At 42.6% G+C, this 231207-nt stretch overlaps 13 protein-coding genes and 2 long non-coding RNA genes across 33 annotated transcripts; 9 read left to right on the forward strand and 6 right to left on the reverse strand.

Moving 5' to 3' along the window:
• The first annotated feature begins 2853 nt into the window (after positions 1 to 2853).
• rexo1 (REX1, RNA exonuclease 1 homolog) lies at positions 2854 to 14778 on the forward strand. The gene is made up of 16 exons (XM_035647983.2): positions 2854 to 3201; positions 4529 to 6414; positions 6539 to 6640; positions 8191 to 8401; positions 8514 to 8662; positions 8842 to 8979; positions 9086 to 9209; positions 9422 to 9547; positions 10068 to 10208; positions 10524 to 10637; positions 10803 to 10876; positions 11068 to 11178; positions 11817 to 11932; positions 12021 to 12159; positions 12515 to 12635; positions 13648 to 14778. The coding sequence occupies exons 1-16, from the start codon at positions 3012 to 3014 to the stop codon at positions 13734 to 13736; spliced, it is 3831 nt and encodes a 1276-aa protein (XP_035503876.1). The 5' UTR covers positions 2854 to 3011; the 3' UTR covers positions 13737 to 14778.
• A 7515-nt stretch (positions 14779 to 22293) lies between these two features.
• On the forward strand, positions 22294 to 26889 carry zgc:101100 (uncharacterized protein LOC445169 homolog). Of its 2 annotated transcripts, XM_035647346.2 has the most exons (4): positions 22294 to 22600; positions 23199 to 23370; positions 24842 to 25017; positions 25586 to 26888. In XM_035647346.2, exons 2-4 carry the CDS (start codon positions 23208 to 23210, stop codon positions 26081 to 26083), a joined length of 837 nt encoding a protein of 278 aa, XP_035503239.1. In that variant the 5' UTR covers positions 22294 to 22600; positions 23199 to 23207; the 3' UTR covers positions 26084 to 26888. The 2 variants fall into 2 exon arrangements, with proteins under 2 accessions (XP_035503239.1, XP_047192654.1); XM_047336698.1 differs by lacking the exon at positions 22294 to 22600 and having other exon boundaries at positions 22694 to 23370; positions 25586 to 26889.
• Positions 23238 to 28708, reverse strand: LOC118318056. The gene is made up of 3 exons (XR_004795609.2): positions 28230 to 28708; positions 25555 to 26148; positions 23238 to 23386 (listed from the first exon to the last, which is right to left on the reverse strand). It is a non-coding gene; the product is annotated as an uncharacterized LOC118318056 (long non-coding RNA).
• On the forward strand, positions 27692 to 62248 carry csnk1g2b (casein kinase 1, gamma 2b). Of its 6 annotated transcripts, none has more exons than XM_035647339.2 (12): positions 27692 to 27848; positions 31064 to 31872; positions 45221 to 45290; positions 52953 to 53101; positions 53595 to 53829; positions 54298 to 54383; positions 55850 to 55934; positions 56034 to 56182; positions 56362 to 56445; positions 57704 to 57805; positions 60081 to 60187; positions 60991 to 62248. In XM_035647339.2, the coding sequence occupies exons 2-12, from the start codon at positions 31645 to 31647 to the stop codon at positions 61043 to 61045; spliced, it is 1350 nt and encodes a 449-aa protein (XP_035503232.1). In that variant the 5' UTR covers positions 27692 to 27848; positions 31064 to 31644; the 3' UTR covers positions 61046 to 62248. The 6 variants fall into 6 exon arrangements, with proteins under 6 accessions (XP_035503232.1, XP_035503229.1, XP_035503230.1 ...); XM_035647336.2 differs by having other exon boundaries at positions 56037 to 56182; XM_047336695.1 differs by lacking the exon at positions 27692 to 27848 and adding an exon at positions 27968 to 28135.
• Positions 62249 to 63967: 1719 nt separating this feature from the next.
• On the forward strand, positions 63968 to 84055 carry si:ch73-61d6.3 (occludin). 2 transcript variants are annotated; one of them, XM_047336693.1, is made up of 12 exons: positions 63968 to 64095; positions 65474 to 65557; positions 65695 to 65773; positions 68856 to 68908; positions 70096 to 70723; positions 72025 to 72216; positions 72850 to 73017; positions 78480 to 78643; positions 80868 to 81086; positions 81738 to 81909; positions 82594 to 82635; positions 82908 to 84055. In XM_047336693.1, the coding sequence occupies exons 1-12, from the start codon at positions 63983 to 63985 to the stop codon at positions 83007 to 83009; spliced, it is 2016 nt and encodes a 671-aa protein (XP_047192649.1). In that variant the 5' UTR covers positions 63968 to 63982; the 3' UTR covers positions 83010 to 84055. The 2 variants fall into 2 exon arrangements, with proteins under 2 accessions (XP_047192649.1, XP_035503223.2); XM_035647330.2 differs by lacking the exons at positions 63968 to 64095; positions 68856 to 68908 and having other exon boundaries at positions 65292 to 65557.
• A 974-nt stretch (positions 84056 to 85029) lies between these two features.
• LOC118318053 (nuclear receptor subfamily 2 group F member 6-like) lies at positions 85030 to 93781 on the reverse strand. 2 transcript variants are annotated; one of them, XM_035647343.2, is made up of 5 exons: positions 92038 to 93781; positions 90972 to 91066; positions 88578 to 88909; positions 87846 to 88092; positions 85030 to 87253 (listed from the first exon to the last, which is right to left on the reverse strand). In XM_035647343.2, the coding sequence occupies exons 1-5, from the start codon at positions 92304 to 92306 to the stop codon at positions 86979 to 86981; spliced, it is 1218 nt and encodes a 405-aa protein (XP_035503236.1). In that variant the 5' UTR covers positions 92307 to 93781; the 3' UTR covers positions 85030 to 86978. The 2 variants fall into 2 exon arrangements, with proteins under 2 accessions (XP_035503236.1, XP_035503234.1); XM_035647341.2 differs by having other exon boundaries at positions 88578 to 88912; positions 92038 to 93774.
• On the forward strand, positions 91041 to 100717 carry LOC118318057. 2 transcript variants are annotated; one of them, XR_007031984.1, is made up of 5 exons: positions 91041 to 91620; positions 91997 to 92237; positions 95360 to 95425; positions 95556 to 95732; positions 97347 to 100717. It is a non-coding gene; the product is annotated as an uncharacterized LOC118318057 (long non-coding RNA). The 2 variants fall into 2 exon arrangements; XR_004795613.2 differs by having other exon boundaries at positions 92027 to 92237.
• A 1704-nt stretch (positions 100718 to 102421) lies between these two features.
• Positions 102422 to 112914, reverse strand: ushbp1 (Usher syndrome 1C binding protein 1). The gene is made up of 14 exons (XM_035647329.2): positions 112703 to 112914; positions 111789 to 112003; positions 111412 to 111548; positions 110995 to 111158; positions 110516 to 110707; positions 110075 to 110322; positions 109515 to 109655; positions 109241 to 109329; positions 108981 to 109116; positions 108330 to 108564; positions 107365 to 107523; positions 106688 to 106785; positions 105497 to 105619; positions 102422 to 105391 (listed from the first exon to the last, which is right to left on the reverse strand). The coding sequence occupies exons 1-14, from the start codon at positions 112706 to 112708 to the stop codon at positions 105226 to 105228; spliced, it is 2109 nt and encodes a 702-aa protein (XP_035503222.1). The 5' UTR covers positions 112709 to 112914; the 3' UTR covers positions 102422 to 105225.
• Positions 112915 to 113503: 589 nt separating this feature from the next.
• Positions 113504 to 117443, forward strand: babam1 (BRISC and BRCA1 A complex member 1). 2 transcript variants are annotated; one of them, XM_035647344.2, is made up of 9 exons: positions 113504 to 113657; positions 114532 to 114980; positions 115096 to 115154; positions 115235 to 115355; positions 115475 to 115553; positions 115655 to 115679; positions 115774 to 115903; positions 116027 to 116113; positions 116379 to 117443. In XM_035647344.2, the coding sequence occupies exons 2-9, from the start codon at positions 114546 to 114548 to the stop codon at positions 116577 to 116579; spliced, it is 1137 nt and encodes a 378-aa protein (XP_035503237.2). In that variant the 5' UTR covers positions 113504 to 113657; positions 114532 to 114545; the 3' UTR covers positions 116580 to 117443. The 2 variants fall into 2 exon arrangements, with proteins under 2 accessions (XP_035503237.2, XP_047192653.1); XM_047336697.1 differs by lacking the exon at positions 113504 to 113657 and adding an exon at positions 113664 to 114381.
• A 1681-nt stretch (positions 117444 to 119124) lies between these two features.
• Positions 119125 to 125027, forward strand: plvapb (plasmalemma vesicle associated protein b). The gene is made up of 9 exons (XM_035647340.2): positions 119125 to 119582; positions 119878 to 120054; positions 120264 to 120357; positions 120960 to 121161; positions 121259 to 121478; positions 123110 to 123259; positions 123515 to 123643; positions 124078 to 124170; positions 124670 to 125027. Exons 1-9 carry the CDS (start codon positions 119379 to 119381, stop codon positions 124676 to 124678), a joined length of 1278 nt encoding a protein of 425 aa, XP_035503233.1. The 5' UTR covers positions 119125 to 119378; the 3' UTR covers positions 124679 to 125027.
• Positions 125028 to 128458: 3431 nt separating this feature from the next.
• Positions 128459 to 144298, reverse strand: gtpbp3 (GTP binding protein 3, mitochondrial). 3 transcript variants are annotated; one of them, XM_035647331.2, is made up of 12 exons: positions 144229 to 144298; positions 143083 to 143328; positions 142409 to 142680; positions 141762 to 141848; positions 140854 to 140936; positions 140150 to 140269; positions 136668 to 136740; positions 135415 to 135558; positions 132809 to 132974; positions 130654 to 130784; positions 130296 to 130482; positions 128459 to 129754 (listed from the first exon to the last, which is right to left on the reverse strand). In XM_035647331.2, the coding sequence occupies exons 2-12, from the start codon at positions 143139 to 143141 to the stop codon at positions 129523 to 129525; spliced, it is 1554 nt and encodes a 517-aa protein (XP_035503224.1). In that variant the 5' UTR covers positions 143142 to 143328; positions 144229 to 144298; the 3' UTR covers positions 128459 to 129522. The 3 variants fall into 3 exon arrangements, with proteins under 3 accessions (XP_035503224.1, XP_035503228.1, XP_047192650.1); XM_035647335.2 differs by lacking the exon at positions 144229 to 144298 and having other exon boundaries at positions 130296 to 130470; positions 143083 to 143442; XM_047336694.1 differs by lacking the exon at positions 144229 to 144298 and having other exon boundaries at positions 143083 to 143440.
• Positions 144299 to 146700: 2402 nt separating this feature from the next.
• On the forward strand, positions 146701 to 181141 carry ano8b (anoctamin 8b). 2 transcript variants are annotated; one of them, XM_035648806.2, is made up of 20 exons: positions 159408 to 159582; positions 161738 to 161848; positions 162833 to 162965; positions 167471 to 167609; positions 167698 to 167794; positions 167939 to 168055; positions 168769 to 168896; positions 169009 to 169170; positions 169293 to 169445; positions 170099 to 170225; positions 170617 to 170672; positions 170790 to 170864; positions 171050 to 171184; positions 173079 to 173326; positions 173675 to 173834; positions 173940 to 174350; positions 175217 to 175408; positions 175699 to 175830; positions 176560 to 176670; positions 177134 to 181141. In XM_035648806.2, the coding sequence occupies exons 1-20, from the start codon at positions 159516 to 159518 to the stop codon at positions 177890 to 177892; spliced, it is 3513 nt and encodes a 1170-aa protein (XP_035504699.1). In that variant the 5' UTR covers positions 159408 to 159515; the 3' UTR covers positions 177893 to 181141. The 2 variants fall into 2 exon arrangements, with proteins under 2 accessions (XP_035504700.1, XP_035504699.1); XM_035648807.2 differs by lacking the exons at positions 159408 to 159582; positions 171050 to 171184 and adding an exon at positions 146701 to 147106.
• Positions 181142 to 181301: 160 nt separating this feature from the next.
• On the reverse strand, positions 181302 to 185058 carry LOC118318808 (DET1- and DDB1-associated protein 1). 2 transcript variants are annotated; one of them, XM_035648811.2, is made up of 5 exons: positions 184680 to 185058; positions 183974 to 184054; positions 183731 to 183782; positions 183488 to 183549; positions 181302 to 183272 (listed from the first exon to the last, which is right to left on the reverse strand). In XM_035648811.2, the coding sequence occupies exons 1-5, from the start codon at positions 184686 to 184688 to the stop codon at positions 183168 to 183170; spliced, it is 309 nt and encodes a 102-aa protein (XP_035504704.1). In that variant the 5' UTR covers positions 184689 to 185058; the 3' UTR covers positions 181302 to 183167. The 2 variants fall into 2 exon arrangements, with proteins under 2 accessions (XP_035504704.1, XP_035504703.1); XM_035648810.2 differs by lacking the exon at positions 184680 to 185058 and adding an exon at positions 184345 to 184590.
• Positions 184272 to 196366, forward strand: abhd8b (abhydrolase domain containing 8b). 2 transcript variants are annotated; one of them, XM_035648809.2, is made up of 6 exons: positions 184272 to 184506; positions 186896 to 187252; positions 190475 to 191290; positions 192079 to 192249; positions 192366 to 192582; positions 192944 to 196366. In XM_035648809.2, exons 3-6 carry the CDS (start codon positions 190494 to 190496, stop codon positions 193226 to 193228), a joined length of 1470 nt encoding a protein of 489 aa, XP_035504702.2. In that variant the 5' UTR covers positions 184272 to 184506; positions 186896 to 187252; positions 190475 to 190493; the 3' UTR covers positions 193229 to 196366. The 2 variants fall into 2 exon arrangements, with proteins under 2 accessions (XP_035504702.2, XP_035504701.2); XM_035648808.2 differs by having other exon boundaries at positions 186896 to 187248.
• ptprc (protein tyrosine phosphatase receptor type C) lies at positions 195680 to 214207 on the reverse strand. 4 transcript variants are annotated; one of them, XM_035648802.2, is made up of 31 exons: positions 213901 to 214207; positions 209428 to 209448; positions 207772 to 207975; positions 207529 to 207603; positions 207287 to 207313; positions 206739 to 207008; positions 206392 to 206628; positions 206183 to 206296; positions 205418 to 205555; positions 205162 to 205317; positions 204545 to 204691; positions 203553 to 203758; positions 203386 to 203446; positions 203098 to 203206; positions 202801 to 202838; positions 202398 to 202507; positions 202082 to 202172; positions 201617 to 201693; positions 201382 to 201418; positions 201170 to 201267; positions 200945 to 201070; positions 200597 to 200751; positions 200294 to 200429; positions 199476 to 199625; positions 199197 to 199287; positions 198952 to 199082; positions 198551 to 198685; positions 198321 to 198443; positions 198019 to 198170; positions 197601 to 197736; positions 195680 to 196743 (listed from the first exon to the last, which is right to left on the reverse strand). In XM_035648802.2, the coding sequence occupies exons 1-31, from the start codon at positions 213962 to 213964 to the stop codon at positions 196453 to 196455; spliced, it is 3906 nt and encodes a 1301-aa protein (XP_035504695.2). In that variant the 5' UTR covers positions 213965 to 214207; the 3' UTR covers positions 195680 to 196452. The 4 variants fall into 4 exon arrangements, with proteins under 4 accessions (XP_035504695.2, XP_035504694.2, XP_035504696.2 ...); XM_035648801.2 differs by having other exon boundaries at positions 200597 to 200754; positions 213901 to 214206; XM_035648803.2 differs by lacking the exon at positions 207772 to 207975 and having other exon boundaries at positions 200597 to 200754; positions 213901 to 214205.
• Positions 214208 to 231207: the final 17000 nt, after the last annotated feature.

Raw genomic sequence — 231207 nt, forward strand, 5'->3', positions numbered from 1 at the left:
TACAGCTCATCCTGTGTCACCTGATGATACTCCCCGGTGATACTCCGTTCCCTCTGATGAATTCAATACCAGTGTATCTTTCCAACACTTATGAGTCAACAGGTGTCATCCTGTGGTTAGTACCAGCTGAGCACACTAAAATAATGTAACTGGTATTCAAAGCTGATTCAATCGGCCGGTCACACATATCTGTATTTGTGTGTATGACATGATGGAAATGAATTGAATGCTTCTTGAGAAGTTAATTCATCTGTACCCTCTTGACAGGTTGAAAAAAAATTATATATAAATGTAAAATCTATTATGAATGTATACATTTATCACCTATTGATAGGGCCTATGTTTTTTTTTGTCAGGAATGAGTTTCCTCTATTCCTCCCATCAAAGTTATAATTTTCTGCAATGTACAAAATCAAAAATCTGCTCATTACACAACTTCTATTTCAGTATTGCAAAAATCATGTGGCAGAAGGAAATTAAATGACGCAACAGCAGTGTTTTTATCCGTTCTGCCCCCAGGGAACCGGGTTTGCTCGCAGAGTAACTTCACAGGCGTCGGTTTCCCCCTGGTGGAGGGTTTATACAACTGCACGTGTCGTCACTGTCCGTCACTGTCGAGATTAAAAATGCAAATGGTTTCCTCTGGGTATGTCGTTTTTAAATTCTAGTTAATTCGGGTGCAGGAGACTTATGTTTTTAATAAATGAATAAGAAAAAAGCTATTCATTTTTTAATGCGATTACGTCCTTCCATCCCTGAATGGTTGGACCAAACCAATCATGTGTGAGCCACATATCATGGGATTTCAAGTCATGAGGTTTAATTCTCAGATCTGGACAGTTGGTTTTACAGAGATAAAAAATGAATCTTAGTTTTGCTCATCTGGATAATAAACGTTTACTCTGTATTAAGAAAAAATAAGTTGTTTATGATTTCATTTGTTTCATTTTTTTTACTCAATTTGCTTTTATGAATGTTCTTTTACCTTTACCTTGTTAAGGAACTGTGTAGTTTTTTGGTGAGTGACAAATAATAAAAGTGAACAGAATAAAAATGTGTAAACCTTCATCATACAGTGAACAAATAAAGTTCATCATATCATAAAGTGACTGGCAACATTAACAAGCAATAAACACAAAACCACATTTTAAGAAGAAAAATATACTTATGCTGGACCCTCCCTGGATGAATTATTCTATACTCATGAGGCCCTACAAGATGGACCCTGCTTCCCAAAAAGCATCTCAAGCCTAAAATGATCTTAACCCTTGTGAATCTATCGCCTAAGATCATATTAGCCAAAAGATCATCTTGGGAAAACTTGAGCTCTAGTCTGAATGTCAAGAGGAAGTGTATGAAATACACATCTCATCTGTTGACCCAGTCAATGCTACAGACACCGTGTCTGAGAAAAACAAACAAAACAAACAATGTGTCCATGCACTGAGGCTAATTACAATTAACATGGTACATTACAAACCTTTGAAGAATCCATATTTAAGATTATAGGAGGCAGACATGTTGACCTGTAACATCACAAAAACCACAGTCCTCTCCTTGTACACAAAACCCCAGAAATGACATCTGCAATATCTATCTGAAAAGCTAAAGGAGAACATGGAGTCCACACTGCTTTTGAAGAGTGTCCGTTACTATGTCGGTGAGTATCTGCCCGGAACACCTGGGGGTGATGATGATGATGATGATGATGATTGGATCAGGGGTGTGCGTGGAGTGCAGAAAAGGCCTGGACACGTGTCAGTGTGAAGTTTGAGAGGCCAGCTGGAGGTAGGTATCATGAGGCATCTGGGAGCATTTGTAAAAGTTTGTTGTACCTTTTCGCTCGTGAGAGATTTTTTTAATTTACAAACTAAGACTGAAGACATCGAGTAATTCAGCAATAGGAATACAATTTTAAAGCACATGTTAAAGTAGTAATGGTTCTTAAATGTGCTCTATATACAGTATGACATTTATTATTAAATTAAGCTTCAATACTTGTCTAGCTCTACAAGCTTTTTCAGTCTAGAGAGAAATATTCAAACTCTTGTGACGTTTGGTAAATGTATAAAGATTTGTATTTTTTACTTCAAGCTTAAGAACAAAACAAGCTGCGGTGTACTTACTTCCTGAATGTAAGTTGGAGTTTAGCTTGTGTTCAGACAAACTCAAATGAATTGATCAATTTGGCATTTAAAGCGGATGTTCGAACATTTTAAGGAAACTCACTTAATCAGTCTCTTTTAGTTCAGCTCCATAGTTGATGAAAACAGGGGTATTGGTTATTATCAAGGCAATAATTCTACAAATAAACGTTTTGAAACTGAAGTGCATGATATTTTATTTTTTTGCCCCTGGGGGGGGGACGCCACCACCACCACCTTTCCAGACAGTTTGACACAAGGCCAAGACAACAACCCACCTCTGGAGTCATGAGAAATAAAACGTTTTAAATCACTTGTCTCACTTTTTTTTCCAAAAAAACCCAAACCCTGAGCTATGCCAAACAATGCGTCTATGAGAAGCAACACTCAAGTGTTTCAGCCAGATAATGTGACTACATTTTTTTGCGGGAAAGAGCTTAGCGACAGACAGTTGAATGAATCAGAATAAAGTTGAGAGGAGCTATAATCTCCAGCAACTCGTTGATCACTACATACTTTACTTTAAGAATAGATTTGGTCTAAAATAGAATCAAATGGTTTCTTTGAAAACGTTAACTTTTGATTATTTAAGGTCTGTTCTGGGTCAAAGGTTAACTCGTTCGCCATTTAAACTTCCTCCATAACGTCAGCGAAGTAGACACGTGTAAGATCTCGCGAGATTTCAGCGCCCCGCTCCGCCCCTCCCCCTCTCTACCTCCTCCTCCCACAATCCAACATGGCACCGTAGGGACGTTGTTATTGTTCCGCCGCTCGCCCCCAAGCTTCCCCGAGCAGCACGACGGACAAACCACGCCGACGCGACGACCGACGGAGTTCACGCGGGCATGAGAGCAACACCCGGGAACCATGTTACGGTCCACCGGCTTCTTCCGAGGGATCGACTGTCCGTTTTACACCGAGTACGGCGAGGGCAAAGGCAGCCGGAATGGGTGTAACAGACCCTACTGTCACTTCAGGCACAGCCAGCAGAGACGGCCGTCCTACGGAGCCCCGGCGGATGTTAGGAAGCAGCGGGACGCACACTCCGCACAGAAAGGTGCTCGCCCATGTTTCGGTTTTTTAAAACTTATTTAAAAGCCAGAGAGTGAACGCAAATGATGGAACGTCTCAGCTGATGGGAAAGACGTGTGTGTGTCTCTCTCTCTCGCTCTGTGTGTGTGTGTGTGTGTGTGTGCGCGCGCGCGTCTCTCTGTGTGTGTGTGTGTGTGTCTCTCTCTGTGTGTGTGTGTGTGTGTGTCTCTGTGTGTCTGTGTGTGTGACCTCAGTCTTAAAAACATGCAGAAGTGATGTTCTGTTGTTGTCGTTAGCTACATTTGCATTCAGATGATATCTGCAGTTGATGTGTCTGGTCAGTTTTTTTTTTATCCCCATATAGAGTCTGTTGTAAACTGATGCATCGTGAGGAAGTGCAAGTTGATCTGTGTTGTATTTCTACCAGTCAGGGAAAATTAAAGTGCATACAATTACTTATAGAGAAATGTAATACGTATAAATATACATAACAACGATTAAAACACAAGGTAATGTACCAGATGCTGTAGGTACCAACACAAACTTACATTTGCCAAATTATTAGGTACTCCTAATCCTAAACCAGGTCTAAATTGTCCTACACTTAAATCAACATAAGATAAGATGATCCTTTATTCATCCCACAAAGGGGGGAATGTGGGTGTTACAGCAGCAAAGTGGAGAGCAGAATATATATATATATAAGCAATGATATATGTACAAATATAAATACACAGCTGTAACAATATGTGCACATGGAGAATAAATAATTGACACCTCTTTAGCACAATCTCAACATTGAAACCTTCACAAAAGATGGGTTTATTATGTGAATGTAATAGATAACATTACTTTTAGTATAGGTGTACCTAATAAACTGACCCCACTATTTAAAAACAAAGCAAAACGAAGAAAAAAAACGTCTCCTGGATTATTTTGCTGTCCCCAAAAAGTGTGACAAACATAATTGGTGCATTTCCCTTTAAGACTTTTCCACAGTCCACCTGAGCTTGATGATTGTTGGCAGGTATTAGATGTGTAATTATGACTAAGTGTAAAAGTTGTTGTTGATTGTGGGCACCTGGTTTGACAGTACAGTTTAACTAGCTTCTTATAAATCTTGTAAAGTTTGTAACTTATAACATAAACAACACATTGTACTATGGAGAAAATGAAATGATTTAGTGTGACATATGTAGCATCATGATACCTGATACCAGCTCAATGGAGCTCAGTATTTGGGCCACTTGGATCAGTGCCTCTGTATTTGAAAGCTCGAATCTTCCATTTTTTGTGTTCAGTTATACTGTAGTTCTGTGTTATTAAGTCCGGATTGCCTTGTGTCCCCGCAGAACAAGGTTATGATCCCTTCAACCCAGAAGTAGTGAGGCCCCAGGAGCAGCAGAATGGAAAGTCGGAGTCCTCGGGCGACCTCAATGGTGCTCTGGAGCTGGTCAACCGGGCCATTGAGGAGGTCCGCGGTGAGGTGGAGAGGGAGAAGAGGAAGCTCTCTCGGATTGGGGATGAGCCTTACAATCCCAGTAAGAGTGCCAGTTTGCCCTCATCTGGTGCTGTTAAAAGTAAAACAGCAGCTTCACACATGGCCTATGATCCTGGGAGTTATCAGATAACATCGGTGGGTTATAATCCCGCCCCTGGCTGCAGCAAGTACACCTTGGATTCAGACAACCAGGGGGGCAACAGTAACTCTATGGAATATGTTCCTACTTCGGTGAAAAAACCTCCTCCTCGGACACACGCTCGCCAACCCCCCTCTCCCCCTCCTAGCCCAAAGCATTCATACAGCACATCCTCCTCTAAGTGTAAATACACTTTGGACAATTCAAGACCATCTACAGACATGGAGTATGACCCACTCTCCAACTACTCAGCAGGAATTACAGCGAAAAGAAAGCGGGACGAGCGTTCCCAGGCTGCTAAGATGGACAGAAGCAAGACGCACAAACTAGCCAAGTGTGATATGTCCGATGAGGAGTATGTTGTAGCTGTGAAAATACCACAGCAGCAGAGTGTGGACACAACAAAATACACGTTCTCTGACTCGGGTGGCGAGAGCTCTGGTACAGAGTATCGACCCACCTCTCTTAGCAATCTCAAGCAGAGAAAAAGCAACACTTGTTCACCTGGTGTCACTTTTGGGAAGGAGAGAAAAGACAGAACTGAAAGTGTAAAAAATGCACTGACACAGAGGAATAAAGAGGATGGGGCACAGGACTCGGACGTCCAGGAAAATATTAAACAGAAGGGCGATCCAGAGAAAAAGAAAGTGGCTAGTCGAACTAGTGAGAAAAGTGGCAAATCTGAGAAACTTCGTAAACATGAAAAAGAGGCAAACAAAACTTTAAGCAGTAAGAGTAGTGGCAGCAGTATCAATGTGAAAGGTTCAATTAAGAACTCAAACCAGGAGTCTGCAAAAAAAGAGAACAAGAGTCTTGGGAAGAGAGATGATAGAAAAATCACAGCGAAGGATAAGACAAGTGATAAAATCCAGAGGGAGGGTAGAGACGAAAAGAGAAGTGACGGTAAGATCAAAGCTGTGGAAAAGGTTAAAACGGACTCGACCAAACGAGACAGAGACACAGAAAATGGTTCAAGGGAAAGCAAGAAACCCAGAACATTAGACAAGGAAAAGGAACAGAGCAAGTATAAGGACCGCCAACATAAGAATGGTAAACTTGAGAGGAGTAAAAAAGACGAAAAAGACGTGAAGAAAATTAACAAAAGCAGTTCTCGGAGTGGGAGTAGTGGGGCTCACGGTAAAGGGAGTTCTGACAACGGCCATAAGACGAAGCAAAACATCAGCTCGTCAAATGGGAAAAGAGTTGAAAGCAAACGGCAACGTGTGAGTCTGAGCCACGCTGATCTGTTCGGAGATGAGAGTCCAGAGCAGGCTAAACCGATTGAGGTGGACGACGATGACGACGACGACGACGACGATGATGATGATGTAGAGGAGGTTCTGGTGAGAAAGTCAGCAGACGCTTTAAAGAGGGGATGTCTCAACAAGAGGAAAGCGTCAGAGCGGACGCTGTCTTCTTCTGACGACGAGGGCGACTGCGGTGCCGCCGGTAAGGACGAGGTCGACGATGTTGACATGGACTTATCCAGTTTCCAGGACGATCTGGACTTTGACTCCGATCCCATGGAGGAGTGTTTGCGGATCTTCAATGAATCCAAGGATGTGAAGAAGGAAGACAAGGGCAGGCAAACTAAACAGGTATATTATTTTGTGCACTGTACTTGTATTATTCGTTTACAGCATACCTCATTTTACTCATATTTTGCCGAGGCCCGTCAGCGGAATTTGCTTTGCATAAACTTGCTATGTTGCGTCCTCTCAGCCCTCAAGGGATTCGGAGGAGGAGAAAGGCACAGAGAGCACTTTAACCACTCTCGTCCCCGGTCAAAAGAAGAGAGTCTCCCATTTTGTCGCCAAAGGAAATGTAAGTATTTTCATCGTAAATCTATCGTCTTTCTCCGTCACACAATGTCGTCACATTACAGGATGAGAACACGATATCTGAAGCTGTGTTATACAACTCGATCAAAGGATGCAGCATTTCAGAACATCCTTTTATACGAAGCATGCAAAACAGTCTTTTCAGAGGATTAGATATTATGTTACCATGTTAATTTAACTTTTTCATGGAAGGAAATTTACAAAATCTGCACACAGCGTTTTGGATGAGAAGCAGTTTTTGTATTTACACCAGCCCAGCGCTTGTGATCTAACCGATCAGCCCATCCTGCTGTCAGTCAACGTGTCATTAGCCATCACCTCTTGATTGTAAACCACTAACCTAATTTGTTGTTGTTGCATGTTTGTTAAAGTGACATGCTTGAAAAGTTGTTCAATCTCCGACTACATATGAAAGTAGGATGGTTCGGTAGAGGTTTCGAGAAAAAACCTGAGATTCAAATTACTTTGAGTGAATGTTCCTTGTTGCACTCACGAGGCTGTTGGAAACTCAAAGTTGCCACTAGTGACCCTTAAAACTCATAGATTTCACTGAGTAGTTGTGCCGCTGTCCTGTAACAGGTTATTTGAGCCAAATGGATGACAAAGTGACGGAATTAAAACGTCTTTGTGGTGCTTTCACCAGTGGCATTACAACCAAGGAAGGAAGTATAATGTGAGAATGTTGTTCGCTGAGGCAGAGCGAGGGACGGCGATGGGGTTTTCCAGGTGATCCGTTCTGACGGTTAACCGACTCTTGGTGTTTCCAAAGGGGCTGTGAGCTAAACAGTCGGTAGTTGGTAGTCTGATCAGTGGGCCGTCGCCGTCATCAGAAGCTTTACTAAAGGCCCAGTCTGTAGTTTTTTTTTTTGTCCACATAAAGTTGAGGTACAGTCATATAATCAAGTTTAAGTTACATTTTAAATAATAATCAGCAATTTCTGTATTTCTTACAATAAACCTATTAGGTGTATAAATTCTGCATCAGCTTGATCAGAGGTGACGATATAGCAATATGAATAGAGATGTTTAAAAAATACTGCGATAAATAGGTTTCATCTGTTGGTTCACTTCATACAAAGGGCAGTAAACAGGAAAAAAAACAAGACCAATATTTGCTTTTAAATACAGCACCAGTTTTCACACAGTTTTTCAAGGTACTCAACAGGTTGGGCATCCTGGAGAACACAGTTCTTCGGTGGATTTATTCAATCAGTGGATCTATTGGATTTATTAAATCGGACTTGAGATGTTGAGATCGGGACCTTGTGGGGGTCACACCATATGTTGCAGGCATCTTTGTTCTTCTTGTTACTGAAGATGAGTCTGCAGAATGACTTTGGGACCGACCAGACACCTGACTGATGGCTCTGTGTGATGGATAATAATCTGAACATGTACCAGCAGTTAGAATTGTTAAAAAGGAAACAAAATAGAGACTTTACAGATGATTTTGGACCCATTCCTTGCAATTTTTTTCATCATACTTTCCATACTAAAAACACAATGGTCTCTCTCCCTGCTCCTGTTTTTCAGACCGAAGCACCTTCTCAAGCTGCGGTGCGGTCGTACAGGAGACCCACGGCCCAGGAGGCCTGCTACCAGCGAATGCTGCTGGCACAGCAGCAAGCTGCTCAGCTCTCTGCGTCAGTCAAAGCTGCCTCGCAGAGCTCCAGCTCCGCCTACTCTGGAGAGAGGAAGAGGATCGCGCACCGTCCCAACCAACAGATGACATCCCCCAAAACCAGTACGAGTGCCTCCACCACTCTTATATTGTCGCGGCCTTCAGCTTTGTCTATATTCTTTGCCGTTTTGCAGGTAGAAACTGGATAATTTTGACACTTTGCGTGTCTAACTAGGTTCGGCAGATGCCAAACCAGCTGTCAGTCGAGTGTTTTCCCCCAGCCAGACGCATCCGACTGTCAAGGCTCAAACCACCGCCGGCATTTTGTCAAAGACCACGTCCACTGTAATGACAAAGAGGGTGGCGCACACACCCACCATGAAGGTATCCAGAGGTTTCTGTAGCCAATTACTGTCACTTAGTGCAGCTTTTATATGTTTTTTTTCAGGCTGTAAATTTTGCATTTGCTTAGTGTACGCACATCACTGGCAGAGGTGGACCCCACCTCTCTAGAGAAAAATGTTTAATCTGTCAAGTGTGATTTACCGTCCGATGTTTTTCAGAGTTCTTCGATGAAGCGCCCCATTATCCCCACTGAGTTTGGGGCCAAAGTTCCCACCAACGTCCGCCAGCGCTACCTCAACACCTTCATAGATGAATGCGTCAAATTCTGTCCATCAGAGGACGTTGCCTTCCACATGGTACGAAACAACACCCACTTTGCAGAAAATGCAAATTCTTTCGTTTTCTAGTAGAACAAGTTTCACAGTTCAGACAGTGACGCGATAGTTCAAACTCTTGTTTCAGGCCCTTGACGAAGAGAAGCTGGTGTACGATCGCAGTAGCAGTAAGAACATCTACCTCAACGTAGCTGTCAACACTCTGAAGAAGCTCCGAAACAAGGGCAGCTCCTGTCTATCGCCTGTCGTCAGTATGTCACCTCAGTGCCTCTGCACCACAGTACAACACACAGTAATCACAACATTGTTTTTGTTTTCGTACATGAACAGAAACCTACACGCAAAGCTAAGGATTGCGTCAATGAGCCTGGAAATTAGTTTCAAGCCTTTTTTAAAGAGATGTTATGGTTTCATCAGATAAGAATTTCAGTTTGTAACCCCTCTGTTTGTGTGTTGTTTACAGGGGACCCTGGTTTGCCTGGCAACAGGAAGGCCCAGTCCCACGAGGACGTTCTCGGGGGTCGTCTGGCTGCTACAACCAGCTTCACTGTGAACAGGATGGGTAAACAGCAGGAGGAGAAGCTCACAGGTGAGGACAAGCTCATGCTTTTTTTTCTCTTATTCTGCACAGTGGAGGGCCTTGTTCACAATGACTTGAAGGATCATGTATTCAGTCTTTCCAGGTCCTGTGTTTACTTCAGGGTAGCTTCCCCCGTGATCTGACGTCAAAGGTTGCATAACTAACTGATACTGATCCTTTGTCTGATTAAAAGGAAATCATTTTAAGTATTTATTTTCTAAAAGCAAAGGTGTTACGTTTGTCCCATTCCTGTCAAAATAAAATTCAAACAAATAGATAAAACGATAAAAAAGAAAACCTTCAAAACTTTAAATTACAAAGCTTCCAGTCCTGCCTGTTGCTATTCACCAATCGGCAAGACAAAATCCAAGGTATTATCATACAACTTGTTCATTTGTCAAAAGAGTAAAAATCTGCCATCACAGACGTCACCCAGTGCTTCTGCCTCGCAAGATTTTCTGCCTAGGTTTTATGACATTATTGTCCAAAGACAACATTTGTTTTTACCTGCTGCTCTGTCTCTCCATAGGAGCCAAGCTGTACAGGAAGCTGAACACGTACCTGATGACAGAGGAGCAGCTGCAGGAGCACGGATACCCAAGAACAAACCCGGAGGCCCCCGGCAAGGCATCGATATACAACCTCCCAGAGAAAAAGGCCGTCACCGACCGTAAGTGTCCGCGTGTCCCAACAGCTCTCTCACCATCGATAATTACTCTGTATTTATGAGCCTGCAATTGGCCATATGTATCACATGGCGTTACCATTGGGGCATCAATTCTGTGTTTAGTGCTACTCAAGAAAATTGTCATTGGTTTATAGAAGTTTAAACAAGTCAAACAAACAAACAAACACATTTTCCCGATATACCAGAAGGATAATGAGTGCAGCCACACACACACACACCATTCTCCAGTACTGATGCAGCACTGTGGAGGTCTGGCTATACGTGACTCTCTGACAAGGCTCTGTAATGTTCTTTTAGCCCTAAACAAGGTTTGCTGTCGATGTGGAGCAGAATATAAGATCAATGTCAACGGGAACTGTGTACGGAGAGAGGAATGCACTTTTCACTGGGGACGTTTACGCCGTAATAAAGGTAGGTTTGTTTACATTTCTTTTAGTGTAAATATTTGATAAGCATTCATATCATGAATTTGCATTTTCTTATATTTTGCCTAAATCAACCTCCCTACTTTTTTGAGTGACTTCCTCAACTTTTCTGACTTGCTCTTCTTGTCCGTCTTCCCTCCCTCTCCGTTAGTCGCTGGAGGCTGGGAGACAAACTACAACTGCTGCGCTGCTGCCGTGGGCTCACCAGGTTGTGCAGTGTCCAAGGTATCAACACAACATCGCACAGTATGAAATGACCGGGATGGGTTTATGGGGTGTTTGCCAGTATCATTGCAGCTAAGACTAACTTTCCATTTTACCACTAGGGGGGCAGAGTTTCCTTAATTTCTGTGCCTCCCAGTTCAATAGTACTTTGATGACCATCCTCTGAGTTCTCACATTTCATATTCCCTCAGCAACATGTTCAGGACGGGCGTAAAGAGACTTTCGACGGCTACGTATCGACCTTCAGTAAATCTCTACCACCAGATGGCAACGGAGGGGTGTTTGCTTTGGACTGTGAGATGGTGAGTGAGACAGAGGTTTCCACAAATGGTAACCTACTGGAAAACTCAAATGTAACGAGAAAGGGCAAATTCAGAAGAAATGACGGTGTGTGAGCCGGAATGTCCTAATTGAGCTGAACGTTTTGATGTTTGAATGGAGTTTCTAGGTTGAAAAATGTGAAAGGAGAAGTGGCCAAAAAAAAAAACCCAGGCTGAATTGTTTTTGGAGAATAACATATTGGTTTTTAAAAACAACAATCACAGCTACATCTACCTCTCTTCTTTTGCTTTTCTGCCACATTTTAATATCTCCCACTGTCAGAAGAAAAGGGAAAACTTTGGAGCAGAAGGTTCCAATAATGCCTCTATTATGCCAGTTGCCAACTGCCATTAAAAACGAAGAGGAAGAGTGTACAACCAATCACGTTGCGATCTCTTATCTGGTCCTGGCCCTGAAACACGGCCTTAACCAGAGCTCCAAATTCTTTTGGGACAGTTTTATTGTTATTGGCTGAAGATGCGTTATTCAAAGCTCACATCTTATTATTAAACACTATAATTCCATTTGGGGAAATTAAAATTGTGAGAACGTTATGTCCCAAGTTCTCAGGCTCAGTGCTGTTTTTAAATCTTTTTTTCTTTTCCCTCCTTGCAAACAGTGTTACACAAAGCAGGGCCTGGAACTGACGAGGGTGACGGTCATTGACTCCGATTTGAAAGTTATCTACGACACCTTCGTCAAACCTGAAAGCAAAGTGGTCGACTACAACACGCGGTGAGATGTAGTCATAGTCTTTGAAACAGCAGTGTCAGAAGCAGAGTATTGTAAAGGCAAGTTTGACATCTCGCAACATGATTCACAGATTTTCAGGTGTGACGGAGGAGGACCTGGAGAGCGCCACCATCACCCTGAGGGATGTTCAGGCCGTGCTGCTCAGCATGTTCAGCGCCGAATCCATTCTCATAGGACACAGTCTTGAGAGCGACCTCCTCGCTCTGAAGGTGCACTTCAAATCATTTTACGCTTGTGTTTTTGTACAAATGAATGAATTGAAAATGTAATGATCACTCACTCTTCTGCCTCTTTTGTAATTATGCTTTAGTTCTTTCTCCACTTTAATAAGCCTTGAGGTGACATGGAGTAATATAGGATTATATGGTTTTATTTTCAGTGACTGAAACGGAAACTCAGAAGATATGAGGAAGTCTTTACAGAGCAGTGACACCGTGAAATCTAAATGATTATTTATTAGAGTCATAACAAAGAGGTATCTCTTTGTAGTCAGTTCTTGCAGGAAGCAGGAAGTAAGGACTGAAACAAAAATAAAAACCCTTTTCTTCTCTGTGTCCTTTCCAGCTCATCCACGGTTCAGTTGTGGACACAGCCATTGTGTTCCCTCACCGCCTCGGCTTGCCCTACAAACGTGCCTTGAGAAACCTGATGGCCGACCACCTCAAACGCATCATTCAGGACAACGGTAAGAAAACCACCCAGAGCCATCACACAGCAGTTTTGTCCTTTTTTTACAAGCTCAAACATGAAGAGTTGTTTTATTTGTGTATTATTATTATTATCCATTAATTTCTGTGTTGCAGTCAAAGACATTAACACAGTGGAGGAAAAGGTTTTAACATTAAGTAGAATGCAGAGTTGTGCAATCACAACCAAACAGGAGGATTTAAATAGGTCGATAAAAGTAATTCAATGAATCCAGAACAATGACTCCCAGTGAAATGAGTCAGAGGAAAGGTCCAGTGAAAGTGAGTCCAATGAAATAAAACTTTTATTTCACATTTGACTGCAGTGTGGCCGTGTCTCCAGCAGATGTCATGAAGTCCAAGTGTTGGAAAGATTTATAGAGCATTTTGATGCAGCGCCTGTAGAAAGACTTGTTTCTTCATCACCACTTAATGATGTCTATGAAATTTTAAGTTCTGATGAAAACGAGGTACAATATTTTTCTTTCTCACCTCTTCCTCTCCACCTTAGGGAGGCAATATTCTCCTGTGGGACAAGGTTATTGTCTCTAAAGCTGCTTTCAGATGTTTTTCTGTTTGTTTTTTCCTCCCAGCCCCCTAGAAACACCGAAAAATGTCAGATTGAGCCCATTTGACAATGAAAAAACAAAACACTACTTTTCACAACGAAGTTATCGTCACGTCCTGCCTCCCGCACGCCACAGAATGTTCCGGAAATGTTTCCTCTTGGTGTGAACGCGTCTGACGTGGACAATCTCCAGCTGCATCTGTCATATGTGAAAGGCAAACTTCGTTAAATGACCGAGACCAATTTTCTGGACATTTTCCGAAGTTTGACTTTTACATATGACGTGAGTTTGTGTCTTAACTGTTGGCTGCTCCTTTTGGTGCCATCACGGGGGGGGGGGACATTTATGACTTTGGGGGAAATATTTGACTGACTATCGGCTAAAATTGAACTTCAACACAAACATTTATAATTTCTATGATGATTTGTCCATGTGTTTCCAGTGGAGGGCCACGACTCGAGCGAAGATGCATCCGCCTGTATGGAGCTGATGATGTGGAAGATCAAGGAGGATGCAAAGGTCAAAAGATGACCTCTGACCTGGATCTACTCCACTTCCCTCAGCACCACTTCCTGCGTTCATGTCGGGGTGCGGTAGGCAGAAGTTCAGGAGGCCTGCGCCTGCTCTCGGAGTGTCGAGGTCAGAGTCTTCGGGGGTGGGGGACGGATTGGTTTAGCACGGTGGGAATGTTTTCAGCAGAAGAGCTCACCGTGGTTAAAACCTACTGTACCTGAAAATAGAAAAGTGAACCCCCTTCAAAAGCAATAGGAGCCGGACTTGACAGTGTACTCATTTGCTTGTTGGTATTTCAGTTCTAAATTATGTTAGTTTCAAAAATATTTCTGTTCTTCGAGTGGCGTCTTTTAAGACCTCAAACAGCCGACGAATAAAACCTTTCTATATAGGAACTTCTCAAAATGCCAGGGCATTGTCTGCTGAACGATGATGATGATGATGATGAATATGGTATTCATGCCAGGCTCGATGCTCAGCCTGAATTGCACTATAGAAATGCTCTTGTTGTATAGGGCCAAAGTTTGAGTACCTCATCTGTGTTATAGCGCGTTCACTTCTGATGAATAACACACAATAACTTGTTCTTAGTTACACTTAAGTGCATTGATGTCTTAGTCTGTGGAGCATTGCTACGTAAATGCACTTTTCACGACGCCCGCTCGCTTCGTGTCATCGATGCTCTGGTTTATACGGCAAGTTCTTAGCAAGTTAAATTTCCTGGTTGGCTCTCGAAACCCGACTGATCCTATAATACTTGATCGTCTATAAAGATCCTCGGCAGACGTGTAAAGTCTCCGCTGCTACCTGTTTGGTAAAGTTAAAAATACGCTGACGTGTTGTTGTTCCTCTGTAAAGACAAACGTAGGTTGGGTATTGTAGAATTAGGGCCAGGCTTGTGAATTACAGACAGTTACTTATCATTTAGTGTGAATCGGCTAACCCGCGCTGTTTTATGTTGAAAATGACAGTATCATTTACCCAAGTGCTGTAAATATAATGCAGTTTCCTTTTGTATTTTTTTGGTTGTTAATCTTTTTCTATTAAAAAGGTATTAGTTAAAATCAGATGTCTGAATCTGTCTTTATGACTCTGGACTGATCACAGAACGCTGCTGTTCACCGCTGCATTCATCTTGTTGCTGCCGTCAGCGGTGAAATCATCATTAGTCATAACAGAACCATCACCGGATGAAGTGGGGGCTTTGCATCATGAGTTGTTCCGTTTTTAGGGTTACCAACCTGAACCCTTCCAATAGTTTTAGATGTTTATTTCATCAGTCCATGTTCCGTTACCATTGAAACCTTTCAGTTTGGGCATCAAGCATTATCAAGGGTTATATCTCCACTAATTAATATCCACATATCATTTCTTCCTATAATGATGTGAAACGACTCAAATTACTACTTTGATTTGGAATCCATTATTTTATTTCAAATCCTTTGTGCTGAAGTAATACTAGTATCACTTGTAATACTACCATTATAAATTATTGCATTGTTTGCATTCCAGTATATACTGTACCATGCAAGGTTCACTATAATTAAAGTGTGGATGCTTTCAGAAATTGTTACATTTTCAAAACGAAAAAATTAATTTCGTTCTAATCTGCACTGTAAAGTGCATGTTGAAATGACAATAAAGAAAGTCTAAGTCTAAATAAAGACAAAAATAGTTTCAATGCGTCAATGAACTTTATAAAAATGTACGTTAACAGAATAAATTGAAAATCAAATCAATATTAGTTGTGACCACTCTTAACCTTTAAAACAGTGCAGTTTAAAGCATCTTGTATAACATCCAATAGATCTGAGAATAAAAGCTAGAAAAATATACTATATCATATTGTAATTATATTAAATGAGGACAGTTCACGCTACTAGATTACACTAAATTTCAGTACTGTAGTTAAAATTCACTCCAGCTCGACCAACCAGTAAAATGCTGAAAAACCTCACATGAATATATCTTAACTGCAATATAAGAAGAAACAACAGCAACAACTTTTACTTTTCATACTCAAAGTACATTTTGCTGATGATGATTATTTACTTTTAGTTAGATAGTATTGTCATTTTAACAAGTTTTCGTTGCTACGTTTACTTCAGTAAAAGTGAGATCTGAGTATTTTCTTCCACCTCTTCCGCACAAATAGTTTCTGACAGTGTGACAGCTTCTTCTCGGTACAGTGCCGGGCCTCTCGCACTCTATATATGTCCCTTCAACAGCAGGTGCAGCGGCCCGTAATTCTCCTTTCTTCAGCAGATGTGTAAATTGGAAAAAAAATGGGAGAGAAATGCTAAACTGAGAGGCCCATCTTTTCTTTCGGTGTGTTTGCCTATTAAGCTCGTCCCGTCACATGTCAGTATGCATTTCCCCCGGCCGGGCCGCGGACCCCAGGTATTAAAAGAGCCAGTTAGGGATCAATACCTACACAATGTTCCTGTGACAGGGAGGGGGGCTTCCTAGTGTTTATCGAGTGTCGCAGAGATTTTGAACATGTGGAGCAAAGCAGCTTAGAGGTCGTCTTCATTATCAAATTCGATCAGTGCCCCTCTCTTTCTCTGTCCCCCCGTGATCACCTTTGATTAGCGGGGGTCAGGAGGGGGAAGCCGTGGGCCGGGGCCTCCGACACTGACCACATGCTGGGAGATGGAGAGCTGCATTATCTTCTGTGAGAGCTCGAGCAAACAAACACTTTACTGCCTCATACTAAACAGACCAGAGGGAATTAATCCATCAGTTCAACAGAAAAATGCATCTAGAATTATCATCTGAAAAGGTTTTGGGATTTGGACGTTTTATCAAGACACTTGACATTTGAAGATGTCACAAACGATTGATCAAGAACTAAATCGATAGATTTGTCAATAATGAAAATAATCACTATAGTTACAGTCCTAATCCTGATCCACACTTCTCGTGGTTTTCAGGACTACTACTGTCAATTCATCATCTTGTTATATTTATCATGTTACCCATTAAATGTCCAGAAAACACTGGAGCCTTCCTGTTTCCCAGAACTGACAGAAACAAACAGTCCAAAGACTCATCGTTTTTTGTCATATAAGTTGAAGAAAAGCAGCATTTCAGGCCTAACAGTGTTTAGAAAAAGCTTGTTGAGATGTTGCATCAAAGTAATTCATCAACACAATCTGAAAGAAGACCTTACACTAGCAGAGGGTGATTGAAAATGCATTTAATGGATCTTAATACTGAATACAGAGAACATGAGACATTATATGGGGGGAAAAGGGGGGGAAAAAGGAATGGGGCATCATCGAATGCAGAAATGTGAGAATATCTAATATTCTAAATATGCACATCAATGTGCATCAAATACACCTGATCCATTGGGATGAAGCTTTGTGCTAGGTCAGTTCTTCACTTTATTCATGTTAAACGTTCTCACTCTCTCCGCAGCTCCGTGTGACTTCATTCCTCTTCACTCGCACGAAGCTCAAACCTCCTCGGAAGTAGAAGAAAGTCGTTGTGTACACACTTCGTATTATCGCCGGGGCTTTAATACACCCGGGGTCTGTTTTCTCTGTGTGGCCCGAGTTAAAACCCTGCACCCCAGCCGAGCCCACTGTGGGTGCCCCCGACCCCCGGGGATACCCACAGCTGCCTGGCCCTCGCTCTCTCTCTCTTTCACTCTCTCTCTTTAATCTTTAGCACTCTCGTCCAATTAAGAGTCTGATCTTTACTCAGTCCCTCAAATTGATCTGCGGGTGTAGCCGCTCGTTGCTACGCTCCCAGGGGCCATGCAGCAGATCATAAGAACCTAATTGGAAGCCGATAAATCTCTGGGTCGTAGATATAAAGGGGGAATTATTATATAGTCTGATGCATTTGTAAGACTCGCAGATCTTCATTTTATCACTCTAATGCATCGGTTTGTTCGGTAAAAACTTTGCATCCATATTTTCATTAAGATTGCACACGCTGAAGCGAAGCCACCTCATAGTGTGTGCGTGTGTATATTTGGGCTTGTTGTGTGTGTACTTGGTGTGTTTGCAGCCAGGTCAATGTCACTCTAAGCCCCGACTGTGTCATAGCCGGTGTCAGGCCTCACAGCGTGATCCTGGCACTCGGAGGGGCTTAAGAAGACCGCCTGACCTGCCGCCTGCTCTCCGCGGCTCCCTCAGGTCAAAGGCCAGCCGGCCCTATTGATGAAGAAGTCTTTAGCTCCTCCGCCTGCTCTCGCTGCTTTGGCCCACATGCTCCCGCACCACCGACACCGAGGGCCCCCAGAAGGCCCCTCAGTTGTGTTTTGCATGCCGATCGATCCACTCGGTGTCCGAGGGGGCCTTCCTTTGAGATAACTGACAACTACAAAGGTCCCCTCCTGACAGGCCCTTGTCAATACAAATTTCCACCATTGATAAGTAATTAAAGAAAGCCTGGACATAAGGGAGTTTTGCTTCATAAAACATCTGTTAAACAGGAGACTTAAACAAAAACTTCTTTAGGACAAAAAGGAAGAAAATGTAACCCTCCCTCCTCTTTCATTTCTCTCAACAGAACCATTTTCCATCGGTCTATTTAATTATGCCACGAATCAACACAATTCAAAAAGGTGGATGAAGTCTAAAGCATATTAATTGATTGGTCAAATGACAGAAAATTATTTGTCCACTTCAATTTTCTTTTAACCATATATTTTATACGTTCTCTGGTTGGGATTCATTGAATCTGTTGGGTCCTGGAGCTTTCTCCACGATGTTTGTGAGTCAATACTTTTTTTTGTCTCCTCTCACTAGGACCCATATCTTTAACCACCAAAATCACAGTGAAAGCTCCAATTAGTTTACAGGTCAAATTATTTTCTCCAGCCACAAAACATGTTGCCAGAGGGCCCACAGCTGGAGTCCACATTTATTATTTAACAACTGATCCAGTTAGTTCATATTTTCATGTCACTCACACAGAGGCAAAGATACTGAAACCCAAACAAACAAACAAATGCGTTAGTATTTCAAATTATTTTAAAGTAAAAACAGAAAAAGGGAAATAAAAATTGGGGGACATTTTTCTTTACCAAATTTTAAAATGTGAATATATGGTGTTCTTTGAAAATAAATTGTGAACATTTTTATTTTTTTTTATTTTTAAATGTAGACTAAACAAAACAATTAAAAGATGTCATGCTGGACTTTTTCACCATTTGCTGACCTTTAATGCATCAAATGAGATTAATTGGACATTGGTTTGTTTCGCTCTTTTAATATTGGGTTCAGGTTATACAAACCTCACAGATCTTACAAAATCATTTCCGTCCACTTTCACTTTTGACACAACTTTCTGATAAATCACACTTTACCGTTGTAGATGTAGACACTGGCTTTATTAACAGTTGAAAAATCAGGGAAAGTTAGTAAGTTGTGAAATCCATAAATTGGTAATGATTTCATACTGTCTAACAAGCCATCAAAGCTTCACTCCAACAGTTTTAATCATCAAATCTGCAGTCATAATGACCCCAAGAAAGGGATTTTTAAAACCCAAGAGTTCCTGACAATGGCCTATAGCATCTGTAAGTGATTTATAAAATCCTTAGTCAGTAAATCCTTTGTAAAGGTAGCCTCATTAGAAAGTGGCACCAGAAACAGTGATGTAAATTTCTGTAGGATCCCAGAGCTTCCAAACACAGTGAAATGATCCAATAAGCTGATGCTCAAATACAGTCATAAAACAAACAGTTAATTAGGCCTATTTTCTTTTACTCATTGCCTTTTCCGGCATTAAATGATTCATAAAGGCCTATTTACAGCATATCAAAATAAATGTGGCTTATAACAGCCCAACTTTAATATCTTCATGTACATTCATCGACATTGCGCGGGATAAAGACGGGATGTTTTGACGGTGACTATTCACGCCACCATTTCTCTAACTTTACGCCGAGCTGTAAGGTCTGTTTAATTCCCTCCGCTCCGTGACAACCGTTATTAAACTATGTGCAAGGTTTCACCTGTTCAGCGGTGAGACTGTCGTCGGTGATGAGGCTCAGCTTTTTGTCTTTTGTTCCCTGTAATCCATGCATGTGTAAGTGGATCCTCTAAGACCAGGATAAGTCCTTTCAAGCAGTTTCAAACACTACAGGAGGGACTGAAATCCACTGTTCCCTTTTACCAGTGCACCTCGAGTCTTTTAATGCAACATACTTATATATATTTACATGCCGTCAGTTAGACCTACTGCACCGATCCCTGTTTCCTAAAACTGCTGATTAACTGAAGGACAAATGGAATATGATATTAGCGTCCAATGAGTTACTGTGGGGATTTTGAGGATGAAGAAATCAGTCAGTGAGTTTTCGGACGCCTGAGAGGTGAAGAGCCAGTTGAAGACTGAACCCTGGTCGTCTTGATGGGTAGGAGGTGAACCTGGCCCGAGCCCTGCTGGCCTGCAGGAGGGGAAAGGATCCGGAGGAGGGGGGGCCAATGAGTGAGTCCTGGTAGCTGCTCTGGGATGGGGAGGGTCACACACACAACCACACTCTTTGTGTGCCTCTAATCCCCCCAGCCAACACAGCTTTGGCCAGGTTTCATCATGAAAGTGCCATGAAATAACTACTTTTTTTCTCTCTTCGCAGTAAATCTCCCCTAATCCTGCGGGCTGCGGAGACAAAGGCCTCTGGGACCTAATCCTGGAGCTTTTAGTGGGGCTGAGGGGCTGGCCGACAGAGGCTCTTCTAAATGACTTATTTCTATCGGACACTAATATAGCTTGACAGCCAAGAACGGCAAGAGGAGGAGGAAAAAGTAAAGCCAAAGGGGGGGGGGAAAGAGAGCACAAACATTTTCACATATTTCGGGAGTCTGAGCTGTTTATTGTGTGAGAGGAAGAAGTGAACCATGGTTAGTGGTCGACACCCTCACAGTGCACGGCGGTGGAGACTTCTCACATGTTGATTTAAAACAAGGAAAATAACCAATTTTTCTTCATCTGCAGCTGGTTCCGGTGCAGGAATGTACCTGTGGCCTCTTGTTGGGCACGTTTGTTGGATGGGAATGTGCATTTAAAAAATTTTAAAATGCGAGAAAACAGCTCCGCAGTACAACAGAGGGAACGTTACATTAGAAACGTCATGTGGGTTTCGTATGACTACCACTGTTGTAGTTTAAGCTTTTATTTGGTCCCGGAAGTTGTAACAAACACATCTCTACATTAGAAACTAAAAAAAAATGGCTTCACATGAGTTTTTTGTGCAGAAAAAATACAGCAAAATGCTCATTGTGACCTTTTGTCAAGGAAGTTTTTTTTTCACTTTCCATTTTTTGTAAATAAAATAAATTAAATGCAAATGGCATTTGAATAAACCTCACAAGTGGAGAATAAGTAAACCTCGAAATGAATCCAGAGTATCGTAAAGAGTTTTTTTAAACCCACCAACCTCTTCTTTCTTTGAAACTAGTGTTGACATTCATAGAGAATGTTGAGAAAGATTTGTGATCTTGGGACGTATACATAGAAGAAGAAAAAAAAAAGTTCTCTGAAACTATGTGGGTGAGCGACATGATTTCCCCCCTCTCAGGCATTTCCCATCAGCCGGGATAAGTTTATTCAGGGAAGATTACTGACGCGCCTTAAACTACACATGAGGATTCCACAATGGTGCCGTGGTCCACATGTTCAGTTACTTTAAAAGACTATAGTCACAAGTGTGATTCAGCCTGTGACAGTTGTATAATATATTCTGTGGTTTCTGGAGGGGATTAAACCAAAACTATACATAGAAATACATATATATATATGTTAATTTTCGAACAGGAAATCTTCTTTATAACCTGGATGTGCGGAGTTTAAAAGATGTAAGTTGATGGGAGGCAGAACAAGTCTTGTATGAAAGATGCTGTTGAGTTGCATTGTGGGACGTGTAGTCACCGGTGTTTTTTGGAGATTAAACCATAATAATTCACGGTCAGGATATGTCAGGCTCTGCAGCTGCTTTTCTTAAAATCCTACTCTAACATGATCTTTTACTGCAGCTGTCAGATAATTGTTAGAAAAAGGGTTTTTACTTCTGCAATATGGTGCAAAAACAGAAGAAGCTGTGGGCCGACACAGGCACTACAGTGTTGTGATGAATGGTCTTTTACTCTACACCAATGGAGAGTGGTTTATAGGTCCTGTTGGTGCCTGTAAAATGATAAGCTGCCACGGGAGGACTTCGTTTTGGGGACAATTTGAGGTTTTTTTTCTCTCTCTCCCTTGGAAAAAAAAAGAAAAAGAAGCTTCCTCATTTAGCTCAGCTGCATCTTAAGAAATTGCTCTCATGGAACAGGCTCCAGATTAACTTCACACGGTGACAGTTCATGGGCAAAATATGGAGCCTGTTAGCAAAACAAACCCCTCGGAGAAGCCCCCCTCTGTCACCGGCAGCGGTGTGGGAGAAAAGGGGGCTGCGAAGGGAGAGGACAATCAAAGGCTGTTATTTTAATCTGTCCTGCCTCGGAGATTAGCCGACCACATTGTTTTAATTGTTTTAACGGGAGGGAATGAAACGCTCGCTTATAGGGGGGGGGGGGGGGGGGGGGTCCTTGGCATAAATCTCTCAAGTTCAATAGTTTCAAAAACTTGAGCCCCTTGCAGCCCCCCTCTCTTCCCTCATCCCACCTAATCCCGGCTAATACCTTTCTTTCTATTGGCTAATGGCTGAGGGGAGCCTGGGTAAATGCTTCTTAAATAGTCGTGGGTGAGAATGGGTTTCTGGGGAACGAGATCCGTGGCACGACAAAGAGCAGAGCTGCTGCTGTGCGAGGATACAAGGCCCGAAAGTAGCAGGACTGGGAATTACTGGACTACACAGCTCGACCCGTCGTGCGTAATTACGCACCGGGATCTCAGGCGTTCTGCTCGGGGGTTCCAGATCTCAGGTAAACGGCCGAGGACTTACACACCTGCCTTTAAATATAAACATATATATATATATGTTTTCATCAGCGAAACTGACTGAGGGATGAGGGAACAGTTCTGCTGTGTGTTACTTGTGTGGTGGATATCATATGACATATGTTCAATAATGCAATGAGTTTACATCCAAACTTGTATATAAAAGAAATAAGAAACCCCCTTAACACAATGTTTCGGTATTATGCAAACTTTATCCATTATAAAAATTTGAGCTTACAGTCTGAACGGTGACTAATGAAGGAGAACATACAAAATAGAGGGAATCTTCAGACCTATGTTTGTTCCTCTGATAGTTCATTCTCACTTTCTATTTCTCGCTTATCAGTTTTATCAAGTTTTAAAAAAGGAAAAACATGTTCACTCATTCATTTGTCAGATTTGCTGCCTTGTCCCCGGGAGATTAACCCCAATCTTAATTATCAAGTGAGGCTATTAAAAAAAAACAGTTTCAGGACAGAATGTACAGAATTGAAACGCTTTAATGTCTCCTCCACATCCATATATTCTTTTAAAAAAAATACACCCTTCAGTCAGCTGAATTAATACTTCTGTTTTCCCAAGATTCACACTATGAACTCGATGAATTTCTGCGGGACGTCCGGCGGCGGTGTGTACCTGCACGGCGTCAACTCCATGCTGTTCGACCTGCACCACCAGATGGCGGAGCAGTACCACGCGTACTCCGCCGCGGGGCCCGCGGTCCACAACCTCTCTGTGGCCGAGAGGCTGGCAGGTGGGTCCCCGGGGTCCTGCTCACAGCCACAACGTGACAAAGAGGAATGTTAGAAGCTTCTGGAACCATTGAGGCACTAGTTTTAAAGAATACAATTCAACATGTAACATTGACTTATTTACAATATACAAACACACTATATGCAAACTTTTGTGTGCTATATGGACATTGGCGGAGTTGCATTTTTTTCCACTCCTCGTCCAAAAGGCCTCCTCCTCTCAGGGACTAGTGGGGGTTGAGAGTGTAGAGGTCACATGTGAGTCGGTGGGGTCACATGAGTCATGGTGTGATTAAGCCGCCTGGGGAGGGTTGAGAGATCTCAACTGACCAACTTAGTACCCAGTAAGAAAAGAAAGAGGGGCAACAGTGGACAGTAAATCTAAATCTATATGCTCAAGAAAAGTAAAAAGGTTACTTTTAAATCCCCCTAAAGATTAGTGTCTTTCATATACATCAACACGTGTGAGGTCTTTGAAATATCATTTTTATTAATGAAACTAACCAACAGTATATGAGATAGTTGAAATTAGATCCACCTCAACTAACTACAATGTTATACAGTTATAATAATTAGATAATATAATGTATAATCTTGTACCACTTACAGGGGGGGCATTTTTCTGCACCATATGTTCACTCCAGAAAATAAAGGACATGTTGCTGGTAATAGTTTTATTATACAATGTCTAATAATATTCACACCCCCACTTCATAAAAAGGGGTAAACAATGATCTATTATGACTTTCATAACCTACAATATAAACTAAAACAAATGTGGGTTTGGAGATGCCTGCCTCAGAAGACTTTACTTTCAGATATACGTGATGCATGTGATGCAAATTTCACTACTAAAGACTAATGTGCATATGTGAAGATTTGTTTTAGTCTCAAAAAAGAAAAGGTTGAACTTCATGCAACACATTAAAAAGGTTCATAGTTAAAATGAGAACTGAGTATAGAGGACCACAAGTGTCATGGAAACAGCTGCAAAATATTTAATTTATTAATGTCTATTTGGACCATCATTTTTTATGATAAATCATTTTACCATTGAATTTATTGATCCATGTACAAACAGACTAAGTATTTCATCAACTGATATTTTAATGTAGTATATATATATATGTTAATTAGTATAAAATAATTTACAAATGAAGCATTAATTCATCAATAACTAGTCAAAATAAAGAAAAAGAGGTGGAATTTCAACATTATCAATTAAAAAATGCAGCTTAAAGAGAGACATAACTAACTGAAATTAATTCATCATACAGGTTTTAATCATGGCATTGAAATGAACAACTCTTTTCACTGCTTTTTTTCATTTTAGCATCAATTCTTAGGGTTTTGGTCCTGCTTTGGTAAAAAAAAAAAAAAAGCTTTTAAATTTTTTAATTCTGTAGACCCTCTAATGACTCAGATATTATATTTTAATGATTTTTTTCTCTTTCTCTCTTTCTGTCCTGCCAGAGCTGATTCTGGAGGCTCGCTATGGGAACCAGCAGAAGCAGCGGCGCAGCCGCACGGCGTTCACCGTGTCCCAGTTGCAGGCTCTGGAGAAAGCCTTCCAACAGACGCAGTACCCAGATGTCGGCATGAGAGAGAGGCTGGCTGTTTGCATCAACCTGCCCGAGGCTCGCATTCAGGTGAGAGCGCACATCCACCCAGAACCCGACTGTAAACCTGACTCCAACACTGCATGACAGTGGCTGTTGGTTAATGGTGAACAGTAGCCGGAAAGTATGGACGAATAAAACCCTGCTACCTACCCCTACCTATTGATATCGATATTAATTCCCAATCATGTAAATTTAATGAGGTGAAGAAAGTGTTTAATATGAGGAGTGTGTGTGTGTGTGTGTGTGTGTGTGTGTGTGTGTGTAGCTGAATGGTGTATATACTGGTTACAGTATATAATTGTCTTTCTGTACATGAATAAATTATACTAATGGAGCAGTTATGCAAAAAATCAGACTTAAAATCTTGCTATTTTCTGCTGCCTTTTACTGTTATGTTTTAATTTTAATCTAGTTTTTATACAATTTTTAGTTCATCAGGTTTGCTTCCAAATCTTAAATGCACCTTTTTTTAAATTTAGTCTTTTAAAGTTTGTTTCCAGTTTTTTCTAAATTTTAAATGTCTATACAAAGCCCTTGGAAATTGCCTGAAATCAATAAACTTACCATATAGTTCTTTAATCTCTCTCTCTTGCAGGTGTGGTTCAAGAACAGGAGGGCAAAGTTTCGTAAAGATCAGAAGTGCTCCTCGCTCTCCAGAGACAGCAGTCTGGAGGAGACGTCGCATCGCAGGAAGGTGGGACCGGAGGAAGCCGAGACTGAAGACAAACAGGACGTCGTCACATCATGCACCGACAGCAACATCCCTCCTCGACCTCCTCCTCCTCCTCATGTTAGGGATGTTTGCCCTCCTCTCGCTGCCTCAGACTCTGAAATCTCACGGAGCTCGCTCCGACTTCACTCCCCTCCACTTTTCCCTTTCATGAGGGGGGAGCGCTTCAGCCACCCACCTCACCCGCCTGTTGTGGGAGTGCTGTCCACCGAGCTCGCCCTCCCACCGGTGTTCTGGCCCATCATACAACAGCACGGCTCGGCCCTGGGGGTTCCACCATCGTCAGTGACTAAAAACTGTAGCCTGTCCCTTCAGACCGCTTGTTCCAGTAAAGCCGTACTTCACCATCACCTGGGGCTGTAATGGACTTGTACACCTGGCAAACACGGCCAGAAGTTTCCCTTTCTGGTGGAACACCTGAAGAAATCCTGTGTGGGAGAAGAAAGGGCAATAAAGGCAAAGAGGCACCTACTGCCTTGTTCGTGCACAACAGACAGTGAAAAGAATATGATTTTTTATAAGAAGCATCTTACTGAATGCCTGTCTGTCTAAAGCAATGCATAAGCTGTACAGTCACATATTTTCAGAGGAAGACAAAGTCTAATTTGGGTCTGCTTTAAATAACAGCTATAGTTTGGTTTCAGCTTGCCCGGGGTTATGAGTTTGCTGAAAGGAGGCGGTTGTTTGTTCCATCACAGACAACAAGCCAAAAAGCGGCGTTAGCACCACATTTAAAGATTCTCTCCTTCAGCATTATTTAGCAGGCGACAGTGCCAAGAAGCTACATGGTAATAATGACGAGAGAAAAGCTCCTCATCGTAACGAAGCACTGTAAAAATACAAATGTGAAATAAACTTATTTGTGCTAAATTTCCTGTTTACTAGATGTTTGTTGTCACACCGGTAACACACGTACAATCATGTGAAAAGCTTGTTGACAGAAGAAAAGGAAAACCAGGAAATCTTCATGTCTGAGATATATGAAAAACTGAGAGTTTATTCCTATCAACCAACCAGTTGATTAATTGTAAAATCATTAAATTGACATTTTTATTATAGATTGAGTGAAATCTTCAGTTTGTGATGGAAAAGATGAACAAAGCGTCAATAGTTGTTAAATAAATGTGGTTTAAATTCCACATCAGTTTAAAAACAAATCCGTGTGTCATTTGGTGACGTACGGTATTTGAAGCGGTAATTGATTCTGATAGTGTTCAACCTGTGGCATAAATAAAAATCCATGTTTGAGTAGATCATATTCGAGGCAACAATTGCTCTATTTTGTGTTAAATTGTCAAAATAAAGAACAGAGTTGTGAGGCTCACGTTTACTGGGTTGCAGATGATTTAATGTCTTCACAACATCTTAACTTCACTTGCGTGAAAAAGTTAAAATTTGTCAAACAAGTGGATGACAATCTGGTCTGGTGCAGGTATACAGGTATATTCAGCATGATATTGTCACTCACACCTAAGTGATGGATAATTTCGTTCTTTAAAGAGTGGTAAACGATGATCTATGATGACTGTAATAAGCTACAATATAAACTTTAAAAAATGAGGGTTTGGAGGTTCCTACCTCAGAAGACTTAACTTTCATATATACCTGTGATTCATGTGACGCAACTTACACTACTAGAGAGACGTTTGAGCTGAAAAAGAATAAAAGGTTGAACTTAATTCAACAAATCAAAGAGCTGAAAAGGTTCAAATGAAAACTGAGCGTAGTTAACTCAAACTTCGTAAAGGACCACAAGTGACACGGAAACAGTGACTGACTTTATAAAACAAACCAAAAAGTCACGTGTGGCTCAAATCCTCTTCCATATACTTCCTTGATTCATAAACATAATGAAGAGTTCACATTTGTCAAACAGGTCGAACGGGCCCTGTGGTCCAGGCGCAGATGTGCAGCGGCGGCTGCGCTGCGCCTGATGTTCTTGATCTATTCACCAAACCAGTTGCGTCCGTTTTCCGGCGTAGCGCAGTGACGCGGTGCCTCGGCGGCCTTAAAGGGACAGCGGCCCAATCATAGCAACTTGACGACGAGAGAAATGAGGAGAAGAAATCCACGAAGGGAAACACAAACATGACTCCGACTGGGTGTCGGTCGCAGTCGTTTTGAAAAGGTAACACACTCCGCTCCTCCGACTGATATTCAGTCGACAGTTGTTGTTGGTTTTTTTGTTTGTTGTTGTTGTTCTTTTTTTAAAGCGACGACTCAACGTCCTCGCTGGTGTTCCGTGTGCTAGCTTGCTAAGTGGCTAGCTGTCGTGCTAAGCGGTAAGCGATCCCCGGCTGCTGCCGCTGGCGAGCCGAGTGTCGCTTGTTCGGGATTAAGGAGTTGCCCCCGGCCAGTGGGCAGCGGGATGAAAGACATGGCTGGGATGTGAACGGAAGAGACGACCACGCTCAGGTGAAACGAAATAAGCCCTTTACTCGAATGTTACTCCAGCACGAGTAGCCTCGTCGACCAGGGGGACGGTGTTATTAAGCGGTCACAAACTCACCAGCTAGCATGGCTGATGTCGACCAGCGACTCTGTGATGCTCGCGTCCCGTCGTCGACTTGTTCCCTTTGTGATCGTTGTCAGCCCACGAACACTTGGCCGGGTTGTTGTGTTTGCTCCCCGGACCGCTTGACGTTCCGTCGGGTTTTTAATCGGGCGTCGGAGGGGCCGAGAGAGAGGAACGGTGGTTTTTGGTGGCTGCTAGCCAGGCTAGCTGTGTGTGTGAGGCATGCCGACTCGGCTACAACATGAGGCAAAACCTCTGTCTTTAGATTAATGTCCCCGTCGTTGCTGCATTTATATTTATATATATATATGTATAACACAAGAAAACGGGATAAAACCCAATTGGGGCACGACCCAACGTGATCACGCCGACCCGAGCTGACTAACTATAACGCGAGGATAGCCTGGAACATTTGGCCTTGTCCGCCGAACTAGCTGGTGTAACGTTGCTGTCTGAACGCACGTTTCGACAGGGTGAAGCTCGTACGATTTATATATTCTATACGTCATCTCGTATCCGGAAACAAATGGAGTGCTAACGTGGGAAGAGAGAGAGAGAGAGTGGAGTCGGGGGGGGGCAGGTACTTTGGATCAGCCGATAACTCACGCTACATGACAGCTGCCAGGTCGGTAGCCACAGTTAGCCTCCAGCTAGCCATTGACACAAGCTCCAGAAGAAAAGAGGCAGGTATAGGGGGACACATTTTTACAAATCTGGTGCGATGCTCCACTGTTCTAATGTTGAGTGGAACCTCTTGGTTCTGAGTTGGACTCATTACTGGAACGTTGGCGAGAAATCGGTTCCTGCGTCGTGTTGGTGCTAGCTAGCTAGCTAGTGTCGTCGGAGCCTCTGTTCTGCCTCAAAACGTTGCTTCTTTTTTTTTCCATTTCTGTACGTGTGATGTCGTTCACAGTGCTGGTCGTGTCTGTGTGTGTAAAAGGGCCACTTCAGCACTTGTGTATCTACTCGCTTTGTGTGTGTGTGTGTGTGCTTTTTAAAAATAGCCTGGCGGCTACAACAAACAGCTGATATGAAAAAACAATATGCAACTTCCTGAAATGATGGTAGCGTCAGTATAATGGCCAACATTGCCAATGGGTTTCCTGAGGCAATACGTGACTAAGATCTGAGCTGCACCTCTTGTGTTGTCACATAGTCCAACACCACCACACTGTTTCATTTGAAATACTTTCAACTAGAGTTCGTGTGGGGCTTGGTCTCCTCTCCATCTCGTGCAGGAGCGCCATGTTCACAAGGAAGACATGTCAGTGGTAATGATTGACTGCACGCCCAGCTTATAAATGTGCTCTCTGTTTTTTTTTTTTCCACAGTCTGTGCTGTCTGCAGTGGTCAGATTACAGACAGATTTTTTCTGTGATCTTTGTGGGCTGCGTGTGTTAACATTACCCACACATGCGTATCAAATCGTGTCAGACTTTTCAGTATCCTGTGTAATTCGAATACAGGCCCTCGAGAAAATGTCATCCCTGCAATTGTTTGTCGAACACATTTACATGTACAACAGATTTAAAATCACAACAGCATTTTATGGGTGCGTGATTTTTATACATTTCAAAGAGCGTTAGATAGACTTCACTCATCATCGGCATACCTATGACCGACGTTGTTGTATTTTAGTCCTGTGGTGATTTCTTGGTCTGTCAGATACAGGCTGAGCTAGCAGCAGACTAGACTGACTGTATGCAAATCCTCTTCAGTAATATGCCTTCCAATGATGCAGATGTTATGATGAGATGAGGCATTACAGCAGCCATTGATCCGTGTAAGTGCCTTTCCATAAGGAAAAATAAGCTGCCCATTGCTAGTGCCTGCATTACCTGCTCCTCCCAGCACCACCAACATCTCAGCTCATGGACATGGGGGAGTTAGGAGAGCAGAGACATCTGCATGTGATTGTTTTCAAAAAGCTGCACAGAGATGGTCAAATTACACTCGGATGTCGGTTTTGCACAGGCATACACAATAGTGTGGGTAGTCTGCTATTTTATCACTTTCTTACTTTTTTTGCCCCGTTAAACACCCATATTCAAGTGAATGCACGTTTGTATTTGTTTCTAATCCTGGCCTTTGCCTTTTTTTACTGTCCGGTTCTCTGTTTATGTGAGCATTTACACACCAGCGAAAGCTGTTGAAGAACAAGCCTGAAACCTATCTCAGTGTTTCATAACATTAGATAGGAATGTCTCGTTTATTAAAATACAACTTTGTAATCTACAAAAATGACAGCCAAATATTATGTGTTAATAGCAAAAGAAAACCGTTTCACATCTGAGGTCCTTCTTTTGAATAATTAGCCTACGCTCATATTGATTGCTTTATCGTGTTTGCCTTGCACTGGTTTGGAACAAGATCTCATTTCAGCTCTGGTAAGGAATAGCAACAGTAGACATAATTTGATCTTCATGAAAAAGTCCCCCCCTCCGAAAATTTTAATCTCGTTATGGCCATGAAGAGTTGTGGGAATAGATGATTTAGTTAAAAAAATAAAATAAATATATATATATATATATATATATATATACACATACACATTTTTGGTTGCATGAATTGCTTCACAGATAATACATATACAGTATAGTATTTGACAGTGAAAGTGTTGAATGTGGTCACTGGAGAGGCAATCTCACTTACAATTATTAAACAGAATGTTGTTGAAAACAGGCCACACAATATTCTAAACTTCAGAAATGAGTGAGGTTTGTCTGCCAAGCTCAAGTGTGACAGATGATCCGGACTCTACATGGCACACATGAAACTCGGCATCATAACCCATGGTTTGATTTCTGTCTGTTTTTTTACTTTTGCAGATATCCAGTACAACAAACCCAGTCCTCCTCCTCGTGGCTGTTTTCTCTCTACTCTGGGTTGCCTCGTCTATTGTGGCCCTGCAACATGGAGTCTAACCACTGTTTCACCGAAGGCTGACCAGAAGGAATGAGGCACTCCAGGAGATGTTCCCAAGTAGCCTTGTGGATGCAGTAGCCGGGATTCGGAGTGCTTTTTTATGACTAGTATTGTATGCGTGTCTGTGGGCACAGCCTAGCTAGCATAACCTGCCTATTCCTCGGGCAGGGAAATGCTACTCTGAGACTGGTGCTGGAGAAACACGCAAGAAAGGACCCCGTCTGACAAACGAGGAACACAAAGAGAAAAAGGGAAGCCCTCTGACAAAAAGTTTGTCTTTTTGACAAACTTCAGCTGTAGTCTGAGCTCATTTTCTCAATGGTCTTGTGAACCATTGCACATTTTAGCAGCGACACCTTTCCTCTGTCTTGTGAGATTTGTCTTCCTCCCTCTCTCTAAAGCATCCTCTTGTCATTGTTATTGGCATTTCTATGGTTTGCATGGCTGGAGAATAACCGTGGAGAGGCCAGGGTATCACAAGCTTATGGATTTTGACAAGAGAGGGGGCAAGGGAGAGACAGAGGAAGGGAAAAAAATGTCTAAGACAGCAGGCAGCAGGACTGGACATGGGGGCCGGAGTTCGGGGACCAATTCTGGAGTTCTTATGGTCGGCCCAAACTTCCGTGTGGGCAAAAAAATTGGCTGCGGGAACTTTGGAGAGCTGCGGCTGGGAAAAAATCTCTATACTAATGAATATGTCGCCATCAAATTGGTAAGTGCATCCTCAAGGTTGGTTTATGGACTCCATGAAAGGACCACACCATTGTTCTCGTACATCTCCAATTTCAATCGACATCCTACATGAAGATTCCTACACACCAAATGTTTATTTTGGCGTTTTAGCAGCAGGGGTTTATTTCATTATGCAGCAGAATCTCTTTTGACTCTTTGACCTTAGTGACAGACACAGGAAGTACATTTTCCCACAGCTTTGTCTCATGTAGTGTAAATGAGTCAACCATGTTCTCCTTTTGTTTATGAAAGAGATGATGAAGTGTAAGCTCAGATTAGCCCCGGATTTGAAAATGTTTTCTCATAGAAACAGGCATTTCTTTACAGCATCTGTGACAGCTGAAACATTTTTAGTTCCTTGAAATTGGGTCTAAACAACTACTGAAGCTAACTTCCTGTGCTTGATGCCTCAAAGGCTTTTATAAAGCAATTGTCTTTGTAAAAACAGAATTTTCAAAATTCACCCCTTCCCTGTGTTCCTCAGTCAAATCATGTGGAAGCTCTTCCTCTAATAAGCATACACAAGACCTTATGAGCAATCAATAATTGACTGCCTTTTTGTTTTGTGTCAGCATGAAAGCTTTTTTTCCAGAGCAACTGGTCTTGTAGCATTTAGACTGAACCACATTAAATGTCAAGTCTTGTTTTTTTTTTTACCGATTGTTAGATTTTCAGGCAGCGGATGACTGCTCACAGCTCAACCATTTTATTTGCACATAAATCTCTCTCTAAATCTCTTTTTCTTTGCTACAAATGCATTGCCACTTGATCCCTTGCAGGTATTTTGTTTTTCTCTGACAAAGACTCGATGTAAGCAAGGCCCAGCTCCGACTCTAGGCCAATAGTCATGTTGAAACTAATGGAAACCAAGCGTCATCTCCACTACAGCTACACTGGTCTGTATATGATTATCCCTACATTTGTATCTCTCAGGGAGGTCATTATCTCCGAACGGGCATCCATTGAAGGCCTTTGCTAACCACATAGAAGGCAGAGGTTGGCAAACAGCTGTAATTGCAGTTCTCCTCCTTGCTGAAATTTTTATAGTTGTGCTCCCTGCCTCCCCTCTTCCCTGTGAACCCTCCCATCTGTTTGGGTATTTTTATCGCCATGGTGTCCAGCTATATCTGGATCTGGCGTTAGGACCATAACAACACTCCATGGATCTTGTGGCCCAGTGATCCCATGCATTTAGGAAGTTCGCTAATGGTGTAAACACGGCCCCGCTAATAGAGAGTAGTAATAGTGAGTTTGTGAGGAATCAGGTTTATTCAGGATTTCATTTCGAGGACTAATTTCAGATGGACATGGAGCTAAAACGATGACTCAAATTGGTTCCTTTAATTATCTCTTACTCTTACTAATAATAATAATAATAATAATATATTTCATTTTCAAAGCACTTTTCATGAACCCAAAGCGCTGGTATTATATTCCATTTATAGTCTTATTGCTTTCTCTGCAGTACCTCTTTAAAATGTGTTTATCACATATTGACACGTGACTCATTTATCATAGCAGCCCTTTGCCTGAACTGGATAGTCAGTATTTTTACTGAGGGACTTTGGATTTATGGATTTATTATATCACTGAAAAAACACGTCTTTGACTTCTTCTTGACATTTATTTCACCTCTAATAGAGACAATTGAGGGGAAATATTAGTTAATTAATCTACTGAAAAATGATTGTTGAAGTCTTTTCTTTTAAAAGTTATGATACCAAACAGAATATCTAATGGGTTTTGGGCTGTTGGTTGGTCAATTCAAACATACTCTTTCAAATTATCATCTGGTCATTGAAGTCAAGCAGGGCCAACATATAAACACTTAACTTATCATCTGTTGGGTCTCAGTCAATCATTACTTTCTGACTGGTTGACAAAAGGAAATCAATCAAGCAGTAATATTGTAGAGTTAAACCTTACTCAAATAGAAAATCATATTTTTTGGGGTTGGTTAAACCAAATAAAGATGGTGTCATGAATTGTAGCTGTTCGGCTTTATAGTGTTGCACATAGTGTGTGAAGTGTTGAGCTGGCGCGTTATGTGCTTGTTTACCGACTCAGCGAGTCGGAAAATTGGGAGGAGCCTGTTTGCACCTGGGATAAAGGTGAATGCCAGTGTTTCCCTGCCTTGCCGCATGACCGCAGAGACGGAGATACACGGCAGGCCACCGCTCTGGGTTCTCCGGCTGTGGCTCTTGAGCTGCCGTGAATGTTGCTGCGAAAAGCAAGCGAGAAGTGGGGAAACTGAAAGATGGTCTTTGTAAGCAGGCCTTGTCGACACAGTGGTTCACAGTCTTTAGGTTCAGCTTGGTGCTTTCTCACACTGACAAAACGCCTGTGTGATGGAGGCAGGGCCGTATAGCCGCTGCTGTAAGTACACTGCAGGATTTACTCCCAAGGGGAGATCCCTGTGCCTTAAAGAAACAGCAGCATTTAGTGTCAGCCTGCTGTTATGGCTCACTGTGGAAACCAGCACCCATCATCCTCATTTAAAGGGTAAAGAGACACCACCGTCTCTACAATACACTCCCTGGCATGATGACATAAAGTTATTCTTTATTTTAGTTTGCTCCCTCTTATTTTAAGATACTCTCTTCAGGGTTTTGTCTTATTAAGGTCGTCTGCCCCCTCTTTAACAGCATTGTTTTTTTTGCCTCTGTTGCAAGGTGCTTGCACGCTCCTGTCATCCATCCATGTTTTCACTGACATTTCTATTTGTCCACTCTGTTAACAGCTAGCGTTACTAACTTAACAGTTTGTATTTCATTACAGCCCCTTGTCGGGGATATAAGAGGCGCCTGTGAGATATACCGTCTGCGCAGCTGGTGTTATCAGTGATTAATAACAAACCAGTTGGGGGCTCCTCTTTGTTGTGATGACTATCTTTGACTATCACAATGGCTGTAATAATTTTTCCATTGTGGCAGGAGAACACTAAGTGAGTGTTATAGCGTCGAGACTTATTGTTCGACATGGTGCTCCTTATAGCTCAGGGAGAGGGAGCTGCTACTGGGAGATGTGCACAGTAACCACAGAGACTTTACTGTGCATTGTGTGCCAGGCAGCCATGTATGGTCAGAACAGAGTTTTACCTTGTTTATGTCGACAGTGTTTGTTCAAAACAAGCATAGACCTTGGACTGGAAAATTAGATTGTCTTTTACCACCCAAAAATACAGGCGTCTTAGATTTAGCCTGCGACCTCAATTGCTCCGGCTGAAATGACAGTATCACAGGCGGACTTTATCTGCCAAAGCTAATCAGGGTTGATTCCAGAAGTTGGCCAAACATCAAAATTTTGGTTTTGGTTGTGGGCAGACTTGGAAATGTTTTGTGCTGATGTCTGTACCGTTCACTCTCGAAGATAAAGAAACAGTATTCGTTCTTTAACAGTGCTAGAAGAAGCCTGAATATTGGGCTTACAGTAAGTTTGTTAACATGCGATATGTAGCAATATGTAAAACATGTTTACAGGATCCTTTTTTAAAACAGAGATTCCACTATATTGCTATCAAGAAGACCCGTTACTATGCCGTCTTTGCTTGTTTACACAGAACTGGATAAAACCAGTCAAATGCCGCTGCAGGGTGTGACTTTTAAATTACGGCCGTTAAAGCGGCCGTTTTGGAATCAGACGCATGACGTGTAACTCAACAGCGCCAGCAACTGTGCCACAACGGCGGCTCTCCCGTTAAAGTATTTCATATGATATGTATGTATCCACATAATGCCAATAATCTGTATGGTATTTGTACCGTATGTATGGTGAAGGGTGGATTGTCTCTGACAGACTTATTTTTTTCTCTCTACCTGAGTCACCGATGCAGAGGCGTTGGTGTGAGGCACATCATTTGGGCGAAGCCACTCACAGTGACGGTCATTCGTGATAAGTGGAAGAATAAAATCTGAGGTGTTGTATCAAACTCTCTTGTCTGTCTGCCACTTTAGCTTAATAAGCATCTCTTGTTGCAGTCTTTACTCAGCAGCTTACACCAGCTCGCCGTCAGGCAGTAATCGAAGGACTGTGGAGGCACAAAAGCTCTATCAGCATGTTTGGCTGCAAAGTGTCATTCTGATGATTTTTTGTTCCTCCCTTTGGTGTTTGGGCTCTGCAGAGAGCGTGCTGGGCAGACTGAATGAATAAATCCTTGGATTTCAACATTAGGGGTTGGCAATGTGATGATTTTATGTTGTTATCGCTCTTGACGAGGTTCACAATCATTGTGATGTTTTGTGAACTTTACACTCATGTTACACTTTAGGCTTTTAGCTGGTGTCATGTATTGTTGCCGGTTACATAAATGTCATGTGACTTGATTTGATTCTGCATACTAGCACGTCTTTGAGTGTTTGTTTTTTTTGGGGACTGCCAGAAGTTCCCAAGGTGAAGATGTGGAAAGGTGGATGGAATAGGCACAATGTTTTCCACCATTTGTGAGAGGAACAGGTAGAACAGATGGCTTTACCAAAAGGGCAGTCAATTAGAAATCCTCTGCACTAGCAGAACATAGTCAATGGTGCGACCGCACAACAGCTGTCCATTTAACAAAACAGCACTCAACGGTGTCATGAAAGAGCACTGTGATAAGGTGATCAAGTCAAAAAAAGACGCACTTATCTCGCAAATGAAAGTCGGTTAAATGTAGGCGATTATACAACGGTTTGAAACATGTTTCATGGTTTCTCTTCATGGCTGGAATTCTGCAATATTAAAGGGGCCATGTTGGCTGTTTATAAAAAGTACAAATAATTGACTCTGGAACCCCAGAAAAAAGATGTATAAAGGTGCGTCTACACCGAACGCGAATATTTCGCACGAGTCAATTACATACAAAGTCAATGCAAAGACAGGACTAGGCACGATTTTCGCGTCACTTGCGCTGGGCGAAATTTGCGTCATTTGCTTCACTCGCTTGAGTTGAAATATTTGAACTCGAGCGAAATTAGCGCTGAGATCCTCCCTACATCACTGTTGTCAGACGTCTTGACGTATCAGAAATGGAGGATTAAAACTATTGCCGCTGTATGTGGGCACCCAAAGCTTTTGGGCACGAGTCTCTATTTGTATCGTGACTGGGTGAAGAAGGAGAGGGCTGTGCAGAAAGTGAGCGAGGAAGATGGACACTGAATTTAGCCCCAGTTTTCACAACCCCTTTGTGTTGCTTTCCCCATCGGCATTCCTGTCTGCCTTTTTAAACCTAACAGTTCATTTTTCTTTGTGTGTGTGTGTGTGTGTCTGTGTCTGTGTTTGTTCGGAGGAGGTTTGTTGGAGAAAGGAAGACCAGGCAATTATTCACGTAAATTCGCAAAACTTTGCGTCAAGTCTGGTGTGAACACACCATAATACATCCCCTTAAAGCAGTTAACACTGACACTGTACAGTATTTGTCTTATATTCTCTAGATTATGTGATGTTCGAGGCTTTAGTGTTAACTCACAAGTTTCTCACATTTTCTCTTTTTGTGATATTGGTGACTGCCATGAATTTACACATTACTACACTACACTTAACTTTCTTTATAGCATCAAATTTGAAGTGGTAAACTAGAGCCAAAACAACCAAACCAGAATCAGATGACGGTAATTTAAAAAGAGCCGAAGCCAAATTGACCTCGGGTCTATTTTGAGTTTGCTTAGCAGGACAAAATGGCAAGGTCTGAGGTTGGAATTAAAGCAGGTTCATACCAAGGAAGAAAATTAAGTTATGTTGCTGAAAGGCCTGGGTTTGACAGGACATGTAGGTCAGAACAGATGGAGCAGGATAGTGACACGCTCTTTTTTGTGTGTGTAGTTTGAAACAATAGGCCTTTAGCACACCAGACATTACGCAAATACTAATAATAGGGTTGTGTGCTGGCTCACTGACGAGGCTTGTTAACACAATTAAAAGGAACAAAGCCATTGTTTATGTTAAATACACCTGTCCTGCTATAAGTCAAAATTTATGAAATTCAGCTTTAATTTCAGGGTATAACAGCCACATCAGTTGGATGGTAGGATTTTTACCCCTTATTACACATACACCCATTTTTTTGGGGAGCAACAAGTCTCGGACTAAAGTTTGGAAGGAAACGCAGATTGATTATCTGCCAGGCCTGTTCTCAAGCCATCCTTCATTCCTGCTTGGTTAAAAAGGAATTTGCCTTCATACATTTTTCATCCTTTTTGGGTGTGACACTCTTGATGCGGAACATTTGCATTTTAGCCTCATTGTTGTGTATAAAACCTTATATATGTTTAACAATTGAACTAACTTGCTGTCCCAGTATTTAGTGACTGTACAGTGTCATTACTCTGAGCCGTGTCAGGACCCAAGAGAACAATTTATACGTCAAAGTTAAACAAATCAGTGAGCACACAGTACAAGACATTATATTTACGCTACGCCTCGCTCCTGCGTTGAATGACAAAGGAGACTTGCCTCTCGGGTTAATGACTGTGGAACTCCCCATGACTGTGTTGATCACTGGCATCATTGTGCTGCTGTGTTTGCCCTCCTCGGACTATAGCAGCTGAGTTCAGCACATTTTGAAAGAGCCAGTCTAATTTTCAGACTTTTAAAACCTGTGAAATTTACCAATAGCGTGCAAAAGGACTGCTGTAGGGTTTTTGGAATTAATGGGTGAAAAATTCAGATACATCAAGTTGAAGCTTTTTCAAGTTGCATAGTCAATACCTATTTCCAGGAATGTTGTAGTTTTTGATCACAGTGCATTTCAGTCTTGACTGTTAACAATGCCGTAACTTAATACGCCACTAATTGCCGTGTTACTGTCTGTGCATTAATTGAGTTATACCACACTTCTCTCACAGCTTTTCACAGGTAGCACAATTTTGAACAAAAAGATATTAATCACCTGGCGCTAAATCATGACCATAATTGCTGCAGAACATACAGTTTATGTCTATTTCTGGCTTATTCAAGCAGTGACTGATCGTCACACTAGGTTTCGGGAGGCAGCTGATGGCTCATCTGGGCATGTTGAATCTGAGCTGAAACTGGAGAAGTGCTGGACACCGGCCAGCTGTTGCTCTGAGCATTCACTCCTTAACGCCACCTCCCAACCACAGACACCTATGATCATACAGACACCCCCCCACACCCCTCCCCCTTTAATCTTTTCCATTTGTCTCAGTCTCTCAGATAGTGTCATTAATACCAAATAGAGATGCATAATGTTGACATTTGAGTGGTTCCGTTTAAGATGAGATCAGTCACATTGCCAGTTGCATTTTGTGAAATGGTTTACTGGGAGTCAGGAAAAGGTCAGGGTCTATTCTGGTCCCCACACATAATGCTGGTTCTGTTGCCTTGGACATGGCACACATAGGACATACCCATGCTGCATATCACCCTGTTTTTTTTATTAAACAACACAGACGTTGATTCATGTCTTACACTATCGTTTTACTGTTATTATTATGCAGGTTCTCATTAACTGGGGTCAAAGGACGGTCTCATCATGACATGGCGCCACTTGTCTAGTAAGATAATACAGCAATATCACAGATAGCCCAGTTTTCCCCTTCTGTAGTGAATGATTATTATTATTCGTAGTAGCATGCATGCACGCACTCACTCATTTACCCACTCACTCAGTCACTTCATTATCAGAAGTGTAAGAAAAATTAGTCCGCAAAATCACATTTGTTTGTTTTTCATTTATAATTCATAGTTTAAATTTTGACCAGATATTGGATATGCAAAGTATTTACGCTGTGACTGTGGTTTATTGCTGTTGTGTGTCTTTTATTTTCCACCCTTCTATGTTCCTCTGATTACATCTTATCATGTAAAGTTTTCCATTTTCCTCTTTTTCTCGTCCAGTCACCAAGGTTAAGGCTGATCTTTCTCAGCTGTGTCGGAGCAGAGATCAGATTTAGACTAGATGACCTCATATGCAGAGTTGGTTAATCCCAGCAAGAGGACTTTATGTGGGGTTGATGGCTTGCTCCATCCCCACAAGTCTAGGGAGGCTACCACAGGTTGAAATACAGAAACCACGACCTAATCCACGATGACATAATCACATATTTGTACAAGCTTCAAGTGTTTGATTCTAAGCAGGATCCTTGAAATGGCCTGTAATGTTTCATCTCGCACCAACCCCTGCGACAGGATTTGATCTTACGAGAGCAGTATTTGCTGGTAGCGATATCATCAACAGATCTGTAAGCCTTTTAGCTGTGAGTGGCAGATGATATAGTCCGTTATCACTATCTCTGTGTCCCTCTTTGTCAACTGTCCCTGCAGTCTTTGTCGAAGCCAGCCAATCATGGTGGCTGATAGAATAGATCATATGTACAGATTGGCCTTTGTGCTTTGGAAAAAGATGGCGCAATTTTTTTGATCGTGATGTTTCATTTTTATCAGCACAACAAATGTAAATGTCGGATCAATATGCTAGAAACCACACTTCTTGCTCCATTTGAGCACTGATTTTAGTAGTATGTAAATTAGAATTACAGACGGATCCACAATGATCAACAAACTATAAGTGAACCCACGTTAGAAGAACAGTTCCTGATGCAGGCAACATCCACACTACTACGTTCTGTTTCTGTAATGAAGCAACTGACTACAGATTAGATAATGGCCGTTCTAGACACACATTTATATTTGCTGTGTGAATGCTGATTGGTGGCAGAGCAGTGATGTCACCCACTGTGGCTCTGGGAAAATCACTGAACAGCGATTGGCTGAAAAACAAAGCAGAACAAAGCACCGTGTGTGACGTCTCTGCATTTCAGCTAATCAGCGTTGAGTGCAGAAAAAGCTCAACTCAATCAGAAATGGCTAAATACAGACAAACTTGGATTCCTGGAATTATAATTTCAGGAATCTGGAAGTATGATAATATAATTATAAATAGCCACACACATAATAACATGTAAAACTACAGTGATTAGTTTATTGATCCATTAGTTGATTGAAATAACTTATAACCAATTAATGGATTCAGTCATTAATTTAAGCATTCATTTCTTCCAGGCTCTCAAATAAGAATATCAACTGATTTTCTTTAACATATCTGATTGTCGATGTATCTTTGTTCAACCATTGAAGTCTGGGAAGTTGCAATGTGATTTTGAGATAAATAGATAGATTTACTTTATTGATCCTAAACTGTACTTTTATAATAGTTCATGACATTTCATAGGTTAATCCTTAATTGATTGGCAAAAAAAAGTATTTGGTAGGTTAAGTGGTCATGAAAGTTATTGCTTGCAGCCCTAGTAACATGTACTGTACTTCATGTATGTTTTGTCATTCTATTGGCAAACAGACATAGACTGATAGACTTAAAATATCTGGCCTTATTGTTAATTGTGATTATTATTGTTTTTAACAGAATACAGAAAAATATACAAATAAGGATACATTATTGTTTGGTAGTTTCCTCCAGTACAAGTTTCTTGGCAGCTTTTGCTGGACGATATTACCGTGCTCCTTGTGAACCTGCAATTGGAATTCAGGTCTTGTTGGTCTCGCAAGATCCAACACACAAAGACAGTTTGGTGTCGGATACGTCGAATCGAGATTCATGGAAACACGGGACAGCTGCAGTGTGGAACAGCTGAGGTGGAGAGGTTACTGTAGCAGCAGGTCGGACATGAGAGGGCCCTTCTAGCCTGCGGGTCAGCTGTCCTCGACACAGGCCTGCAAACTTGGCAAAAAGCTGCTATCTGCATGACACCACACAGGGTGACCACATGCTCCCCTCCACTAGAGCTATGTGTTATACACAAGATGATATTCTGAAATGTGTCTTGTGAGAGGAATCTAGAAAAAGCTGTTTCGCTTCCATTGAATCTTGGAAAATGCTGCAGCGCTGTCTGCATGTGCAGTACAGATGAAGGGAGTGAGGGGAACGTAGTACAAATAAACCCTTAATGCATATTGTTTCTGCAGGGGCAGCCCGTGTCATGGGAGAGCTCGCTCATTTTGAGAGTGTCTGTCCAGAGAGCAGATCAACAAAATATCTGATTCGTGAAGGAGCTGAGAAAAGTCCTTGTCATATACAAAAATGTTACATCAGACATCGGCCCTGGTCATTTACACAGCCATAGCTTAGCCCATCTGCTGGGAAGAGAGAGGCCTCCTAAGTACGTAAAGCTGCCATAAGCCTCTGTTTCCTATTGTAAGCTGTTTTAAAGGGTCCTGCGGGTTGGTGCCATCTGCTTTTACTCATTATTTATATATTTTATACATTCTTCCCCTCTCCTCCCTGGCATGGCCTGACTTGTGTGAGACGTGCTCATTGTCCTGTGTTCATGTGGGAGGTGGATGACGCTACAGCAGTTTCCCACTCCGCCTCTCAGACCGGTCACGTGTCTTCCTCCCACCGGCCTCTCCTCCTCTCTGCTGCCTACTCTCCTCCACTCACTTTCTGCTTCCTCGAATACACAGCAGCTCCTTACTTCTCTGGCAGTCTTCCTTGTTGGCATCATGTGGGAGCGTGATGCTGAAATTCTCATTTATTTCCCCATAAATTGAAGAAAAACACGTTTGTGTACTGTGTGAGATCATAGTTTTTTGTTGGGATGTCTTGAACTTACATTTGTTTTCTCTTTTGCCCATATTGGCATCATCATGTGGGAAGAGGAGTATGCATCTGCTCTCCCATCAGTTGTAGAAAAGCCTGTTTGTATTTGCATCATCGTTATCCTGTCATCTTTATTACATGTGACTACTTGACAAAAACTTGACAACTGTCTGAACTACTACTGCTACTCATTTTTTTGTTAGTGTAAATGAATATTGCTGGTAAAGGTAACATTTCCCCAAATGGCCTACATTTTGCATTCACATTAAAACATATTTATTTTGTGCTGTGTTATAGTGTTGAAATAGTACATTAACCGGAGATGAGCACATCACAGCAAAGTATAACAGGAATATGTCGTGGGTCGATGATGCAGTCAGAATATAGTGGATGGTTATGTAAGACTTGAAACACTGAACATTTAAATACTGGGCAAGTGGAAAAACAAAGAAATGTTGAGACTTTCTGAGTTCTGTCTTTATATATAGATCAATAATTGTAATGGCTGTTATTGTTTTGTAGAAGGCAGACAGAGTAAAATGAGGATTGTCTGTGGTTTCAAATCGATGTCAGGGATATTTTGGCGCAGGCCTGAAGTAAAGGGAGGTTGGTCACTTCCTTTTATTTTTTTTACCACCTTCTGATGACACTAAAACTAAAACCTCATAAAATGATTTTGGACTGAGAACTGTCATCGCATCGCGAAAGGATGAAAAGTCCCTCGCTGTGTTGAACACGGCTCACACTCTGTGTCCACTCCTACGTACTGGCAGGCCACTGAAAGTGATCCTGATTTGATAAAGGCCTAATGGAGTGTATGTGGGAGCTTAACAGCCTTTCGGCTTTCAGTTTATGTAATTTAAAAAGGAGTGCTTTGGAATTAGATGCACATGGGAAACAGCTTTTAAGATTAAATCTCGCCTCAAGCACCTCTTGAGAATTTGCATGGCAAAATAAAGTTTGAGGCATTCTTGTATTTTTGTTTGTTTGGTTGCAGTTTAATATACACGGGCTAACTTCACTTTCATAAACAAATGACTATTTTCACTAGTGATTAATTTGCTGATTATTTTCTACATTGTTCAATTCAACGCTTCATCTATGAAATCTGGAAAAAGAAAAAGTTTGTTTTTATTACCCCCAGCCAAAAATTGTGGTTTTGAATGTCTCCTACAGAACAAACCCCCAAATTCTCACATTTGAGAAACTGGAATCAGCGAATATTTGGCTTTTGGGCTTGAAATATGACTGAAACCATTATTGGATTATCAAAAAAGTTGTGATTGATTCTTTTATTCATTGTTGCAGCTCTGCGTGTCACTGTTGTACTTACACGCAGACGATCACCACTTAAAGATGTATATCTTGTGATAAGCAGTTCCATGTTGTCAGTCTGTTTGACAAACAGTGAACCTGTGAATTTTTTGTGCGGTGAGATCACATACAAATTCAATGCAAACACGGGTGACGCGAATAACGCAAAAACACAACATTTTCACTTCACTCGCTTGAGTTGAAATATTTGAATTTGAGTGACGCAATGTCGGAAAGCCAAATACAGTCATCTGCGTCTGTCTCCGAAAGGGAATTGGGTGAATATTCGTCGATTGTGTTTAAACAATCCTGCGGCTAAAATCACATGAGTGATGTGATTAACATACCATTATGAACTGGTTGGCAGTGTGTGAAAAGGAGACTGCATACTGACACATACTGGAGAAGGGCTTTAACACACACTACCGAAGATTAAGGATAGGATTTAAGTGGGTGTGTGTTTGTTGTCTCCTCTTCACGTTTGTCCATAATGCCCTTGTCATCATGAGAGTGGGGCTAATCAGATTACATTTTAGGTTATAAAGCCGAAGCTAGTGATATACTGAGCAATATGTCCCGGTGGGTTGACCATCAGCCATGTCATCACTAAAGCCTGCTGTTCACCAGCTGGAACTACTCTTTATCCTCTCACATCCCACAGGTCTGACCTGGGACCTAATCAAACTTCTGTTATGCCTCAAAATAAGGAAAAGCATTGTACTGTAGGTATTTCAATTAATTACAGGCTGAGGTAATCACAAAACTTTACTCACTAAGACTACAACACATTAATTTCTACACCTGTGTTGTTGTGCTGAATCTATAATTTCCCCTCACTGTGTGAAAACCATGCAAGTAACAAAAACTTTTTTCTTTTTTTTGTCATTGATACACCACGCTTCGTTGTCTTCATCGAGAATCATTTTCCTTGTAGAATGAACTGAGCCAAACAACCACTGTGTCATTGTAGATAAAGCAGAATGTCTGCAGGTCTTGAAAGGCCTTAAAAAGCTTTGAATGTGTTAAGTCTTAGAATTTGATCTACAAATGTCTCAAATAGTTTTTCTTGATATAGTTATTGGCAGTAATGTTACTTATTAAATGTTTTATTGTGGCATTATTAAAACAAACTATTTTCCTGGAAGAGAGGAAAAGGGTACCATGAACAAATAAGTATTTATTATTTTTTTATCAATCCATCCATCCATCCATCTGTCCATTTTCTGCTGTTGGTCTAGGTCCTGGTCATGTTTAATGGTTAAGTAATTATATTAGAAACTACTGTTATTGTTCAGACAATAATGTGAATAAATATTGCAAAATTTATGTCCAAGGTAAGTAGAATTACATACATACGTGCATTAAAAGTAATGAAAGTATCAATGAAAAGCAGATTTATTTTAATGCAGAAGCCTGTAAAGAATGTTGACATTGTACGTTTCTCTCTCTCTCTCTCTTTCAGGAACCTATAAAGTCCAGGGCGCCACAGCTCCATTTGGAGTATAGATTTTACAAACAGTTGGGAAATTCAGGTAAGCGAGATGTCGACTGTAGAGTCTAGACACTGATAAACAACAACATAATGATTGGCTGTCTGTGAACGGGCCTTTTTACAGTAGATTGGGTTGGAAGGAATGACTGGTATTTAATTCATCAAATGGAAGGGGAAATATCAGTGTCCATATTAGTGTGGACAAGGCCTAAGTCATTTAATGTTTTAACACTGTTTTCATGTGAAAATGACTTTGACTTATGTTTTCAGGTTATTTTTGTTTTGATGTAGAAATATTATCACAATGATTTTAATATCAGTTTTATTTAGTTTAATTGGCAATGGGTGTGGAAGACTTGATCAGGTTGCAGTGTGAGTGCAACCGTTTCACTTATGCGAGTACTGATTCTGGTTGTCAATGTCAATAATGGCGGCATAGAATTTTTTTTTTTTTTTCATAAGGATGTGACTAAGTAAGTTGATATTACTCGGCTTTTAATGCCTCTGCACCAGCGACAGTTGTGGCCAGAGGCATTATGCTTGTGGGTCAAATATGGCACAAACGTTCACCTGCACTCAAACATGGTCTTGAGTTGATACTTAATTTAACCTTTATATGCCAGGTTTTTTCAGCAGCTATATTTCAATCAGGTTTTGTTACATGTTTTTGTATTAGTATTATACATCTGATTGCTTACTGTTATTTTGTCGTCCAACTAGCACAGATTGTGTTTATTTTTGGAAAAGCATAGAAGTAAAAAATTGAGAGGAAAGGATGCATTTTCAATCATGGTTGCATAAGTGCTGACAAGCAACATCAGGCAAACAGACAAAAGAAAAACAAGTCTTAACTTGCATTCTTTGTTTGTTACCACTTTTTTACAACCACCTCCACAGATCCTGGAGTCTTAACTCTCTCACAGCTCTGCTCACAACATGCAAATGTGGTATGATGCATAACTGTGGCTGCCGGGCAGCAGCGCTTTGATCTGCTCTGGCTGGTCAGCTAGTTACAGAGGATGAGAGGGATGGGAAGAGTCAGATGGTTGGGAGGAACTGGGACTTGATCTGTTTCACAGCACTTCCTTGCCGGCTGTTTGGAAAGGCTCACCTGTCACGTATGTGCAAGTGTAGATACAGCATGTGTGTTGATTCTGCCAGCTGACAACACCTACGCTCATTTTAATTCAGAATCATGTGCTCACCACCACCACTTTCTAAAACTGACCAGAGCAAAACGTACAGTCTCAGGACTGGTTCTGTCTTTTGCTGCTAATACTTTTTGTGCGCAACCAAACCCACCCCCACCCACATGTCCCGAACAGTTATCCTTTTGTCCCTGATCCCAGACAAAGTCCTTTATTGTCGCGTTAATCCAGGTATCAAGTCCCACTTTATATTTAATTACAGAGTTTAGCCTAAAGGACAGTTATTTGGATAAATTTAATATATTATGAAAATATAATAAGAGATTCAAAACTTATATAATATGTGTGTATATATTTATATAAATGTGGGTATGCCTGTGCTATGGTTGCAATGGTAAAATTCCCAACAGTTAGCATTACTGTTTCACATTTAATTAACATGTAAACCGTGATTGATGAAATATTTTCATGTCGTGAAAGCCAAATGGCATTGAGATCATCCGGATCTCACTGACGTCCACGTCTGAATGGAGAATGGGTAGATATTTGTGGGTTGTGTTTACGAGGGTAACTCGCGTGAGTTTGCACAAATGAGCGTGCAACCAAACTCGCCCGAGTAACGTGACGCGGAAATTTGCTTCTTATTTGGGGTGAACGCAGCATTAGATCTGCACCATTGCTTTTTTTGTCATTCTATAACTGTTAGAAGTTGCGTGATCATGTTGTCACCGTGATCCCCTCCCGTCTGACAAGTGTGTCTAATTTAGTGACACATGCCATATTCTTGGCTTCTTGTGCCAGAGCAAAAAGCCCTCCACTTGCTGATAAGGAGGTGGGGCAATAGGGCAGTCCTTGACTATTTATAGATGTCCCCCTACAAGCAATTGGGCCTTGATGGTGCGTCTACTTGGAGGGCTTCCCTCGCCACAGCACCCTCTGCCTCCCTGGTCCACTTTGTGCTGCCTGCAAAGAGTGCAGGGAAGCTCTCCTACATGCATGGCAAACAAGGCGTGGCTTTATTTTTCTTTATGGCTAAACTTGTTTAAATCTGTCTGTCTGATCTTTGGGCTAATCTCACACAATTCATGTCCACACATACATACACCCAGCAGTTACTGTAATTGTCATCTCCTGTGCCAGTTCCCTTGATCGCAGCAGAGGATTCCTCCAGTCCAGACTTGCCTCTGGTTGTTTCCTCCTGAGAATTTGCTGTGTCCTTACCTTAATAATCATTTCTTACTTTAAGAAGACGGCTGGCCTTCAGGTTTATACGTATTGGTTGAGGTCAGGGGGTCGTGATGTATAAGGTATTGTTAAGCCTTTAACAGAACGAGAGACGGGCACAAAACTAGAATAAATGAGCAAGCTAATGCAATGCCAATAGTGTTTCTAAATACACACTGGAAAATACATACACCTTATTACACAATTCTGCTACACAGCTTTTACAGATGTATATTGTGAGTCAACATGATCTACAAGATAGACACGAAAATTGCACTGAAAATGTCATTACTACCATGGTTACGTAGGCACATCCTTATTTGTAAGATAAGATATACCTTTATCTGTTGTCTGTTGTTTACCACAACATAAATTCACAAAATGGCATTTAAGAACAGACCCTTAACTGGACTGATCATGCACCAAATCCATAGGCTGCAGAGAAAATCTGTATACATGGTATTTCTACATGAGCGGACAGTATACAATAGCTCCATGATACTTTAATGTGCATCCATAGCAAAAGATTTCTATGCTTTTCAGGATCTACATTAGTTATTTCTCCTGTGATCACGTAGGGCACATTAACCTGTGTTAATTCATAACTTATGTTATTGTATTTCTAACTTTGAAATTAGAAACAAAGCGAATACAAATTCATATACTTTTGGGGTTTTTGATCAGGTCTTGTTAACTCCTATTTAGTTTGGGTGCATTAACTTCTTTTCGTCATTGGAAAATTAAAACGTATTCAACAGGTGGTGTGACATCCACATGTAAATGACACGATTAATTAAACATGTTCGTCCCTCAGTGTTGTAGCATTTCACTGCCCACAATTCCCGACATAAGATATTTAAATCTAGAATAAAGCACCTTAACGCAAAATACTTTACAGTGGATTTGGCAAATTTAAGATTTTAGACATCAGTCATTGGGTGAGCCAAAAAGAGAACCACTTTCAGTTGTTTAACTGTAATGTTCAATAATGTGTATAACTGCAAATAATATTGTAAATGTATAGTTGAGCAGAGAGGCCTTATCTCCAGATGATGCCACTACATCATGATGATATGACAGGAAAGCTCACTTGACTGTATAGCATGGGAGGAATCAAGGCGATAGATTAAATCTACTTATGTTGTCAACTTGGCTTAATGGGGACATGTGACCCTGTTAGTCCTGCATAACCCAGGAGCCTCGAATATGTCACAGCGTGGACTACTCAGCGCTTAGCGCCCAGGAGGAGCTTATCTGCACACTGTTAATTCTCTCTTGTCCTGAACACACCAACTCCAAAATAAAGTGAAAATTTACAATAGACCTGACATTTTTAGTTCCTCTTGGTAGTAATAGCAAAACTGCTGCTTAGGCTTAATAATTACTAAAATGTGCTGGTGATCGCAAAGCAAGTCTTATTTACATTATGGCATCTTGGTCAGGGAAATGATGTACCAACTTATACACAGGGCGTATATGTGTAAATATTGTGTGTTTTATATATATATATATAAGAAGGTTTCTGCCAAATGATTATTCAGTGATGGGTATCAGCGTGAATATTCATGAGGCTTTTGATGTCATGATATGATGTGCCAGTGAGTGACGTAGGATCTATGTTGATCTTTTTATTTCATGCAAATCATGAACTCTCAGCCATGCCATGTGGATAACTTCACTGAAAAAAATGTTTATGTGGTCACTCTAGGATGGATTCCTGAGATTATTTTAATTTATCACTGAAGACACAAAAGACATAATGCAGCGTTTCCCATACCTAGGCATTAAATGATCAGCCTTTCCAGGTAGCTAAAATCGAAAAAATATAAAATCAAATTTCAAAATTAGGTAAATCTAACACTAGAATGCCTTATTTCACGTTTTTCAAATTTATTTGCGTGCTCTGTCTCTGATTGGGGACATGAGGCTTCACCAACTGAGCTACCTAGCGAGGATCTATCAATAGTATGCATATGAGGCATTTAGGGAACATCTGTAAATTGTAGCCACAGAAAATAACCTGGGTAACATTCTTCCACTTTAAACCGTCTGAGTCTCTGCAGGCACATCGGTCACACTCTGGGCCTCCCACCACCAATGACACTGAGTTCCTAAGCACCACAATATCATTAAAAAAATCATGGCAAAACATTATATAATGTAAATGTATTATAAAGTGACATAAATCATCACATTTCATAATTATATTTTTGAAATAATTTTTGCTATGCCATATCATTTATGACCACAATTTTTAAGAGGTGGCTTGAATCAATTTTAAATCTATGTTAGAAGGGCAGGACTAATTTAAGCAGTAGTCTCATACAGAATGAAATGTAATAAAGCCAATTAGGCATAACTGAATTTAACTTACTTCTCACTGGTTGACACACATGCATGAATGAAGAAAGTGCTGCGTAGAACTGTCCTAGTTTTTCTAGAATGTGACAAATCGTACAGAGGTTAAACGCTGCAAATATTTGGTAGAATTAGTAATTGACCTACAAAAAAACGTATTGCTGTTATACTTTATACAGGGTTGTGGAGCACACAACCCTGTGGCTTCTTGTGGGAGTGTTGTGCTCACGAGCCATGTTGCATTTGAAGCTCCAGGCTCAGCCTGCAAGCCCGAGCGCTGATCACGTTTCAGCCTTGGGAGAACATCTCCGGAGCACTGTGCCTAATGGAAACCACTGCTTCTCCTCCACTCCATAATCTTAAATCTTTAATACGCATTCCCTCTCCTCTCTGGCCTTCTCCGCTCTTCTCCAGCCCTCTCCTCGATGGCCCCTTAACTCTGACATTTCATTGTATGGCAACATTGTATTCAGCTGCCATGATGCAGCCTCCCCTCGTATAGCTTGTCGCCTGAGAGGGCCCTCCTGCCGATACAATAGGTTGGATTGTCTCAATGGTCAAGACAGCCCGGGGTTGGAGCGTCATTTATCTTGACCTGCAGTGAAAGGCAAAGCACTCCCAGTCCCCACAATGGTGAACCCAGCTATAAGATAATTTTATGACTGGACTTAATATAACAGCTATTTATTTTTTTACAGACATTTGTCTGAGAGGTGATTGACTTTGCTTATTGTGTTGATGAGAGAATCTGTCTGCTGGAATGGCTTTTAGAAAATAAAAAAAACTTGGCTAATGTCATCAATTTTAAGCAGACTTTTGAAAGTTCACAAAGAAAATGCGAATTACATACGTTGCCATCAACTGTTTTGGAGCGAATAAACTACACCAGTTTTCATCAGATGATGGCGCTTTAGGCTACGTAGGCCTACCGTAACATGGCTGTTATGTAGAAGAAGTACGAGGTTGCAAACTTAAAACCTAAAAACAGTTACCTTGGCAACATACCAATGGGACATGCTGTATGCTTGGCAATGGAGAGCGGTCTGCAGGAGTTACTTTCAATTGAAAAAGTTATCGTAGTACAGCACGGCCGCAACCGTAGCTCGGAGGAAGACTGCGACAGCGGAAACAGCTGACTTGAATGTTCGATACGTCAGAACTTATTGGCAAAGTTGTTTCCATCTCACATTTTGCGCATTAATTTTTTTGGGGCTAAAGGCAAGAACTGCCTCAGGCGAGCGTATAAACCTTTTTGCGAATACTTCAAAACACGCATGAAATAGTTTGATGGAAACATCGCTAGGGTTATCAATCATTCTGTAATCATTCAGTGACCATGGTTTCCTGTTGGTAAGAAAATGTGTTGAAAATGTGTGTAATTGTTTTGCCCTTTGTAGGTATGGTTGAGTTGGTTTCAAATTCTCCCCGATCCTATTTTGCACAGCTATTGTTGGCAAGTTATGTCACAGTATGTTATGTTAAAACTTTAGACAGAAACCTCCCTGAAGTGGGCTCTGGGCTTTCTTTTCCACCAGTCTTTTCTAGATTGTAGTTTACAACTGCTGTAAAGCACTGGTGTTTACTTGCATCCACCAGCAGAAAATTATAATTCACTGTGCTCTCCTCTTGTGATGACTGTGCTGTGAATGACCTCTAGATTTGGGCCATGATGAGTCAGCCTCCCAGTGATCTCTTGTCACTGCCTGATCTGTCGTGGGCATCATTACCAGGAAAAACCTGGAGACTGAAGTGTGTGTCTGTGTCTCTGTCTCTGTCTCTCTCTGTCTCTGTCTCTCTGTCTCTCTCTCTGTCTTGTTGGCCCGTTGGAGACGTTGAGGGTTGATCAGGTAGATCCAATCGTAAACTCTCCGTCCCCTGGTTAGCAGAATATTTAGGAGGACACAGAGCTATGTCTATTCTAAAAACGAATTAATGTCTGTCTAACATTTTCTTACATACAAGTTTAAATGTGCTTGCCCATTCTTTCAGGCTCGTTTCATTTCTTTTTCTCTCTGCTCCTACACCACATCAGCAGGCGTAGCAGCACTGATGTGGTATCTTATGGTTAGTTGGGTTTCAGGGACATGGTTGCCTTGTAGATACGACGCCTTTGGCAGCACAGAATGGTTCAAAGGTCCCGGGATGACCGCCTGCCTGATGAGAGAACAAACTCATCGTGCACAGCACGACCCAGATCTCTGTGAACCTGGGGACTGGGCCAGAAGGCTGTCCATTTTTTGTTTTGTTTGAATTTGTCAGAAGTTATTGGCCACAAATCCTCTTACAGTGGATCTGAAACGAATGCAGACAAAAATGACAGATTAATGAACCTGGGTTTTTCTGTCTATGTAGTATTACTTTTTTTTCGAGTAAATGTGCTTGTATTAGTGAATGTAAAATATGATGCTGGTTTCCAAGCCCTCAGCGGTTTGTTTTGTTGACAGCAGACCTAAGGACACAACAAGGTCACTTTGTGAAAGCTTTTTCTGTGATTTATATGGGGGTTGGATAGAATTATCAGTTTTAAAATGGTTGTGATTTTTGAAAGGATTCAGCGTCGATCTTTGCATTTGCACCTTTTGTGAACCTATGCACTTATATTTTCCTATCGAGTGATCGAAAGAAAAATTCCCGCTTATTGGTTTCTGATGCTGAAGTTTCAAAGGGTTTTGCTATTTTCTACACTTGTCAATGTTGAAAACTAAACTCATTGTAAGACAACTGGAATAATAGTATACATTAGAGAGAGTTATTCATTTTGTAAGGCAAGGTATGGCACATTTCAACAAGGTAATCTAAAGTGCTTTTAAAAATAAATTGGAAATACTAGAGTTGGAGTAATAGTGCATTGTTAAAAATTTGTAATTATCAGCAAACACAAAAGTAAGGCCCCACAGCAATTCTATTCATAATTGTTTATATATTTGACGGATCCACTAACTCTATTTGTGTGTGTGTGTGTCTCTCCACAGAGGGAATCCCTCAGGTGTATTACTTTGGTCCTTGCGGGAAATACAACGCCATGGTGCTGGAACTGCTCGGACCCAGTCTAGAGGACCTGTTTGACCTCTGCGACCGCACCTTCTCCCTCAAGACCGTCCTCATGATAGCCATACAGCTGGTGAGGCCCGGAGGAGCGGGGCAGCAGCCTTACCTGTAGATGAGCTAACATTCATGGTTTAACTCTTTACGGGAAATGTAGTACAACTTTGAACTCATTATTTGTAGTGGAGGGAATGCTCAAGTACTGTACGCAAAGCACGGAGGAAACATCAGTGCGATGGGTTTGGGATTATTAGGGATTAACAAAAAACAAACGCACAGACCAAAGAACATCTATGTCTGATAATGGTTTATTTGCTTCCCAGCAAAACCTTTCAGCATTCACTCTACTGTAGTTTTGAGAAAACGCTTGAATTTAGAATTCATCGAATATATTTTCGATTTAAGATAAAAGTAATTATGTAAAAAATCTGAACTGTCTTGCTGACTAATCGTATATCTTATTAGCCTTGTATCCAGAATACTTTCTTTTCTTGCTTAAAAAACTGCCTGAATAACTATGTGATTGCAATGACCACAGGCTAATTGTGATCTCTTCACTGTTCGTGTAGATAACACGGATGGAATATGTCCACACCAAGAGTCTGATATACAGAGATGTGAAGCCAGAGAACTTCCTGGTTGGGCGGCCGGGAAGTAAGAGGCAGCACACCATCCACATCATTGACTTTGGTCTGGCCAAAGAGTACATAGACCCCGAGACCAAAAAACACATCCCCTACAGGGAGCACAAGAGTCTGACTGGGACGGCGCGCTACATGAGCATCAACACGCACCTGGGAAAAGGTGAGGGAGTCTCAGGAAGCACTTTGCTCACATTTACATTCCATTTAATGGAGATGCTCGGTTATGTACAAATTCACCATGTACAGTACACAGCATTTTCCAAGTTGTTTTAGAGGATCCCTTGTTTACCAACATTGCTGCAGAGTCAACAGTTGCACATTGTAAAGCCTACCAGTCAGAGGAGATTTCCCTTCTAATTAATGGGTTAATGATTGGGTGGAGTATTTGGTTAGAATGACAAGCCTGATGACAGATTGTTCTCTGTGGCACTTGGATTGGCCACTCCTCTTCTATAACTAAATTGTGACCTTTTACACTGTACACTATTAATTTAAACTCCTGGCTTTTTGTGCACTTGTGCTATGTTTCCTCCTGCCCTGCTGCCTGTTTTTCCCTGTTGGCTGGTTACAAGACGGATTTGTTTCTCACAGCTAATTTAATTTTCATGTGTTGTTCTGTTAATTCCAGAGCAAAGCAGAAGGGATGATTTGGAGGCGCTGGGCCACATGTTCATGTACTTCCTCCGAGGCAGCCTCCCGTGGCAGGGCTTAAAGGTACTGTTGTGATAATGAATGGGTAATAATTAAAATAAATATGCTCACTGATGAAGTGAGCGCTATTTCCTGAAGTTATTGGTCACATTTTCGTTGAGCGTCTCAGTGCAACACACAATTTGCACCGGTAAAACAAGACTTGTAGTAACGTCTTTCATTTCTTTTTTACAATGAGACTATATAATTGGATTTGGAATAAATAAAATTTGCTAACAAACGTGCCATATGTCATCAAATAATTTTACTTGATCTTGAAATATGTGGTCTGGCTTCCTTGAAGGCTACCACTGGTCCTCACAGTCAACCCACGTGCACTGACCTGAGTGTTACACTCTTTTAAAAATCATTAAAACTGGCTTCCATTTCAAATTTACAGTAAAGAGAAGTTTTACAGATCATATGTTATGACGCCCTGAACATTCACGGTCATCTATCAGAATTTTGGTAGATGAGTTATGCAGAGTTATGCCTCAACAAACCTTGTCACCTGCCGGTCAGTCAAGATTTCTCAGGCCAAGATATAATGATTCCTTCTTATAAAGTAATTTGTCACCAATTTATATACATCATGGCTACACACTAGGGCCAGAGCGCTGACCAGCAGGAGGCTGGCAAAGTCCCTCTTGTTGTGTTTATATTTGAATAATGGAATCCATTATGTCCCTGAAGAAGCGGGCCCTCCTTTTGCTTTGCAAATGTGCTGCTACATAAACAGCCAGATGCCACAAAAAAGCAAAACACTCCTAGACTTCGACTGCATTTGAATGGTTTACTGAGATATAACATAAAGCACTAAGAGACGCATGTATGGCCACCTGTGCGTGAAGGACACTGTACTGCCAGTATCAGGGTAAAAAATATCAATATAAAAGGTGTACATAGAATAGACGAGAAGACAAAACACCTCATTCGGAACATTTGCTATGTGGGAGGAAGCTCTTGGTAGATGAATGTGAGAGATGTATGAATGTGGGGGATGTTGGGTGGCTCAGGCCAAAACCAGTTCTCTCCAACATACAACATGACAGTTAGCGTCAAAATACAATGCAAGCAGGGGTTTCTTTTCCTGTAAGGGATGAGGAGATGGAACTGGTACTTAAAGTAATATTTAACAACCTACATGTATTGCATACTCCGATTTTTGTCCATTTAGTCGTCGTTTCCAGACGTCTCCGCTTTTGCCCGTCCAGACTATAACGCAGCCCAGTAAGTTTTCAAACTACAAACGGGGGCAAGGAACCGCACCTGTTGCTGGTTGCCTGGAATAAGTGTTGTGTTGTTCAGGCCAAACAGATTTATTTGTTTCTGAAAACAGTATTTTTCTTCTGCATGCACACACAGAATGGACAGCTAGCGGACCATGAGAAGACGTTAGCAGAATTTGAAAAAAAAGTGTATTGGATTACAATCACCGACTATATTTTGAAGTCACTTGAGTGTAACATTTATATTCCTTCCCCCTCTAGGCTGACACTTTGAAGGAGAGGTATCAGAAAATTGGAGACACCAAGCGAGCGACACCAATTGAAGTGCTTTGTGAAAGCTTCCCTGGTCAGTAGAACCAACTGGTTACCTTTTTTACTGAGTATCTTCTTATTTTTTTAAATTCAAGTTTTCTCTCATTTGACAATATGTTCTCTTTTGCTACAGAAGAGATGGCCACCTACCTGCGCTATGTGAGGAGACTGGACTTCTTTGAGAAGCCTGATTACGACTACTTGAGGAAGCTCTTCACCGATCTGTTCGATAGGAATGGCTACGTCTTTGACTATGAGTACGACTGGGTCGGCAAATCACTTGTGAGTGCCTCTTCCTGAATCCACTCAACCTCCCTCTGCCTTCCCCCTGAAATCCTTTTTCTCTCTCCCTGTAATCATTTGTCATAAGATCATAACTGATTCTTTCTGCAAACCCCATAATTTGAAATTGCACATATGTAGGAACTGGACTGTCTTTTGAATTTTTACCTGCGTTTCAGCCCACACCGATAGGCCCCATCCCCAGTGACACGCCCCTGCAGCCCAGCAGTAGAGACAAAGCACAACAGCAGACCAAAAACCAGGTGAGGCCATCAGCAGTAACACACCCAACAAACACCACACCCATTCATCCAGTGTGTCAGGCAGACTGACCAACCAGCCGACCGACCAACCCTGTCATTCGAGTTCCCCTGCCAGGCTGTGCTTGGTTGTGTCAAACTGTAAGCAACTTTCTGGAGAAAATGGCTGCCGTTCAGATCCAGTTCTCCTTCATTCCTGTTCCGTTCTATCTGCTTGCGGAGTGAAGTCATCTTTCTTCACAGTCCTTAACGGACGATGACACTGGATAAAACAAAAAGAAATGTTGCCTTCATAGTTCATTAACTGACTTTCACAGTCATGAGGCAGATCTGCCGCTTCAGCTGTGAAACAAAGCACCGTCTTGGCTCCAGTTTATTCTTAACACCTTGCCAACTCTAAGCTCCTGTCATTGCATGCACGAGTTGAAAATGCAAATTGCATTGTTCATACCAGAAATGACGAGCCATATGCTTAGTTGTGTGACAAAGTGTAGAGTTCATTGTTTTTTTATTTTATTCTATCGGCATGCTATCCGAGCCTTGTGGTGTCAGTTTGAAGGGGGTCAAATTTCACGAGCGTTATCATATAAAAAACAACTATTAAATCATTCTGCTAGATCATGGTTCAAGTCATGGAGATCTACTTGATGAGTCAATGTTTCCTGTAAAAGCCATTCAGGGAGTGCATTCAATTTTATGATTGACTTATTAGTGTGGACTCTAGCCTCTTTTTTTTACGGCTCTCTATCATGATGGGCACCGCCCTCTGTACCATGCTCATTGACTGTAAAAACTTCCACCAACCTGGTTACGACAGTCTGTCACATCAAACAAAAGAAATATCTGCAGTGACAGCCTATGTGTCGGAGTTGGTTATTATCATTATGGATCACAACGACTCTATTTAATGCAAATACCTGTTACCATAGATACTTGTCTGTGTGTAAGATGCAGTGCTAGCTGAGGGGATCAAGGCTGTTTTCTTTTTACTCCTGCATGACTTTATTAGTGTGTTGATCTGTGCTTCATATAAATTTTTGCTTCCCTCTATATCTCTTATTAACATAGTTTGTCTTAACAAGCCTGCTTCTGCTTGGGATATGTCTTCTATAATTTTTTTTTTTTTCCCATTCACTTCCCCTCCTTCCTTCACCGACCCCTCCCACCACATTACCTCACCCTCACCCCTCTGACCCCACCAACCCTCTTCTCACCAATGCTGCCACCACCTGCCTCCACCCCTTTTGCTCTTTGCGTCAAGTCTCCCGAGCCCAAAGGAAGTGAGTCTCAGCCCACTCCCGTGACCAATAAGGAGACTCTGGGGTCACACCTCACAGCTGAGAGGCTGGGGGGCTCTGTTCAGGTACTGCTGCTGCTGCGACTGCTGCCGCTCAGGTGGCTAATGCATGAAGCCACATAGTTTAGTATGTCTCTGTCCCCCTCCGTCTCTCTCTGACTTCACACCGCCTGACCCGCCAGGTGCTTTGTCTCGACTCAGTGCGTGCATCAGACTCTTTGAATCCCAGTGTGTGTTCTGTTTGCTCTCATTCACCTCATCTGCTGTGGGCTGCTCATAGGAAGGGCCATGCGCAGATGATGTCTGGCGGCAACTTTCCTGAACACACTATGAAATACAGATTCTTGTATCATTAGAAAACACTAGCTTGTGGCTATATTTTCTCCCTTTTGAATTGTATTTTTATTTATTACACCACAATTGTTTTCCTCATGTTTCAGCCAACACTAAACTTAAATAATATTTTCCTCATTAGTAAGAATACCGGAGAGTATTTAAAAATGTAAATAGATTTACTAGTCTCCCTCTATAAATGTTGTCAAAAGGCTGATTCAGTGGGGCCTCCAATGTAATTCTGGCACTAATATGCCATCTAGTGTCTGGTGATAGAATTGCAGGTTTTAAAGGATAAGTTCTCAAGTTTTCGCGTCTCTTTAAAACATTCACATGCATTGGAACAGGTTTTGTTTGCTGTTATAATGCACAGTCCTCAATCTATATACACAACCGGTCAATAGTCTTGGAACACCTCAGTTTTCCAGTTATTTAAATGTACATAGTTCAATGTCAGGATTCCTACAAATTTGAAAATTGCTTTGGTTTCACCGTCTGTCCGGTTCATCCCAAACCAGCTCCATGAGGGTAAAGTATGGAGACTGTGCTGCTCCTCCATCATGTGAAGCCACCGTCTGGTTCTTTTCTTCTGATAGTAATATACGGCACAACTTCTTGGCGAACAGTATTGTTCCAATAATTAATCAGTTGGTGTATTACCACGTTTAGTTCCACGCTGCCATTGTACAGACAGAGAAGGGCTGTGCGATGTTACGATAGCTGCTGTGTGACTTAACACAGTATGCAATTTTGCATGCAGGCGATATAAAACGAACGGGCAAAACAAAGATCTTGTGTATAAAAAGGGCTACTTTTGTCGCATGGATATGATTTGGGTATGAAAAGTTTGACACGGACCAGAAAAAACAGTCCAGTCCCCACAACAAACTCATACACTACTTTCTTGTTATTACCTACAGTATGCAAGATAATCAAACATTTACAGATGAGAGACACAAAAGTCGAGTGCTCAAAGCGAACCCCAGGCGCAGATGTCGCAAGCGACTTGCCCGCCTCACAAAAAATGACTTAGAATCATGAAGAAGGAAGGAAACAACAGCTGCCGTTGCAACTTACTGTACACCTGCAGAGACATGGCCCCAATGTACAGACAGGAAATATGCTAGATCATCAGATGTATCATTTTTATTCATATCGCACAGCTTTAAGACCAAAGCTTTGCAAGTAATCAGCCGAAGTTCGAGGAGGAATTGTTTGCCTTAACTTTCAACACACAATTTAATTACATTGCTGCAGGAAAGCTGTAAGTTAACAAATTAAATTAACTTGATTTCTCATTTTTTTTGTGAACATAAATTTTTTTTTTTAAACCTTTGGCTGTTTCCTTCTCCCCTTTGTACCACAAGGTTAAAGTTATTAACTGGACTTAAACTGCTTAGATTTTAATAAAATCTGGGAAAATTGTGTATTTTGAAACTTTTGATTGGTTGTATTCCAAAGTTCATTTGAAGTTAATACGATGGGTGTTCTTGAAAGCTCTGTTTCCACAGATTGTGTTTCTGAGTTGTAAGAGGGCTCGTAACACAGAACACTGAGGCAACTCTGTACTGAAAAGACTAACTTTAAAAGATACTCAGTTAATGTTTCTATGATAATTTTTCAGACTTTTATTAGCTTCACTTCAGAATTTCTTCTTTAAGAGATCAAGGACAATACATTTAGTCCCCCATTGTTTTCACTGGTGGTGCATTTTAAAAGGATCTCATAACAGCCAGTAAAAACAGGAGGAATAATTTACAGCAGGCGAAACCTGACTTATGTTTTAAAACAAACATGGATACGTGCGGATATATCCTTTAAATTTCTACAAAGTTGCTTTAGTTGGGGCCTTCCAGATTGCACATTTACCTGCGGCCCTTATCTGATAGACCCGAGAAAATCAAGGTTTCATATTTTTGTGTGAATGTTCATCTTCACCCTGCTGTCAGTGGCTTTAAGTGTACGTGTGCGTGTGTCAGCAGTTTGGTGTCCTTTTGTACTCACGCAGGTGATGAGCTCAACGAATGGCGAGCTGAACACCGATGACCCCGGCGCTGGACACTCCAACGCTCCCATCACCGCTCCCACTGAGGTTGAAGTGGCTGACGAAACCAAGTACGAAACAAGTGTCCAGATGCACAGAACACATCTAGCCGTCTTCACTGGTGTCACCAGCTTCAGGGATCAGATCCAGATCCAGCATTGGATAGGAAGCAAACTAACTTGAATCTAATTAACTTTCGGATATTTGAAAGTAACTCAAACTCAGTGATCTGCAATCACCTTTAATCGGCTGACGAGGAAGAAACATTCACGTTATGAAAAAATGAAATGTGAATGTAGAAATAACACAAATTAAGTTTTGATAACTATTCATGGCATGTGCGTAGATGTAGAAGTTTCTGATGAAATTGATGAGATAAGACCAGCGATGTCATATCAATGAAGAAGAGTCACCACTCTGTTGCAGTCTTTTGAACAATTGAAAGTGGCTGTCAGTGCCACCTTATAATGAGAAGTCTGCTAATTTAATGTTTTCAACATCTCTCTTTGCTAATAATAATAAGAAGAGTCAATAAATCAAATCCTGAAAGTGTTTTCAAAATGTAGACTATTCGAACTCAACCCTAACTGGCAGTGTGTTAAAGGAATAGGTCAAAGTTTAGGAAAATACTCACTGGTTCAACAAACAGCAACTCAGAGATCACATATTTCCATATTGTATCATCAATCCATACAAAGGAATGATTTTAGTTATAACAGTGTTTTAGAGTCGGACGAGTCGTTCTTCCCCGTTTTCAGTGTGTATGCTAAGCTAACTAGAAGCTATTTACAGCGCTGTTGAATCATTTCAGTGCCTCATTTACACATGTCAATGTCTTTATTTTAAATGAGGCGTCGCCTTTGTTTTCCCACAGGTGCTGTTGTTTCTTCAAAAGGAGAAAGAGGAAAGCCCTCCAGAGGCACAAGTGAATGAAGAGAATGGAGAGAACTTGAAACATTGTGGTCACTGTCGAGTTTTAAATGGAAGCAACTACACAGATCCCTCCCTCCTTCCCTCCCTGCCTCTATCTCTTTCCAGCCCCTCCCCTCCTCTTTGACCTATCTCACCTTACTTTCCCTGTCACTTTGTATCCCCCACCACCCCCACTCTCTCTCCCTCTCTCTCTCTTCCTCAGTGCTCCCCGGCTACTGGCGAGTTAAAGGAATGTTGCAGTCCTACTGACTCCACAACAGACTCTGATTCCTTTTTATCAACGAAAAAATAAACATACCTGCATTGCAACAACGAGCGGCGGCTTGAGAGGAAAAAGTAAAAAAAAAAAAAAAATTTAAAAAAAGCTGTAACAATGAAACTCGAATACCGTGGCGTGAATATGAAAAAAGATACTGTTTGAAACAGTTCGTTGTATTCTAGATTCCATAAAGAACATGTATTGTTCCAACAGTCAGCTGTTAATCAGGGGATCCAGTTAAGTGGTTCAAGTGAAAGAAATCTGCTCCTTAGGAATTTTTATTTGTTTTTGTTTTCTTTTGTTCTGTTCTGTTTTTGTTTTTTTTCTTTTTTCTTCCTTTGGTGTGTGTTTTGGGATCAAGGTAAAGAGGAAAAGGTGAACTATGCTGATGTTAATCTGAGAGGAACAGGAAGCATTTCATCTACTGTACAAAAAAAATTTGGAGGATTTTTATGTATTTTTTTTTTCTTTTCTTATTTTGTAACTGAATCCTCAGTTTTTGAAGTCAAAATTCCTGCATTGAAAACTTACTTTTATGTTGTAGTGTTTCTGGAGTTCAGTTCTTTTCCTCACTCTGGCTTTATTTTTGTCTGTCAACATGGACTTTGTAGCACAGTCACTGGCCTCAGGTACTGTGGAAGGTTGAGAGAAACAGATATTAAGCTCTCTTATTATTATTATTATTATTGCACTTTTGGAAAAAGAAAAGAAAATTACAGTGGAAAACTTTAGGTTTGAAATTAACAATTAAGAAATACAACTTAATAAAGACTGATCTAGGAGGAGTCCTTCACAACGCTTATATCTGAGTTATGGCCGAAAAAAATGTTGATTTACATGCGAAGAGAAAGATGTCTTTCGATTTTTATTTCTTACATCAAAAATAATTTACCAGGAAATCATAGTTTGTGCCTTTCTAAGTAAAATGTTTAAAGCTCAAGTGAGTGTCCCGCGATGACATTTTATCTAATCTCTCCCAAATGCTCCCTGGATTACTGTGTTTGTGTGTCAGTTTGTGTGTGCTTGAAAAATCTGAAGGTTTTTTTCTAAGTGAACTTGGCTGTGTGACTGAACGCTTCACTTATAAGCAGTATACTATATACACGCACACTGTGTGTGTGCGTGCGTGCGTGCGTGCGTGCGTGCGTGCGTGCGCGCGCGCGCCAGCCATCCAAATCTGTTTGAGCCATTGTTTCATTTTGTCACAGGAGGTCACAGACATGTTCATAAGGTCATGTCTCAAAAATCATTGGGCTATTTCTGAACCTGAAAAGGAGAAATCCTGCTCAAAATCAACATGCACAGGATTGGAAAAAGCAATATTCTCTGCTCGACATCCTTGCTCTAGCTTCACGTACTGTATCTCTCTGATCATTTCTTTTTATGTGTCCTTTTTTTTCTGTGACAGACAGGTCTGAGTTCAGGATTGTTGTGCAGACAGTTTTAAATCTCTCCATAAGCCTTTAGGCTACCAGAGATTGCAACTTGTATGACCTTGAGTAACCTAAAAGGAGTATTAAATTGATTTCTAATATATTATTTACTTCAAGGTAGGAGGGCCCTCATTAAATTAAAAAAGAAAAAAAGAATGGACAAAATCTAAGCAGCAGGAGCCAAGATGACCTGAGTTGTGGGACCCAGTCTGCAGAGCATCCGTCTGAAACGACCTTTAGACATTCAAAGTCTCCACTGAGGTCATGACCAGTGGTCTGTGTTTCTAAAGCTTCACATTCACTTGCAAATGTATATATAGTAAATGCCTTTATTAAGTGGCAACAATGTTTAATGATTTATTTATTGTAAACTAGTTTTCCCTAGTTGTCGTTAGCATGGACGGATTCCTCTCCTCAGGGAGGGAGACAACCGTCTTGCTCTCTGATCGTCATCACAGTAGGATTTATTCTCATTCGCACACGTTAAAGCTTTGACCAGAATTATTCATTATTTGGTCATTAATCCACTCGCTGAGCTGCAAACAAAGTAATTGTTTTACGGTCACGACATCATCAGACAAACTTAAACATGTACAGGCCAATGACAGCAGCTGTGCAGTGCATTGGCTGTTTTGAAATAAGACCCTGCTCTTCTCAGGATTACTTTTTTTCGTAGTGAGTGAGTGAACCAATCCTGATGTGTAATATTGGCAGAGTGCTCCTTTTAAAGGTCCACATTAACCTCCTTACAATAATAATGAGCCAATGATTTACTTTACTCACACGAAGCCCGACTGACCAGTGTGTCACCAGTATGTGATGTGACCGATGGCAATGTGTCATTAAATCAGTTTAGGGAAGTTTAGGTTGTTTTTCCACTAAATCAATAATGAAAACGTTTTAGAATCCATAGAAATCGACTTAGAAATACTTTACATCCAGGGGTTGTGCAACAGGGTAGTAAGGCTGGTAGTTGCCTCTTAAGAGGGCCCCCACGAACAGCTGATTATACCATTCCACAGCAACCTTAAAGACTGCAACGACACCATGGCTGGACACCCCCTGAAGGGGCCCCCCAGATCCCTTTTGCCTGGGGGGCCCTGTTTACGTCATAGACCACTTGAGTTTTAATTTCAGAATTAATGACAGTTCACTGTAAATTTCAACACGATTCATAGAAACACCACTAAGTTTAAAAGTCTACAAACGTAACTTGATTTAAGGTTATTAATGAGGGGCAAATGTATGAATTGTATATTCTTGTTTTTGAAGGACTGAAGTTGTTCCCCTGTTTGAATCATTCGCCATGTGAAGAACAGGAGGAGGAACCAGCGAAACTTCTACATGAGTTACAGTGAGTTTCAGTGTTGTAACTGTTATTCAGTTGTTATAAAGTTATTAATGGGTGTGGTTTGAATTTAAACACCAAAAAATCACGTTCAAAAAGTAGGTAAATGGACTGTATGTATTTAACAAGTAGAGTTGAATTCTATTAACAAAATAGATACTAATTATATAATCTATATAAGTTGGGGGGGGGACATGTCCCTGGGCTCTTCGCCCGTGGTCCCTGTTTCAAGTGAATCATATTTCTTGTAGGAAAAAACCAGAGCCGTCTAATGAGAGTCGCTCCATTAGACCTTTTCCCCCCAGCAATGGCGGATCATGGAGCCTCTCAATAGGTCCCGGAAGTGAGCAGCAGCGCATTAGAGTAGCAGCAGAACGAATCAGTGGACCGTCTGTTGCACTTATGAAGGGTAAGACGTTTAAATAATCAGACTGTATGTTATCAGCACATCTGAATTAAATCAACATGAGTATTAAAAGCATTTTAGAAAAAATAATTTTACTTTTAAAAAATGTATTGAATAACTACATTGGCATGTCGGTATGCGTTATTGTAGATCGATACATTTATTGACTACTAACTACCAAAAATCCCAATTATGTCGCTCTGAATAATGGATTTGAATTACGCGCCAAGAACTTCCGGGAACGATCTGAAGTCTAGGCAAGGCAAGTTTATTTGTATAACACATTTCAACAACAAGGCAATTCAAAGTGCTTTACATAAAACATTAAAAGCAATTGGGAAGAAGCATAAAATCACATTAAAATATAATAATTAAAAAGAGAAAATAAAAACATGTTAAAGTAGAAAAAGACAGATGATAAAAGTTACAGTGCAGTACAAGAAACGCATAGATAGTATTTAATGACTCTATACGAGTCACGTGACGTGCAGGCATTTTGGACTTCCGTTGTCGCGACTCTCATTAGACGGCTCTGGGGGAAAAAACAATCAAACAACCACAAAATGACAAGACAAAGAGGAATTTTAAAAAAGCCTTCACTCAAAAAAAAACTGTAAAACAAATGGGAAACGACAGAAAATAGACTAGAAACGAAGAGAGACAGAATGACAACGGTTTTTTTCTTCTACCCCCCCCCCGTTTGGTTTGGCGAAAACCTGAGGAAGGGCGCCCTCTGGCGGTGGACGTGCGGCGGCGCGGCGGGCCTCTTCCCAGCGCACAGGCGGGACAACGCGCTCGTTTCAGGCTGTTGTCTGAGCGGAACCCGTTGTCTCCGCCTCTGCGCCTGGGACCGGAGCTTCAAGCGGAGCCGCCACTCAAATACAGAGAGTCACATTAAAGTCGGGCGAATTCTATCAGAAACTGCCCCCCCCCCCCCCTTTTTAAAAACATTTTTTTACGGACTTTTATTTTCCTCAGCTGCAAGTCGGAGAGTTTTCACAGGAAACAACGACGAGCCCGGATTCCAAGTTCCTCTCCTCTCGCCCCTCGGCGCGTTCACAGGTAAGAAACCACTGGAGGTGGAGACGCGTTGTTTTCGGCAGCAGTGTGGTGAAGTTGTGTTCTGTCAGAGTTTAACACGCAACAACTGGTTGAAGTTAAAGTGAGCTGTGATAACGGTCCGTTTGAACCCTCGACAGGTGGATTGCTCGTGTTGTTCCCCGGCAACGAGTCACTTCTCTGCCATTGGTCGTGGAAGAAGAGTTAATCACAACCAAGGTAAAAATCACTGCAGCCTTTATTAATATAAAACTTCTTTTTTTTTTTTTGACGACCCAAGTTCAAATATATAGTAGTGCGATAGATTCACGTTTCAATCATATACGGACAAAAAACAAGTAAGTAACCTTAGTAACTACCGTAGGAGGAAAAGAAAAACACATTTCCAACCTGTAATCTGTTCAGACTGCTGTTGTAGGTGTCTCTGCAAACACAGACCTCAAATACCTACTTTTCATCCCTAATCTTCACAGATTATATTTGCGCCTGTAAATGAAGTGCAGATGCCAGTTTATTATTATACATACACACAGTTTAACAGTATGTACAGTCCAGTCCAGCAGCGCTGCCTCGTCATCCAACTCTACAGGTTCTACAGCATCTCTCCCAGCAGCAGCATTGATTCTTCTGCCCGTCATCAATATAAATTGGATTGGCTAAATATGATTTTTTTTTTTTAATATTATGGATAGAACCGCAACAGTGGATCGATTCATCGATTAGTAATCGACGACAAAATGAATCGCCAACCATTTTGATAATCGATTAATCAATTCAAGTAGTTTTATGGGGGGAGAGAGTCAAAATTTTCTGATTTCAGCTTTAATGTGAATATTTTCTGGTTTCTTTGCTGCTCTATGACAGTAAACTGATTATCTTTGGTGTGTGGACAAAACAAAACTTCATCTCGAGGGGTTTTGGGAAACACCATCATCATTTTTCACCATTTTATGGACCAAACAATTTATCGATTAATCGAGAAAATAATCGACAGATTAATCGATAATGAAAAGAATCGTGAGTTGCAGCCTTAATTATGGCCCAGATTGACGTATTCACACTCTTCTTTTAACATCACTGTTATAGAAAGGTAGGAAAAGCAGCAATATTCTTAACTGAGAGGGTGGAACGAGTCAATGTTTGTCTCTTCTCTTAAAGAACGTCTTAAAGGTTAATAGATTATTACAATGCAGTAGATTGACTAATTGATTAGTTGACTAATTGGGTCGGCTCTACAAACTAAGTCGCAAACATCAAGTCCCTTAAATGACCGTAAAGTTGTGTTTCATATCGATCTTTGTGTGTTTTTTTCCCACAGGTTTCACTGAGTTTTGCTTTTTCTTATGATACTGGAGATTCGTCAGCAGGTTGATTTCTCCCCCCCTTTCCCTCCTTGGGGCAGGAAGTCCTGGGCTGACTCCAGTGTGTGTATGCCAATGGGTCGCAGTCAACACGGGGCAGGGGCCCTAATTGTTTTTGACAGATGTGAGACATGTGACTGTATGACTGGAATTCCTTTACCAGCAGCAGATGATAGAGTCTCTGTGTTGTGGTGCAGCTCAGGCTCACGGCTGGTGGGCGTCTGACCTGACCTGTGACCGTCGGCCAAACAGTCAACTTTCTGCCCAGCTTGAAACTGAGATTTGTGAGCCAGTTTTAGACCAACACCACTGTACTAATACAACTACTGGTACTACTTCTACTACTACTACTACTGTTACTACTTCTTCTACTACTACTACTGTTACTACTTCTTCTACTACTACTACTGTTACTACTTCTTCTACTACTACTACTGGTACTACTTCTACTACTACTACTACTGTTACTACTTCTTCTACTACTACTACTGTTACTACTTCTTCTACTACTACTACTGGTACTACTTCTACTACTACTACTACTGTTACTACTTCTTCTACTACTACTACTGTTACTACTTCTTCTACTACTACTACTGTTACTACTTCTTCTACTACTACTACTGTTACTACTTCTTCTACTACTACTACTACTGTTACTACTTCTTCTACTACTACTACTGTTACTACTTCTTCTACTACTACTGCTGTTACTACGTCTACTGCTGCCGCCACTGTTACTCAAACTTTTGCTACTATTATATAACAGTTGCTTTGAGTAAGAGCACAATAGGTTTCTCTCTAATGAGCCAAATAAGTCATAATGGTTTTTCTAATGCACCTCAACGATCAATGTTAATCTTGCCTATAGGTGATTCTTTTCATCATACAGTAATCTACTGATTAGTATTTTTGACTAATCAACTAATTGGTTCATCCTTTGGTCCATGAAAAATGAAAAATGACCATCATAGTTGTCTCATAGCCAAAGTAAAAGTCATCAGATATTGTCTAAAAATGTAATAGAAGCTGGAACCGTCGAATGTCTGCAATTTATACCTGATAAATGATTCGAACCATTAACCATTGCAGCTGTAGTTGCACGTTTTTACTCTTTAGAATAATCCTACTTTATTACATTAGGAGAAATACAAAGTTTTGAAGCCAAATTGCTCTTTGGCAGGTTTATTGGAGTTAAAGATCCTCCTTGTAGCTGAAGGGAGAGGCAGCGTGGGGTTTGACATATTGCACATTTCCTGATAGAAAGTTCTGAAGGGCGTGTTTTACAGTGTTGTGAGCTCTTGGAAAGTTGGTTGTGTTTTTTTGTGAGCCTCTGTCAGTGGAATTTCATTGCATGGAAAGACCTTGACCCTCAGATTGCTTCCTGCCAGTTGGCGATACAGTCAAACACCGAAGTAGTAAATAAACTAAGACCCATTGTCTTACACGAGAGACTGTTGGTCAAAGTGACGGACACCTGACACCCGTCCACCTGTCCTCCCCTCGCTCTCTCTGTCTTTCCCCTCAGCACAGAGGAGCTCTTGTTTGATCCTCCCTGGACAGTGCCCCAATTTTCTTTCTCTCCTTTTTTTTTTTTTTTTTTTTTTTTACGCGGACTCCATGGCAACACTGTTCCCGTGACGAGCAGCCCTGACTTTTGCCCCTCCTGCTCCCAAAACAAAGGCAAGAAGTTATGGAGGGATGCAGAGGAGGGGGGGGTTTGTGGAGGGGATGAAGGATATGGAGGAATGAGGGAGGGAATAATGGGGAAGGTATCTAGGATGGAGGCTCTGAGGCGAGACCCTCTCCGCTGTGTGTGCCAGACCCCCATAAAGAGAGGAGAGTTATTACCTGGGACTTGCAGACTTGTGGGCAGTGCCAGAGACTGTGTCTCTGTCTGCATGTCTGAACGTCTGAGTGGCCCATTACCTCCCTCACAGGATGAAGAGGTGAACTATTCAGAGGAAAGAGTTGGTTTTGTTGAAAAAATAAAGTAAGACCTGTGGTGCCACTGAGAGACAGACTTCAGTACGAGGGGAACCTCTCAGTTTAATATACCTTTTTTTTCTGTAAATAGTCAAATGTGCCCTTCACAGAGCCCGAGGTAACATAGTTGAATGACCTTTTTTGTCCAACCAACAGTCCAAAACCAAAAAAATGATAAATGTATTCATTAATACTTTATATTTATCAATATAAAGTGGAGAGAAGCAGAAAAAATATTACTTTTCGGAAGCTTTTACTTGCAAATGTGTGTCAGACTTATCCATTAATCAACTAATCATTTCACTTTTTTACCCCACAATGTTCTGACATTTCATAGACAAATCAATTAAGGAATCGATTATAAAAGTAATTGTTATTTGCGGCACATAAATCAATGAATTAGTTTCCCTCTTGTTACGTGGTGTAGGATGTGTCACAGTGTGTTATGGCACGACGCACTCAACATTTTGTTCACATCCAGCTTTAAGATTACAACTGGGAAATAAGGAAAAAGGTTTATTTCTCACAATCTTTCCTCCACGGTCACTTTGTCGTGCTGTTTTCGTACAACACTTGTCGGCAGCCCCGCTGCCCGTAGGGCTCCGTGTCGAAGAATGGGCATTGTTGAGTTGGATACACTGCGGCCTTTCGGATATCTCTCTGTAAGATATTCGGAAGAAAGAAAACAAAACAATGTTCAGCCGGAGGGAGGGGCGTGAATCTGGCTGCGCACTGTGGAGGCTGGACAGGGAGACTCCTACAGCCTGTGAGGAGGCAAAAAGAAAGTATTGTTGTTTGGCTGCGCTCTCCGTCCTGGTACCGACATCTCCACGCCGAGTCCGATCACACTGGTTCAGAGACCTCAAAGCTGAGGTCATTTTCTCTAACCCTTTTATCAGGGAAAGCAGGTATATGATGTGCGTTACACTAGGTGATAATTTACTCAACCTGACAGGAGGAACGGGTGCCCTCATAAATCTCACTCCCCTGGAATTGGTCAAACATTTACACCGCTCTGTCACTCAGCCTCATTGCCAAAGACGGTCACGCCTAACGTTACCGTATCTCTCCACGTAACATTATTACTCATATCAGTGGCGCTGAGGAACAGACACAGGCAGCAGTTCCCAGCTCTGTGCAGAACAACCTCTCTCTCCCGGCTGAACACAATATATATTTTTTTTCTGTCTACAGTTCCAGGCATCTTGGAGCCATGTTTGACAAGCAGCACTACGATAGTCCGCCTGTTTACAGTCCTCCGTTCAGCGCCCCATCCAACAACGGCTTTGGCCCCCCGGCCAGCTTCCATGGGCCCCAGAGCGACTACAACGCGTATCCACCTCCGCCGGGATCTTACTACGTGGAGGAGAGACCGCAGCACTTCTACAAATGGCTCTCGCCTCCCGGGATCATCAAGGCCATGATGGCGACGGTGATCATCCTGTGCGTGGCGATATTCGCCTGCGTGGCCTCCACTCTCATGTGGGACATGCAGTATGGATATGGTATGGGAATGGGATATGGCTCCGGGATGGGCTACGGCGGCGGATACGGCGGCGGATACGGCGGCGGCAGCTACGGCTCAGGGTATGGAGGATACGGGAGTTCCGGAGGCTACGGCGGCTACGGCGGCTACGGAAATCAATACGGCTCCTACATCTCGCCTTACTCGGCCAAAACCGCCATGATCGCCATGGCAGCCATCAACTTCATTGGATCACTGGCATTCTTCATCGCCAGCTTCTCTAAATCCAACATGGTCCACAGCAGGAAGTTCTTTCTTGCCCTCCTGATAAGCAGCATCATTATGGCTGTCCTGCAGGTAAACCTCATTCATACTTTTAGTTTTCTCTCTCCAGATTTTTGTTATTCGTGGAGGATTCTTGTGTGGTGGGAAGTTGACAGTGACCCCTAGTTTAGACCACAGATGAATTATCTTCAGAATCAGACCTAATATCTCCTAATGTCTCTTCAATGGTGTCATTTGAAACTGTGATCCAAAATTTGGCTTCCTGCGTTTTATTTTCTAGTGTGAGAACAACGTTTAGCTGCTCCTTATGTTTATTCGATGGACTTATCGGTTGGCCAATAGAAATTGGCGAAAACGAGCCTTTCACAGACATATCTGCGTTAATCGGTGTCAACGTTTAAGTATGCCCATATTAAAAGGTATAGAAACAAAGCAGAAAAATGCTGACACGTCTCACACTGGTATCCAATTTTTTTTTCCAACCCCACATACCAACAGTCAACACTGTTGGAAACACCCACTTCTGGTATTTAAATGTGAAAAAAACACAAAAATACCTGGAATAGAATCTGAGGCCGGTGTGTCTGCTCACAGCTGAACCATGTTCAGATCCCAATGCCCCAATGAGTTGGTAAAAAAGATGTTCATCCATTATCATGCCCAGATGTGTTACATGTTACACTATGTTCAGTATACAATAGCTTCATAGATCTAGATCCAAATATGAAATATAGTGAAAAGGTCTCCCTGGGACCTAATCTGTTAATCTTTTTCCATTCTGTTGAGGATTTAGAGATTATAGATTGTTGGATATGGAAAGAGTTTCAAGTTATAGTAAATTTACATGTATAAGGTTTTCTCTTAATTAAATCCTCAACTCTTTATTATTATTAATTTTTAAACGTGAGGAGTTTCTCTTCTGCCGCTCTTGAATTATTAAAGAAAAAAATCAAACAGAAAAGTTCGGATTCAAATTGAATCTGCAAGATTTTCAGGGATATTACAGGTTTTTACTTTTGCTGATCAAACTCTGTACTGTACTGTACATGAACATTTACCATACTAAGCAAATGTGGATATTTTTTTTGATGTTTCCAGTTGATTCCGGGTGATTAAGCTCCAGCAAAGTGTTTATAACAGATAGAGCAGAAAACATGAATCATCAAAGGATTGTCCGTATAAGAAGTGTTGTACTGAACCTTTTGCACAAACAGTATGTTCACTGATATGACGTGTTGCCTTAGTCATATCTGATTTGAATTATGAGGAGTGCTACTATAAAACAAGCCTTTTTTTCAATTAGAGACTGACAGATTGCAAGACTGTAAATTTAAATGCAACTATAAACGTACTAAATCCGTTTTGTTCCTCAGGGCATCATAAACATCGTCTACATTGTCGGTGTGAACCCCATGGCCCAGGGCTCCTCCAGTATGATGTACAATCCGATGCTCATGATGTGCCAGAATCTGTACCAGTCGGGCTACTCGCAGATGGGCGGAGTGGGAGGCTTCCCCATGTACAACCAGTACCTCTACCACTACTGCTTTGTCGACCCGCAGGAGGTTTGTCGTTCTTTTGGGGATATTAAATGTTGGATTAGTGGAATCTCCTGAATCATTTCTTGTAGATGTAGTAGAAGTCGAGCACTGACCTGATTTGATTTGATTTCTAACATTGTTTTGAATTCACCGTGCCCCCAGTTGTAGTAGTTTTATTTTTTAATGCTGAGTGAGCATTTTAAGTTGAAAGGCTACAAAATTAAACCCAAATATATCAAATGGAAAATAAATAAAACGGAGAAAAGCAGCGAATCCTGACAAGGATTAATTATTGACTGATTATCAAACTTGTTGATTCTTTTTGTGGCTATAAGATTAATTCGTTTGTTTGTTAATGTAACTGTTAAAAGCTGGAGTTACAAACACAAGTAATAATATGTATTTGTGCCTTGTTGACGAGGTGTATTACAGCCTCCAGTGTAATTACTCCTGTACTTTTTCGTAACTGTATCTGTTATGAAGCATTGGTTATATTTCTAGTACATGGAGCCACAACTTGTGATGTATGTATCTCCCTGGGATGTCACGTGTGCGTGTGTTTGTGTACCTCCTGTACCAGGATAAAGCAGCTTTATCTCAGAGCTTATCTATTTGAGAACTTTGCCCAAATTTCATTCCCATGTCTGTGCGCTTCAGGGAGTCGCCATGGTGTGTGGATTCCTGGCTGTAATCGCTCTGGGTGTTGCAGCTTTCTTTGCGCACAAAACCAGAGGGAAGATCTGGCGCTACGGGAAACCAAACATCTACTGGGAGGAGCCTCTTGTCGGAGGGAAGGCCTCGGAGGGCCGAGATGTGGAGGAATGGGTAAGAGACAAGAGGGTAGTCTCACTTAAAGGAGACATGTTATGCTCATATTCAGGTTCATCATTGTAAATTTGGTTAATGCTTAAAAGGGTTTACATGGTCTAATGTTCAGAAGACGCACCAGTTTCCTCAGACTTTCAATTCCCGCAGCTTCTCTCTCTCCAGCCTCTGTCTGAAACACTTGGTTTTGGCTCCTGTCTCTTTAATATGATCTATAAAATGTCAGAAAATATGGTTTTCTTAGTATTTTTAAGGCAACAATGTCTTCAAATTGCTTGTTTTGTCTGAGGCCTAAACGCAAAGTCTAAACTCTGGGTAAGATTTCTCTCAGCAGCAACACAAATTGTGTAGGACCTGCATTCGCAACAAGCAAGCTCACACGATTCAGTATCAAAAAAAAAGCTCTTAAAATGACGATGATATTGTTTATCGCAATCATTTCTGGGACAATGTATCGTGCAACATAAAGTAGTTATCGGGACAGGGCTAGCCTCAACTCTTGCTTTACCTGGCTTTGGGAGTGTGCCAGACGAGCCTTGTGTACTTCCATGACATTGTGACATCATTATGTTATGAAAGTATCGGCCGGATTACTGACGAGGCCTTTCAGGATCTTCAGGAGTGTTCTCTGTCGAGGAGAGGAGCTCCCTTTATCGTGGACTTTGGGCTTTTTTTTTTTAACTTTGCAAACCTTTACATATACAAAAAACCTGTATAACACACTAGAGTAAAGGGAAAAACTGAAAAAGCATAACATGTCTCCTTTAAAATAAGACTGGGTTTACACATTTGCTTGCATAACTTTCGGCCACATGAACAGGGTCATGGAGAGTTTAAATCCAGCCTAAGGAAGGTTGATTGAATATAATATTTTGATTTGATCAGATGAGGAAATGATCAACTACAGTGTTTTTTTCTTTGTTGAAGATTCAGCCTCCAAAACCCACTGACACACTCTTTTCCCCTTCTGTGACCAAGTTGTGGGACGCCCCTTTCTTCTTAGAAGCGAAGTAGATAAGTAGGTAGGCCATCAGCGAGGTAGTCACTCGAGCACTCATCATTTATAACGACAGGTTAGGTGATTGTGGTGATGCAGATGCAGTAAATAGCCAAGCCGAGACTGGAACATTCCCTTGGTTGGTTTGTCTCACGGTATGCTTTTCTGAACGCATAACCGTGCTCTCTGTCCGGATAGACTTTGAGATGTTGTGCCGCGGTTTGCGTCTCTCGTAGGTTTTCATCGCTCGTCGTTTATTAGCTGAGAGTCCAAAAGGAGCGTGACATGTATAGATCCTTATCCTTTTATAGGATCCAGCAGGGAAACAGTCAAACTAGTGTGAGAGCGTTTCCTCTGACTGAGTCACTTTGTTCAGGGTCAGGGCTGATAGCTGCCGGGAGATTGTTTGCTCATGGCCGACCTCCTGGTTTCACTCCCAGTAATCATTAACCACCTGAGAAGATATTAAGCGGGCAGGTGGTTTCTACAGAGCCTGCTTCTGGGTTTTTAAACGCCACAACACACTTGAGTCGTAGCCTGGGTCTGTTACCTGAGATATAGACCTCTTTTTAAATGATGCCGGTTTCATTCGACGGAGGATAAAGATTTAACATCAATAGCTTGGGTTTGAAATTTTATTGGGGGTCATAAACGGCACAAGTAAGGCAGTGTGATATGTTTTTAAACTAAGTTTGAAACACCAGCATATCTCCTCTACACTGTGTACTGATTTTATATTTTTTGGTATCTTGGTCTGGAGATTATGTCCCTTTTGTTCTGCTGGAGAACGTAGTGGCACCAATGATGCATCCTTCACAACACATGCTGTCAACAGTGTTTGTCCAGATATTGTGCAGGTGTTAAGTAAATGCATTTGTAGAGCAAATACCTCCGGCAAGGCCCAACTAACGAAACCACATTAAAAACTGCCAGTTTTATTTTATTTTGATCTGTACTGAATTGCACACACTCATAGACATCATTTACATGATTTTTTTTCATGATCGAGATCCATGCACGGTGACACTCACAAGGTTATAGATAGCGATCCACCTTTTGCCGGATCCGTGTCCAAATGTAGTCTTGGCCCATGTCCCATCCTTCCCCCAAGTTTCATGGAAATCTGTTTAGTAGTTTTTCAAACATAACCTCTTTGGCTGAGGTACTGTATAGAAAAAAGAAAAAGAATTTGATACCTATTGATAATGGTAAGTAAACAGTGATGACTACTTCTTTTTCCTCTGAATTTTATTAAGGTCATGAAAGGCTACGCTTAGCACTTCCCTAGCCACGGTGCCACTAACAGGAATAACTTATCTTGGCTCCATCATTTTATCACAGTAGTCAAATAAGTGAGTCACAGTTTTACCTTTCGCACTGAACAGACATGGTGTGATGTTGGATTATATAGAGCTGTTTGTGTTTTTGAGAGTGCCTGTCGTCGTCTGGAACATGGCATCATGCACACAGAGGTGTACAGGCAGGACAGAGTCAATCCTATGACTAGTACTAGTGTCTAATAATGGAGCCGTGCTCCCTGATGTCATCAGACTTACTGTGACTCTGCAGTAATTAACTGGATGCTGCTGCTGCACGTGAAGGCTTGACATTTTTAACGTTAATACAGCTTTAAATAGTTGTAGATTGCAAATGTTATAAAAAGGGCAAAGAGATTAATGTGAGAAGGTTTGATGACTGTCAATTCAAGCAGATACTTATTTTACTTATTTCCAGCTCAATGGCTAACAGGCCGGGCCCCTGAGATAATTATCTAGTCAAAGATTAAAACTGAATTCACTTTGTGTACTGTCGGTTGTGAAATACGAATGACTTTACTGCGTGAAGAAGGTACAGTAATCTCTACAAAAGCAGGTCAGCCAAAGTCAAAGTGCGTATCATCATATAAACCGTATGGCCGACATACGGTGGTTGTTTGGAGGTTCGACCCGTCTCGTGGCTGAGCTCGGGGAGGCCTGGCTCGCTCTGATGACCTCACACACTGGCCTTATTCAGTTCATCTATGACGGGGGCTGGGTGGTGGTGGTGGTGGTGGTGGTGGGGGGGGGGGGCATTGTGTCTGCTGCATGAGGTCACCAGAGTGGGTTCCTGCGGGGTTGCCTGTGTGCTGGAAACACTGAAGTGCTGCACTAAAAAAAACAACTCCAAACACATATTATAGAAAAATAAGTTTGTATCGAGCTTATCTTTCCTACAAACATCCGCATACACAATCAAACATACCAACAATAAGAGAGTTAAATGACCAGGAAAGAAGAAGAAAGAAAGTTGTCTGTTTTTATTTTTTGCATCTTGTTGAAATGGAAATCTCGAAAAAACGTCCTGGTCAATAGAGAATATTTAATGAATCACAAGTGCTAAGCTCATCGACAAACACATCCCGTACACTAGTGTTTCGCCAATTAAATGCTTTTAATGTGAAGCTGCAGCTGTAAGAAAAAATACTTCACTTAATACAGACTTTGTAACCCAGCTTGTAATACTACAAATATGTAAATAGTGTAATACTTTCATCAGAGAGCCATTCAATCACCGTAATGTCGCCTCATTCGGTGATAGATGATGACTCCGTCAACACACATTTATTTGAATGAAAATCTTTGAGATTATCAGTTTAAGACATTGCGGATGAAGGTTAATATTAAAATTGCTTTTGACTTTAGTTTCACAACACGCATGTGACATCATCTTTGGTGAAGCGCATGTTAAGAATATTTTCTGTTATTCAAGTAGACATTTTAAAGCGCAAATAAATCTAAAAAAAATTCTTCACTCTTAACAATGATGATAATAATAATATTAATAATAATATTGCCCACTTTTCACTTTAACGCCACCTCTCCTCTTACATGACCATCACACTCTGTTCTTTCCCTCTTCTGCTTCCCATCTCCCTCACTTGGCCTTTCTCTACACTGTCCTTCTTCCCCGCTCCCCCCCTCGATTCCTCCGTCCCTCAGCAGCCTTCCCCCATTCAGTCTGCGCGTCTGTCTTCCTGCCTCTTTGCTTCGCTTCCGCAGGTTCAGGACTCCCGACACATTATTCACGAACCAGCAGCTGCTGCGCTGCACACTCGGAGGGCATTTTTCAGATTCTTACATGACCTGAACTAAATGGGATTCTCCTGCAGCAACGAGCAACTCTCCCCCGCCCCAAACACTCCACCCACCGAGACTATTGTTCTTTCGGGGGCTCGGCTGATGTTCGGATCTGCTCCTGCACCGCGAGGAATTCGGCAGATTCGTCAGTAATGCAGCAGCCAAGAAAGCGGAAGAAATTCTTTTTTTTTGTAAATGTTCTATATTGTTGTGAAATACAGTAATGCATTTTTTTGGTCAGTCACCAATGGCCAAAAGTAATGTCTCACTAACCAAGGGCTGCTGCTGAATACACATTACAGAGTGTCCCAGTGCAGGGCCAGGAGATGTCTTGTTTCAGAGAAAAACACATTTCAGAAATATCCTTTATTCCTTTTTAAATATCACTGTCAGTGTTATTTGTGTACACGGACAGATATATAATGCGTCCAGATTTTGAGCTTTATTTACCACCTGCTCACTTATTCCTGAAATGAATGATCGTAGTATTTTTGTTGTGTTTTTTTTCGAGGCCTCACACCCAAACGGTTTCTGCCAACATTCCAGGCAGCAGAGAAACAACTCAAAGTTTACTGATTTGTGTTTGGGTTTTTTTTGTCAAAGGCAGCTAATGATTGATACATTCACTGGAGGAAAACAGTGACAGACCCCTGAGGCCTTTTATTGTGAGGAATTCCCTCATGTCGGGTCGCCTGACCTCACAGGAAGGACTCCGATTAAGGCAAAACGTATTTATCTGCCAGACACAGTTTTCTCTAATTTGAAGAAAGAAAAGGAGGAGCACATCCGTTCCAGGTGTTCATGAAGGCATAAAATGGCATAAAGAAGCGAAAGCAAAGGTGTAACTATTATCTTTTATGTTATCTGTGTACATAATGTAATTATGATTAATCATTTGAGGATATAAGGCAACAGAAACAGAAGGGAAAGCTTAATCAAATGCCCTAAACAAGAAAACATCAACGATATTGGTTTAAATTTGGTTTATTTATGGTCAGTCTTTGGGTTTACTTTACAATTAGCCTTCCGATGTCCTTTGTTTTAATAATCTTGACCTATTCGTGCTCCCACATTTCACCGAGGAGTCGGACCGCTGTCCAATCACATGCCTCACTGCTCTCTCCCGACTCTAAACGCCAATCACCATACTTCCATCTCAGCCGTAGAGATAGCTTTTGCTAAGGTTTACAACTAAGGACAAAAGGGGAAAAAACAAAACAATGGATTCTTCAACAGGATGTCAGTCACAACACGAGCCTGCGGGGTGTCCTGCTCCTTGCGACGGTTTTCGGTTGTTTGTTTGCGTTTAGTGACTCCTGTTCCTCCTGTTTTTTCCTCCTTTGCTGTAGGTGAACAATGTGGAGGAAAGCCGCAGTGTTCAGGACGCCCCCACGCTGCTGGTGTCGGAGAAGGGAGGCGGGCTGCTCAACGCCTCAGTCAACAGTGTCATCTCCTACCCCCCGGCCAAGGTGGACAGCAGCTCCTACAACGGGGACACCTACGACAACAACGAGTGGGTGACCCTGTTTTCTCGGCTCCTCTTCTGTCGCTTCATACTATTATTTGTACACATTTTTGGCATGAGGTTGCTTGGGAATGTAATGTATGTACACTATCTTTTCCAGTTTTTCCCATATTTAAATAAAGTAAAAAAACAAAATCCTTTAACTCTCAGAAATTGGGTGAATATTCTCAGCCCCTTTTCACACACACAAGTTAGATGAAAGACATTTTTGCTGATGAATTTATTCTTAACACTTCCCCAATAACATCTGGTTTGATAAATCTACATATACACAGCCGCAAGCTCATGATAAGTTATCAAAATTATTTTTGCAGGAAGAGAATTGAGAGGGATTATTATAAAGAAGTTGTCACAAAAACTATTCATTTAACATATTTGACAAATAACAAGAGATAACTGAACAAGTGGCACAAGGATGCAGTGTTATTTTACTGCATTTTTGAATATTACATTTCTATTTGAGTCTGTTCGCTGTGAAGCAAAGATTCCACACAGTCGACCGTTCAAACATGTGACACGCACAAGCAATATTTAATCACTGCTCTGTTTGAAAGCCCATGAAAACATATTGTCCTGCCCACAGAAAGAGAGCTGTGTGTGTGTGTGTGTGTGTGTGTGTGTGACCTTTGAGCCTTTGTTGGATTAACTTTCCCACTGTTTTGTTTTTCTCATATTAATTGAATTCTTCAGGACGGGAAACAGCAGGATGTTTGTGAACTAATACATTTGCTTTTCTTCAAAGCGAGAAATGATTTGCGAAGCACTTTGTTTTTGCCAGCCTGAATACTTGAGTGTTTGTATGTGTGTGTGTGTGTGTGTGTGTGTGTGTGTGTGTGTTTGAAGTACACTGCTCTTTGTCGTCTCATGTCAGAAAGACCTTAAATTTAAATTTGAACATAATTACTTTGATGATTTCCCCTCTCACAAAGTAAACAGAGCTGGCTGGCGTTTTCATAAGCTGAAGAATGTCAGCCTGCAGACCTTCCGTGTCCTCTCTTGCTGATATAATTCCGCCCTTTATTATTTTTTTCTTTTTTTTTTTGTAAGAACTTCTAATATCTGCTCGACTGGATTTGGATTCCTCCACAAATCCCTACAAATCTACAAAATTGAGCATGTCTCCCCCTCCTGTTATTGAAGAGCAGTACCTGCTTCCTGGTCACGGAGAGGCCTCCACATGGCACCGAGTCAAATTGTAGAGTGCGAGCAACAATAATCATTAGTGGTCCAAAGAGTTTACCTTCCTCCATATGGTCTGTGTCTGGGCCATATATCAGCAAATCACTGTTTTGTTTGGTCACTGTCTGGTATCGTTCCCCATAGTCCCTCTTGTCATTTGCTTCATGGTGTTCTTGGAGGTTTAGTTTAAATGTACGTTGTTCCATATTTTGTAAGGAAAGTCATATATCTAGCCTGTTTATCTATTGACCTGTACATTGAATGGTCAACATGTACACAGTGCAGTGGCTTTGCAAGACAAGACAAGGCTCTATTAACTTATTCAATGTGCAGACATGACAGTAATCTTCACTTAAATCTAAATCTCTACCCGATAGCGGATAAATGTGTTTCCGAAAATGTTGGACTATTTCTTTATTTTGCTATGTAGAAGTTTCTGAACAGCTCCCAAGAGGATCAGTTGCTGTTCTAGGGGACAAAAATGTTTTGTTTTTTAGAATGTATGTTTTATTTTTCATATTTTTTTAATAATATTTCTTCAACTCTCTGAAAAGTTGGCTTCAAATTTAAAGTATTTCTGTATGACATTGAATATACATGAATAAGCAACAATCAAAGTTAAAGTTCAGGTTAAAAAAGAAGCAAAAACATATTGAATTATTTATTAAAGGTTTAATAGTAAAAAAAAAAACAACAACAATACAATGCCTTTACTGTCACCACATTGTTTTACGCAAATGTATCTATGATTTGATTGGTCCATGATAATATGTAACATGACCTTTTTCCAACTGAAACCGCCTCAAACCAGAGAGAAAACAAAAACACAAACGGGGAAATCTCTCGTGAAGTAACAGAAGCTGTGTTCGAACTTCTGTGTGTTCTTGTCCTTCTTAACAACAGCTGATATCAAAAAAAGGCTTTTCACTGCCTCGGTTTTCACCATCCACTCTTTTAGTGGTCCCAGTACAGACCAGTTGAAGAAGCTGTGTGTAATAATTCTACTGTGCGTCTCTTGGTTGCTGTCCTGCAGTTACTCGGAGCGGACCACCAGCCGACCCTCAGAGGTCTTCTCCCACGGCGGAGGCACCAGCTCCAGCCCCTCAGAGGAGATGAGCGGAGGCCGCAAACCCTCCGCCAAACGGGGCAAGAGGCGCAGACGTAACCCGGAGCTGGACGAGTCTCAGTACGAGACGGAGTACACCACCGGAGGAGAGACGGGCAATGAGCTCGACATGGACGAGTGGGAGAGGTGAGAGGGGAACTTGCACGGCCGTGTCTCTGGTTTGGAGATTGAAATGTCATTAACCGTGAACTCGGAAAGCGGATTGCAGTGAAATACCGTCGCTCCCTCATGACCAGACCTAAATTCACCGATCTCAATAAAGACATAAGCTCGGAAAATTTGGCAGAGGGACTTGATTTACAGGGAAATGCGGTTAGAACATCGTTTGGTTTTAAAACATGCAAGTAAACAGCAGTAAAATAAACAGCTGCTTAAACAACAAAGGAGGGGAAAAAAAGGCTACAGTCGGAATATTCCTTACTCTGTCCGGGAGAGTCGCTAATCCTCTGAAGCATGCCAGTTCACACGGACTGTGCTAAGGGATAATGAGAGAATTGGGCCAAAGGTACGACACAAGAGTCAATGTAGTTTATGAGAAAGTATTCTCATTATTAAAACCAGCCCTCACAGTCTACCTCCTTGACCTCTGCCAAGGGTCCTGTGGTTCAGCAGTAAACCTGGTAACCTCAGTGAAGGTTATATAGTGTGACTTTCTTCTGACTGATGAAGTTTACGTATGATTCTCTCTTCTCCTAAATCTGCCTTCTTTTTGTCTCTTCCCTTCTTGCTCTCCTCCTCCTCCTCCTCCTCCTCCTCCTCCTTCTCCTCCACCTCCAGTGTGTACCCAGAGATAACGTGTGACGTGCAGCGTCATGACTATAAGAGAGAGTTTGACTCCGACCTTAGGGAGTACAAGCACCTCTGTGCCGAGATGGACGACATCCACGACCGGTTGAACAAACTCAGCCGGCAGTTGGACACGATGGACGACACCTCCACCAAATACTTGGTGAGATATGTACAGCACTCAAAACACATTAAATAACACCCTCACCCCCCTGTACCTTCCCCCTCCCAGTGTCCAAACATAGCTTAGAAAAAGCCACGTAACAAAAGCATGATGTGCCTATATCCAAAACATTATGACCGTAAATGAGATGCTGGTATATAAACTGTAATGAAAAAAATATGATTTTTGTATGGGCCATCAGCCTCAGATGACCTTAATAAAAAAAAGAAATTAGAGCTCAGTGTATCATAAACAGCACTGACCTTGAAATGATGATCTTGCTACAATCAGAAAAGACTCGTCACGTGAGTGAGGAACTCAAAGCCAAAACTTTACACTTTGTTTTCCCTAACCCTAAACTTTGTTTATTAAGACAAAGGAATATTAATTGTACTCAAAAAAGAAATATTAAAATGCTGATCTGTCGTTACCACCTCCACAGTTCGGTCATTCATCAAATCTGTCTTTAAACTGAATGTGCTGAAGTTTCTAAAAATATTACAGGAAATGATGATAATGCAAAATTTAAAAAATGTTTTTTTAAATAAGTGTGTGAAAAATGTGTGTGTTGGGAGGTTGATGGCATATCTCAATTTACTAGTCTGACAGAGTGTCCTTCAACATTCAGTTTGAGTGTAAGGGAGACGAGATCGTGACAAATGTCTTTTGCTGGTTTGTCCTCAGGCTGTAGCAGAGGAATATAATCACCTTAAGGATCTGAAGCAGGTGAGGAAACATCTCGGATGTGGACATTTTATAAACTTAAAATTACAAAAGACTTTGACAAAAAAAGAATGTATTGCATTTGTCTGTGGACACGTGTAATTGCTTTGTGTTCTCTTTAACCTAAAAGGCTTAATTACTGTTTATTCTCCAAGTAGAGCAGTTAACACTTTTCCTATCTAATACTATTGAAAAACACATTTTTCTGTGGTTGGCAGTGAGTGCAGATGTATACACTGGGCTGTAGTGTTCAATGACTCGTCTCTGCTCTGTAGACATCAGACTACAAGTCCAAGAAGAAGGAGTGTCGCAGGCTGAGACACAAGCTGTTCCACATCAAGCGCATGGTGAAGGACTACGACAAGAACCACTCGTGAACCCACTGAGTCCTGAAACTCCGCTCGGTGGTCCACACAGAACACAGTCACCGACATGGGCCAAGACACACTCCACAAAACACTGACAGAGACTGTGTGACATGCTGAAACCAAAGTTACCTTACAGCACAGACACACTGGATACAGAGGGCCACATTTAAACACACACACAAACACACACACATACACGTGTACACACACACACACACACACAGGGAACATTATGCATGATGATAATAGTGATCTAAACTTGTTGTTCATTCCTTCTGATCAGAAATGTATAAATAACTTCTTGTTTTTTGGGAAGAAAATGGAAGCAGGACCCTCCTCTGCAGCAAACACTGCCATTTTTAAAAGGCCCTGCCCACTGTTTGCCGAGTTCGTTCACTTAAAAGGTTGTTTGAAAGTCACCTCACCCTCGCTCACCTGTGATAACACTGTGGTTTGGTTTCTGTGGCTCTGTTTGCTCTCCAGATTGGAAATATTTCTTTGTTTTATCTCCACTGATTAGCGGTGGAACAGTATTGTAGGGATCGACTAATGGGCGAGGATTGATTGGCATCAAACATGCAGTTTCTTTTAACCCTTGACCTGGCGTTAGCTTCGTCCCCAGACGAGCTTTAGTTGTGCTTTTTGTCATCTCCTGCGTCAGTGTTTGTAACTCACTTCAGTGTCAGCGACGGTAACCGCTCTCTGCCATGTGTGTTTTTCTGAAACAATATATTTATACTGATTGTCATAAATGCGACTGACACCAAAAAAGGGGGCAAACTGGCCAATGAGATGTGTGACATAGTTGTATATACGTCTGATGAATCTAGTTCATACCACATACCAAGAACAACTTCACAGTAACTGTCTATTAGATTTAGCAGATATCTTAGCATTTGTAATGTTATCTGTACAAACTCAAGACCCACAGTGGCGTGTTTTTTTTTTAATCAGTTGTCATTCAAAATTTACTTGAGCTATGCAAAATGGTAAAAAAAAAAAAAAAACACTGTTAAAATTGTTTATCCTGTATGTTCCTCAACGAACTGGAAACGTGTCTCACTGTCTGTGACTGTCCACATTTTTCATTTGATTCCTTACCAATGAAAATGATCCTCGTCATCTGTTGGTTTCATATTAATCCACTTCATGTGCAAAGTGTTACGATCTACTGTAAGTTACAAAATTGTTTAGGCACCCTTTTGATTTCTCCTGCACTCGTATTTTTATGAAGAACATTGTCGTCATTTTACAAACCATTTGCGAGCCATTTATTTTTGTATACATTTATTTTCTTTGATGCTATTATAAAATTACTTTTTTTTGTAACAGTATGCTTCCATATGGTAGGATGTCTTAAAAAACAATTGAATTCATGAAGTAATAAACATTTCTAATTCTCTAAAAGTTATTGGACCCTCCCGGTTTGGAGATAGTTGTAGCTGTGTGCATCTGCAGTGGACGTCCAGCAGGGGGAGCAGGAGGACCTGTTGATCCCGGTGAGCTCGAGGTAAGCTGCTACTGCCCCCTTGTGGTAAACAACATAGAGAGCCTTTTACTAAAGCTTTTCAGCACTAGAGTCCAGAGGTGTTTCAATATAAATAGTTGACATTGTTGCAATTTAGAAAAAAGACTTTAAAGAAACATGTCTGTCTGAAAAGATCTGTGTTCATGTCCAATATAAGGAATAGAGCTGCAACTGATCGCTTAGTCAATAATCAATAAGTGGAAAAACGCCTAATACAAGTTCTACGAGTCCGAGATGACATCTTGAGATGCCTTGTTTTATCTGAACAATCATCTAAAATGAAAAACTAAATCACGCATTTTAAGCTGGAACTGTCAAATATGTCTCATAAATACTAAATTAAATGACTTTGAAACTATTAAATGATGCTCAAAATTCTTAATTTTCTGATCCAAGTAGCGGTTTCAGCTCCAATGATTGAACATAAAAATTACTGGAAAAGTGTTTGGAAATTATTCTTCCATCCAAGGTTCTGCAAATGTTTCAAGTCATCCACAGAACGAATGTGCATATTTTTTTATTTTACAGAAATGCAAAAAATAACAAGTCAGCTAAATGGACTTCTTTTGCACTTTTTTTTTATAGTTTTGGCATGGTCATAGAAACAAACTTCTTTTCAATGCAAAGCTAAACAGTCAAATCACTACAGTTTACATTCCAACAAATAACACAAAGTGATTTGGGGGCAGCGTGGCAAGCTGCATCGGGGGATAAGAACAATGGATACAAAACTTTAAAAGCCAAAAATGGTCTTTCACTCAATTATTATTTAGGAAACTGGAAATGGGCAAACGTTTGTGACATTGAGCTGCAGTTCACGGCACTGACACACATGAACTACTTCGTACCATTGTCCTTTATCTCAGTACCAACATACAGCATAACCTTTACAACTCAACACGCAACATGCAAGTACCTTGCATAAGAGCAGTAATGATCTGATAGTAGCCACGGTCCATTAGGACAGGCTTTTAGAAGGGGATCAAAAATGTGAGAAGAATCAAAATGAACTACCTCTACCCTTACCAAAGCAAAAGAAACAGGGCCCAGTTTGCAGAGATTAAACAGAAAAGACTTACTTGACTCTATAGCTCTATAGCTTTCTGTTAAATGATCTGACAAACTTCAGATGTCCTCTCAAATCAAACTTTACATGTTAAAACGTATTCAAATATATTTTGGCTAAAAGTCTGGTGGACAGACGGGTCTTTGGGGCAATATTATTGTTTGTGGTTTCTGTGATGATAATAATAGCTTGATCCCTTTATAATAATCTTTAGTACATGAACAGTTCACTATACAATCGTTGATGTATAAAATATGAGGTAATAATGTTAGACGGGGATGTGACTGAGGAGCCAGGGCGTGTCCGAGCATATTCACCTCCACTTTTTCTTTCTACCGCAAGAATGTATTCTACATTGAAAGCGTCATTTCAACATTTTGGGAAACAAAAGCCGTTTTGCGTTCTTGTCGAGAGTTAGATGAGAAGAACGTTTCCACTTCTCATGTCTGTAGAGTAAACACAAAGAGGGAACCAGCAGCTTAGCTTCATGTTGTTCAGAGAGAAAACATCCATATGCATTGCTGCTAAAAACTGCACAAAAAAAATAAATGATTGGGTTTATGTAGGGTTATGATTCTTAGCCAGGACCAATAACCTTCTGGAGTTACTTTTGTTAAAAGCCAAAATATTAATCCAGCACATAAACCCAATTTAAACGGACAGTTGTCGTTTTTACAACTTAATTTTTGTATGAACTGAATTAAAAACGACCCCCAAAATGTTGAACTACTCCTTTAAGTATCTAATGTACAAAATATTTCCTGGTTGCACTTTATAGAGTACAACACGCAGTACAATGCTCAAGCCTCTTCTTTGATGCGATGCTCGGCAAGGTGACACTTCTTAGTCTTCGCAAAATACATTCGGTAACAAAGGTCAGATATTTGACCCCGACATATCATGACACCACCTGAACAACACGTCCTTGTGGCGATATATAGAGCTCCGTCTGTAAAAGTGGCACTGCTATGGCTTCGTCGTTTCGACTCAAAGCAGAGGGAAAACACTCAGGCCCGGGTCCAAACTGAGTCACATGTGAGGTGATGTGGGAGGAGGTAGTAGTAGTAGGCACACGGCCTCATGTTAGAGTCTGCATTTGAATCAAAGCCCCTGTTTCCTTGTCCAGAGCGAGACGACGAGAGATCAGATGGGGGTCGGACGAAAAACGTCAAGTGCGACAAACAAAGGTGAATTTTTGTTTCCCCGAAAGCAGCTTTGGTGCGACAACAACCGAACTTTACAAGGTTACTGTGATTTCTACACTCAAATAGGATCCCAGTTTGTTTACATAACATTCAGTCTGTACTTGTGTGTAATCTTTGGGAGCTTCACATCCTCCCCCGTCTGATCTCAGTCCATTTCACCCTGGAGTCGCCGGGGGGGTTCACTGTCCCGGTGCGTAGGGCCAGCTGATGGAGCTCCCCGAGAGCTGCATGTCTCGGATCAGCGTCTCGATGGGCGTCTTGCCCACCAGCCGCATGAAGAAGAGCTGGGAGATGAGGTTGGCCGGCACGGCGCGCAGAGCAGGGAGACGCAGCAGCAAGCGGCCGAACCTCTGCGGCTGGTTGGGGTACTGCATTCTTTCGTACTCCGTCAGGGCGACCTGGGCCTTCTCCTGCAGGGACTCAACGTGGGCCGGGTCTGTGAGACCACATGCATCTGCAAGGCAAACCAATGGGATGTTATTGTCCCTATTTCAAAAAAACACTCTGTTGCTCTTCTTGTACGTGTTCATATTCTGGTCTCCCAGAAATTTAGTCTGTTTTAGAGCTTTATGTGTTTGTGTCTTCCATTTCTCTTTTATTGGCTATATTAAAAAAAATAACTAATTTGCAAATTCATGTGTTACTTTCATTTTTGGTCCCGGAGGAACAAAATATCTTATTTAGTTAGATGAGAAGATCCATCCCAACCTCAAGTCTGTATGATGAAAATTAAGCTTGTTATCTTTGTGCAGTCTTTATGCTAAGCTAGGCTAACATCCCCCGGATATTGTAGTCATACTTAACGGACAGACAATAAAGTGGTGTATATGTTCTCAGGAAAACTCAAACGCAGCATGTAAAACATGTTGTTTGAAAGAGTTGTTTTTCTTTGTGCTAGCCTAGGTCAAAGGTCACACTCATTCAAATCAAATGTTCTCCGCAACTGGCAAGGATGTACTGTCTTGCTTGGTCGAGAAACTAACACACACCGTTACGTTTTTGTTTTGTATAAAGACATCCAAGTTAACCCTGGTTACCAAACTCACCAGGTGAAAACAGTGCAATGGCCTTGAGGCAGCTGTACTCGGCCGTGTCCACCTGCAGCCTGTTCAGCTTGTCAACCTGGTCCTGGAAAACCCGGACCTGGTCCATGAAGGACACCACGCGCTCAGCGGACATGGGGGACGAGTGAAAGCCGGCTGCAGCCAGCAGAGGAGCCATGTGCAGAGGCAGAGCAGACTGAGCCGCATTCAGGATGAAGAGCTCGCTCCAGCTCAGCCGCAGCAACGCCACCTGGGAAGAACAACTGCAAGTTAGACTGGTGGCTGACAAGCAAACCTTTTTCCCTGCTCGTAGCAGGAAAAGCACAGTGTTTTAATAATAACGTTATTGTTTCATAGTCTGTTTTATTAACGTTTACACCATGACAATGAGCCAACGTGGACATGTCTGGCCCCTGAAACTGAAGCAGCTAAAAAGAATAGAATCCAGCCATGATTCATTTTTATAATTTAGGCCTTTTTGTACTTTGTAAGGTTTCAAACTAAAAATTTAATTTAATTCAGGTTAGTGCGAAAATCTATGGGGTCACAATTAGTGGGCATGAAGTCAGAGCTATAACTTGTGTTTAGGGATAAAAAATTGGTATAATTCTACATTAACATGTCAATTTTGTACCTGGATTTTAAAATGCAATCTGCACTTTAACTCTAACCTGGTTTTCAAAAGGAGAAATGCACAGAAAAGAGGACACCTCGAGGTGAATTCGTAATGCTGACCTGCTCTGAAACGGGCAGCTCTGGGAAGTACGGGATGTTTCGGGCCCACTCGATGGTGCTGAAGAGGAGCCGGGCGGCCAGCTCACAGATGCTGTCGATGCCCATGACGGAGGCTCCGCTCGCAGATGCCTGCATCTGTGGCTGGCTGTAGGGGGCCCCGTAACGGCTGCTGGGATACGGCTCGGCCCGGAGGAGCTGGGAGATGAGGTCTGAGACCGGCTGCCCGTTGAAATAGTCGGCCCCAATGTGACCTGGCCCTGCACCCCCGACTCCACCTGCCAGGGAGTTCGGACTGATACCTGAGTGTGACGGAGGGATCCGACCTCGCTGGACTGCTGCGGATCAACGGACAAGAAAAGAGGAACAAGAGAATGGGAATTCTGAAAAATAGCAAGACAAAATTGCCTTGCTTCAGCTTTTATCAGATCCAGGTGTGGAACCGTCTTCGTTACCAAAGTCAATATTATTTATACTTTTATATTTTACAAATACAACGATATTACATTCAGTGGAAAAAGCAGCCTTGGAAGGGATAAGTGGTCTCCCAGCAACAAGTCCTCGTCTCCTCTGAGTGTTTCCTGGTTCTCTTTGGAGTCAAGGACTTGATCAATTGCAGCTGGAAATCTTTTCGTTTGAATGATTGTATTTTTGAAGGTTGTGGACGCTGGGAAAGTAATGGCATAGCATGTAAACCCCTTTGTTATCAGCTCTCTCACAAAGCCAAACCAAATAGCTTTTTAACGATATTTCATTAACTTAAGAAAGAACATCCTCTAATCTATTGCCTATATCCCAAGGTGAGAAGCCGGACAGGCGTCAAAGGTGAAGCAGACATTTCCAGGTAATGTGGAAACAGTGCTGCCTGCGTCATGGCCACGGTCAGCATGGTTCATTAATAACCAGGCCCAATATAACCGCTGGCACGCCGTCGCCCTTGTGCACATTATGTATGGGGGAGCACGTGGTGTCCACTGACACGGGCTGAAATACAAGAAGGGTTAGCTTATGCTAGAACAACACTGCAGACTTCTCGGTCACCAGACGTCTGCCGACCGAACGGCAGTAAATTATAACTGACATATTTGGTGATGTGATAGTGAGAGTTGGATTGCTGATAGAAGGGAGAATAATTATCGGGAATGGGAACCGCCGTTCATTGTCCTAATCAACCATTCTGAAATTAAGAAAATGAGACGCTGTAATTAACGCGACATTTTCACCGGCGACAGAAAGCGCAGTGTGTTTTGACCTCAATTGTTTGGTTTTTTTTGTCTTTCTGTTTTTCTCTTTATCCGACATGGAGGCCTACAGTTGCCCCCACGTCCCTGAGGCACAACAGCTGCAGGGAGTCGAGCACCAGGGTGAAAACATTCTTTGGTTGACAGTATAAATATTGTGCTTGGAATCACTGGCAAAGGTCAGTGGCGGTTTCTTTCAAAGACGGTGCTTTGTGTGGGTGTGTGTGTGGGTGTGTGTGGGTGTGTGTGTGTTTGTGTGTGTGTGTGTGTGTGTTTGTATGTATGTATATATGTATACGTGTGCGTGCGTGTGTGTGTGTGTGTGTGTGTGTCTGTTTGCGCGCACGCACACGTAATAATTGGATACATATCAGCAATTGAAAACCAATTTCTGACATTTAATTATTTGCTGCTTGATACATTTTATCTACATTTTTACTTAATTCATTCAACACCAACCCTCGGAATTCCAGTTGGCTGCCAGCGGAAATCTACAGTACCAAGTCTATGTGATTCAATAAAAGGTGAGTATTACAGTGCGTGGTGCTCCGATCCGTGCTACATCCTTCTGTCCGCCTCTATTGTCTCGGTTTTCTCAAGGTTGTCTCTGGTTTCTTCTGTCGTAGCTACAACACTAAGCTTATTTCAGTGAATGATGCCTCCACCGTATCAAACAGAGAAAAGTACGAGCTTGGCAATGTAGCAATGGATGATCATTTTTGGGGGAATTCATTTTTCCCTCTTTCCTAGATGGGGGGTGGGGGGGGGGGGGAGGTGTAAAGTACAGTGGGTTTTTTTATTACAGCTTTTTTCTCTGAAAACAACTTCCTGCGACGGAAGGAAATGGCACTGGTGGTGGGGAGAGAAAACCAAAGCAGTAAAGCTGTGGGCTTTAAAACCAAAACCATGAGCTGAAAGATACTAAGAAGGGTTGTAGAACTGAGGGAGTCAGGTGACGCCACTGTCGCTAGTAAAAAATCTCCCTTCACAGTCATTTTGACCCGTTGTTCAGATAAAAACATTGATTTATGCAGCTTTGAGTGAAGGATCGAAAACCTGGAAGCCCACCAAGTGACCTCAGGTGCTGATGTGACATGGCTCTGCGAATACTTAACCTATGAGCCTGCTGTGTACATGGATGACAGGGCTTTGTTACCTTCTTTGCGCATCCCAACACGGAAACACTTCTTCAGGCGACAGTATTGACACTGGTTGCGGTGGTGCTGGTCGATTTGGCATTCTCGATTGGATCTGCAAAATGGAAAAAAACAACAGAGGAAAAGAAAAAGAAAAACTTCAGCTAAAGCACATTTAATATCCTCCAACACTGAAATGATACCAATCCGGGCATACTGTAACTCGCAGAGCTGTACATATTTCCAGTGAGAAAGTTCGCCCCCTGCCTCGCTGACCCTTGTGATGGGAGAACTGTGTGTGAGCTGAAAAGCTATCAAGGCTGTGACCTTTGTTAATCATCAGCCCTACACGCCCTTGTGTTGCCATTTACAGCAGGACGAGGTCTGCCAACATTTTCAAAGGGAGCCCTTTTCAGTCCCGGATGCGACAAGCCGTCCACGAGGACACCTTCCATTCAGAGCTTATTATGAGAGAGAAGAAAGTGTAGCCTGTAGCTGAGAGCGCCGCGTGTGAGAGCGGCGAACTGGGTTGTGACATTGTGTTCCTGTGGCGAAGAGTAATGGGAATGTTGACCTTTTGAGGCAATCCATCCTCACATGACTGACTTTCAGGGCTTTCTTTTTCCTTTTCTTTTTTCTTCCCGGGGCTGTTTGCAAGACATATCCAAGGTTGGAACAAACTATCTACATGTAATGCTTCCCCTATGAATGTAAATGTCTATATAATGGCTTTTAACTGTCTGTTAACATCCAATAAATGATTTATAACACACTATAATGGAGTTTGTTAGCAGATTTAAGGAAATTACCATGTCCAATTTGTCATCGTCTTGGTCTATGAAGACATATTTTATATCATTACACTTGTGTTTTATTATACTGTCACATATTCTCTTTTTGTGTGCCCACATACCTCAATAACCACTTCTAAGTTCTAAATTGCAGTGTGTTACGAATAATTATTTATCATGTCAAACTTTCGATTTAGCCCAACTAGAGAAGTGATCAAAATGAATGAAATGTTGTTGCCTTGTTTGACAAACAGACAGATAAGTCATCCACCTCCGTCTCCCAGCAGCCCCCTACCTGCACGAGTAGTTGAGGTTCCGTCTGATGCTCCTCTTGAAGAAGCTCTTGCAGCCCTCGCAGGTGAACACGCCATAGTGCTTCCCGCTGGACTTGTCCCCGCACACCACACAGTCCACCACGCAGGCCTTGTCCTCGTCCCCGACGTCCACATCGCTGCTGCCGGCCTGGGGCGACCCGTCCTCCTCCTCCCTCCTCAGGTAAGCCTTCTCCCCCAGTCCATTAGTGTCCCCGTTGGGGTTGCCCCATCCCCCGCTCACCATGGCCATGTTCTCTGAGACGTGCGGTCCTGTGAGTGGATCATACACAGACCCGCCCTGTCCCCCAGCTTCAAACTGCCCTCAGAGTCTACGAAGCGGCCTCCAGAGCTCAAGACAGCGGCTCCACGTTTGCAATTCGAGGCGGGCTTCGTCCCGAAGAGTGGGATGAAAAGGTCTGTCCCCGGCTCCGCCGCGTTGACCTCGCTCCCCTTTGCCGTCTGCTCAGACTGACCTGGAGGTCCTTTCCCGCTGCTGTTTTCTCTCTCCCTTCCTTAATCCCTCTGCTCGCTCTGTTCTTGTCCCTCACCCCTCTGTTTTCTGCGCTGACCTCCGATCAATGGCTCCCAAGGTCTGAGAAAACTTCAGACACGCATTAAGTGGTTCAGAGTTCAGGCAGGAGAAAAGGGCGCAGCCTTGCTCTTTTCACAGGAAACAATAAATTACTCCCTTTTTCTCCCTCCCTCTCCCTTTCTCTCTCTCTGCCTCCCCCCTGGAAGAAGTAAAGGGGGGAAAAAGACACACACACCACCTCACCTATCCTATAAGCGCAGTGGCAAGAGTCACTCTCCGAATGAAAAAGAAGGTCAGAGACTCTCTCAGCGCATGACTTTCCCCCAAAGGGACAAGCTAGTGGGAGGAAATAAAAGACAGTTTCCCTCCAGGCAGGGTTAAACTGCCCTGCCCTCTCCTCCAACTTATAAACTAGTCGGACCAGTTCCTGCCGTGCAGAGGTGTTATCTGCTGATCTGAGCCAGTTCCAGTCCAGACGCACTCTTGACTTGTCACGGCTGTAAGAGAAGTGATAGTGATGTCGGGGGGGGGAATTCTATGTTCTTTCTCTGGGCAATGCTCAAACAAATGTCCCAAAAAACAAAGACTTCTGGGGAGTTTTGTAATGGGATTTTTTTTTGTCCGCCTTTTCTTTGGTTTCAGCTTCAATGGGGCAAACTGTTTTGGTGGCTCAGAAACACCGTTGTGGCCTGAGAATAACCAAATGTAGACAACGATCCCACACTTGATATTAAAATTAGAGGAGTGGCGAGAGAGACAATACACTCCTTGTTTTTTCTCCTTTCCGAGAAAAAGTGGCGTCTGCAGCAACAGAGCTCTTCAAAGACGTCCTCCTCCTCCTCCTCCTCTTCCTCTTCTTCTGCTGTCTGTGGTGAAGTTATGTTTCCCTGTGGCACATCCAACTCCTCCTGAGTCTGTGGTGTCAGAGGCTCAGATGACAGAGAAAACACTGAACAATCTCCTCGGTCACAGTTGTCTCTCTTCTCTCAAAAGTGTTGCCCTTTCTCCCCCTGCTCTTGTTTTGTCAGTGCTTGTCCATCCAGCAGTAACAACCAGAGGCCAGAACCTTTCTGCATTCCCTGCCGGCGAGTCGGGGTGTACTGTTGCACTCTTCACTATTCTGCCTGTCCTCGTTCCTTTTCTTTACCCCCCCCCCCCTCCCCTTTTCCGCCTTTCTTTCTGCTGGCCCCCGCAGGAATAAATTAGGCAAACAAGCGCAGGAAAAACACGGTCACAGACCTTTTTAGTGAAAGCCAGACGCTGTGGTGGAGAGCAGCCCAGAGATAGCCTCCTCTCCTCTCCTCTCCTCTCGAATCCCGGCTCTGCGTGGCTCTGCCCCGCTCCCTCCTTTAGAGAGAGTGAGCTGTGTCTGTGTGCTGAGGGATTTGACACTGCTATTCAAGCCCTGCCGTTGCCATGACACTGGCTGCCTTATAAGGCCAGAGGAGTCAAAGAGCACAGAGTGGGCTGCTGCCACACACACACACACACACACACACACACACACACACGCACACGCACACACGCACACACGCACACGCACACACACACATACACACACACAGAAAGAATGCCTGGCTGCCTGACTGGCTGCCTGTTTCCCCCCCTGACCTCGGGCCGGCCCGGGAGCAAGGGGTAGTTAACCTCCACACTGTCGAGGGGGGGCTGTGGTCGACATACAGCGAGCGCATGGCACCCACACTCATGTTCTCCACTCCACTCTAATCCTCAAGACTTCCTCCGACTTTGTTGACCCAATAATAACAGGGAGGGCCCGCTGTTGTTGAGCAACTTGTCAAAAGGTTATGTGATACGCCACCGGCTCCTTCTTCACACCTGCTGCACACACGCTCACAGGTCAGTGGAGGATGCCTCGGATCCCGGTGAACCGCCGGGGTTCCCCGATGGTTCCGGTTATACTTTTGAAAAAGGGCAATGCTGCATCTTATATCCATGGAGTTGGACTTGCAAGAGACAGAAATAACACAGTTGAAATAAGTGAAGCAGAGGTCAAAGTGTCCCCAGCTCAGTTGTGCACATGTTGGACAATTCTGCAGGTTTATTCCAAAAATGCCAGTGCTCCGTAAAAAAAGCACAAAGTAGTGTGCCTCGTATGTAGTGAGGTAGGAAGTCAGAGAGTGTAAGTCGGAGGAGAGCATATGAGTGCAGCACTAGCTGTTTTGAGACATGAATTCCGCAAATATTTCCAGAAAACTGGGACAGACACATTCAGGCGAAAGGGTCGGCGTCCGGCTCGAACACCCACTCGCTCCCCCTGAGTCTTCCGGAGGTCTTCCTACTGTTTTCCCAATCGGACATTTTCCGGAAATTTCAGAAGCGGTCTGGCTGGAAAAGTTCCAGAAAATGTCTCGAGAGACTAGATTTGCGGACATTTGCGTTTTTCACACACAGCCCCTCCGGAGAAGTTCATGAAACTGTCCGGACTTCAGTGCAGGTCTGAAAGCGGCATAGGAGACCTCAGGAGGAGGCCTGCGATTATGGGCTGCACTTGCAACTGTAACCACAATCGTTCCCTAACATTAACCAAGTTCTTTAGTTCCCGAAACCATAACCATATCTTCACCATGTTTTATTTTTGTCATAACCTGATCCTAGGTAAGCCTGATTGCCTGCTTATGTCCCTGGAATTACATGGTCTGTAAACTGTGCTGACATTTACGGAAAGTTCACTTTTTGCCACTTCCTGTTTTCATGTCTACACATGGATGGGCTGGATGCTCAATGTCCTTGGCACCGTGGGCCGGAGACAGGGTGCATGTTTGGACAGTGTGTAACACTCCTCCTGACAAGTGAACTGGTCTCCAAGTGTAAAACTGGTAGGATGGACCTTTAACTTACACTATACGTCATTCGTCGTATAAACAAAGCCACTGTAATACTGTATGTATTCTGTTGCTGTTTCACAAACCCACAACTCGCAGTGTAACTCATCCATCGTCTTGGCAGGAGGAAGATCTCCTGTGGAATCCCTGGCCTGCTTTGTCTGTCATACCAACAGCGTATGTGTGTTGTGAAGGACTCCGCGAAAAAAAAAGGGGAGGACAAAATAAACAATCAGAGCCGGCAACCAAGGTTTCCAATAACACCCTCCGAATGCAGGAGAGAAAAAAGCCCACAGAGGAGGTATTCAGTGCTGCTTACAAGCATGTCTGCTTAAAAGAGCCGCTGTGCACCAAAAAGCTGTTTGCTCATCACATGGTCTTACAGGGATTCCTGCTGAATGACAAAACATTTTGTCCCCTGGACCTTCAAAAGAGCATGCTATCGCTCCACAAGATTTACAAATATCAAAGGAGCGAAGAGATAAAAGCTGATTTCGAAAAAATAAAGTTCGGCAGGAGGGGGGGAAGAGTTCTCTTACGCAAGTGAGGTTCATTCAGCCTGTTCAGTGCGAGCATAAGGCAACTTTAGCCCACATCCGTCACAGCGAGACTCATTGTGCATGGATAGGCCTTTTGTTTGGTTAAGAGGTTATCAGGGGCCAAGCTAAGCTGCTGTAAGTTGAATTAGTGCTTTCCTTTAAGCCTCTGTCGATGTGTATTCTCAACAGTCGGGACCATGTGGAGCGGCGTTTGATATTTTCTCATGAAACATGTCACACGTGAGACTTTGAAATAGACAGAGGAACTTCTATCTTAGCTCTAACTGTCGTTTAATAGTTCTCGATTGAGTTTAAGCAAATGAGAACAGCGGACACTAGTCTGGGAGGAGGGACACAAACAAGCCGTTGAGGATGATAGAAATGACTCCTTCTAAGAAACATGTTAAGTTTTGCGCATTTCTTGAAAGTACCAATACATGTTTTTCACTGAGAGTGCGGTAGAGTCTGGAATGAAATGGGGTTTATGCTGCTCAGTTTTCTTTAATATCAAAGACTGGAGACCATCTTGACCATTTCCCAACTTAGTTTACATTATATGTAGCTATTCATATAGACTGAGACTATTTTAAGATGCTTGTCGTCATTTAAAAAAAAAAATTACTTTGCAAATCCCAACTTTACATTAACATTACATATTAGATTTTTTTGGATTCTTCTTAAGCAGACAGCAAATCATAAACTTTTTGATTTATTTGCATACATGTTGAAGACAATTCTGATTGATTGATTCATCGATTTTAATGAACAAATTAAGTGATGCATATACCAAAAACACACTTGGCAAGAATTATCAATAAGTTTGTTCATTTGCGTATCTGTCATTTGGAAATGTTGCTATTTGTTAACAAGCACAGACTGAAGTTTTGCCTTTTTGTTGTCCTTCATTTTATCTTTGAGTTTTGTAAACAAAAGCTAAATAATCAGGACTCAGGCTGCTTCTGCAGCACAGAGACGTGTGGGATGTGTGGAATATGAATGTGGAAAATGCCAGTAATAACTGTGACAGTGACAAGTTAAAACAAGTGAAATAATGACACGCGATCTGCCGATGAATGCAGTGACTGTAGACGAAGACCACCTTTCTCCGACGATCTCTGACCTTTCTGCCTTCACATGTTTCTGTTACTTGGATGTTCTGCAGATCAGGACAGGAGTGTTCAGGTTTGTATTTGAAAGAACAGACTCAGAACACATTTGTTTGAATGTGAACTTGAGTTAGTCTGTCTGTTCAAGCACTTATACAAGCATCACTGTGTATTTGAATGCGTGTGTGTGTGTGTGTGTGTGTGTGTGTGTGTGTGTGTGTGTGTGTGTGTGTGTGTGTGTGTGTGTGTTCTTTGCTCTTTGAACTGCAGGTCAGGAATGCAGCTGCTCTCAGCGTGAAGTCGACTGTGGCGGAGTCTGTGCATTTTCTCAGGAGTGCAGATTGAGGCAGATTAACGTTCAGTTGTTCACCTGAACAATGCACACACACACACATGCACACACACACACACACACACACACACACACACACACACACACACACACACACACACTACATACTACTTAAATTTATCTTAGGGTTTACTTGAAGTTAAATTTAATCTTCAAACAAGGCTGAATATTAACATCAAATGAAAATATGGGGGATACTATTGTGCTGGAATATTTAACAATAATGATAATAATACTTTGTTCGTGACTATGTGAATGAAGTGAATGACAGTGTCCAAAATCTTGGCTATTTTTTATGAGGCACTGACTTGTGGGTCTATCAGTGTTTGGGCATCGGCAGAATCGGCAGAGAATAATCATCAAAATATTTCCACATGAATTTTAAGTGCTAGAAAAGTTTATATATATATATATATATATATATACTGTATATATATTATCAAAGAATTAAGTGACAATGCACCTTTTGTTGTTCACAGATACAGGACGCCTGTAGACGTGATAAGAACATGATACATCACACAGAGTGAGACACACACACACACACTTTCATGTGATGATAGTTTTAACTACATGGTCCAGGGTTGGGGATTGGAGCTCCTGCGTTGTAATAACCTGTTTAGCAGAGATTTACGTCTCTGCTTCCATATTATCTTCTGCCAAAGAGATTATAGAAGCTTTTGTCAAAGTATAAGTAGATGATATTCAAACTGTACAGTATTTAAATTGTTAATTCTTCCTCCCGTGCTAAAAGTAAGCCCCAGCAAAAGCTCACTTGATGCTATTTTTCAAAAACAATGACAGAAAAGTACAAACCGCCACTGGCAGTCCATGTGTTTTTTGTTTGTTTTTTTGTGCATTGCCTGAGTTCGACCGCAGTTTGAGACGACTGAATCAATTCCCTGTAAATGGTGGACTCTTTATTACCCCGGGGGGCTGTTAACTGCATTAGGTGAAATGTAGAGGAATTTGAAATCTGGGGTTAAACTTTAACTCCGAGGAGTAACTCTGCGTGAACAAGCAAGAGCACACGACGCCCCGCTCCTTCCTCGTTAGCCCCCACTGCCCTTTGGCCCAGAAGCCAGAGGAAAAGTCATCTCTTCCTCTCTCACAACACACTCTCCATCCTTGAGCCTTTGACCTCGGACGAATGACGGAGCACTTTAAAATAAACAGGGAAGTGGAACCTGGCAAAGAACAACATCTGCTGCGGTGACTCCAGCGCAACACACAGTCTCCAATCAATATTTGCGCTCCTCCCAGCCCAGGACCTGCTGGAGGTGGTGGGAAACTTCCCATTTGGTGTGCTTTGTTGTCATTCAAATCAGCTGTGAACGAGGTATCAACCCATTGTTTGCAGTCAATAGAAGTGTTCACTGTATTGGCAGCGAAGCGTGTTTGCTGTAAAGATAAGGAAACATTGAGCGAGGCTGACGTCGAACTGAACCAGGACATACTCAACCTTGGTCCCTGACATTCACAGTATTCCACTTTTATTTCTTGCTCTCCACATGTTTTTGGCGTCTGACTCCGCTCCGGCTGTATGCTGTTTCTCACAGACACAGAGCTACTGCTTGTCTCTGTTTTAGCTCATTTTGGTATTGACAATGTTTTTCGGTCACTTCCTTCCGTCTTGTTTTGAGCTTCATCGAGCTTCAAACATTGTCTGTTCTGAGGCTGTCTCCTGTCTTTATGGTATATTAAACTAAAATGGGCTTGTAAAAGTTGTAAATATCTTTACTACAATAAGCTATCTCACTGTTTTTATGGTTAGTTACAACTGTGAATATTATATTTAACATATTTCTAATGTTTAATTTGTTATGTGTATTATTCCCTTTTTAAGTGATGCATTTGGGTGAATCCATCGACAGGATTTCTATTTAATCTTGTTGATTACTTAAAAAAAACAAACAACCTGATATTCCACCAAACTTGGGATGGGGTCTGGGCCTGGGAACCTACTAAATTTTGGTGTGAATGTGGATTAAGAGGCTGACCCAGGATTTTTTCTTCCCTTTTTTAACTATGTTTTATGTCAAATCATTGAGGGTAATCAGACCACTACTGTTTTCTTCTTCTATAGTTTTACTATATGAAATAGTGTTTTTACCTCAGTGCATCGTCTTCAGTGCAGGTGTATTCAACATTTGGAATACATGTTGATTCTATGGGGGTTGAAGAGGTGAGCGTCATGATAAAATAATAAAAACATGTTTCTAAATGTTTCGCACCAGATGTAAAAGGACTACCATGGACATTACAGTGTCATCAGATGACCCGTTTGACAGATGAACTGCTTTAACTTTAGGCGTCCCCGAAGCCTGACATCTTCAGACAGGGCATTAACCTAACACTTTGTGCAGCCACAACAATTTGATCGAGTTCTAAGTTGTCAACTTCAATCTCTCGTAAATCTGTGTCCAATCTGTTGCTGCCTGGTGTGCCCTCTGCTATCGGTCACACATTAGTCCACTAAGATGCTGAGGATGACAGAAAACGAACCCAATGAGCTTCAGGGAAGACGACTCAAATGCTTTAACGGGATTAGGCCCAGGCCACTCCCCTGGCCCTCTTTCCCCCTAAACACCTTATTGCTGTAATCTACGACACACAAGCTGACGAGCTGAGTGACCTCATTAGCTCTTCTGCTCTGTTGTTGTTCTGGACACTAATCTGTGGTGTGCTGAGAAAACACAACCACACTCCAAGTTTCCTACATGAGAGTGACTTTATTATGAAAGATTCATCACAATTGAGGTGTGAATCAATTTTGATGGAACAGAGCCAGGGTTTTTGCATTTTTCAGTTTATTTACTTCAAATGACAAAAATGTTGTATTAGGGAATTAATATACTTTCCCAGTGAGAACCAGACCTTTAAAATTCTCAGTTTTTTTTAAAAAGTTTTCTGTAGAACATATTTTCTTGCTTTTTAACAGAATGAAATTTGGCCTGCAGAGACTTGAAACATACAGTGTTTGATAAAGTCAATCCATTCAAGTGAAAACCATGTCCTGATTTTTTGTCAGCAGCAAAACAATCCATACACGCAATGATTGAGCATATGATGAGGAAACAACTTGTGAAAGTATCTCAAGCAAACTTCAAGTCTCTGCAAGTTGATTGTAGTACTTTGCTGCAACATATGAAAACCTGTGAATGCCTGTGACATAGAAAAAAAACATACATTCCTCAGAAAAGTTGAATTACCCCGGAGGTTTTAACACACACCAACTGCTGTCTGGCAGGGCAGGTCATTCTCCATCTCTCTTTCCCCACGTTGTCTGTGATCTTTCTAATGTCAAACTCTCTAAAGAAAAAGAAAAATCTAGGAAGTTGACAATATTGTTAATTGTCCTTTTTTTAATGACCTTTTAAAGAGTGGCATGGTCCTATGAAGAAATCCACATGTGAAACATCCTGCAAAATCAATTTCAGACCCTGCAGGCTGTTGTATTTTTATATCTTTGTGCAGATGAGTGACAGACAGGACACCTGCCTTCCCTGGAGCTAGGGCACCAGTCGGTGATGTATTGATGACACTCATTGTGCCTTGAAAATTCAAAAAGGACTCAACCATGAAACTATTGCACACTGAAGGAGGCATCGCCCAAATATATTTCTCCCCTGAGCTTTTGGGGAAAAAAGAAAAAGAGGGGGAACAATCTAATTGATTTGACTCGAACATCGTTCACTGATGAGTGCAGTTTTTTTTATAAGACTCCTTGTAGGATGCCTCCTTACATCAGTAAGCAAGAATTTGCTTTTGTCATATTTTTCTCTACTGATTTTTTTTTCTGTTCATTTAAAAAAAATTTTTTTACATACATTTATAGATGTACTTCTATATAACAGGTCATGAATAAAATACTGTAAAATGAAATGAAAAACATTGCTAGATACTGTATCATACATTATCCAGTCTGTGAATACGATACAGCCCAATAAGCTTCCTTTAAATCAAACTACAAAAAACTAAGGCCTGCATCAGTCAACATGGCCATAAATCTAGCTATGACCCATCTCTTCAATGTTCTAACAAATGATGTTGTTTTACTTAATAATTCATTTCATAGATCATATATAGGACAAGCGTCTACTTAAAGTGTGTCAATACTTCCGGAATTATGAAAAAAATATTCTGATAGTTTGATGCTCATTGTGGCATTGATCCAACAGGATGAATGTCAGGCATCGAACAACGTTGTCAGTCTAGATGACAAGCATGCATGCAATCCTATAACAGGGTCTTAAGCATGGAAATCACCTTAATTGGACTTGTTTGGTTTCACCACACAACAATAATATGCAACACGTTTTCACTCTTTATCCGGAGGCTGTGTAATGGGCGAGGGTGGCCCGTTGGTCTGAGCTGTTTGCCCGTCATCATTTGAGTGGGTGCGAGCACAAAGCGGATGTGATAGGCCGTTTGATTGAGGTCAAACCTCTTTCGCACTTCTCCTCGCCGATAGCACCCCATCGTCCTGACCTCTCCGTGGGCAGACTGGGGTCAGGCGGCTCAGGAGAGAGGTGTCAGGTCAGCATGTCAGCGTCTCACGGCGCAGGGCAGAGAACAGAGAGACATGGAGAGAGGAGGAGGAGATGAGCGGGGATATGTAGCGGTTGTGACAGGTGAGCTAATGGCTTTAAGAAAGAAAGGGCACAGGGATGAAGGTGCAAGCTATGATCTCTTTATACAGCTTACAGAGGAACAACGTATTAAAATGAGGAACGGATGCAGAGAATAAATGAGTTGACCCTAAACCCTTAGGTCACCGCCCCCCCTCGCTTGTGCTTGTGTGTGTGATTGCTTCCACCCCCACACTGATTGACAGCCTCTGTCGTTGTTTAATAATGCTTTGGATATTTTTCCCAGGCACTAAAAGAAAAAACTCCTCCACACACACACGCACACACACACACACACACACACACACACACACACGGTCGAGAACCGGCTGTTACATGTGGGGGAAGAAATGTGGAGCTGATGAGATTGTCACAGCCTTTTATACCCTCACAAAAATTACAATTTAAACATCGTTCAGCTCTCATGCTCATGTTTAACTTTCTTATCTCACTCAGTCATTAATGCATATTTACAAAAACTGTATTTCCATTTCATCACAGACATACATTAATCTGCAGGAGCTTTATCACAAGGAAGATTAGATTAGGTCTTTTACACTTTCAGGTGGGGTCAAGGTTAACCAAGGTATAAGGATTTAACAAACACATTTTCAAGCGCGTTTAAGGAATATTTGTCTTAGAGCTATTTCAAAAGCTCTCCAGCAAATCAAATGGTGGATACAATTACTTTTGAAATTATAATTTTTATAAATCTATGAAATATCATGCAGTCAGACATTTAACTTTCAAATCTTCAAACGTTGTTTAAATGAGAACGTAGATATACATTTGTTTGTTAGGTTGAAATCTGCCTGAAATATAGCTTTCTTCCTTTTTGTTATGTCTACTTTGTTTGTTCTGTTTTCGTGGAAACAATAAAGAATAATATGACACAACAATACAATACAATTGATCTTGTATCTTAAATATACAGAATTTTGATACCATTCAAATTTGCTCCACTTTGACCAGCTACAAGTGCAAAATGCTGCCTACACACCAATTCGTCCACAGTAATAATCAAATAGTATATTATTCATCAGTACTGTAAATCACTCACACAATACTTGAGGTACATATTGGAATGTGAAGTAGATTTTGGCAGTGGCACTGTTAAAACTGAGTAGTGATTATATATTACCACAAAATTAGGCTGCACTACTGATGTACAGTAGATGGAGCAATAGAAAGTAACTAAATACTTTTACTCAAGTGCGGCACTTAGTTCTGTTCTTCCATCTCAGACATTTTGTCCCCTTTGATACAAGAGTCAGCCTGAGGTTACCACAGTCATGTCATCTGAAGAAACCTTCGATGAACTCAGGAACTCAGCACAGAGGAAACACAAAATGGAACGATAATTGCATCATCTGCTCTAATGGCAGCTATTACAACAATAGCGATGGTGACCCGGAGGTATGGGGGCAGTGCAGAGGACAGGCCCCCTGAGCTGACCTTTGCTCGGGAAAGGGCAAGCTCAAGCAAGAGTCAGGGCGTCAGGGGCTCGCCACCTCGTCTGGCGCTCTGAACCTTCCATTCACAGGATAACACAACAGCCAGGCATCGTTGTGACCCTGTGGGTGTGACACTCAACCTTTGCCTTAACCTCCTGACCGCCGGTCGCAGCTGCAGCTGACCGGCTCGGGTAGGTCAGGGCGCAGGGTCGGCCGGTGGGGGGGGAGAGGGGACATATATGATTGAGTGATGAGCGAGGAGAGAAGATGGGGGAAGAGGGTAAAGGCAGAGAAATTGAGGTATCAGTGAGATGTAAAGAGCAGAAGATGGGAAGGTGAGAGATAAGTCTTTTAAAGGGTTGATCCGCCCAAATTATGAATCCTCGCAACATTTAATAAGACCTGTGTCTGCCCATGGAGAGATCAGGACAATGGGATAAGGCAGACGTTATTCTGTGTTTTCTGAAATGACCAAAAACTAACATGAATGTAGTGATACCCAACCTGAGGACGGGATGCAGGATAAATCGTATGGGTTATTAAGATAGTGTATAGTTTTCCCTCTTAATACTTATTGAAATGAAAACGTCTGAATGCAACTCACAGACACTCAACTTGTGACTAGCCCAAGGTTGTTTTTTTTTTCATATTTTGAGTGAAGAAAGAGAAATGAAAAGAGTGAAATGCAGGGAGAGAGAGCAAGATGGAAAGAACTATAAAAGGGCAAAGAAGACAAATGGGCTGGCCGTACATTTTGTTTGCACGTCAGCCATTGTCCGGGCCCCCATCCCCCCCACCGTCTCCTTCCCGCGGAGCATTGTCACGACAGCACGGCCGGCCAGGAGAGGCTTTATTGAGTCAGCTTGTATGGGAAAAGGGACATGTGCACTGTTGAGGTCAGCCCCGCGCTCCTCAATGGCTTCAGTCCTTGAGTCAGCCTCATACAGTCACGACATGCATGACAGCTATTTCTCTGACATGAGCAATGTGTCTTGTGATGTGCGAGTCCAGAAAGACAAGTTAAGCTCTGGAATTCTGTTCAATTTCTTGGCAACTCTCAATGGTGGGGTGTTGAATGGTGGGAATTCAGCTCTACTGCCATACATATTCTATATTTACTTCTCCGGAGCCAATGAATGCCTGACCTGACTGCTTCAGATGTCATTGCTGCATTTACAAATACAGTGGCAAAAAGAAAAGAACTAACCCTTCGGAATAAGCCTGTTATGTGGTAGACTCATGAGCAGAGAAGTTAACCAGCACCAGTGATTCCTTCCAGCGTTTGGCTGTAACTCTGGACTCGTTTTAAGCCTCACTGTGCATTCTGCCTTGTGCCCTGAGAGTCATCTTAGCTTGACGCCCCTCTTCTAGTGAGAGCAGCCAGAACTAAGACGTCTCCGTCTATAAACAGTTTGTCTAACTCTCGACAGATGAATATCTACCCTCACTGACTGGATTACTCAGCCTGAGGAGTTCACATCATTTTCTCAACCTGTTTGGATGACATAATCAACACGGACGAGAACAATACAATAATTGTAGTTCAAATAGATAGCGTTCGGTCGTAAATGTCATCACCAAAAATTGCAACTACACTATTAATAATAGGAATTCTGCAATGTTGAGGATGTTTAAAATTATTATTATTATTATATATATTGAATTTAGCAGAAATGTACACTGTTGTTCACGCTGATTCCCTGACTGAAGAATCACAGAACGGTCTCTTCCCTCCTCCACTCCGTGGCCTCCCCTGTAGTTTTTGGTGCTCCGCTCTGGTTCTGGTGACTCTCCGTCACGGCTGCAACTTTCTGCTCCAGCCTCCACACCTGCTCCCGGTACTTCCTGCGAATCTGCCGGTATGAGCTCAAGGCTTTACTGCAACAGAAGACAAACGCGAGATTCCAATTTTGTACATTGCACATTTGCGTTTTCGAGATGTTTTACGGAGGCAGAAAGTTAGTGATGAATACGTCTATTTACCTGTGAGCTTGTGTGAGCCGTGCAATCTGCTCTCCATTGTCCCTCCTGTGTGAGGCACTGTCCGAGAGAGCTGCGTTCGATGAGTCATGGACTAAAGCTAATCTCTTCTTCAGGGCTTGCTCCCTGAAAAACAAATGTCAGATGAGATGCGGGAGAACACTAAATATTAATTTGTTCCCATACATTTTGCATCCACGTAAAGAATCATAAATGTTTTAATGGTGTGTCAGTGACCTCAGATGAATGTGATGAAGACTGTTGACAGCAGCAGCTTTATTGAAAAGTATTTACACCTCAAGATCAGATGAGAAATAGGAGGCTTTCTGAGGCGCCTGATGGAAAGAATGAGCAAGAATCTCTTTATGTCCAAGGTCTGCTTTTCTGATGATACGGTTCCTAAGCAACAGTGTCTAACCCGGGCTACAGATGCCTGAATGATTCATTTTACACTGAATACATCCATCAGGTACCTGTTTTGAATCTTAATCAGATTTTGATTACGTTAATCTGGGCAGTGGTCACAAGGATTCCGTCGCCTTGTTTTTGAGTTTTACTGTTTTCTCATTGTCAAACACTAATGTGTAAAATAGATTCTGCTTTTTCCTTTGATGACATTTTTTTTTGATGTAAGTATTTTATAGCATGAGGACATTATTGTGTTTTCGTGCATGGATCAAAGAGAATCAGCCTCCAATCTCTGCGGTGTCACTGCCATGTTTCAAAGATCAAACTACACTCTGCAGGGGCGGCTATAAGAAAAGACAATCAGCCTGCCCTATATTTTTATACTCTTTAGTAATTCTATTAAATGTCTACTGCATAGTAATAAGCACAGTAAACCGTTTAACTGTACTGTACTGTTGGCACACAAAAAAGTCTGTAGTATTTTAATACTACAGACTTAGTAGTATTAAAACTGAGAGATGTTCACATTAATATCAATAAAACCTCACAAACAGAAAGCAAAATGTATTTCTTAGGATTTCAAATATATTTTTTAGTTTCTTTATATACTCTTTTGCTTTGTTGATGTTCCTCACAACCTGTCCATCAACAGTTTACCCACACATCGATATTGTAAGTATCCATACTATCTGGTCTGTGTATACCTCATTTTGTTTTTGAGCACACGATATATAAAAAGAAAACTGGTTAAAATGAGCGTGGAGGATTTGGGAAGGAATACTTCACCTTTGCAGTACGGCCTGCAGCTCCTTCAGAATGGGCCTGGCTCGAGATTCGGCAATGTCCCCATCACTGCCCAGTTTAGCTGTGGTCTCGTATAACCTCTGAAACATGACATTCAAATGTCTGTAAAGCTCACAACGACAAATTCCATTCAGCCCTATGAGAGCACATGGCGAACACACTCATCAAAAGCAGAGGTTTCCTTTTGTGTGTAGGAACTGAGGTCTGACATCTAAATAAAACTTTTTTTCTTTTTTTAAATCTAAAATAAATGTTTTTGAAGAAATGAAGCCAATTTTTTTGAAGACACTTTTTAATCCTTAGGCATTTTTTTTATGAGAAAAGGCTTTGCAACTTTCAAATAGCTTAACATGAGGGGTCGGAGGTTACAGAGACCAAGACAGAAGGTTTTGTTAAAGTTGTCCGCCATTTGACAATTACAGAGGTGCGAATGAAATCTGTGCTGCGGCACCGGGACAGCCCAGCAGAAGACCTTGTGGAACCAAAATATCCTTCTCGGCCTGGAGGGATTCTGCTTTGGTAGATGTGTGATTTCCCACGTGGGACACCCAGATTTGAATCGGGTCGGTCACAGAAGACCAAAGTCCTGCTCCCTCTTGCTCATTTCACCTTGACTTTGTTTTATTTGATTTTTGTGCTGCTCCACGAGTCTGTCCTACCTGTTGTTCAGTCTTTCGATCCTCCTGTTCCTCTCTGACACTCTCTGGCACGAAGACGCCAGCGGCCTCCTGGGCTTTCTGGGCCATTAAACTCCACTCCAGACACCTCAGCTCCTTCTCTTTGAGGCGGATGAGGGATCGCAGATCTGACATCTCCTCCTGAACCAAAACAGATAAAACCATTAACCAAAGTATATAGGGTTAGGGTTATTAAAGGATTTCCAAAGCTGTAGGAACGTTGGACATAGTGGAAGAAGTGAAAGATGTAAGATTTTATCACAACGAGCAGGTGGGGAAGGTGGAAGGTCAAAACCTCTACTGCGTGGACTTTAATATGATTTAGATTTAATGCTAGTGTACCACTGTGGGAACTGAAGGTACTTTATAGCGCATACGTTTTCTCACTCAGTATTTGGACACTCACTTACAGGTACGGTTAATATATTGCACTATACAGTATAGTAGAGTGTGGTTTTGAACACAGTCAATGTAAAAAGGTATTTTTATGTTTTTCAATTTTGATTTTTGTTGCCTTTCATTGTTAGTGAGGCAAGAATGCTCAGAGTGAATACTATGGAATGCCTCTTTTTATGGACTGATGATACTATAATTGTATAATTACAAAAATAATTTATCAATCGGTTAGACTGTAATCATTAATTGTGGTCATTTTTAAAAAACAAAATACCCATTTGAAACCTTAAAAAAAATATGGTATCTCCAGGGGGGATCCGTCAGCAGTGTTTCTAACATTTCCTTTTGTGTACTGATGTTGTTCGCTCAGGGCAGTGTTATATAGTGCAAAGTAGATTTTGCCTGTAAAGTTGATGCAAAACACGACAATGACATTAGGACAAAGGTCATGTTTGCTCTCACCATGTGCTTGCAGCAAAGGTGTTGTTCACTTTTTATTCATGTATTTGTGCATGATATGAACGAAGAGGCCATTAACACACAGCTCCTACCCTGACAGAAATGAGTTCACAGAAGACGGAAGCCTTCTCCTTCTTGGCGTCGAGAGGTCTGAAGTTGTCTTTGCTCACGGGTCCCCCTCTCGACCCGGCTGGGGGACTGCTTTCGGGGCTCAGTTTGGTCTCCACCCCTGGACTCGGTCTAGGGAGGAGAATGGCTGCCCGGTCCCTCTTCAGACGTTCAATTTGCTGACGGAGAACTGCCTCTCGATTCACCAGCTCAGGCGTCCTGTGGGGTTACAGTGAGTGAATAACTAGACAAACCACTCCAGTCCAGGAAATGTTTGAGGGCAAAAACTCTTTATTATCTTCCCAGTAAACACTGACTCATCTCTTATCCCTTTTTTCAAAGTGAAAGAGCCACAGAGCCATGTCACTAAGTCACTGTATAGAAAAGCTGTTCTTTCTTCTAGACCAGCAAAGAATTGGTGTCAATCTGGAACCAGTTTCTGGTTGGAGATTAGGCGCTGGCTCCAAACTGCTTAAGCGGAAAAGTTGTATCACAGCTTATTAGCCGATATAATGTTGATATTTGGTCGTAGGAAAGAACCGCGTGTAGAATGTGTTTAAGCTCTTATCCTTTCTTTCTTTTGTATCCATTCCTATTATGTTGCTTGGTTGTATAACAGTGCTTAAAGACCTCACCTCTGCCCTGTGTAACTTTGTGTTGCTGTCTCCTCTGTGACCCCTGCTGTTGAGAAGGAGGTGGACAGCTCATCGGCTCCCATGTTTCCGAGCTCAGACGATGGACTGTCGGGCGGCTGCCTGTCACCAACTGCCTCTGATGAGAGGAAAAAAAAACTGTGAGACCAACTGTGTGTTTGCGTACGCGTGCGTGACTTGCATACCTATTGCCTATGCAAGTGTCTGAGCGCAAGCAGTAGTAAAAAGTGGTATTCAAACACCTGCTGAGTCTGTCTGCAGAGGAATGCTTTGCTGCCTCTTGGCCTCGTAAAGGGACAGTAGCTCGCTGTAGGCCCCTTCACACTCCTCGCTGTCAATCATAACCACAAAGACAAAAATATGTCCTCAAAAGATGAGAAAAATCCCAAATTAAAACTGTTGGATTGCTGACCCGTGCAAAAACCCTTTGCTTTGACACACGTCCAACAACATTGTGCCGCTGATAAAGAATACACATATATGTACTGCTGTGACAGGTATGTGTAATGTGAGTACCAGTATTTGAGAGCCAGCTGCAGGGCAGAGCAGTCCGACTCCAGTCTGCTCAGTGTAACGGTGATCTGCTCCGACTCTCCCTTCCTTCGCTCCAGAGCTGCTGTCAGACGTTCATTTCTGGCCTTCAGCCTCTCGATGTATCTGCACAGGCGGGAGGATGAGACATTTGAGAGCTGGAGGGAATAACTTTGTCTCACAAAGAGAGAATAATAAAGCTGCTGTGGAGGAAGAAGTGCTTATTTATCCATCATCCGTACCGCTTTATCCTTTTTGAGGGTCGCGGGGGACCGGAGCCAATCCCAGCTGACATTGGGCAGGTCACCAGCATATCGCAGGGACTTACTTGGTTTTATAAATACAGCTTTTAAAAACCCTGAACTTGTCATACGACTTCTGTTTGCCCACCTGTAATCTGTTCCCAGTAATTTATCTTAATATTGACCTATATACAATGTGAAATTCAAGCTAAGGGTCATGGGACAATACAAAGCTCTCCACAAGTCTCCACAGTGTTCTGGATTTTCTATTACTAAACATCCCGGGCTGCTCCTCGGACTCACCTGTTCAGTCGATCTGTCTCGGACTCCAGGCTAACGGGGCTGGGACAAGGGCTGCAAGAATTGACAGAGCCCAGTGGAGAGACGTCTCCACCAGCAGACAGGGGTTTTAGACCCCTGGAGGTTCTTCTGTGGAGTAGAGGAGATCCAGGAAAGGGGGGAGAGCCCAAGTCTGGACTGAGCATTCCAGCTGCGGGCCAGTAGGAAGGAGAGCGACCGCCTGACCTCCAGGCCTGATGGAGACCCACCACCTGAAAGACAAGAGAAGGGTGCACCGCAATCAACCACAAACTAAAAACGCCTTCCCCCACGAAACACAAGTTGGTCATACTGAATTGAATGTATAAATCTAGTCTTTAGCTCCATAGAATGTTTTTACTTATTAGCATTTTATCTATTTAACCTTACCCTTGTCGTGAACCAAACTGATGCCAGAGTACCTACCACCTTGTTCTTTTCCTCTTCCATCTGGACGATGGTGCTTTGTGCTCTCCCCACCTCCTCCTGGTGAAAGTGCAAGGTGCTCCTGAGAGCAGAGTCGTGTTTCTCCACATCTGGAATTTCCCCCTGATACTGGTCCTTCTGCACGGCCGAGGGACACGATATCCCAAAATCTCTCTCCATCTCATCCAATATCTGCGACCAGTGAACCCAGGTTACCACAGGGGTGGACAGCAATGTCTGATCTTTATGAAATTTTGGTGCAGATCAAGACAATTGTGTAGATCTCCACAAGGGTGTTGAATCAAGTCGCTTGTGAATACCTATGACCTGGATGAATGAGAATCTCCACAGACAATCGGGTAGATCAAGTTGCTTTTGCTAAATTTGTCAGTAAATTTTACATTCGTTTTTTTTTGCTGAATTTACCGACGCAATAACAGAAGTTCAAACACCTAATTGAATCATTGATTTATTAGCACCTCAGTGGCTTGGATCCAGCTCTCCTGGGCGGCTCTCAGATGCTCTTTGTGCTTGTCGTGGTCAGACGCAGTAATGGGGGCGGCCCAGGTCCTTCTGCAGCTGATGGACTCCTCCACTGAAGATAAAACCTCCTGTAGCTTTGTCCAGACTACACCACTGCCCACTAGAGGAGGAAAAGTAGAAGTGCAGTGAGACAAAGTGAGAGGCAGTTTATGTCATAGTATTTTTGCGTGCTGGAAAAATTTAACAGACTTAATGCAAATATTATAAATAATGCATGGTTTTTTCTACCGCAAGACATTGTTTCTTGTCTTGCCTGGTGGGAGGGAAAGACCAGCAACAATACAGCTGCACAGGATTTAAGGATGAGGTCTACTGAACACAGACAAAGTTATATTGTATGTGCTGGTGCCAACCTCTGGTCGTCAGTGGAGATCTAGTGGCAGCGGAGACATTTTGTCTATCTGGGCTTCTTCTTGTGACCAGTCTGTGAGACAGGAGGTCAGGAACCAAAGGCCTGGATGGTGCTGGTGTTCTCAGGTCCCCTAGTTGACTGCAGAAGAGGAGGAAAACATTTTTACCTGTAATACCTCCCGTGTTTACGCTGAGACAAACAATAAGATGAACAAGATGTTGTTTATTAAAGGGAAAATATGTATAATAATACAATAACCATGTTACCATTCAGAAAGAAACCAATAAAATTATATCAGTCCAATCTGTTGCATGTATTTAGAGTTAAAGTTGGACAAACTTGTGCTGAAAGTTCATCAGTCACTTCATTAAATGTCACCTCGGTGCCTTCAATGACCCCATCTTCTTGTTCAGTTCAGCAATGATGCTGAGCAGTGTGCCCACTTCGGCCTCACACTGAGCCAGTTCTGCTGGTGACGGATGGAGGTTTGCTGTGGGGTCAGAGCCCTCATCATCGAAGGTCATGTGGTCAATCACCTCCCTGTTTAACCCTGACCCAGCATCCAGGCTGTCACATCTGACCAGGCTTGAGTCCTGCAGGAACATGGGGATCGTGTTTGGATAATTTAGATCGTAAGGGAATCCTCTATTTAGATCTTATTATCTAAATTATACTTACTGCATGCAAAGAGTTATCCAGTGAAGAGTAGCTCATAATTTAAGACAAAATAATCCCTCAGTATGTATTTACGTTAAAAGTCTGTAATGCTCTTGAACCAGACATTGTTGCTGTGCTGTTTAGCGACTATTGTTGTGAGCAGCGGAAAAGGGGGAAGCTTAAACATCCTGAGAACTTCCTGCCTTGCAAATATTTGTGGATAAAACCATTTTGTGTTTTGCACAAATGTCGGCTCAATGCTTTAAAAAAAAAGTTAACATAACATTTAGAACAACTTTTCTATTTCACACAGCCATGAATTACATATTGTGCCAATAAATATTCTAAAATGACACAATTAGCAATATCCATCTTTTAATTGTCATACAAATTTCAACATTCAGTTTATTGTGCAGACGATAGCTCGTAACATTTTTCAAAATTTCTATGACTTTAATACAAAGTGCTATCATTCTGTAGAGAAGTCACATATATAGGTTGTGGCACATATATAAGGTATTTCACAATGTGACAGATTCAAACTTACTCACAGTTTGTCAACTTTACTGGATTTGTGCTCCACGTCATTTTGTTAAATTACATATTTAATGCCAAGACACTCCATCATAACTTACCTCCATACTTCTTGATCTTGGTTCCTTTAACAGTGATTTTGTTCCTGTTGTTGTTCACTGAGAACATCTGACAAAAGCGAGGAGCTTCTTGTTTGCTGCTATAGTTTGTTCTGCTGTAATTACATTCTCCAAAGTCAGTCAGTCGTGCGACGGTCCGCTTTCTGCATCTCTGCCTGTTTCGTTTGATTAATGAAGTAAGTGGAAAACCCTTAGAAAGTCATCCCCACCCATTCCCTGTCACGTCCTGTCCTTTCCTGTTTTGTCCACAGTTAGCCGCCAAGCCATTCTAGTGGGAGACTGTGGCCAGTGCTGTGAACTCTGGATATCCAGAGCCCTGCTCTTCACACAAATATGTTAACATGTTATATAAAAACAGGCTTAAAAGTGGCAATCAATATGTCTGTCGGCTGCAAAGATTACCATTATTGATGCCAGTCTGGAGCTTTCTGCTCCAGGTTATGCTCTGTTATGATCTGTGCTGACTGGAAATACTGTACAATAATAACAATAATAATAATAATAATTTTATTTATAGAGCACCTTTCAAAAGCAGCTTCACAAAGTGCTTTCACAAAAACATACAAATCACATACAGTTAAAAGCAGCATTCCAACAATAATACGGTTTTCGGGGTCACATATCTGTATGAAAATAGATACAAAAAATGACCATATGTTACTGTACAACCAGTGTGTTTTTAACGTGAGCCTGTGCTTTATACTACAGTTATGGTTGTGATAGAAGAAGTTTGAGAAAAGAACCAGGCAGAAGGTAGCTTACTCACCCCACAAACTCCATTACCCACAATGCCGCGAGACGGCGTAGTTCCGGATTCGATCATTTCCGGTGAGGAAGTTGTCCGTTCAAAACAGATGAAATTAGCTCGCCGTTGAACTACTCGTGCAACTGTCAATGAGTGATTCGTTAATTACATCCCAGGAGTGTTGTCATTAACGTAAGTCCACGTCTATATTCAAACCTGACATGTTTCATACTTGACAACTCGTCCGCTGTGACGCAATTTAAATAAAAGATAGCCAATGCTAACAGCTAACAGGGTACGTCACTGTGTGAATCGCACCTTAGTTTTGCAGGATCACTTCTGTGTCGTGTTGTGTCATGAAAGTGATGAGGCGAGCAGTCAAAAACTAAACGTTGTTTACATTGTTTTAGGATTTAAAAAAAAAATGATTTCTCGTTGACGTCGCCAGTATTTTCACTCTCGGTTGTATTTTGGTTTTATTGGTAAGTGGATGTGAGCCGGAGTTGGATGTTCAGGAGATTCTGGTTACAAAGTTGTTCTGCACGGTCAAACTTACTCATGTCCTTCATACTGCCACTACACTTTTTGTTTTCATGTTTGCTTACATTATGTGCATATTGTGTATGTTATGTACAGACTTCTGTATTATGTATACTCTTATTTATGTTTTGATTAACTTCAATTCATCCCACACTGCACCACCGCCCCTCACCCTGCACTGGCCCCTGGTGGTACATGGCTCGAATCCGACTCCAGGCACTGGTACTCTCCTACCGTGCTGCGAATGGCTCCGGCCCTTCCTACATCCAGAACATGGTCAAACTTTACACCCCAGCCCGTCCACGCCGCTCTGCTCCTGCCAAACGGCTTGTTACTCCCTCACCTGTTCAGACTGCACCTTAATCCACAATTCAATGTAACACACAGAAAACAATCTTAAATTAAGCGCTTGAAGCTGTTTTGCCTATTTGAGCTGCTTTAACAAGTACATTTCCCCAGTGTGGGATCAATCTTATGTGTTCTCTTCTCATCTTATCTTATAAACTCATCATCCCCATCTCCTTAGTAAGCTCAGTATCCATGGAGACACCAGAGCCCGGGCCAGCAGACGGAGAGGAGCGTCTGGTGGACCTGCGACCTCGGACCCGCTCCAACCCTGAGGGCGCTGAGGACCGTCGCAGCAGCACAGGCAGCCTGGGCGGCAACAGTAACCTGAACATACCTCAGCCCGCAGTGGGCAGTCGTGTGGAGGGGGAGGGCGAGGCTTCGACCAGCGACAGTCCACCGAGCTCTACCACCACGACGGTCTCAACAGCAGCGGCTCCGACTGTAGTTCCCGCTGCAGCTGCGGTCGCGGCTGCGGCCAGTGCCACAGGGCCCCTGTCTACTGCAGCTGTTGCAGCCAAAGAGAGGCCGAAGCCCACACAGCAGCAGCAGCCTGCACTGACGACCCCCGTCCCCCCACCAGCAGAGTACCAGCTCCGGGTCCCCCGTGTCAACTGCCCAGAGAAAGTGGTAGGCCTACATTGCAGTTGTGATTTACGAGCTTCTACATCAAATCAAATCCAAAACATATTTTCTGGCTACAGTTGATTTAATCTGATGTTATTCTTTGTTATCCTTTTAACAGATTATCTGCTTAGACCTTTCTGAGGAGATGTCTTTGCCGAAGTTAGAATCTTTTAACGGGTAAGCTACAGAAAGGCGAACTGATATTTCAAATTGCTAGTTTTACGTATTTGTCACCGCCGCCTAATTTCCCTGTTTAGATCAAAAACTAATGCCCTGAACATATCGCAGAAGATGATCGAGATGTTTGTCCGAACCAAACACAAGATTGACAAACGACATGAGTTTGCCCTTGTTGTAGTCAATGATGATGCCCTGTGGGTGAGTCCAGGATCTTTTTTCTCTCCTCCAGATGTAACATTCGATGTAATGTGATGTGATGTATCGGTGCAACATGCTCACCCCCTATTTTATATAATACTATTGTTCTTCTTATGTAGCTGTCAGGCTTCACGTCTGACCCCAGGGAGCTGTGCAGCTGCCTGTATGATCTGGAAACCAACGTGTGCGAGTCCTTCAGTATCCTTAACTCAAAACGAATTCCTAAATGATGAAAATAAATTCATGGGACAGTAAAGAAATTCGAGTTCTAATGTTTTAGCCTTAACCGTCTCCTGTAGACCTGGAAGATCTTCTTAACGTAATGTAAGTACTGTCTGACTACAAACCGTCTTGGCCTCATAAAACACACGAGAAGTAACTTCACTGAGGGTCATATCTTCTTCTCTTGTCGTTCTAGTCGCCTGAAAATCGAGCTACCGTTGATGGAGAATGTTCAAACCATCCCACCCCCCTATGTGGTGCGGACTGTGCTCATCTACAGCCGACACACAGGCCAGCTTCAGTTCAACCCTTCTGAGGCTGTTAGTGTAAGTACATCACATGTGATTTCCGTTCCGAAATAGATATTTTGTCCATTTAGTTTCTTCTTAGCTGCTTTGAGCATCACTCTAAGTTAATCAAAGTGAGATTCTTCTTGTGTCATATAATAGAAAATGCTCCAGTCTCCATATTTTTTCTTCGACGTGGTCTATCTACACAACGGGATGGAGGAGCAAGGGGATGAGACGAGCTGGAGGGTGAGTGGAACAGCTGCTACAGGAGTGGGTTTTATTTGTGTACAATAGTTACATTACATGACCGGGTAGTTCAGGTGAAATTAGATTACTAAATTTTTAAAAATGCCTTGTCTGTTTGAAATATCTTCCTGTCTTCTGTACATCCTTCTAAGTATGAAGAATGGAGTTAAATATATATTTTGACATCATATAATCTGAATATTTCCCCAGGTGTAACTATCTATGCTTCTCTGGCCTTCGCTGAATTTACATTTTCTGTCTCCAGGACAATTACACATCTTTCTGCAACCTGGACTCAAAGGGCATGTGCTATCGCTTTGAGGTTTCCCTTAGCGGACCTGCAATCGAGCTGCACAACTGCATGGCCAAACTTCTTGCACACCCCTTGCAGAGACCTTTCCAGAGTCATGCATCCTACAGCCTGCTGGAGGGGGAGGACCCCCAGGACATTGAGGCAACAGTTTAAAACGGGGATGCACTCAAAAAGCACTGCTTCTCTGTGAAAGGTACACACTGTAGTTTAAAAATGCCCTTATTACTAAGGGTTGTTTTCCATCTCGTGGTACAGATCAATAATTCTTTAGACGGTCACTATTTACACAGTCATTGTGTTTCAGTAACACTAAATGAGTAATTTATTGTTCTAAACTGGGGAAATAATACAATAATCTGGTTGTTAGAGGGGAAATCAAAGGTCCTCTGGGGATGAAGTGATGAAGTGGATGTCAGCGTGTCCAGGAGCAGGAAACGAGTAGAAAAGATAAGATTACCATTTTCTTTCAAATCTTAGACCGCACTGATCTTTCGGTTTCTCTCAAAGGAGGGGGAAGCAATCAAACTACAGCACCTATGGCAGTTTTCAATGGCAGGCCTTTGGGGATTTTGAAGAAATGAACTGTAATATGATTTACTGTATCATGGAGGTTACAACTTCTGTAATATTTCCTTCCTCTTTTAGATGGTAATTTTCCACATTTGTTGCCTGTTTTAGTCAAATTTTTTTAATTTTATTATAGGGTTGTTTTGATAATTTGTTCATTTGTCACTTGCATGTCACACAGGCAATGAAAGAATGTACAGTAATATAGATGCGGCCACTCTGTGTCTTAGGTGGTTTAATTATGAAAAAAGCCTCTTATACAGCCGGTCTTGGCTGCACTTAAACACAATGTATAGATGAGCTTTTTGAAGTCCTTTCTGGCTATTTCAGTCATATTTTTCATGTGCAGAGACGCAGGTGTGTGTTGCATTTTGTGTTTATGTGTACTGCTTTTTTGGCAGCAGATGGCAGCAGTTTCCCTCGTGAGATAAAGCCAACTCTGAATTCAAAGGCCTCCTGTCGTCTGTGCGAGTAGGGAGAAGTTTCTTATTTATAAGTACATTATTTCAAATTCTTAATTGGCAATTTTTGATAAAGTTGTTCCGCTTTGATCGGTATTTAACTGATTTTGATAAGCTTTTCTCCTTAAACCATCACTGTCACCTAATGTTCTGAATCTACAGGCGTACATGACAGAATGATTAAGCAGGTATTTCTTCTTCTGTGAAAACCCTATCTCTTATCCACCTATAGTACGAATATTGCTGCATTGTCAACTATATACTTTCCTGTTACCCCTAATGTTTCTGGACTTAAGAAGTGTTTTTATCTTGGTCCACACTCATTAGGTTTCCTGTTTTTGTTCAGAAGTTGATCCAACATCTGCCCCGACTCCTGATAGTCACTCGTCTACTGTCACTCCAACATACCTTCATAAATTAGTTTTTTTCCGGTGAGGACAGGTTGTCACGGGGACAATGGGGAGCAGGAAAACGCTGGGCTCGGAGGACCTTTCCCCTTTCACACCCTTCCCCAGCAGAGTCGACCGTTTCTCACGTCATCGCCGCAGACAACAGTGCGGAGGGGGGGATCCATTACATCTGTACTGCAGGGAGAATTTGTTATTCTCTCATCCTCGAAGAATGACAGGTCCCTATTGTTTTCATTCTTTCACTCCTCCACAGCGATGACTCCTTTCCGTGCTGGCTTGGAACAGGATATGGTGGAAATTTTTTTTGGGGGGGGGGGGGTTGACTGGTTGTTTCTCCTTTTACTTCTTAAACGGTTTACATTGTTCATCTGGAATTCTACAACAATCTGTAGGAGCTATATTTAAATGTGCTACTCACATGTGATCTTTCCTGGTTTCTTTTATATCACACGTGGACAGTAGTGGAAAGAAACTAGCTACAGTTGGTAGTAGTTATATTTTACCTTAGTTGAATTTACTTTTGATGCTTTACTTCTACTCGTCCATGTTTCTAAAGCACAATACGTTTCACTATACTTTTCACTCCACTACAATTATCTGATGGCTAATGTAACTAGCTACTTTTCAGGTCAAAATATTAAATTCAAAACATACGATTATCCGTCTGAATTGACCTGTATTCGGGCCCCTCCTCCACTCTTATGTTCCACACCCGGAGACCAACCCCTTTGCTGGGCTACTATATGGTCCCATGTGAGCAGATTCTGATCAAAAATTTTAAAATAGATTTTAACAAAAATAAAGAATAGGTAACCCACCTCGGTTTATATCATATTTTAGTCTTGCATATTCTTAAACAAATTAGAATTTAATCAAATTACATACAACCAAGAGAAAATGTTTTCACCCCGGGACCTTTGGGGCTGCTGGTGGACAAATTGTAACTTTGGGAACTCTTCCAAGGTTAGTCTTTTTTTAAATGTGACATTCCCTCTTTATGTTACCATTCCTCCTCATCATCTCAGCGTGAACACACTGTTTGTGGAAAAAAGGAAGGTATCCAGTTGATTTGACTAACTCAGAATTTACTAACCCCCCCCCCAATAGTAGGAAAGTTTTGTGATCAATTGGGTCTTGGTGCAGCTGGAGGCTGTAACTGTGACAGAGGTCGCTGAGGGAGGAGGGGAGGGAGGGAGAGAGAGGGGAGGTGAGGGTTGGGCCAGGATGGCCTGGAAGTGTGCCTCCAGCAGCATTTATAAACATGGCCCCTTGACAGACGTAAGGGTCATTGTTTACATCCATCTTTACGTGCCATTTCTGCCTGTACGTCTGCACCCTGACAGTGTATCAGGCTTCTTCCTTTTTCTGCTTGACAGTGTTGATCTTGAAGACTCAGTGCTTGCTCTCCAGGGAACAACACATCACAAGGAGAACACAAACCTACTTTTGCAACCAAAATAATTCTTGTTTAGTTCTTCCAAAAACCAGCCGTCACCATTTCACCTCCAACAGTCATGTACAGCTCCAGCTACTCCCAGGCCAAGTTTGGCCTGGAGGCAAGGGAGCCCCTGCACAAGACCAAAGGAAAGAGCTGCGGCTACTACATGAGGATCGTCTTCTTCTTTTCCTCCCTGATCCAGTCCCTCATCATCGTGAGTCTGGTGCTCTTCCTCATCTATGGACAGCCAGAGAAGTCGGCGGAGGAGAGGAGGGTCGAGGTCAGTGGTTTCTTCTTGCTCAGAAAATCTGTGGGAAGTAGAAAGAGTCAAATAAACTTAGTTTAGTTTGTTAGATATGTTTGAAGAAAAAAATTATTTGTATCTGTTTTATTTCTCCGCTTAAAAATACTACAAGAGTGACAATAAGCAAAACCATTTTTTTGTGGAATGGATCTCTGAGAGCCTTGATTCGGTTTAAAAAAATTAGATTTGACATTACTATATAACTCGACTATTATATCGACATGTTAAGACGGTCATGGTGATGCTGAATGATCTGAATGTTACTCTGAAGGAGCTGGAGCTGAATTTCAACAGGCTGGGGGAGAACAACATTGCACTGAGGAAGGAGAAAGGCGAGCTGGGAGCTCAGCTGGCAGCTCGCACAGCTGAGAAAGCTGCACTGGAGAAAGATTTTGAGAAGCTGAAGACTGAGGCCAACAACACAATATTTCAGCTAAGAAACAGATTAGTAAGTTGTTGCTTGATTCCTATTTGTACATTTAAAAAAATGCACTGATAAGCAGGTCATGTTAATCTGTTAAATATGTTCTCATACTTATCTTCAAAAAATGTCCTTATTTCTTTCGGCGTTGTTGTAGTTTTACTTTGGGTTACAGTGGTTATAAAAATGTAACCCACAAATCATGACTCATGCTGTCATCTGTTTTCTATGTACAGATTAACTGTGAGAGAACAAGTGCAACAACACTCAGCATGATGACGAGGCGTCCCACCCCTCCGATCGTGGCCCCCGCTGTGGTCACTTCCAGCAGTATGTGCTCCAGTACCACACTAATACTGCGCTGTTGAAACACTGTGAATAAATACTCTGGCAGTAATTAATACACGTGCAAAGTAACATTAAAGTAGCTGCACCTAAGATTATGATTGCAAGCAAGGCTAAGCATTTTCAGTTGCAGTCAAGTAAAAGAGAATATTGGTTCCACTTTCTAAATGGGTTCTAAACTTCTTATTATTGGTAAATTTATCATTTCCCTAATCTGTAAATCAGTTGATAAGTGAGTCACAAGTTTTGGAAAATATCTCTTGCTGTCATTTAACCGATGGCTTTGTTGACAGTTTATCACCATTTATTAATGACTTATTAACATGTATAATTACACACTTGGTGAGAAAGTGAGAAACGTATGACTTCACTATCAGTGACTGAAAAAGTATTTTTTTATTTATCTTTAATTACAGATCTGTAAGCCACAGAATTAATAATGGAATTATTTACAACTTTGTAAAGGGTGACCTTAGAAACATGTACCAGAGTATTAATAAATACAGAAAACTGAAGACTTAGTATTAGTATTAGTAACTGAAGTATAAACTTCCATTTATGATACTGTTCTTCTCTGAACTCCCCAGGTGAACTGAAGATGCTGCAGAGCCTCAACGCTCAGCAGAAAGCGATGATCAATCTCATCCAGACAAACTTCACCCAGACAGTTCAGTACCTGAGCCAGGAGAGAGACAACGCCCTCAAAGACCGAGACACGCACCACCAGGATGCCATCACCCTGCGCCGGGAAAACACCCTGCTGAAAGAGCAGGGCACCACCTACACCAAGTACGGCACTGTTTGTCTGTCAGTGTTTAACTGGAAATATCAACATTAAACACATTAAAGTTTCTTTTTTAGTATTGTCATTATTCTCTTTTGCTAGGAAGTGCAAAGAGGACTTTGCTCACTCCTTGGATGGGATCACAACGGTGACCAGGGATTTCCTGAACCGGATCAACAGCCTGTTCCCCCACCAGCTGACCTTTCACCTCACCTGTGTCAAACAGCAGGAACAAATGGAGAAGATAAGACACAGCTGCACCAACCTGTCCCGAGACGTGGAGAATAAGTTCCAGTTGTATCTAGACAACGTGGGCAACAAGGTGTGTGCACGATTTGTCCTTGTGTGTGTGTGTGTGTGTGTGTGTGTGTGTGTGTGTGTGTGTGTGTGTGTGTGTGTGTGTGTGTGTGTGTGTGTGTGTGTGTGTGTGTGTGTGTGTGTGTGTGTGTGTGTGTGTGTGTGTGTGTGTGTGTGTGTGTGTGTGTGACCGTTTTGATTTGATGCTATTATTTTAAATAACAGATGCATAGACAAGAAATATTTCCCTCAATTCTGCTCCGTGTATGATGGAAAACACAAATCTTGGAAGCAATTATGAGGACATTAGTGTTCAGAGTTAATACCTACTCTCACACCTAGAAGTTGATGGAATATTCCAAACAACACACTAAGGGGGAAACCAGTTTCTCAAGGGAGGAAGTCGAACTGCCCCATCATTTGCGCTAAATTAAGTTAAAGAGAAAGACATCCTCTGAGGTGAAGTCAGGGTCAGAGCGTTGGTGAAGTGCGTGGCTCTGCTGATACAGCAGCACTGTGTGGGACAACAAAAACACAGAACCTCAGCAAGTATTCTTTTTTCCTTTACTCTTTAAAGCAATATTTCATTTTCGGTGCATGACTCGGCAAGGGGTCAAGAGTCACCGTTTGCTTTGCTGCTGATTTGTTACCATGTTTACCAATTATTTACACGTAGACGGAACTCAACTTCTACAACAACTGTGAATCAAACTTTTTTCTCTTTCTTTGTTAGAAGTAAGGTGCTTCTTTTGGGGCTTTTTGTCACATTCTTATCAGTTTTTCCCTGTAAATAAAAATTCTTTAATTTTTTATGTTGATTTTTAGTATAAGTACATATCAAAGATTTCATTGAAGCATGAGCAGCACCAGAACATACACAACTGCATGACTGATTTCTCTTTTTTTCATTTCAATTGTCGACATACATCAACAGAAATCCAACAGTAACACGATAACTCATACATCTCATGCCAATAAATTGATTATTTTCTCAATTTATTGTTTAATCGTTGGTCGTTAAAAGGTCATGAAATAGAAGGACAAAAATGCCCATAACAGTCCAAAGCCAAACCATATTAAGCTTACAGAGATATGTTTTTTCGTATGGATATAAAACAAAGAAAAGCCAATCCTCATACTGGAGAGGCTGGTACCAGAGAATATTTGGCAGTATGAAATGATTCTAGATGTATGTTTGGCAAGGTTGGTAAGGCTTTTTCTTCCTTTGTCACCACATGTTTCTCAAACATTGAAACTCATTCCACATCTTCAGCTCCATATCTGGTAAAACATAACTAGCAGTCATCAGTGTCCAGGACTATTGTCAGTGGATTTAGAGCAGTATTGGTCCTCTGGGAGACATTGAGCATAGATTTTACCTCAGCTATAGGACATTGACTCCACCATGACGCCGAGGAAAATGGGTTGCATTGTCAACATTCGGAAAGAAATGGAACGAATGGTAAACAAAAGCAGGTACGATTATGAAAAAACGCCATCTGGAAAGTGTGACACATTGTTCATACAAAGCCGCTGATCCCTCTCTCTGCTGAAGTGCCTAAGGAAGCAAGAATTCACAGACAGACATTACACGATCAGCTGAGAAGTATATCAAATTTATTTAAATTTATTTTAAAATGATTCTCTTTCTTCCAGGTAGCAGAGATCCAGGCCCTGTCCAGTCGTCTGGAGGTGCAGAATATACATTTGACGTCCGACGTGCAGCAGTGTGAACGCAGTCGCAGTGAGGCGATCGCCGAGGCCGCCGCGCAGCTGCAGCTCAAGCAGAAGACTCATGATGACCAGGTAGACTTTATGGGGGAAGGGATGTAAAGTATGTGCATATGCATGTGTGTTCCTGGGAAGAGAGAAAGATCCATGGAACATTGAAGTCTTTCCTCAGTATCTTGTTATAAAACTATGACTGCATTGGTATAATTTTCTGAAAATGTTAATCTGTTTTAACAAGAGCCTAAATCAATCAGCATTAGGACATAGGGAACATATATATTTTTTATTATTGTTTTCCATTTAAAGTAACACTTTAATAATTTTGTTCAGGTGGAAAAATTACTGATGGAGCAGAACCGGTTGAGGGATGAGAAGAAGCTGCAGGAAGACAGTTTGGTCCTGAAAGACCGAGAACTTAAGTCCCTCCAGCAAATGCTCCCTGCTCAACCCGGTTTTAAGGTAAAATAAAGACAGAGGACAAACAGTCACCTTGTCATTTTCTCTGTGCAGACATAGAATGAGGGAGAGGAAGTGCCCAAAAGGGATTTCAACGACCCTAAGATCACTTATCTTGTGTTTGACTTTTTGAACCATGCATACTCGTGTTCATAAATAACATTTCATCCACTGATTGCACTGACATCAGTGCAGAGGTAAGGCTGTGCATGTGAACTGTGCAGAAAAGAGGAATCTGAATGCTGCAGCAGCAGGAAGGATGGGCACACAAGATAACAAAGGAAAACAAAAGTATGAGGAGTCAAAAGTTCACAGAACACCTCATTACTAACTGCGCAGTTATTGGTGTGGGCATCCATTCACCGTCAGAAAAAAGTTGCACAAATGCGCCGTCTGTGTGTAATGTGAAATAATGCCGAAATAATCTTGTTTTGCAGTCCGGTCTTCCCAAAGTTGGAGGCCTTCAGGCACAGCAAGACAAACAGACTGTGGCTAACTGGCCTGTCGGCGCAAAAGGCAAAACTCTGACGGTAAAACTTTGTATTCGAATAGAAACCTATCAAATCACTGTTTTGAAAAAAAAGGTGTTATATTTTTTTTGTGGGTATGTAATTCACAAAATAACATGATCAAAAACACTCAAACAGTCATATTTTTATGAGTCTATAATTCTCTGCGAAACGTTGCTGAAACAAGAGCTAGAGTGTGCCGCCGCTCGTCCCTCTCTGAAGCTGTATACAGCAGTTGCTGAATGTAAATGCCAACATATGAATATACTAACAATGACAATGCCGACATGCTTATGTTAGTCAGGTATAACGTTGACCATGCTCACGTTCTTAGATAAGCATTTTAGCACGCTGAAATTTGTAACATTAGCACACTATGAAGTGCAGCTGAGGGTTCAGTTATACGTTTTGCAGGGTTTTTTGAAATGCAGTATTGAGAATAAAACTCTTTTTTATTTTACATATTTTACTGCATCGCGTCATTGCTGTTAGTGATGACTGTTAACGTTTTGTCTTTCAGGCGAGATGAAATTAACCAGCAGAGTGTACATATCCTGATTCAGCCGACTCCATCAGAGACGACCTGTAAATAGTCCGATTCCACGTTGTTGATATAGTTACACTGTAGGTTTGTGCACGCTTTCTTCAGCTCTACTTGGAACCGAACATTCATTTGCTAATTTTACTCGTGTTCGAGTTAAAGCATTTACTGTGAAATCCTCTGTATCTTACTACACAGGTAAATACGATTTACATGACACTGGTGTAAATATTTTTCTCTCATGTGTGTCACTCACTGTGATTTCCGTAGTTAAGAAAACTGACACTGGAAAATGTTTTTATTGCCAATGACTTCAAATTAAATGAACCCAAAAACACTGTACTGTCCCCGGCCTCTGGTGTCTTTTCGGGCTTTTAAAAATACAACAAAGACTCAGACAGGACTTTGGGAAGCAGCTGCTGACTTGTCTGCTATAAACAGTAATATTCTTAAAATAGCTGCATTTATGTTTCCTAGCAGTTCACATGTTTAAATGTCTATTGCCGCTGTAGCCCGGATGACAACACACACATCCCTCAAGTCATAAACACGTCATCACAGAGTCATTTGAAGTTGTCCTAAACAATGTACAGAAGGAAAAATGAAAAGGAAGAAATGTGGCATGATTTAGACAGAGTTGTAGTTTAATGGCTTATTAAACAAAGAAACGTTTTGACCAGCAGTTTATTGGTTTGCCACTTTCATGGTGCGTTTTACAAGTACAGTCGCTGTTTTATGAACTGCTGTCAAGCTTTACAACTTCCTTTTCCCTTCATAAGTACAAAGCAATGAGCACATACAGTCCGTCGCTGCAGACGGACGGTGTTTCCTAGTGTTTAAATGTATTCAATCATATGTCCATAAAAAATAACCCCTCTTTTGTGATACTCATGTTTTCAGTATAAACAAGAGTAGATAGTTTGTAAATGTAAAATAAAACAAACATACTGAAACTTGTCATGTTCAAGATGTCAGTTGATATGGTCTGTAATAGTTTTACTATATGATTGGAAAATTGCATCGTTACCACTTCTTAGGTATATTGTATACTTTAAAAAGCAGCAACTACGTATAAGTGTAAGTCACTTTGAAGTAAGTTATATTGTCCAATGAAAATATCTGCAGATATATGGGGCTAGAAAAACATCATATAAACAAAGATCTGAATTTTTGGTACCTGTTTAATAAATGTGTAGTACAGTTCTATAATGGCCATAAAAAAACCACTAACTGAAATTAGTTGTAACAGATGTGTTATGAACATACTTCCCTTTTTTATTACTTTGGAATTTTTTGGTAATAACTTTTTTCAGCTTTTAATTTTTTTCCACAAAGTATAAAAAATAGATAAACATGGATGTTTCTATCCGAACAATGCAGATAGAAACATCCATATTCTTTATTTGCCTTGGTTGATCATTGCAAGAAAAAAAGAAAACTGTAGAGTTTAATGTATTTTTCTTTAATTTATGAAGCTTGCAACATTTCATTTACCAATGTTCAATCAAGAACAAGTGGTCATAATCATGCTGTTTCTTTCTTAGTCATATTAAAGCACAGGTGAGTCAGTGTGCCTCCCGTCCAAAGGAAATCCTTTGTTTAACATGAACTGTTCTCAGTCTCATGTCGACACACACACACACACACACACACACACACACACACACACACACACACACACACACACACACACACACACACACACACACACACACACACACACACACACACACACACACACACACACACACACACACACACACACACTAAATGGGTACAGGGTGGAACTGGTTGTACTGGACCTGGTCATGTCAACTGCACTGCTCAAGAGAGCCATTAGTCAAAAACCACAGGAAACTGACAGAACAGAAAACCAAAAGTCCCGGCTGTTCGTCTGCTCTGAACAACAATCTGACACCAAAAAATTGGTTGAGTCATATTCCAAAATAAAGAGAATGTTCGGTATTCAGTCACATTTATCTTATTGATTTAGTACAAACTGACAATTATCAAACCATAAATATTGTATTGTCTCATTTTAAATGATTCCGTTTGATTCTACATTTAACTGAGTTACATTTGCTCACATTTATCAAATTACTTTTAACTTGTCTTTATTTAGTTTATGCGATTTAAGCTTATTGGGTGACAGTGTTGGTTCAGTTGGTTCACCGCTTTAGTCCTGACTGAAATACAATCATCGACTTGGAGGATTAATTCTACGGATTTCTTTGATCAAGGGGCTTTTATTCTACATCCCATGCATGATTTTGACATTTGTGGTTTTCAACAGCTCCATTATGCCAAGAACAGGTCAAAATATTAACTTTTCAAGTAACAAAAATAAAAAAAACTCAACATTTACAAGATGGTTTCACACAAAGAAAACTGTAGACTTAAAACCTTGTGTTCCATTTTATTTTCTTACAAACCCTGTTTATTCTGTGTAGGTCCGCTATTGTCACGTACCGTTGTCTTTTATTCTTTTTCATTTGAACAAGAATTGAAATATGCCATAGAATGTCTGCTCACATTTGAAATATTGTTTAGTAATATTTGATTCGATTGTTCTTGATTTAAATAAAAATTTTGGCAAATCTTAAACATTTTAATTAGGAAAAGGCTCGTTTGCTTCTCCGTTTTGTGTAACAAGACCTTAAAGCCATGTCAGTGGCTCTGTCAAGCTGTACCGCCCAACATGCCAATGTGCTGATGCTTCAGTATCACGTTATCTTAGTTTAGCAGTTTTGAAATTTCACCTGAGGCTAGATTAAAAGTGTAGGTGGACCAACCAACAGATCAACGTCGGTGTTCAGGAAGCCATATGCATTTAGCATGGTTAAAAACATGTTGGCTTTCGAAAGAAAGGTATCAAAAAATAGTCTTTAGTATCAATTTAAAACAATTGAGTATTGTAGTGAGTTATTACAGTTATGCACAGATTTCCACAGTTGTGGTAAACACCGCAGTCTTAAGGATATTACACCCAGGCCCCAGAATTTACTGCCTCTAATTTGTGCGACAGCAAGAACCACTTTTAGCTTGGACTTCCCTCTTGCTGCGATCAATCAGGGAGAACATGAAAGGGGACGAAAAGGCTGACGGAGCAGTGCGGAAAGAGGAAAGGTCAGGTAGCAGAGACGGAGTGGAGAGAGACCCAAAAAAAAAGCCAGGGAGATGGGCAGTTACGCTGGTGTACAGTAGGGAGAATGTCGTCAGAGACTGGGAGGCAAGAAACCAACTGGGGAAGAAGGGTGAGGAGTTCAACAGGGAAACATAAATATTTGATCGTGGCCAGATTGACAGGAGAACAAAAGGCACAGAGCTTTGCCTCCAGGAGCGAACCTTTCCCACAGAGACTCGCTGGTGTCTCTTATGTTATAGGCTACTTCATGTCGGGAGCTAGACAGAAAAATCTACGATGGAATAAAGTAAGAGTCTTCACAAAAGTGTTCCTAATGTGACAAAAGCTACTACCAATTCAGTCATTTTAAATCTAATTGTAAAATGTTATGTTATTTAACATTTGTCTGTTGGCCTAGAAACCAAATGCTGATATTACACCCTGTCTGGTGAATGTGTTAATAGGACTCAAACACGTTGGCCATAACACATCTTAAAGTTGCCCGTGGCCCATTACTACATAATTTCATATCCAAGATCCAATGTGACATGTATGAACTATGATGGCACTCACAAGAGTGCATACCGAACAATCCTGCACATGATTGTCTAGTTCATATTGTAGAAACATAAAAGAAAGGAAGGTTAACTGAAATTATTTATTTGTCATAAAACATAGTTCCAAATCAAAGTCGTCATGTGCTTTTTCCCCTGAAAAAATAATAAAAATGTTGAAGTATGCCCTATGTTCTGGATCCGCCCCTTGATCTGCATTCACACCAAAATATTGTGGGTTCTTCCCAAAACCAGGGCCCATCCCTCCATCAAGTTTGGGTGAAATATGGTTTGTAGTTTTTGCATAATCCTGCTAACAAATAAACCAAACAACTAACAGACACAGGAGAAAACATCACCTCCTTGTGAATGAAGCATTTCTCCCCAATTTTACATGATATAACATAATACAACAAATAAAACATTTAAAGTAACACAATTCACATCAAAATTATTCAAGCAAAAGGAGCAAGTTTATGGTTCAACTGCTCACCCTGAAACTCTCTCACACACACACACACACACACACACACACACACACACACACACACACACACACACACACACACACACACACACACACACACACACACACACACACACACACACACACACACACACACACACACACACACACACACACACACACACACACACACACACACACAAAGCTGAAATGATACAGTACCTGCTCCCCAAAACAAATTCGTCATTGTCCTGCAGTACAAGTAAACACCCATGACCTTGGAGAGGTCTGCAGCTGGCTTCATTTGAAATAATCGTGACTGTATTATGTTGTGGCCCAAGAGCCCGATACTCACATATCAAAGGGTTTGAGAATCTATTTTCAAATGACGATTCGAGACTTGCCAAACACAAGGCACCTATCGTCACGCTATAACTATTTTGGTCCGTTAAAGAGCATCAACAGAAAACAAATGTTTGTGTCTTGGGAGCAGAGGTATTCTGTAGCCAAGAACATTAAATTAATTATTTTTAATCTGGCTATGCCTAGAAGCCTGGCACGATGCCGAGGCTGTGCCCTTTTGTCCCGCCGTCTTTGCAGATACTCTGGGACGGCACAAGAGCACAGCTTTCCTCTCCGAACAGGGTATTATCACATGTTTTTCATGTTTTCACTCCTACTCATCAGACTATTTTCCAATGCAGAAGTCTTTGAAGATGATATCCAAGATCTCCTCGGCCCCGACGCGTCCAGTGATCCGGCCCAGGCTGGTGAGAGCCAACCGGACACCCTCGGCTGCCAGAGCGAGGTCAATGTTCCGGTAATGCTTGTACTGAGCCAGGGCCGCCACACACTGCTGCAGGTGGGCCCTGTGGCGGGCCTGGGTCAGGGTGGGGGCACCAGACAGGGGGTCACCACACCTATAAGGGGAAGTTAGAGAACAAAATGAACTGGAGCAATAAAACGCTCATTATTTCGTGTTTTTGATTTAGAAACAGTAAATAATCCAGACACCCTCCGCACAAAAAAGGCATTTAAAAAATTGGATTTTGAAAAAAGTATCTATTTGCAGTACATTCAGCATTTTTTTTTTATTTAGAAAAAATCCCCCTAGAGTAGGAATCAAACATTTTTGACGTTGATAATTGCTAAAAGTAGAATCAAAAAATACAGTACCACTACACTCTACTTCACAACTGGCTTTTCTTTAGCATGAATCAGTTGAAACTGAAAACAATGAGCCTTAAAAAACATGCAGTGCACAATTATCTGTGGAGAGGATGATGCATTGACATACAAATATAATGGTTTGAATGCAAATGTATGTACTTTAAGTAACCAATCATGTCATATTCAATAGCATTTCATGTCATTGTGCTGCAATTTCTAAGGGGAACTTTTAAATGAAACATGTAGTTCTAGTCCTGGCACAAGCGAACATGATGAATTATTGCTACTTACAGAGTTTTGACACGGACGTGCAGCAATGTGAGGAAGTCCTGCAGTCCTTCATTAGTGTGACAGGAGATGAGACAGACGGGAGGAAGTCCAGAGACCTGTCTCAGCTCCTCGTCCAGCGTCCGTCTCTCATCTTCAGGCAGCAGGTCGGTCTTATTCAGCACCAGGAGACACCTGTCTGCGGGAAATGCTATCAGAAATAAGGACAATTAAGTTTTAAGAGTATTAATGATAATGATATTAATACACAAAAAATTAGCTGTTCAATTCAACTTTTTTAAATGGAATTTTGTCAGGGAGTTCTGCGTATTTCAAAAAAAAAATTGTTTTGTTATTTTGTGAAGATTCCTCGCCATGCTACCTGTCTCGCGCTGCTTCACGGTGGGCAGCACACTCCTCAGGTGTCCCTGAAGGAAGGCTGCAGCCTGCTGAGCATCAGCGGGGACGTGAGCACAGTCCACGACCACTAGAGTCAGATCTGCCTGCTCCACCCTGGAAACGAAAAAAGCAGCCACAGATGAACATTTTGACCCCCAGTAGTCACACACTGTATATCAGTCGGGTCAGAGTTTACCCACTGGATTATTGAAATCATACTATTATCTTAAATTTCCTCATCGTTATTCTTGGTTTGCCTTGTTTTCTAAATGCATTTGACTGGGTGAAATAAATTCTTCTACCTTCTTATTCATCATATGTACTCATAGTACATGTTACTTTTAGTTTTAAGTGAGAGAGGCCATAATTTGTTTTTGGACCAGGGAAAATACGTCAGCATCTGTCACTTCATTAAAGTTTTATACTGACTCTGATACATTTTCTACTTGGTAACCTAGTAGAACTACAGCTCATGTGGATGCGTCCGGAGGACTCCGGTGTTACTCCAGTAACTACAACAGGTTGTACACCACTGACACATCTAAGAGAAGGAGCTCGGCTCCCTGTTGTCCTGTTTTAGAGAAGGACTGTCATGGGCAGAAACACACATCACAAACACATCTTGCACGCCAATAATAAGTATTTCATGCTTAATACATAAAAACAAAGTGTACAAATGCACCATAGACACAGTACATCTGGAAATGGGGAAATTAATCAATTGCATGAAAAGGATGTATAGTACTGTTGTTGCAGATGAAAAAGGGTTATACAAGTATGTTAAACAAACAGCACGAATATGAGGTTTCATTTTTTTTTGCCCCATATATTTCCTATTGAAGTAGAGGACATTCATGTGAAATACTCTGCACTCTGCACTCCTGCTCCTCAGCAGCAGTGGCAGCAGCAGCGGATGCTTGTACTTACCACGTCCTTCCTGTAGTAACCCAGGTCGGGAGCCTCTGACCTGCTCTTTGCCCAGAGAAGTTCCCCATATAACACAAACTGCCCACCCTTCCTATATACACAGTTTAACTTAAACAAACAGTACAAGAATTACAGAATATTTCTACTGAAACTGGTATTTTTTCATTGATATTTTTTAATTAAGACTCACCAAACAACATTGAGCTAGTCAGATATTTTAAAGTAAAAGTTTAAAATAAATCAAAGCATTTCCAACAGAATCATTTCCCATTGAAAACGTGGGTGAGTCCGTCCACTGCTTAACAAATTTCATCAGTTTCTGATGCTTTTCCACATTTTCTGCCATGAACATTGTCATTCTTCATGACTAAGGTTCTGTAGATTTAAGTCTTTCAGCCAAGTGTCAGAAAAACACTGTATTGGTTACACACTCAAATTTACTGTAATTAAAGAACAGCCATTTTGACTTGGAGCTGTTTTACTTTTAAAGCTGTTGTACTTATGTAATTTCCTACAAATACAGGAAACTCTCACCCATAAGTAAATAACATAATCTATGTGGATTGTGTTGTTAGGCTTATCCTTTTTCTTTCTGCTCTCCAACACTAAAATCATGTGCCACTGCACATGTATGTCAGATCACAGGTTGATGTGTGTATGAGCCCTGTGTGTGTTTGTGTCTGCCTGTTTGTATATGGTATGGCGGCGCTGACAAGTTCTGCATGTTCTGCTATTCTTCGCTGGTGTAAACAGTGGAAGCTGCTCCTGGTAAATGGCCATATACTGTAAGTCCATGCACATGAAGAGCCTCTTAACGGTGGAAAAGTCTGCACCGAGGAAAGGTGTCCCTTCGTTACGCAACCTCCTGAGAGTGTTTGTCCCATGTATTTATAACTGTGGCTCAGCAATAGAATAAACTCTGGAGGTTAAGCAGACATTACAAAAATATAGCATGATGTAAAAGGGAAAACCACTGACTTGGTTCTTCCTTTCTTTGTTTTCAATGATACTGATATTCCATTGGTCCCCAGCCTAATTTGTCCTGTTATATTATACACATTCAAACAGTCACTGACTCTACATACACTATTGTTCTGTACTGGCACACTGTGTCCCGATGTCAAACATTCAAATATACGCCTTGATTTCTTATGGTCTGCCTTATCTAAATCTTGACAGAAAGTTATTATCTAACTGAATTAAACTCCTACCTTTCCAGAGCTCGGCGGACCCCTTCCCTCTCCACCAGGTCGGGGCTGTCCCTGAGGCCTGCTGTGTCACTCAGGAGGACGGGGAAGCCACCGATGTCCAGCGCCGTCTCCACTACGTCCCTGGTCGTCCCAGCAATGGGAGACACAATGGCAGCAGGTCTCTGGCCTGGACGAAAAGAATTTAAAGGATGAGTGATGGTGATTTTCTTTGTTGTCGTATTATTTTGTACTTAAAAACATTAAACGTATCAAATATATATATATATATATATATGATACATTTTATGTATATATATATATATTTGATACATTTTATGTATATATATATATATATATATTTATATATATTTATATAGTTAATTTTGAAAAACCATGAGTAATTTCTTTTAACAGCAGGGCACTGTTGTTTTTTTGCCAATATTATTAGAAGAGGAGTAAATGACGCATTTGTTCAGGACTATTTTCAGCCACTTTTTGAGTACTTCCGGCAGTGGGGCAGTGTACTGTAAGTGTTCATGTTATTCATAACGAAGGAACATGGTGCAACGGTGCTGCTCAGTGATGTGTTTTTAATAGTACTTGGACAACAATGGAGCTTTATGACGACACAGCCGCAATGAGCTATATTTGACACGGGCGGTAGAAATTTTCTTGATTTTAATATCTAAAATTTACTTAGAGGACTGTTTTAGAAAAGGACAATGCAAAGGAAAAAAGTTATTCATGCCTTCAGCATGTCACATCTTGACTATTGTAATTCTCTATATTCAGGACTCAGCCAAAATGTCATCTCTCGTCTGCCAGACTTTGAACAGGTCACAGGAGAAAAGACCGTATTACCCCCCGGCTCGCCACACTGCACTGCCCTGGCTACCTGTTGAGTTCAGAATTGATTTTAAACCTTTACTAATTTACTTTAAAGATACTTTATAGCACGGCCTTGCGCGTCCCCAAATCATAGATTTATTCCCACCTCATGAGCCTACAGCCGCTGCCTTTGCTCCTCAGGCAGGACCCTACTAAACGGTTCCCACAGCCTGCTTTATATATAAATACATACATAATAACATGCATTTTGTTTTATTTAGTTCTCATCTTCCATGTTGTTTTTAAAAATGTTTTGTTGTACGTTCAATTTTTCACATTTTGTTGTTTTCACATTAATGGTGTGCTGTTTGATTTTATTCTGTAAAGCACTTGGTGACTGTGTTTTGAAAAGCCATTACTATTCATGCAGTTGTTGTAACAGACTCCGCTAGGTAAGTCTTCTAACCTCTGTTGCAGACAATGGAGTTGCATGAACTACGTAACGATGACATTAGTAACGCTGACAGCTCATTATTACTTGTCTGTGCCACTTGGCCCCAGGGAAGAATAATCAGAAGAGGAAAGCATTACAGCATCTTATCTTGAATTTGATAAATACCCCTATTATTCTGATAGGAAGCCGTGAGGAGCCCCTACCAAGCCTCCACTCTGGATAGTTTATACAACGTGCTTCCGAGTGATTTCAGGATACAAGATCATAAACAAACATAACCTAAAACCATAAACAATAACGGTTTCATTAGGTTGACACCATACACCACTATTGTGAGAATATAAAACGCTACATTAACTCAACATTATTAATGATAATACTGTACAAAATATTCAGTGTGTGCTTATAGATTTATAGACACATGATTATCAGTAGTAACTTTTAATTACTACATTCTCAGTTCACAGTTTGCTGACTGTGACTCAAGCTGGAGCATAGCAAGTCATAGTTAAGTCTGAAAATCGGAGGCAATGACATCTGAATCAGGAAAAGTAAAAAATATTGTAATTCGTGAGCGACAAGAGCAGATTCAACTGTTCAAAGGTCGGTGTTCTGTGGACTGTATTAGATAAAATTCCTGCAGTATGAAGAGATTATAATAATATACTATACATATCGGATGTTTTTGCCCTTCCTGTCTTTACGTTAACATGTTTGTCCTGTAATATAACATTTAGTAATATTAAGGTAAGTACAACACCCTGGAAGCAGAAGTTCCAAAAAACAATCTCACCATGAGAACCTTCAGAAGCTTAACAGCTGGGCTGTTAGGAAAAATGGAAATCTGATCATCTACAATCCCATGACAACTGGGCAAACTCCATCTTCTGAAGAAGATCGTGTGATTGGCCTGAAATCTCGACGAGATTTTTTTTTTTGCTAGATTCTTCAAATCTTCTGCTAATTTGAAAGCGAACCCTGCATGATGGAGTTGAAAGTCACTTTATACAATGGCAAACACCCTTGTCTACTTTAACACGGGTTATTATTTCAGTATATAAGTCAGACTCATGGTTGTTTCTAGATCTATCTCCCCCCTGTCTCATCAACCAAAAATACTGTATTTCTCTCACATTCAGCCCATGGAGCTCAGTTCTTGCATTTAAATGAATCATGCACATTTACACTATGTTTTTTTTAAAAAGAGAAAATGCTGCTAATGGTGTGACAGACTTGCTGCCTTCTTCCCCTTCCAGACTACGGTTGTCGTGGTTTGATTCAACAGTAAGGTCTGTATTCACGAGATAGTAAGTCGTGTGTGTGTGTGTTTCCTCGGTTCCCTTACAGAGTTTGTTAAGTAGGCTACTTTTCCCCGCATTAGTAGCTCCTGCGATGACCACCTGGACTCCACTGCGAAGCCGCTCGCCCTTCCTCTCGTCCTTTAGGTGTCGCTCCATCTCTGCTTGTAAATTGCACACCGACCTGTCCACTGTGAGGGGCGACAGGGTGACGGAGGCGTAGGAGGGAACAGGACATGACGACGGTTTCACGTTCAACTTCACTTTCGTGGCCTTGTATAAAGGAATTTCTGTCCTTTGAAGGAAAAAAAGGCCTGTGCTCCTGCGTCTGACACTCGTCGTCTAGACGGGGGGAAAAATGGGTCACGGACGTGTCTCTTTCCTCTTTGACGAAAGCGGAAAAATCATTTTTGACAATACAATGAGTCAACAATAAGTCATTTTTCTTGAAAGGGAAAAAAAGAAAAAAACTTCTCAAAGATCCTGACTGTATTACGCACATGAAATACATTTAACGTGGAATGACTTGAGATAAAACTTCAGATATAACAGAAAACCTGTGAAATGCTGTATCTTTGGTGGGAGGAAACTGAAAGTATTTATGCCAGATTTTTCTATTTTTGGACCACAATCTATTATTACTATTTGCTCGGAGGCAGGAGCCAACCTTACGTGCCACCGAAACAAACATTAGTTCTAAGGGTTTATTGTGTTGCGACTTCACAGCATCTGAGGCTCTCTGAAGAGCTCTGCCAGCACCAGACAGTAGGCGACAGACCCAGGGGGGACATCCCTCTTGCGTACACACACACACACACACACACACACACACACACACACACACACACACACACACACACACACACACACACACACACACACACACACACACACACACACACACACACACACACACACACACACACACACACACACACACACACACACCGAGCATGGGAAACCTAGCAGTTGGGCTATAGACGTCGCTGCTGGCAGCACTATTCCTGTGAGTGGCATGGCAGGTTGCCTTTGAAGGCAAGACAAATGCCTGTACTGTCCCCCCTGCTCTTCTATCCACACATCCTAAAGGAAACTGCCTTTTGAGCAGTTTGATGTCTATGGCTTCTACCTACTGTGCAGCAAACTCACTCTGATGGCATTTCAACGTCCAAACAGGAAGGCAGGCGGGCTCCTCTCTCACTCACCAAGAGAGAAACAGAGCCCTCAGCCTCCCTTGAAACCCCAGGTATGACTGTCCCTGTTATTCTTCTCCAGCGCTCATGATGAAGTTCAAACATACCTTGGTTCAAGACCCCATCCTCAATGAGCTCATCCTCACTGAAGTCGATGAAGGCCTCGACATGAGCCAGACACTGTGAGACACGCAGAACAGAGAGGAGACATGAGCAGAGGCTGAAATCTGTGTCATCTACATCAAATTTGAAGCCAATTTTCTTTAGAATATTTCTTTTTTGAGCACTTGCAGGCAGCAAAGGACAGTGAACAGGAGACTAGTGTACAGTTTATCTTGCTACCGCCACAGCAGCTCACATTGATTTGTTATTGTGCCGTAGGTAATACATAAATACAATAATTAATTTAACACTCAAAAACATAAGACAGTCAACATGCAATATAAAACACCTAATTTATCCAAAGGAAAAAGTCACTATTGATAATGTCACTAAACTATACATTGACAAAAATTTTGTTTGAGAATAAGTCTAGACATAAACTCACTTTGAATTGAATTTTCAGTAAAAATGTCTCACTGCATATACTGTAGGATGTTGCACAGCTACTTTGATGTTGAGCTTATCGTCTGATTTGTCAATTTTTTTAATACATTTTTTATTTAATATATAAAATGTCAGAAAAATATCTGATATTGTTCCAATTACACAGAATGTTGTCCAACCAACAGACAAAATGCTAAGATTTTTGCTTTACAGTCATATAAACAATAGAAGAGCAGCTATAATTGCATTTGAGAAGATTAATTGAGCTAGAATTTTGAAACTTTCTTTCATAAATTGACTAATGGTGACTCCTATTTCAAAACTGTTGATGACTGATTTTGCGATGATAACTAATCCATCAGTCAATGAATTGTTTAAGCACAGTATTGTTCAACTATCTTGACATTTCATGAGGTATTTCACACACCATACATGTTTCATACACATGTTCTCTTCAATAAAAGATCTAGATTTCAGGCTTTCGAACTTTGTCTTAGTAAGTGTTCACCCACACATTAATCAGTGTAGGTATCTCGTGTACATTGACATTAAAAATCCAAAAGGTTTTCTTTGGTCTTTATCTAGGACTAATCGTTATGTCTTTCTGCTACTATACGTCACTGCCACATTCATACATACATATTTTGGAGCTCTGTTTGAAACCAGGGTTCAGAGTGTCAGCGTATGAACCACAGCACTGATCAGTATCTTGATTGACATGGCAGAGCATAAACACAATAGTGGTATAGCTGCACAAAAACAGGAAGCCTCAGATTCCCATTCATTAATCCTTTCACAAAAGTGGGAAGCCAACCGTTAAAAAAGCTGCATTGTTTGGGTGTCAGATGGCAGTTTGACCCATAGCATTATACAGATGGTAAACTTCTGATGAGGTGGATTTCCAATAATCGGAAAACAAAATAAAGGCCGGTTCAAATTGCTTCTAGGAACTGTCTCGCGAAAGCTGCTGAAAAGCAGGTAACAGCTTCTCAAGGGAGAAGACCTGGACCGGTTGTTCGGATCTGGTGCCAAAGTGTTGCAAAACCACTCGTTTATATTTTCCAAAAATGCTCACGTTAGAGGAAGGGTTTGGCTCGAATCCACGGAGTGTTCATGTGCGGTGAATGACCTGCTGCACTGATCCGCCTCACCATAGATAAAAAAAAGGAAAACTCAACCTCTGTCAGGGTAAGTTGTAAACAAGATAAACCTGACAGAAGCCACCATATCAGATGGTAATAAGCAAATGCTAGTTTAGCTAGAAGTCTTATCAAATATACGCAAAACTACAAGAGTTTCTTTATTAAACGGCTGTAAAAAATACGGAGAGTAGCAAGTGCCGCAGGACAAACATGTATAGTCTTTACTACGACACACTACAAGTGGTATGAAGCTTTCAATGACAGCGAGACCACAAATTAAAATTTTGTACTTATATACCCCCATACTAATATATGTTTAATTGTTTTTTTCTGTGCAAGCGACATAGCCAGGTACATTTCAGCCAGTTCCACCCTGTACCCATTGAGTGTTTGTGTGTGTGTGTGTGTTTCTGTGTGTGTGTGTGTGTGTGTACAAAATAACATGGATTTTCACCAAACTTGGTTCAACAATCTAAAGCTCATATTGATCCGTTTTCGCAATCATATGATGTCATATAATAAGTGAAGAAGTCACAAATGACCCCATGCATAGTTCAAAAATGCATCCTTAAGGACGATAGACATGACCTACAGCTTATGTGGATCCAGAAATAATCAACGTAATAATGACGTCCCAATGCCATTTCAGTACAGACAATGCTTTTTAAAGCTTCTTGTTCTTTGAAAGTCCAAAATAGAGCTGCCTGCGACTCTGGATGCTCACTAGCGGCTTTCCTCAGGAAAGTCCCAATTAACAGCTCGACTGAGTCGCTCAGCAGCAGTGACTCAGTCCTGATGCCAAGATGATCAAGAAATACATGGAACACTTGTTTCATTACAACGCACAGAGCTGACCAGAGTCATCCGACATAATCACATATTAACAGCAATGGCCTATGGACTTTCATAACAATTAAAGTAAAATAAAAAACTTTACTGTAAAGGATTTAAAAAAGTGTTCACACTTCTCCATTGATGAATCAGTAAGTTAACTGTTTGTCTCTTAACTCCAGAAGGGTTTGACTTTTGCTTTTGTATTTTTTTTTCACCAGTTTTTGGGGGGGTTTCCATACACCGACCTGCATACACATTAGTATTTTGATTCTCAGTATTGAACAGAAAACACACACACTTCATGTGCTACAGTAACATGAAAACAGGAAGCCTCCCTGTCCCATAAGTCAATCCATCAACAGTGTGGTGCAAAGGCAGCTGCAGAGTTCCACAAAAATAAAATAGAAAGCATTGTTTGGGTGTGAAAATACCAAGGCCTGACCTACAGCCATGGTAGAGACACGTTATTTCCAAAACTTTTTTTTGGAGAAACACGAGACGTTAACACGGACAAGGTCTCTCCAGGGAGAGCTCCAGGATTTTGGCTCGTTTCTTCTGCCAAACTAATGCAGAGGACTGGACAATTCGTTGTTTTTAAAAAGCCCCTGTTCACCTGTCAGTTGACGGACAAGGTCTGGCAGCGTTTGAGTCACGACAAGGACCAGAATCCAAATCAAGTGCGATTACAGGTCAAGACCAAAAAGCAAGCAGAGTGTCTGACATGTACGATCTTCAAACATTCAACTGATCTGAATTGTAAAAACTGGAAGACAATAACTAACACAGGTTTCTAGAGTACATTCATTATTTGTAACAAAATAAATAGTTTGTGACAATTTCAATCTTGCATGTTGCAGCGTCAGACTTTAAAAAATAAAAGAAATGTGATAAAAGGCTAGAGATCTGGTACGAGCCCCTCAAATAATACAAATATTCTTGTCACACGTTCTGCACCCTCACTTCGGATTCCTCAATCCCAACAGAAACATCTGTCTGTCTGCATGTCTACCTGCCTACAGTGTATACAAACCTCTCTGTCACCACCACTGTGGGACCGGTCACCTTACCCGTTTCAGTTTGTGGCTCCAGTCTTGATAGAGGTGTCCCAGTTCTCCTGACATCTGCCTGAGAGCCTGTCTCCTCTGGGCCTCCGTCTCGGCGTGGATCAGATCCCCGAGCCCTTCCACCTTCAAGATGCATTATACCAGTTAGTATTCTAATACAGCAGAAGCACCTAATATGCATCATTAAACAGCAGTATCTACAGTATATGCATACAGTTTATGGATTTATTGTAACAACATTTCATTTTGATTAACTAAGATTGTGTTTTCAACAGAACTGATTACATGGTTTTATGTTTTCATTCACCCAGGAAGCAGTATTTCAGGACAATTCTATCAAAGCGTGAAAACACATTTGCCTATTGATAAATAAAAACGAGATTCCCTGTCTACTCACAACAAAGCATTTCATATAACACAGAATATCAACAACAAAACTTAAGGCTACATACTTTTAAATACAACCCCACATCAACGGGGGGCCCATTAGCTGCATTCACGCAAACACATTTAACAGGTCAAACACAGAAATGTGCGAAGGACAAAAGACGTAAAAGGGACTTTTTCCACGGCTGACATTTCATGACCTTGAAATCCCTTGTGTGTTTCTGACCCTGTTTATTCCGCATTCACCCTGTAAAATTACTCTTGATACACAAATCTGCACGGATCCGTCGATGTGTTTTCAGATGTTCTTCTTGACCTACCTCCGTTAAACCCAGTTTCCCTGCCTGAAAGGCCCTCCGCGTGAACTCCCCAGCATCAGCAGGCCTCATGCCAGGCACGCTTCCTGAGAAACACAAACACAGCACACAAACACGAAGAAAAAAAAACGTATGAGGCACGAGGATGTCATGCATCTTTCACACAAAACGTGGGGACACACACACACACACACACACACACGCACGCACGCACACGGTAGAGGATGAAACACGGGGTCAATGTGTCACTCAGGGTTCACTTGGAATGAAAACAGGCACAAGTGTGCAGGTTAAAGAGGCTACGTCTTCAGTGTTTTCACAACCATTTTTCAAAACTCATTAGTGCGAGACAATGGTGAGCGCAAAGCCATTTGTCAAACTGACGTCATGTTCTGCTAACTAGAGCTAAATATTCCAATTTCGTCAAAACCTTTTAATTTTTTAAAAAAAATGAGCATCAATCACAAATGTCTTGTACATCCCTGTAATATTTTATTTAACTATTCCTGAATGGTGAAAAACCATATAGTATATTAACTGGTGACCAGCTCTCATCAACGTTTCTGATTATACCATACTGCCCTCTAGTAGGTCAGTGGGAGAACGGCAGTAAAAACATCACAGGAGGATTACCAAGCTTGCCAAGGCACATCAAATAAGCCTAGTAGACACAGAAACGCATTGTGTCAGTTTCCTCTTTTAAGTCACAGTGATGGACAGTGACACGACTAGAATAGATTCTATGTTTAGGCATTTTGTGCAGACTTAGACTTTGGGAAGTTCAGGCAATGAAGACAAACATACCAACAGTGCCCTGCAAAGTGACGATGCATCACATGAGACTGTATGTTTGTTTGTTATGCTGCATCATTTCATGTTGTATAAGACTGAAATTGACATGCGGACGTTACCTAGAGCCTGTAGGACGGCAGTGATGACAGCAGTGCCACCATGGATGTGGAACTCCACACTGTCCTCTCCTGTGAAACTGTGAGGAGCTGATGGCATGAAAACATGAGAAAAACCACACCTTATCATTAATCAGTTATTTGGATACTGTACACAGAGGGGGCAAAATTTTTACAGTAGGAATACCTGAATTAAACCGAGGCTGGCTACTACAAGTGGAAGACACGGATAGAACTTTCATACACATTTACAAGGTGTTATGCTGTGATGACATAAAAAAAATATTTGCTGTTGGCTGTGAAAGAAATCTTTCTTAAACACTGACAGATGGGACTTTATGTAAATATACAGCAATGAAGTAGGTCGGTGTGGTTTTACTGGACGAGGTGCTCACAAAGAGCACATTGGCTTGTATTTTGATTTCAAGGTACCATACCAACAATTTTTTTGTATGTTTTATACCATTTACTACTTATTGAGCATGTTTTATGTTACTGTCACATTCAGCATGATATAAAATTCAACTGCAGAGATCTTTAACATTCATGGGTTCCCTTAACAAATGATTATCAAAGGCAAGACAAACTTATAATATGAGACTCGATGCATTTTGTGTGTGTGTGCTTGTGTGTGGTCCTAGGGAACAGACCTGGGAACCAGATGACAAGTCCACGGTCCAGCACCTCTTTGCCCTGGGGGTCTGTGATGCTGCGTAGCAGGGCGGCACGTGGAGGCGGCAGGCTGCACCGGAGCCCGGCCATGCGCCTCAGTGCTGTGGCCGAGGACGGGCCGCTGACTCGCACCACGGCGACGCCACACCTGCCGTGACCTGACGACAACGCAAAGATGGTGTCAGCATCAGCCAGTCCAGCGGGGACTCCATCACAGGTGGACAGGAGTCTGCAGGGTGGAGCTCCTCTGCTGGAGATGAGGAAAATGAAAAGATGAAACTGTGACCTCTGATTATATGTTTGACTAATTAAGTCCAATGATTGATAGATAGATAGATAGATAGATAGATAGATAGATAGACTGATAGTTAGATAGATAGATAGATAGATATATAGATAGATAGATAGTTAGATATATAGATAGATAGATAAACAGATAGATAGTAAGATATATAGATAGACAGATAAGTAGATTGATAGATGTGCATGTTTAAAAACTTAACAGCTTGTATGATAAAGGGCACTTTTGCATCTGCTGACAGTTGTATGCATTGATGTAAACAGTTGTTTGTTTTTACTCCTGTATCCTCTCCAGGGAAAAGATGAATGGAGGCCAGTCAACGGACCCGGAAGTTGAAGTGCGGTAACAAACCTGGTCCTGAGTGTGTGGACGGCAGCTCTCCACACCCCGCGACACACAGACGGAAGCATCGTTACAGGTCACGACCAGCGGACTCTTCTCTTGTGGCTGATTCTAGAGACTCACGGTGAGAAACGAGCTCGGTCCCTGACAAAGTCATGATGTCGCTCGGTCCCGCTGCGCGTCTGTGTCAGGGGGTCGACGTGTGGACGCGAAGTCAGCAGGTGGTGAATGGAGACATTTGATGATCCGTGAATCCTATGTGAGAGGTTGATTTACAAAGTCATGGCTGTAACTGCAGTCAAGTCAGCCTCTATTAGAAAAACGTGCTCAAACTAGCCCCCCACGTTTGTGAGTTACGTGTATACACTAAGCATTACGGTAACAGCGCGTATGAAACGATTTCACAATAAAAGCAACGCCATGTACTGAAATACAAAATATCTAAACAAAATAAGTGAATATAAAATAATACGTCATAATTGTCTTTCTCATTGATATTATTAGGGAATCTTCCTGTTTCCACAAAAAGGTTCCACTTCATAAGAGACTGCCTCACAGCATCCCGATAGTCTGAAATTTATTTTCAGAAATAAAAGCCTCCCAAGGACAACAAGATTTGTGAAGTCCCATTCAAATTAATATTTAACAGAATAATCCTGTTTTTAACAGAACGGTTTCACTTAATATTAACAGTACACCACACCACGGTGTCACTGAGACAGAATCGGGATATTATGAGGTAGAATTCACAACTTCCTGGTTCCATAATAATAGCTACATCTGTAGTTGTTGTTATTGCCAGAAGAATTACACATTTTAACAGTGGGACTGAGTCTGTTTTTGACATAAGGACATAACATGGGAAAATGTGGGGAGAATCCCAGGAGATAAAGGAATATTATACTCTGACAAAAACTCTTCATAAGTAAGAGACCATCCCTAATAATTGATGTACCAACACAATATTATTATGAAACCAATATTGTCCTTGTTTATACATGTGTTATACATGAATTGTTTTGTAGATGAGAGACCACGATAAGAAAACCTGGCGATGAAACGTAGATACATTTTACAAGAATTTTAGAAATATCATAGTTACAAGAAACTAACGTTTAACCCTGAGAGTGAAGATGATCCTGTTAGTGCATCTACCATAAAGGCTAGAATACGGGGGCATTCCCAATTCAGGGTCGGCTGGTTGTGGTCGCAGTCGCTTCTCAGATTCTTTCCGCCTCCACCGTTAAACATTGCCCCCGTTGCTGATTGTGATTGGTTAACGTCTAACACAACAGACGCACTTTCCGGTCTAAGACCCGCCTACTGTGCGCAGTTTAATTTAGTCCGTGTTGCAACTGGCGTCTTGCTTTTTTCAATAGAGGTGACTTTGTGCTGCACGACTGAATATAAAATTAACTAGTTAAATTTAATAGAAATAAATTTGCCGCTTTAAATACTCAGCTAAATAACTTTATTAATTTTCTTTTTGTTTATTTGATCATTTTTATAATTTTAAAAACATATATAAAGGATGAGATTACCGTGGCGAAGATTGCTACAAAAAGTGGGTGTCTTCAAAGAAGATAATATTTTTAGTGTACAAATTAGTTTTTAAAATGTTTTTAAAATAAATGTTCAGTATTCATTCAGATGTGTTTTTCATGTCATCGTATCTGTAGCAGTGAGAATAATCCATATATTAGAAGCATCTCTCATGCTGACAGATATCAGTATCACAAACTACAGCCTCTTATCATATGGTTGAATCAACACCTCTCTAAAACCGGTTCAACTAAAAATATTGAATATTATAGCCTTCATTAAATTAGGGTTTACTCAAGACCCACATATTAGTTTTACACAAAACTGCAACTGAGAGTTTTGTTTGTTTTGTTTTCTAGAATTTGTATTCTTCCATTGTGTCAATTTTCAAAATGTTATTTAACCACTTATTGTTTGTTGCTTAGATTGTGTTTTTTTAAAGATGGTGCTATTGTCTGCGGTTCTTCATGACCTATAGACATCATGAAAGTAACATAATATAATCAGAGCTTATTCACTACATGTGCACGGCCATGTGTGCCCCACTGCAGCCTCTTGCAGCTGTCAGCTCAGAGGGTGGTGAGTAAGCACAATTTCTGCTCGCATATGAGGAGCCTCTGAGCTCTGAGCCATACGAAGGGGGAGGGCTGCCAGCCAGCCTGTGTGTGTGTGTGTGTGTGTGTGTGTGTGTGTGTGAGAGTGTGTGTGGCTGGACAGTGAAACAGCATCCAGGAGTGCCGGCCAAGGACATTGAGTGTGCGCATGGCCTGAGGCCCGGGGAGAAATCTTTAACCTGGGATCTCAATAATTTATAGACCGTTCAGTGTGTGCGCAAAGCTTGACAGCTGCCACCTCACAGCTGTTGAGTACCATCAATATACAAACGTCTCTGTCTCCTCTGACCAAAAAGGCTGTTAATCCGCAGTTTGATTTGAATGACAAATTCTCTTTGTTTGGAGCCAATTACCTCCACCCTCCACTCTTTCTCACACACACACACACACACACACACACACACACACACACACACACACACAGACACACGCACACACACCTTTTCCTTTTGTTGTCAACCACCATGTGATAGTTTATGACAGCAATGGATGTATTACTGATCTTCAAGCTGAGTTTACTCCATCAGTGTTTATTTTTAAGGATGTGAGTTTGTGTAGGGTGTAGAATGACTTTGACATCCGTCCACCACTGTTTGCTCATTTTAAAAAGACATATGACAACCGTGAGCACACATGAACAACACAATTTTCTCTTTAAAGTAGGCGAAAGTTTAAGTATAATGATGAAATGACAATAGATAGAAACAAATTTCATACAGTAATGATAATTATTATACAGCTGCTGCATTCATAGTGTGTATTGTGTCCGTTGGGCCGAGAGGAGACATTTCTCGCCCCTAGACCTGAGTGCCGCTGAAAATTTAATCTATAAAGATATTTTTTGCATTAATAAATAAGTCATAGTCTTTTTAATGTTCAAGGGTAGAGTTAGTGAGTGCATTGACACTCACAAAAAAGCAACCGTCTACCTGCAGGGCTGCAGAAACCTGCCTGATATGTCGGCTGCTGAAAGGACAGCAGTGTTTGAATTAAAGGTATAGGCGCGTACTGCAAATCTCTTGGTGTAAATGAAGATGAGAAGAGGAATTGTTAGCATCGTGTAAGCACAATGAAGTTGCCAATAAAGAAGGCTAAAGTTATCAGTGTTAAGACATGATTTAATATTGCCATGTCTATTTCTGGCATCATTTTGCATGGCAGAGGTCACTGTGGGGCGACCCCGGAGGAGGCTGCAGGACATGCATGAAACAAATGGGCTATTATGTTCCCAAGAAACTCCTGTGGGGTTTTCAAAGCATTCAAGTGGACTGTGCACATAATGGGATTAAGATAACTGACTATTGTATCAATCTGTCATGTACACATTTATGCCAAAGCCAAACAATTCTGCTGATCATACAAATCCTGATAAAATGATTACACTGCCACAGAGGGTTGTGTGAGGTGTGTGTGTGTGTGTGTGTCACCCAGCCCTCCCTCCCCTCCCCTCCCCTCCCCCTCCCCCTCCCTCTCTTTGTCCCTCCTCTGGTCGGAGGAGCACTCTGCATCTCTCCCTGCGCATCCTGCTCCGGAGCACCACCACGATGATCCGCCGCTGCGCCGTCACCGCCGACAACCTTCACCTCACTGTCACACTCTCTTAACCCCTTGGCTCGGCCCCCCGCGCGGCCCCCATGCCCTGCCCTCCGCCGGAGATGCGCAGCTGGGACACGACCTCCCGAAGAGCACCCTCATCGTCCGTCGCGCCTCGCCGATAGAGAGCATGCCCGACACGGGGACGGCAGCGGCGGGCGCCGCGGCCGCGGCCGCCGACGGTGGCCCCGAGAGCAGCCGGCACCGACACCGAGCGCAGCAGGGGGACGCGGAGAGGCCGGAGCCGGGCGCCCCCGCCCCGCCAGCCTCCTCCGGTGTACTGGGTGAGTCGAGTGCGCCTCTTTGGCCGACGCGGTTAAGCGGAAGCGTGTGGAGGAAGAGACGACAGGTGAACGTGACGCTGTGAGAAGCGACGCGCGCCGCGCACCGCGCACCGCACCGCGCACCGCACCGCACCGCGCCACCAGACACCTCGCGGCGCCGTTTCTTTTGTCTCCAGGAGGGCGAACGGATCAGACTTCCAGGCCCTTTAAATAACGGCTTGTTTTTCACTTTGCTTTCTGCGTGTGCGACGTTTCAGAAGTCACTGCTGGTATCTTCTTCCGTCAGGAAGAGGGCTTCATGTTACTGGCACATCCCAGTGTCTGGGTTTGACCTTACTCTCGGTTACTGCACACCAGCCCCTGTCATCACGAGCCACAGTATTCCTGTTGGCAGGTGTGATCATTGCTGCTGTGGGTGTTTTTTCCCCCCTCCACATATAGGATCCTCAGTTATGGGCTATGCTTGGCTGAGAGTTTTGATGAAAGTGGTCCCCGTCCAGTTCTGTGCGATGTGTGAGATCTGCCAGCCTTTTCCCCTGGTAACCAAATGTGTAACAACTTCATGATGTCATCCAGGGACTTCTTAACTGGTGAAGCTTGACCAGACCAAGACGGCCTGTCCTGGCTGCTTCCCCGTTGGATAACAGGGCAGGTGCACGTCTTGTCGTTCGGATGAGGATTAAACCGCAAAGGCTGCTCCTCTCTTAATAATGTGCCCATTATTTGTTCCAGTGTGTGTAGGCGGTGTGGCTTGAGCCTCATATGTGACTGCATTTTCTCTTTCAGTGCAGTCATTGTATTACTCTGCAAGGGGACGTAACATTATGTCCTTATAAACTGGTGTATAGCAGAGCAAGCAGTGCTTTCTGTTTACCCTCCATGACAACAGTAGTGGATTCGAATAGACCATATCACAGTAGGAAGAATGGCGTGAGGCTATTTTTGGAACGGACCACAACATTCGCCTGGGATTGAGAGCCTCAGCTGCCGAGCCCGGGTTGTTTTCCTGCGTGTGGGGTGCACAGACGGCCCCTGTGCTCCCTGCGAGCTCTGCTGCAGAGTGATGCAGTGGGCTGTTAGCGGCCGAGCGCTGCTTTTCCACGCTTGGACTAGGTAACCCGAGCATGCTGCCGCCGACTGTGGAAGAGCAGCCTGATGTCACCCTGTTGCGAGGGTGGCACCCAGTCCGGGCCCTTGAAAGGGGGATGGGTTTAGCCAAAGTGAAGGTTGGGTCTAGTTCGATTTTCCATCTACCTCTGCAGCTTGAAGCAGTATCGGGACGACGTGAGGGACTGAGAGTCTAAATCTGCAATGGTAAAAGAAGACAACAAACATGTGGTCTCATTTAGTCCACTAGTCCCAGACCCTCATGAGTTTTTGTTGTTGACTGAAACGTATACGTATGATAAAGTATCCAAAAAACTGTCAAGTACAGCATTGAATGCCTGGTCAGGCTCATATACTTGACTCCCCATTCTTCGATCAGATGATTCTCCATGTCAGAAGTTTGCAAATGTATTAATCTAGGTAAAGGTCCTGTATTGTTTTAGACATCTACCATTAGAGAAATTTGGAGACTTTTGTTACAGGAAGTAAAGGGTTGGTAGGAAAAACATGTTTATAATTTCTTAAGTGGGGTATCTAATAAGTGTTGTTTGAAATTATACCAAGGCCCGTTTCCTCTGTGGGTTTCTGTGACATGAATGGTTTTGGGTGACTGTTTTCAACCTACCACTAAGTTGAAAAATATTATGTCGAAATGAATTCATGCTGCTTTAAAAATGTTAAAAGTATCCCACAGTACTCAAAGACCAGCATGCATTAAATGTGCGCTGGTCTTCAGTTACAAGGACAAGTGGATATTACAAGCTTCAGTCTCATGTGATAATTTCAACAGCCATGTCTGTGCAAGAATATTAAGTCCAACAGTGAATGTGTAAACTACAACCTCAGGGTTAAGTGTCCAGCCTGACTGAGGACTACACGCATCAGAGGCAAATAAAAAAATCAACTTCACAACTGAACTATTTGCTTTTGAAAAGTATCAAAGGGTAGAAATAGAAATATTAAGAGCAGTGACTGTCTTGATATTTCCATGCATGGGTTTTGAGTAAGAAGAATTGGGATTGGGGATGTCAGTGGGATTACCATGATATCACATAACCGCCCTCACACGTGTCAGTGTCAGTCAGCTATAGCACAGCAGCAAGTCGGGGTGATTTCTCTGTGCAGCAGAGGTTTTGGTTATAAGGATTTTCCTCGCTGGAGGCTTTGGGTGCTCGATTGTCTCCTTGCCTCCACCGCATTTTCCTAATCCCTCAACAGTAGACTGGAGTGACTTTGATCCTCTCAGCCATCTTCCTCCATAGCTCCAGCACTCACAAGCCGGCGTTTCACAGATTAATTAAGCGACCATCATTAGAGGAAAGAAATGTAAAACTCTCACCAATTAGTTTGCGTTCCCTCTGAGGCCGTAGTTGATAAGAGTCTGTGTGAAGGAAATCAGGTCATGTAATTTGTGTATGCCCTATCAGCCAGCACAGAGGTTTTGGATTTGGGACATTTGTTAGGATATGTGGCGACATTCATTCGTACTTTGACAAATACACGAGGATAATGGGTTGCAGCTTGAAATTCAGTGTCTGCATACATTCCTGTAAATCTGATCCGATTTGACTTCCTCATCTATGGGTGTGTTCATCACGACAGCTATAATTTAGCCCTTGACATTTCAAGACTAATTTGCTGCAGAATAGAAAACTAGATTCCACTGTATGATGTGGATGGTGGCACGGTGGTGGAGTGGTTAGCACTTTTGGCGCTAGGGATGCCCCGATACCGATATTCCAAAATGGTATCGGGGCATTCCTAGCGGCAAAAGTAATAAAATTAAGTGGGGAAAAGATTGTATCAGATTGGTATCAGACTGATTGCAGGATCGGTATTGGATCGGACACAAAAAAGTGTTATCGTCCCATCTCTAGTTGCCGCACAGCAAGAAGGTTTTTGGTTCAATCCCTGTTTGGCCAGGCTGGGGCCTTTCTGTGTGGAGTTTTGCATGTTCTCCCCACGTCTGTGTGTGTTTTCTCCATGTACCCCGGCTTCTTTCCAGAGTCCAAAGACATGCAGATTGGGGTTATGTTCCCTTGAGACTCTAACTGACCGTATGTGTGAAAGATTGTTTGTCTCTGTACGTTGGCCCTCCGAGGGGCAGACGACCTGTCCTGTCTAGGGTGTAACGTGCCACTCACCCAATGTCAGCTGGGTTGGCTCCAGCACCCCCTGCAGCCCTTTAAAGACAAGCGGTACAGAAAATGGACGGATGATTTGGGACATATAAGAGTCTTTGCATTTGAAATCCGGTGTAAAACTATAGCTTGAAAACCTTTTTGCACTTCTGAGATTGCAAGTCTGTCCTGAGACAGCGGTGAGATCTGAAGTTTCCATTTTTGTCTGTGTAAACTGATTTAACTCCATTCTCGGTGCTCTGCAATAATAAATTCACCTCACGGTCTGCAAAATGCATGAGAGAAAAACATTGTCTTAAGCAGGGCTCCGCACTTATCCATAGACTCTTGGCCAGGGCTCTGCTCCTTCACTCTCACTGGCTCTCAGGCAAGTCGAATGCCTGAGCTTTGCTTCAGGATGATTTAGTCAGGTTCAGTGTCACACAGGTTGCTTTAAATACAGCAGTGTGAGGCAGGGCAGTGGGGAGAGGGGGAAAAAAACCAAAAATACGTTCCACTGAATCTCCTGAAAGAAGAGCTGCAGACACACTGAGCCATACGTTTGGTGTTTTACCACATCAGCTTCATAAATGAAGGGGCCGATGAATATAATGCAGAATGATCACGCGGCAGCAGTGTGTGTTGTGCGCCCTAATGACTCTCAACCTAATGCATCTCTCTCCGGATCCCTTTGCCCGTCTCACTTATTCATCGCATTCTCCACAGAGATATATTTCCTGTATCTCCTTCTCCTCTCCCCGTGTAGAAGCTCACCTTCATGTCGGGTGACATTGCTGTTACTGGAGCTTTATTAACCTTACCTGTACATGATCGCTCAAACACACACGCACACACACACACACACACACACACATGGCAGATTACTTTTGGTGTGCCAGCTTTTGATGGGGAGGGGATGACATTTCATGCAAGTGCAAAGCAGACAACCAGGTTATAAAATGAAATGGCCCCTCTCTTGACTGTGACAACGCTTCATATTTATTACGAGCAGCTTGCCTTAAATTTGAGACCATTACAGTGAAGTAGGTGCCGGTCATATAGTGGTAAACACTGCAGTTAGTGCTGCAATCATTTTCATTGATTTTCTGTTGAGGCCGTGTGTGTGCTTGGTGCTGCTCATTTCATGGTCTGTTCATGGGCAGAGGGGCTTTGTTTTGCTCATTCTAACCCAAACTGATGTTTCGGCTACAAGAAACACTAGATGATAAATCTGGCAAGGATTAAAGATGCGTCAAACCAACCACGTCGGATTGATGTCAACGCCTCCGATCTTACGAATTGGATTGAGTATCAGTCATTAATTGACAGATCCAGATTACAGTAGGAACAATTTCTTCTTCAATGACAACATGTTATGTTTCTACTATCAGCCACAGTCATTCCGTCATCGTTGGCTGTTGACTCAGTGCTACAGAAATCCCTGGCCTGGGGATATCTTGCAGGAAAATGATCCCAAGGAGTTGTGAGGTTTATAGATTTTTCAAATTTGGGACACAGACAGTATCAGCTTAGTGCTTGGTGTTGGGAGATAAACTTTAGGGTTTAAGTTGCCAGTATTTCTTGCATTAGATGATTTCTAAAACAAACGGGGAGCGGCACACTTTGTTGAATTTATATCCGTTTTGTGATGGATGAGTGTGGCTGCACCCTCTATCCAATAGCTGCGCCTTTTTTGTTACCTAATTCTTGCTGGCTTGCTTTTCCACGTGCAGATCCCATACACGTACCTGAATCCACCTGTGTTGTCAGACACCTTCAGGGGATGGCGCCCCCCTTTATGATCCTGCAGCTATGTAGATACAAATATCCACAGCCATTAGACGTGGGATGCGTTGGGGGAGTTACAAAACACTCCCAGAGTTGTGATAAACCATCTGTCTTGCAAGTGGTGATTCACTCGCCCTAGATTCTCAAGTTTTTTTTTTTATGGTTTTAATCTTATCACTGATAATGCCTCTTTGCCTCCAGTCAACCATCTTCTAAATCCCCATTCACGCCCGCAGGAAGTTTTACACTTCCCCATTTATAGCCATGGAGATTATCAAACTGTAACCAGGAAATGATAATGCACATACTCTGGAGCTTAATGCATTCCAACCACGGAGGGAGAGAGAGAGAGCGAGCGAGAGAGAGAGAGCGCTGCTGGTGCTGCCTGTCTCCTGACTCGTGTGGAAGCAGAGACAAAGACCTTATCAGTGAGTTTAGGCTCCGTTCTCTGTGATCAAATCTGAGTGAATAATCGCCAGCATCCAGTGTGAACCTGATATTTTATTCCTAAAAGGAAAAAAGTAGGATTTAATGCATGTTGGTCACACTGTCCTTGATGTCTTTGGTAGTCGCTCAGCACAGCCAGGAGGAATACAATGACCAGGGCGAAGAATCCTGTTTTTAGCCCGAGTCGTAGGGAATTGCTCCACATTAGCCACTCTGCAGCCTCCAGAGATTGGCTAAAGGGCTATGAAAGTGTACCGTATAAGACATGAGGGAGAACAGCTCTTTCCCCCAGCGAGACGTATTATCCATGTCAGTATTACCACGGAGCCAGTCAATGATGAGCAAGGGAGTTTTAAAGCACCATCTGTCTGTAATATGGGTCTTCGTCCTCTCTATCGTTCTTGTTTTCCTCTTAATCCCCTCCCGTGACTCGTTTTGTTCAACCACTATACCTTTTCGAGGTAGAGAGATCAAATCGGTCCTCATCACCTTCTCCTCGTTACCCTCTGTAGCGGGCTGAGTGTCAAGGTTAAACCTTGGCAGGAAAGCAGCATAATGCAACGCATATCAGAAGTCATTCAGGAGTCATTCTTTTTTCACCTTTGTGTTTTTACTAATTCTCAGCCTCTTTGACCTGCATGGATCTGTGTTGTATTCTGTGTGGTAAGAGTGACGGACAGGAAGGGAGCTTGTTTAATATGTACGAGGGACAGAATCAGTGTTGATCCGCCTCCACCTGAAATTTCACCTCAATAAATCTATTATAATGTCATTTATTTCGATATAGATAATGGATTTACACGAATCACCTCTTATACAATCTGTATATTATTAAAGCAGCTCGGTGTCAAACATAGTTGGGATATGAAACATTTGCTGTATTTGTTTTCTGGTCTATAACCTTTTTTGATGATGCCAAAAGATTACAGGAGTCTCTTTCACCTTAGATTAACTCTTTTATTTGATTATGATATGAAGTTGTACAATTTTGACATTGACCAAAATGTTCAAACCCCAAACTCCATGTTTTTTTTATGGCAGCACAATTCTGTCACACGAGAAAACATTCTTATTTGTCTTGTACATAATTCTTCATACTTCTCGCGGAAAATCCAGCCTGACATATATGGTATCGTTGAAAACGTTGGCATCTTCACTAGAATTTAAAATGAATTTCTGTGTTGAAAGAAATTGCGGCAACACAGCATGAGTTTATGCTGTGTGTCCCTCTGATGGGTCGATAGAGTTGTAGCGAATGCAGTGTGTAATTGATAACCTCCGCCAAGGAGATTGTGTTTTCGCCCCTGTCCGTTTGTTTGTCAGAAGGATTACGCAAAAACTACAGGACGGATTTCCACGAAACTTGGTAGAAGGTTGGAACACGGACAAAAAAAAAAAATTGGCCGTTTGATTTGAGCGTGGATCTGGTCAAAGGGGCAGATCCAGGAATCTTTTACCCGGATCCAGCAGATTTGAATGTGGTTTCGTACGGGCACTGTTGGGGCTTGGCGGAGCTGTGTGCTCGACTGAGTGCCACCTCTAGTTTGTTTGATTGTCAGCAGTATTATGCAAAAAGTACAGACCCGATACGCACCAACTTTGGTGGAGGGTTTGGGGCACGAACCAGAGAAGAAACCATTAAAATGTTGGTATGGAAGAGTCTGTCTACAGCTGAGGGGGAACATTGTGTTCCAGCTCATGTATTTGCACATCGCCAATGTTGACTGATGAAAACCTATAACAATAAAGTACAGGCGTTTATTGAGGCTCCCCCTCATATATTTTCTCTGCCTTTAACCCTTTAGCGGTTTCCTCTCTCCTTTCCTTTTTTCTCTCTGTACAGTCCACACCATCGCATTTAAAAGAACATATAGGAACATACGATGCATACAGTGTCATCCACAGCATCTTGTCTGTTGTAAGGTTGTGGTTGTGCAGTGTTTCTGATGATGCTTGATGTGATTGGCTTTCAGGGAAAATAAACGGGCATTGCCACTGCTCCAGCATCCATATTTGCCTTTGAGAGAGAGAGAGAGAGCAATATCTCCAGCTTTTCACTTCTCCTGATCAGTGTTTGTTGAAGCGAAAGAGTCAACAGCCTGTTCTTTATGCGAAGGACTTCCAGTGTCTCCGTTCAAATAGAGAAGAGTCATTTGTTTGCCTCCGCTTTTTTTTTTTTTTTTATAAACTGAAGAGGCTTCACCAACTTAAAGATGCAGTGACTTTGAACAACTCTCAAATCCTTTTTTCTTCCAGTGGGGCTGAATTTGCTCAATCCTGCATTATTTAAATTTAAATTTAATATTTTAATAAAAGGGCTCATTTACACCTAAATTGCCTCTACTGTTTGTTTATATTTTTGTCGAATATTCATTGTGTTACATGCATGCAACAGTTTTACCGACCCTTCTAACATTCTGTATAAACTCCAGAGCTAAATAAATCTGGATGGAAGGCTGCATTTATTTTACCATGCATTTTTCCAAAGGCATGCGGAATCAAAGTCATTCATTTTTCTCTTGCTTTCCCCGTAATCAAAAGGAAATGGGAGGAGTGGTGTAGCAGAATACAATAATCACTGGCTCCTCTGGGCATTGATCGGACTCGGAGCCTCCCTCCCATCTTTCCTGTGGAGGAGTTGAATGTCGTTGTGCAGATCAGTTAGTCCATCGCCATCAGACTGAGTGACTCAATGCTGTGGTACTGCAGTGACCTTAAACCTGCTCCATACTGTACAACACAGAGATGAGCGCTTATTAATGCTCACGTAGTTGCTGTGTGTAAATCATGTCTCCCTGTGTTCTGTGTGTTCATCAGAAAACCCTTTCTCCATTTCGGCAGTTGCCCGCTGCTCAACAAGGAGGTCTGTTTTCTCCACAAAGGCTGCTGTTCACTCAACTATATCCATCATCACCACTGGCTTATTCATAATTCGTAACCCCCCTTAACGACTCGAAACAATGCTCAATTCAGCCAGTTAGATAACCAGTCTGTGGTTGTTGTCTGGAGGAGTCTGCATCGGCCGCGCCTGAAAGGATTCAACACTGGCTCCCGACCGTGCAGGATTGTTACCTGACTGAATAGCACACTCCTCGTTCCTCACTCAACCCCAGCTTTGTAGCAGATGTGACGGCTCCCTCCTCGCGTCTTTGGATCACCCAAATGAACCAGCTAACCAAGTATGAAGCACCCATCAGCCCACTTGGCAGAAAGAGAGCAAGAGCGGGAGATGAGCGAGGCAGATTTCGTGAGACTGAGGAGAGTGAAGAAAACGAGTGATGCAAAATCGGGAACTGTTCTGCCGTGAGAGCACCGTGGCGGCTCTGTTGCTGAATGGTGTGGCCTCGTCCTCCTCCTGGCCCCCCCGGTCCTGGGTGGCTCCGCTGTCATATGCAGTCTTTGTTATTTTGAAGCCGAGGACGAGTCACTACTATCCTCACCATCCACCGGCATTGACATCTTCATCCCATTTATCACGAAGGCAAAAAACACATTTGTTGATTAGAAGCGGCTCTGATTGCGGGCTAATTGCAATCAAGTTTTGATTACATGCATTAGCGATCTTCATTTTGAATTTTATTCCTCACTGATATCCCACTTCTGTTAACCAACTAGTCCCTGATGGAACCAAGGATTCCCACACCATTCAGCACATGCAGCGCTGCTGTGAACGGAGTAAAACAGACTCAAACAGACCATTTAACTTTGTTGCTTAAGTAAAAAGCAAAAAGCAGCCAGACTTTCTATTGAACAAAATCAGATTAATAGAGGTCCTCCGGCGCCAAGTGCAATTTGCATATCTCTACTTTAGGGAAATATTAAATTGTCTATCTATCTGTAGCTTGTGTCCAGACTTTCATAGCAGTCTGTTTGCTGTGATGTATGACAGATTTTTACTGGTAGTTTTTATTCTTATTGTGGTTTAGCTGGTAAATGGTTAATTATGAACATCCCTACTGCTGATATTGAACCTTGCAGTCTGCAGCTTGTCCCTGGAAGAAAACACACAGCGCGACCTTTGTTTGCCTTCGGCTCTCGGTTTATTGGAATCACTATTGACCATTAGTCCCCATCTTCTTTCCCCAGTCTGAAGACATCACTCATAGAAGCTGCATGTGCACAAAGATGGCAAATACCTCTTGTGCCTCTTGAGACAGTCTAAGAAAACCGGATAAGAAAGAGAGCATGGAGAGAAAGACGGACTGAGAAGTTCTGCATGGGGGGGGGGGGGTGGTGGCTAAAAGAGAGGATTTGGATGAGAGAGTGAGAGCCATGGTGTGGAAGAGAGGAGCAGGCTGAGGTGAAAGAAAGCAAAGAGAGACAGGAGGAGAGCTTTGCTGCAGTGGGAAGAGGCGCTTTCATTATCAACTAAAACACATCTGTGTGTGCATCTGCCAGTGGAAAAAGAAAGATGCGGGTGCGGAATTGGAAGTGTCCGTGTTTGTTGATGTGCAGCCTGAACGTATGCGGACTTTGTGCCTCGGTACCTTGCATTGGGGAGGGCGAAGTGAGGCGGACATTGCGAGAAACGATGGAGTGAGTCATTGTTTGGAAGACGCAGAACGCAGGAGAGAGGGAGAAGTGGGAGAAAGAGACCGATAGGAGGAGAGGAGGGCTATGATTTGTATTTTTTCACTCGGGACCTGTAGAGAATCGCCAGCTTGATTCTTCACAGGTGGACTGACTGGTCTGATTTGGTATCAGACCAGGTATTCGTTTCTGGCTGCTTGTCCGCGTGGGTTTTGATGTGTGCCTGTTGTATCTGAATCCGTGTGTTTGCGTAGACAGGTGTGGAGTTGGGAAAAGTGGTTTGACCGGGTGTGGACTCTGCCCAGGGCGATGACATTCGGAGATGACGACGGAGATGATTCCAATTAAGGAAATGGTTTGGTCCTTGAACCCGATGAGGCTCCATGTCCCACTCACTGATGTAATCGCTCTAATAGGGTCATTTGTTTCAGTCCCACATTCGCTCAGTGGATGTGACAGTGGAAGTCTTTTCTGTCTGTCTCATTGTTTGTGATCAAAAGCTCCCCGTTGATCCCGGCAGCCTCTCTGCCCTTATTGCATTTTGGCTGCGAGTCGGCGTCGGTCTATCTTATTCTCTCTATCTGTGCCACCTAATGCTTTATTGATGTCAAGTCTGAGTCAGGATTTTTGCTTAACTTTAATAATCTGTGTGGATGGACCGCTGGTGGAAGAAGAAAAGATGAAATGAGCGTCTCCTGTGCAAAACTCTGAAGTATTTACTGCCCGTCATCAAAATGAATGCCAGAAAAAAAGAAAGAAATATTAGATTATCACTTTAACGGACTTTTTTTTCTTTCTCTTACACACAACACTGCATAGGCCACTTGTGTTACCACGACTTCTACAACGGTGATATTCAGCAGCAAACGTCACCCAAACCTTTCCCTGACTGAGGGAAATCTTCACAGTGGACCCAAAGCTTTCTTCAGCCGTGCATGAAGAGCAGCCTGCTGTCAAACAGACTCACACCGCCAGCAAGGGCAGCGAGTGGGTGCATCATCGAGTCTTTCCCTAAGTGTCCGCGTGACCTTCATTTCGCCTGATTTTCATAATTAACTTACACTCTATTAATCTCGTACTTTCTATCGCAGGCTCCCACACATGCACATAGACAAACACCTGCGTAGTCAGTCACGCACAAAATGAATACCCCACAGAAATGCTGAAGAGAGCGACTTGGATCAGAGAGGGACACCCTTGACTGTCACGACCGCCTGGCTGCTGTCTGATAAGCTGCAGCCCTCCAACAGTCGTCTCACTGTGGAGGCCGCGGGTCGTACGGGCTTTATGCGTATATCGCTGTTCGTCCTGGGCCGCGATGTTTGTCTACATGGCGACCTGGTTTCTGTCACGGAGCCGAAAGGGGCTTTCGAACTCAGAAAGTCTCTTGTTTTTTTTCGACAACGCAAACAACATTTGGGATCATTTTCCCATGTAGTCCGAGATACTGCATGATTTGGTGCCAAGCAAATAAACTTAGTTGATAAACATTATATACGGGAATTGGATTGACTGTCATTTAAAACAACCAAGTAGAATTTGTGAACTCTTTAAACTCATAACTCTTCATTAAATAGTTGTTTTGAAGTCGGTTAAATGGGTAAAACCCATCGAACGCCACATGCAAATTATTTGTGGCACTCACTCTTTTCATGATGAACACTCATGAGGTCAAATGAGGTGAAAACCGTCAATACAAATTCATTACCCTTGTTAAATCAATGATGAGAACAAAGTGGGTTAAAAAAGGGTTGTAAATTGTAAAACTTCACATTGCATGGGAAAAATACAGCTAAAATCAATACTTTTATATTTACAATGGCTCATATGATTACTTAGTATGTTAAGGTGGTCAGTCGCAGTGATGAACCTAAACACGCAATTATCACCCGACTGCACTTTAGCTACACACAGACACACACCTGACGAGACGGGCCCGGCCTGCACGAATTACTGTTGATGGTCAACGACACAACGAAACACACTAATGCATGTGAACCATCAGAGCACATGCTCAGGATCGGGGCTTATAAATCAAAGCATTGTGGGAGTGTTGAAAGCAAACTACTGGCTGTTCCAGGAGTGTGTGTGTGTGTGTGTGTGTGTGTGTGTGTGTGTGTGTGTGTGTGTGTGTGTGTGTGTGTGTGTGTGTGTGTGTGTGTGTGTGTGTGTGTGTGTGTGTGTGTGTGTGTGTGTGTGTGTGTGTGTGTGTGTGTGTGTGTGTGTGTGTGTGTGTGTGTGTGTGTTCCCCTCGGGCGAAGAATACAGGACTCATTAGAATTGCTGTCATGTCGCAGCACTGCCTGCAGCACTTGATCCAAAGCACAGTGGCTGGTCCAGTCTGATTTCAGTATCTAAAAGTACCGCTCGAGATTAAGAAGTCTTACCTTGCTCTGTTTACTGTTTGACCTGCTGCGATGTTTGAAGATGTCCTTCGAAGGGGAAGAGCAGTGTGGAACCAGATTAAGTTGTCACAACCCGTTTGTAAGTACTGAAGAGAAATCCTTTCAAATCGTAATGCAATACCTCCAAGTCAAGTTCTGTCTGCAGCTCCAACATGTTTTGATCTGTCGTGATGGAAAATATCAGCTTGAGCAATAATAATGTTGATGGATGGATTTCATGAAAATGAAGACAAGTCCTTAGAAACTGGTTACTGGGCATTTTCTTTGATTTCGTTGGCACCGCGTCTCCGAGAGCTCTTATTTATTTCTCCTTTTTTCATTGCATAGAGGACATGGGGAACAAAAACAGCAAGATGAGGAAATACAACCTGAAATATATGAAGACAAAGTCATGTTCAAGTATGATTGTAAAGGAGAATGTTGAAATGATGTAGATAGAGGAGTAAGATCATAAATTGCAAAATGCAAAAGGAGAATTTTAACAAAAAAAATAAATGAAAAAAATGAAAAGATTAATTGTACGTCCAGAGGACGTGTCTTTTACCACATAACAAAGTTGTTGTGGTGAATGTGTTTGCAAACCGTTGATAAAATTCAATATTCACACACTGCTTTTGAGCTGTTTTGGTCTCAACCGACTCCTGAATAAATGACCAGGCTCTTCATCAGCTGAGTGCATCACAAGGTTCACCAGCTCGTCGCCAACTTTGTCCGCCTGCAGTCTGGTGCCGCACGGGCAGCTCAGATTGGGTGTGTGTTACAACCTTTTAGCTGAAAACCGCTGCCTGCTGCGACAGGAAATTAGGTTGAGAGATTTTTTTGTAAACCAAACCACTGATCCGAAATCTAGTGAAAAGCAGCTGAAGGGCACTGCGGAGTTGGGTGGTAATTACCTGTGGGTTCATCACCACCAATGCCCCTCAATTACCGAGAGTAACGCTCTCCATTGATGCTGCTTAAAGAACGAGGAACGTGCCCACAGACCAAAGAAAAGTTGGCATAGTGGCTTTGTGCAACAGCCTCATATCGCTCATTGGTGCCTCATTGTTTCTGGGCATCTTCCCTCTGTCCCTCTCCGTCACCGCTCCGTTTCCACAAAGCATAGAGGGACACGCTGGTGCTTTCACTGCAACGTGTGTTTATTGGTTCCAAGTGATTTACGGCATCGGGCTCGTTGCGGCGCTATCGTGGTTAAATTTACAGCCTGCCATGGCCTTGACCTTCATGAGTGTGCATCTCTTGGTCACTACTGAGCTCGAGTGAACTCGTGTATACCCTTTATAATTTTAGCTTGGACATTTTTCCACCGCTTTCCTGCACGTGGAAATGAACAGAGAGTCTATTCTTTGGTGAATTCCTGTGTGTGAAGTGCCCCACTTTCTGTCTCCTCTGACGACCCCACGCCTCAGCGATCACAGGGCCGTTGTGGGACGGACAGTCTCTCCGGCGGCTGTCATTATTATTCAGGACCTGCGAAAGAGTTTTCTTCCAATTTTTTATTCTTGACAGCTGAACAGGGTCTCTGGGTTTAAACTGTCCCCATCGAACCGTCTTTCTGAAGTACTTATCGGCGGGAAATGTGAGACTCAAGAGGATGAATCAGGTGTCGGAGTGAAGATGAGGTTCATTTTGAGCCTGGAGACAAAATTGCGGTCGTCTAAGGAATAGGATTTGTTTCCTTGACGTAACCGTACCCACCCCAGAGCACGTACAGTATGTACAGTGCATTATTTGCCTCCAGTCTAAAAGGGCGTTATAATGTGAAACCAGGGTGAGCTATGGTAGAGCTATTTCTGGAGTGCTATTATTTCAGGAAGAGAGACGAGGTAATTCATCACGGGACGGGAACAGAAGCACGACTGCAGTTGAACCTTTACCTGTCGTTCCATGTAGGCTTGTTTGTGTGTGAGCGCCCCTGAGATTCAGGACGACAACAGCGTTGCAGTAACGTGTGTGTGTGTGAATGTAACACTTCAGAGAGTGTGGACAATGTTTGGCCACCGGTCTCGCCAGGCCTAGACCAGTTCTGTTAGTCCCGCGTTGGTGAGGTGAAGGGGCGTGACATTAAAATCTGTCCGAGCGAGAAGGGCCGGCTTTGTGTGTGTGTGTGTGTGTGTGTGCTGGGGCAGCAGCGGTAAGAGTCATTGCTCCTTACACACTGTTTAACTTTGAAGAGGTGACATATTTTCTCTCCCCTCTCTCTCTCTCTGTCTGTCTCTGTGTCTCTCTCTCAGATAAGTTGTTCGGAAAGCGGCTGCTGCAGGCTGGGAGACACATCATGTCTCACAAGTCGTGGATGAAAACGGTGCCCACGGAGAACTGTGACGTCCTCATGACATTTGCAGGTCAAGCGCTCGACACACACAAACACTCATGTCTGTAACTCTACACTTGTGTCCTTAAATCCACCCGCTAGCGATCATAAGTGCACGTCCTCACCATAACCTAAACCAATGATTGCAGCTAATGATAATTTTAATTATTCATTAATAATGTGCAAATAGTTCTCTTGTGTTTTTTTTTTTTTAACATTTTGAGAAATAGTAAAGATGTAATGATTAGTTGATTGACCAATAAATCAACAGCCAGTTTGATAGTAGATTAATCATGTAATTAATTCATTATTAATAAATTGCAGGATCTCAAGTGTGAATATTTGTGAAAATGTTAGTGTCTGTTGATTTTTTTTGGAAGAAAAAAAACAAATATCTAAAAAACTGTGATGGGAATTGATGGAATGTGATGGAAACATTCAAACATTTGTTTGTTTCGTACAACAGTCCGAAAGTTGGAGATGATCATTGATCGTCTAATAAGAAAAAGAAAATTGTAAATCCCTTCAAACCAGCTTCTTACAACTGAGAAGCTTTTACAGTATGGCTTTTGCTTATTTTATATGTAAAATCATATCTTTCATCTTACTGTTATTTTCAACTGTGTTGTTTTTATGTCAATTGTGTTTGATTATTTTCTACTTCTTTCTTTTGACTTTTATAGCAGCTGTTTAAGTGCTATTAAAAAAACCCACATATTATCTGCAACTGGGAGAAATTGTTGATAACAAAAAGGATGATTACAGCTCTAATGTTGATGATATTATCTATTTAACTTCCTTAGCCATGGCGTAAAGATTAGAGAAGCAGTTTGAGTCTGTGAAGCAGCTAAGAAGGCGGAGAAGAAAAGTCAACCTCAAGTGTTTGTTCGTATGACACTTAACCTCCAGCTGCTGCTCAGGAGTAAACTGTGGCAGGATTCAGCAGCTCCGTGTGTACAACGATGCGTGGGTATGGTTGAAGATGTATTTTCTCATTTTTCATTTCCTGCCACAGACGCTACAGATGACCACACGTTGCTATGGCTACTGAACCATATCCGGCTGGGAATCCCAGAGCTCATCATCCAAATTCGACATCATAAGCGCACACGAGTCTACGCGTTCTTCGTCACCGCTACATATGAAAAGTAAGTAAATCTGCCCGCTACTGACAGTTACTTACATTGATTCATCTGTCACTTGCTTTTGTGATTAATCAACTAATACAGAAAGATGTTTCTCAGTCTTCAGATGTCTTCTTTTGTCCGTCCCCCAGTTCAAACCCCCAAAAGAGTCAGTTTTCAATTACATAAATCAGAGAGAGAAGCAGCAACTTCATATGTTGACGAAGGTGTAAAAAGTAAATTTTTTAAAGAATTTCAACTGATCAACGATTTAAACCAAATGATTAATTAACCAAAACTATCACCAGTCAAAGAATCATTGAATCAATTTGCTTCAGCTCTAATTGACCATCAGAGATATGAGAATGGAATCGGTTTTCCAAATTCCCCACGTATTCCTCCACATAGATAGAAAATATTCCCAGATATATGAAAATACGTCATTTCAATTGCTCTTATTAATGGGGAATGGTATTTAAGGCGAGGCAGATTTATTATTATAGTGCATTATGACAGATGTCATTCAATGTGCTTTACAGCAATAACAGAAACATGAAAAGTACAGACGAGAGGTATTAGACGACATTTAAAAAGGGCAAAATATATATTTTTTAAAAGTATAGAAACGGTGTAAAAGCACCAACTACTAAAACAGGTAATGTTTAATTTAAAGTGCAGAGATTATAGAGAAAGTGAAGGCATCAGAAAATAGAGTAGTCTTGAAAGCAGCGTATGGTTGGGGAAGATTTGACATCCATTGGGAAATTTACTTGACCCCGCTGAACACGATGATTTCTGCTTTTTTCTCCCGTGACCTGTTGCAGGCAGCGCTGTCCAGGCTGTGTTTACTGTATCTGTGTGAATGAGTCCGCCTGGACAGAATACAGGCCAGATGTTAAAGCTGTAACTTTCCTCCAGAGAGACGGCAAAAGTGGCTACTGAATAATACAGCATATCACTTCCTGTAGTAGTCTGAGCTTCGGTTACTATTAGACGCCTCCACCGGAGTTAGGATGTGAAAGCCAAAAATATCCCTGTTGTTCTGTGCGCGAGTCAAATAGTACATTAATTTATCATGGATTTATATTTATATATATGTAGCTGCAGCTATAACAGGCACGGCAGTTGAGCTCATGCACAGTGACTCATTAGTGAAGCTGCCGTGATACCAGGTGTATCAGCACCACCACTCTGCCTCTGCAGAAAGTTGAAGCTTAACAGTATGAATTGTATTCAATCTACCCAGACACGTGTCTTATTTTTTTGGAAAGAAAAAAAAAGTCCCCAGGGGAATTAGGCCCGAGCCCCGGGACATTTTAATCTCAGCGTTGACTTTGGTGTATAAATACTGAGAAATACAATCCAGTAGATCGGGGTTGCACTCGCTGTACCATATTACATTTCACCACTTGACAAATGTCGAGTCGTCTTTGCTGACTGTGCATTTGACAATGAAGGGAACTGGAATAGACAGATGGCCAGAAAGGAAACAAGAAGAAAGATGCAGAGGGAATGACAGAGAAATGCAGCAGCAGCAGCAGCAGCAGCAGCAGCAGCAGAGAGAATTGGTGAAAGGATGAGGGCAGAAAGGGAAAAGGAATGCGTGAGGAAAGGTAATGTGGTGGTGGGAGGATGGATGGATGGATGGATGGATGGATGGATGGAGGGAGGGAGAGTGCTTTCTGAAAGTGTGCCAGTGGGTTGGAAGAGAAAAAGAATTTCTGTGTGACACGAGGCACACTCTCCTCTCTCTCTCTCTCTCTCTCTCTCTCTCTCTCTCTCTCTCTCTCTCTCTCTCTCTCTCTCTCTCCACACACACACACTCACACACACACACCTGCTGTTGGACAGGTTGACCTACATTCTATGCGATAGAAAAGATAACCCAGAAAGTATTCCACCCGCTCACCTTGGGTAATCGTTCCCTCTGCGCACCGAAGCAGGTTGGATTTTTCCGAGGGCGACAAATTGAAGGAAACACCAACATTAAGAGTCTCAGTGAGACGTCGAGCCTCCGTTGTGCTGCCAGAACAGCTTTGGTGTGCCTTGGCAATGATCCTGCAAGTCTCTGATTTCTACCGGAGGGATGAACCTCGTTCTTCCGTAATAAATCCCCTCGTTTGTTTTTGTTTTCCTGATGGTGGTGGAGAGCCACGTTTAACACGTTCCAATCTCCCATCGGTGATGAGGAATCCTGTTACTCTGCATATATTCTGTTCACGCTGTACATATTCGTTTTACATTACATTGTATCGCGTTGTACAGTACATGTTAGGTTTAGGTCCGGTTTAAGTGTCTGCTGTTCTTTTGGGTCAGACTCAAGGTTAGGTTTAAGGTTGCCCTCTGTGATTGGCTGAGGCAGTTGTTCCTCTTACAAGTTGTTGGACTCAGGACAACAGCCACGTGGCAAAATCAGGAAGTGCTCACCTTACATTGTATATATTATTTCAATTTTTCTTTTTATTTTATGTTCCTATTTTTTACTCCCCCCCCTTTTGCTGCTATTATATGGCAGATTTCCCCACATTGGACCTAATAAAGGATTACAGTATCTTATCTTTTGAGATTTGGAGGTGACTTAGTTCCTCTCCGTACTAATCAAACCATTGAGTGGCCTCTCATGACACATTTTGTTTTTGTTTGCTTTCTCCTTGAACTTGTCATCTGTACTGTACAGTATGTGAGACCAGGGGCTGAGGGCTCCGTGTGTGTCGTGTGCCATATTACCAGAAACAGCATTCTTCTTCCCACTCTGGACCTGTTTTAAAAGAGTTCAGTAACCATCAGCACAGTGAGAGAGATGGGTTCAGGGGCTGGTTTTGTTTCATTTTCATAATGCCTCAGTTTATTGCTTTGCCATTAACATACCCTGTATGACGTACCCTTTTCTTACCCGACATACAATCCATTACTCATTCTATGACCCATGACTGGGCAATTAACAGCATGCCATTCTGTTCTGCTGAGTTGCTACATTACACCTGAGATAGATATATATTTGCTAAATTGGCATTTATATCCTGCATGCTGTGCTTGCCCCCTCTGTATTCTGCTCTCATCCAAGGTGAGCATTGTCCACACGTTGCATTTGATTTTGTCTCCAAATTAAGATTCTGTATATTTGGGGAGAGCGAGTGTAAAAGGGTGACAACGTTGTTTTGATTAAATAAGAATCTCATTACGATTCCTGGCAGCAGAAGGATCTGCACACCTTTCAAAGGCCCTGTAGTTATTGGCTTAGATTACTAAACAGTTGGTTTAAACAGATGCAGCCCTGTTCTTTTTTCTCAGACAAGGACATTTATGGTTCTAGTGCTGCGCACCGAGCACTATTCACGGATGGAACGGAATCATACACATCGCATTTCTGCCCTAATCCATAAGTGCTGAATTTGTTCCTCTGTCCTTTTCCTCCAAATGCCTGGAGCTGCACGGTGGATGGATGTTACAGACCCTGCGATACTAACTATATATACATATGCATGTGAGAGAGAGAGAGGTGAGCTGTCAGCCTGCAGGGAACAGAGGGCGTGGCGCTGCATTATTACAAAGCCACGGGGAAGGACAAAAGGAGAGGAGAAAGGGATGACGGGATAAAGGAAGGGGAGGGGGTGTCAATGAGAGAACTCTGGGACATAAAAGGATGAAGAGTGAAGGGGGGAGGGGAAGAGAGACAGGAGGACGGAGGAGAGAAGAGACAGGGTGGCTGGGGAGGAGGAGAATGAGGAGGAGGGAGGAAGAGAGGACACATGGAGGAGGGGTTGTTGGGAAATGAGAAGATGAGAGAGTGATGAGGTGAAGACATTAGAGGAGAGTTTAGCTGACGTTAACACTGTGAAGGGATATTTATCTCTGCTAGTTTTATAGTTTTCTGTTAGTTTTTTCTTATTCCTGTGGAAAACTGGCCAAATGCCTACACTTCCCCCAGGATGAATAAAGAACCTACCTCCCTCCCTAACATACATTAAAATGTTTTCTATGAAGCCACGATTTAGGTGTTTTTTGGTTCAGCTACACACAACACGACTGCAACTAACAATAACATGTTTTTGAAAAACTAAATTCGTAGTTTGTTCTTAAAAAATTCCTGAAAACGAATGTCTGAGTACAAAGTGAAATCTTCAAAGTGCTTCCATTGTCCAATCAAAAAACAGCCCAAGATGTTTGGATTTTAAATTATATTAAACAAAGCAAATATGGAATAGAATGTTTTTTTTATGTAAAACATTTTTTTTAACCAATTTCTTTACCAACAGCAGCCTCAGTAGAACAGAGTACATTGTCTCTTCAAGAGCTGACTTGACTGAAATATTATATACAATAAGACAATATGCAATTACAACATAGATTATTATTCTATACATCCAGATTTCTATTGTACATCTGAAATATCTGCCCATGTATAATAGCTCACAATCACTTACTAAAGCAAATGTTGTCAAGACAAGACGTCCAACTAGTCATGGCAGGTTGGAGACAGTGGAGGGGAAGGTTATTATTATTTTTAAAGGTTTTTCTTTGTGCTGCAGTTTGTTGCGAGGTGCTGATGAGATGGGACTGAGGAAATCTGTGAAGCCCGAGTTTGGAGGAGGAACACGGAACTTCTCCTGTGAGGAGGACTACATCTACGAGAACATTGAGAGCGAGTTGTGCTTCTTCACCTCACAGGTCAGAGTCACAGACACTCGTATGTACTGTAGGTAAAAAAAAATGTTCTCAAGGCGTTTATGGGACTCTCTCCTCCTGTTCGCTGCAGGAGAGGCAGAGCATCATTAAATACTGGCTGGACAATCTACGTGCCAAACACGGGGAGGTGCTTCATAATATCAACTTCCTGGAGGGCCAGCCAATCAGTAAGCCGCTTCTTTTATATCATTCCTTAGTTGGATTGGGTTTGAAGTCACGAGGAGACAATTGTGATGCATACTGCACTTGATATTTTGTCTTCCAATCTAATCTACTACAGTAATTTCACCTTGCTCCATTGTTCTCTGCAGTCCCGGAGCTGAGTGCGCGAGGTGTGATCCAGCAGATGTTTCCTCTCCATGAGCAGAGGATCCTCAGTCAGCTGATGAAGTCCTGGGTCCAGGCTGTTTGCGAGAAACAACCCTTAGGTCAGTAAAGCAAAACATGAGCGCAGACACACACTAATATTAATATAATTGTCTTGTACAGCTACAGGACATGAGAAGTACTTTTGATACAATGACATACTTTGCATGTACAGTAGTTCTGTTTTTACCCTGCACGCCAGTGTATTGGTATTTTCTTCCACCCCTGTGGATGGTGGGATTATTACTGAGGAGGGGATCTACTGGTGATTAACTTTTGGAGCTGATCGGTCAAAGGTCAAGGTTCAAGGTCAACAAAAATATGGTCTGAAAAACAATTTTTCCAAGATATCTCTGCAAATAATAGAGACAATCTCAAGCTTAAATGTATCATATATCCCGCATCATATGATATCACATAAGTAATATCATGAAGAAGTCAGAAAATTATGTCAATTTTGAAATTATTTTTTTTGTGGTATCTTTGCATCCTATAGAACTAAAAACACGACCTAAAGCTTATATGGTCCAAAAAATTATTCATGGTGATATGGTAGGAATGATGTCATCACGATGTCACTATAAAGTCAGAAAATGACGTGATATAGTCTAGTAATCATGGATTCTCTTTTTCAAACCAATAACATTAGAGACAAAATTTTACAGCATAGGATGAACCAACCACTCCTCACCATATGGTATATCATGACATCACGATGACGTCATTAAGAAATTGCATTATTACAACAAGTATGTTTTTTGAATTGTTTTTGCAGATGATATCTGTGACTACTTTGGGGTGAAGATCGCCATGTATTTCGCCTGGTTGGGTTTCTACACCACTTCTATGTTATATCCCGCCGTGATCGGCTTTGTGCTCTGGATGCTCACTGAGTCAGATCAGGTGAGAAGAGATCCTGTCGTGGCCTAAAACTAAAACTAAAATAACCCTCTGTTGTCTGATCGTAGTCTTAAGCATCTGTGTTTGTTTGTTTGTTTGCTCTGGTGGGGTTCAGACCAGCCGTGACATCTGCTGTGTGGTGTTTGCACTGTTCAACGTGGTGTGGGCGACTCTGTTCCTGGAGCGGTGGAAGAGGCGGGGGGCCGAGCTGGCGTACAAGTGGGGAACTCTGGACGCGCCGTCGGAATCCCTTGAGGAACCAAGGCCTCAGTTCCGGGTGAGAGAAACTAAAGCCTTCCATCCTTCTATCCTCCCCAGTCCCCTCTCCTTAATCAGACCCTTTCATACTCGCTCTCTCTCTCTCTCTCTCTCTCTCTCTCTGCATTTGTCTGTCGGCAGGGAGTCAAGCGCTGTAGTCCCATAACCGGATGTGAGGAGTTCTACTACCCTCCGTGGCGGAGGCGTGTGTTCAGGTGGCTGGTCAGCCTGCCCATCTGTATCCTCTGTCTCTGTTTTGTCTTCCTGGTCATGCTCATCTGCTTTGAGCTGCAGGTCAGTCAGCTGCCAGCATCTGTTGCATTTGCGTCTCCCACCTGTCTGAATGTAGCAGCAGCACTTTTAGTGGTGAAGATCTCTTTTCCCTGCTGCAACTGTTGTCGTTTAGTGCCGTCTAATTTCTTTTTAGGAGGGTTGTATTGATGCAGCGAGGCTGTTAAAAGTCTAATTGCTATGGTGGAATAGCACTGTAGGAGGTCAACAAGGTCAGAGACCCTTCCCCCATGGATATTATGTGTTAGATTACACCATCTCGCCATCTTTCACTTTTTATTCTGCACAACCTGTGCAGCTGTAACTCTCTATGACCGATTGCACATACTTCATATCTTTACTTTCATTTTTATATATGTCATTTTATTGTATAGTTTTTCAATACTGCTCTTCTCCTTGTACTTGCAGTACTTGCTTTTAAACTTCTTTTGTTATAACACCCAAAGCAGTTTCCTTGTATGCGAAAACCTTCTTTCTAGGCAGTAAACCCAATTCTGATTCTGATTCCGAAGCGTGATTATTCAGAAAAACTAACAACATCTCTTTCAACAACTTCCCTAAAATTGTTGGTCAAAGAGCTGAAAACAACTGTTCACAGGTCCTAGATGTTTGTCCTGGAGGTGATGAGCAAAAAAGCTGTGATTGTGTCTCAACAGGAATTTGTCATGGGGATCAAGGAAATGCCTCGGCTAGCTCGCTTCATCCCCAAAATTATGCTCGCCATCACTGTGACTGCATGTGACGAGGTGTACAGGAAAATCGCCTGGTGGCTCAACGACATGGGTGAGAGCCAAGCTACATTCACAGTCCGAGCAGAGCATCGCTCATTAAAGATAATAATTGGTAAAAATAACTGTCCTCTGAGTTTGTTTCACGCTCTCTGTCGATCTTTTGTAATCTCTTTCCTAAACTCTAATTAGTTGTATTTTACAGTATATTACACAGTTTAGGAGTGTTTCAGGACGTACAATGAGGGATTATTAGAATTTGCATACAGAATTTGACTGAATTTTTCTTAGAGGTCCTCGTTCGATAGCACTACGGGCTTATGGAATAAAATCTCTAGCGAACTTGAAAATTACATCATGAAAAATCATGCAATTTTCCGCGAAATGCCAAATGCATCATCAAGTCTGCCATCTCTGATTTGCCTTGTTTCCACGTGTTTCCACAGAAAACTATAGACTCCAGAGTGCCTATGAGAAAAATCTCATCATCAAAATGGTTCTTGTGAGTGACTTTTCCATTACAACTAAAAATGTATAACCGTATTGTTTTTTTCTCTAACATTTCTTTTCAAATAATTTTCCTTCTTAATGACACTTCTGGCATTTCTTTCTCTCGCAGTTTCAGTTTGTAAATTCTTATCTCAGCCTTTTTTACATTGGATTCTACCTCAAAGACATGGAGCGTCTGAAAGAGGTAAGAAACGTCCCGGCTCTATAGTGTCTGTGAGTCACGCCTTCGCTTCAGTCATTCTCCAGGCTCCCAACATGTGCTGCTGTTATCTCCCATTTCCTTAAATGATTTTCGCTTCTCTCTGCTCACATGCATTGATTCCCATAACCATCCATCCTTACATCTGTCCATGTGTCCGTCTGTGGAAGATGCTGCTGGTGTTGTCTCTGTTGAGGAGTCTGCAGAGGCAGATCCGGGTTAATGTGCTGCCCTCCCTCTTCTTCAAGATCCAGATGCGTATGGTCTCTGTTCCCTGGTTCTTCAGGGCTTTACTCAGGTCCAAAGTATGACCCCTGTTCATCCTCTGGGTGGGAGGTCAAAGGTCAACCACCCCTCGCATGCCACACTTTGACCATGCAATGAACTAGCAGCCTGCTTTTTTGAAAAGATATTGTGGTTTGTTGTTTGATCGTCTCTGTCTGGTAAAGGCTTCTAACACCAAAAGGAATTATTTTCATTGTCATTAAATCACTCAGCAGCATAAAAGTTTAAAAACCAAACTATAATTCCACAATGTCACCTTGTCTAATATAATATATGCCATTCTAAAAAAACACCACATTTCGGAGGAGGGGCTCTCAGCAGACAGCAGTGACATATGGGATGGCTCACGCGTTGATATTTTAAAATGAAGTCGCGAGAGAATTGAACTTGTGTTTTCACCTCTGGCCGACTGAAGCCTCACTCTGCATCAACCCCTCTTCCTTCCGTGGAGCCACCTCACTTGCACAGATGAATATTGTTTTAGAGCTGTTATTTTTCTCTGCCACATGGGTATGTGGAGTCAACGTGGGTTTCTTTTTCGGCCTTTTCCTCTCGGGCAGTTTGAGTAAATCAATTTTTTTCCAGTACAGCTCTCTCCACTCACACCTTCATTTCTCTCTCAGTCTTGTCAGTTTCTGTTCCACTCTCAGTCGGATAAACTGTGACCATCACCTGGCTTCATAGTTTTCCCATGTATGAGGACCAACCGATATACTTTTTGTTAAGTCAACCAGTGCACTTATTTCAGAACTGAATCACCACTGAACAATAGTAAAAAATAAACTGGCTAAAACATTTAAAAACACTGAAATGTCTGAAAACCATCTGGTGATGTCAGCTTGATTCAGATGCCTGACTCTGACAAAGCAGAGCAGTTTGCAGTGGGAGAACAATATCTCCTTTTCTCCATTTCCGGAGTCTCCCGTCATTCACTGAAAATAATATTCTGTCCATGTCCTTGCCTGGAATTCATTGTTGTGTTGTGTTTGCATCTTGTGCATCGGCGTTATTTGACTTGGAGACAGTTGCTTTTAGATGAAAGGATAGTAAAGCCGTTGATGCAGTTCTGGAAAATGTCTATCGTCTGTGTTTATGTGAGAGGGCTGGAGGCAAACCCACTGCTCGGTTTTGAATGTTAAAGGCTAATTCTGGTGCATAACAACGTGGGGACTATTTTCATTTCTGTCAACCCAATGCGATGCAACATTTTATTTGCTGCACTAATTGCTAAAAAAAACAAACACCATCACATCACCGAATGATAAGCAGGCGGATGATCACGCAAGTTGTCGACAAAAATGTAATCAGTCATAAGTGTTTTATTTGGAGTTGAACTTGAAGCTGAACAAATATGTCAGTCTACAAACTGACTTCTTTAAAATAGATAGTTTGGGTAGTAATATTTTTTTGCTTGAACTCTGAGGGTCTGATGTCTTATGTTTCTTGCCCTGTGATGTTGCTCTGTACCTGGATATCAGCAATTAATTAGCTTAAGAAGCCTGGAACTAAGAAAGTAGAATCCAAGTTGTTAAAACCTGAATTACACTTTAAGTCAAGCATATTGGTACTTCATAAAGTGTATGATTTGCATATATTTTTTAAAGTATGAGTAGAACTGGAAGGCAGGCTTCCGTCTTCTGTGGTTTGCTTGTGGATAAAGTCTGCATAGATACTGTAAGTGTGTTATGATTGATTTGTTGCATTTCGAGGGTGTGTCCCACTGCTCTCTGCGCCTGTGATTCTATTCTCTCCACTGTCCCGCTGGTCCTCGCACTTTCTGTATCAAGCCCCTTGCATCCCAAGCAGTTTTTTGTTTTTTTTTCCCTCAGGGAAGCATTTAGTTGGACAGTTAATAGTGATCACCCGGGTGTGGCAGCTCATTTCTTTGTGGCTGTTTCTCTCTGTCCTTATCAGATGCTGGCCACTCTGCTCATCATACGCCAGTTCCTTCAAAATGTGAAGGAGGTGCTGCAGCCTTATCTGTATGAGCGCCACAAGCTGGGCGAGCTCACACTGCGAGCTGTGTGGGACCTGCTGCTCTCAGTGCTGCTTAAATATGCCCGACTGGCTGCTGGAAAAGTCCAGGTCTCTCCCACTGACCAGTCCATGCCAGGACCTGGACTGAGGGGCACCCGGCCAGGGTTGGGGCAGCCTGAAAGAAGGTCAGACTCACTACTTGAACACACATAAATGACCCTCGTTAAATGAACGTATAAAGCGAAGTTACAAGTATTAACATTTGGATGTCAAACAGGTGAAACTGATTCTTAACTTCCCGAGAAACCGACAATTTCTCATATGATCAGTGTGATGAACGCCACCCGACAGACCCGCTTTGGTTCAAATAGAAAGCCACTTTATCCGCCTCTGCCATTGTCTGTGCACTTAAACACAGTTATGATTCACGCTGGTAATGGTAAGACACTTGAGTAAAGAGGCCGTCACACCACTGTGAGCTGATAACGCAGGCGTTTTGTCTGACGCCTGTTGGTCTCTTCCGCTCCTCTCAGGGAGAAGAAGTGTTTGAACGGGGGATGCGGGGTGCCTGATGAAGAGGAGGGAGGCGAGAGGGACGAGGCTGACAGCGGGAGGTTCAGTGAAGGGGAGACGGAGGAGGAAAGTCTGATCGACTGTGGTTTGAAGCTGAGGAAAGTCAGCTTCATAGAGAAGGTAATACGCAGTGTGATAACCGATGACATAATCTGCTTAAGCAGATTAACACACACTATAGTGTTTTTTCTTGTTGTTGCTGATCTTTGACGATATGATGTTCAGATGGACCGAAGGCCAGTCTGCAGTGGCCCCCCCATGGACAACAGTTTCCTGGATGAGGGGAGCCCCACCATGGTGGAAAAAGGAATGGACCCTGCCTCGATGTTTGAGATGTGTGACGACGACGACGATAACGGCATCCATGATGTGAAGGAGTCCGGTGGGGGAGGGACGGTTGCGGCCGAGGGAATTAACGCTGCCGGTGCTGCTGCTGCCGGCGCTGCTGCCGCCGGCGCTGCTCCGCTGCCTTCTGGGTCCGAGAGCAGCACGTCACTGCGACACAGAAGAAGAGGCAGGAGCACAGAGAGACCCGTGCCCAAGACGAAAAGGGAATCGTGGATGGACCCACCTGAAGACAGGGAGAGCAACACACTCACTCAAGCTGAGATGGAGAGCTGCATGCAGACTTACGCTGTAAGGAGCACACACTTTATCTATAAATTGTGGAAGATAAATTCCAGTAGGGAAAATTTCGGGAAAGAATGATGTTCAATGGTTCAAGGAGCACAAGACTCCCCAGAGATTTCTCTTTAACCAAAAGCCTGTCCCACGCTTGTCTTTGAGCTTGTAAGGCAATTAACCAAGTAAAGTGGCAGGCAAATAAATCTGCAGAATGTGTATCTTGTCATTTAGTTTTTTTCTTAAAAAAAAAAATCATCATTGCTGCATGTTCACAGCAGCAGCTATGTGCGTTATCTGTGTTGTTATCAAATTCAAAACCAGGCTTGAGATGATTATGTTTATGTAAATTACTTGGAAATCTGACGTCTCATGACTTAAGACAAAAGCATGAGAGGAACACCCAGGCTGACAAATTTCTCTAAAATGTTTTTCCACCATTATATAGCCATAACACAAATCAACTGTAAAATAATTTACAGTTGGTAATGGTTTTAAGTTCAGTCAGAATAGATATGAAATAGATATAAAATCTTGTTTAATAGTAGTAAACAACTTAACCGTATACTGTATGTTGTCAATTGGGGATCACACTTGGGGATCATTCTCCTCATACTTAAGCACTGCAACATGAATTCAACAGAATCCCCTCAGCCTTCAGTTAACACCTCACCAGAGTCTGATCTGAATAACAACTAGGTTATGATCCAAAAAGTCATGAATAAATGTAGAACAGTTTTACAAAGCAGGTATTTTATACCTTTGCAGATTGATTTGGTCTGAGGAGAGTCAATCTTCTTTTCCAGCTGCCAAATAGTCGCATTCAGACCGTGCGTTCTAGTTGGATGCTGTAGTGTAATGATCCGTGTTGTCCCTCCCAGGACACTTTCCAGGACTACCAAGAGATGTTTGTCCAGTTTGGATACGTGGTGCTCTTCTCCTCCGCCTTCCCTCTGGCTGCCATGTGCGCTCTCATCAACAACATCATTGAGATCCGCAGTGATGCCTTCAAGCTCTGCACTGGTCTGCAGAGGCCCTTTGGACTCCGAGTGGAGAGCATCGGCCAGTGGCAGGTGGGTGACGCCTCCTGTAAACCTTTTTCTGCCTTTCCTGAACATTAACGGAAAGTATTGTCACCCAAAGTACTGCTGTTTGCTGCTTGATGCAAGAACACTGGCTCCGAAAGTCCAAGATGATAAATTCAATGCCTGCTTATATGATCATGTGCTAATATCTGACTGAAACCAGTGGCAATAATTGAACTGAACTTAAAACAAATGAATCCTCTGTTCTCAGCAAAGCACCAAGCCATTTATAAGAAACAATTTAAACGGAAACCTGTTCTTCTTTTCCCCACGCCAAGTCTGCGATGGAAGCCATGGGCCTGATTGCCATCATAGTGAATTGTTACCTGATTGGTCAGTGTGGTCAGCTTCAGCGTCTCTTCCCGTGGCTCAGCCCAGAGATTGCCATCATCTCTATCGTCATCCTCGAGGTACTGTACCACGGTTTGTTCCTGCTGGTCACTCAGGGCTTTTTTTAAACTTTGTCACTGGGCACCAGCATTTTTGACATCACCCATTTCTTATGATCCAGCACAAAATGTATGCTGATCAGAAAATGTGCCTCTTAATTTGGATGCAATCATCTTTAGATCCAGGAGATTTAAAAAAAAAAAAAGATAAATATAGGAAGATGTTGTTGACAGTCAAATGTACATATATCACATTTGCTTATGATAAATACATTACATGTGCTGGTAGACCATAACTGAGCATTCTATCTTTTGTTGTCATCCGTAAGTGTTGACCAAACTTAACAAAAACATATCTTGCTGTGTCCAAGTGACTGAAAGATGCAAAACAGAAATAGTGTTAAAAAGGATTAAAAATAATGTGGATGAGAGGGGTTTACAACACCCCACTCTTTATGAAAAACATGAGCGAATGGTTTAAGGCTCTCTCCAGGTCGCTTCTACTACTTGTAACTTACTTTGACTCACTTTGGTTCCGTCAGCTGTGCACGCTGTGGCTGTCTATTTTCGGAAAAAGGTTAAGAGCCTGCAGCTCTGTCTTGCCCTGGTAAAAAGAAGTAAGGCCTATCAGAAGGGGAATTTCACAGCCCAAATGTTGTTCCAGCAACATACTGAACAACATCACTTTAAAGAGCATTCTAAAACACTGTATTTTTATGTAGTCAATGTTTTGTTTGTATCTCTCTGCAGCACTTTGCCATTCTCCTGAAGTACATCATCCATGTGGCCATACCTGACATTCCTACATGGGTCCGAGAGGAGATGGCTAAACTGGATTATCAGCGCAGGGAGGCCTTTAAGGTAATTTTCGAGATCATGTAATTCCTGGAAAATTTGAATTTTGAGAGGGATAAAGTTAAAGTTCCCAAACACTATTCTGGCAGTTTGAATATGCCCCTCAAAAATACTACCTCATAATTTTTGACTGAAATATCATTTTTAAAATCTATAGCACTAGCTGTCCTAGCAGTCAAACTTTTGGCTGAAAACATACTGAACCGCAACGCTGCAGTTTTTTTTTTCAAGAGATTGATTGCTTGTGTCACACCTCTGGTGATATTCCAGCAATGATACATTGGGGAAATGCAGTTTGTAGGACAGAAAAGTGAATAAGCTGAGTCGGGCCCAGCATGTTCAAATGCAAGGTTCTACTTACTGCAGTAAGGTATTTGTAAGCTCGGTAGCACTGCAGTATTGCGATGGTTTGCTGGGTTGCTGCTGATTCTAGGAAATACATTGTGGCAATGTTTCCCTTCCTCTGCAGAAGCACGAGCGGCAGGCGCAGCAGCATTACCAGCAGCTGCAGAGGAGGAAGAGGGAGGAGGAGGAGAGGCAGAGGCAGGCGGAGCATGTGGCCCGCAGGGAAAGGGAGCGGGACGACAGCAAGGGTGACTCCTCCGGAGATCACCACCACGACAAAAGTCACGGCAGCAAATCGCGCTCCGGGGGTGGAGGCGGGGGAAGCAGTGGGGGGTCAGACAAACCCAAGAGGCCCAGCTCTCTGCTGGCCAACAATAACGTGATGAAGCTGAAACAGATCATCCCGCTGCAGAGCAAGTTCTCCTCGGCCGGAGCCCGCTCCCCGCAGTCACCCACCGGCACTGAACCGAAGCTCCCTGGGTTCCTGAGCTTCAAATTCCTCAAGTCACCTGAGAACAAGAAGGAAGTCGCTGTGGCCTCTGCGGCTGCCGCCACAGCCGGCAATTCCGCAGCAACAGCATCATCATCATCATCATCTTCCTCTTCATCATCATCAGGTAGCAGCTCACAAGAGCGTTGTCTGTCACCCAGCAAAGCCTTCAACCCTGGGAAACTGTTTAACTTTGGGAAATCTGAGGGAGGGACATGTGTGAATGGGGCTCCGCCGCCCAGACCCGGGGAGGGATCATCGTCACAGACATCTGACAGACACATTTCCAGGTCTGACTTGAACGGCGTTCCGGACGAGATCCCCTCGCCTGGAGGGGAGGGGTCGGAGAACGGACATTCAGCGGACTTGGACTTGGCTGGCTCTAAAGTTTAGTGGCTCCAGAGAGAACAAACTGGTCTTTGGTTACGTCTCAACTGAAGAAGTGGTTGTGTTTACTGTGAGGAAAAGCCTGAGCCACCCTCTGTATTGTCATAGGCAGTGTGTAGAAATGCCCGAAAGCAGAGAGAGGAAAAAGATGAAACTGACGAAAAGGTGAATGTTGGTTTGGTTTGCTATTTTGCTGAGAAACAAAAAAAAACAGGCTTTATAAGAAAGTCATTAGTCTTGCTATTATGACCGGATGAAAAAAACACCCACACCCACCCACACACACACACACACACCCACCCACACACACACACACACACACACACACACACACACACACACACACACACACACACACACACACACACACACACACACACACACACACACACACACACACTCCCTTACACACAAAAACATACGAACCCTTCCTTGTCTGCAATACATGAAGAAATGCATGAGCTGCATTTCGAATTTTTTCCAGCCTTTAAAAACAGAGAGCTGTGTTTCTTGATTTCTTCTAGTCAGAAACTGTAAGCGTCTTGGTGGCTTCCTTCTGGGACATATCAACTTGTTGCGGAGGAAAAATGAATACAGCGGTATGAAAGGATCGACGATTGTACATCCAATAACTGCTGAGAGTGGTCTTCAATGCAAGTGATTCGCTAGACATCCGTCTGTTGACCGTGAGGAATTCTTGGGCCCCTCACCTTTGTATTGAAGTGGGAAAAAAAATCTAAAAAGCAATATCAATCGGTGTTTTACATTATTCTTATCGATCATCACCCGGACCCTTTCCTCAATAATCATCCGCGAGACTATCACCAGCTTTATTTTCAAAGCAGAGGTGATGTCTGAGCTTTTTCGACGCGTCGTCCCACAATGTGGCCGAATCCGATTTGTTCGGAAAGAACGAAGGAGCTTCCCAAGTCCGGCTGTGACAGACCAGTGTTTTCCCGAGAGGTCGAGTGGAAGAGAGAAAAGAAAAAGGCAAACAAATCCGTAAATAAATAAGAGCAGAAGGTGATTTTGGAAGAAAAAAAAATGGAGCACAGAAGCCTGTTGAGTGCGGCCCTCCATCCACGCCCGTAGACAGACGGAGCTCCATTCCACACACACACACACACACACACACACACACACTTACCAGACTTGGCAAACAAGGGTTGAGTTAAAGAAATAACATTGCACTAAGCCCTGACGCCCTGCATAGAAACACGTCTCTCTCTGCAGGAGAGAGAGAGCTGACACCAGCCTGCCTCCTAACATTATGCAAAAGCTGGATTGTTGTTTTGTTTTCCCCTCTCTCCGCACAGGACATGCTCTCTTCTTCCCACCCGTCTCTGCTCTCAGCAACATATGCTCCAACATATTCAGACTTCTTTTTTTTTTTTAAATAGTTGCTCTTATTTTTTATGTTGAGCTCGATCTTTTTTATACTCATCACTTGCTGATGATCGCCATTTCCTTTTCTTTTTAACCAAAGCGTTATTTTTGTTCGGATTATACTGTTGATCCCATGATGTATGTTGTGTAAATCCTGTCAATCAAGCGCTAAGTAAGAAAGCCCGTCATCTGCCATTAACAGGGTTTTTCACTTCTGCAGCGTCTCCAGAAGGTGGCGCCACAGACTATTTGCCCACACCAGTGTCTCGTCGTCAGTATACAGAAGGTGTGTACTTTGAAAGGGAAATGCATGGTGGAGTCATAAGAAACACACAGTAAGAAAAGTTTCGGTGGTAACATTAACTATGCATTTCCACACCATCGCCTCTGGCAAGGATCTTGGCAATAACTGAGTTGTTGAAGACTTTTCTGTACTAACCTCTCCACCCGCAGCACCAATTCCTACCGCATCATCCACAGCCAGACTCTATGCATCTTTTATTTGTGTCGACAGCTCTCTCTCTCTCATCCCATGTGCCGAAATCACCTGACACCCAGTTGAAAAAAATAATAACACATAACATCATCCATCTACTGCTTTGTTTGTTTTTTTACAGGATCTGCCCATCCTCGGGGTTAGGGTGTTGGCAGCATCTTCAGAGCTTCAAACTGTTTTTTGTGGTCCGTTGCTCCTTTCATGTGTCTACAATAACTTTACAGTAAACAAAAAGTCCACCCGTCAGTCACATGCCACAGGAAAATACAAAACTGTACTCCTGCAGAAAGAGCATAAAAGATCTCACTGACATCGAAAGGCAATAAGGAAAAGGGACATTTGTGTTCATTTTACTGGCAATCTACACAATGTTCTTTTTTTGTATTTGGACGTTCTCGTTCTTTGTACATGTAAGATGAGAAGAGCAAGGCTGAAAGGAAATGGTCAGTGTCTGTGTGTGTCGTTGCCACAGGTCATTGTTAAAGGGGAAACTTCAGCAGAACAAAGGCGTAACAGCTGAGCACGACTTCATCCAAACCTTTATTCTTGCAGCATCAGGGATGAACGACTCCATGATGCAATGGTCTGTTTATCATCATTTGAGAGTTTTTGTAGAGAGGACAAGCCGGCGTCCTCGCGGAGGTAACCGGAGTGAGACGGGAAACAAGGGCATTTCGCTGACACTGGCATATCGCAGGGGAGATTAAATCATGTCTGTGTGTGTAGTTCCTCCTTTATTGAGGGACAACCTGCAAGTTTGTGGAATAGAAACGGACACATTAACCAACTTACCACCTCCAACATCCTTGAGCTGTTGGCAGCAGGAACAAATTTTGTATAGTGATATACTGGAGTTCTTTAACGAAGCGATTGAACCAACAGATGTTGGACTAACACTTGGGTTTCATTGAAAACTTAATCCCACGTCACTGACGGCACCGGCCCCGGGTTTCCCGGGCCAAGCACAGGTGACCCCGTGCGTAAGGACCAGACGGCTAAGACTCATCAACCGAATTTAATTCACCATCAAAGCAGCCAAAGCTCTTGTGGGAGTTTAGGCTTCAGTATCCACACGTTACAGGTCAGTCGGTCAAGTCAGTGGGAACAAGAACGGGTGGTTTTAGTAAATGTTCTGTCCTCTGGACGAGTGGATGGGAACAGGAGGTTCTCAACACAGCTACATTAACACCTGAGAAGTCATCTTCGTGGAAGCCTCACTTACTGAACATCACACGCTCTTCCAATGTACCACTGTACAAAACAAATCTTTTAAGGTAAAAATACTGGGAAATGGGACTATTTATTTCTTTTAATTTATTTTGTCATATTTTTGTAAGACCTGAAAAATAGTTAATAAAACTATTTCAAAAGCATTTCACGTGTTGATACTAACTCTGTTCCTATATTTTTCTTTTTCTCTCGCTCACAAATTGTTCACCTCAGGAGTAGGACTTGCAGAGCAAATCCATAAGTCATGGATGACCTAAATATGATAATGTATTTGAAGTACAACATGACAAAAACCAAAACCCCCAGTTTGAATCCAGTTTTATTTCAGCAAAGCTAAAAAGAGCAGGTCCTATCTAACACACATGATGGGGCAAGGCTTAGGGTGTAGTAGAACAGTCTATCAGAGCAGAAGCAGACCGTGGTTGTACGCTTCAATAACAGACGGGGGGTATTTATACGGTAGGTGGGAAGATGACTGTCAACACTGTGCACCCACACTCGCAGCATCAACTGATAAAAGGAGGCTTTAATGTGACTGATGGGCAGTGGTAGGAGCATTTAGGAGGGAAAAAAGAAGCTTTATTCAGTGTTGTAAAGTATGTCACCAATACAAACTGAATCTCTGGTACAAGGCAGGATGGCGGCTGCACTTTGCTGTGCATGCTCATTGTGCATTCTATGGCTGAAAAATATAACACCCTCCCTCCCCCCTTTAAACCCCCATGTGTTCATTTAAGCCTGCTCTCAGTCAAAACCCATGCGGGGCCGTCGTCACGACGACGGGGCAAACAGTACGGCCACCCCAAGCCCTGAGCTAGGGGAGCAAAAGGGTCCGAACCATGATGACAAGGTCGTAAGGCCTCTGGGCTAAAACTTTCCACCCCCTGCTTCAGGAAACTAAGACCCAGGCATCGAAAACATCAGCATGCATGGCGAGGGAACATCCGCTGGCCATGGGGTGATCATCTAATGTATCCACGGGCGTGTATTATTTTACAAAAAGGCAAACACAAAGATATTCCATCTGTTATTGGTGATTATTTACACACAAAATCATGTACTTTCCCTTTTCCATACATTACTATACACATTTTCCTTCACCATCTGTTCCGTTGCCAAGTGGTGCAACTGGAAACCCAACAACACAATCAACATCTTCTTATTTGGATGTGACTTTTTCCTTTTCCATCTTTTGATGAGAGAAAAGCTAAAATGCAAGGCCAAACCCGTTCTTACTAGCGTTGCCTAGCCAGGAGGTGGTGCTAGATGTAAAAAATATTTCTCAGCGACACCAACACATCTATCGTACTGTACAAGCACAAGTCCCAGAATAGAATGAAGATATGCATAATATTCACCATAAACACACATCTAAGGGGAAGAGTTGCTTCTACGTTGTGCTGTTCTTCACAGTGCGTTCTTGGTTCTGTCGATTCAAACAGTGTGGAGAAAGGTTGCAATGCCCCCATGTGGTCGCAGAATGGGCAGTGGAACTGAGAGGGCGGGCACTGCGGCTGGCAGGAAGCTCATTGCCATACGTAAAAAATTAAAAGTTATAATAAAATTAAAACAGTAACAAAATGCCGTCTTTGCACTAATCAGGACAGACTCTCCGGGAGGCAAGAGGCTACACAAGTCAGGTACCAGTTATGAGACTGATTTTTTTAAAGAGTAGTTGTCCGGCTCCTTCTGTCAAGTCCATCTCTGATCTGAAATCTACTCTTTTTCAACTATTCACTCATCTCGCACGTACAGTACAACGCACAATGAACACACAATCACAGCTCAGCATGCATACAAACACATACACGTATTCTAACCCACACAGGGAATAGCCAACATTCATTTTAAGAAACAACAGGTTCCCTCTCTGGTGGCGGCGGCTCTGTTCTGTCCATGTCAGTGACTGACAGTGGCTGCGAGATCTCTTCATGCACTTGAATCGTTACACCATTAGTGGGGCTGCTTTGTCGATAGGAATTTCCCCACATTTTTTATGGCCTCTTCATAAATTGGTCAGGGGAGGCATCCTGCCACAGTGCAGAATGGTCAGAAGTCTTCATTCAGGTGGGATTATCCTTTGTTTTTGTTAGTTTTTATTAGCTATTGTCTGTACACACACCCACGATGCGCACACACACACACACACACACGCGCACACACGCACACTTATGAGTCCTCATTCATCTCTTGGCTATCTGTCCTGGCGATCTTCCTTGGGGGTGCCGGGCTGTCCCCCTCACCTAGTTCCTGTTCTCTTTTCTTTGCTGCATTCTGTTTGACACAAAAGATTACACAGCAGTCAGTACATTTTCACAAACACACACACACACACTTTCTTTATAATAATCATCAAGCTACCAATGATCAATTATCCTTTTATGAGGCTCATAATTAACTTTGACCTTATAAAGACCTAATCAAGAATAATTACTGTCAAATAATGAAGCCGGATAAGTTTGGCCTTGGGTGATTTACTTTAAGCTCACCTTTTTGTCCCACTGCTGATGGAGGTAACGCAGGAGGATGTTGGTTTTCTCTGTTACAATAACTGCAGTGCGAACACAAGGCATCATATTACTAACAGAGTCTCCACAAATTAACTCTAGGAAATACTTGATTTATCAAATACACATAACCACAACAAAAGGCTTCTATTATTAATGATTCTGTATGATGTTTCTGTTTATGATTCAATACTCGGGACAATTCACTGTGATGTTGGCACGTACTCTGTTCAGAGGGGTATTCACGCGTTGGAAGGTAAACAGAAGGCCTTCGATTCTGTAGAATAGGACAGAGAGAAGAGATAATCATTACATCTGCACATTCTCCTGAAGCATTTGTTTGTGTTCTCCTTGTACATGAGGACGAATTTCATTACAATTTATAAACATCATTGTTAGACATCTAATCCACATTCCGTGGGATTACTGACAATCTGAGGAAACGAAAGATCACGAGAGGCTACTCACTGATGCTTTACAAACAGAGTCGGCGTGGAACCGGCTGAAGTTGCTCTTATTGTAGACGGGAAGTCCTTTCAAGAAATCAGCCTGTAGAGGGAAGAGGGAGGGGTTTTACCACATGTCTTTTCTGTTCATCTCGTATGACCTGTGACATCTGTCTCTATCTGCCCCTCCACAGAGACTCCACTTTTAACACACAAGGCTTATCATTCAACCTGTGGGCATTTCATAAGAACAGTGTGTGTGTGTGTGTGTGTGTGTGTGTGTGTGTGTGTGTGTGTGTTTAGAGCTGGTCTTCAGTCGGAGGTGTCCCTGCATGTCGCCTGTGTGGATGCATGATAACACGACAGGGTCGGTGATGCTGGGCGTTCCCTCACCGGAGCGAACCCCAGCTCGCTCGAGGGGCCGGCGGCTCTCTCCCGGTGTCGCCCCCGGTAACCTCTAGGTGGAGGTGATGACATCAGACAGGACTATAAAAGCAACGTGGTTTTTTCCAAAAAGTCCGAGCTGAGCACTGAACGACGCCGGCTCGGCCTCAGGTAAATGACTTCCAACAGGAGGGAGCAGGTGTGTGTGTGTGTGTGTGTGTGTGTGTGTGTGTGTGGCTAGCAGCTAGCCCGCACTTAGCATGCTCGCTTGTTGTCGCGTCTCCTCTGCCGTCGCATCGTAACTAAGGTCGCGTAACAAAGTGTGTCGCGCGTGGATCACGTACCTTCTCCATGATGAGCGCGGACACGTCGGGACGCCGAGCTGTGGACTCGGCCTGCCTGCCTGTCGTCTCGGTCGTGATGGCAGCCGGGCACCAGTGACTTATGTGACGGTTAGCCGCGCGAGCTTAACGGCTAAGTCCACCGAGGCTAACTGTCCTGTCCTGTCGGCTCTTGCTAGGGAACAAAACGACGACCTTCACGCACGAGTTGTTGTTTCCATTCTAGATCCCAGTGTCCATGAACAAAAAAAAAACGGAAACCACAACCAGGACAATATCACGAGCTGTCAAGACATGAGTTAGCGAAGCTAGTTAACACAGGACTCCTTCAGCTAGCATGGCGGTAGCGACGCTTCCGTAGCCCCGCCCTGGGTGCGCCCATTGGTCCACCCTCGAGCCCACGTGATAGTGTCTTGACCAGATAGCCAATCATTGAACAGATTCATACGCTCGGTAAATGACTAGTTGACCGGTTCTGCACACGATGAGCTCCATTATTTAAAAAAAAAAGAAATTCAACAGTTCAGCAGAAAAAATGTTTCAGGGCATTTTCCTACGTGTACCGATCTGTACACAGTGAACTCCATGGTGAAGTTATAAAGTTTACAGAACCACGAAGGCATGATGTTCTTTTTTCCCATTTGTATTTGTATGTAGATTAATTAAATAATGACACACCAATCAAATAGTTTAAACCTAGAGATCCACTAAAATTAAGACATATTAGAGTAGATTGCATTTCAAAATGTGTAGTTTTAAGGATCCCCTCCAGTTTTAATAAGAATAAAAATAAATAATTATATTTTTCCTCAAAAGATCAATTACTAAAATAATAAAATTACGCTTACATGAGAAAAGAATCCAGGATCTATGAACTGGCAGTTATTGTTGATTTCAAAAGTTCAAAGGCAAGCTTCTACATCTCACTTGTGTTATTGGATCAGGACTGGCATTCAAACTAGCTGCGAGGTCATAAAACATGTTTGCAAATACACACAATAAAGATTATTGGATTCCCTTTCACCAGATGAATGTGAAAACAATGTTCAGTTGTCAAACTCTGCAAGTATATTATTCTGCAATTTGAAGGTCAATAATCTAAGTCACTAGACAACAAGCAAAACATATGGCTTGAAAACTGCAACAATGCTTTTGTCCTTTTTTTGTGACTACTCTGATTTGATATTCTTTGTTAATTCTTATTGTTTTATACCGAGGTATATGGTCTTTTGAGCTATTTTTGCTCGAGCACAGTATTACTGATATCAGTGTCCATATTTTGTGACATCACAGTATCTAAAGATAGACTTTTGAATGAATCTTAGTGTGTTACAGCTGGAGGGAGTCCTAAATAACTCAGTAATTGGCTTGGTGGTTTAACTGGGTGTCGATTTCTGTGGTCTCCTCTCACATCAATCTGGCACCTGTATCCCTGGAGTCCTAACAAGTAGTTACCTAGCAACAACAGCCATGGCAACTGCCACAGCACCAGTTGAGATGCTGGAGAATGGCATGCAGTTAACACAGTTTGTGCAAGATTCGGGTAAAAGAGATTATAGACTTTTTCTAATTCAAAATTATAGGGAGGAGATTTTTTTTCCCCCTCACTACTGACCACAACTTTTTCCAACCAATGTATCAAAATAAAGCAGACTTAGTACGTTTTGAAAAAATGAAACAAGTAAAACTACAAATAGAAACGTTTTCAAGTGTACGAGTGTGGAAGCATGAAATGGAAGAAAAACACTGTTGGAAGAAAAGAAGCTATTAAGATTATGAACCAGATCCAATCCAAAAGGAAAAACTGGTGACCTTTTTTTTTTTTTACAGCCTGACACCCCAACAGTTATTCATATTAATGGCTCACAAGTAAAACTACTTCTTAACCATTCATTGCATTTCAAAAACTATTTATAAATGTTGCCTAATCAGCAAGTGTATAGTGCCGAATAGGCAAACAAACCAACCAGATTTGAAGGGACATATAGTGTCTTTCAACTTGATCTGTTGGTGAGGCCCTGCAGGAAAAAAGAACCTCAGCTCATAAGGTTTATGCATCCACATCAAGCCAGTGGTATCATTGGTGGATCTGGCAGAATTATCATTTAATATATAAATGTGGGGCCACCACGTGATCAGATTCGATCATCAGAACAGATTAGTGAACTCTCTCTCTCTCTCTCTCTCTCTCTCTCTCTCTCACACACACACACACACAGGACCAGGAGGCTGCGGAGCTTCAGTCGCACCTACAACTGATGCATTTAAATCAACCTGACATCCCGCCGAGCCTCGGTGCGTCTCCGGTCTCCGGACGCACTCCAACGTCTCCAATGTCCCCGCATGGAAGTGTGAAGACACGCAGGGTCATGCAGCTACACGGATCTCCTCGTTTGAACCACAGAAAGATGAGTGGCGGCCTGAAAGTGGCCGCCACGTGGAGCCTATGGACAACAGAATCCAGATAAATTAGATTATTGGATTGGCTGCCACAGATTAGAGCTCCTTCGCTCCCTCGGTGCCTCGTAGGAAAATCGCGTAATTTACGCGGAGTTTTCGGGAAATTCAGGAGGTAGGTAGGTGTTTATTTCACTTTATCACCCCGTGTTCTGGTTGATTCCTGTGCTGTGGTGGTTTTGATCCGGACACCCTACTCATTTTGGCTGCACACATGAAGTAGGTCGCTTTATAAATGATGCTGTTTTCTACCAGGTTGTTTAACGTGTTTGTTGCATGGACCAGAAGGGCATGCTTTTGAAATAAAAAAACAAAACCGTCTGGCACTTGCCTCCTTTGCTTCACCAGACAGTGAGAGGAGTGTTCAACTCGCGAGTGTTAGAATCATTGGGGGCCATTGGCTTTACTTTCTTTTCTTTTACTTATCCTTTTCGTTTTTACCAGGTAAACACAAAGCCCTCTCCTTCATTTTTACTTTTGCTCTAATTATCATCTTAGCTACATGTTAGATACACATATCCATTACAATCCATTCAATCTTGCAGAACCTTTTGCATACAAGTCAGAAGAATAAAAAATATAGACTTGAAAATAGGTTTATTTTTGAATACATCCCTTTACTCTAATCCTCCTCTGACACGATGCAGCTTCCTCATGAACCTGCACATGCTGTGTTTTTCATTTGTTCTGTCCAGAATTATTTGTCTTCATGCAAAGCCACATCCAGATAGCGATGATTTGATGATGACGACTTTTCATGCAAAGAAAGTCCACGACAAGGATTCTTTAAAAGGGAAAACAGACTTATTTCACAAAGTCATTTGAGTGAGCCGTGAACCGAGAGCACTGTATGGTTGTTTCTAATCTGACAGTCTGCTCCTTTCTTGGCAGCAGGGTGATTGTGTCTGTAATGTGTAAATCGTTATGTAACAGCCTCCATGCAGCCACTGGCAACTGGGGCCATGTAGGGACTGCAACAGGAAGCCAACGCTGTTTCCACACATATCATTTTATTAAATTTGAACAGTTGGAATATGATCACTTTTTGTTTGAGTTGGAATCGAGTGGGACACACTTGGCTCTCCCTCATCACTCTCCAATGAGGCAGACAGATGAAACACTGGTATAAAGTACTAGTACTTTATGAGGTGGTAATGAAGATCTGTCCCGGGTTTGGGGCCCGTCCAGTCTAGTGTGTATTCTGAATTTTTTAATGTTGGGGTTTGACAATCCTATCACAGATCAGCTGAAAGAAAGTCTCTGTGTATTTTACCCAACTAAGAGACGCAATATTACAAGTGGGACAAGGATTCGGTTGCCTACTCTCAGACCCAGTTTGTGCGAGGATGTTCCCTTTTATGTTGCCATGTTGAAGAGTCTTTTGCTCTGTGATTTGCCAGCTTGCTTATTAAATAATATATGCAGCTTAGATGGGGAAAATATGAGACTGCAAAACTGGGTGCTGAAAACATTCATGGCAAGACAGAATCTTATCATGCAACGAGTGGATGTGGGTAATGTAGCACTTGGATGGATGGATGGATAGACAGTTTTTAGGGGTAGACAAAGTGCATAGATTTGTTGAGACCACAATAGTAAAACATATATATTTTCACATGTCAGTGTTTGAATTGAAAGGAACTCTATGAATCATAGTGTCACTAACTAAAAAAAAGATGTAACAGTCTCACCTTGTGTCTGGATAATGGATGTCTTTTTGTCGTGGAAACAACATTGTTGTCCCCCGTGATATCAAAATGGCCTGCTCAGCTCAGCCTGCTTCAGTCAGTGCACATCTCTTCGCCGTTTGGCTAGAGCATGTGCAGGTAGAAGCAACAAAGGGCGTGAGAATGGCCAGCAAAGCAGGAATGCTGCATTACATTGTGTCTGTCTGTATAACCCCAAGATGAGAGCGGCGGCCGATGAGCTGCAGGTGCAAAGAAAGATGCAACAAAGCACACACAGCGTGAAACCATACAGTTGCCATACGGTGTCACTGTTTTGAACAAGAGATGGACAGATTGTGTTGTGAAGACGGAGAGTATAATCCCCTCCAGCAGGGAGGAAGGTTGGTTAATACCTTAGACCAGCAGAGACTTTCAGACCCTGTTTACTGATAGTGGTTGAAGGGTAATCATTAAACCCTTATTCTGTGATGTCAACCCTCCTCTATTCTTCAACATATATCTATCTCCGTAAAATGTACCGCAAAATGCCGCTGGACGTTCTCTGGTTTTGACTGACAGCATGCCGGTGCGTGCGCCGCTGCAGGGTGATCACATGGTGGGCAGCTTGAACTCGGAGAGCTACAGTATTACTGTCCCCGTCTATTAATACCCCCCAAAGGCCGCGCAGGGGGTAGATACTGCTCAGGGTTTCGATTGTGGAGACACAAGAACTTGTTTACCTCTTGGAGTGGTACATTTAAGGTTCTCGCTAACAAAACACAAGACACGCTGAACATAAAGTTTACTAAGCAAGCTCATCTACCTGTCAACTAACATATTCATAAATTCCGATAGCTATTACTACATATATTCTACATTTGTAGTGATCATATCTGACAAAGCACTGTATGTGTATTTGTTAAAATTGTTTGCCGTTTGTCCTGTCCTCTCTTTTCTTTAACCTGATTCACCTTTTAAAATACATTGGCTTCCTTCTGGTATAAGACATTCAAGGTTCATTTTGAACATCACAAGTATTAAATAGACATGTTTTCATATTCCCGATAAGCCAGAATTGGCCAATAATTACATCAATTTAAACCATTAGCGATACCGCTTGTCCTCTGAGGGTTGTGAGGTGTTATTCTGTGAGCGGGGGGTTCACGCCGGACTGGTCACCAGTTCATCACAGGGCTGACATATAGAGACCAACAACCATTCACATTGTCTTTGGACTGTGGATGGAAGCCAGAGGACCGGAACCCACACAGGCTCATGGGGAGAAAATGCAACCACCACACAGAAAAGCCCCGTCAGCAGGTTCAAGCCCAGAACCTTCTGGCTTGAGGCAACAGTGCAAACCACTGGACCACTGTGCCGCCCGCAATAACAATAACAGTACACTAAGTTATCACAAGTTAACACAGTATTTGTTAGTGGGGTTCAAATAGAAAATAACACTTCATCTTATCTTTTGAGGCTCCTTATGTTGCCAAAGTTAATAATGACCAGTATAGTTTGGTGTGGTGTAGTTCATCTAGATTTTTAAGCCCAACAAGAGGTATTTTGCTAGTTTTCTTTATCGTCTATATAGATTTTAGATATATAGAGTTCTTACCTGTAATCATGGTTCATTTTAAGTTGATGTGTCTTTGTGTTTTTATATGCATGTAGTCCCTCCAGACTGGCGGCCATGCTGACCAGCCTAATGGAAGGTCTTCTCTGCTGCCTGACCACAAAGTCTGCCAACGTGGTGGTTCCTGTCGAAACCTCGGAACCTGCGGATGGCTATGAGTTTGTAGAGGTGAAACCGGGCCGCGTCCTGCGGGTTCGACATGTCATCCCTGACCGGCCGGTGGTGGAGGAACCCACTGCGCAGGGTGGGAGTGTCAGCTGCAAACGAAAGATCACAGTGTACCGTAACGGACAGCTTTTCATCGAGAACCTGGGCGAGGCAGCAAGTGCAAAGCGGAAAAACGGCGAGAATGGCAAGACGGATGATAACAACGCTGCGGAGGTAGAACCTGCAGACTGTGCTAACTGCTCAACGCCCGTCAGCGTCCCCGAGGCCAGGTCAGACGCCATCACAGCCGGAAACAACGGTGCATCGGAAACGGGAGTAAGAGTAGGGTCACCTGCTGCTGAACAGACTGACCAGCTACAGCAACCCAGGATGCGCCGGCGGAAGCCCAAGCGCACTGTGGTGATCGACTGTGAGAGGAAGATTTCAGCCTGTAAAGAGACGCATCCGGACGTGGCTCTGTTTTTCGTCCACGGAGTGGGAGGCTCGCTGGACATCTGGGGCAGCCAGTTGGACTTCTTCTCTCGCCTGGGCTACGAGGTGATCGCCCCGGACCTGGCGGGTCACGGGGCCAGCTCGGCACCACAGATCGCTGCAGCGTACACTTTCTATGCCCTGGCTGAGGATGTGAGACTAATCTTCAAGCGATATGCCCGGAAGAGGAATATTCTCATAGGACATTCTTATGGGTAAATTTTAAGATCACAACATTCACATGAAACACAGAAAGAGGGCATCCAGGAGGCTTCAGGAGATGTTTTCAACAAAAGTGGTTAAATATCACGTTGACTTCTAAAAAAATCTTCAGTCAAAAGGTTTTTCTTTTTCTACAAAGACAAAAATCAGCTTTTTGGTTCCCTTTCTAATGTAAATGTTGGTCCCGCGGTATTTAGAAGTATGATAAGCCTGGAAAGGAAATGTTAGCATAGCAGGATTTCTCATTTGTCTCTATTCACTGATTGAAAAAGAATATATTACACCAACTAATAGTCCTTTAACAAATGTTTTGACAAAATTAATTAACAGCAGTATTGATCTGTTTTTTAAAAATATTTCTCTCATTTAGTTAAAAAAAAAAAAAGCTCAAACATTTACTGGTTTTAGCCCTTTAAATAAGCATTTGCTACTTATTTTTAATTGTATTTAATTGTAAATCAACTATCATCAGACTTAGTACAATTAAAAATAACGTGTACCTTCACAGAGGCTGTGATAACCATTGTTAATAACTTTCTGTTGAGAAAGATTTATCACAGTAACTAATAATTAGATAACTTTTATTTGCATTTCCTGTTGCATCTATTTGTTATTCTGTTAATACAGTAGTTTCATTTCTTCTGTAGATTAAATAAACAATCTACACTATTCACCAGATACATCACTCCCAACATATTTTCTAGATCTACTTAAAAGTCCCAAAGGACGGAACAAATGCCAGCCTATTCTGTAACCAGCCGTCTGTTCTTCCCTACTATAGTGTGTCGTTCTGCACGTTCCTGGCCCACGAGTATCCGGAACAGATCCACAAGATGGTGATGATCAACGGAGGTGGTCCCACAGCTTTGGAGCCCAGCCTCTGCTCCATCTTCAACCTGCCCACCTGTGTGCTCCACTGTCTCTCCCCGCTGCTAGCCTGGAGCTTTCTCAAGTAAGACAGACAGTAACAGAGGCACAGAAAAAAACTTGTTTTTATTTCCCCCACAGTTTGATGTTTTCAGCAAAATGTGTACTTCAGGTGAATCTCCGCTGCTCTGCCCCCTCCAGGGCTGGCTTCGCTCGGCAGGGTGCCAAGGAGAAGCAGCTGCTGAAAGAGAGCAATGCCTTCAACGTGTCGTCCTTTGTGCTGCGTGCCATGATGAGCGGGCAGTACTGGCCCGAGGGGGACGAGGTCTACCACGCTGAGCTCACAGTGCCCACCCTGCTGGTGCACGGCATGCACGACAAGTTTGTTCCCGTTGAAGAAGATCAGCGCATGGCAGAGGTGAAGGGGCAACTTTAACCCTCCCTAAGTTCAGGGTCCAAACTGGGAAACTGACCCACTACAGACCCAACTGACATGGAATGAGGCAAACGTTTGATTAAAGTGCAGTACACGTAAAGAAGCAGAAGGTTTTACGAGAATTAAAATCAAATATTTGTACAAATATTCCAGGTTCTTCAGTGTATGTCTGAAATACATCTTGGAACTTAATTCCCTCCTGCTACATTAGTAACTCTGCGGCATTATGAATTGCTGCAGGAAAATCAGAGATGTGGGCAGCGATTCTGAGGTCTGGGACTAGTCTAGTGCTTGTGGTGGGTTTTGTTGATGACTCCAACATCTAACTTCTTTTTGTTGTCAGATCCTCCTAATGGCCTTCCTGAAGTTGCTGGAGGATGGCAGTCACATGATCATGATGGAGTGTCCCGAGGTTGTCAACACACTCCTGCATGAGTTTTTCCTCTGGGAGCCTGCCTCCTCTCCAGCCCCAAAGAAAGAGTCCAAAACGCGCCCAGAGACCGCCAAAGCCCCCGCTGACAACGCCAAGGCGTCGTCCGAGCCCGTCAAGGCCCGGCCGGCAACTGCCAGGCAGACCTCATCAAACGTCGGTACAGAGGAGAATCCACACAGCAAGGCCAAAAACTGACTGGAGATTAAAGGCTGACTCGGATCAAAGATGAAACTTCCACCGGCTGTTTCACTAAATCATGGCTGGCAGTGCTCTTTGTAAGTCCTGGGAAACGGAGCTGGTTGGAGCTGTTGAGCCCGATGATGAGCCAAAAGAGCCAATTCAGCTGAAACGGTCCAGCTAAAGACGGACCTAATGGAAGTGGGACACGACAAGAGACTTCAAATGTGATTCCAGTCATGTCAGCCGAAGGTCGGAGGAAGGGGAGCTTTCTTTGTAGCGAGACAACAATGGTCCATTCTCCAGCTCACAGCTCCCTGTCCTACACACAGTCATGTGAGGTGATGATGTCAGGGAAGGCGGAGGAAGAGTAGTAGCAGACAGCCATGATGGCAAGAGGGGGGAAATGAACAGTTGATGCAGAAAAGGTGGTCAAAGTTAACTTCTGTGGACAGATCAAAAAGTGTCACCTGCTACACAGACAGGTACATTTTTGAAAGGATATTGGTTGAAGGCCTGGTCGGACTTTTGCCATTCCAAAGCAAAGCAAAACAATTGGTTTGTGTGAAACATGCATCTGTCTGACTGCCTGGAAAGCAACAGCAGGATCTAAACCTTATTGAACTATAGCTGGATGGTTTTCTTGAGGTTTGATATAGAATAGTGACCCGTAGCTAGCTGTGAACTGTCTACCTGTGTGTGTGTGTGTGTGTGTGTGTGTGTGTGTGTGTGTGTGTGTGATTTTCATGGCATTGTAAATTGGAAACCTCACCTGTTCAAGATATGAGAGATTTTTAATTTTTTTGTCATACACAAAATGCAACTAAAAGCCGACGCAAAGATATTAATTGATTTCATGTGAATGTGTTGCATTTTTTGATCTCCTAGAACTGAGCCACATTGTTATTGTTGCACCGTAGCTCGGGGATTTGCGCAACCACTTCTGGTAACAAGAACTCAGGAGAAGGGTGTTTTGTGGCCGGTGGCGTTTGTTGACGTGTCGAGGACAGAAGAAGTGAAAGTAAATCTGCTGCTTCCTAGAATTCAGGGATATTCGTGTGTTATGTGTGTCAGTCCAGTGTTCCCCTTCTAAATTTTGCAACGAATCGCGATGCTGTATGGATGGAAAGGACCAAATATTTTTGCACTTGACAGTCAAGCTGTGCCGAAGTGTCCTTGGGCGAGACACTCAACTTATTTAGTGCACTAGGTAAACCTCTGTGTTGTATGAGTGAATGTGACTTGTGTGGTAGAAAAGTGCTATATGAATGCAGTTAATTTTACATAAACTGCAACCAAGATGACACCACACTACAGTGTGTATGAAAACACTCACTATGTTTATCAGGAAGCTGCATGCTGTAGCGTTTTTGATTATATTGATTATAATCCCCATCACAACAAAACTTGTTTTAATGGTTCTTATAGTTCACGCAGAACACATTTTGTATGCAGCATTTAAATGTTTTATTAATAATAATTCATAAACCCTTGTGTAGTTCTGGATAAGTGTCTGTGCTCGGAATTTTATGTAATTATTTTGGAATTGATAATCGTTTGAAACTTAAACTGCATTGATCCTTATTATTTTTACCTTGAGGAGTTACCTTGATTAGTATGAAAACTGTATTTTGACACGTCTAAGTATTCTTGAGTCTGAGCTTTTGCAGGTCAAGAGTTAGGCTGAGGGTAAGTGTTGATTTGACATAACACTGGATCTATCTACAGTTTATTGTGAACACGTGTGCTGCATCTCCACAGTCAGTCAGCTTAAGGAAGCTGTTAAACCTGCTCCGACTGTTTTTCCATCAGCTGCCACGTTCTTAGCATGTCCATAGTTCAGGTATTTATAATGTTCTGAGCCTCTAACAGAGAGAGCTCGGACGGTGCAGATGAAGCACTGATGTCATTGGATTTGATATTTTTTTATACATAGAGTATACTTTTTTATACATTGCACTTAGATTTGTGAGAGCATATCAAAGATGCAGCTCTGATCAGAGAGATGTAATAGGCTGTCTCCTGAGCTGAAGAAAAAGAAAACTGTAAGCTTGTGTTTCTTATATTTTGTAACTGTTTGCCTTCGATATTGATGCAGAAACATCTTTCTTGACATTCACAGAGATTTGACTGAAGATTCAAATCTAGTGTAGTCGTCGTATTATAAAAAATATGTATATTTTAAATATCTTAGGACAAAGAACACATGCGTCCGCCTTACAGCCCCTGAAAACTTTGTTGCAGGTTTTCATGATTTTTCTCTGACCATTAATGTTCATAAATAAATAAGCAGCAATTTAAGTTATAGTTGAGGAAAATAAAAAGGGCGTGTTAACACTGAACACTTTTTGGAGCATTTCTGAGATGCGCTGGGTTTAAACAATGTAAATCCAGCCGATTAAAATTAATCTATAATGAAAAACAAAACTTTAAAATGACAAAGGTAAATTAGTAAGTACTCTGCATAAATACTTTCCTTATTGTAAGTCTCCTTTAATCACATTTTGCAGTGTCGCATGAACAATTTAAACTTAATTATTTTATAATACCAATGTATAAATGAAGAGTGTAGCATCTGTTTATTTAGCAAGAAGACCAATACTTAAACTTACTCCAACTATGAATGCAGTTATAGTGAGATATAAAACAACAACTTACCTACTGTAGCTTCTGCATATTTAAAAAATGTAGCTCTTATATCTCTCAACATGCAGTAAATCCAAGGCTGCTAGTTTGATGACAGCATTTCTAGAGAAACTTTACTCCCAGAGATTATTTGTATGGAGGCTGCTAGTTTGATGACAGCATTTCTAGAGAAACGTTGCTCCCAGAGATTATTTGTACGGAAGCCGAGAACGGTCGTGCTTCCAGATCTTTTTATAATACCGTTATCTCCAAATGATGAGTTATTATCTCGTTATAACGAATTATTATCTCGAGATAACAAGGCTCTTGCAATTGTAATTGCAGGCACGGCCGTTCTCGGCTTCCGTATATTTGCATCCTTACACAAAATCTACTAAAATATTTATAAATTAGAATCTTTTCTTTCTTTAGAAATTGACAATAAAACATTTGATCTTCTTTTTTTTCTTTCTTTCTTTTTAAACATGTCTCAATCCGAACCACAATTGTATAAAAGCTTTACAATGTTTATACATTCTTGAAGAAATTAAAATGGAAGCATTCAACTGAAGCACATATCCCCACAGAAAGAGGCACAGCCATGTCTGCCCCCGCCCTCAGACCTCCAGAGGGACACTGGGCCCGTTGATGCTGGTGTCCTCCATCGACTGTGTGGGCCGGCTGGACTCTTTTTCAGCCTCCTCCTTTTGGGCTCCGTCAGCCGCCACACGGGAGCCCTCTGCCGCCCCTTGCTGGTCGCTGCTGCCAGTGGCCCCTGGCCGCTCAGCAGCTTTGGTTTCATTGACAATGTCGAGGGAGTCAGCAGCAGAGGCCTGGACTGCTTTCACTTCCCCGTTCTGGACCGGGAAGGCCCCGTCCACAGTGTCGTACAGGAACTGGTACTGCTCCTGAGAGAGAGACACACGCTCAGAGGATTAACATGCAGCACTTGATTGTGGAGTCTAATGAGAGTAACACTTGCTTTTGTGGACAACGCTCACAGATTTGTGGCCAAAAAACCCCTGATACTCTACAGCTGATTCCTCTGCGACATAGACCATGAAGATGAAGATGAAGACGGACACAGTAGTTTCATTTGAGTAAATCACACATTCACCGTCGTGCGGCTCTAAGCTCAATAAGCCATAACTTTGCTGCCTAAAAAAGAAAAAGAAATGCTATTTACTCCTGCGTGAGCAACAGTTGCTGAACACCACACTGCCCAGCTGATTTACAAAAGGATTTACAACATATTAAGCTGATTTTAAAATGAATAGTGTAAATTCATTCCCCCCACATCTTCAGAAGAAATGTATGGGCTTGGATCTGAGAGCCAAAGACAAGGCGGGGAAGTCAGAGGGTTCTGGAAGATGGCTGTTGGTTTTGTTCCTTCTATGGGATTTGGTGAGAGTAACAGAAATATAGAATATCATCTGCCTTTTTCTTTTAATTCTTCAAAAACAGTATTATGAGCAAAGCTTCACAGTGAGGTAGAGTGATGCTTATGTATGGCTCTGATGGTGATGTAAAATTACATTAACAACGTGCTAAAAAGCGTTTTTTAACCTTTATCGGTGGCTACAAACTGCCACAAATGGCCCAAAGAAAGTCCTCTCATCTAGTAACGACAGGCTTAGCAGAACATTGTCTACTCATCATTAACTTAAGTGCTATAACACGTTTCACTCTGAGTGGTGTTGGACGTTAAAACAATAAGAAATCCTGTGTGCTGACAGGGTTTAGATACGGAGTGCCTCTTTCTCACCAGGCTGGAGAGCACGTTCTGTCTCTCCTTGCGTACGGTTTTCACCACCTGGAAAACATCCACCAGCTTCTCAGTCTTGGCGCTGTCCAGCACGTTCCACAGGGCACAGAAGAGCCCCGTACGGGACGAGCCATCGCTGAGGAGAGGGAGAACACAAACTCGTGAGATTTCTCCCACGTGTCCCTCTAGCCGCACTTCTCACAGAATGCAGCATATATCTAACATACAGGGCCTGTGCTTATCAAACTGCTGCCAGGGTCATTTGACTTTAGACCGCAGAACATTCTTTCCTATTCCAATTTGGTTTTCTTTTTTTTCTTTTTTCTTCCAAAAGATATTACAGATGCAAACGTGTTCTTTCTTATGGAACAACTGGACATTGTTGTAGTACAGATGTCGGGATGTGAAGTTGTCTTACTTGCAGTGGACCACGATGGTCTGTGATTTGCCGCTGCCACCGCTGCCCTTGATCTCCTTGATCATGTCCGTGAGATCCTGAGGCGTCTCCGGCAGCTCCCCGTTCACCCACTTCAGGAACTGGAAGTGTTGCACCCGCCGACTCTCTTTCCTCTGTTGGACAGAAGTGGTGTTGGGTTTTAAGCCGCTTGTGGTGTCGAAATGACCTGCCGCCTCACATTAGCGGGCTGACGCACTGAGAAACGTGGAGCCACAGCAGACTTTGTTACAGCCACGGAGTGTGTGTGTGTGTGTGTGCGTTACCTTGACGTGACGGATCAGCATGTTGCGGCTGACGAAAGTTGGGGTGATGTCTGTGCTTGCAACTTCCACCTCAAAGTCCCCAAATGTCTTCATGTCTTGGTCCCAATACACAGAGTCAGACTCCTGCGGACACAAGGACGCAGTTTGCCTCGTGCTCTTGTGTGTACAAAGAGAATATAATGTGTATGCTATGTATGTAGGCATATATGTGCATGGTGCACGGCGCTGACCTTGTCCCCCTCGCTGCCGTCTGAGAGCATGACGATGGTGGACGCTCTCTTCTGGTAAACCATCAACCAGAAGTCGCCCATGGTGGTCGGCAGTGGAGTCTGTGCTGCGATGAGGGCGCGTGGGCCCCAGTATCCCTGTGTGGGCAAGACAACACCATCCATCTATCGTTGTGCATCGTCCAGACAAACAAGACGCGATGAATATGGACCTGCTTCGCACCTCAACGAACCGCATAGAAAAGTTGGAAACGTATCTAGAGTTAACGTGGTAACACCTGCCACAACGGGAAAGATGATAACAGAGCCGCAGGGTTTGCTTATTTTTGTCCCGGCGTCCAGGTCAGTTTTATGCGGAAACGGGTCACACAGAAAGAATGGAAAGGGTCATTAAAATAGCGTACGTTGATGTGGGAGGCATTGATGTATATGGCGGACTCCTCATCCTCTTCATCTGAGGATTCTTCCTCGTCCTCCTCATCAGCGTCACTGTCACATCCTTCGTCGAGCCTCAGCAACACTCGGTTGTAGTCATCTGAGGGTGGCAGGTTTGTTACAGTGTGTGACGACGCGAGGGGAGTTACATTTACTCTGGTTGCTACTCTGCCGTTTAAAGTGTCATTTGTCCCCGAGTGGAGATGATACTCACATGGGATGACCGATGAAGAGCGATTCTTCTCCTTGTTTTCCTCTGTGAGCCCTGTGTTGAACTGTCTCCAGTTTCTATAGGTCGGGAGTCTCTGAATCGCAGGAAATTAAAAAGTACAAGAGTATTTTAAAGGGATCAGAAACATTTAGAATGACGACAAGGGATGTTTTAGGTGATTTACACTTTTGTGTTGCCATACGGGTTCATATGTGGTTGTATGTGCAAATGCGCAGCTCAGTTTATATTTCAATAATCCAAGCATGAAACAAAGTGCCCTACCTCAAACTCGTCCTCCATCAGGGTGCATTCACTGTCGGGGCTTTTCTCTTTCAGCGTGCTCAGCGTGCTGTGGAGCTCAGACAGAGCGACCTCAGTCTCTCCAAACTGATTGTGCTCCACCAGAGCCTGGTGGATCAGGATGTACTGGGCCTGTGGGCAAACACAATTCACGCTACAGCAAATACACAAAAGACTATATAAACTCAGAATGTAAAAGAAGAAAGAAATAGGTTCCGCCCTTAATTATTTGATTTACTTTCATTGATAAATCAATAACTGATGTTATACAGGCCTTGAAATGTTACATTTAGCTATAAGACCTCATCGTGTGTCTGCCTATCATGTAATTGTTTTTATTCCTGCTTGACCCTTAATATGTTGTCATGTAAAATCTCCCCTGTAGATTCATAAATTGACCGCACTTTCTGGCAATCTTTATTCCAGTGTGCTGTGTGAGCATGCAGTCTTGCTCTGTTTGTGATATATTTTATAGGTACTTGTCCAGTGTACAGTAACACTTCAGACCTCTTGTTTGTCAAGCAGTTGTTCATTTCGCTCTCTCTTTCTCTGTCTGCTTGTGGAACATACTACAGTAGCTGCGTATCCCTGTCTAGATTCATTATCTTTCTTCCCATGTGGATTTCCTTCCTGTCTGCTCTCTGCGGTGCGTGTGAGCACATGTAAAACTGCAAAGAATTGGCTCTAATGAATCAATGTACACGGCAAATAAATTCTAGCCTTATTCTAACCACACACAACTTCGCACAGACACACGGACACTTTTTTATATGTGCGATCTACATGGGTTTTTTTTTTACCTCCACTTGAACCATGAGACATCTCTGTCTGCGGAGTTGGACTACGTAGCCGTAGACGTCCACTCTGCCCTCTGCCTCCAGACCCTCCATCATGGCATCGATGCCAATGTAGGTACCCGTCCTTCCCACTCCAGCACTAGATGTGAGAAAATGACAAGGTGTTAATATATTTCTGTCAGTACACCAGTAAGGGTACTATAAATATGTTCCACTCCTTTCTGCCGGTACCACCGAAATGTTGTCTGTGTTTATATTTTGAATGTTTCAAAATTGAACACTAGTTGAATGAGACCACGCATGCACCTGCAGTGGATGACGATCGGGCCACTGAAGAAATTCTTGAAGGCGTTGACTCGCCGCCTCAGTTTCAGGAGGAGGTGAGCCTCCCCCGGGACGCCGTGGTCGGGCCAGCTCATGAACTGGATGTGGGTCACCTCCCTGTTTGAGCTCTTCTCCCTCTTCTGACACACACACACACACACACACACACACACACACACACACACACACACACAGAGAGTTATGCATATATAAGTATATTTGTTGAGATAAAGATGGATAGTCATGCTCGCCTTCACTTTTACACTGACACTACACAAGTCTAAGCCCACATTGACATAATTTGATTTTAGATTTTTGATGGAGACTCACGTTTGTTAGGCTGAGATGGCGGATGGTGTAATCTGGAAAGTGGCCCTCAGAGTTCAGTTTCACTATGAACTCCTCAAAGATCTCCGTCTCCCGCTCCGGAGACGGCCAGTACTGCGCACACTTGGCCTGAGACACGACGTTTGACAGATTTGAAGATCAGTAACCAATGTAATCTTATGAAAGACACAACCAATGCCATGTAGAAGGGAAAGTCGTGGTTCTTACCCTGTTTCCTTCTTCACAGCGTGTTACCATGACGATAATGGATGACTGCTGCTCCCAGACCATCCTCCAGAAGTCACTCACGGTCTCATCCTTTGGTCCTACAGCACACAAAATATATAGTCACACAAATGTGCACACTTTTTTACTAACCAAAAACATGCACCGATGCAAGTGTACTGAGTGTGTAACAGAATCTGAGAACAGGAATTTACCTTGAGCTGCAATGTACTTCTTGGCTTCCTTGTATCCCTGCAGTAAGAAAATAAGTAAGGTGTGTATTGCCGGAAAAACATGAACTGATTTAGCCGTAAAATGACTGATCTTACTAACAATATATTATATATTTGCATCATAGTCTGAAGCCCAATATCATCCGAATTCTTAATTATAGCTGCAGTAGCATTAATAGGAAAAGTAGTAGTAATGCGATCTGGCTGTTTTCCATACATCAATGAAGCTGGCGTTGATGTAGTCACATCCTGCCTTGCCATTTCCTGTGGTCAGCTGGACTCGGTTATAATCATCTGTTTGAAGACAGAAAAAAAAGAGAAATTCTGTTACCTTCACACGCCCTTGAATGTATGTGTGTGTGTTCGTGTGTGTGTGTTCATGTGTAGGAGACAGATGGAGACGTCCCAATAGACAATGGTAACGGGGATACAAACTCACAGTCACAACCACAACACTGTCATATAGTAGGATGAAGTGAAGTTTTTTTTAGGGTATAATTTGAGAAAATCAACAACCTATGTTTTTCATAATTTCAAAAATTCCATAGCACAGTCCTGCATTCAGTTGCAGTGTTTTCCCACGATGGTTGAAAAAACATCCAGAGATATTATCTGCTCAGTGCTTTTTATCTCTCTTATTCAAAGGGCTCCATGTGTTGTTGGAAACACTCCCACCACTCACATGGCAAGATGTCCACGTAGCGGTTCTTGGGGACGTTGCAGGGATTTTTGGCCTCTTTCACCAAGTGCCTGGAGAAAATTCTGGGGATGCTCTGAAAGCAGAAACATCTGTCACTTTCCGGCGCGGGAAAAGAAACAACACAGAGCAATTTTTTTTTTTTTTTACAAACAGTCAAACGCTTTTTTACTCTACTCCCTAACCAAGGTCCCGCACATTGCACATCCAACCTTCCGTGTTCAAGTCCATCTCCCCCCTCTGCCACCTGGTTGTAAAACCATCCAATATCATATCAAAAGAACCCAGATCCTAAATGTACCTGAAACTCAGCCAGGAAAAGTCGTCCTTCATCAGCGAGTTTCCTCTTGTAGGATTCCAGCAGGACCTCCGCTGCGATTGGCTCGACGCGCATCAGGTTCTCCTCATCATCTACAGCAGCAAATGCTGGTTTTACTCAAATATTATTATATTTTTTCTCAAAATGTTGAGGCATTATTTCAGTGATCGGAAATAATTGGATAATTTGATCTCTTTTTATAAAGCGTATCTCTTAAAACATGCTTCTGCAGCCTCTAACATAATCATTATCATTACCATTATGTGACGAGGAATACATCTCTGTTTTTATTTTGAAAGAATCTTTAATTGAAAACAGTAGCTGACTGCAAGAATCATCTGGTTCAAGACAGGAAATCCAAAGTCGGTTACTCCAATCTACTCACGTGCCGTTGAAATAAGCATCATGTTCTCATTCATGTCACTGCAATGAAAAACAGGGAAGGTTTCAAACTTCAGAACAGAATAAGACGGGATGCACAACGAGTTTGATAACAGTGACGGTGTTTCTGCCTAAAATGCAATTAATTCAAGAGCAGTAATTAAAATATTCCTGAAAAATTGTAAATCATATTTCTTTGTTTGTGCAGGTTTATTTGTCCAAAGAAAACCTCATAAAAATCATTGGCAATCTGACGGACAACGTGATGCAGGAGATTAGATTTATGCAGAATTATTCTTACTGGGACTTCCTGCGCTTCAAAGCGTAGATCTTGTAGATGACCAAAAACAGAGCCACAGACGTGAGGATGATGAGAAAGACGAGGAAGCCGATGACAGCTTTGTCATTATCTGTCAAAAGGATGTTTATGAGAGGAGAATATCAAAGGGGCGGCATTTATGTTAAAGACACAATCCAATCCACAGAAATGGATGTGTGAACAGTGTGTCAGAACAGAATTTTTTCAAAATGATTCAACAAAAAAAGGTGAGATTATTATTATTATGGCATTAATTAAAACAGCACATACATCTGGTAGATATATGGCCTGTCTGGGGGTTGCTCTCGAATTTTTCGTTGCGGGCAGTCATCTGGAAGGACGGAGAATCCCTTTATCAGTTGTTTCAGCATTAGAGGAAACTTGAGGAAGGAAGCTGAAAGATTCTTCCGAATCTAAAAATGTAGGATCATACAAACCTGCACTGTGTAGTTTGTAGAGTACTGCAGGTTCTTGATTTCAAACTCACAAGTTTGACTCCTAAACTTTGCCGGGTTGTAACTACCATAACTCAGTTGAGCGATGTACTCCCCGTGAGGTCCATTAAAGTTCGAATGAACACAGTTTATTCTGATCACATTATGTTCTGAAACGGCCAGCTTCAGTTTAGTGATACTTTCTGGTACTGTAAGAAAATGAAGGAAAAAAGCCCAGACATCATATACTTCATAACACTGTATGCATACTCATAGTTTAAGCGATATCTAATCAATTATTGGCAATATAATAAAGCCAAATAAAATAAACCATATGATACAGAGGCTGTTCCAGTTGTCCTGCGCATCAGTTGTGATACCAATACAACATGTGCAGCAAACACAAAACACAAATCATCATGACATCCAATTCAAAAAAATTGAATGATCAGAAAATGAAATATTATGAAAATAAAGTGTTCTTAATTCTTAGACTAAATGTACATTTAAATGATGAACAAAGAAAACACATTATTAATTGTAAATAAAATATGTTTTCAAGAAAACCAAAATAACTATTTGGAAAAATTTGATGATGTTTAACAATTTTTCATTTAATGTGTCTAGATGTATAGATTCATCCTTCACTCTGAATGTAGTTTTTTTTCCCAATATCATCGAGTGAAACCTGCAGATGTCCAGTCACATTATAACATCATTTATAATTGAAATTTTTACAATGATTAATCACTGAACATTTTAAATGACAGTAAATCTTTAGTTGTCAAATAAAGTATTCCAATATAATATTCACAAAGTGACTAAGTTTCTTGTACAAGATCTTTTAGTCCCAAAATACTGAAAACTGAAACATGAACTTTCTATAGTCTGAAGAACTTACTTGATATTTAGTATGAGTATGTGCAGCACATACATTTGGTGAAAATATTCCAAATTGTAATTTTTGTGTTATAAAATGTACATTGGTTACTTACCTCCAACATCAGTTTTCAGTGTTTCAGGTGAGGTTGGAAAGGAAACTTTCTTGTTGTTGTACATGGGTAGAACTTCAAAGGTGTAATCAGTGTATGGTTTCAGTCCAGAAAAATCACATTTTCCTGACGTCTCTTTGGTTGCTGTTACTGTAACACAGTTTCACAAGCTGTTAGTTTGATGTGTTTCGTCAATTAGCAAGACAACTGAAATTTTTTTGTACTGATAATACAGTTGATGTCAATCCATCAGTTACTTTCATCCACGAGTCACTGCTGGACCACCATCTTCAGCCCTGCAAGCTAAAAGTATTGTATGTTCTGGTAGGACCAGAAAAAAATTCAATGGTAATATTGTTTCTATTGATTTCATTTAATCACAAGCTTATATGTGTGTCATTTTACATTTTGATTTTGTGACTCCCCTTCAACAAACTTTGATCTTTTTGATTTGCTTCTACACTCTGAAATGTTGGCATGGAGCACTGTAGGTCCATGAAGGATTCAAATGGCCACAGTACATTTCACTATTTAAAGTGACTAGTAAAAAGATCTTCAAAAACTATGAATTCCTGTACAAAGAATAAAACAATTCATGGAAACAACCTAAATATACTTACTCTCTTTATACATGGCGGAAGGTTGAATGAGTCTGCATTCGTACGAAAGCTTCCGAAGATCCCGATCGACGTCTCCACAATTCTGACTGATTGTGTTCCAGGTCAACTCGATGGACGTATTGGTTGCAATATTTCTTCGGAATGATATTGTAAGATCTGTTGGAACAAATCAGTGCTGAGAACTGGCGCTACAGTAATTCCCCTTATCTGAGGATAAAAGCTTTCACTGTCTGAGGTAAAGTGAGCCTCAACGCACCGCAGTCGATCTTGACGTGAAGAGAATTCGTTTTTTCTCTGATGGTGCCGTCCGTGTCCATGATCTGACCGATGCAACTGTAGTCCGTGAACGGCTCCAGCTCGGACAACTTCTTGGACCCATTGACTTGGCCAGGTTCTGAGGAGACACAAAGATGACACACGTTGTTCAGCGGATGGCATTTATACCTCAGGGCCTCAAGAGGTTACGTTCGAGGAGTCCGATTAAATTCGACTGAGAAAATGGAACAGGATCTTTTTTGGCGAGAGGCGCCTTCCACAGCTCAGAAAGAAAACCCAACAAAATTCTCCTCATCAACCCAGTTTCTTTCTGTCGCCCGCTTTCCCCTCCTCGATGCCCAACAAACTCCCAAGATTCAGAACTTCCAACCAACAATTTCTCAATTCCTTCTTCAGCTTTTCAGTATAGTTGTGAAGCCCTCTTCTACACTTTGTCCCCGTAGCCCTGATGGATGGACGCATGCTTCCCTCATAAAATGTCTTAACTAATCCTGTGTGCCCAATCCTTGGTCTTAAAGCGATTTGTTTCTCCTTTTGTTCCCCTCGTCGCACGGTTTCTGCCAGGCCTCCATGGCGTCACTCCTACTAAATGCTTTACATACGTAGATCACCTTCCCCCTTACACTAAAAAAAAACATTCAGATTACTTCAGTTTTAAGTCAAACTCGTGACAGATAATTCAAATTTCTACCCATTTCCATGTAAATCCAGTCATAATGTTGTCTCTTTACTTCAAGTCACTTACCATGACAGGTGTAATCAACAGTGAGGTTTTTACAGTTTGAAGGTAAATTTGTTTCTATTTTTGGCGGAAGACTCTTGGTAAGAGTCGGATTTATTTCATCTGGATTTAAAAAACCTGTGGGGAAAAAAAAGAAGAGACATAAAACCACGATTAGATTAGTTCTTAAGGAAACTTTCAAAATAAGAGTAAGTGGGCCCTTTTATACATACCGAGGGGGATGTTTTTGGTGTAGTTCGCGGAAAAGCTGCCTGATCTGATGGTTGTGGTGAAATCTGAGCAAATGCTTTCATAACCAGGTTTGATACAGAAAAACGTATCCTGTTTAAAACTGCCACATTTCCCGTCTGGAGTCTTTTTCTGTGTTGTTTCAAGAGAGCTGATGTCCCACTCAGTTTGGAAGCAGACATGTTTAGATGAGCAGTCGATTAGTCTGATGTCAGCGTCACCTGAAACACACAAGTGATGAACAAACGTCTCCATGTTTCACACACAGTCTCATCTCTTGAATGGTAAAAAGTCCAGATGCATTACAACAACATGAATTACTTTTACTTACTTATTTTAATTGTCATGGTGTTGTTTTGAGTGATGTTACAGCGTGTGTCTTTGCCAACAGTATCAACAAATGTCACACTATGCTCATATACAGTGAGGGGCTTCAGTTGTTTGATTTCATGCGATGAGCTTTGATTGGAGTGAACGGTTCGCTCTTTAATCTCTGGTTGGCCTTCTTCGTTGTAGCGAATGATGACGTCAACAGAGTTAACTGCAGAGCTTGTTATGTTAACCTGGATGCCACCGTTGATGGGGTTTACAACGTAAGTACCTGCAGACAAAATCAAAATCAACTGAAAATATCCCGGTGACATTTTTTAACCTCAGTTAAAAGTTATGGTCTGCTCATGTTGATGTTGAAAAGGATTTTTTTTTTTAAAACACACCCACACACACACACACACACACACACAAAAACGATCTTCATATTCACTGTGAAATATATTTTCACTGCTTTCCTAGTAAAGTCAAATTAAAAAAGACACAGGATAAGAATATTACTATTAATATGTAATACAAAATCTGGAAATCTTTAAAATTGATACTCACACTGCAGAGGGGGGTCTGAATGAGGCACTTAAATGAGATTAGAAAAGAGTAAAACAAAACATTAATTCCGTGATTATGCAACATAGAGTAGTTTGAAATGAGCACAGCGAGTATCTGCAGTCTGTGAGTCACTGTGAGTAACCCGTACCTCAGCAGTGCCATTATGGTCCAGTGTCTATACTCACATCATTATTTATACATATATCATCACAGTCCCATATAAGAAATGAGAGAATTCCAACCTTGGGAGGTATTAGCCGTGGTGTTGATGAGCAGGGTGACTGTAGGTGAGATAGTAGGAGTAGTAGGAGTAGTGGCTGCAGGATGGAGAGCAAGCTGGAGGTCACCTTCAGGTATAGAATCACTTCACTACCAACAGTCTTACACGATACCACATGCGAAAATGTACCAGTTCGGGATTTGACCAGGCCAAGCGTAGCACGGACATGGCTGATGAAGCTGTAAACTGAGGCTGAATACTTTACCAGTCATGGGGGTTGAATTGTCTGTCTGATTTGAGGAGACTGAGGCGGGGGTCGGCCGCGTGGGTGCAGGTTTGTGGGCAGATGACAAGCTGTTCGAAGTCATGGCAATATTTGATGCCTGAGTGCTTGCAGGTAAGGAGGAGACAGATGAGCTGTCTGAACTATGGGTTGTTGTGTCGGGTGGAGGTGAGTTGGCTGAAGTGTCTGCGTTCCAAGAAAAAAAAAGATCCATTTAAAAGAAAAAACGATATAAAGTGGCACTGGGCAAGAGGTGAGATAGTTTTCTGCTGGACGTGCTCCAGCAGGATTCCACGGCAGGTGGAAAACAAATCAGTTGAGCATTAGTTGTGTCTTCAAATACAGCACTTCCTCTTTTTGGACTTAATGCTGCACTGCGGCAACGCTGGCAGGGCTGCGTAATAGTTGCCAGACTTAACAGGAAACTATAGAAATGAAGTATTATTAAGCCACGACACGTTTCTATAGCTTTCACACACAAAACACGTTCCTACAGCGTTCTCGTCATAATAATAAACTCCGAGGATCGACTATCACCGTGTATTTTTTTCCAAACCAGGATCAGTGGATGACACAGAAGTTTTCCAGATTTTCCAGATAACGTCACGCTCCAACAGAATGTCTCCCCGTCACCGATGACTAGAGTGAACCCGTTGATATTAAATATCAGCATTTATGTGTGACTGACTCAAATATCACTGACTTACTTGTTTCTAAGATGCAAAAACGTGGCCTCCGCACCTTGAGACATTTGACACACCTAAACGCTTGGAACAGTCCGGAGAACTGCTGCCCCTTTTGAATTCTGACCATCATGGCATAATTCCTCCAAATGCATCTGAACACCGTTTTAACAGCTCTGCAACAGGTTGCACTATTTAGAATTTATTTATTGCATATATTACTTGTCTTACTTTCTCTTTTGTTTTTTGTTTTGTACTGTTGCACCGTGTGTCCGAGATAAACAGATTTTTCAATTCCTCTGTATGTCTGGAACAATATCGCAGGAATTGACAATAAAGTTGACTTGAGTTGACTAAGACACAGAATAATGTGACAAACGAGCTGTAAAGTGGAGCACATCACATCATCAGTTGTTAAATATGACTTTGTAACACAGACTCACTTTACAGGCACTTGAGTCTAATTAGACAGAAGTCGTGAATACACTCCGTAGCGTGCACAGGCAATTGATCATCGTATATATATCTAAATTAATATCGTATGCATAAACTCTGACAGGCATATTTGAAAGATTCTGTACATACACAAATCAACTGTGTGTGCAGAACAGAAGCCTCTCGCCTTGTGCTGTAGCCATCTAACAATTTCCAGATGTAATTTACTTTGAATTAGTTTTTTGCAGTTTGCAATTAAAGCCTTAATTAAAACAGGTCACTGAAAGGGAGCACGAAGTTTGATAAGAGTGAGGATTAAGAAACAACAACAACATCTGTTTTCGTTCTGTCTGTTCTTGCCGCTGTGACACTGAGATGAGATGGTATGAGGGATGTCAGGTCGCGGGAGGCTGTGGTGACGGTATGGGACAGGATATTGCACATCATGTGGCACAACTAGACAAAAACATCTTACTGATCATGGTAACATTTGAAAGTTTACTTGTGGATTGCAACTCACCATTTACGTTCTGAGTGTCACCTGAAATTTCAAAAAGAGAGAAAAATGTGTAAATCATTGCATGGCATCTTTTCTTCTTCTTCACGATAGTGTGTATCGGTATGTGTGGTGCACAGTTCTGTGAAGATGCAGAAAGAACAAACAAGTGACATGAGCAGCATTTTTTTCTTTCTTTTACATTATCAGTTCAAAAGAGGAAAGCGATTAGTTGTCTGTGTGAGGCAATGCCGTACAACCTGTTTGCCATGACTATGTGGCGAAGAGCGACTCTTGCTATTTCAGAAGGCAAACCACCGTTTCCTGCCTTGCACTAAAGCTGCTTTCAGTTTGGACGGATCACCGGCTCGTATTGAAGCACAAATAGATATTCATCAGACTTTCTCCACTATATTTGAGTTTTTAGTCACCACTTAAAAAAAAAAAGAATGCAAAAAATTGACATGCTTCATGTTACATACGTTCAATATGAACTGAAAAAACTATTTTAATAAATGTGTTGTTTCTTTGTTGTTCTCTGAACAATGGGGTTGGGGGGGGGGTCAAAGAATGAGTCTCAGGATGTGGTTTGGCGCCTTCATGCGAGCTGAGATGCAACGCGCTCTGCAGTGACATTTCATGCCCGTGTGCAACCTCCTTGTGTCAATGGAATATTTGAAAGTTGCAATTGATCTCTATGAATATTGCAGGCAGGAAAAACAACCATTCAAACCACACTAGAGCAAAAGCTGCCATTTTAATTAATGAAGAAAAACCCAGTTTGTTCTTTGCGTGACCAATTTGGTGTTAAGTGAAGTCTCCCCGTTCCATTGGGCACTTCCTTATCAGCTTCTTCAAGGCAGAGCATGAAAGACAGAAAAAGGTGTGACATGCCTGTTCAAGGTCACTGGCATTTTGCTCAAGTGCGACGGAGAGCGGCAGAAGTACAGAGGTAGATGAGGGAGGGAGCTGTGTAACCACGGAGACCTCCAGGAGCTCAAAGATGACAGCGGGTTGGAGTTTAGTGACATGCGGAGCTCACACGCCTCCATGAATCCATTTGTGTCTGACATTTCACGTCACTCATTCCCTCACGGAGAGACACGATTTTTCTTATGTTTTACATTTTTTGCCTTAATCAAAGTTCCCCCACACTCCCCCTCCTCCCAGAAACAGCTTCAATCGTGCAGCATGCTGAACATTTCTGACCTCACTTCTTCATTTTTAGACACCGCACTTCCCCATCCCCCCCCCCCCCCCCCCTCCACACCCCCCACACCCAAACACATTCTCAAGTCTTCTACTTGTGCTTCATCTCGGTCGGCTTGGCCTGCTCCGCTCTGCTCTGCCCTGCTCTGCCAGGAAATGAAGGCAAGTCAGAATGGAACACGGAAGTGGTCAACGTTTTGATCACTCAAGTCCTGCAGCAGCTGAGGCAGCTTGAAAATCTTCGTCTTAATATTCAGGCTGGGAGCTCGAGTGAATGAAACTGGTGAATCACATGATGTTTGGCCTTCGGGGTTTGTATGACCCTGAGTTTCTGCGAACTCTTCAGCAACTAAAAGGAAAAACAATTGCAAAGAAGAACAAGTTTAACAGAGTTTTGAATTATCTGACTGTGTATTGAGTCTAAGCTGTAGTCGTATGGTCAGCTATATAATTATAAAGCTAAATCCCATCATATTAATACTCGTAGTAGTATTGTAGTAGTAGTACTACTAATAGTAGTATTGCATGTTATAAAAGTGGGTACATTTTTATTTTAATCTTGTCCTCTTTGCCAGGTCTCACAGTTTTAATCCCTTAAACTTTATTTTTTTTTTAATTTAACCCGGTTAAATTACTTACGTGTAAATAAGGTTTACACTATATAGATGATTACTATTCATTATTAAATACGCACTCTCTATACATGTATCCCTATAAATAATATGCTATATGTTAAAATAACTTCAACTCAAATGCTGTAATATGTCCTTTATTTTAGAAAGAGTAGCAATACCACTCTTAAAAATGCAAGTTTAGATCTCTTGTTCAAAACTGCACTTTAAAATGAAAGTATCACCAGGAACCTTTAGGAAGAAGTTTGAACTTGTAACTTACTAAAGTAAGTTAAAAATGTTCAGGACTTGAGTAAATGGACTTAGCATCTATCCATTACTGGTTGTGTGCTATTATTAAAAACACTCACCAGTGCTTTATATAATGGAAGTAATGTTGCTTAAGTAACAAATGCCTGTGTGTCATGATGACTCACCTTCCAGAGTAGCTGAAAATGTCTTTAAGTTAAAGACAAATGGAAAATAGTGACCCTGGCTTCAAGATAGAAAAACCCCCACATCATTGGGCACAGGAAGCAGAAACTGCGTTCTCTAAACAGACAACTGACTGTTTGACTTAAATATGGAATCAGCCAATTGCAACTCTGGCGAGAGGGGGTCAGTCAGACAACGACCCTTATAACTCACACCTAATAGATTACGACTCCTCACGTCAATTACTTTATTATCCCGAGGAAAAAAACTGCAATAATGTGAAATATGAAACCTCCTTTCCGCACCACGGAGCATGAATGGTAAATGGAGTGTATTTATATAGAGCCTTTCCAGTCTCGTCGACCACACAAAGTCACTTTATTTGTAGGCAATTTAGGGTTAAGTGTCCCAAGGTCACTTCGCCATGCGCTCTGGGGTTAGTGGACGACGCACAGCCGACCCATGAGACCCCTAATATTTGACATTTTCATCCCTCTCTTTTTACCCGGGTGGGTGGGGGCTAATAGAGACTGGCAAGAGCCTGCTGGCAGACTGCTGGCAGAACTCTGTTGCCAGGCAACCCGACAATGCTTCTCGGAAATTCCACCTTACCAGGGTTTCCAACCCAAGGAGTCTGGACCACATCCGCACTGTGCCCATGCTGCTACTGGGGACTTGGTGGAAGTCATTACTCGAGCAGTACTCCTTAAAACTTCATTTTCAATTACTATTAATACCCAAATAATATCCCCTTTCATTGCTATTAGTTCATACTTATCATTTAGCCTGCTCCTCTATTGCGGTTAGCCCCAGCTACAGTGGAGATTAGTTAATACTTTTTTCTTTTTCTTTACACCTGGTTGTTGCCTGTGTGTTCTTGTGAAGTGGAGAACTGGAGATCCACTGCGTCGCGAATTACAACTCCTTTGTCTGAGACTCATCAATTTTTAATTGAACTGATCAGGCGCTTTCTGTCACGACGCTACAAACCACAGAGTGAAGAGTTTGTTTCAACTGACGTGAACAGACGTCTAAGCTGAAAACAGCAGAAAGGGCTTGATGTGCTGAACAACGGCAGAACTCGGAGTAATGCTAGAGGCTGTGAGCTGGGCCCGACTCAACACATGCAGCCGTAACCACCTACACACACACACACACACACACACACACACACACACACAAACGATATACAGTAAAACACTCACAGCCACTGGGGTTGAGGTGAAGAGATTGCAGGGACACACCCCCAAAAAAATGTTTCTCATCTCTGACAGACATATCCCCCCACCCACACACACAAACTTAAATATACAGTACACACACACACACACACACACACACACACACAAACACACACACACTCACGCACACACACACACACACAATCACACACACACACACACACACACACACACAATCACACACACACACACAATCACACACACACACACACGCACACACACACACACACACACACACACACACACACACACAATCACACGCACACAATCACACACACACACACACACACACACACAATCACACACACACACACAATCACACACACACAAACACACACACACACACGCACAATGTCAAAGCAGAACAGAAACACTCCCGTAGATTTTTACCAAACGAAAGTGTGTCGTTTTAAGGAGACTCTTCTTATTAGCAGCAGTCTTTGATTGAACATAACTGCCTTTTCTTTTGCCAGAGGGGCTCGTGAACCTGTCACTTAAGGTCTCCTCACATCGCGGGCATGCGCTTGCACTGTTTTGTGTTCGGCGGTTTGAAAAAGTTTAGGAAATGTGAAGTTGCACAAACACAGACGACTCAAAGACAGTGATAGACAGTAGTCTGTCACTTCTGCCCTCAGTTTTGACTCAAAGTGATTAGAGTTAATGTGCTGAACCGACATTTCCACGTCAAAAAAAAAGAAGTAAACTGCCAAGCTTCTTCGCCTGACAGATTCATTTCTCTATCTCAGGCATGGAAGGTTTTTCACCTTTTCTCAGGAGCACAATTAAACCCTCAACAACAAAATGCTGTAACTTGAAAAACAGTAGAAGTTTAGACACCTCGTCCTCTTTCCTCGACTATCCTTCGCGTTTTACATCCTCTTCTTTTTTTTAAATAGGCTGAAATTCTTTCAGATGCCGGATGAAAGGACACGACTTCATAAAACACCACTTCCTGTACTACAATCTCTTCATGAAGTAAAACATTACGGACGATTACTTACATTTGTCCAAACCAAAGATCCCAGCCCAGAGCAGCAGAATCTTCAGACCACAGAGACCTGCCATGTCCAGGAGTTAGGCTGCGTACTGCCACAACCATACAGCACAGTCCTGGCGTGGACCTGTATTTCAAATTTCTCAACACGGTTGTTCTAAGAGAGAAAATATTCAAAGCGTCGTCCCTATTTTACGCCTCATATGTTTCTGTCTTATCAGTCGGCGCAGCTTCCTGGACTTGTTCCCCAAACCCAAGACCTCGTTTCTGGTTTCAAGTCGAGCAAGTGCGAGTGATGTCACACCAGAAGGGGCTGCCTGTACCTCAACGTTTAGTAACAGGAGGCTTCAGTTCAGCTACGCCACCAAGAACAGGAAGTCTCACATCTCATCTTCACTCGCTTACACTCGAGTGCGGAAAAAACCCTCTAAAAGAGTTCAGTTTAGTTGTTTTTCAAGGGTCGTTTTTGGGCCTATTAGACTTTTGGGTACCGATTTAATGGCTGACGTCTTTGATGTTTACACTAAACTATATCAACTGACGCAGAACTGGAGGAAAATGGCATTTGACACACACTGAGGCCTGCAGGTTAATGTCCTGGGCCCGCTTGATTTCTGTCAGTCTGACTCCTCCCTGCTCAAACACGTGGGGAGCGAGCCCTGTAATGTGCCAGAGAAGCAGACGCCTTTCCTTTCGTAAACTTTCCCTCCCCTTACTCATCTTCTCTCGGCCTAAAGAAACAAAACGCGTGGCCATTGGCTCCAGAAGTGAGATTTCTTCATTTTTTTCTGCCGTTCATTGTGTGCGGATCCCGTTCACAAGGGCTGTTGGATCTCCTCAAAGCCACTGATCGCGCGTGCTGTGTTTGATCATTGTGCTCTTGCCTTGGAGCCCAAAAACGCTCCACTTCTGTTTACATACACGAGGAAAATGGGGGATAAAAGAGGAAGGAGAGGAGCAGAGAAATCCTCCGGGGAGTGACACTCGCACGCTGGGTGGGGAGCTGATGCGAATCCGGATGAAACGCAGTCAGCTGTTTCATGCACTTGTGTGGCAAGAATGCGCGCAGTTGGGCAGGCCCCTTTCATTTCAGACAGTTCTGCACTGAGCCGCATCCGGTTTTAACTTCCACAGTCGCGGAGCAGACCGGACGGGGAGGTGTGATGATGAGTCCACGAAACAAAGACAAGGACGCAGAGATCATGTCAGACCTGAGGGCACGTTCGTGCCTGAGAGCCAGTCGGAGTGTGCAATGTTTTTTTCCGACAACGATTCTTACATTTCTGTCATGATCTAAATGATCTAAATGTGGATTTCCTCATGGTCGTTGGTTGTTTCCACTTCTGAGAGTGGACTGTAGTTTCTTGTCGTCAGGAAGTTGCTCTTGGGCAAGCGGCATCATGTTCGTGCACTCCAACATTGAATTAGTGCAGTTGCATTTTTTTTTTTTTTTTTAAATATGCGAGTTGTGAAATGCTTTCAGGTCAAACAAGCATGCACCAGCGGTCAGGTACTCAAAGTGTATATCAGTACAATGTTTTTTATAACTTATTTTCGTTGTTAACTTTGCACGGGCGAACGGGCAAACGGGATGCACCTGACCACAACAACAAAGGCCCGGATACATTTATCAATGAGAGATTTCAGTTTTTGATGTTTAATAAATTTTGTAAATAAAAACACATGTTGTCATTATTGGAGGACTCTTGAGTCTAGACTCCATTCACAAAAAGTGAATGGTCTGAATAGTTTCCAGGTTTATATATATATCTTCAGTTACCGTGTACAGTACCAGTGCTCTATGGTGTCCGTATATGAATGTGAATCGCAGTGTCGTGCACAGGCGTCAAAGTATTTTGACCCCAAAATGGTTTGCATTCTGCTTCATACATTTCATTGTTTTGGGGCCGTTTTATTTTTGAATTAGTTCCTTGTGTTGTTTCACTTCCTGTCCTGTCTTGTTTTCCCTGTGTCTCCTGCCCCTGTGGACGTCTGCACCGGTTCCTAATGTGTCTCACCTGTGTTCTAAGTGCCCCGCCCTCCTCGTGTGTGTTTAGTCTCTCAGTGTCTGTGTTGGATCGTCTGTTTTTCTTGTTGTCTGTTGGTTTCCTTGTCGTTTTCCCCCTGGCTCCTGTACTTGCTACATTTTGTGGACACCTTTAGTTGTATGTTGGTTTTCTTTTATTATTAAAGATCTTTTTTTCATCAACTTTGCATTTGGGTCCTGCTTCCTGCTCAGCCTTGACCCTCCTGGCTCCTCTCCTGGCTCCTCTCCTGGCTCGTCTCCTCTCCTCTCCATGGCAGTGGAGGGGGGAGGCCGCAGTGCGTCTCCTGACGTTCCTCTGTGCATTAACAGCTGTGACCACAGGGAGGTGACATGAAAACAGATCGCAGATTGCGATCCGCGTGTGCCCGTGTTTGCACGGCACCCAGTTGCATGCGCCGTCTCCTCTGCTCTTTGCACGGTGCACCTATGGGGGTGTATGTGGGTTTGGGGTTTCAGACCCTGTCATTCTGCAATTCTCTTTTTTAACCAACGTAGCACCTTTACTACTGTGTAAAGATGCTTTGTGGGAATCATAGACGATGCAAGTGAATCTTTCATGTCTTAAAGTTTGAGTAAACTTGAAAAGAGAGATTCAATCTCTATTCAAAGTTTCAATCTCAAGTGTTCGGTGGATACAGACATAAAAGACATTTAAAAACCCTTTTTGAACCTCTGCAACAACTGAATCGCCATTATTCTCTTTGAAAGTGTGGGTGTTCGATGAAGTTACATGCGGGGAAAGTATACCATATTGAAGTTGGGTCAGAGATGATGAAAATCATAAGAGCAATCCACTGTTTCAAAGTGCTGCGTCTTGTGCTCAAGGTTGCACATGATGTAGCCAGTAGTGAACATCTGGCTCCTCTTAAGGATTAAAAAAAAAAAAAAATCCATTTGAATTTGACAACATATACTGTGGCAAGCTGAGTCTCAGGAATAAAAACTGTAGGTAGTGAAAGTAAGGTAATTTCTTACTGAAAGTGATACATGTTGATTAAAATCATCCTCTTTAACATACGTAGAGGAAAACAGACACATTCACAAAAGAACATACACACTTGAATCTGATTCGCTCCAGATGTCAAGGGATTAAATTAAACGGTGACATACAACTCGTGTGAATCAGCAGCGCAGCGTTGAGGGTTAGAGATTATTGTCAGAACAAGCTCTTTGCACTTCCTCTTTCTCCTTCCTGTCTGCACTCTTTAGCATAATGGTGTTGCTGCACACTGTCACACTGTCGGGCTCCGTGCCTCCTCCTCTCCACAGACCGTCCTGTGCACATGAAAACAACCCGTCCGGCCCCCGCCGGGGGAAGAGATTTAGTATTTTAGCGTCCTGTTCTCAACTCTCTACGGTGAACCAGGCCTCGCGTCGTGTTCTGTGACCCAACCAAATCTAACCCTCCACACCTCCTGAGCTCCACATTTAGTCTGCGGTGGTGAAGCCGCTGGAAACCACTGGAGGGCAGTGTGGCTTCATGTTGCACCACGACCGGCCCCCCCTTTCCACACGCATTTCTCCCCCCTCGGTTGTTTTTTGGGGAATATCGAAGTGGATGCATTTCACACACACACACACACACACACACACACACACACAAACACGTGTGTACACACACACACACACACCTGCTCGGTGTTGCGATTTGGACTCCTTTTGGTTCCTCTCTGCCGATGACTGGCAGGTTCTTAACGAGAGCAGCCTGGAGCGTTTGCCCTCCAGGCCTGTACATCAACCATCAACATACAACACACGCACCCACACACACTCCAACATGCACGCCCCCACTACCATATTAATACACACACGCACACACGCACACACACGAGAGCACATCCATCTACATGTCTCTCTGCAGACATTCTCTGTCCCATTCCCCGGGTTCAATCAGCGTGTCCATTGCTGGAGGAGTGTGTGACAGTCGCCGGGAGACGGGCCGGGTTTAGCACCATTGTTACGTTTCTATGAAGCAGCCTTATCCCACACAGAAGGAATGTCAGCTGCGCCGCTGTTCAATGAGGTTCAACACAAACACATTACAACGCCGCACAACACTACTAAGGGCCAGTCGGAGTGCACGCACACAGACTGTTTGTGTCGGTGTGTAGCCGCTGTGAAGGCCACGGTGATAAGACGGCATAGCTGGGGAGGTGAGGATGGAAACCCAGAGCAGCACATCCCCCCCCTCCACCCCTTCATGATTCATCCCTCCTCTCACCTCTGTTCTCTCTCTCTTTTTTTTTCTGTGGAGGAGAACAATCCCAATTAAAATACTATGTGGATGGATACGATGAAGAAAGACATAGCTCCTCCATGACATTCTCTCTACCCCCCGTGCAGTGACAGATCTGGTGCATTCAAACCGAGGTGAAAAAATGTTGCTGGCTCCCGCCCTCCTGCTGCCATTAAATGTTGATGTACAATATCAAAAATATATATTTATACACACCACATGAAGATGAATGTATAAATCAAAATCTATCACAGATTCACCCCGCATGAATATGCTATATGGTTGTGTGTGTGTGTGTGTGTGTGTGTGTGTGTGTGTGGGAGAGAGAGTTTCCCATATACCAAACAAATACCTGATGCAGCAGGAGGTGTAGGATGCATCCATTTTTTACATTTCATACAAACACACACACGCACGCACACACACACACAAACACACACAAATACATGTCTTCCATGTATATCTCTCTCCTACTCCTACTGCATTCGTGTTTTCCTCTCTTCCTGACCCAACATCCGGCTCTCCCAGGAGATTCTGCTTTCTGCTGCCGCACCACTGGGCCTGTAAAGCGCGAGCGCACCCGCAAACAGACACACGCGCGCGCACACACACACGCACGCGCGCGCACACACACACACACGCACGCACGCACACACACACTGATCTGTCAGTCTGGACACATGAACTGCCAGTCAATCCAGCAGCTGCTATGTGCAGACCTCACTGTCTGTTGTTGTGGGGGTGGGCTGGAGATAAGTGTGTGTGTGTGTGTGTGTGTGTGTGTGTGTGTGTGTGGACAGTCAGAGCGAAAGACACAGGGTCAAGGTGCAGGATGAATGTAAGGACTCCTCCATTCAGGCCTACTAAATACTGTATGGTGCTGATATTTACCTGCTTCAATATTACAACAAAGCCCCTCAGGAGTGTGTGTGTGTATGTGTGTGTGTGCGCGCGCGTGCGTGCGTGCATGTGTGTACATCGCCAGCAGAAGGTGAAAAAACTCCGCAGCTCAGCTCTAATCTCGTTCAGCAGCCACGCAGGTATACAAACATCCCAATTAAACATCCCCCCCTGTGAAGAAGGGACTTGGTAAACTGCAGCACACAGCAAGCCCTCGGTGAGAAAGTCCAGAGACACGGCAGTAGCACCCGTCTCACGCCCCCACACACACTCACACAAACCCAGTTCTGGGCTGTGAGTGGCCATTTAGAAATCTGGACGGCAGTTCACTGACCCAACACTAACGAGGCAGCTACCCCGGCCTTCGAGGAGCAGCGCCTCTTATCTAGTGACCACCCGGCGCCGGCTATCTCCTGACCGTGTTTGACCACTGGTTAAACTGATTAGCCCGTCGTCCAGTCGAGTCTATGTCACAGTTACAGTAAGCAGAGATGCACCGATATACATGCAAAAGGCATTTCGGGCTGCAACTGTGGACGGTGAGGCACATTTTTGTGGAAGCATCTTAGAAGTGTGTGCCTGCCAGCATGAGATGATGGTCGACGTGAAAGAAAAAGAAAAGAAAAAATGGCCACACTAGAAGTCGCTCCGCTCCTGTCTGTCCTGTCGGATCGGACAAATGGTCAGCGGTGGAGAGACGGCAGAGTGGACGTGTGATGGCCAAAGTGTCACGGACCGGGGATTCACCCGTTTAATGAGAATCTATGGCCCGGACTGACGAAGGGCCTGACTGAGAGACTGTGACAAGCCCTAATGCTCACATGTATAAATGATGTGGGGGTGGGTGGAGAGGGGGTGGGGGGGGTCTCCTGGTGGGATGTGGCTGTGTCGACTCAATCCACAGAGAGCATGGGTGGCGTTTCAGAACAGGCCCGATACACTGAGAAGGAAAAGAGCCACCGACAGAAAAACCACAGAATCTATGCAGCGACGTGAGAGGAGCAAACGATTCAAAGGAAAAAAGTGAAAGGAGTCAAACATTAACGGATTAAAAAAGTTGGTCAACATCTGGGGGGGACACAGCTCTAATGTCTCTCCTTTTGATATAAGGCTCCGTCTGGGTTAGCTTAGCACAAAGAGTGGAAACAAGGGGAAACGGCTAGCCTCGGTCAGTCCAACACTCCGTCCAGCATCCCTGGGTTCACTGCAGTTACCAGGTCATATCTCATATTCTTGAGTCAGAACAAAACAGAGGAGAAAAAACTCCAGTTTGCCCCTTTATGGCAGGAATATGTACCAGACTTCTCCTTGGCCAAGACCAGTGGCTGGGCAGCCAGCGGACACATCCAGAAAGTACTGCTCAGGCCAACCAAGCATACCGAGCACACAACCCCAAGAGCAAGAGTCGACTTAGTATCTTCAAGTCCAACTCTCAGCAAGAGAGTGGAGTGTTCTCCCCCAAACTGTTGGGCTATCCCTTTCAGGACAGAGTAGATTTAAACGTGTAAATAAAAATGAAGAACTGAATATGAGAAGTGCATAAAAATGTAAATGGTAGTTTTTATTTTGAATTGTGCTGACTGAAGTTGCACATTTGTACTCCCCTGAGTGGTGGATATTCAAAAGGGCCACACATCTGAAATAATAATACAAAAAGTATACACACACATACACACGCACACGCACACGCACACACACACACACACACACACACACACACACACACACACACACAGCCTTTGTTATGTTGAGAGCCTTGGTATGGCTGCATGGCTCCAGCAGAGAGGGGTTAAAATCCGATTGAGTCGATATCACTGGAGAATAAGACATTCAACATGGTGTGTGTGTGTGTGTGTGTGTGTGTGTGTGTGTGTGTGTGTGTTTGTGTGTGAGCAACATGGAGCCTAGGGACCTCCTCCCTCTCCGTTTGCAGCCCTCAGTTGAAATAGAATTGAATAGTCGGAATCCTCAATGGTAAATGTTCACAAAGTCAATACCAACTGTTAAGTCTCCCCTGCATTGGGGTTAAGGGCATTACCATTTCTGAGACTTCAGGAAAACACACACACACACACACACACACACACACACACACACACACACACACACACACACACACACACACACACACACACACACACACACACACACAATGAAGGCATACTCGCCAGATGCCCCATGAGATGATAAAATATTTTTGAGTCTTTTACAAAATGCTTACTATTCATTCTGCTTAAAAATTCCCTTTCACCGTAAAATATTCATCGAAGGCTTGTTTTCATTTTTGTTCGCTAATCTCTGAACAATAATCCTGGTAGGCATTTCTTAAAGTGACATCAGTGCCTGGGGGACAGTGGTTTCACTGATCTGACTAAGCACCAAACTCAAAGCACACAGAGGCAAAAAAGAGGACTTAAATATTAACACGAACTGCATAAAATTATGGTTAAATACAAAACACAGGATTAGGGCGGAGTGACTCATTTGGCGGGAGCTCCTCCCGAAGAAGAGAACAATACATTTGGTTGGATTTGCTGACTGTGTTAGTGCTGCACGTTACAGCAGCTTGAGGACTTACTGATGAAGTGAGTATACTTACTTATACTTTGTGGTGATACAGGGGTTTGTACTGTGAAAGGACTGATTGTGAAATTGTCAGAAAACAAGCAAGAAAACAACACTACTAGTGTATTAAGGATATACTCTTGATTTACTGTTAATTTAGCAAGTCGCAAAAGCTTTGACACTGCATATGACAGTAACATGTTTTGATTTCCTATGACTACAGCATTATTATCATTGTTATTATTATTATTATTATTTGGGAGGGAAAATCATGGCATGGTTTACGACAGACTTTCTTTTTTTGTTACAGTGACTTCAGACACATTTTTATTTGCATTTATCCAAAATTGGGATCTTTTGTCTAATTCAACCAAAGTACTTTTGTTGCCTAAACACAACCGCAGATGCAAACAGTACGAGGCCGTTTATCTCTTCATGTGCAGTAATTGTTGAGTTGGGAAGACTTGGAAAAAAGGAACAAGTTCAGGCACATTGTTTTGCCAAGTCTGGAGGACGTGTTAGTAAAAAAAAAAAGTTGAGGGATCTATGCCACTGTTGTGAGCCTTCCAAAGGGTATCGAGTTCCTCTTTGGATCAGGTCGAGGTTCGCGTTCGTACGACGTGCGCTCGTATTCACGCCGTGCGTCTGCGGCCGTGACGAGTTAGTCTGGGCAGATGGGCTACCCGGTGCGGTGCCGCAGCCTCTGATTCATCGAGCTGGTCATTCACGGCGGGCCAACGTGGACCTTTCACCGCCGAGCGGCGTCTCATTTGAACAGCGAGTCTTAAAAAACCAAACCCCGGGCTCTGTCACTCAGTGTCATTTAAACCGGGGAGTGATTGGAGCCGTCTCTGGCCTTTGCTTCCCCACCTTCCTCCCCGCTTGCGTTCTCTTCCCGTGGCCGCTCCATGAATAATGAATGAGGATATATTGCAGGCTAGAGCTCAGATATTAATGGAGCTGGAGAAAAAACAGAGGGAGAACCATCCTTTGTGCTGCCAGCCGTTTGCTTCCCTTCCCTCCCGAAGCCGGCCCTGCCCGGTCGCCCTCCTCTTCTTCTTTTTAACTTCCTCCTTCTCCCTTTCCCTCCGCCTGCCCGCCACTTTTCTCTTTTCTCTCTTGCCTGGAGATATTGGTCTCTCTCTGGGCTGTCGCGGCGAGGGCAAGGGTGGACAGTGACTTTGAAACCAGAGGGGCTAACTTTCAAATCCCCCCAAAAATGTAAAAAGGTTTTCGGCAACACTGGCAGGAAAAAAAATGCTAGGTGGCTGTTGTCTGTCTGTTGGAGCGGCTCTCTGTCGTTCAAGGGCACGGCAGTGAGCGTCCTCCTTTGTTTGCCCCCCGTCCTGTCTTTCTTCCAGCCCTTCCGTGACCTGTCGGCTCTGGCCAGAGAAGCCCCGGCCAAACTGTGGCAGTCGAGGGCGAGAGGTGGAGGGCGGCTGGATGAACACGGGCCTCAGCGCGCGCACGTTTTCTGATCAAGTCCCAGTATTTCGCTACTTTTCTAAACTCCAAATGAATCAACAACAGTAATAATGGAATAACATTTTACATCTGCTCAGCTGTTCTGCACCCTGTCACCTCGTGGCTCGAGACCAACCAATAAGGGCTTCTCTGACATTGTCCGTGCGGTGTGAAGGGGCTGGCAGGCGGCGAGGTCTGGCCCCAGGCTGGCTGAGTCGCTGCCCGTCCTTGGATGACTCGCCCAACTGGGCCAGAGGGCACACACAGTGGGCAGAGTCTTCTAACCCCTTTGTCCGGTGCCAGAATGTCTCCTTCAACAACGTCACATCCACACCTTGTATGGTCAAACAGACGACAAACAACCCCCCCCCCCCCTAAAAAAAACCATTATTCAGTTTGGACAACTTTGAGTCGGCCGCCGATGGAGCGGTGGGGTGGTGGGCAGACCGGACCTCTGACCCAGAGCATCATCCTCTTCTCATTGCCTCACAAGCTTTTATCTCAATGATAAGCTGGCTCGTTTTGCCCATCAGCTGCAGGAACTTCCCTTTAATTCTACCTTTTGCCGATGTACTTTCCAAACCAACTGAAGTCTTCCTGTGGCCTGATTCAGACTTCTTCACAGATGCAGCACGTTTGAACAGTTTGTTTCAGCGGAGCCACTGAGCCTCTGGTGAGCAAACTGCCAGCTCCCATGGCAGCACATAATGGAAAAGAGAGCGAGAGAGAGAGAGAGAGAGAGAGAGAAAAGATATAAACATGTCAAGTTTTACTACTTTGAGCACTCGATACGCTATTACGTACGCACCCGTGAGTCACTGCCGGGGTTTTGATTAATTTGTGCACGCCAGATAAGTGTGTACAGAGAGCCAACACAACAGACTCTCCCAGAGCGAGCTGACATGCCGGGTCAGTTCATTCTTCTCACCTTTCAAAGAAAAGTGTTGCAGTATGAGAGTCTCAGAGAAGCTATTAAATCCCTATTGTACCCGAACACATCGTACAGGCCTAAGGTACAAATTATCAAATTGCAGTCGGACATAGCAAAGTCGTGGAGGATGCACGTGACTGTGTGGTTTAACCAAGACTTTGTATAAGTACATACCAAGTACATGTGGTGCCGCACCTGTCGTTCTACACAATTTACCTTTTGGATTAAGGGATTATATTCTCTTTTCTGGGGAGCAAATGAACTCCACAGTGAATCTGTGGTGCACGAAATAAGATGGTGTATGTACGACCTCAACACATCATTTCAACATGATCCCCAAATAAATTGTTCCTGTTTCTTTACCATGATCGCAATCGGGCCATTGCAATTTTAGCCTTCAACAAGGAAACCGTCGTTTCAATGTCCACTTCTGCAAAATACCGACCAGTCACAATCGAACATGAAAACTGTCTTTGGAAAGTGAGAAAGTTGACAGAATCAAGTGGCTCAGCCTGCGTGTCGCCTCACACTGGGCCCTTTCAAAGCATCTGTCCTAAAGGTAAGAATGAGGGTGCACCACACATTTCAGGACGGCTGCTCTGCTTAGCTGGCTGCACGGTGGTGTAGTGGTTAGCACCTTGGCCTCACGGCAAGAAAGTTCTGGGTTCGAATCCCGGTTCAAACCAACCAGGGCCTTTCTGTGCGGAGTGTATGCGTTGGTTCTCCCACAGTCCAAAGACATGCAGAATGGGCTTAGGTTAACTGTAGGTTACTGTCTCTGTATGTGGCCCTGCTATAGGCTGGCGACCTGTCCAGGGTGAACCCCGCCTCTCGCCCAATGTTAGCTGGGCGAGAGGCGCCCCCCGCCCCCCATGACCCTTAAATGGATAAAGCGGTAGATGATGCACCAGTATTTCAAACACCCTCCTCTCACGATAAAACCTGTCCTCATGGCCACTCCGGGGGAAGGGCGAAAAGGTGGGATGTCACATCTTTAAAAGAGCTGTGCGAGGATCTAGTCACTCTGTATGTCACTCTGTTAACAGTTCATCCGTGTATCTGTATATTCCCACCGTCACAACTTTCTTTTTCATGCAAACACTTTGCACAATTCCAAGTTTCCACAACTTCTTAATGGGACTTGCAGGTTTTGGCAGCACTGTTTTCTGCTGTCCGCGTACTCCAAAGACTCAAATAAAATATATTTCTACCACGAAGCGGGGTTTTGATCTTGGAAGTGAAGCAGTGTGTCAGTGAAAGACCGTTAAAATAAAAAAAAAAAGCAGCATAGTTCAAAAAGTTGACAAATTTAACTTTCTGTGCTTGCCTGGGTGAGCTACTCAGCTAATTACGCGCAAATCCTTCACGCTCACGGCTCCAATCCACCGGCACCGCTGTCTCGGCAGAGGACAAAGAAAAAACAAAGGAGACTGACAAACAAACAGTGAGTGAAAAAAAAAAGAAAAGAAGAAGAAACATATAAAAGAGAGGAAGCTTTCTTTCCATATAGCAGCTGAGCCGAGGCGACAGTGGCGTTTAATCAGTTGGTTTTTCCGGCGCCGTCAGCGTGAGCAGCCTCGGCGGTGCAGCCCTCTGATCAGCGCTGAGAGAGGAGCTCCCCGCCGAGCTGCTGCCGCCCCTGAACCACAGGTCAGTCCTTGGTGAGTAGGTTTCATTCTGCTGTCGCCTTCACAGAACCATCTCCTTCTCTCATTAGGATACGGCGTGTTTCTGTGTCTGTGTGCGTGTGTGTGTGTGCGTGCGTGCGTGTGTGCGTGTGTGTGTGTGTGCGTGCACATGCATGTATTTATGGCCTTGTGTTTGTCTCTGTTTGTGTTTGTTTCTCCCAGTGTGTGTGTGTGTGTGTGTGTGTGTGTGTGTGTGTGTGTGTGTGTAAATGCACCCCAGGACTAGCCTAAAGGGGATGTGGATTCCCGGCCTCCGCTGAGATCCGGCAGCACAACTAGGATTTCTACCAGTGGGGGGGGGGCCCTGTGTGGGTGTGTGTCTATGTGTGTGTGCGTGTGAATGCGCGTACGAAGGAGATGCAAGATGCATCAAGTGACTCGGTGCCTCGGGGTCAGACACACACACATGCAGAGAGGGAGCTGGTGCTGCGGCGGGGTAAACAAGAGCAGCCCGTTAGATCTCATCAGCCTCATCACACGCTTTATTATGCTGATTTGGGAGCATACTGTAAACTAATCAGAAATCCAGGAGTCACAGGGGGGCACTCGGCTAAAGGTTAGGCATATAGAGAGAATAAAACTTGCTCTGCTTATGAGTTCTTAACTTTTCCCTCTTCTCATTTCCCTTTCCCCCCCCCATCCCTCCCTCACCGAGGCTCCTCTACCGCCACAACACAGGAAGAGCCCGTGGCTGGAAGGTCACCATCTTTAACCCGCGTCTGAAAGGTTCACTTATTGTCTCGCTCATTTCAGAGGTGCGGGCTGATTGACTGGCAACAGAGAACTCGTCGCGGACCGGGGATTTTGACTGTGCGTCAGGACTCCGGCCCGTCTGTCGCTGTATGCTAATATTGGCCTTTAAACAAATTCACAGAACACACTTCCAGCCTCGTGTTTGTTCACTTGCATGAATGCATACAATTCTCATTCCGCGGCGAACATCTACTCTGACTTCCGCGACGACGCGACGAAGGAATGTTATAAAGTTCACGACGTCTATTAATTTTGAGGCATATGAATAACATCCCGGTGTTTATTAGAGCTGGCGGCACGCTTCATAAATAATGAATCAAACAGTCCCCTCTCGCACTGTGGTCATGACTCTCTAAACATGGCGGCTTGGGACTTTCTTTGATTTGATAGAACGTCACTCGATTCCACACTTTCCACACCAGGTTGTGTACAAGGCAACGTGCAACGTGGTAAATTTAGCTTCCTGTCCCGCACATTTAACAAGCGCGCGGACAGAACGCACACTCGCAAAGATATGTGGCAGATGAGCCAGATAGGGGAATAAAGTAGCAAACAAGAAGGCAGCCTGGTGAAAGGAGGCTGGTGGCAGGTGAGAGAATTGCCTTTTTCTGGTCATGGTGTCGGAGCGGAGACGAGGGTGTGAATTAAGAGTTTTTGTTGGATGCGCGTCGCGTGATTTGCACACGACGCAGATACACACATGAGACAAGCAGCAGTGAAAAGTGGCTCAATTTTAGATGACTTAATATTTCTACAAAGCAGTATAATAATCCCATTTTTTTTTTATAAATTTGTAGTTTGTGTAGAAGAAATTCATTTTTTTCCCACCATTCCCTCCCCCATTAATCATCTCGAGGTGCATCAGTATTAATAACCTAATAACATCATATCTAACTGGAGATGACACACAACAAATTTGAAGTTGCGAAATATGTCCAAATCGAAATGGTCGACTTCCTGTTGGTCGGAGGTAAGGGCGACCTTCTATTTTTATGTAGGTCTTGATGTGATACACGTGCCCATGTCAAATTTTGTTTGAGGGGGGATGTGGCTTTATTGTGTTATTTTTTACACGCCCATGCCCAAAACCCCTAAAATATAAAAAATTTCAAATCTTTCACCGGTCTTTATGCATGTGCAAATTTTCAGTAGGTGTGAGCATGTTAAGTGCCTCAAATTAGCAATTTATTTGCTGAAGAATAATAATAACAATAATAATAATAATTCACTCAATTACAATAGGTCCTTGCTCTGACTTTGTCAGTGGAGCTCGGGCCCTAATATTACATATCAGTCATTGTTCTGCAGAAGAGGTATTCCCTTTTCTTTTCTTAAAGAACACTTAATAATGCTATTCTTCTATTCTTCTATCTTACTAAAGATTGATGATGGGTGTAGTTGTTTCACCACTCACATAGACACAGATACACTGTGACGTTCCCCATGTGCCTCACCTCCAAATGAACACGCTCAGCGGGGTTTTAATCGCCCACAGAGCATTTGTGTAAACACGCACACGAACCTTTCGCTCTGTGGAGATGCCCTCGTGGACAAATGGAGGGAGCGTCAGCTTCACCTGTGCACCCAGATATAATCAGCTAAAGTCTCGAGTGTCTTCTTCGCACCGGGCCGTCGTCGTGAGCCGCTGTTTGGTGTGTCTGCAGATCCTGCGCTCTCCCCTCCTCTGACACAGGAGGCTCCGGCGGGGCCTGTCGGTCGTTTAGGACTCGTAAACAAGGTGCGTGCTGGAAGTCGAGGGGTCCTGCTGCTTTGGTGTCTCCTCTGAGCTGTCAGAGAACACACGACACCGTGGAGCGGCGCAGAGGAGTCGAGGATGAGACCGGGTTGGGGGGGGGGGGGGGGAAGAGGACAAGTCAAGACAGAAGGAGACAGGACACAAGAAAACAGAGGAGGACATGACAGGAAGAGGGTGGAACGTGACACAGCAGCACAGAAAAAAGAGGACGAGTTTCAGGGGAATGGGACAGAGGAGGACGAGAATAAACAAAAGAAAGACAATCCAAAGAAACGTTAAGGAAGAAAAACAATAAATGACACACACGAGGATGGGAAGGAGGAAAGGGACAAAGGAAAGCTAACCCAAAAAGGACAGGTGACAAAACTTCGGAGGTCGAGGCAGGAGCAAAGACATAAAACATAATGAAACAGCATCAAATAAGACAGAAACAGAGCAGGACAGGGTCGGGCACATGCAACACATCTGAAGAGAGAATGGGACTAAAGAGGACATGACAAGGAAAGGAAACAAAGGTAGAGAGGAGACAGGATCACAGGGGGACACGAGGACATACACAATAAAAGAAAGTGAAAATGTGGAGGACAAAAGAAAACTGAGAACTGAGGAGGGCGTGACAGGAACGAGGAGACAAAGCAACAGAGGTGGAGGCAGAATCCAAAAAGAGCAGAACACGACAAACTGAAGAGGACGTGACAGAAGAGGACAAAACTCAAGGTGAGAACACGGGACAGGAGAAGACGGACATAAAGACAGAAGACAAGAAAAGACTATAATGTAGATGAGACAGGAATTTTTTTTGAGAAATAAAGAAATAAAGAAGAGGAAACAAGACGAGAAGACAGGAGAGGACAAACAGGAGAGGACAAACAGAGGGAATAAGGAAGAACACAGAGAGAGAGAGAGAAAGAAGTGATGATGGAAAAGGACCAAAAATGACAAAACCCACGAACGACAGACGAAAATGAAAGTGAAAGGCAAAGAAGAAAAAAACACAACCACAGAGCGATCAGAACAACACAACACTGTAACACACTGTAACACATAGTGACACACAATGTAACACACTGTAACACACATGGTAACACACTGTTACACACACTGTAACACACTGTAACACACACAGTAACACACTGTTACACACAGTAACACACTGTAACACACACAGTAACACACTGTTACACACTGTAACACACACAGTCATTTCATTAACACACTGTAACACATGGTAACACACACTGTAATACACATGGTAACACACTGTTACACACACTGTAACACACTGTAACACACACGGTAACACACTGTTACACACAGTAACACACTGTAACACACGCAGTAACACATGCAGTAACACACACTGTAACACATACACACTGTAACACACGCAGTAACACACACTGTAACACATAGTAACACACACTGTTACACATTGTAACACACACAGTCATTTCATTAACACACTGTAACACACTCTGTAACACACACACAGTAACACACAGTCATTTCATTAACACACTGTAACACACACTGTAACACACTGTTACACACAGTAACACACTGTAACACACACTGTAACACACACAGTAACACACACTGTAACACACACACTGTAACACACATAAGTAACACAGTGTGATGACCTGCGAGCAAACAGCACAACCTTTCAGCTTCTCTCTCTCTGAGATTCCTATAAATAGTGCTTTTGGTTTTTGCGTGTGTGTTCGTGTATGTGTGCGAAAAAGAAATTATTATTTTTTTGTCTTACACACACACTGCTCACCTGGAGGTGGTGGGTGGGAGTGGGAGGATGGGTCTGTGTTTAGCTGTGGGCCCTGCAGACAGGCCGATCAAAGGCTCCTCAGTCTTTGTCTGCTAACGTTGAATAGACAATAGTAAAGAGGGCGCGCTTTGATTCCAGCTCACTTTTATTGATCACAGCAGAGAAGGGATTGAAGTTAGAGAGACAACCCTGAACTGGATTCTTCTCTCGCTATTGATTATATCCAGAACAGACAGCGTTTCACAACGATACAAGTTTTTATTTCATCCTCGTTGTTTTTTTGTGTTTTTTTTTTGAACTATGAAAACGTGTGTCTGGCTCCTCGCGAAGCTGGCAACACACCGACTTCTGCTACTTCACCAGACAAATGTCTCGTCCCTCGCTCCAAAATGTCTAAGCTGGTTTCTTAAAGTTGACGTCCAAAACTTATCCAGGGTGTTCTAACAGCGACGCTCTTTCATCCATCCTCCCTTCCCTCCTCAGCAACCTTTACACCGGAGTTTCAGAGCTTTCGATTTTTGTTTCCATAATTTCAGAGGAGTCAGTGTGGTGAGGAGGCAGGAGGGGGGGGGGGGGTCGGGGGGTGCAGAGAAAAGGACGGTGGGAACAAGGAGACGCGGTAAAGGCCAGGTACAGCAAACACCCCCGTCTCCAGTGCCACAGCTCAGCCCACTGCAGCCGCACTCAAATCACCGGCGATGCAAAACTGCTCGGGCCTAAATACGAGACCGGCGACAGTTTGCTCTCCTGCGTTTTTACTGTTATGAGGTGAGATGCAGAACTTTAGTGTGTGATGGTTTAAATTGAACTTGGCTGGTAACAGAGAGAAACTAGGTGATTTGCAGTACCACAGTAATTAGGGCGGTATTATATAATTAACAACAACTCAAACATGGCAGCTGGATCTGGACGGCACCGTTAATCACTAAGTTCTTTTTTTTAACTTAAGAATGAAGAAAGCAGTACATGGTTATTTTGGGGGAAAAAATCATTTTGGAACCATCCTTTTGTTTCAAATTTGACTCGTCATAACGAGGAGATGATCGTTTGTTACGATGTCTACTCTTCTCCATTTCATGGCACAGAGAAGAGTTTTGTGCAGCCGGCAAAGGTCCCCTTCATCTTTAAAAAGTGACTCTTTAGGGCCCGTTTGAGTTGAGCTGACAGATGTGGTTATTTGGGGACAGCTCG

This window comes from Scophthalmus maximus, chromosome 13 (assembly GCF_022379125.1).
Source record: "Scophthalmus maximus strain ysfricsl-2021 chromosome 13, ASM2237912v1, whole genome shotgun sequence".
NCBI classification, from domain to species: domain Eukaryota; kingdom Metazoa; phylum Chordata; class Actinopteri; order Pleuronectiformes; family Scophthalmidae; genus Scophthalmus; species Scophthalmus maximus.

Excerpts from the sequence above, each read along its gene's own strand:
- gtpbp3 (XM_035647331.2), bottom strand. The coding sequence starts at position 143,141 with ATGCTTCCGTCTGTGTGTCGCGGGGTGTGGAGAGCTGCCGTCCACACA. Across the intron at positions 140,937-141,761 it reads TGCCGTCCTACAGGCTCTAG|GAAGCGTGCCTGGCATGAGG; the intron begins GTAACGTCCGCA and ends TGTGTTTCTCAG. Across the intron at positions 140,270-140,853 it reads GGAAACTGGGTTTAACGGAG|GTGGAAGGGCTCGGGGATCT; the intron begins GTAGGTCAAGAA and ends TGCATCTTGAAG.
- ptprc (XM_035648801.2), bottom strand. The coding sequence starts at position 213,964 with ATGGCAGGTCTCTGTGGTCTGAAGATTCTGCTGCTCTGGGCTGGGATC. Across the intron at positions 209,449-213,900 it reads GATCTTTGGTTTGGACAAAT|GTGACACTCAGAACGTAAAT; the intron begins GTAAGTAATCGT and ends TTGAAATTTCAG. Across the intron at positions 200,430-200,596 it reads CCGATCGTCATCCACTGCAG|TGCTGGAGTGGGAAGGACGG; the intron begins GTGCATGCGTGG and ends TCTCACATCTAG.
- csnk1g2b (XM_035647339.2), top strand. The coding sequence starts at position 31,645 with ATGGATTTTGACAAGAGAGGGGGCAAGGGAGAGACAGAGGAAGGGAAA. Across the intron at positions 56,183-56,361 it reads ACTGGGTCGGCAAATCACTT|CCCACACCGATAGGCCCCAT; the intron begins GTGAGTGCCTCT and ends CCTGCGTTTCAG. Across the intron at positions 60,188-60,990 it reads GAAGTGGCTGACGAAACCAA|GTGCTGTTGTTTCTTCAAAA; the intron begins GTACGAAACAAG and ends GTTTTCCCACAG.
- rexo1 (XM_035647983.2), top strand. The coding sequence starts at position 3,012 with ATGTTACGGTCCACCGGCTTCTTCCGAGGGATCGACTGTCCGTTTTAC. Across the intron at positions 6,415-6,538 it reads AGGGCAGGCAAACTAAACAG|CCCTCAAGGGATTCGGAGGA; the intron begins GTATATTATTTT and ends GCGTCCTCTCAG. Across the intron at positions 8,402-8,513 it reads GATGACATCCCCCAAAACCA|GTTCGGCAGATGCCAAACCA; the intron begins GTACGAGTGCCT and ends GTGTCTAACTAG.
- abhd8b (XM_035648809.2), top strand. The coding sequence starts at position 190,494 with ATGCTGACCAGCCTAATGGAAGGTCTTCTCTGCTGCCTGACCACAAAG. Across the intron at positions 192,250-192,365 it reads CTAGCCTGGAGCTTTCTCAA|GGCTGGCTTCGCTCGGCAGG; the intron begins GTAAGACAGACA and ends TGCCCCCTCCAG. Across the intron at positions 192,583-192,943 it reads AAGATCAGCGCATGGCAGAG|ATCCTCCTAATGGCCTTCCT; the intron begins GTGAAGGGGCAA and ends TTTTGTTGTCAG.
- plvapb (XM_035647340.2), top strand. The coding sequence starts at position 119,379 with ATGTACAGCTCCAGCTACTCCCAGGCCAAGTTTGGCCTGGAGGCAAGG. Across the intron at positions 121,162-121,258 it reads CAGGGCACCACCTACACCAA|GAAGTGCAAAGAGGACTTTG; the intron begins GTACGGCACTGT and ends CTCTTTTGCTAG. Across the intron at positions 123,644-124,077 it reads CTGCTCAACCCGGTTTTAAG|TCCGGTCTTCCCAAAGTTGG; the intron begins GTAAAATAAAGA and ends CTTGTTTTGCAG.
- zgc:101100 (XM_035647346.2), top strand. The coding sequence starts at position 23,208 with ATGAACTCGATGAATTTCTGCGGGACGTCCGGCGGCGGTGTGTACCTG. Across the intron at positions 23,371-24,841 it reads TGTGGCCGAGAGGCTGGCAG|AGCTGATTCTGGAGGCTCGC; the intron begins GTGGGTCCCCGG and ends CTGTCCTGCCAG. Across the intron at positions 25,018-25,585 it reads TGCCCGAGGCTCGCATTCAG|GTGTGGTTCAAGAACAGGAG; the intron begins GTGAGAGCGCAC and ends TCTCTCTTGCAG.
- ushbp1 (XM_035647329.2), bottom strand. Across the intron at positions 111,549-111,788 it reads GGGTCATTGAAGGCACCGAG|TCAACTAGGGGACCTGAGAA; the intron begins GTGACATTTAAT and ends CCTCTTCTGCAG. Across the intron at positions 105,620-106,687 it reads CTGCAGGCCGTACTGCAAAG|GGAGCAAGCCCTGAAGAAGA; the intron begins GTGAAGTATTCC and ends TTTGTTTTTCAG.
- ano8b (XM_035648806.2), top strand. The coding sequence starts at position 159,516 with ATGTTTGAAGATGTCCTTCGAAGGGGAAGAGCAGTGTGGAACCAGATT. Across the intron at positions 167,610-167,697 it reads TGTGCTTCTTCACCTCACAG|GAGAGGCAGAGCATCATTAA; the intron begins GTCAGAGTCACA and ends TGTTCGCTGCAG. Across the intron at positions 174,351-175,216 it reads GCTGCATGCAGACTTACGCT|GACACTTTCCAGGACTACCA; the intron begins GTAAGGAGCACA and ends TGTCCCTCCCAG.
- LOC118318808 (XM_035648810.2), bottom strand. The coding sequence starts at position 184,428 with ATGTCATCACCTCCACCTAGAGGTTACCGGGGGCGACACCGGGAGAGA. Across the intron at positions 183,550-183,730 it reads TGAATACCCCTCTGAACAGA|TTATTGTAACAGAGAAAACC; the intron begins GTACGTGCCAAC and ends TTCGCACTGCAG. Across the intron at positions 183,273-183,487 it reads ATCAGCAGTGGGACAAAAAG|AATGCAGCAAAGAAAAGAGA; the intron begins GTGAGCTTAAAG and ends TGTGTCAAACAG.
- babam1 (XM_035647344.2), top strand. The coding sequence starts at position 114,546 with ATGGAGACACCAGAGCCCGGGCCAGCAGACGGAGAGGAGCGTCTGGTG. Across the intron at positions 115,680-115,773 it reads GAAGATCTTCTTAACGTAAT|TCGCCTGAAAATCGAGCTAC; the intron begins GTAAGTACTGTC and ends TTGTCGTTCTAG. Across the intron at positions 115,904-116,026 it reads ACCCTTCTGAGGCTGTTAGT|AAAATGCTCCAGTCTCCATA; the intron begins GTAAGTACATCA and ends GTCATATAATAG.
- LOC118318053 (XM_035647341.2), bottom strand. The coding sequence starts at position 92,306 with ATGGCCATGGTGAGCGGGGGATGGGGCAACCCCAACGGGGACACTAAT. Across the intron at positions 88,093-88,577 it reads AGCTGCCCGTTTCAGAGCAG|GTGGCGTTGCTGCGGCTGAG; the intron begins GTCAGCATTACG and ends TGTTCTTCCCAG. Across the intron at positions 87,254-87,845 it reads CATTGCACTGTTTTCACCTG|ATGCATGTGGTCTCACAGAC; the intron begins GTGAGTTTGGTA and ends TTTGCCTTGCAG.
- si:ch73-61d6.3 (XM_047336693.1), top strand. The coding sequence starts at position 63,983 with ATGTATGAATTGTATATTCTTGTTTTTGAAGGACTGAAGTTGTTCCCC. Across the intron at positions 72,217-72,849 it reads GCTTTGTCGACCCGCAGGAG|GGAGTCGCCATGGTGTGTGG; the intron begins GTTTGTCGTTCT and ends TGTGCGCTTCAG. Across the intron at positions 81,910-82,593 it reads ACACCTCCACCAAATACTTG|GCTGTAGCAGAGGAATATAA; the intron begins GTGAGATATGTA and ends GTTTGTCCTCAG.